We start from the raw sequence: 286,659 nt of genomic DNA on the forward strand, positions 1-286,659 counted from the left end.
ACCAGTCTATGCGAGGTAGCGTGACTTAGACTATGGTAAATAGCAAACACTTTTACATGTTTGTGCATTTTGCTGAGCTGTGTGATTACTGTATACATTATAGCTTAGAGCTTCGAGGTCCATTATAATTCTCTAAAGCCCTAATACTGTGGCTTAGAAATGGATTGGCAGACTCAGTGTTGGAAAGGTGCGACTCTAAATCTAAATATGCTGATGCATTTACAGTAGTGTCTGAAACATCATTTTTACTCATAGATATTGAGCGGAATCCAAAGATAGAAAACTTAGTGTAATACAGAAAATAACCTAATCTGAACACTATATGAAAAAACCACAAATAGGCAAAATATGTCACTTATTGTTTTTCACTAAATGCATAAAATTGTGACTTTTATTATTTATGCATTTACATACTTTTTTGAATGAAACAAGCTTAGTATCAGGACTCTTTATTTTGTGCCAGGGGTCCAAGGTAGTTCCTGTCAATGAGTAACATAACCAGATGTTTAAATTATATAACAGATAGGCCTATATGATACCCACACAAAGCAGACTGACAGACAGAAAAGTGAATGGATTAATCATTCATTCTACTTTTACTGAGTTCAGATGGTTCAAAGATTTGTCAAGTGCATATTTCCAACTGAAAAAGAACATAGGGACACACAGATCATGACTATCTGTACACACATAGGCTAACTATTAACCTAGCTCTGTTAGCATAGGTCAACTCACTATCAACAGATCACATAAAAACTAAAAATTTTGCCATTTCACAAGTTTAAAGGGATAGTTCACCCAAAAATGAAAATTTTGTCATCATTTAATCACCTTCAAGTTGTTCCAAACCTGTATGAGATTCTTTGTTCTGTTGAACACAAAATAAGATATTGTAAAGAATGTTGGATGTTTTTGGGTGAACTATCCAACTAACTATTTAATTTTGTAAAAGTTTTCAATTCAGTAGGAAGAATGAATGCCTTATCGAATCAGGACATTGATAAGTTAAGTATTATTCCGTATAGTAATGTTAACGTTACTCTGTTTATTAGTATTTAGCTTATAGGTCCTTTACATACAATCTGCAAGCAATCACATCATCATCGCATGGCACAAGCTGATTGGCCTCTGCTGATCCTGCAGTCAATGTGATTGCTTGCTCAAAATGTAAACAGTCTGGTTCATTGTTTGCTGTAAGCTAGTCCTGCAGTGCGCTATCAGAGTTCCTCTGAAACCCTCCACCTCCCCCAGCTCCACCTGCCTACATCTGCTATGGGATTTTCTATGGGACACTATTTATGCAGCAGCATATCTTACATGCTAACACTAGCATGCCTGTGCATCTATTAGCAGTAGCAAGTCCATACTTGCTCTGCAGCAGCAACGAAATCAGCAAATTCTTGTGCACCAAATCAGCATTTTAGAATTCCGAAGGATCATGTGACATTGGACTGGAGTGTATGACTGGAGTGATGGCTTCTTTTTTCTGTATGTATCTAACAAGACTTTATCAGACAGACAGACAAATATATTTGTCAAGTCAATACAATCAAAATCTGACAATCTCCATCTGGACTGCTATTGGACTGGTGTTGTGTTTTGATCAGATTTCATTTGATGAGCCCTGCAGGGAGGACGGGTGAGACTGACCATGACTGTTTGTCCAGACATACAATCTGCCAGCTGTCTCACCAACATACAGGTGCTGGCAGAGCTGTGGGGTCCCTTCAGTTAGCAAACAATCTTCCACCGACCCATCAGAAGAGGGGAGCGGGAGGGTGTGGTCAAGGTAAATGAACATTTTAAGAACTGGCAGTGACTGTTATGTATTGCATGTGTGTGTTTAATGGATGACTTGGCATGGATATCAGACATTGTTCACTCATCACAACATAGCTAGTTGATGCTGAGCAAGTGAATAACCTGCCAGTTCAGATAAAGATGCAACAATATAAAGACACTCAAACACTACAGACAGACCAACTAAAAGCCACACACACATACACAAAATTATTTGATAAGATTTCGATAATGATGCATGCTATTTAAAAACAGTATATTACATCACACACTCTCCAGTACGATAAAATCACTTTTGAAAATCACATAATTGTGAAACATATTTGCAGTCACAGATTAAGAAAGTCAAGCAAACCCTGAAACTTACAAGAAAACTTACATTGAAACTTACCAACAATAAACTTACATTGATCGGGTGATGTAGCATGTATCATACCTTCATCATTGTTGTAGCAGAAGTATTTTCAAAAAGGCTCCCTTCCGTATCACCTATATCAATTCTATAATGCATCCAGACTGGTTTAATTGCACATAGCTTCACTAACATCAGCTCAATGGACTTAGATCAACCTATAATTAATCATCTCACCTAACTTTATTGAGGTCAAAGGTTAATGAGCCATCAAGTCTATATTCGCTGGGTGTCCGTGACTTAAATGTCAAGCCTGAAACCTCTAGACTCTCCTGACTGGTTTGCTCCACAAGCAATTTGTAAGATGACTAGACTAATAATGACATCACTTTACTAAGAGTCAATACCATCTTACTTTTGAATCAATATATGATCTTTGTGGAATTCTTCCTTCATCTCTCCTCTGTCAGAAAACATTGCTTATTTAACTGCGGGAAAAAATCGACTTGTTTCTCTTGGGCATTTTAAATCGATAATATTTCTGCTTCTGACTCACATTGTTCATGGATCTTCTGCCAATAAAGCACTTCAAGGTCACATTGTGCGAGTATGCAAAATCAGATATTACATATCCAGGCCAAGATCTCTGAATAAAAAACAAATATAAGTAAAATATATATTTCCTTTGTTGTCAACAGATTAATCATCATAGTCCCAATAAGTTTCTGTCCCAACGAGCTTGAGAAATCAGACTCAATTAGGCTAGCCTACATGTAAATGGAACAAACTGCTGATGCAATCAGGGAAGCACATATCCAGATCTATAAATCTGTGCGTCACATCAGCAATTTCTCAGCTGAGAGGTCAGGACTAATCATGTATTAATAATGATCTTACAGCACAGTCATTGTGAAGCTGTTCATGATTCTGTCATTGTTTACTCGTTCCAAACTTGAATTACTTACTTTCTTCTGTGGAATGCAAAAGGGGTGTTTACTGTATGTGAATTTGGGCATTTTCTATAAATCAACACATTAATAATTACATGACACCATGTTTTACCTTTACATCGACCTCATAAGTTAGATTGAAAGTAGCTTATTTGTCATTTAAGTTCTCAAACCGGTCTTATAATTGTTATTAAGAAAATCATGAATCGTGAAAAGCAAGTAATGCAAAAGAGTAAAAAAAAAAAAAAAAACATATAGAATAATAGATATAAAATGTCTCAAATATTGCAATCTATTGCTAAATTCTGCATATGTGTCTATTTTAAAGCCAGGACTGAGATTTTTGATGCATAGTGAAAATTGATATGAGAGAAGGCAGCAGATTGTGAATTTGTCATTTCATTTCTGCCTTTAATGGTTATGCACATACAAACACACACAGAGGAATGTTTGGGAACAGCAAAATCAAACTTCAATCACTGATACAAATTTATACCACTCCGATGCTAGAAATGTCTTGTGTAATGTCACAGAACGGGTTTTACATTATCCCCAAAAATGCTTAATGTTCCTTGAATGGAATTTTCTTCTGGTAAATCAGCTGAGGAAACTGGGAAATTACTTTTTGACAAATCACACGTGAAACACCATTTTCTATTAATCTTTGAATAAATTCAATTGCAAACGAAGGTAGGCCTATATAATTCAGATCTCATTCTCCATACATACATGAATACAGCCTATGTGTGTGTGTGTGTGTGTGTGTGATTACTGATTAGCTTACTGTTTGCGTACATAGATATTAGATAATTATATAATCCATCTCATTCCTATCTCTATGTTGCGTTAAGTAACGACACGGGCACTGGCAGGGTTTTTGTCCACTATTAGTAGCCTACATCGCTGAAGTGGCTGTGACGCGATTACCTGGTCACGTAATAAAACGTCACTGTGTATTTATCAACGGCTTTGCTGTATTTGTCAGAACGGTTATCAACATTGTATTGTAATTTGTTTGTCGTGCTATTTCGTTGTCCAAACTTTCTAAACGTAACTTACCGTCAACAAATATTCGATCATCCTCCATTTCTGTTTTCTCCAGACTGAAGAAAACAAGATGACATTTCCGGTAAGTGAATGCTTGGTTTTTACATTTCAGTGTTAGATTTTTTTTAGAGAAAGAACGTTACCTTTCGAAAGGGAACTCGCGCTGCGTCGAATGACGCTCTGGGGATCGCCTCACGCCCGTTTACTCAGCACGAGAAGGCTGATTGTTTCAGAAGTGTGCTGAGTGCTGACCTGTGCCCATTGAGATATTTGACGCCCGCTGACACACATGAACTGTGCATTTTCTGTCAAAATGGGTGAAGAGCACGCACAGGCGGTTCTCGATGGAGGTAAATCTGTGCAAACTGTGAGTGTTTTTCTTTGATGCTCTGCTCTTGTCTGGCCCTCTTCTCGAGTGAGGAGGGCTCAGCATCTGGACCTCGTGGTTCAGGTCCCGCTCGTGGTGAGGCAGAGTGGCGACTTGCATCATGGGGTTCCCAGAAGGATCTCACTGATCGCCTTGAGAGGGGTGTAAACCTCTCAGACGATTCGGCGGCTGATGAGGGTGAGTTGCAGGTGGATGACGAAAACTATTTTCCTACTGTCCCTCTTTAGGACGAGCAGGAGATGGATGATGAGGGTAATAATCAGGTAGATCCTGAACCCTCTCAGCCACTCTGCCCTGTGTATGCTGAGCTGGTGGATGTTATGGGACGCACCACTGGCAGACTGCAGCTGCCGTGGCGGCACGTTAGGGTAGAGACCGCTTGCGGCAGGGTTGACGATCAGTTTCTCCCCAGCCATAGACCACCTGCTCAGGCGAGCCTTTCATTTCTTCCTGATCTTCACAAGGAGATCAGGAGGGCATGGAAGAACCCATACTCTGCCCGGATCCACCTGCCCGGCTAGTTTCGCTGATGTTGAGTGGATCGAAGAGGATGGGTACATGTTGATGCCGCCTATTGACAAGACATTTGCGAACCATACGTACAGATGGTAGGCCCTTGACTCTGGGGCCTCCATTGAGGCAGAGTGGCATATGTTGTACTCCCCTTGCTTAAAGGGTGTTGCTTTGTTGCTGAGTACACTGCCTTCGGCAATGTGATTAGGTACCAGGATGCTGTAGGCACTGTATAAACAGCTTATCTGCCAACGAAGGCTGCGCGGTTATGTGGTAGGCCTCACCAGGCCTCCCGGAAGGTGAGTTTCCACATTTGGTGGTTACCAGGTACCAGGCCTCACCAGGCCTCCCTGTAAGTGGTTTCCCAGCGATGCTGAGTTCGGGCAGCTAGTGGCCGCTTGCTATCAGTTCAGCTGGCCTTAGCAGGCAGCTTCTGAAGGCGAGCTTGCGTCCTGGTTCGACTAAAGTATTCATTCTCTGCTACTGGTTCCTTCCCGGAAACCTCTTTTTATCCTGCCTACAGCCTGGTTTGCCTGCGAGTCTGGTCAGATGGTCGTAGGCCTCTCGTGAGGCCTCCCAGTTAGATCAGCCCTTAGGCCTTCTCCGGGTAGATCCGTGGATCAAGCAGAGAAACTCCGCTCGCTGGCAAGGGTTGTAAGCGCTATGCTGAGTCATGCTCTCCGGGATACCCCATCTCTGAGATCTGGGCTGAGTGGTTAACTGTCAGCTTTGCAGTCCCTCGGGTTGGATGCCTTATCTAAAGGCAAGTGTCCAGAGGCTCTGTTGTCGGACAGACAGGAAGCTGGCCAGGCTGAAGTATCCAATGTAAGTGACACCAGGTCAGGCCTTCCTGGTGGCATTTTGGGTGAGTATGTTCCCCTGAATAGTGATTGGCTGGGACTCCTTTGTGTTACCTAGGCACATTCAGTAGAAGGGACCCCTTCTAATTTTAAGCTGTGGTTCCAGCCCTTGAGCAGGCCCAGGTAGGCCTTTTGGTAAACTGTTTATGGAGGTTTGAGGCTTATAGCTTCGGCTATGATCGTAGGGAATGCTGTCACTGACAGCCCAGTGACCTGAGGGTGAGTGGTTCTAGCGTTTCATTTGAATTTGCTGGTTCTGACAGTTGTCACTGCCACTTGGCATGCACTCCCGTTAGCATGGTGGCGTGGGTATATTGTTCCCCAAAGCGTCATTCAACGCAGTGTGAGTTCCCTTTCGAAAGGGAAAGTCTCAGGTTACAACTTTAACCTATCTTGCCTGAGAACAGGGAACGAGACACTGCGTCTTTTCGCCATGCCTCGGGGCCTGTCTGCCTAACGGTCCCTTCAGACGATAAGGTGATTATCATGTTTGCAAGGCGCCCTTTTGTACTTCTAGGTCGCACGCTAATGATTCATGGGCTGTCGTTGGTCAATCTGATTGCCGTGATTTGATTGTGAATTCAGACCCCTGTCACGCCTGAGGCGTTCCCCAAAGCGCCATTCGACACAGTGTCTCGTTCCCTGTTCTCAGGGAACATAGGTTACAGTCGTAACCTGAGACGTTTCCTATGGAAGCCCGTTTCCGCCACATTTTTTACTCAACTGTGGCAGAAACGGGCTTCCATACGTTTCAGTGCATTGACAATGAGACAGCTATAGAAATTCTTGCATTTTATAATGAAATGAGAGAGTTAATTACATTTTCTTAAGAATATTTGAGCGGTGAGTTGTGATATTGAAGATGACACAATAACTTTCCCTGTGTTTGATAATCCATTGCCAAGGTCATTTGAGTGGTTGCCAGTGTGTTGCAAGTGAAAAGAAGTGAAAAGTTTACAAAATCGCCAATGAGAGCTTGAATTACCTATAGAGTTTAAATCAGCATGAAATAAAAATTCACCTTTTTATCTAGGCCTATTTTCTAAATGATGACGATGTCTCAAATACAAAACACAAATTATTCATTGAACAGTCGCCAGGCACCCTACATTTTTTTTTCTCTCTTTCCGTTACACTCAGATGTACATCACAATATGTGAAATTGATCTGTCGCTACTTCCGACTTTAAGAATTGCAAGCAATTTCTAGATAATTATAATATCACCCTTCAACTAAGAAAAAATAAAAGGTCAGAATATAATATGAAAGCAGTGTATTCCATACTGAGCTTACTTGCTGGAAACAGTAGGGTTGGCATTTTCCCATATTAATCTTCACAGGAAGGGAAGTAATATAAAAATGTTGTTTTGAACTTCAGTGTGATGATTTCCTCTGGGTTTTGGTGGATGCTGAAAAAGAGAGTCATTACTGTCGCTCATAGATCTTTTTTTTAGAAGAGCCACTGTTGAACATATGAATGAGATCATTTCCCTTCTTCACACAAGGACATGGGTACTTCACATGGCTAATCAGGCCCACCGACAGGCCGGTTCATAAGGAGTCCAGTCAGTTACCCTCCTTACAGTGTATCAGGCTAGTACTTCAGAAAGTTAATTATATAGCAAAGTAAAGCATGCTTATTCATTATTCACCATGTGGGCTTAGCATTGTGAAAGGTCAAGAAAAGGAAAATGCTCTTTCTGTTAGTCCACTTATCTCTTTGGAGATCGACAATGTTTGTAGAGTCATATTTTTACATTTGAATAAACAGTACATCAGCACTTTGAAAATAGAGGTTTTAGCTGAATGAGAACATATGCTTCTAGGCAGTTATTGAGCACTGCATGTTTTATCCAATCGATGCATCTCAATCTGAGCTCAACAGGAGGTTTAAAATAGAGGAAAAGTGAATGAATCAATCACAGCTTAAAGACCAGGTGAGAATGGACCGAAATATAGATCTCTATGTAATCAGATCAGAAAATACCAACCAGTTTTAATAGTCTTATATGTTTTCCCATCATTCTCTTAGTGGTAGATGGTTATGACATGCCTCAGGCATGTTTGTGCCACAGTTGAGCATCTTAAAGGTGAAAGAATGCTCATTGTGGAGATGACAGGGTTAGATTATGAGTAATGACATTTATCTGAGGATGTCATTGGTGGAATGACAGTTCAGTGATGGGAGAATAGATTATCAAGCCCTCTCCATCTCGCTCAGCCTGTTATCTGTCGTTGCCGTGTCATGAGAACATGTACTTCCATAATCTCTCTTCGGGGATTCCTTACTATAATTTACCTCCCATTGCCACAGATCTGTGCAGGGACATGTTTTTTCTCCCCTCTCAATGGCTCATATGGCTGTTAACCTAGAAAAAAACCCTGAGGCAACATATCAGCAATGATGTGCTCCTGATGTGACCATTATGAGATATGGTCAGGAAGATGTCCAGCTCGAATCATATCAGATGGTCAGATGAGAGGTTACAAATTATGATAAAATGCCTCTTTTTTTTCTGCTGGTGGAAAATAAAATAATAAATAGATAATAAAGATAATGGCCTTGCAGTGCTATATTTCACAAAATGATGTCACAAACTCATCGGGGCTAGTTGTCACACAGAATTTTAACTGAAAGTTATAGGAAAAGGGTATTTTTCATCTGGCTGGGGAAATTCGTCACATTATATTGACACTTTAAATGATTTACATATTATTAATTAGAATAATTGTTGGGACAGAAATATAGTTTTATATTTTTTTAATGTTACATTTAAAAAAAAGTTGTTTTTTAATAATATTTTAGTTTCATAATTGTTTTACTGAGATTTTGCTTAAAATTCTTAAAATTGTTGATTTTCTTAAAAAAATCAATAACAAAGAGAACACAATAGAAGTGAATGGGAAACCCATTTTTGTAGGATTTAAAAGCAGAAACGTGAATCTTATGATTTGTAAAATTACTTGAATTAATCCTTCTGTTAAAACTTGTTTTATCAAAAAATAAACCCACACTGAGAAATATTCACTATAGTAAAAAGTGACAACTAGCATCCGTCTCCCCTATACAGTATGAGAATTGTCCATTTTCTGACTGAAGCAAAACATTTTAATATTTTAGGACTAAACGGTGATTTAGGTAAATGTCTGATCCTCTGGTGAAAAACAAAAGCAAGTAGTTTTGGTCCTTTTCAAAACGATGTCCCTGCAGGCAGCATGTTGTCTTTTTGTGCATTTGACCTGAGAGAAAGCGAGAAACGTCAGTCCTCATGCCTGACAAGTGAAGAAAGGTTAATGGTTGTGTATTTCGGGAATGTGATTCATTCTGTTTCACCTTATCTGAATAAGAGCCCCACGTGGGTTTGCATATCTTTGAATTCATTAGAGCCCATTAGCGACAGAGCTTGTTACAGACTGATCCATCGCAACATTCAGGACGCGGGAGCCTTTTGTTCCTCAAATGCCAAACACTTAACAAGTGAGCACCGCAGTCACTCTTCTTCGGGCAAGGGTCAGGTTTCAAGCGAAAATAAAATGAGACAGAGGTCAGACAAGATCAGAAAGTGAAGAGGGCACTTTCAGGTGTCTGACAGATTTACTAAATGACTGGAGAATATAATTTGGTAAATAGGTGAATTAATTGAACCCCCATACTGCTTGTCATTGCTAGAATATTCCATAGTTGTTGTTTTTATTAGATTGTTGGAGGATGATAATTCAGGCTAGCTCATGAAACAAAGCATGTTAGCCGCAGTGAAATGGACTCAATGTTTCCCTGTTTGAGAAGTTGTCAACTTTGAGTTTTTATGCATTGCCTGTCTTGGCAATCAGAGCTCTGCTACAGTCAGTAGTCTAAGCCACTCATGCTGACTAACAACATATGGTGCTTATTCTGTCAAAGTCGCATTTGCCTATTGTAAATATTTTAATTTTACATGAGATTTAAAGAAAAGCCACAGTCAAACTTTTGAATCCCTTCAACTAGGGATGTGCGATATATATCGTCTACGATGTGTGACGTGTCGTGGAAATTCTTAATACGAATACAACCTACTAAATCTGACTTCTTCACCACGGACCATTTAAACAACTTCCAGTTGTTAAAAATAATAACAACTTCAGTATCTCGAGGTAATTCCCTGAATACTTACTATACAATACAATACTTCCCTGAAGTAAGGTGACGGCGTCTGGTCAAGAAGCTACTATCACTACCTCAATCACACTTGAGCTGTTTCTTTTGTTGTCTTTTGAGCATAGAATCTTTAGTACTTCTATTACTACCTCAATCACACATAGATGTTCTGTTGTCTTTTGAGCGTATAATCTATTTCTCAGCTGAGCAGCATATACGAGACACGACTCCCAAGTTGCTCTTTGTAGAAATTAAGTTTTATTCACGGCCGGGAGATCACTGGCCACAACAACAAAGTGAGTCTCCTGAATAGAAAGATGCATGTACATTTAAATCATACAGTTTGTTTGTTAATGATCTCCGAATGCAAGGTAACAGGGAGGAGAGTAAAGATGGAAAGCTCCTAAAGCTTAGTTCCATACAAATTCACGGATAATTTGTTTTGTCATTAGTGAAAATCAATATTGACCTTGTATTTGAAAAAGGATCCTCATATAAGAATCAGTTCATTCGCATTTGGAGATCGACTATTTTTGACTGACAAAATGCCGGCGGACAGAAACGACAACAGCTACAGTGAGTTGTTCAAAATCTTTCTTTTTAGTAAACTCTGTGTATACAAACAATGTTCTCAATGCTCGAGTTCATGTGTAGAGCCCCTGGTGATACTTCGAGCAAAGTTTCATGTTTGTGTCGAGCCTTCTTAATGTTTTAAAAATAGCGATTTTGATGCTATCATAATCGTGCCCCTAGCACTCCCATTCAAAAGGCAATTTGACCCAAAACGAAAATACGGTCAAACTTAAAAGTGGCGTTTCCATTCTAATTATGCTTTTAAACGAAAATTTGCCTTGGGTAGATTAACAAAAAGACCCTAGGTTGTATCTTGGCAAGAGTTACGTTTTAAAATAACTGTCAAGGAATTTATACCTGTATGCTATTACGCTGTAGCCACATTGGACCAGCGGTTCAGCTGCGGCACCATCTTGGTCCATCGTGGGAATTCATTCGGGGCGCGACTCTCACAGTGCATTATGGGTATTCTCATCAGTTGTACACTCATTATTGCGGTGCATTGTGGGATTGAATGAGTGCACTCGAGAACATCCACTATGGTTTCAGACACCACTACAAATGGCTGTCCGTCCCCCAAATAGTGCCCTATTTAAGGGTATAGGGGGCGATTTCAGACAGCCAAATTCTTCGTTTCTGAATGAATCAGCCGTTTAAATTAATCGGTTTAAATTAATTACTCTCTCATTAACAGTGACTTGCTGCCATCTACTGGTGGTTTTAATTTCACATTTAAAGTAGGCTATCTTTTCATTTTTAAAATAATTTCAAATAACAATATTTAGCGTTTTATGTTTAAAACATCAAAACATTATTTATGCATTTGCAGCTGCAGGTTAAATGCATTCATGTCCCCTCTGAGTTGTGTAAAATGCATCTAAATGCCACTTCAGTTGCAACTTATGTGTTTCCTCTGCATTGCACAGATGAATTTTGTTGAAGCTGATTTCATTTGATTGGTAACAGCCCTATTGTGTCTTATTATTCTAATTAAATGTATTGATTAAATGTAAGAATTTGACTCAAAAGATGATGCATACATTAGTGAGGTTAAAATGGCTTTATAAAGGTAAAAATGGCCATAAAAGGTAAAAAAAAAACAAAACAAAAAAACGCACAGAATATGAAGAATATGAAAACTTTAGGAGTCAGCTGTCCACGGCAGTCCTAAACCTGCCATGGTACCAACACAATTAACACACTCAGCAAAAAAAAATTCTAATTACTGTTATCGAAAAAAATATATAATTTTGTGTCAATATTGCGCACACCCCTGGATATATACCCTTGACAACTCTTTTTTTTTTTTTACAAAAAAACTAAACAAAATGGTTTTGGTTCAGATACAGTACCTGTAGTTAGGTCCCAAATTAGATAAAATGTTAGTATTTTTGTCATTATTTTCTTAAATGTTTTTCATTATAAATTATATTATCAGCATACAATTTTGAGTGATACTTTCAAATGAAAAATCTGTATTTTGTCCATCTTTTGCTTTAATAATTTTTTCCATTACAAATTATATTATCAGCATAAAAATCTGTGCGAAAGGTTGAAAATGAAATGAAAATTAATGTTTCAGATTTGTTTGTTGTATCCATCGGTGCCTTTTTATGATTTCATTATAAATCAGCAGAAAAATTTGAAATTATTAGTTTTTTAAATATGTAATAGTATGTTTTCCCCATTTTTTTTAAAGACAGGAGCATTCAAACTTTGTATTTTGTGTGAAACCTGATAGTCATCTCCAGCAAAGACTGTCTTGTGCTTCAATAAAAGCAAAAACATCTGACTGTCTGTAAAAAATGAGGTCTCGCCACCTCTCTCTGGACTGCCCAAACGATAGATTAAGTTTACGAGGCTGTCAAATGTACCTGTGATGGTGTGCAGTTTCCCCTTAGTTATACAGTGAGTGGTGGTGAGTTGTGCAGTTGGGAGTGCATTGTTATTCTCATCTCGGTGGTGTTTACACCCTGGTGTGATAATTTCACGCATGATCACACACACACACACACACACATACATGCTCTGATGCTTGGCCATTCCTTTCCACAAGCAGCTGCGGTGTGTACTGCCACATCTGCTATAGGAACAAATAGATAATGTGAAACATGCTTTATTTTTCACATTATTACATGATTTTCATTATTATTTTTTCTCTCTGATATTAATAAACGTGTTTGGTAGATCTGCACCATGAAGAACGAGTTAAGTCCATTAAATAAACGGAGATCAGCTGGTCATATAAAGAAAATGTTGATTCACATGATATTCTTTCACCTTTTGTCCCATTACCTTCAAATCAATGGATTGTTTCATTGCTGATGGAAAATTCACAGATATTAAATTAACCCTTGATATAAAGGCTTAACCCAATGAAAGCAACTATACCAAAGCACATAAACCTGTCAATATTTGAACTTTATGACTCTTATAAATCTCCTGTACATTTTGCCAACTGCCTCCCCAGCCTTGTTTTTCATGAGTTGCTCATTTCAGAGGGGAAATGGCCTTTACTGTGGTATCATATTGCCCCATCATGCCAAGTCCTTTTTTATAGGTCATTGGTTTTGCAATAATATAAATATAGGTTGTAAATCATGTGAGATTATAACAGTTGTTTATCTGCTGCTATCTCTGAATGTATTACTTGCAGGCCCTAGAGCCAAATAAAAGCTGAAAACACAAAGAGGGAAGCAACGGAGGGTAAAAACCACTCTAATTATCTTCCTTTCAAGGCATCAGTTATGGCAACTAAGCTTTAGCTTTCACTTGCACCTCTTTGTGCTTGGTGAATAACAGCAAGACGGTTAGGCTATGTAAGAAAAAATGATGTGGACGTCGAAGATCTCAAAAATGAAGTTTATTACAGTATAGCAGTGGCAAGGTACACAAAGCACCTTGGGTTCACCGGCGTCAGAATGAACCCAGAACATCCAAATCTTAAACCTTTTATCCTGTTACAGTTTACAACACTTAATGTAAATTAAGTTGCCCTTGTTGTAACAGGTCTGTATGTTAATGAAGTTGAGACACCCCATTGTCTGAGAAGGTTCTCTGTGTCCCACACCCAGTCCCATTCTAGAATTGACTACCATTTGCTCAGGATGTGATCAACCCAAATGGTCAAGAAACAATATTACTTGACTGCCTTAATCTCTATGATAATTAAGCCATTTTGGGGATGAGCTCATTCTAAAATATATTTAGGAGTGGAATCTGGGTCGAGGCAGACTACAATTTCTTACAGTTAGTTATATTTCTTAATACAGCATGTGAAGTCAAGGAGAGACAGTGTAATGCTTCTTTTGAAAAGTTAGGAGTTGACATAAAAGTGAGATATGTTTTGGATTTTATGTTAATTATTGGTTTATAGCTATACACTGCCCCAAAAAAAGTCACTATTTGGATTTGCAAATGCTTGTCTATGATTGGATCATTATTGCAGTGATTATTATGTTTCTGGCATGTTATATGTTCGGCAACAGTTCTTTTAACCTAAATGATGGAGTGTGTAGCTTTTCATTTCTTAAAAAAAAAACATGTAAGAAGACACATCATGGCCATGTTCCAGGATGACAATGTCAAGATTCATCAGGCTCAAGCCTCAAATTGTGAAAGAATGGTTGTGAGGGAAATGCATTGAAAGTCTTTGGGATGTGCTGGATTGGTGTGCTTGACTCTTTCATTGTCAATACAATATACTGTATTGACCAAAAATGGTGAAGAAGTGCTGATGCACCTCTTGATGGAAATAACATTACAACATTTATTTCCATCAAGAGAATAAAAAAAAATAGCTGCCATAACTGACATAATAATCACTGCTATAATTATCTCATTATAGATTCATAAGCATTTCCCTGCTTATGCAATACTTAGGACCACACTGTAAAAAATTTGTAACACTCCCAAATCAAAAATTTCAATTGACTGATAACATCTAAATTTTTCAATTGGCCCAAGTGAAAATCTGTACATTTAATTTCAGAATTTACAGAATTTCACTTGGGCCAATTGAAAAATTGAGATGTTATCGGTCAATTGAAATTTTTGATTTGGGAGTGTTACAAATTTTTTACAGTGCATGTGATATTTCAGTTTTTCTTTTTTAATAAATGTGCAAAAATGTCAACAATTCTGTGTTTTTCTGTCAATATGGGGTGCTGTGTGTACAATAATGAGGAAAAGAAAAATGAACTTAAATGATTTTAGCAAATGGCTGCAATATAACAAAGAGTGAAAAATTTAAGGGGGTCTGAATACTTTCCGTACCCACTGTATATATTAGTTGATCCAGTGTAAATCAAATTCGTATGCATAAAATGTCTGCCAGTCAACATCTGCGTATGAATTATGTTAGTTTTGTCAGCATGCTTGTTCTACAGATCACCCCTGTAAACAGTCATTTCCAAAGGTCTGATGTGTGATCATGCTATGTGAATACAAATGTGCGCAGTATTACGGTGATAACGAGAGGCCGGCTCCTGGGGGCACTTCGGTCACTCCAAACCTGCCAGTACTTTTGCTTTTCATTTGGTCCCCATTTCATCTGTAGGCCAGAAAGCTTTGTTCCCTAAAGCACAAGTGTCAGCAGTCTGAACTTGGAGAAAATCTATTCCATTTCCTTTTAGCCCTGTCTTGACACAGAGCTCTTTATTTAGAAGGTGAATTTCTGGAAAGCACCAGTGTAATAGGCTAATAGGAATTGGTGTTGACATTAAATGCAGAAAACAGAAAGTCACATCTTATGAGAAAAATAGAAACAAGCGGCTCAAACTGATCCTCAGGGAGGACAACCAGTGATATATTTTATCCACATGTTCTTTCACCTATAGAGTCAGTTAGGTGGCAGCTGTGTTGGGGAGTTATAGGGTTATAGTGATGTAAATCAATACACAGAGTCAAACTTAATGACTAGTCTCCTTCATAGTGATGAATAGTGTGTCTACATGGAAATCGATGTGGACGAACAAGTGCACTCAAGATAAAATATATGCACACACACACATGCATGCATGCACACCCTAACCACCGTGGGCTTTATTTGTTGTCTTTTCCTGGTGATAATGATTCATTACACTGGACACTGTTTGTTTGGCTCGGAGCCTTTTTTTGTGTTTCTGACCAATCAACAGCCAATATAAATAGTCATGGGTCATATGTGATGTCCTACATAGCCATAAAACTGAGCAGTAGAGTTATACTTTGGTGCTTTAATGGCCTTTTAACAAAGGTGAAAATGAATTACACGTTGTTGTAAAAAAAAATTAAGTTATGTCATCAGAAAAAAATTATATTTATATTTAAAAAAAACATTTATATTCAACAAAATACATGTATCGCACTGTAAAATAATAGTATAATATTTTATAGAATAAAATAAAAATGTCATTATAGTGTATATATATCCCAGAGTTCTCATGGGTGTGTATGTTTTTTAGTTAAAATTTATTTAACTAACTAAAACTCTTGAACTTTAAGGCATCAAGTGGTTGTATATTTTACTGTATTATGATAGTTAACAGTAGTATTTAAAGTGTAACACCGTGCCCTAACCTAGACATGATGCCATAAGATTCCAGCAACAAGCAATTAGTCTGCCCACACTAGACAAGAAGAGCCAATGAGAAGAGCGTGTGGGCGGAGTCTCTCTGCAAAAGCACTGAACTCGCAACCAAATGGATAAATACATAATCAAATTCATAATATTCGACCATTTTAACATTAAATGCAGAAACTTTGCTAAAATAGAATCATCGCATATTGCCGTCGAGGCAGGTTAGGCCAAAAACTCTGATTAACATGGAAAAGAGACCTTTTATCATGTGTCGCAGCGTAGTGTCTGGTTAGGACACTGTGTTATGGTTGAATAATGACAGATTTTTAAACATTTTCCATTCAGAAGGTCCAGAGGTTAGCAGAAGTATTCATAATCTGTGTTTTTCTCAGTCACTATCATTCTGCCATAGAGACATAACTTAGCCTATTTTTCAGGGAGTCGTGACAATAGGAAGGCAAATAATCAAATCAGTGTTGTGTTTCCCTGAGGTTCCAATCAGACTCTGAGAGACTCTGGGGCGGGGAGGACAGATCCAGATGATGCTGATGATAATAACTGTATGATTTTTGACAAAAGGTTTCCCAGGAAAATGATGGTTTGATTTGATTTTCATGCTGCATTTCTGCCTGGTACAAAAAAAAAGCCCATAAGCAATCCTCCCCTCTGGTGAATTATAATTGGTAAGCAATAATTTTGAGGGTTTTGTCTTTTGGGTAATCAAAATCAAACAGCTACTTGGAATAATAAGTGCAAATCTGAGCTAAAAAAGCAATTTTGTTTGTAACAATCAACTCTATTGTCCTCATGCCCTCAAGTTGACTGAAGGGTGCATTTACTAATTTCCTCTAGAACAACAACAAAGAAATGGATGCCTGTCTGAAAGAGCATCAGATAATCACGAGCAGCATGGCAAAAGCTGCAGGGAAATGTTTTAAGCGACAACATCTACCAGCTGGAGAAGGTGTGCAAGCCATTCGCCAACCTTTTCTCCACAGGTCACCGCCATGTCAGACGCCACCGACGTGGTGTTCATGGCAACCGCAGCCTAGAAGAACAATAGGAGTGCCACAGAGCACAGTGGATTGCTTTCCAAAAATAGAAAAAACTGCCACTAGCCGATAATTGGGTGTTCAGTGTCATCCTTTTCAAACCTTAGATCTCTCATCTTTCATCAAGAGTATTGACACATAGCCAAATATACGCCATAAAGACAGAATGAGGGCTGGAGAGCCCTTTGGGTGTCATTACAGAAGATCAACCTGGACGAAGAGACAGGGAAATTAAATGAAGCAGTCCAAACTGATCCATCAGGTTTCAGAAGGTGAAACGTGTTTACTGTGTCCAGCACGTCAAATAATTGAGCTGCCACACTTCATCAAAAGCCTCTTTAATCACCAGCCTGTTATTGGTAGCTACTAATGATACATTGTATACGTCTCATTCACAGTCTCCTGGTACCGGGGTGGATATAGAAGAGGACTGTGAGATTATTACGATGTTTGTGTTTGAAAATGGCAGTTCATTGGTGCATCATCAGCCATCAGAATTCAGCTGTTTGTGAGTGAGCACATCATGGTTAATTGTTTATGCCATCCCACAGGGAGCATGCCTTAAATTCTTTCTTGATTAGGGACAGAGGTGAGGGAATAATTGGAATAATAATACAATCATGTGTGGAACAACACATCTCTCAAATCAGTTAAAGACGCTCGTAAAAAGAAATCACGTTATCGCCTGAGGCAGTGGCAACAGGTAGCCTATGATGCACAAACACATTCAGTTTAATGTTGAAACTGACTAATTACTGACAGATTTTAAAAGTCGACCTCCTTTAAATCACTTGCGATTGTTGTTGATCGTCTAATTTTCGTGGACCTAGGAATCTACGCGAACAGGCGAAAGAAATACATATTTCGCGACGGGTTCAAGCTGGTCGTGCAGATTTGCGGCCAAACAATCCATTGTGTTGTCAGTGTATGAAGCTGCCTCAGAACTCTTTTTTTATTCCAATCAGATTTGTGAAAGTCAACACTCGAATCCGTCGAACACGTTGCAAAATCAGTGAAGGGAAATCTTTCCTTGTGCGAAATTTACAATTGCGTGGATTCCTTCTGAAATAACTGTATTTTGCTTGTGAAAATTTGCTGAAAGACGGTCAATGTTCTTCTTAACACGGTAAAGTTTTGCATGCATTAGCAATGCATTAATACCGGGCTTACTGTACAATTTCCATATTAGAATTTCCACCACCAACAGGGTGCCGAATCTCATAATGGTGAGCTTTTTTCTCATATGCAAATGAATTGCATATAATATGAGAATCCAGGAATAGCCATTCATTTAAGTAATTACATAGCCTACATTTGTTGCCACCTGCTCTGGATTAGGCAGTCCACAATAAATCTGTATGAATAGACCGGTGTAGCCTACTAGCTCTGTCATAGTGAATTAAACTGTAATTTGTAATAGCCTACAGTTTGTTTACTTTAAAGTAAAATTGTTGCAAAGTAATGGAAAATTGGCACACAAATATGTGCCATATGAACATCTTTTATTAGGTGTGCTACTTGATTTTATGTGCTTTTGCAGTAAATTATTGTTAAAATTATGTTTTTGATTTTTATATAAATAAAACAGTGTCACCAAACAGTGAATTTCTGGCAAACACAGTTGCCAGTTTTTATTTAACAGAATATGTTTTACTGTGTATGATTTTCTTTCAAATATCAGGGAAAGCAGATTAAAATGAGGCATTATGGTTGAATCTGGAGCATTGATATAACCGTGTGATGTTCATTAATCTGTTCTATTTTAAATAAATAAATACAAACATCTTCCCCCTGATTTATCTTTTAAATCAGTGATCTGTCTATCTGTAAGCCTGTTCTTAATTTCCTCTGTATTATTTGCCTGCCTTGTGCATATCCTTATTGACAGCTCAGGCTTATCATGTCTGAAATATGTCCAGTGTACAGTGGAGGAAGCCTTCTAATGTAATTATTTCCTCTGCTAATCTGAGCATGCACAGGTGGGCTTTGGACCGCCATGGCATCAGTTGATCTCCATGCTGTCAAGTCACTTGCAATGTCACCTGCTTTAATAGGGGGTGTGCAGGGCACCCATAGCATGGGAGTCATTTGTCATATTTCAGTTTGGACTGTGAATTATGATCTTAACGCCATCATTATTTGCCTGATATACGAATTAGGAAACTGGCATTTGCATTAGGATATCATCTTGTTTGTAAGAGGATGATGATGAACTATTAGAGTATTTATGACAATAATAACATAAATACTATTATTAGTTAGAATGTCTAACCAAAAGGGTCAAATGAAAGAAAGCTTTTACAGTATGTGTCAAATATAAATAGCGGGCAATCCTGTGAGGTGAGATGCTATTGTCCTGTTTGTGCCAACATTTGTTAACATAAGGAAAATCATAAGCAGCTCCAGTTAGTATTCTTGTGGGATGAAGACCGGGACAGGATGCTCCCATGATCCTATGTGTCTTAATTAAACACTCAAATCACTTCTAATGTTATTTCATTTCTAAAACTGTATGAATGATAAGGTTATAGCTGTCACCTCAGGAGCAAGTCAGAAGTCAAGTTTAGTATGTAACCTTAAAACAATGGATCCACAAGGAGCATTTTGGTTAAAATATGCTGTGCTAATAAAGTCCTGGAATTTTTGTCACACTAACAACAAAGAAACAAATAAAACTGCATATTTCACTTACTTAATTATGTTTTTGGTGCTTTTTTATGATATTGATGCAGTCAAATATATATATATATATATATATATATATATATATATATATATATATATATATATACAGTGAGGAAAATAAGTATTTGAACACCCTGCTATTTTGCAAGTTCTCCCACTTAGAAATCATGGAGGGGTCTGAAATTGTCATCGTAGGTGCATGTCCACTGTGAGAGACATAATCTAAAAAATAAAAATCCAGAAATCACAATGAATGATTTTTTAACTATTTATTTGTATGATACAGCTGCAAATAAGTATTTGAACACCTGAGAAAATCAATGTTATTATTTGGTACAGTAGCCTTTGTTTGCAATTACAGAGGTCAAACGTTTCCTGTAGTTTTTCACCAGGTTTGCACACACTGCAGGAGGGATTTTGGCCCACTCCTCCACACAGACCTTCTCTAGATCTGTCAGGTTTCTGGGCTGTCGCTGAGAAACACGGAGTTTGAGCTCCCTCCATAGATTCTCTATTGGGTTTAGGTCTGGAGACTGGCTAGGCCACGCCAGAACCTTGATATGCTTCTTACAGAGCCACTCCTTGGTTATCCTGGCTGTGTGCTTCGGGTCATTGTCATGTTGGAAGACCCAGCCTCGACCCATCTTCAATGCTCTAACTGAGGGAAGGAGGCTGTTCCCCAAAATCTCGCAATACATGGCCCCGGTCATCCTCTCCTTAATACAGTGCAGTCGCCCTGTCCCATGTGCAGAAAAACACCCCCAAAGCATGATGCTACCACCCCCATGCTTCACAGTAGGGATGGTGTTCTTGGGATGGTACTCATCATCACTCTTCTTCCTCCAAACACGTTTAGTGGAATTATGATCAAAAAGTTCTATTTTGGTCTCATCTGACCACATGACTTTCTCCCATGACTCCTCTGGATCATCCAAATGGTCATTGGCAAACTTAAGACGGGCCTTGGCATGTGCTGGTTTAAGCAGGGGAACCTTCCGTGCCATGCATGATTTCAAACCATGACGTCTTAGTGTATTACCAACAGTAACCTTGGAAACGGTGGTCCTAGCTCTTTTCAGGTCATTGACCAGCTCCTCCTGTGTAGTTCTGGGCTGATTTCTCACCTTTCTTAGGATCATTGAGACCCCACGAGGTGAGATCTTGCATGGAGCCCCAGTCCGAGGGAGATTGACAGTCATGTTTAGCTTCTTCCATTTTCTAATGATTGCTCCAACAGTGGACCTTTTTTCACCAAGCTGCTTGGCAATTTCCCCGTAGCCCTTTCCAGCCTTGTGGAGGTGTACAATTTTGTCTCTAGTGTCTTTGGACAGCTCTTTGGTCTTGGCCATGTTAGTAGTTGGATTCTTACTGATTGTATGGGGTGGACAGGTGTCTTTATGCAGCTAACGACCTCAAACAGGTGCATCTAATTTAGGATAATAAATGGAGTGGAGGTGGACATTTTAAAGGCAGACTAACAGGTCTTTGAGGGTCAGAATTCTAGCTGATAGACAGGTGTTCAAATACTTATTTGCAGCTGAATCATACAAATAAATAGTTAAAAAATCATATATTGTGATTCCTGGATTTTTTTATTTAGATTATGTCTCTCACAGTGGACATGCACCTACGATGACAATTTCAGACCCCTCCATGATTTCTAAGTGGAAGAACTTGCAAAATAGCAGGGTGTTCAAATACTTATTTTCCTCACTGTGTATATATATATATATATATATATATATGTATACTGTATATTTTTGTATACTGTACTGTATACTGTATATTTTTATTTTTGAATTGCCCCTTTAAGGTAAAAATTGGCACGCCATGTTCTCTGGTTACACGCTGTGTTTTGCAATAATGACACTTCACAAACTGTGACTTCTCTAAAAGTATTTGTAATATATTCACTGTCTTTGCAAGTGTTTTATAATAAATATATGCTGATATGTCCATTGATGTCAGGCTCACTGTTATTTGCTATGACCCCTGGTGATGTGTCATTGAACTGGGAAAAAACTGCTGAAACGGCCTTTATTTAAATGAACTCTGCACAACATGATGTGACAAAAAGTGGGAAAACACTATTAAAGAAGCCAAGACGGCTCTGATTCTGGATACTCAAAACTCTAAAATGTTATTTCCAGTAACTATTTGATAACTCTACTGCAATCACTATAGACCACCACAGATGTTATATTTGATCTGGCTGGTAATAATCATGACCAAACATGTAGGCTACAATAAGGTGATATATTTTGTTGTCTATTTTTATTGTTGTCTCTGTGTACTGGAAGCTTCTTCTGGCACCAAAACAAATTCCTTGTGTGTGTGTGTGTGTGTGTGTGTGTGTGTGTGCAAACACACTTGGCAATAAAACTCTTTCTGATTCAGATTCTGATATATAGGAACTGTTCTGAGGGATTCTTGACTCTTTGTTATGAAACCAGATGTTCAGATAATATTTTATGAAAATGCATGATTTTCATGGCTCCACACAAACTATATTCAAAGACTCTTGGTTTGACCCAATTTAATAACAGCATAACATATTCTAAAATGATTAATGTGAGTATATTTTTAGTTCGTTGTAGTAAAATGACTAAGGGTTTCCTATAACAGTGGGAGCTAATGATCTTTCACAACCTTCATGATGGTCTTTATTAAATAATTCCTTCTAGTTAGGCTGATAGAATACTTCAACATGTGATTAAATACTTTATGGAGATGATATGGCAATTCTTCTTTTTCAGTTATGTATTATGAAGGAAACAGATTAGCATGACAGAACATTGATCCATTTACTGCGTTAACATTGATTAATGATATTGTCATTCATTTTAAAGGACATTTTGTTTCCTTTAGCATAAAATTCTGACAAAGTTCTGTTTACTGATGTAAGTTTTCAATTATGTGACAAGTAATGCTGGCAGAATCTCTCTTAAGACTCTCTAGATAATAACAATGAGTGTTTAAGACAAACACAAGTACAAAATAAATGTAGGAAACAGAAGCAGTGTAGAAGATTTGTGGCACATTACAGTAAATTCCTAAATCTAGCTGTCCATGATGAGGACTGTCCTGGTAAATGGCTCTTTGTTAATCCAATTCCTGACACCATGCCAATGACAAAAAATAATTCTTGTTGTCAGCCTGCCACCTCTCTCTAACTGTATTGGCACATTTCAATTCTGTTTAGTTTAGGAGAGAGAATGTGCTGTAAATCATTTCTCCAAGTGAAAACAGGGCCATGTTTGCCAGCTCCTCACCAAAAGAATATATTACTATCCATCCATTTAAATATAACTACTCATGGTCATCCAAAAGATTTAGTCCAGACTTTCAACATATGCGTATTGAATCAAAACGCATACACATAGTCCACATTTTATTTTGTACTGCTGTGTGCTTCCTATTCAAATGTGTCAATGATGCTTAATTATAATGAACTAAAATTAGTTAGCGTTCTTAAATCTGCAATCTTAAATGGAATCTATAAAACATACACATAAAACCATTAGAAGTATTCATATATGCTATGTAGTAACATTACTTACTCTGTTCCAAACCCAGAATATAATGAATTAAAATAAATTAACAAAATTAATAAATACCGCTTTTTTGACATTTGTCTGGTTGATGCTCATCATAGGCTGTCCTTTGAGCTCCCTCTAGTGGAAAAATAAGGGACATTTCATAAAAGTCAGGATGAAGTTGTCATATGTGTTTTTAATGTTACACAATGTAATGTTTTACTTTTTTTATATTTTTATATTTGTTGTCCATAAAACAATCACTGTTTTATGGGTTAAATTTGGTTTAAAACCCAATAAATGGCTGTTTATTGGCAGGTTCCATTGTGATATGTTGTCACAAGTTATGTTGAGTTCAATGAACTATATTATATTTTTGTGCTATGCAATAACTGGACATTTTTGTGGAGGCTTTTTTTTTTTTTTTTGCCAAGATGTACGGCATGTGGTTACATAGAAACTGAGAAATATTCACTGAATCACTGGAGTAAAAAGTGTGACAACTAGCCTTGTTCCCCCTTATAGGTATAGTTGGTGTAAAAGTTCATCTACCAGAAGTTTATGATTGTCAAGTTTATCAGTAATGATTTGTTTAAAAAGCGTATAACCCATTTAGTTTTATAATCATGCGCGGGCCATAAAAAAGAATAGTAACACACTACTCTTCTGATGCCTCAAATGTGAAAGTACAAAGAATACCCCAGTGATCGCTGATGAAATAGTCACACTTCAGCTTCTCCAGACCAATCAGGGTCATGCTTTCTGGCCGTAGCTGGGCACCCTCTGCGGCTGGTCTGAGGAAAATTCGATCAAATCGCAGGCGTATAGAATGAGGGATTTCATTGTTATCATTGATGGATGTGTCCCAGGTGTATCTGCTTTCCTCTGGTTTCCCTAGCATCTCCCACACATCAGAGATACTGTCCGGCAGCCCGTTGAGCTTACTCACCTGTCATAACAAACACAGACAAACAAATTCACACGTAAAATTTTGACAGAGTATAATGTGGGTTTTGATTTAGAGCAAACATATGTTTGTATCACACACAACCTCCCAATCCCTGAGGTTAGTATCTCCTCCAAATATAACTGAGTGGTCCTCTGGAGCCTCTTTCATCCATTTCCAGACTCTCCGCAGCTGATTCATGCGTTCTTGAGAACCTGTCTTGCAGCTCTCCAGATGAGATGTCATAATGCACAGCGGACGGCCTAAAAAGCTCACCTAAACAAACATGCAAACACAAAACGGGACGCTGAATGTTTTGAATGGTCTAAATTTACATTATGACTTTTATCATTATAAATATGGTCAACGGGCTTAAGAAAAAGTGCATATTCATAATCAGGCATATCGAAACAATAACTATCCAACGGCTAGCAAAAATTTGACCTACATTTGTAACTAGCAGGTTCCTGTCCATCTCTGTGGTTGGGTACTTCACAATGCTGCTCTGGACGAATTGTACTCTTTCCTTTCTGAGCAAAATGCCAGTGAAATAGCCCTCTTCACTGGCTGAAACACAAAATCATCTAATATTCATACCAGAAATAGTATTTATTTATCGAGCTTGTATGCAACCATTAACATACCTTGCAGAAACTGATAATCTGTCATAATGTTCTGTAAAATTTTCAAAGAAGGAGGGACCAGCTCTTGTAACAGTATAACATCTGCACGGTACCTGCATTAAAATCATAATTTAGTGATCAAATCACTAAAAAAGTCTTTTTGTAAGTGGTTTTGTAATACATTAGATCTTTTTTTAGTTAATTGAGACTGCTAAATGCTATATATGATGTGTGCAATGTTATTAATGTTTAAAAAAAATTTGATTAATATGCAAAGAAAACAATACAGTCAGTAACTCATTTGTAGATTCAAAAGATTGATCTGTTTCTTTGAGCATCTCTAATAGAATGTAACATCAGCTCAACAAATGGTTTGAGTTTATGGCAGGACCATCCGTTTAACCTACGACAGACAGGAGAGTGTTCATGGAAACTGATTGTTGGAAAACAATCATATTTTTCAAAATTCTGCTTAATGCCACACCAGTAGAGCAGAAATGACACACTTTACCTTTAAATGTGAATGATATTCATTAAGCAACCTCAGAAACACTACTGTGCAACTGTAAACTCTCTAAACCTGATCATTTAAAAATTGTATTCACTATTTAATCATCCTTATAAATCTGTGCAAGAGAAATCTATTCATATTAATGTTTGGTCTGAAGATGTATGCATACTGAAAATATAAAAAAATGACAATTGTGAGTAACACTTACTTTCCTAAGAGTGACAGCAGACCTTTGACCCGGTCAAAGACATTATCCAAATCCAGACCGTCTATATTCCAGGTTATGACTGTCAGATAGCTGTTTCTGGAGCTGAATTGGGCTTCCTGCTGATCAGCTGACTGATCTGTGAATGAATTCCCCCAGTATGCCTGTTTTAAGGGAAAACTAGACCGTTTTGTCTGGGTGGACTTGGATTCTGTTGATGGTGTGTGTTCACCCTGGATCGGAGGGGTTTGTGTAGACTGCGTTTGGACAGATTGGAGTTGGGGTGACTCCGTCTGAGTTGACTGGTCACAGGTAGACCGAGCTGATGTTTTCTGTGCACTTTGGGCTTTTTGTCGATGAGAGGAGAGTGCAGGAGAAGTTTCAGGTGAAATAGAAGGATTTCTTGTTTTGCGAGTATTCTTTTCTTGCTTTGATCCAGCAGACCTTTTTTCATGAAGCTCAGGCGGGTGTTGTGAGGGTGGCGACAGCTCTTCAACAGTGACCTGAGTACAATCACCACCTGTTTTCGTTTGGCATGCAGCACTGCGTCTCTTTTTATGCTTTTTATTCTTCCCAGTTTTCCCCTCAACTTTGGTGTCCACAAGACAAGGAGCACTGTCATTACAGCCCACACGGGGCTCTCCTGAGCAGGTATCACTATATCAGAATAAAATACAGAATGTCAAAAATTCAATTGTGTTGCGAGCTTATATATATTAATCCATTAAAAATAAAACAGCAGCATCTATCAAGACTAAAGCAGCTTGACATTTTGAAATTAGATAATCTAACTAAATATTAAACAGTCTTACCAAAGCAAACAGTTTTGTATACAATATAACAGACATTGATTAACTACAGAAAATACAAATGCTTTCAATGTTTCTTAATAATACTGAATTTTGTACTTACCTTGGAGAACAAGGTGGTGCATCCATTTTAACAGGGAGGATAGGTTTGTGTTTCTTGGAGCTTTCAGATTCTATTTCTGTTCAGGGTTTGGTATTGACAGTGAGTATGCAGTCACGTTAAACCCGACATGAACAAGTTTATTCAGCCTATGCCTATGAAAAGCATGGTTAGCTCATTAGTCACTACATGCAATGTGTCCAAAATGATAACAATATGAATATTAGGCAACATGTTAGACCTATAGCTAAGTTATCACTGGGTATGTGATTTATAATTTTGTAGGCTATAGCTTAAATCTAACATTGAACTGTTATGTGTACGTGCTACTCCTTTATATAACCTATATTAACCTGTATTAGGCTATATAACCTTTGGAGATAGGCTACCATACATTAAATAAACACGGAATACTGTCAAACAATGTCGTAATTTAGGATAAATAGTCCGAATTTTTAACTTAAACTTTAACAGCTGCGAGATTTATGTCCCAATTACGAGATAGCATAACATATATGTTATACTCACAGACAACGGCAGTATTTGTCTCCCAAGTCTCGAGTAAAGCATAACTCTCTTGCCTTTTTAGTGCAGCAGTAGTTAGTTTCGATTTCCCACACGACACGTCAGAGTGAGGTTGGTCTATGAAAAACTGAGCGGCAATATATATATACAAATTCAAATCTCAGATGTTTTTTTTTTTCGTACTTTATGGTATAAATAGTTAAATACTTAGAGTAAGATATTTACAATGAATTAAAAACGCAGGGAAGTGTTAAAATGAGACAAGTATTATTTCCGGAGACGAGCCTACCTCAGCCAGCTGCTAAACCCCGCCCCCTTTTTAGCTCTCTGTTCCAAGCTTTTACAGTCTATGATTCCAAGCGGTTCCAAATATGATCTACGTCCTTTTAAAAGTTTTTGGTTATGATGATATGTGCAATTGTTGGAGAATTGTTAAGGTGTTTTTCAAAGAAAATAGTGTATAATGGTGATGATTGTTGGTTGTTGTTGTTTTCTCTAACCACATGTTTTGGAGTGTGGTCAATAATACTAATATACTATAATTAATAATGATAATATAATTACTTATTTTTAAATAATTCAATAATATAATGGTTGTTGTTATTTCTGTGACCACGTTTTGATGTGTGGTCGACATAATATTTATATAGTATCATTATTAATGCTAATACAATAACGTATTTTATAAAATAATATCATAATAAATAAACAAACAAAAAAAAAACGTAAAAAACTTTCTACTTGGCATCAAGGGATGTGATGATGTGGTGTGGTGTGTTTCTGCAACATCACAGAGATCACGTCACGTGTCTCCCTCCGCCCTGCTGCTCGTCTCTGTGTGCTCTGCTGACACTCCCTCTCGCAGACATACACCTCAACATCTCTAGCAATATCATAATCAGACCTTCATCTCAGCATCACTGCATTACTAGCAGGTCTTCATCCCAGCATTACTCCAGTATCCAGCGCAGGTTCGCTATGGAGCAGCAGTACGGAAGCTGATTCTCGATGTCATGGAAACAGATGCTTGAAAAAGAGCGTCACATCCCACGGGTACAGATACAACTCACAATAGCAGCGCACATTTTTGCTGTTGACTTTCTATTTAGTCCCATTGTTTTTAGTGGTTTGCTTGCTTTATGTAACAATTTGTGTTAATTTTGGTAAATAATAAAATATAACATCGAGGATAATAGTGTCACATGACATTTCTCCAGAGGTATCTAAGCCCTCAGGGCCGGTTGCTGTGAGGGATAGAAGTCAAATAAAAAAGACCATGCAACAAATGGCAGCTAGCTTTAAATTACTATTAATGAATTAATGCTGCTGTAATGTTATTTTTGATCTGTCTGTTTGTGATAGCCTAGCGTGTTTTGTCTCCCCTTTATAGAAAGTTTGAAGAGGTAATGACGGTCAAGATCCATTGCTGTGAAAAGGCAGCAGTGTCATCATGAACGTCTCACCAGTTCTCTCACTTGTGCTGCTCTTCTGTATCAGAGGAAAGTATATTTCTGCATTACATGCATCACCACCAAGGCAAATCTGTACCATATGAATGTATATATCTTTAATGGAACAATTTATTGAAGCGTTAGAAAAAAAATTGTATCATATTTGATACTTCAGGCTTTTATGACTTATATAGTATGATAAAGGGAGAGTATGGAGCTCACAGTCAAGGAGAATGATTTTAAAAAAAAATAACATGAAAAAAAAAAGATTTATGATTTAAAAAATTATTTATGATTTAACCACGGAAACCTAAGTTGCTTTAGTCCAGTAAATGCAAATTCATTTAGTAAGCTGCCATTTAAACATGACTTGAGGACATGAAAGACACTGAGAGAAAATCTAGGTGATAAATGCACATCATCTTTTCCATAAACGTATATTTTAACTTCATTCTTGTTCTTTCAGATTTTTTTTGGAGATGCTGCAATACTCTGCAGGGGCTTGGTTGTGTACTACTGACTACTGAATCAAAAATGACAAACCCTAACATTTATTTCATCAGGCATTTGTTGTTTGTTTTGATGCAGTATCGGGACAGTGCTGGCAAGCTGCAACCTACACGGAGAGCGTAGTGTCTCCGGATCTGAGGAGCAGCAGTATTTTACGGGTTCCGGATGTATCGTCTATGGCCCAGTGTGCGGCGGCCTGCTGTGGTCTCCTGGGCTGTGACCTGGCCTGGTTTTTTGAGCACCGCTGCTATGTGCTCAGTTGTCAGCGAAAAGAAAATTGCCAGCCGAAGCAAAGACCTGGTACTGACTCTCTGCTGGCCTTTTTGCAACATGGGCCCCCGCAGACACTGGTTCTCCAATCCTTGGTCCGAGGAGAGTCTTTCCCAAACCGCTGGCAGCCTCTGCCCAGGCACAAGGGCTCTGAGGACCATATGAAGGACCTTGCCTTGTTGGAAGGCATTCAAGATTTGGACAACACTGATGCTGAGTATGCTGAGAGCTTTCGAAGTTTGGATGAAGAAAAAAGAGCTGAAGACAGGGATGGCACAACTGTTGAACAAGAAGAAAGCCCTGGGTTATATGCTTGGCCACTTGCTCAAGGAAAAGAAGAATTCAACCAATCAGAAACGGAGAGAGTTGGTGAAAGATTGATGACAGTGCAGGGCTCTCTTGATAGTAGCTCCTTTCCCCCAAGTCACTTCCCAGAAATGAGAAATGAAAGCAGATCATCTCTTATTGAAGCAGAATCCGATGTTACGCCCCAAACAAACACTGCACTTAACATAACGGTGAGTGTTGGTTACAGATTAATGTATATAATTGTTAGACACCCTAAAGACATTGGAAACAGACAGGTATATAAATATTATATAGACTACTGTTCAATAGTTTTGGGTCAGACTATTTACTTTTTTATTAAATACTTTTATTATACTTTTATTAACTTTTACACATTAGACACATTAAATACATTTAAAAGTGACAGTAATGACTTATACATTGTTACAAAAGAGTTCTAAAATAAATTATGTTGCTTTGAACTTTCTATTCATCAAAGGGGGGAGTTGTATCATGGTTTCCACAAAAATATTGGGCAGACAACTGTTCTCAACTGTGGACTATTTGTATGTATAATATATGCCTACAGTATATAGAGTAATATACAATAATTATATAATACTAATATATATATATATATAAATATTTCTTGAGCACCAAATGGAATGATTTCTGAAGGATCATGTGACACTAAAAATTGGAGTAATTTTCAGGAATAAACTATATTTTAAAATGTAATCAAATAGAAAAAAAATGATTTTAAATTGTAATAATATTTCAATATATATATATAATTTAAAATATAATTAAAGATGAAAATAATTTAAATTTAACATACATTTACATATACACTCACCTAAAGCATTATTAGGAACACCTGTTCAATTTCTCATTAATGCAATTATCTAATCAACCAATCACATGGCAGTTGCTTCAATGCATTTAGGGGTGTGGTCCTGGTCAAGACAATCTCCTGAACTCCAAACTGAATGTCAGAATGGGAAAGAAAGGTGATTTAAGCAATTTTGAGCGTGGCATGGTTGTTGGTGCCAGACGGGCCGGTCTGAGTATTTCACAATCTGCTCAGTTACTGGGATTTTCACGCACAACCATTTCTAGGGTTTACAAAGAATGGTGTGAAAAGGGAAAAACATCCAGTATGCGGCAGTCCTGTGGGCGAAAATGCCTTGTTGATGCTAGAGGTCAGAGGAGAATGGGCCGACTGATTCAAGCTGATAGAAGAGCAACTTTGACTGAAGTAACCACTCGTTACAACCGAGGTATGCACCAAAGCATTTGTGAAGCCACAACACGCACAACCTTGAGGCGGATGGGCTACAACAGCAGAAGACCCCACCGGGTACCACTCATCTCCACTACAAATAGGAAAAAGAGGCTACAATTTGCACAAGCTCACCAAAATTGGACAGTTGAAGACTGGAAAAATGTTGCCTGGTCTGATGAGTCTCGATTTCTGTTGAGACATTCAGATGGTAGAGTCAGAATTTGGCGTAAACAGAATGAGAACATGGATCCATCATGCCTTGTTACCACTGTGCAGGCTGGTGGTGGTGGTGTAATGGTGTGGGGGATGTTTTCTTGGCACACTTAAGGCCCCTTAGTGCCAATTGGGCATCGTTTAAATGCCACGGCCTACCTGAGCACTGACCATGTCCATCCCTTTATGACCACCATGTACCCATCCTCTGATGGCTACTTCCAGCAGGATAATGCACCATGTCACAAAGCTTGAATCATTTCAAATTGGTTTCTTGAACATAACAATGAGTTCACTGTACTAAAATGGCCCCCACAGTCACCAGATCTCAACCCAATAGAGCATCTTTGGGATGTGGTGGAACGGGAGCTTCGTGCCCTGGATGTGCATCCCACAAATCTCCATCAACTGCAAGATGCTATCCTATCAATATGGGCCAACATTTCTAAAGAATGCTTTCAGCACCTTGTTGAATCAATGCCACGTAGAATTAAGGCAGTTCTGAAGGCAAAAGGGGGTCAAACACAGTATTAGTATGGCGTTCTTAATAATCCTTTAGGTGAGTGTATATATCATAAAATTGACAAGGCTATTGGCAGCAATCAGCAATGAAAGGAACTGGCTTTTCTCTTATAGATGGTATTAGTTGCCAGTTCATCATCATGACTTGAAATGTCATGATTCTATTTTAATATTGTGGCGTCATTGGGAAACATGGTGTCTCAAATGTACTCTCACTCTGGCCAAGTGCTTAATCAGTCTTTCATGTCTCATCTGCTGTGTCAAATCTTGTGAAATTTGTAAATAACACTTCATCATTATCCGGTTAGAGTCATGTCATTCACATTTTATTGCCTTGTTCTGGTGTCCTGTACTAGTCCACAGACTCTGGTCGACATGGGTGACAACAGTAGAGTTTTGAAAACAATGTTACTTTTATCATTAAAGGTTGAAGAAGACCCACACAACATTTCGTCTGCAACTGTTTCACCTAATGTCCTGCAAGACATCACCACAGAGCCCTCGAGGTTCAGCGCAGTCAGCAGTTTCTTAAGTACTTCACCCAGCACTGAAGCCACATCGCAGATGATCACAGAAGAGCCAGGTACTACAGATGTGTTACTGCATTATTTCTAATTATTAGTGGTGCTTACTCATGCAAGCAAGCATCACTATTATTATTACTCAGATTAACGTTCGTTTCACACACTCTCTTTGTTCAGAAAGAGCCCTGTCTGTGTCCATTAAAGGCCCCGTGGAAGCAACACTGCCTCAAAATACAGTTGAACTTAATGCTACTGTTAATCCAGATGACACTTCAGGTACTGTATGGCCTTCTGCATTCCTGAATCGTAATTAAGCATTTACTATTATGCTGACAGTGGCTTTTTCCTCAGAGGCTCCTTACACATATGAGTGGACTTTGGTAACGTCTCCTGATGGACACCACGGGGTGATGGAGGGGCACCACAACAAGTCTGTTAAAATATCAGAAGTGAGACTCAACTCCTGGCCACTTTCCGTATGACTGCCAAGTGATCATTTAGAAGATTAGACTATGCTCTTTTTCTAAAAACATCTTTGTTTCCTTTATTCCAGCTTTCCATTGGTGTCTATGCTGTCCGAGTGAGTGTGAAAGCACAACAAGCGTATGGAGAAAGTGCTGTGAACTTCACAGTACATCCTGGTATAATTTCACCCTCGTTAGATCATAATTTGATATTATTTGCCAAGCATACTGTATCTGCATGTGCTTTATATGTGAACAGGCTTACTTTTCATTCTGCAGCAGTGGATATAAATAAGCCTCCTAAAGCCGTCACTCTGCCCAAGAGCCAAGATGTGCTTCTCCAAGAAGGTTCCATCTTCATTATTAATGGCAGTCGTATGTAGCTTGTTTTGTCCATTTCTCTCAGATTTTCTTTAGATCATTCATGAGTTTTTAACCAAATGTGCATCCTGATGCTTCCCAGAGAGTGTGGATGATGTTGGAGTTGTCAGTTACCTGTGGGAAAAGGTGGACGGCCCTTTTTGGAAACCTGAGGGGCCTGTTGACACACCTGTATTACAGCTACAGAATCTTTCACCAGGAGAATATACCTTCAAGTAAGTTTAACCTGTCATACTCGACTTGCTCCAAGCAGGATTCAAACTGAGGTCTCCGGCGTGGGTGTGCGCGCGCTAACAAGGACACTAAAGACCACTTTACACACCACAGGTTTACACACAGAGCTCTTCCTGGCCTACGTCTGCACGTTACATAAGGACTTAGCTAAGTTTGTACTGTAACAGTAGGCCTATGTATTGTATCATTTTCATTCTTCATCTACAATTTGATGTTGAAATCTTTGGTGGGCGATTCCTCTGGGGCTTTTTTAATTTGGCTTGACCTCATTAACTCAATCCTGACCTGGTTTTTGCTTGTCCTACATTAGGCTGACAGTGTCTGATTCTGATGGACTGACTGACTCCAGCACTGCCACTGTAAGGGTCAGCAGCCCAAAAGATGACCCTCCTCGTGCCAGACCAGGCAGTGACCAGGTCATCACCCTGCCTCTCAACCACCTCACCTTGTCGGGTAACCACAGCACCGATGACCATGCCATTACAAGTTACCTCTGGAGTCTCCATCCCAGAAGCCTGACCCAGAAAGTCACTATGCAGGTAATTAGATCTTTATTTTACCCAGTGGAAAAATGTGTTGCACTGAAGTGAAGAACACTTACTGGAGTTTGTCAGTGATGTCTCAGATGTTTATCCTAAAATTCATAAGAAGAAATAAAAGATAAAAATAAATGAGACAAATAGAAATTGGAAAACAGGGTAGAACTTCAGGTAACACTATTTTACAGTGTCCATAGTAATAACAGTAAATTATGCATGATTACATGCAACTAACCCTCAACCAAACCCTAATACTACCCTAACCCTATAGTAAGTACATGTAGTTGCTTAATATTACTCAGTACTTAAATATATAATTACACTGTAACAATGACACCTTAAAACAAAGTGTAACCGAACTTTATTTTACAGTCCGGTTTCCCATCTTCATACTATGTACTTATTACAGTAATTACAATAACTGGGTAATAACTAGGTACTAACCCTGAACCTACCCCTAAACCTAACCTTAACCCATGTAGTTACCTTATATCACCCAGTATTTTCTCAGTTAAGTACACTGTAAGTACATGTAATGTAAAATAAAGATCAATAAATGAGACAATTGCTGTGAGAGTAAAGAGCTGTAAAACTTAATGTCAACTATAATATGTTCAGAAGAGATTGTTGTCAAATACTGGATATGAATCATTACATTTTTCATTTTATATGATTCAATGGTTCATTTTATAAATGATAACATGATGCATGCAGTTTCTTCTGAAAATCAAAAAAAAAAAAAAAAAAAAAGGAAAATGAAGCCCAAGTCTCTACATTTAACCTCATTGCTACCTCTGAGAAACAATTGCTTATTAAACAATTGACATTCAGGTGGCAATTCTAGGTGGCACAGTGGCCCTGTAGGTAGCGCTGTCACCTCACAGTAAGAAGGTCCCAGTTCGAGTCCCAGCTGAATTAGGAGTCTTTTCTATGTGGAGTTTACATGTTCTCCTTGTGTCTGCAGAGGTTTCCTTTGGATGCTCACAATCCAAAACCATGCAGTATTGGTGATTTGGAGATGCTAAATTGTCTGTGTGTGTGTGTGTGTGTGTGAGAGTCCCAAGTTGTGTAATGGGGAGGGTTGGTGAAAGAACTGGCAACCTACCCCGGAAAAATCATTGTCAAGAAAATGAATGGACAGTATCTTATGAATGGCAAGAGATAACCATTGAATCACCAAGAGTTTGATATGACTGAAATGGTACTCATCCAGTTGATGTTTTCATATGCTATGTGTTTTCAGGATGTGAGATCACCTTTCCTGCAGCTCTCTGATCTCCAGGAGGGTCGGTACACGTTTCAACTGACAGTCACTGACTCCAGAGGTCAACAGGATTCAGACACCATCTCAGTCACTGTGCTACCTGGTAAAACAAACCCACCACACCAATCAGATTCAGTGTGTATAAAGAAAATCAATACATTCTCTATAATTGAAATTTTGCTGTGTGGTAGCAAACAAAGCACCAGTCGCTATAACAGGGCCAGACAGGCAACTCTTCCTCCCAGTCGACAGCATCACGTTGAATGGCAGCGACAGCACCGATGATCAGGCCATCAGCAGCTACCAATGGGACATGATCAGGTACCAGTATCATTCTTTTAACGTTGCTTCTTTACAATGAACTGGATGAACTGGTTCATGAACCAAATTATTTGTTTGTAAATACATTTAAATGTAACACTTTATTTTAAGGTGAAGTAGTTGCACGTTACTACATTAGTTATTACTATAGTATTACTATAGTAAATGATGTATAATTACAAGTAACCCTAAACCAAACCCTAACCCTGTTACTCTGTAGTAAGTACATGTAGTTAATATTACTCAGTACTTATTTGAGTATGTACAATGTAACTACGTCACCTTAAAATAAAGTGTAACCCATTTAAATTATATCATATATCATTATATATTATATTTTATACAAACATTTATTTATCTACACCTGCTTAATTACTGTTCAAAAGTTTGGGCTCTGTAACAGTTTTTATGTTTTTGAATCTCTCTTATGTGCACCAAGGCTGCATTTATTTAATTTAACGAATTCATTTAATAAAAATAATAAAAAAACAGTAATATTGTGAAATATTGTAATAATTTTAAATAACTGTTTTCTATTTTAATACATTTTAAAATATAATTTATTCCTGTAATGGCAAAGCTGAATTTACAGCATCATTACTCCAGTCTTAAGTGTCACATGATCCTTCAGAAATCATTCTAATATGCTGATTTGCTTCTCAAGAAACATTTCTTATTATTAGTTATGTTGAAACCAGTAAGTTTTTGTGGAAACCGTGACACATTTTTTCAGGATTCTTTGATGAATAGAAAGTTCAAAAGAACAGCATTTATTTGACATAGAAATGTTTTGCAATAATATAAATCATATTTACTGTCAGTTGAATGCATCATTGCCGAATAAAAGTATTGATTTCTTTAAAAAAAATTGTATTAACCCCAAACCTTTGAACCGTACTGTACATAGGCATTTTATTCAAATATATTTAAAAAAATAAATGTAAAGCACAAAATGTCACAGGACATCTGGGAAGCATTGAAATGTTAAAGAACCATTAAATCATATTTATTAAACCAGTTCATTGAAACAAACTATTCGAAAAAATGTATTCATGAAAATAAGCCAGACATTTCAACTCTTTAAGTAACTTGACAATTGTGGCATGTTGTCTTTAAGAATGCTTCAGTAGGATCTGCTCTTGCTTAACCCTGTCTCATATTTCAAAACACATTTCTACATTTTCAATCACCCTTAGTGTTGCATGAATAGTAAAGGATTTTGGTGAAAATTGTATTGATGTGCCATCACCACTCTCCTATGTAACGGTGAAGTGGCCCTCCAGGCTTGAAGATAAAAGATGCCAGTAAAGCAGTTGCCATAGCAACTGGCCTGAGATCTGGGAATTACAAGATCAAACTGACTGTGACAGATCAGCAGGGAGAAACAGACAGCGCAGTCCTGACCGTTAGCATTAAAGAAGGTGAGCAGAATTATGTAAATGTATAAATAAGTAACTCACAATATGCACTTCTATAATTTAAACACTGACATTTAAAATGCATGAATATCATTGCATTACAGAAAATAGAAAACCAATTGGAATTTATTTTAACGTATAGGAGCTCTTCGCATGGTGGTCAAAAATGAACGATTTATTATTTTTTTAATTTCCATGAAATTAATGCACTATATTTTAGTTCTATGTTTTTTATTTAACAGTTTGTATTTTTAGGGGATTTTATGGTACTAAATTACATTTATGTAGTAGTTGTAATCCATGTATGAAATATCTTACTTAAACTGTCATAAATCTTGAATGCTTTGGAGCACAGACTTAAGTTTGGTTTAAATGACGTCACTCTTGACAGATTATTGCTGAAGTGAAAAAAAGTTTAAAAAAGTTATAGAATTTGTACTTTATTATGAAAAATGCTCAAAAATACTATTTAATTTTTTTATATGAAATATATATTTTCCAAAACATGTTTTACTTGCTAGAAACTGCTAGAAAATTAAAGCCATACATCTAAACAAGATGTGTTCCAAATTGAAGGTTGATATCTCAAAAAATGAGTTTTCAGTAAGATTTTGTTTGGGCGCACTACCAAACGTTTTCACTAGATGAAATTCGTTGCCCATTCATTTCCAATCCTGTCATTTTTGACTGCGAGGAGTACAAGTGTGACTATTTTTTCAGGACTATTTAACCGTTTCGAATAATGTACTTTTTATTTTTTTTGTTCACATAGCAAGTGCCAAAACCTTTTCCAAGTTTCGTATCATTCCAATGAATTAAAAAAATTCTACAACAAAAATAAATAAAATCGAGAGCACGAGAGAGTTAAAGAAAGACATCACAAGAACATCTTTCAAGTGAAATATTTCACAAAATAGAAGGTTGTCTGACTTTAAATGACAAAACAATAGATATTCTGACAAAAAGCGTTCTAGGACGTTTCCAGCAATTCAGTGTGTTGTTAAACTCACAGCCAAAAGCCTTCCACTAGTCGCCCATGCCAGCGGCAGTCACACCCTCACTCTGCCCAACAACTCTCTGGTGCTCAGGGGCTCGGTGTCCAACAGCGGAACAGCAAACGTGTCCTTTCTTTGGGTCCGAGATGAACAGAGTCCTGCTGCCGGGGTGAGTGAGTTATTTGTACACCATTTGCTGTGGCTCAGTGTTTTACCTGATTCTCTACTCTTGTTTTCATATCTTTCGAGAGTAGGATGTTTTATATGGCTCAGATCACGAGGCCTTCCTTTACCTCGCCAATCTGGTAGAAGGAACGTACCTATTCCAACTCCGGGTCACTGATGCCCAGGGCCGCTCGAACATGGCTACGGCCACTGTGGAAGTGCGCCCTGGTAAGATATTTCTCATTCATTGTAGAAAACAGTTGCTATATCTTTAAAATGCATCATTTATTTGGCATGTCGTATAGGCTAAGAATACACTGCTGTTGAAAAGTCTGAGGTCGGTAAGATTTTTTAAATTATTTTCAAAAAAGAAGCTTCTTTTGCATGTATCTGATTAAAAAGACAGTAAAAACAGTTATATTCAATAGGAATGTTTTTTTTTTTTTTTACATTATAATAAGCTGATTTGGTGCTCAAGTAAGACTTCTTATCAATGTTGAACAGTTGCGCTGCTTAATATTTTTGTAGAAACTATGATACATTTTTTCAAGCTTGACCTTGACCTAGTCCAGTTTCACCTCTGTGGATCTAATGGGTGGAGGCATCGAGTTATGGGTAGGATTAGGGTGTTTGGACCTTCTAGCTCCACCCATTACACCAAAATGACATCAAGAGAGGGGAGAGGTTGGACTTCACGCTCTACCCATGGCTTTGCAGTGAGCAGCCTCTCTTTTTTTCAGGATTCTTTGATGAATATAAAGTTCAAAAGAACAGCATATTTGGTAACATTGTAAATGTCTTTATTGTGACTTTTGATCAATTTAATGCATTCTTGCTGAATAAAATAATTCATTTCTTTCAATTTTTTTTACAAATGAACCTACAAACTTTTGAATGGTAGTCAGGAATAATATTAGAATGATTTTATCCTTAAACAAACCTTATCAGAATATTTCTACCTTCATGTAAACATTTAAAGGGATGGTTTACCCAATGAAAACTCTGTCAATAATTATTCGTTCCATTGACAGCTACGCAACTACCAATTTGACGCTTCAAAAAGATCATAAAGAGATTGTAGAACTAATCCATGTGAATTGAGCGGTTTATACCAATTTTCTGAAGAGAACTGAACGCTTTATATGACAAACAGATTGAATTTAGGCTTTTATTCACATATAAACATTGATCAGCGGACATAAACAGAAGCTCAACCAAACCTGCCTGACACGCGAGAACAAACCTCTTGCGGAAGCTCAAACTGCTGCTTAACACACGAGAATGAACCTCATTGGTTCTCGCACATCAAGCGAACATGCTTCCACTTACCACAACTGATGTGTGAGTTAATGAATGTTAATGTGAATAAAAGCCTAAACTTTTGTTTGAAGCCATTGATATTTGCGTGCAGATCCACGTGAGCGAGAGGAGGTGGAGCTTGAGCTGCAGGTGTGTGTGGCTCAGGTCAGCCAGCTGCAGAAGGACACTGTAGTGAGACAGCTGGCCGCCCTACTGCACGTTCTGGACTCAGACATTGCACTGAAGGGCCTGCACGGCCAGACAGACATCAGGTACTACACACACATTAAAGGGATACTCCACTTTTTTTGGAAATAGGCTCATTTTACAACTCCCCCAGAGTTAAACAGTTGAGTTTTACCGTTTTCGAATCCATTCAGCCGAACTCTGGGTCTGGCGGTACCACTTTTAGCATAGCTTAGCATAGATCATTGAATGATGTCATTGAAAAAATGACCAAAGAGTTTCGATATTTTTCCTATTTAAAACTTGACTCTTCTGTAGTTACATCGTGTACTAAGGCCGACGGAAAATGAAAAGTTGCGATTTGCGATATGGCTAGGAACTATACTCTCATTCCTGCGTAATAATCAAGAAACTTTGCTGTCGTACCATGGGTCCATGAGTATAGTTCCTAGCCGTATCAGCCTAGAAAATCGCAACTTTACATTTTCTGTCGGTCTTAGTACACGATGTAACTACAGAAGAGTCAAGTTTTAAATAGGAAAAATATCGAAACTCTTTGGTCATTATTTTGAGAGAGATGCTAATGGTCTTGTCCGATTCAATGATCTATGCTAAGCTATGCTAAAAGTGGTACCGCCAGACCCAGAGTTCGGCTGAATGGATTCGAAAACGGTAAAACTCAACTGTTTAACTCTGGGGGAGTTGTAAAATGAGCCTATTTCCAAAAAAAGTGGAGTATCCCTTTAACCAAACTAATCTAAAGGAGAACTCCATTTTGACTTTTGTTGTTCTTAAATGAAGCATAATTATAATTACTAGAAACTAATCCTAGTTAAGTTAACGGTTTTTGTATGTTTAGCACAGTATTTAGGTTCTCAGTGCAGGGTCCTGATGGTACGATCCCAGGCCCAAAGCTCACTCATCTGCTGAGAAACCAGCTATTGCGAGAGAAAACCGACTTCTTGCTCTTTAAGGTCTTAAGAGTGGACACAGTCAGTGAGTGACTTGATTTGTTATCTTTAAAGACATTTTTCCATTTAATTTCCCTAACAACAAATGGTAAAAGTAATTTATGTAATAAATTAAAAAGCTTAATGCAGACTTTCTTGTTTTGAATATTTCAGTGTGTTTGCTGCTGTGTTCTGGACGTGGTCAGTGTGACCCCGTTACAAAGAGCTGTTCCTGTGACCCTCTTTGGATGGAAAACCCCATTCGCCGTTTCCTTGAAGATGGCGAGAGCAATTGCGGTTTGTGTGACCTCTCTATTCTATCTCCAAATAAGGCAAATATGTAAATGAGACATTTTAAATAAGATAGAAGCAAGTTCAGACCTAAGGTGTGGTCATCTGTGAAATTTTGCATTCAAAATCAATTTATTTCAATACGAATTTGCGCAAGCGGGAGTTTCCTGATGTAGATTTTGCATTGGGTTAGAGGTTGGGCCCGCAAATTGACAACAGAAAGCTGTTTGGTTGGAAAGTGATTTTTGTGTGAGCGGTGCTTCATGCAGTGCTATTGACAATGGACGTTTTATTCCCACAAAATGTCGGTAACGTGACCACACTTTCATTGGTGCTTTCTGCTGTGCTAAATTATATAGACATGAAAAAATCTAGAATGATTGACAGCAGTGGAAAGGCTGAGGGCTGATCTTCTGTCTCCTCCCTGCAGACTGGAGCGTGTTGTATGTCACAATCTCTTGTTTGGTGACAATCATTTTCCTCTTGTCAATCAGCTGGATTTGTGTCTGCTGCTGTAAAAGGTGATAAAGATTCTATTACTGCATACACAAATGGCCTATTCAAATGTGTGGTATGAGTTATGTCAGTCCTACAAGTCCAGTATTATAGGGATAGTTCAGCCAACAAAAAAACAAAAACATTTTGCCATTGTTTACTCACCCTCATGTTGTTTCAAACCCATACAACTTCTTTTGTGGAACAAAATTATGTTTTAACTGCTGTTTTCCATCAAAGAGCAGTGAATATAAAAAATTTTAACTTCAGGATCAACACAAAAGCATTATAAAAGTGGTCCATTCTGCCACTTTTAATCTGAAATTTTGTCAAAGCTATCGTCTTCAGATGACTTTGAATATAGTGTACAGGTTGCTCTGTATGGACTGCTTTTACATTTTTGGTGCATTTGTACTCATTGACTTTCATTATATTTAGTGGGCAGTTTTTGTTCCATGAGAAACAATGACATAATGGTGATTTTGTGTACTTGTGGTATGAATATCTTTACTCTATACTTTGTTTTGCGCTGTTTTAGAGGAAGACGCACCAAAGTGAGAAAGAAAACCAAGTATACAATACTGGACAACATGGATGAACAGGAGAGGATGGAACTTCAGCCGAAGTATAGTAAGTTTCAGACCTGATTTCTTGATTAACTTATTTCATGCTGCAATATTGCAGGGAGGAATGAAGACAGACATTATTGCACTCATTGGAGGCTTGTATTTTTAAGTGGTTTGCACCTTTTTAGAGGCAGACCATTTGGTTTGTAATTGTAGTTCATTCTGCATTCACTTCTCTTTGTTTGTCATTTTAGATATTAAACACAGGAGCACAGAGCACAACTCGAGTCTGATGATGTCAGAATCAGAGCTGGACAGCGAGCAGGACAACATTTTCAACTATGGGAGAGCCGATAAAGCTTGGAACAGAGCCAATGGAGTGGTCAGAAATGGAGACACTCTCAGCCTCTGTCCTGTGGAGGGTTGAGTCTCACATGGACAAATAGACATTTCTTCATGGTGGATATTTACGACGCAAGGGTATTGTTGAATATTCCACAAATTTAGATAGACTGGCTGAATGAATGAACTACTAAATGACTACTGAATGCAGATGGTCTTGCAATGAATAATCATGGTTTGCTAAATGATTCAGTACATTTAGTTTTCAAGTTACCAATAGCAATCTGAATATAAAAAGACGTGCATTCAACTCTACACAATCGCAGTTTTCCTCAGTACTGTATGTGCTTAATAATGCTTGTATGTTCAGTGACACAGTGCAAGCAATTTACTGGTTATTTTGGCTATTTATATGATGCTTCAATGATCCAATTTTAGGGAGAAGCTGCAAGTAACTGATCTATTACAAAAGCAAAATTAAAAAAGAAAGCAAATATCAATCTTCTTTATGCAAGAACATTTTAACTGTACTGAACTTTTTGAATGTTAATGTGCCTGATTAAAATGCACACTTTTTGTTATGATTTTTTGGTATTTGTAGTCTTGTCTCTGATACGGTACTGTATCTTTTTAACGTTCTGGTTTTACAAGCTTTTAAAATTTCTGCTTCAGCTGGAATTGCAATAGAAGCCGTTTGTACCAGGCATATTGTGACGAGGAGATGCATTTCTTAAATTTTCTTTTTTGTTTTAATGCAGCTGGAAATAAAGACGTGGCACTTTACAGAGGTTAAGACTGTTTTATAACTAAAACAAGAGTTAAATATTTATAGTGGCAGTGTCAGAAATGTCATGAAACAGTGACCATTTACTTAGTTTAGCTGAGCCATTTCATCACTAATAGCAGAAGTTGAAATGTCCAGAGATAAAGTTTCAGCTGTATTTATTAGTCTTCACATCTTCATGCACTTTTCTGGAAACATTTCAATCCTAAGTACGAAAATGAATAGCCTATACTTCTAAACATACACCGTTTACAATACAATTAGGTATATCAATTGAGAATTAATATTTATAACAATAAAAAAAAACACTAAAATTGAGGACAGTTTCATTTAAAAAAAATACATTGGCACAACATTTGGCCACAATGACAACTTTGTTAACTTGCTAGACAAATCTCTATAGTTCAATACCTCAAATCAGAACAGTTTAAGCACCCAAATATATCCCATCATTTAGATTTCTACATTTTGCAGAAGCTTTTATCCAAAGCGACTTACAATAGAGAAACATACAACCTTCACAGTCAATGTTTCATGTTTAGCAGTCTTACTCTATTTCTAGATTTACAAAAATAGAACACGTAGTAAGTTTAACATTTACACGATAAGTTTGTGCTTTTATTTCTCACTGGATCAACCCCCAATCGCTATATTTGTACATCCTTAACCATAAATTGGGTTTGCTTTTTTTTTTTTGTGCCTAAATGAATCAGCTACACTGCAAAAAGTTAAATAAAAAATTTAACTGGGTAAAAAATAATTCACAACAACTTTAGATATTAAAGAAATCTCATCTTACACAATTACACAAAAATAGGTTTGTCTTGTTTTAAAGATGTTTAGCTATTTTTACATAAAAATAAATATTTTTTTTGCAGTGTATGTTAAGTCTTATTCAGAGCAACTAGGTTACTTCAATCAGTTATGATGGACAGAATATTAAAGAGGGCAATTTGTACCACCTCTTTTTACAGCAAATATCTAAAATACCAGTCATCAAAATGTCTCTGCTCTTTCAGAACATCAATTCTTATCGTCAATATTCAGTTACATCTAACTAAAAGAGAGAATGGTTCACAGTGTTTTGTAGATTATGTTTTTATGATGGTCTCGCTTGAATAATGGCACACTACAATTGTATTTTTTGCTCTAACCGCTAGTAACCATTGTCTTCAAGGAGAGAGTCCCCCAAAACACATGTACTTTACTTCCAGATACTCATCAATGCCATATTTGGATCCTTCTCTGCCCAGTCCAGACTGTTTGACTCCACCAAAAGAGGCTTCTGCGGCAGAGAGCAGACCTTCGTTGACCCCGACCATGCCCACCTCCATCTGCTCGGCCACTCGCCAGATCTGACTGATGTCTCTGGAGTAAAAGTAACCTGTTGAAAGAAAACAGTTTTGAATGCTATGCCACTGAAAATGACAAGAGCTAGCTGTTCTTGTTTGCTTTATTTACAGCCCTATAATAAGGTGCACTCACTTGACCATCCAGATACATTAGGGTACAATAGAGCTAAAGGAAAATGTGATTTTTGTGGTTCCATAATATATGATAAAAAAATTATATATTCTTCAAAATTCTAATGTAGTCTATTGTACATGCCTTTCAACCAATAAGAAACACTCATAATCTTTTCAGCCATGTAAAACTGTCCAACAAAAAAAAAACATGATTAATTTGTACAGATGTACAAACCTGCTAAACCAACAGGAGAAGCATTGGCAATAGCAAGTGCCTCCTGTTCTGTGTTGAACCTGAAAAAATAAAAATAAAAATAAAAAATAAAAGTCAGCAGCTGGCAGAAGACTCAACCAGATATGTTAAATCATTCATCCTATTCACAAAACATGTTATGATTTTAATTTTAATACATCTAAATATTTTAATAAAAATAAATTACACTTTTCACTCAAATTATGTTGGTAATATAATTAAATCTGTAGATAGATAAATCTGTAATGAAAAAGAAAATGTTTTAAATGACTACATTTGAGGTTAACAAGTTACATAATACAACAACCTGTAAATACTCACTTAACAACAGGAATGAGGGGTCCAAAGGTCTCCTCCCGCATACAGAGCATGTCAGTGGTGACATTGGACAGCAGGGTGGGCTGCATGAAGGAGCCCTCCAGCCTCTTCCCACCTCGAACTATGACTGCTCCCTGTGCCACAGCATCTGCAACCTGACCCTCCACCTGAGAGAAACAACAGCCTTAAATCCTTTCATCTCAACCAAATTTCCTTCACATGATCTATCCGTGTGTGTCAGTGTTGCCAAGTCAGGCTACTTTTACACTGTTACCACGGGTTGTTGTTTAAGTCCGCTGGTTGAAGAGACAACCTAGCTTTTTACCCCCTGGATGGAACGCCAATTAGGCTAGTTTTTCCTGTGATTGGGCTAGTTTTGATTAGCAATTGGACTGGTTTTGTTATGCAGACCTGGCAACCCTTGGTGTGTGTGCTGATTGACAGTGACATGAGGCACCTTCTCTGCGGCGCGGGTGTTGATGAGCGGCCCCTGTGTGGTGGTGGGCTCTGAGCCGTGGCCAATCTTCAGCTCGCCATCCATAGCCTTCGCCAGCTTTTCCATGAAAGCATCGTGAATCCCACTCTGCACCAAAAAGCGGTTGGAGCACACACAGGTCTACAGCAGAGATGAGGACAAGATGCGTTACGAGTGAGGAGAACAGCTGGTTACAAAAATGTCATATACACCATGATATTTACATATCGGTACCACCATATCGGTATCGGCAGATATATGTTAATTTTAATGTTATCGTTATCGGCCAGATAAGAAAATTTGGCTGATATATTAAAGCCGATAAATTATGGATTATTTTCTTCAGCTGAGACACTTCAGATGCGCACTGTTCGACATGATGGTTTTTGAATTGCTTGAAATATGATTGGAATTACTTCATAAAGGGAAATACAGTTAATCGCAAGTCTGTCATAGAGGCTACATAAAATTATAACGAGAGCATTATAATTGTGTGCTTGGGACATGGCTCTTAATGGTGAGACTTTTGTTTTTGTAATCAGGCTCTCAAAAATTATGTAAACATTTGGATTTAGATTTATCGGGCAATATATTCGTTATCGGCTTTCAAATATAAAGAATTATCGGTTATCGGTATCAGTCAAAATTTTCATAGCGGTGCATCCCTAGTTTAAGTGAATCTCAAAAAGAAATGTATGGGTCATATTTCTCCCCAAAATAAACAGGAAAAAATAAGTAACAATATTTTGCATAAATTAATTAATACTATTAAGATTTTTTCATGAAAATGATTAAATTAAGCACATTTTCCTCACAATTCCCATTACTGTAATGCTTAATATAATTTAATATAAAATTCATGAATGTAATTATAATTTAAATAAATAGTTATTATTGAAATATTATATAAATATATTTATTTAAATTAAAAAGAATTCATTCATCATGCTAGCAGATTTCTAAAATTTACAACAAAAATAACTAAGCAATAACTTTGTGTGCATTATTGCGATTTAAAATGACTCATACCATGATATAAGATTGAAATAACATTCACCTGGCCTGAGTTCCTGAACTTGGAGGCCATCGCTCCAGCAACGGCTTTATCAACATCTGCGCTGTCAAATACAATAAAGGGGGCGTGTCCTCCTAACTCCATGGAGACCTTTTTGACCGTTCCTGCAGCATGTCTTAGTAGTATCTGCAAAAGCAATTACTAAATTATGGCGAACATTAAATGTTGACAGCACACATAAATGAGATGTTGGGTGGATGTTAACCTTGCCAGTGGCCGTAGAACCGGTAAATGAGATTTTGGCCACTAGAGGGTCCGTGCAGAGCAGCTCTCCCACAGCAGGGGTCTTTTCTCTTGAGCAGGGCACCACGTTAAACACCCCTGGAGGAATGCCAGCCTGAACCGACAACTAGATAGGAATACAATAGATTATAAATTCTTTCATATACATTACCTTTCAAAAGTTTGGGGGCGATAAGACTTTTTAATGTTCTTGAAAGAAGTCTCTTATGCTCGCCAAGGCTGCATTTATTTGATTAAAAATACAGTAAAACTAGAATTTTGTGAAATATTATTACAATTTAAAATGATTGTTTTCTATTTTAATTTATTTTGATTCATTGCTGTGATGGCAAAGATGAATTTTCTGAGTTAGCAAAGATTCAGTTTGTGATCTACTCACTGCGAAGTTCTTTTTCGTTCTTGCTTAGGGGTAAAAATAAATTTGAAATACCTTTGCAGTGGTATACTGTTAAACATCCCAACACCGCCCACGCTGAGCACAGTTTAGATGAATATGTAAATATGCGCTGTGTGCTTTCCTCTCAATAAAAAATTAAACATACAACAAAAATAACATTATTTATAAAAATAAAAATAAATAATTTCCACTATTCAGTCGTCACATCACGTTAATTTATACCACTTTATACAAGTCCCCCTGTGGTGAAAATCAAGCTTTTAAATGTTGTTTATATGTATATGGTGTTTTTAATATGCTTTAAGACAAACCCCGTGCAAATTCATAAGTCAACACCATTGCTGAGTAATTTCTCCTAAAAACTGCGGTGAACCAAAAACAGAATAAAAAACACGGTTTGAAATCGCTGGTGTTTCTGACGTCACAAACTACCTTGTAACCAATCATGTCGACGTGTGATCATCAACGAGTGGATCTCTGAGCTGGTGTGAGTGAGTGGAGACGGGGATAATTTGCATATTCATAGAACCACATATACTAAATTAGTCAAGGGTGTAGAGTTACATTCAAGCTATTTTAAGGCATGAAGATTTTTTTTCAAGGAAAAAACGTTTAAATATGTCATTTTGGTGATCAAAGATGAGTTTTAAGTGATAAAATGATTGACTACAGGGGGACTTTAAAGCCACAAATAGTTGTTTAGTCATGTTATCTACAGGCCTACTGTAATTGAGACATTTATTCAAGAAATTTATTACAAACCGAAAGACGTTTAGTATATAGAAATTTCATTTCAGAGCAGGATTTGAGCAAACATCGTTCAACCGGTGAGCGTGAGCAGTACGTGAGTGTAGCGTTCGCTTGGGTCGTAAGTGACTGAGCGGAGCGATTTGGCATTGAGCTGAATATGGCACGCCAATAAAAATCTTACTGACTCCAAACTTTTTTTACGTAGTGTATCTATAATGCAGACTAGTTTAATGGCTTTAACGGAAACCCGACAGACCTCAGCAAGGGCCAGAGCAGAGAGAGGTGTGTCCTCAGCCGGCTTCACCACTACAGTACAGCCCACCGCAAGCGCGGCGCCCACCTTCCTGGTTATCATGGCACTGGGGAAATTCCACTGTAGGGAGAGAAAGTTGAAAATCACAACTGGAAGTTTTAGTTTAGCTCATTGAACCTGATGGTGTTATGCTATCAGAACGAAGAAGGATGTCTCACAGGTGTGATGATGGAAGCCACTCCTACTGGCTGCTTGAGTAACAGGATCTTGCGGTCCTTGGCTGGAGGTGCAACAATATCTCCATATACACGTCTGGCCTCTTCAGAGAACCACTCCATAAAGGAGGCAGAATATGTAATCTCTCCAAGAGACTCCTTCATGGGCTTCCCCTGTACACACATATGTGTTATAACATCTCCTAAAATATGGATCCTTGTAAATGGACACGTTAAGATGTTGTAGACTGTATGTAATAGGTATACTTACAGTATACTCTATACAGTATACTTACACACTCTGCTGTGATCAACTTGGCAAGATCGTCCCTGTGCTGAATGATGAGATCGAACCATTTCCGCAACAAAATGCTTCTTTCCTGCAAAGAGAAATCAATATGAGGAGAACTGATTTTTATATCAAATTAAATAACTTTGTTTATTTAAAAAATATATACTAAAACAGTAATATTGTGAAATATTATTACAATTTCTAATTCTAATATGCTGATATGGTGCTCAAGAAACATTTCTTTTAATCGACGTTAAAAAAAGTTCCGCCTAATATTTTTGAAGGAACTGATATTTTTTTAGGATTCTTTGATGAATGGAAAGTTCAAAAGTACAGCATTTATTTGAAATACAACATTTCTGTAACAATGTAAATGCATTTTGTAACTTTTGTTCAATTTAATGCATCCTTGCTGAATAAATGTATTATTGCAACACTATGTAACTAGACTTAAATTATGCAACATAGGTTACATTTTTGTTTATTTTCAAGAGAAATATGACCAGTTTTTAAGGGAGAAAACAATTGTAAACTAAAGTGAATATTTTTCTAAATAATATGTGGAAGGTGGAACTAGGTACCTTTGAGTACCATGTAAATACCACAGTGTGATTACACACACACACACACACACACACACACACACACACACACACACACATATACACACACACATATACATATATATATATATATATATATATATATATATATATATATTAGGGCTGTCAAAAGATTAATCACGATTAATCCATCCAAAATAAAAGTTTGTGTTTACATAATATATATGTGTGTACTGTGTATAATAATTTTGTATATATCAATACACACACATGCTTGTATTTATATTTAAGAAAAATGTGTAATTTATATATAAAAAAAATATATTTATATATAATATAAATTAGATATAAATATATACAGTATATGTATGCAAATATTTCTTATACATGCGTGTGTGTGTATTTATATATACAAAATTATTATACACAGTACACACACATATATTATGTAAACACAAACTTTTATTTTGGATGGATTAATCGTGATTAATCTTTTGACAGCCCTAATATATATATATATATATGCACCGGTTCGTTCTTGTAAAGAATTAAGTCCAATGCGGAAGAGTTAAATGACAATCCAGCAAAATAATATTTCCCACACATATTAATTTCACCTTGGCTGTATGACTCTTCCACAGGTGAAACGCTTTGTATGCAGCATTGACAGCGTCTTGAGCTTCCTTAGTACCGCAGTTTGACACCTTCGCGATTTCTTCTCCAGTGGCTGGATCTAACACGGGGAATGTGGATGCAGCGGAGACCCAGCGCCCATCTATGAAGCCTTCAGTCCGCAGGAGCTGCGCTGACACGTCGAGGCTGTACGGCCGCTGCAGCATGATGGGTACTGTGGGCAGGCCAGAGAACACCTGCCGAAGAATACACCGACCTCTTGAGAGATATAAACTGCCCATGTTTAAACCTGACAGGCCTAATAACACAACAGCTCTGTATGTTTGTCTGCAGATTGAGGCGTGCAAGAAGTCTAATATCAAGATCAATCCAGTCTAAAGAGGGCGGTCGCTTTAAACCATAGACTGTAAAAAAAATAACACGTGATTATGCGCTTGTAACAGTATTTCCTTATTTAATTATGCTATAGACTCATACAATATGTATAACGTTAGCTGGAAAAAAATTGCTTCGTTAATTTCCGCTCTTACTCTTAAAACGCTAAAGTCGGAGTGTTAAAACTGAATTATAAGGCAATTTGGATCGTTTGGATTGTTGCATGTTGCATACACTCTGCTTTTCACTCACTGCAAAGCAGGAAATTCTATCGGGTTCAAGAGACGGTAGTGGTGGAAGGCGACATTAGCCACGTCCGATTCATGAAAGAGTCGGAACTTCTTAACGAATCAGTTGAACCGGTTAAAAAACGGTCCAAATGATTTGTACACGAGTCAGTCCGTTGAACCACACCAAATAACTTTTATTGACCACACAGTAGCCTATAATATGCCAGATTATTAGCCTTGAACCGAACTGTTCAAAGGAATCGATTCGCGGAAATGAATCTGCGTGGCACATAAACAACTCTGGTCTGTTACAATCAACATAAGCTCAACAGCGCCGTCTGTGGCAACTTTACATAAGCGACTGTGCAGTTTAAACGACAGAAAATCTCATAACGTAAATGTAAAAAACATATAGCATGTCCTATTCTTGTGGACACCTCAAAGGAAGAATAAAAATGGTCTTCAAACAAGATGAAACTGCATTTGCTTTCTCCTTTAATGATCATCCATCCACCACTTTATCTTCTACAGCAGTATTTCTCAACTCCATTCCTCAAGACCCACCTCCCAGAATGTTTCAGATGTGTCCCTGTTCAACACACCAAGAAGCTGATGAGTTGAATCGGGTGTTTTAAATAGTGAGACATCTAAAACACTGCTCTACAGGGCCACAGGGATGCTGGAGCCTTTTCTAATGTCTCGGGCCACAGGCAGGGGACACCCTGGACACATCACAGGACTAGTCAGAAATCAAATACGTTCAAATATCCCCACAGTAATTATGGATTTTCCTTCAGCTTTGTTCTTGTGTCCCTTTAAACAAAAGCATTTACTAGCATCAAGCTCTTGATGTATGTTTGTACATTGAATGTTGATGCTTTTGCTAGCACCCATTTACTGCTACACAAAATGAACTCGGCAAGTAATGCAAACAACAAGAGAACAAAACAACAGCAACTGGTGATGTATTATATATCTATTTATTTACATGAAACAAACTACATAATGACATTATGTATGACTTAGACTTTCATTTGAAAACTTAGAGAACAGCACTAGAAGTCCCTCGAGCGAAAAATGACGCTCCTTTATCATGGACCTTAAAATGAAATATTTTTCGTGGGTTGTACATGGTCTCTCCACTCTGTCGCCACCAAACCTGCATCTGGAAAACATAAGCAAACATCAAAATGTCAGCTCAAATCAGGGCCATTTGTTACAGAGTATTAGTGGAGTTTTAACAATAAACAGCACCTGTCCATGTATGTCCCTGCAGTACCCCGTGGGTAACCCCTCCACATGTAATGCCAAGTTACACTGATGAACTAGTCCCCTCTGGAGCAGGTTTGCTCCCTCTTCATCATCATCTACATCCTCCTCCTCACATCTCACCAGTATTACCATATTCCCCTGGATATCAAAAAAAAGAAGAAAGAAGTCTTTACACAATGAAGCATTGAATCAATAGTCTGACATTATTTCAGTCATTGACCCCAAAAACGCTGACTCACCTGTAACTCAGTGCACACAGTGGCTTGGCAGTAGAGGGTAAAGTCTAGTATTGCTCCAACAGTGACACCTAAACTCAGGAGCACACTGAGATCATCTATGAGTAACACTGAAGGACCCCATGATTCACCATCATCACGATCTCCATTCTGACTCACAGAAGTTTCCACAAATCTGAACAGACCTTTCAATCCAGCACCTGGGGACCTAGAAAAACAAAATGGCAAGACTAGTCTTTTTTTCTTTATATATCTGACTTAAACTTATAGGAAGAGGGAACGGAGAGGAATGTATTTAAACTAGATTTCCGGAGCACGCTATACATGCCTGAGATAACTCAAATGTTGTGTCCCCTGACTGCTTTCCTCCCGTAATATAGCTCCGATAGAGTCCTTCAGTCCTTCGAGAAACACTAGCTGGCCCTTCTCTCTTGCCTGGGCCAGACTCACTCCCTGCACAGAAACATTATGAACAAGTCATATCAATGTAATAATCAAAATGTCAAAATAGAGCAAATAGACTTACCAGCCTCTGACCGACAGCACTATAGTGGCTGAAGGACTGAACAAGACCCAGAAAACACACCTTACAGCCAGCTGGAAATATATAAGTTTAAAAATAAACTTATATAAACACAAGATTTCCTCACTGTGTACAGTAGGTCACTTACCACGTAAATAGAAAGACAGATAATGATGAATGAGGAATGATGCATCAGCTTGCCTGTCAGACACCAGGATGAAGTCACTCTACAAGTACAGAAGACACCGGTTCGAGTCAATGACATTTTGTGAGTTACATTAAGCGTGTAAAGAGCTGTAATTACTATAATCAGTTACCGGTTTGAAACTGTCTGGTGTGGAATTGAGAATATTGTTCAATTCTGGAAACATGACTGTGAGAGAGATGAACTACACAACAGTTGAGCAGGATATGCTGGTGTCTTTTCTCTACTTCTAATTTTCTTCAGTATCGTATAGTAAAGGAGAAGAAAACGTGAGAATAATAATAATGTACTTAAAGTGTGCAATTACATCAATTGCTTTTACATTATGTACATATAAATATGAAGAAATATCTCACGCTTGCCTGCCGTGCTAGTAACGTGGGTACGGAAATCGCAGTAGGACAATCATTCTGAAAAACGCGTTTCGGTTGAGTAGTTTGAAATCAGGACTAGCGAAAGCGAGGAATTTCACTACAAAAGAAAATGTGAATAAATACGTTTTTTTTAATAAGTGAAAGAATTTTTACTTAAATTAAAAAAAAAATGTAGAAGATATACCAAACCTCAGAAATATTTATTTTGACCAAAGATGATAAAATGCAGCTGCAAATGCACTAAAGACAGGCCCCAATAGTGTTTCATTACAAAAATAATATATATGTAAAAAATATACACACAAGAAATCTTAGGGAAAAACTGTTGATCTATGTTATATATCATGTGCTTGTGTCTGCTTTAAGTTAAAACTCTAAGCATTTGCTTCCATCAAACTGAAATACAAAGAGTAATTCTGCCCGTGAAACAAATTTCACAAGAAAATAAAAGTGTAAACAAACCTGAAACTAATTTCAACAGATATTATCTAATGTCGACGTTCACATAAGATTGTTATTTTTTACCTATAAAGCACTGCTGAAGACATCATAATACAATTGAAATTCTAAGTGCATAAAAAGCAATAAAAATAAAAGGGAAAAACATGGTCTTGTCCAAATGAATCACTCATTCAATAAATAGTGTAAAGTCCTTCAAAATCTTAATATTCATGGATTTAGACGGAAGAAAACAAATATTTTCATATGTACAGAATAAAAATAAGTTGTGCACAATAATGGTTATGCAAGCCCTTAAAATTCAATTCGTGGAAGGTTAATCATCAGCTGTGTACCTAAAAAATAAAAAATTAAATAAAAAACAGAAAAGATAATGCAAAACTTTTTTATGAGAAGGAAATCTATAAAGCATTTGAGGTCTAGTGCCATAACATTTCTTACGGCATTCATTCATTCACATTTTAAAACCTGACATACACAAATTAAACACAGCTGATGGTATAACTTCACGGAAAGACTGACAGTAAAAGCTGCCAACTGGAGAATTTTACAGGGAAAGACAAAATAGGCACATGGACCACATCATGGAATGCAAGCACAGACATGTTGCATACTTTTTAGAGCACAAAACTTTGAAAAGCAAATCGTGATTTAGTGTATAACAGAACAAAGGAAATTATGGAAGATAAAAAAAAAGTTAAACCATTGCTCATTATTGTACTCTGAATAGAGTAAGTTATCTCTATAAACAGCTAAAAGTGTTATAAAACATGAAAGAGTTTGCTCAAGTAAATACATAGCTACTTCGATTATCATGCCGACGGCAACGACATGCCTCACACTGCAGGAGCAGGTCAATGTTACACAAAGCCATAACATAATAGAGGACTTATCTCTCAATAATGTTTAGTATGGTTTATATGATATACTGTTAACCTTCACTCTCATGTCACTATTTCAGGAATGTTCTGGTCAAGTTAAGCTAAATCGACACAATTTGCAATGTATATGCAATTTCTTTTCTTTTTTTTTAAGAAACAAAAATCATGGTTATAATAAGGCACGACATGAGGCCAGGCAATAAACATTTAACTTTGATGTCATGACAACACGACGATGGTAAACCCAGTAATTTCTGCACAATATGCACTGACCTAAAAAAAAAATCTTCAAAAAGGACCAATTGGACTAAAATAATAGACTTCGCAACTCAATACATTTTACTGAATGAGTAATGCAAATGTTTTAACAAAAAAAAACAGCTATTTTTCTGGTTTATTATATAAATATATTATATTATAGTGTATTATAATATTATATTATAGTGTATTACTATAACCACGACTTGCATTTAAAAAATAAATAAAACTAGAAAAGGATGAGTCAAAATGGTGTGTATTGAACCCAGAACATTCCTTTAAGTACACTATTGTGCATACTAATAGTACAGTATGCACTGGAGTTGCATAATAGGGCTTGATTGAAAAGCATCTTGCACCGCTGTATGTTAAAAGAACACGCCTGATCTTCCTATTCTGCCAATCTGAGCAGCCTAGCATCATTATGGCCATCAAATATAATTCACGCTACGTCTTTGTAGAGGTCTGTAGAGAAACTGAATGCTAAGAGTATAAAAAGGATAAAACAAAAGGTTATGATTTACAATAAATAAATACAACATGCCACTCCAGGTACACAGACTAGAAGAGTGTATGTAATTCCTGAGTGTTTGAGTCTTTGGGTTCACTGCTACGGCGTGCCCTCAGAAGTGGCTGTGATATCTGCCGCCTCTACAAACGTCACTGTTTCTCCTGCTGTTGAATCAAGGGGCTCCTCCTTAATGATGATGGCCCCTTCTGGCAACATGACAACTTCCTCTTCAGCAACCACCTCCTCCTCTTCCTCCTCCTCCTCCTCCTCTTCCTCTTCCTGGAGCACCACTTCCTCTTGGGGCTCTGTGCTGGTGCCATTGGTCTGGCCATTTGCAATGGCTTCTAGTTTAAGCCTGTACTGCTCAGCTTCCTGTTCCTTTCTTAGTAACTGCTGTCGGTACTCCTGGGCTTTTCGGTTTGCCTCTTTTAGTTGCTGTTCCAGTAGTTCCCTACTGTCCTTCTCATCGGACTCCTGCAGAAAACATCAAACAATTAAAGTCCCCATCAGAGTTGGGAATAAAAAAAATCGGATAGTTTCCACATATCGATTCCTGTGTGAGCATTTTAATGATTTTAAACCATTCAAGCCAAAGATGATGCAAATTCAGAATGCGAATACTGAATTGAGTTCTCTTTTGCATCTTCTTGCGCTTGAACTGAGAAATACACACAAAATTATGTCAAAATATCCTCGGAAACACAGTGAGTTATGTCTTAAGTGAACAAACAGTTGAGAAAGAAAACACATGTAACAGTATATTAGATCTGTGCATTCGGTCTTAAAGTGACAGCAGCCTAATAAACCTACTGCCGTCTGTCACTCATTACTGTTAATCAATAAAAAAAAAAATAATAAAAAAAAAAAACCTTTGTTCAGGTGTATTTATTTGTGCTATTGCTAATTTGCTTATTTGTTCTTATTGTATTACTGACTGTTTACTTGTCTCTAATAATGTTTGAATTGTAGATCTGGCTGCTGATGTTTCTTCATGGTATTCAACCTCAACAGAATGTTTTGCAAATAGACAGAATAAAAATGTTCGATATATAAATGTTTGACCCCTATTGGAATCGAAACTGGGAATCAATCAGAATCGGAATCGCTCAAGTTCAAAAGATACCCAACCCTAGCCCCATGAAATCAAAAATCACATTTTTTTCTTTTTTAATGGAATATTGCAATATTTATTATAAATGACTTATCCATGATAATTCCATTCATGCCCTTGTAATCTTTAATCAAAATAACTTCCCCTCCTCTTCTCTTCTCTGATGACGTGTTTGCTGGTGCGAGGGCAGGACAACCTGTCACTCATATGACATCACAGCAACAGCAAACCACAATGATCCAATCAATTCTCAATGGACAAAATCAAGTCCCGCCCTACATTTTTTTTCTTGTTCGAGAAGCAGTTTCACTCAGATATACGTCACAATAGTGAAGAAAAGATTACCACAACTTCCGTTTCATGCCGACTTTAACCCTGATATAAGTTTTGCATTCCAAAAAGTAAGATTTAAATAAGAATCTTTACTGGTCGCACCTTATGTTTGACATCTGTGTGGTTGACGGTTGATTCGAATTTCCGCTTCCGTGTTGGAACTGGTTTGGTGTCCTCTGTTATGATTTCTTCTGAAATCTGGCCCGCTGGCACTGCAACCACTAATATATACAGGCATGTCAGAATATAAATACTGCATCAAAGTCCTAAAAGAACTATAAACTAATGCTGCAGCAATCTACTCACTTTGCTGCCCCTGCATTGTGACAAAGAATTTCTGTCCCAAGTTGCCAGACTGCAGGTTTCCCTGTTGGTCGGTTACTATGGTGATGACTCTCTGGCCATCTTCCCCAACAAGATGCTGGATGGCAGAATCCACTGAATCAGCGGCAATCACACTCTCTGAAGCTCCTGCAGAAATATATAGAAGCAGTTTGTTTGCAAGGGAGAAATACACAATAACATTCTCTAGGTGCATACAGTTCAAATATAGGTTCAAACTTTAAAAGGTTAATTTAATACTGTTGTTATCTATGTTCCCAAATGTCAATATTAATATGAACATTAAACAAGCACAAAATGCAAGAAAAATTGGCTTTAGTGAGTAAATAAAATGCCAGTTGGCTGGTAATTTTCTTATGAACTGCAACAAAATCAGTCATAGACCTCTGCTAAAGAAACATGTCACAACTAACGCATTTACCTCAAGGGAAAATTAATCATCATAAGTTTACAACGTTTTTAATAAAGCTTACCAAGGTTTCATTTATTTGATCGAAACAACAGTAGTACTGTGAACAGTGTTGAGGTGTAATTTTCCTGTAATTGAATTACTTCTGATGTAATTGCATTATACAGTATATAGACTATAGAACAATTCTATATGAAACAATATTGGATTTATCATCAAAATGTAATGTCTAATGTTAAAATGTATGTTTTTAATGTAACCTTCTCGCTTTAAATCCTTTGGTCAGTTCAAAAGCAATTTATGCAATTTTATATTATTTTTAAAAGCAGTTTCATGTCTATTCTTGTATTGTTCAACTGGTCGAGGTTGATATGGGATTTAGAAAGTATTTATTAATAAGTAATGCAATACTTTTTAGACACAGTGATTAGTACAGTAATCTAATTACACTGTTAAAGATGTAATTAGTAGCTAGTATGTAATTACTATTTTTATATTAACAAACCCAACATTGACTGATTTAAAAGAACACTTTTTGTATTTTAACATATTTAAAAATGTAATTTATTCCTTTGATGAATTCCTCATTATAATATGCTGATTTGGTGCATAAGAAACATTTCTTATTATTGTCAATGTTGAAAACAGTTGGGCTGCTTAATATTTTTTCTGGAAACAGTGATACTTTTTGTTTTAGGATTCTTTAATGAATAGAAAGTTCAAATACCTGTTTTAGCCTTAGAATTGGTGAGAACAATATCAGAGAGATTGACCACTCCAGAGGAGGATATGATGAACTGAGGAGAACTGGCGGTGGCGGGTGACGTGCTGCTTAGGATAGTCCTCTCTGGATTCATGTTCACTTGGTTCTGCATTCCCTCCTAGAATAACAAACAATATAAGTCAAGTTAAGATACTGCAGCTTGATTTCACCCAAGACCATTGTTAAATACGTACAGCAGCTGGTGACTTTTAGATCTAATAGCACAACACATCATTAAAAAGCAAATTTTCACCTGTAACAAGAGCATCAGCTCAGTGTTTCCTCGGTCCACTGCAATGTTAAAAGGCGTCTTGTCAAACTTGCTGAGGGCGTGAGTATCAGCGCTGTACTTGACCAACAGCTCCACGACTCCCCTGTGCCCATGTTCTGTAGCCCAGTGCAAGGCTGTCATTTTCAGCATGTCTTTGGCATTGATGTCTGCTCCACTCTGTCCCAGGTAAGAGCAAAATCAGATATAACAACAATAAAAATTCTGAATGTTAAAATTCAAACAATCCAATACTATTCTGAGATCATCTGTTCTTACCTTGACCAATAATTCAACGATGCTCGAGTGGCCCTCAGCCGCAGCCATGTGGAGGGGGGTCCGATCGACTTTAGTGCGGGCATCTCTACTCACGCCGGCACGGAGAAGCACCTCAGCGGTGGAGTAGTGCCCATATTGTGCTGCTAAATGAAGCGGCGAGGTTCCCAGCTAAAACATATTCCCATTGTCATTACTGTTATAGTGAAATGCAGATTATAAATAGCAGACAATAGGTCTGCATTTGTAGTATCCTTTGAGCAGCAAATACAACTCACCCAGTCTGTAGTAAAAGGCGCTCCATTGGCCATAAGTGACCTCACTTCATCATCCTGTCCTTTCCGCGCTGCCTCCAACAAACGCTTTCCCAAATCCACAAGCGACATCTAATGATGCAAATATTGATACTGAAAAGTTGCTTTATATCTGGACAACCACCTGTGGTTTACAGTCATGGGGTGTTTAACCAGATGTAGTGTTTCAAAAAATGTTTTCAAAAAGATGTTAATGAAACGGTTTTCCATATATATATACAAACTGTGTGCTGCTGAATAACACTGTGGTTATATTAATCGTAAGACTTTATTCCACAGGGATTTCCACAGTGCCTGGAAGCGGGTGTGTACATTAATGTAAGACATAATTCATCATCAATGACAGGACGGGAAATAGTCATCATTTTATAATATGGCAAGTTCCGGGGGAAGTTGATTTCATGCTGGACACTTTTGTTTACAATACCCGTGTGTGGCTCGATGGACATTTTCACACACTTTAAAAAGTCAGGTTAACCGTCAATTATATAGTGTTATTGTTTACAACACAAAAAGTTAGATTTCTATCAAAACAAGTCCAACAATGACTATTGGTTGTCTTCAACGTGATTTAATATACGGTCTATTTTCCGAGATATTAAACTAAGAAACTGTTTTTGTGCGCACGCTGATAATCTGACAAGTAAAGAACAAATTATTGAAAGTGCACATTTATCCTCTTCAACAAGTTGAGTAAGTTAAGTTTACGCTTAAAAGTTTTTAAGTTAGAAAATAGCTGTCCGTATTGACAGGAGATCGTCTGCAGTTACTATATCACCAAAACCATGTAAAATATGCAATTAAAATCTCTTTTAATGACAGTTCATCAAACTCCTGCAGGCAGTTTTTAGTAAACAGAATAAAGCAAAACTTCAGCTGCTCACCTCACCGAAATGTTTCCCGAAGACTATCCCTTTATTATAACACGTTAGACACGGTAAAAACCAGGCGTATGCTTCGGTTATTTAATGCGATTTAGTGTTCTATCATACTTTTCGATACTTTTTGAAAACAAAAATAACATAGATTGACTATTTATCATCAAAGATGGCGCACGAACGGTACCGGAAGTAGAAATATTTGATTGGTTCTTCTGTGGTAGTGTTTAAAAGTTGAGACGTCTGTAGCGCACCCTACTGCATAACTTGTAGATATTCGTTACACCAGTAGAAAAATGTATATAATCTATTATCTGTTTTTGGAAGTGAAGAGGTTTATGGAAATTAATTTCCTCCAACTTGTTATTTTACTATTTAAATCTCTCTTTAGGATTGGACTGCTGAGATTGCTATGTTTTTCAATTTAAAAGATTTAAAAGCACTAATTCGGGGCCATGTGCACGTTTGCATTGGAATTGTGTATTAATCATAATGCATTGTCACATTATGAAAATTAATATTTTTTTGCCAATGTAGTATTGATGCAATTTATATTTTTAATCAATATTTTAAATATATGTTTCATTAAAAATACATTATGCTATTGTTTACTCAATGTGACACACTGCATTATGTTTAATACAAAAGTGCACACTGATTTAGAATTGGAAAATTGGGGAATCTCAGCAGTTCTATCCTAAAGACTTTGAGAGATTTAAACGAATTTCACAAATTTCAAATTTCACAAGATAATCGACAAATCAGATGAAAAAAAAATCTATAGATTAAAGAAAGGCATGTTTATGTGTTTCTTAAATTGTATGTTTACATACATCAGATATATTGGAATATACAGGAATATACTTTTGTCCATAGTGGACATTATATTTGAATCAATTTCTCTGAAAACTTACATGTCAGTTTTAAGTCTGGGTGTCCTGTAAAGAGCACATTCAGGGCTTTTCAGAGATACCAAATGTTTGGAGGTTTCACCATTACAACAACTTCTTGGTCTTTAAATATGACTGACATCAAATTTAGCACTCGTATGGAAATATGATTACCATTTAAATCGGACTAATTTTCCATTTATTTGTCATAAATAAACATCTCAAGAAAATGTTACGTGGTTTCTAATCAAAATATGTCTTTCTGTTACAAAACAGGCCATTGATTTGATACATTTCCACTGTAGAGGACACCAGGACTTAAAGCATATTTAACAGCATGTGTACCCACATTTTGCACAAAGAGAAATGTATTTCAATTATATATTTCATAAAATAAAAAAAAATCCTGAAACCTTAAAATTGATTGGTGAATGAAAGAACATTCAGTAAGGAGTCCTGGTGTCCACTATACAGTGGTAGTCCATTACACTAAACTTACACAGCATAACATATGAATAAAAAATAAAAATAAAATAATATATATATATATAATTTTTTTTATTTTTTTTTATTTGTTTCTTATGCTCTAACAATGTAATGACATGAAGAAAAAAAATACTAAATTCAACAACTTTTGTCTTCTGGGTCTATATAGTAGCCCATTGGTGGCGCTGATGGTCTCCGTTTTGAAGTATTTCCTCATATTAATGGGGGAAACTTCAACCACACCTCAGTGATCTGGGAAACACAGAGTCATTTCCACCCTCGGCTCTCCACACAAGAGGCGCTTCACTGGGACTCTCTTTTACATGTAAGAAAGTAAGCATATTTCTTTATATTTTATATCGTATGAGGAAAAATAACTTTTCCCAAGACTCTGTTGAAGTTTTTTAATTCATTTGAGCCGCTACCATGGCCCGGTGTCGAGCTGGATCGTTGTGCCAAACTTTCAGTAACGTTAACAGTTCAATTTGAATAAGAACAGCGCTGGTGTACTCGAGTAAGAAAGACGAGAAAGATAGTCAAATTAACTTTGGTCGGATTACTCTCTGACAACTTAATCATCGAGGTGCTGCGAGTTAAAACTTGTCGGAAAAAAAAAAAAAAACTTTTCTAAACGTTTAGACACTGCGTTAGTGTTTTCCTTAACTTCCACCGGGCTGTTTGTTTTTTTCTGCTTGCGGCTGGTTTGTGACGCTTGTAAACCGTTGTTCCTCGTTTACTGAACTCATTCTAGGTGTGTTTAGTAGCTGTCTGTTTAACAGGTTTGTTGCTCATTGTTACACCGATTTTTCCGTGTATTTCGCTTAGTTGTAACGGTTTTGCACTTTAAAGTGTCAGTGCACAAGAAAGCGGTTGTGTGTCTTCTAGAAAGAAAAAAAAAATAGTGAACTGCCTTCCTAGACAGCATAAAGGGCCCTATGATTGCTGTCTATCTAGACAGCACAGCTCAACGTTTGAGACCGTTACAAAGTTTGGATTTATACTATTGTTTGTTTATTAACTAATTTATTATAAACTACCATGGTACTACTGCCATGTGTTTTTTTTTTTTTTTTTTTTTTTACATCCACCATACCATGCTATTTTTTTTTTAATGAATTGGAGTAACGTTACCATGACATATTCAGTACGCCTACCATGGTATAACCAAATGATACGTTTGGAAATGTCATGATATTACTGCATGATGGGCGGTAGGCTACTGCCATACTACTTTATTTTACGCAAATAGTAGGACCATTATTTGGAGTACTAACATTGCCCAGCCAAAAAAAAAAAAAAAATGCTTATGAGTCTTTTATTGGTCATTATTGCATTGTGATTACTGATTATTATGTTTCTAGAATGTTAAATCTGTTTGGCAACAGTTCTTCTAACCCTAATTGATGGAGAGAGTAGCTTTTCATTTCTTAAACAACCATGTAGGAAGAAAGACATATCATGGCCACATTCCAGGATGACAATGTCAAGATTCATCAGGCTCAAACTGTGAAAGAATGGTTGGGAAGGAGCATGAAGAATCATTTTCACACATGAATTGGCACCTGTGACTCCAGACCTTAAATTCATTGAAAGTCTTTGGGATGTGCTGGAGTAGACTCTACAGAGTGCTTGACTCTTGCATTGTCAATACAAGATCTTGATGCACCTCTTGATTGAAATAACATCACAATATTTATTTCCGTCAAGAGCATACATTTTTGGTCAAGATCTTGTATTTGTTTTACTGGTTTTGTACTGGTTTTATGTGCTTCATTTGTAATCTTTTTTTTGTGTGTGTGTGGTATGCTAAATTTATGGTGTGCTTGTATGATGGATCATGTCTACTTCATTAAAATCGTTTCTTTTTTTTCTTTCATTAAACAGATTTGTTTGCAACATCACTGCCTGGCGTAAACACCACAGTCCTACAGAATCAACTGGAAATTAGGGGCCCAGAATAACTGAGGGAATTAAGGGGTCTTATACTTAAAGCACAGACATCAACAAGGATTCTGTCGGTGATCAGGACAGAGGTTTTTGGACGTGCCACGGCTTATATCGCTGAGTTTTGAGGATTAGATTCTCTCTCTATCTCGTCTCTAAACGGCCTGCAGGGTGGCGAGAGAGAGGGGGGAATCCAACCGGTGCGCGCCGGAGATGAGTGCGTTCTGGCATAAGATCGGCTGCTGCGTGGTAGCCAAACCTCCTCCGGTAAGTGCCTCATTTGGAGAGATTTATAGTTTCTTCCCAGACTTTCATCATAAACCATTCTAATACAATAAAATCTAGTTTTCAAGAATCTGCATGAGTCACAGGTATAGATACCAGGCTCCTCTTGAGATCAACATCTGGACTAATTTCGTCAATTTGGCCTTCCCCGTGGCTCATGCAATTTTTGTGTTCGCTAATCACGCGAAGAATGACTCACGCTGGTCTAGGACAGAAAAGAAACCTTTCAGCTGATGTGAATGTGACCCAGATAGTCTCAGGAGTTTGTCAGGAGTGCAAATGTGTTTTGGAGAGTGAAGCCAGACGTGAAACCTAGATGGACAAAGAATGCTCTGTCATTGGACGGGTGGATGTGTAGAGGTAGCGTCATGGATCCGAACCACTTCGCACGTGAAGGAAGTCTGATAAATGTGCCCATACATGCATTTTTATTATTAGGATTAATGACCAAGAGTTTGTGGTCAGTAAGAGTTTTTAAAGAAATAATACTTTTATTTAGCAATTATGTATTAATTTGATCAAAAGTGACTTTAAAGACTTTTACAAATGTTTCTAGTTTAAATAAATGCTGTTCGACTTTTGAACTTTTTGTTCATTAAAAATGTAAAAGAAAAATGTATCACAGGTTTCCACAAAAATATTAAGCAACACAACTGGTTTCAAAATGTATTAAGAAATGTTTCTTGGGAAGCGAATCAGCATATTAGAATGATTTCTGAAGGATCATGTGACACTGAAGACTGGAGTAATGATGCTGAAAATTCAGCTTTGCCATAACATTCTTTTTATATATATATATATATATATTAAAGTACAAAACAGCTATTTTAAATTGTAGCAATATTTCACAACATTCCTTTTTTAACTCTGTTTTTCTGTTTGATTAAAGTAAATGCTGCCATGGTGAGCTTAAAAGACTTATTTTAAAATATTTTTAAAAAATCTTACCGACCCCAAAATCTTGAACGGTAGTGTATGATGCATCCAATTTATTTTTTGTTAAATTCGTCATGTGTTCTTGTTAAGTTCACCCAAAAATGAAACTTGTTGTCATTCTCTCACCCTAAGTTTAACACAATGTTGATGCTGCTATTTTTCATACAGTGACCACCATCTGTCAGATTCCAAAATGAACAAAAAGCACCTTAAAAGTATTGCATGACTCGCATACTATATTCCAAGTCTTCTAAAGCCATATAGTTTGATGTTACTTTTTATCTAAAAATGTTATTTTCCACTTTAGCTCTAAAATCTCATTCGTGCTTGTGCATATTCAAATGTGGTGGCTCAAAAGATGTGTTGTACCAGGTGTGACCTCAAACGTTATTGATCATGACCTCAAACGTTATTGCTGTGAGCAATGACTGTGTTATCAGTCTGTTTCTCACACAAAATTATCATATGGCTTTAAAAGACTTTGAAAATAGAGCATGAGTTATACAATATGGATCTCTTTTATGGCGCTTTTATGACAGTCCCTGGCTGTCTACTTTCATTTCATTGGAAAAAGAGAAAGTTTGGACATTCTGCTAAACTTCTCCTTTTGTGTTGCTTGAACAAAACAAAGTGAAGAGTTTGGGAAAAGTGAGTAAATGATGACAGTAATTACATTCCTGGAAGTAAAAGAATCATGTTTATTATTTCTAGAATAGCTATGCATTTGATAAATGATTTGGCTCCATTCGATCTTTGTTAGTCAGTTTGTTTTATCTGGATTGGGGTTCTGAGCCAATGATGAGTGACCCAGGTTTACCATGGTCTCCTGTAACAATGACAGGGGGTTCTGAAGGGAAGCTGGCTCCTCCGAGCTGGGAGTGCTCATTCTTTTCCTCCCTCCTTCCTCTTTTTATTTTTAGGTTTTTGTTTGTTCTATTGTTGGGTGGGGGGGTGGGGTTAGACATCAGTGGGCATCTGTAATACAGACCCATGCTACTTCCCAGTGCAAGAGCAATTTTCTTAAACTGATTTGGATAAAATGATTACTTTAAGTGTCTCCTTACATGAGATAAGGACATGTGCTATGGGTCATTGGCTATATACAGATTATGAAAGTAAACACCTTTGAAGGATGTCTGGAGTTACACAAGAGTTTTGCATTCATGGGGTTATAACGTTAGGCTGTTTTCACACTAGATGGTTCGTTCTTTCTTTCGTTCTTTCTTAATACTAATAATTGTATTCTTTCTTATTAAATAATAATTAACAGCAATATGCCTAGTCTAATTAGCACTTTGAGGTAATTTTTTTAATAAAAGGGATATAGTTTAAAAGTAACAATAATAATGCATTTGTTATTGTTATTTCTTAATTTATTATTGTAATTGTTGTTCATAAACTAAAAGGAAATATCTATAACCATGTTTTATTCATAAGTGCTTTCAAGTGCTCGTTGAATTTGTCATGACATGGATTTTTTTATTTTATTTTAATGTTTCTTGAGGTTCACTTATAATGTGCACAAAAGCAAACAAACAAATATGTGGAAAAAGGATTATTTTTAACCCTCATTCTGACGCCGTCTGAAATGATCTGTTTTCAAGGGGCGACTCCTTTAAGATTTGTCAGTAAACTGCCACTGTTATGATTGGCTAACATCATTGCATAGGAAACGGTCTCAACATCCACTCCATTTGCTAATGCACGTGTGTAAGTGAAGTCAATAGTGAAGCGTAAGTGTTTTGAAAACACCCATAAAAAAGCCTTATGAAATCATTTACTTGCAGATTGTGATGCAGCTGCTGTCAGATCCAATACATTTGGCTTCTTCATCTTTCAACTAGAGTAAATTTTGTCAGCTATTTTATTTTGAGTCTTAGTCCTGTGTCAAATGTACTTTTTAGTTTTTTAGAGGCCAATACAGCATTCTGTAATATTATGGGGGTTTTTTGACAAAGATATTTTAGTAAAGTGTTTTTTTTTTTTTTTTTTTTTTTTTTTTCACATTTTAGTCTGGTCTTCTTTCGTCAATGATATTGCATGTTGCACCTTATTGTCATCTCATCATCTTCTCGTCATGGGAAAAAAGCTTGTCGACAAACATTTTTCATCATAGTTTTCATTAACAAAATTAACTCCACTTTAAACAAAAGTTTATTTGCGAGCTCTCCGTTACACTCCCCAGTTTACAAAACAAAATGCTCTGAACAAACATATATTTATCTGATGTGATCTGGGACAGCATTAATATAAAGCATCCATTTGTTCCTGATGCTGGGATCCTTCTTAAGTCTGTACAGAGACGCAAACGAGCTGTTTAAACGGGACGTGTCAAAGTGAACGTTCTTCACTCTTTCATTTGTCCTGTTGTCGACAGACTCCAGTGTGTGAATATGTCTGAAACTGAACGTGCATCTGTGTACTATATCCATTGTAGACAGCGTCAGTGATTATAATGGGTTCTATTTGATTTTGATGCGACGCAAAGCTCACTTCAAATGTAGCCAAATGTCAGCCATTAAGCAACTCAGTGCCAGTGGGCGGAGCATATGATGCGATTATAACTATTCGTCGAAGTCTGGAGGCAGTCAATTGCAAATGTATTTGCCCTTGTAATGTCACAGATCCTGCAGTATCATTACGAGTCTTTACGATTTACGATTACGATCTCATATGTTGAAGGCCATTTTGATTTCTCATGTCATGACCATTTCTTTAATTATTATTTAGAAATGCATATTTATATTATATAATAATAATAATTATGATTTTAATCATCAACATACATTTAAAAATAAATATTTATAGCCCTATTTTTGTCTAAATTGTACTTCAAAGTATTTATTACATTTGTCATAGTGATAATTAGAATATTACTGTTATTTAGAAAGTACTATTTATGTAATGATAAAAATGTTAATGCATTATTATTATTATTATTATTATTATTAATATTATTAACATGCATTGCAAATGTATAAATATGTAATCAAAAGCGACTCACTTCTGTGAGTTAGGATGGTACCAATTGTGAATTGTACCAGAGTTTACATGAACCATACACAGACCACCTTTTCAAACAGACTCTGGTGCGGCTTACTTGTACACTTTTACATCAGTCAAATGAACTGAACACTGACATCAAATGATCTCTGGCCTGTTTTAAAACTATAGTGTGAGTTTTCAGATGAGTCTAGAAGATATATTTGATGCTTGACAATATAAATCCAGTGTCATGTGGTGTTAAACGCGTTTTCTTCACTGTGGGCAGACAAGTAATGGCATGTATGCCAACACCCCTACCATGGCACATGATCTCATCAAATAATTATTCCGGTTGTTGATACAAGGTTTTGTTTTTAGGTTTACTTATATAATCTCTCTGTAACTTTACCACATAGGCGAGATCTGGGAAACAAAGAAAAGAGAAACTGTTGAGTAAACGGTATAACATTTGGGGATTTTTAGGATCTTCAGGATGTATCCAGGAATAGATTCCATAGGGAAAATTTAGTGTAATATCATCCAGGCACTGGTGTGGTCACATGACGGGCTTCATTGAGATCACTCACTACACTTATATTTTGAACACCTGTGGCTTAAGTCGTCTGCCAATCATGCGCTTTGTATCTTTATGCTGGACTTTCTTTAATATAAGCCTTTATGTTCACAGAAGAAGAAACGGAGGAGAATTGACCGTAGCATGATCGGAGAGCCCACAAATTTTGTTCATCTGACACACATAGGCTCTGGTGAAATGGCAGATGGCATGCAGCCGGTAAGACATGTTTTATTGTGTTGGTACAGTGGGACTCACTCATTTTAATGTGTATGACATGGCTATAATAAATGTACAATGACAGAATGAATGCTTCTGCATGGATTCTTTACTAAACCTCTGGGTCATACCGGGATGTCACAGGCAAACAGGGTTGCTGGAGATTTTTGTACAAATACACCCGACACCCACTGTCAAACCTTTTGAAAATCCCTGTGGTTTTTCTTTTGCCCTCTTTCCCTTTCGTTTTTGCCCTCACACCTGCTGGACCTGCCAGTTGTCTGAGCATGTCATGTTTAACTCCTTGACACGGATGTTGGACGTTTCCCAATAAAGTGGTCCTCCTGTGCTGCCAAGACTTTCAGTTTTTATTTAATAATAAAAAATAAAAAAATAAACAAAAATGATGAACATTATTATTATTATTATTAGTGGTAGTTTTTATCAATTATTATCATTACTATTATTACTATTATTATTATTATGTAAAGACGTCATAAATATTAAGACGTCTAAAAAGCATGGGAGCAATTTATTTTATGTTTGTAAAAAAACATGACAAAAATATTTTTATTATAATGCAAAGACAATAAATGTTAATACTTTAAATGTAATGTGATTAGAAGCACTACTCTTTTTGTTACTTTTTTTTTTTTAGGTTGTCAATTATTATTATTTTATTTAACTTTTTTTAAATGTAAAGGCATCGTAAATTTAATGAGCTAGGGGGTAATATATTTGTATTTAGTTTAAGTTTGTAAATATAAATAAAATGATTATTCTGTCTAATAAATCCAATTCACAAAGCATGTGTGGTTGAAAAAAGTAGACATGGTGCACGTGTAAGATGTGAACCTGAAGTGGGACTCGTGTGAGATCTTAGCTTGTGTTCATCATTGGGCTGTTGTGTTGTCAAATAAGAAAGTGATGAGTTACCTAATCCTGCAGTTCACAGAGGGACTGAATGTGAATACCTGGGCAGAATCAAGCAGACTGCAACTTGCTCAGAGGAATGTTGGCGGGCGGCCCGTCAGAGCCAGAAAAGAGCTCTTTAAACGAGGAAATGTTCGTCAAGGTCTTTGCAGTGGTCATTGATTGATTTTTAAGTGCTGATCTTTAGCTTCATGTGTAGTTTACTCCACTCCTCTTAAGAAATGAGCAGTTTATTCAATGGCGGCTTTAATAGTTTTATCAAAGCAAAGACTGGACCTGTTAACAATACTGTGCTGATAGCTGAATCTTTCAGTGATAAGCGGTATTGGTTGATATCAGCCTTTCATAGTCCATGTGATGAACAGGTGATTGACTCGCTGGGTTTTCCCGTGTTTTGTTCTTTTGTGTTGTGCTGGGAACTTGTGTATAGAATGACCCAGTGAAATGGACTTCCTCCTCGTTCTGCTGTAAGATTCAGTGTTCCTGAGACACATGATGTAACAATGGGTGTGACGCTGTGAAGAGCTCTGTGTGTGAAACAGGCTTGTTGTTGCATGAAGGATGTAGGTTTTTCAGCTCCGCCTTTAGAAGTGAGAACTTTTAGTTTATGCAGCATTTATTATGCAACAGTATGCCATATAAACAAAAGCTTCATTTAAAAAGGCGGCACAGGGTCATTAGAATAATAATAATAATTATTAAATATAATTGTTTCAGAAATTAGTGTTTAATGTAGCTGTTTGTGAATGTAAAAAGTCTGCAAAGTTTTAAAGATCAAAGCGCACGACAAATAAAGTTATTGTCTCCTAAAAGAAAGAATAGCTTCTGAACTGCTGAAACAAGTCGTCAACTTTCTCTTACATACCTACGTAACAATGTAACAAATTTGCATAAAGCCAGCCAATGGTCTTCATTGGGTCCTCGCGAACAACATCTTCTTTGACAGACTCAATATGTAGTTGTTGCTGATAGAAGAGTTTGGTTTGTGAAGGATGAAGACTTGCACTGGAATTGGATACAGAGAAACCGAGCACTGAGGAAGCCTCTGGAGCTGAAATTCAGATATGGGCGCTTTGGGCGTTTCATTTATGACACACGCTGTAAGCAGTAGACCAATCACAACAGACTGGGCCGTCTGACCAATCAGAGCAGAGTAGACTCTTGGAAAGGCGGAGTTTAGAAAGACTGAATCTTCGAACGAAATGTTTTTAGACTTTTTGAGAAATGAGGTGATGTACACACAGGCTTATATTATGAAAAAACTTCTTTTTTTTGTGACATTGGATGCATATTGTTGTATCAGACTTAGGAACCTTTAAAACAGCATAATATGGCACTTTAATGTTGGGATCCTTTGTAAGGATTATTTTATTTGACAGAAGAAGGTTTTGCATTCTGAAAGTTACTGTATTTTCCTAGTACATCAGACTCTTTTACCTCAAAACATCAGTGTTAAAAATATTCTGTTGAACTGTCGTTTTTATGATACTGCTAGAAAACGCTTTTATTCAGAAACATGTTTACTTGGAATATTTCCGAATGTTTCACCAGAATGTATTTTAGATTTTCTATCTTATGTCAAGTTGAAATATTTTATGTTTAAATATTTAAAATTTTATGGATTATGATATTGACCTTGTGTTTGCCATGTATATCGGCTCAATGCTAACATGGCGTTAAAAAATAAACCTCAAAACATCATGAGGAATCAAATGGTCCTTTATGACTACTTTAAGACTTTCAATGAAAAATTACTTTACTACTAATAGAATAGTTGTGTTTGTTAAAGTGAACTTCTGTTTGTGGACTTTTCGTTAATAATTATGCATGTTTTCCATGCCGATAACCTAATTGTGTCACTTCCTCTTGCAGTCTGGCCCGATGCAGCAACAAATGAGATCCAAAGTGCCTCACGCTAATGGACGAAACAGCTTGTTATAGCCTTTTGACCTGTGAGTATGAACACAAACACCTTCCTCTTTCTCTCCATACTTAACTGTTCACTCAATTTTAACCATGGACTCTAATCTGGTCCCCAGGTTTTTTTTTTTGGTTTTACCCCAAGCTCCTTAAAGTGTCCTCAGCAGAACCTGTCCAGCTAGCTGCACTGAACCAATAAAGAGGAGATACAGAGCGGATTTTGATCACAAAACAACAGCCTCAGATTGCTGCAGCTACAAACATGGACGCCACCTCTGCAGGTTTTTTATGTTTTTGGATCCTCTGGAATGTTTCACAGGAGACATTTGTTATTAAATTTGGACCGGATTGAATGAGAGCGCCTGACAAAGAGTGTGAATGTGTGACGTGTGCATTTGAGACACTGGCTGTGCTTGCAGTGGCAGAGGAAAGGCTCTTATCGCTTTGACACAGGAGACTATTTGACTGCCTTTCCAAAGTTATAACTGGCATGTTTGTCATAGTCTGTCATTGATAAGAATGTGCGCAAATGTGTGTTTGCTTTTGTTTTGTAATGGGAATATATATGTGCACCTATACCTTTACAGTGTCTCCAGCTGCTTGTCATTAACAGATGCACAAATTGTTGCTGATTAGTGTATGATAAAAAAAAAGCCCTTCTGGTATGTGTATAGTAGATGGATATATAATGAAAATAAGGATTTGTTTCTGCAAGTCTGGTATTGCATTTAAAAAGGCCAATATGACTGGGTTGTTCCAACCTAACCTTTCTTTTTTGCTGTGGAATTTTTTGTGATTAATCTTCATGCACGACAACATGACATCATGACTGACATGACCTATATTTCCAAGTTTTCTGAAGTTATACATTTGCTTCATGAGATGAACGGACCAAATTGATGTCATTATTCGCTGATAATAGTCACTTCAAGTGAGCTGTTAAAGGATAGTTCACCCAAAAAACAATTTGTCATAATTTACTCACCCTCAAGGTGCACCAAACCTGTGAGTTTCTTTCTTTTGTTGAACACAAAATATATTTAAAAAAATATAGGTAACCAAACAGTTGATGATGGACCCCATTGACTTCTTTTTTTTTTGGAAGTCAATGGTGCCCATCAACTGTTTGGTTACCTATATTCTTCAAAATATCTTCTTTTGTCATACAGGTTTGGTGAGTAAATGATAGAATTAAAATGTTTGGGTAAACTATCCCTTTAACCTGATAATTACTGTTTTCAGAAGTATTGAGTCAATAAATTGGGATCACATGGCTTCAGATGACTTGGAATATAAAGCGACTATTACATTGGGTTTGTGCACCATATTTGTTTTTGGAGGGAAACACCATGAAAATTCTTAAATTCACCACTGTAAAAGAAAAAAAAGCAGCAGCATTTGAGTTTGGAACTTTTTTTTTTTTTAGTGTTAGTAAAAGGCTATTACCTGATTATCTGAGTTGAGACTTTGAATGGCAGATACGTTCAGGCTTCCTGCCAATAGAGAGCCACTGCCCTTTGTTATTTAAACATCACATGTAGTCTCACTTTCACACATCAAGCTCCACCTCGCACAAGCTTGAACACTCTGTTTCCAGTCCTCACACGGCACCATGAATAAATCACTGATTTACACACACTTTGAATACTTTACTCTCGACTTTGTTTTGAATACGGCTCAGTGTAGCACAACGCTGGGCTGAAATGTTAAACGAGACGTGTTTGCTTGTAATTGTGATGTTGTATTTTAAATGCATTGCTTTGCAAGATCCCAGACTGTAATTTACTTTTAGTGTTTGCTGCAATTTGTTTGGAAACGCCATAGTAAAAACTGTGCGTCGCGAAAGCTTTCAGAATGTGCATGCTGCTTTAGAAATCCGATGTTTTGCTGTGATTTTTAGTGTGGAGATGCCTGGGCGCTCTAGAAATGCATTTCATTCTTAGAAAGTGTAGAGAAACATGCAGAGTTTTGCATCTCAGCCAAAGACCTCAACAGCTCCCTTAACTTAATTATGCATGTTGCTTGCAGGCCTTTTTTTGCTTTTTGGTTTTGTTTGTATCGTGTGACCGTTTGAAAGCCGTGATGTTTGTGCAAAGCACTCATTATGCCTTTATTGTCCCTTGATACTTTTCCTTTTGTTGTTCCTTCCTCTTTTATTTTCTTTTTAGTTTAGTTTATTAGTCCAGCTGATTGATTGTGATTAAATGGGAGCAGAGATAGTGTTCTGTTTATATGGTATGGTGTCAATGCATCCTTTTGTTGTGCTTTGATATGTAACAATACAATTGTACAAAGAGCGTTCTGTTTTTTTTAGTTTTTTTTTTAGACACACATAATAATAATAATAATCCTACTGTCTAAAGGGTATTTTAAAAATGCTCTTTGGATAGCTTGAGAGAGGCGGATTAACATTTAAGGAACTGATTTTTATTTTTTACTACTGTAAATAATTGTATCTTTGCTTTCTGTCTGCTTGACTAATAGAAAATCCAATTTTACATTGTGTCACATTTGTTCATTTGCAGCTATACTCTGCTCAGATACTTTCTGTTCTATTAAACCGTACACTTTAAACATGTCCATGGCTGCAAAAAGGAACACATGCTCGCTTGCAGTTAAACGCTCATAACTAACGCAATAAAAATGGATTCTAAAAGGATTTTCTTAATACTACACCGGGTTGTTCCTTGACTTGGTGTTTTCAGCCTTAAATTTATGGGCGGAGAAATCAAAGCTGTGTTTTAACATCTACTGTAACTTTCATTAGTAAAGCAGCCTGTGTGAAAGATTGCGCAAAACGCCTACAAAAATCAAACAATGGACCTTTGGCACAAAGTACAGACCACATTGCATGTTAATTTCCTTTTCTAACAATGGCTTGAAAAACTGTAAAATAGGCTGTGTCGTGGACTGTTTTATTGATGAGATATTTCCCTTGGTAAACATGCCTCGTTCAATGCATTGTCCCATTTTCACCATTATATTGAATTGATAGTATACAAAATTGAAGTAGATACCACAGATTCTTGAGAGATGGGACAAAAAATATATCCTGAGAAGTTCATTCGATACATAAGGTTTCACAGCAGTCATTTAAAAACTGCTTATATTTCATAATCATGATCGCAGCTCTATCACACAAAATGGAAAAAAAAGTTGCGTAATTTTTTATTATTTGGCTATTAAAATATCTATGATTTGTATTGAATAATTTTTTATAATTCCATTTTTTGTGGCAACAATTTTTTATATGTGGTCTAAAAACGATTGAAACCTTTCAATAGTTCATTCATTCATTGAAATGATTTATTTGCTTTGAGTAATCCAAAACATTGGACTTTCTACTATTAACATTATTGACTGGTTTATAACATCTGGCACATAAAGCGTTACAACAGGAATCTTGTTATTTAACCTTCCAGCACTCTCTCTGTTCCTGTTTGTGATTTCAATGCATAAAGAAAAATGTTTCACCTCTCGGCTACCTCACTTCCTCTCACTGCCAGTCCCGGTTTCCTGAAAGGCGCAAAAACTTTTCCATAGCGACAAAAATTCAAACCACTATTTCCTCATTACAATTAATAGTGAATCACAACAGTAAATCACAACAGGTATTTAATATAACCCTTTATTTCCTTAAATATCGTAGAAAAGACATGCATGTAGTATATGTGTGCAGTTTGAAAGCTCAGGTTGTTCAAGTGTGGCCTTGTATAAATATTTGCACATAGGAGTCTATTAAATGAAAGCACATTCAATGGGCCACTTTACAGGCAGCAGCAGCAGCAGCAGCTGAATATCAGAGAACATTTCCTTATTTCAGAAGAAAACCAAGACCGATTATATATGTAACGCGTATAAACTGAACAACGGGATTCTTACAGCAATATTATACACTTAGTTTGATTTTGCATTAAAAGTTTGCTAGATTTGCACTGATAACATTTTACAGAATAAAAACAAGTTCAATAAAACAGTCAATACCACTTTACAGAAAAGACGAAAACAGACAGTAGTTTGAAGTACATATACCAATAATGGTTCATACCGGTTTCAAATAACATACAATGAGATTTTGTAACCATTTAGTGCAAATATTAAAATAGAGCCATTAAACAACCTTATTTAATCTAATATTTACCCTTATTTGGGTGTTCACCACAAGTCAGAAAGGGAAATGTTTTTATTACAATATATTTCTAAGGTTGTGTATATTTAACTTTTCACGCTTACATATAAAAGCTTTTCTGAAAGGTGTATTGTGTCATTTTGTATAGTCTGGGAAAACACCGCATGTTTGTTAAACGCGATGACGTAAAGCAGGCTTTCGTGTTGTTGGCGGATCTCTCCCGACCCACCTTGAGGCTTGACACAGCTGTGTCCCTCTGAAGGACAACACGGCCTTTGTGCGTTTCATCGAAGAGTCGTCTGGTAGGAAGCAGTGTTTCTGTCATTAGGGCTTTTGCCCCTAAAGCTTGACCTTTAACCTCAGCCAGCTCCCGAGTCCCCAGTGTTGAAGTATGTACAGTATGTTCACCCCTCCTGTCTTTCCATCAGACACTTTCACCTGCTCATCTGCTCATCATACCTACAGAACAAAACAAATCACTTACACCAATATCATTTCATTCAGTTAAAACAAAACTATTTATAATAAAGAATTACTTTTTTTTTTTATGGATTTATCTAAATTATTTAGAGAGAAAAAGTAACAGCTCAGGAAAATGTATCCAACTTGTATAATTCTTTTTGTATCTAATTTTTCATTTATTTGAAACAATACTTCATTTAATTTACTGATCAAATGTATTTATAAAATGAACATTTTAATGATCATTTAAATGTAAATTATTTAGAGAGAAATTACCATTTATGATGGGGAAAGAATCATTTTGTTGTTGTTCATTTATTGAAAACAATAAATAATTAAATTCATAATTAAACATTATTATGTTATGTTATGCCAAAAATGGCTGTATAAAATATAAATAATTGTTTGTTTATTTTATGAATACATTTAAATGTAATAATTACTTTTATTCATAAAATGTATTCGTTAAAAGTGATCACATTTATCAATAAATAATTATGAATGAGTCAAACTTAATTAACTGGTAATTTTTCTCTAAATAATTCACTTTAAAATTATTCATATAAATATGTGAGTGAAGTGAACAGATATGATGGACAAAAGGAGGAATAGGGTTTAGTTGGACTGAAGTATTTTGTATTTTTGTCTTTTTTTAACCACAAATTTATTTATAAAATATTTTAATATGTAGGTAACACTTTATAAGGTGGTCTCAATAATTTATGAGCAATATATTTTTAAAGCATTTACTGATCCTTGTTAATGTGTTAGTAAAAATATAGTTGCTCATTGTTTGGTAATGTTAGTTCACACTCAAATTGCATTATTAAAATCAAATGTTGTATTTGTTAACATTAGTTAATGCCAATAACTAATTTTAAATACTACTTTTGATTTTAATAATGTATTAGTTAATGTTGATGTTAATGTTAGTTGTTAATAATAATAATAATAATAATAAGATTAATATATATATTCAGCTGTCAAATAATGGCAGTGCACTAATGTGGTGTGATGTGGACACTCACTCTCTGATGCAGTCTGGGATTTGCAACTGGTCCACAGGAACAAACTCTGCCAGTTCCTGCAAGCTGTGGATGAAGCGCATCTTCCTGCTAAACTTCTCACTGCAAGCGAGAGAGAAACGGTTCAGGCTGAGGGCTTTCGCTATTAATACGAAACGTCTAATAATGATTACGACATCTTGTCCTGTTAGCTGAGCGAATGATCATCCGTGCTCACCTGATGAACGGTTTGATGACGGTGATTACCGCTCTCACGTACCAGGCCGGGTGAACCACGAAAAGCCCTTTCAAGTCTTTCCTTAACCTGCAGAGGAAAAGAAAGGAAAGAAAAGTAAGACCTCACTCAGAAAAGCAAAGGAAAATACTTTGTATCACCACATAAAACTATTTTGTTTCCAACATCTGCTTTGGTTCTCCCACTAGAGGAGCTGGTAAAATTCCCTGGATTCATGCGGAACATGAGGACACAAAGGAGCAAGCGCTGAGCGTCACCCGGACCCGTGTGAAACCATGAGAGGCAGGCCGTTGAATCATGGGACACAGGCGGAAACTTGGAGACGACAATTTGTTATTCCACTGGTCTACTAGCCCCCCAAAAAAAATAAAAAATCACCCACAAATAGAACCAGTTCCACTTTTGTTTCTTACATATGTTATTTAAAGTGCATTGCGCAACTTTTCATGTTAAAAATACCCGTTTTCTAACCCATACATGCTTAAACAATTGCCTGATGGGCTGACTGAGCCCTTCTCTGATCACTGCGATTGCCTCTATAATCCTGTACAGTAAAATAAATAAGAGGGATTCGGGTCGGAATCTGAGACTGGGCGTGACGTCATGCGCGTTCACGGCACGCTCATATGTCTGGCAGGTTTGTGATTGTGTATGCGCCGACGCCGCCATTCTCCGTAGAAAATGGATTCTAAGAGACCGGCTTGTAGTTCATTTCAAACACCAACGCAAACTCCACGTCAGATAAAAAAAAAAAGAGAACTTTTGTCTAGTGCAACCAAAAGGTCCAAATTGGAGTCAGACAGGCGTCGGGCATAGGGAAGGCTTTCAACAAATGGAGAGATCTCCGGTCTGCTCTAGGGCTCAAACGGGATCCTCAGTTGGCTTTTTTCTTGATAAAAAGGTAAGATATATCCCATTCTCTAATGTCTGATACGGCCAATAATGACAATAAATGACGATCCATAAAATGTGTAATGCTTTAGCGTAAGCTAGATAAATGTACAATCGGAATAGGTTTTACTAACTTACCATTGTCAGTGATCAGGTTCAGAATGATTGTGATATAAAATGCTGATATATAAGTTAGATACTTAGACACAAATTTTGAGCAAATTACTGCTTAATTACGATGTATTGCTATTGGAATATGCTACTTAGCTGATCAATAAAACAGGCTAAACCCCCGCAAATCTTCGGCGGATTAGCCTGTTTGGCTTTTATGGTAACGTCATAGTGCCACTTGATTGTTTATTACCTTGAGACATTTGGGTGTACTTTGTTGACCGACTGTGTATGGTATGGTATCATGATTACAATTTTGAGCTTTTACAAAGTTATAACTTATATTGTTCATGAACGTGTTTCCATAATAATAGTCATAAGTGGATACAGTAAACACATAACACAGTTCAACATGGAGATAGATGGGAATAAAAAACGAAGTTTTCTACTACCCCCATTTTTTCCCTCACACATAAGTGTGTTATTTACTCAATTGCCTTTCCTTTCACATATTTTAAATTACTTGCAGATTTAAAACTTTATTACCTCTGAAGACATTATGATTGTAAACAAAAGATTTGTGCGGCTGATGCTCCTTGGGTTATGACCAGCTCGTGCTCGTGCAAGCGTGCGTGTGCGTGTGGTCCGTGAGCGTGCACACCTCTGGTTGCAGTTTCGCTTGCCGCCAGAGGGGGCGTAGTTCTGCGAAAAACTCAGACTCTCGCGCAATGCACCTTTAAGTGTTAGGACTTGTAAGACATTATTCTGAATACTACAAAATACTTTATTCTAGTGCTGTCAAATGGATTAATCGCGATTAAACGCATCTAACATAAAAGTCTTTGTTTGTGTGTGTGTGTATATATATATATATTATTATATTTGTATATACAGTTGTGGTCAGAATGAATGGCACCCCTGATAAATATGATCAAAAATGGCTGCAAAAAAATAAATCTGAATTGTTTATCCTTTTGATCTTTCATTCAAAAACTGTGCAAAAATCTAACCCATCATTGAAGTTAAATAATTGAAGGGGTGGGAGGGGATCACATTATGAAATAAATGTTTTTCTCCAAAACACGTTGGCCACAATTATTGGCACCCCTAGAATTTTTTTACGAGTAAAATATCTCTGAAGTATATTCCCATTAATATTTACCATTTTTTAGCAATTATATATATTTATAAAGTAAAGTGTTGAACAAGAATTTCACACTTTTTTAAATATTTGGTTGTTCCCCCTTCAAACCAAAGTGCTTTTTGTGCTTCAATGGAAGCAAGAATATCTGACCTTGTAGAGCTGACATGGTCAATCAGATTCACTTACTGATAAATATTTTGCATTCTTATCAGTATTTTAGCTTTAAATGCCAGAATTTGAATGTGGTCTCAGAATTTGCACTAAAACTAGAATCAGAAAAGCTAAAATTACAGAACTGTATCACAGCAGGGGTTTCCCTTTAGTTTCCGTGGTATTTACATGGACTTCTTTCAGTTATTTTTCCCCCCTCGATTCTGTGAAGTGAAGTCATGATTGCTGGTGTTTGTTTGTGTTGTTTTCTGTTGCTGTCTGTACAGCAACGAATGAGTGATCTCAGAGGAAACTTCATGCAATGACGCAATGGAGCCAGTAGGAATGACAAATCGGACTTTCAAGAGCATCCCACACTCCTTAGTTCCTCATTTCCCAAACTGATCTCACATGATAAGCCATAACGACCCTGAATTTCCAGAGCATACAATTTCCTCAAATCAAACATGTATAAGAATGACCTTCACCTGGGAGAGTGAAATACGGCTTTGAAATGGCTATGCCAGAATATAGAGCATTTAAACATGAATTTACAATGGTATTTCTTCGACTGGCCAATAATCACAAAACAACCCCTTTTAGGATCTTGACCCGATCCTGATCACCCTTGTTGAGTTTATTTTGGGATAATGACTGGCTGACTGTACGTTATCCTTTATATAACCACACAGTGATTTAAAAAAAACACAAAACATTTCCATTTGTGTGACGTCCATTGAGAACAGCTACACTTGCCATGGAGAGCCGACACAAGAGTTATAAACCTTAAGGAACTAATCCTAAATGAAGTATGCCATCTAAAAATGTCTAAATATAGCAGCAAAAAAAAAAAACATGACAGCTGAGAACAGGTCAAAGGTTATCTTAGGAATGTCTGGAAGAACTCTGATAACATGGCCCTGTATGTACGAGTCCACAGCATTCCTATCATATTTCATACAAGGGGCATTAAGAAAGAGAGAGCAGAGGTGGGATCTCATGTTGAACAGGAACTAAAGGAAGATGACCACAGTCAGAGCTAAGACACAGACGCCCTCTTCTGGAACTGATGGAAATTTACACTGTAGTTCAGTAGGAGTTTGGTGGCTTTCAAAATATACAGGAAAATACAGGAATGTTGTGAAGTATTATTACAATTTAAAATAACCGTTTTCTATTTGAATATATTTTAAAATGGAATTTATTCTTGTGATGCGAAGCTGAATTTTCAGCATCATTAATCCAGTCTTCAGTGTCACATGATCGTTCAGAAATCTTTCTAATGTGTTGAGTTATCAACAATTGTGTTGCTTAATATTTTTGTGCTTGTATAAAACATGTGTAATGTGACCAAAGATTTCTGTGATATTAAGGTGTATAATCAAATACACAAGCTTAAAAATTACAGTCTTTCTCTTCTGGGAAAACGAACCAAAAATATTGATTATCATCTCCTGTTCAGGGGAGTATACATATTTTTGTCCAATAAAATGATCTTTAGAATGAGGATGTCCCTTCCCATAATACCAATAGCAATATCAAGATGATTTGTTTTGTTTTTCCGGGCTGTCTCAACCTAAATTCTACTGACTCTCTGTTCTGCCACAACTTCCTGTTTCAAAAGAAAACGTTCTTTCTTGATCAGAAAAACAAGTTTTCATTTCGTAATCGTAATCAAAATTATAATGTAATAATGTTCTCCAGCAGACTTTTTTGTTAGCCACATGAGAGGAGAAAAATAGCATAAACCAATAATATCACGGAATCCTGATGCATAAAATCAAGTCCCTCCATTCATAACTTCATACTAAAAGATTTTTTTGGGAAAACTCCAAAAACGACGGAAATTGCATGTCTTACGATGTCGTTTCCTGTTGTCTTTAAGCATAAAATTGTTCAACTTGATGATAAATCACAGTAACTACACAGCGACTAGCTCACCTTCTGTCGATGGACATGTAACACTGTCGGAGCCACTTCATGCCAGGCATCTTATTGCGAGGGGCCATTCCACACAGATACACCAATATGTAATTCTCAGACACCATCAAGTCCAACGTGCCAATAATGTACCTAAAGCCAAAAAATCATTAAATGTGCATTTTCCCAGAATAAACATTCAAGTTCCAAAAAAGTATCATTGCTTGTAGAGAAAATTCATACCAAATCATCATCAAGTTTTACCTGAACAGATTTTCCATCACATACTCATAATGTTCTATTGTATTTTCTGGTAAGTAGCAAGCAGTAAAGATGATGATGGCTGTCGATCCGTCCCCATAATACCCTATAAAAGAAGGTCAATTTAGTTTGTAATTAACCATGTTCATCCCATCTTGTCCCACAAAAACTCACCTCCATGGGAGAGGACTTGGAGATACGGCTCCAGAACGCTCATGTTGACTTGGTATTCTTGGCCGCCAATATGGAATCGTCTCCATCGCCGCCCATTGCTGTCCACCTGATCCAAGTCCAAGTGTCCCATCTCTGCGTGCTCCAGTAAACTGGCTTTTCTGATCGCTGCTTTACCCATCCTAGGAAGATCATCTGCAATGACCACAGTACTAATGGTAAACCAGTGCTCTCTGAAGACTGGCCTGTCCCATACTTCAGCATGTGATCACAAAGGAAACAATAAACAACACAACCCTAATGAGAGTCAAAATAATGAATACCTTCCCACTCCAAGTCGTGCATGCTGTCTGGGAAGTTGCAAGACTCGCTGTCTGAGGGGGTCTCTAAGGCCTCTAGGTTAATGTCCATCTCTAGGTCATCCTCAGCAGATGGTGAAAGGGCGGAAGCGTCAAACTCATCTGATTTCATGCTCCGGTCCATAGAGGTTTTGTCCAGCGTTAAACTAAGCGCCGGGGCAACTAGTCGCTTCTTCCTCACAGTATTACCTGTCAGGGCCAGGCTGGTCGGTGGGACTAGTGGAAAGAAAGGAAAAGAGCGGTCAGCCCTGGCAATGGCAAATACTATACATACACATTACTGTTCAAAAGCTTGAGGTCAGTCAGTAAAACTGGTCAAAAGTTTGGGGTCAGTAAGTAAAACCGTAAAAAAGTTGTGAACAGTAGCGTGTATACATACAAGTCCTAAATAATTTAAGAGACATATTTTGGCCAGTAACTAAATGGAAAAATGAAGTTACCAGGCCTGTTTCCCTCAGCTCCAGGGCTTTCCTGTTCATCATCAGGACTCTGTGTGTCCTCAGGAAGGGGCCTACAAAGATCACATTATTTAATCCCATTTGCACTCGAGATGAACATTGATAAGGTGCATGTATCTGTTAGTGCAGATTACCTGGGAAACTCCTCATCCTGCCATTCCTCGCGGAGCTCCATGTCGGGGATGAAGGCCGATGTCTTGCCGGTTTCCAAATGTCTGCATGCATGAATTGAAAATGTAAAGTAAGGCACAGGGGCTTCTTGATCCATACGCTACAATTTGATTAATTATTAACCATTAAATTCTAAGCATAGCAACTTACTCCTCAATTTTGTCAAGATAAAATTCCAGGTTTGTTTGTTTTAATTACAAAACAGGTCAGCATATATAAAGTATTTAATATGCAGCCACTTGGAAATGTATCAAATTGAATTCCTGCAGTGAATGACAGAACCTGATTTAATCGTTGACGATATATAAATGCGTATATTTGCATCTCATGCAATAATTTTAGCTGCAAAACAAAATATTCAACACCAAATCGGCCTCTCCCAATTCCCTAATCGCTTTATGTTCAAATATAGCATTCGTTTTTTAAACGTTTGGTGAAATAAACCTTTCTAAAGTTATAAAAATAATTATGTTTCTAAAGTTTTCTAAAATAATTTGTTTAAAATATGGGTCTTTAAAAACCCATTTTTAAATCCCAATATCTAGATTTCACTGATTCTTTGCTACTCAATGAAATGCAAAACCTGACTTTTAACAGTATACAGCATATTAAAAATAATAATGATAAAAACCCTCCAAAGTCTAGCTGTTCATAAAGTTTTGAAATCTGGACTCATTTTGTCCTGTCTTTGAATAACACTGACATCTGATTGTTGTCAATGATCAATTGATAGTTCACCCAAAATTGTCTGAAATAGTATTTTCATTATTTACTTACTCCCTAAAGTTGTTCCAAACCTGTATGGATTTCTTTCTTCTACTGAACACAAAATAAGATATTTTGACGAATATGGGTTAGAGTTGATGGGCCCCATTGACTTACATAGTAGGCTACTTTATGGAAGTCAATGGGGCCCATCAACTGTTTAGTTACAGACATTCTTCAAAATAACTACTTTTGTGTTCAGCAGAAGAAAGAAATTCAAACAAGAACAGGAACACCTTAAATGTGAGTAAATGATGACAGAATTTAAATTTTTGGATGAACTATCCCTTTAAGAGCAGAAGTGACGAATTTTTTTGGGAAACAATTTTGAACAGACAGACAGACAGACCGATAGATGTAAAACTGTAAATGAACATTAAACCGTGTTGGATCAAAACAGCACGTAATAACAGGGCAGTGTAGCCTACACTTGAAACCTCGTTAACGCCCATCACATCGCTCTTTATGGACATATGTAAATAATGACAATGTAAACATGCTAAACTCACCTTTTCAACAACCACGTAGATGCGTATCAAAAACAAATCCCTTCTTCATTTGACAAAAAAACTAAAAAAGTATTGCCTAAAAACATCAAGTGCTATATGTAAGGAATGTATTAGGCTGTATGATACTGATGTAAAACTTCGCTATTTACCTTTCCTTTACAACGACAAGGGCGATTCTCTACCCAACTAAAGCAAGCACCCTCATGCCAAACTCAGAATTCAGCCAATCAGAGCGCGTCACACCTGATGACGCAGCCTCCGCACCTGAGAGAGCTGTTAAACGCCCCGCCCACAAATCTACAGCTGTACACCAAGACATCATTCCGCTTCATACCTGTGGCTGTTGAGATTTATGCTGCCTTCGCGTTCTATCGGAATTATTGTAAATATCATTAAAAAAAATTGACGAACAAAATGTCATAATTAAAAACATTATAAATGGCTGCATTTAATACATGTGTGACTGTGATGTGCAAAATTTGGCTATTTTGTCAACACTGAAAAATGTGACGCTGATGATGGTTTGAGACCATCATGTATCAAGTCATTATTTACTGAAGTGAATGCTAGATTTCTCAATATTTTAAATAAATATTTGACCTACATTTTTGTGTCTGACAGTGTTATTTAGAGGTTATCCGTGAAAATATATGGAGCAATTTTGTAAGACAATGGAAGTAGCAGGAGATGCGCCATATGAATACCTCTAAACTGATCAGATTCATCCCAAATATATAGGCTAGGCCTACTATATATTCATATTTAAATATTTTTATTTACTATCCGAAATACTAGGCCTATACTGAAAATAGCAGTACCATTGTGTCAACCTTGTCAGATTTGAACTGAAATGTTCCTGATTTTACCTCAAGCATTTCTTTACGTCACACATGTGGCAATTACACGTGGCATTAATGACCAGAAAATCTAGTTTTGTTTTCAGCTGATTCCAGGCAGTCAATGAACCGGTGTGCTCCTGTTGTCAGCAACATAAGAGCTTCTGCTGTAACTGAACCGGTTTCTGCCACTAGCCAGTACCACCAAATTCATTCAGATCTTGATGATATTGTCTTTGCTTCAAACCTGTAATCTTTATACATACACTATTGTCCAGCGAGATTATACATTATTTCAAACATTACCTGCTCTAACATAATAGGCTGTGCCTCACTGTGTTGTGTGTAATCTCAAGTCCAGTGTTGACAGGCATTATCAGATGGCATAATACATTTTAAGAAATATGTGGGGCATTTTTAGGACAATGACTATGTATGACAACTGTGGCAGACAACATGTTACATCCAATGAAGCATGACAGTGTATAGGCTACTGTTTCAGCAATCGTTGTAACTCTTACAAGATTTAGTAAAGTAATCGCCTGTTGTGTAAGATGCTTTAGCAACTCATTCTGGAACATACTGTATTAAGGATACAGGCATTATTAGATTTAGTCATATCACATAAACACTGAGGGCTTTTATGACACTAAGTTTCATGCATTCTCGTCTTGTCCGGACATGAACTTGGAATTCAGTATGGAAATTAACAAGTCAAAAGACCTATTCTGTGAATGACAGAAGCATTATTATTGCATAAAAGCTTTCATATCATCTCCATTTTGCACTCTAAAAATGACAATGTTTTTTTGAAGTGGTGCTGGTGAAAATCATTTCTGATTTCTGAATCATTTTTAACTCATAAACCCTTGTTTTACGGTTAGTGTAAATGTCAGAAAATCTGATGATCCGTCAGGTGACAGGATATGAGAGGTGATGTCTTTCTGTGTGGTTGTTAGGTCTCAAATATTAGTCAAGAAGTTTGGCAAAAGTGACTGAAATCAGTTCAACTGCAACTTCCTTTTTCTAAAATCCTCTTTTCTAAATAAACAGATACAGAAGTTGTACAAGGATTTCTCTCGTGTCTTACTACGGTCCACTTCACAGCGCAACAGAACAACCAACAACTTGTAAATTCATCTCTGGTTTATCCAGTATGTGCTTATGACCTCTTCTGATGCTTGTTTTGATCTTATAAATGTGTTTGACCATGTAACTCAAACCATGAGGCCAAGTTATCATTATATTGTGTACGAATCCATTACTTTATTAATGTTACTTCAGTATTTAGGGACAGATTTGACAACAGGCAGGCAATCTAAATTTTGACTTACCCATTTTGCAGGTATCCTTCCTTCTGGTCTGAGTAAGTCCCCATGTCTAAAGTCTTTAAAAGAAAGTGTCTAGATTAGAAATGCATTCAGTGAACTCAGTTGATGAGCATGACATGAGGTGGTTTATGAGCTTCGCCACAATGGCAGCCAGTTTCAGTGACTGTATCTTGTGTCTTGTGTTAGGGAACTCACCCTGACTGTCAGTACAGGTTTTTCAACATTTCTGACTTCTGCTGTCTCCCATTGGTTCAGCTGCTTTGAGCACTTCTGCTCCCCCACAGGGAAGGCTGGGAAGGTGGAGGAAGAAGCCACAAAAAGGCATAACTTCATGGTCCTAATACCCTTGAAGTTACAAGCCTCTCCAAAGGAAAACTGTCTACATATCATTTGATTATTATATTATTAGGAACATACACTACTTTTCAAAGTTTGGGGTAAGTAAGATCTTTGTTTTTGAAGAAAAATAAGACTTTTATTCAGTAAGGGTGGATTAAATCAACCAAAAGTGAAAGTAAAGACAATTACATTGTTACAAAAACATTCTGTTTAAAATAAATTCTGTTCTTTAGAGCTTTCTAATCATCAAAGAATCCTGAAAAAAAGCATCACGGTTTCCACAAAGACATTACACAACATAACTGTTTTTAACATTTATAATCTGAAGGATCATGTGACTGAAGATTGGAGTAATGGCTGCTGAAAATTCAGCTTTGCCATCACAGGAATAAATTACATTTTAAAATAACATTTAAAGTAGAAAATTACATTGTAATCAACATTCTGTTTTTACTCTATTTTTGATCAAATAAATGCAGCCTTGGTGACAATACATTTTTTTTATTGTAATGTAACTACCTTTTTTTATAGATAAACCTCACAAACCAAATATGGAACAATATGAAAATGTTTTATTGATATTGAGTCCAGGAATACTTTGCCTTGGCAATAAAATACTTCACAGAGGATGCGCTCTTGAATATCCTTGCTATACAACCATAGCACAGACATTAATACATTGACATTGAATCAACATTGAATACAACATTATTATGATATTGGCATTATTCAGTGTGCTTAATTCTCCTGAGGCAGCATGCAGCAATCTTCTGCTGTCACCATGTCAAATCTCACCAAACTAACAGTCAGGGTTAATTCACACAGGATACACAACACCTCAAAATACCAACAAACCATCTAATATGTTTCAAGTCCAATATTAACTGATTATTTTGTGTGTGTGAAATCATGACTAAACTAGTAATTTTACTCCTATGAACAAAAAAACGTCTTTATATAACTGTCCAATAAAACGTGTCATCATATAAGATTCATCCAACTAGGCCCTTGTAATACCTTAGATTGAGTTTTTGTATTTACTAATATAATGAATATCATTATAATGATAGTCCATTATGAAACGATCTTTAGATTCTGATTATGAATGCCAGATGGTGACTGATCTCTAATAACTGTTAATAAGCTGAAGGCCATATGTGACCCTGGACCACAAAACCAGTCACATGGGTAATATTTTTAAGCTGAATAAATAAGCTTCCATTGATGTATGGTTTGTTAGGATAGGACAATATTTGGCCGAGATACAACTATTTGAAAACCTGGAATCTGAGGGAGCAAAAAAAATGGAAAAATCACCTGTAAAGTTGTCCATTTATGTTCGCGATTGTGCTGCATCCACTCAAAAATAAATGTTTTATATATCTACGGTAGGGAATTTTCTAAATATCTTCATGAAACATGATCTTTACTTAATATCCTAATGATTTTTGGCATAAAATTCGATAATTTTGACCCATACAGTGTATTGTTGGCTCTTGCCACAAATATACCTGTGCGACATGTGACTGGTTTTGTGATCCAGGGTCACATAACAAATCAAAAGGACAGGTCATGATAACAACCCTTTTTTTAACCCTACTTTTAAAACCTAAATAATCAAATAAATTATATAATATAGCATACTAGAAATCAACAAAAAACTTAACTTATACATTTTAAAACTCAAGTGATCAAATGCTTAACATGCCTCACACACAAATACAACTGAGGTCTTTGGTAGTTAATGGTAAAATTTAATAGAGTAAAATGCAGGTGCCCTGATTGAACACCTATAACATGCAAAAGGCCACAGAGGGGTTACACTCACTTTTCATTTACCAACAATACGATATTAATGGGGAATCATGACAAGATGTACTAATCCGATGCATCTTCATTTACACCCGCTGTTGCGTGAGATCAAATGAAAGTGTTGCCATCAATTTAAGATCTATAATTTTGACTCATCCTAACATGAACTGCTTGTATATGCTTATATACGCACACTGGAAGCCTAGCAGACAAGCAGGCAGCACTGTGAAAATATTTATTTATTATACATGTATATTATATATTTTTATGTATGTGTATATGCAACTAACTTTCAAAGTTTAACACAAATTACAGCTAAAAAGTAAAACAATGCATATCGGTATCCAGATGAGATTAAACCTTCTCTTGCCTGCTAGGCTAACACTGTACGAGTACTGTAAATGCCTTTTCCACTCACTTTTACAAATCAAGGAACAAGTCCAAATAATTTTAATGCGGGTTTCAATGCCATGCAACAGATGTGGTCTGCAGACAAGCTAAAAATAACTTCTATAAAACTACAATGAATGTTAGTGGCAACAAAAGCTATGATAAATACCACCTTATAATTACTTGTATAATAACGGAAATTAATTCGGAATTAGTTAATTCTATCAATTGTCAGTCGCTAGCTTGCACTGGGTGCATATTGTCAATATTAGATCTGGATAAGTTCACGTTTACCTGGAAATAGATTGGACCACACACCAAAAAAAGAAAAAGGTGTGAGGGAGTCGAAGCCACAATTTACTCAATCAAAGAGTAATTTAGAAACAAATATGAATACTACTGAGACCAATAAATAAATGAGCTAAACCTGAAATTTTTATGACACCCAAACTTTAAACATCGTATATATGATGCATTTATGTAATGCTCCATTTGAATCATCCTGTACCAGTCCTTAGAAAGTCAACAGAATGGTCTCTTCAGACCGTATCGTACCTTTGTGAGTTAACCAGATCAAAAAAGTGCCATTACATTCTCCTGCCCTGATGCACCACTGCTGTATGTCCACCGCATCCTCTTGAAGACGCAGAGGGACTTCACTTCTCCAGCTCTTATCCAAGACTCTCTTGGACAACAGGTCTTCATCATTGTCCCTCAGGAGACGAGTCCTCCATGCTGGCCATCTTGCTAACTTTCTCCACCAAAACCTCGGGGCTGATTTTTGGTAGGCCATTGTCCAGTGGACAACCCTCAACCAGACTGTTCATTGGCGTTGGAGGAAACTGGGTATCGTCCTCAATCCCAGCATCCTCAGGACATTGCTGTGAGTCACTCTGGTCCTGATAAGAATAATAGTCCAGATCTAGGTCTTCGATGTTCCCACTTTGAGCCACTTTCCTTTCCCTCTCCTTCAGGAAGTCTGTGATTATGGGCATTACCTTCTTACGGGACGCCAGTGTGTTACCCTGTATATAGGCCTTCACGTCCGGATATGGACTGCCCATTGGCTTAAGGTCCAGACTGGGGGTTTTGGCTTTTTCTAGTGCTTTACTCATCTATGAAAAACAATATATATAGATATCAATTAGAACAGATTCTCAACTTATTTTTATACACTACATTTCAAAAGTTTGGTGTCGGTAAGATTTTGTAATTTTTTTGAATGAAGGCTGCAATTTAGAAAAACTGTTTTCTATTTAAAAATTTTTTTAAATGTAATTTATTCCTGTGATGGTGAAGTTTTTCAGCATCATTACTCCAGTCTTCAGTGTCACATGATCCTTCAGAAATCATTCTAATATACTGATTTGGTGCTCAAGAAACTTTTCTCCTTATTATCAATGTTGAAGACAGTTGTGCTGCTTAAATTTTTTTTTTTTTTCAGGATTCTTTAATAAATATAAAGACTTTGATGAATTTATTAAAGACATCTGTAGGCTCATTTCTCTAATAAGTGTAAAGTGTACTGAGTACCTCTTCTCTGTAGACAGTGCTGGAACTGTAGACGGCTAGCTGTCGAAAGGGCTCCTTGTTGTCTTTGAAAGAGATTGTCATTGCGACCAGCAGGTTGTAGCTGTGTTTGTGGCAGAACTCACAGAGGTCCTGCTGTAGGCCATGCCTCTGAAGAAAATCCTAAAGACAGAACAGCTCTTTTAACATATGAGCATTACATTCACAAACTGATCGGGAGATACACATTTTCAACGCCCAATATTGTTCTTCTGCCATTAACTGTTTTGACTCCTTTGAATTCCAACATATCTCTTTTTTTTTTTCTGCTGTTAGTAAAATTTGATTATGACTGTATGGTATTTTAAAGAAATAATTCATGACTGAAAACTATAATTTTTTAAATATGCATGTCAAACATAATTTCTTCTTATAACACATCTCTGATTCTTGTCAATCAATTGGACAAATGTTTCTACATATCTTTAATGGCCACTCACATTATTCCTGACAGTTAAAATAATAAAATAATAAACATTAAATAGATGAAATTATTATTTTGAAGTAATAAAGTGAGATTCTGTAGGTAATGTTTATTTACAAGTGTCATAAGTTACATGCTGGGGTCGATTTTGAATATATAACTTTCTTTATGCCATGTAAAAAAAAAAAAAAAAAAAAAAAAAAAAAAAATTCTACAATGGTCCCCAGTCTCCTGTACTATGAACAAAGTTTTGATACACATCTGATTCAGCAACATTCTGTCTTATTATTGTATGTGTACTAACAAGAGGACAGGAAAGTCTGTCACGGGGGTTAACGTCTGGTGTAATCAGTGGGTGTGTGAGTCGGGCCGCCCAGCCCTGCGGTGAGTCTGGGTGTGTCTGAATTGGACTCGTTGTGCTTCAGTATTAATGAGGAATTCATGTCATGAGTCATGAGGATGGGCACATGAGCACATGTGCCCACAACAAGAGCTTCTTACTTTTCTGAATCTACATTCCCTCTTTGAGGAACCAAGTACTGAGGCTAAATGCATAGCACAAACACAAGATTCACTTCATTCAAGAGGAAACATGTAATTTGCATGAGATCTTCTAAATTTAAAGTCCTGCCAGAGTGTTTCAGAAAGGCTGCAATTATGCAATGAGATTCCATACATAACTTAAAGGTTATAGAGATTATAGAGATGCACCAATACAGTCACCAATATTTAATTATTGATCAAAATATAAGCTATTGCAATTAGCCACAAGCATGAAACAGCAGATCTTTTGTTTTTGGCCATGAATCAAATGTCACTGTTTACTTGCACTATAAGTATTATTAAATATCAAGATGAAATCCAAAGATATTTTTAAGAACACAAGAATACATCCTGCAGGTGCAGCGGACAATTATTATTATTTTTTTTTTTTAGGGTTTGACAAGGCAGGACAAAATCCTGAAATGTATCAAACACATCCTCAAGAGAAAAACAAACAGATGGAGTAAAACAGATACACAGAAAACTTCATGTCTTATTGTTTTACTCCTGGGCACAACAAATTCCCTGTGCTGCTAATGTAGATAAGTAGGTGTTGGAGCCACAGACAAGAAACAATGCAGTGGTGATGAACTGTCCTTGAGTAGTTTAGTAAAAGTACGTATAGTGGCCTCGTCGCGCCTCTCACTCAGTGATGGGAGAGTGGAAGTTGGAACACCTATTATCCGACAGCAACGTTTTTGGACCCTCTCTAACTCAGAGACCTTTAGGTAGTCCACCCCATACTGGGCTAGCGTACTCAAGAACTGGCCGTATAAAAGTCAAATATACTTTCATTAGAACATCACAAGGGAGACCTGTGTTTTTAGCAACACGGAGATACTGGATTCTAGGATGCACCTTCGAAATCATGTACTTAATGTGGGCGTCCCACAACAAATCAGAAGAAATTTGAACTCCAACAACTGCGAAGTATTGAATCTCATTTAATAGAGAATAAAATAGACTAAGCTTCCTGTGAGTAATTTGAAATGTTCCATCATAACTTCTTTGTAGGGGTGTAATTAAATCCTTTAAAACATCATTCAAATACAAAACAGCAATTTGATGACATAATTTCAAGAAATATGCAAAGAAAGTTGCAAATATCAGAATCTGAATATATCTACATAAATATCTGTATAAATATCAGTTTTTGTTAAAAGCTGTATCAACCAAAAACGTCCAAATCACCATTGAAGTGAAAGATGTCATAACAGTACTGACCTCTAGTGTCATGTAAATGACACTGACAGCCAAGTTCAGATCCCCAGTAGATGCAGCTTTCATGTCTTTCAACAGCATCTGCTCCGTGGAGAGGCCTGAAGTACAGAGCAGTATTGCGAAATTTCTTCTGATGAACACATGCTTTAAAGTTTTAATGAGTCTACAAGCAGCTTGATTCATTAACCTACACAATAAAAGATTCTCTCACCTGACACGTCAAACTTGGCATTCTGTAGCGACTGAAACAGAGCGCCCCTCGGAGGCAGCTTTGGAAAACGCTTCTCCAAAAAGATGGCGTACTGGCTGTCCTTAGGGGTGACTTTACCTGCCTCAGGTGCCATGTTAACACAGTCTAGGATAATGCTACCTGTCAACACAAGGCAGATTTACATTCTGCAAGTTACCAAGATTTTATCTTTCTGCTGACATCTCACATCTCTATCAGATTGCATGTACAAGTCAATCTGTTCCAGCTAAATGCCACTGAAGACCATGCTGAGCCCATCTGATGTCTAACAGTGTCTAGCAGATTGAACAGCAGTCATGCTGACATTCCAAGCTGTGTTTATCGTGTCGCCATGACACTCACCGTATAAAAGCTGAGCCACTTGTTGGTCGAGTACATCAGGTGCTTTTTGGGCAATGATTTCTGTCACTAAGGTGGCACAGGAGCCCACGGTCTCCATGGTGACGGGGCAGGAGGGAGATGAGGGCCTCTGTAGGAGATGATGGTCAATCACTTCTACAACTGCATCTTCCAGCTCACTGTCAGCACTACAGAATAAAACAGATTTATTATAAAAGAACAGACAGACCTAAATCATTTCAGAACTTGGTTGGCATTTGAGGTAGATATAAATAACCATTATTGTAACAATATTCTGATATTTCTTTTTGTTGCCATTTATTTACATACAATTAGCCATATATTTGCGGTTATTATTATTATAGTACATGGATATACATCTGTCCATATATACGATTTTTCAATGTTTTTGAAAGATGTCTCTTAAGCTTACCAAGGCTGCATTTGTTAGATAACTAATACAGTAAAATAATTATATTGTGTATATATATTAAGATAAAAATTCACTATGTAGTTCGAGTTCATGAATTAGTTCAAATTAAATTTGACTCCTTTATCATTCCTTTTTTGATGTGATTGTGAAGATGGAAGATGAAACATGGTGTAACGCATGTATTGAACTGAACAGAACAGAACACTGACCTGGGCAGAACATTATGGTCAACCAGGGTCAGCGTTAGCTGTTTGTTCTTGTGAAGGCCGTGGAGGTCCACCTCGTCCCTGAAAAGCAGGTAGTCCTGCGACAGACCGGTTTCTCTCAGCAGAAAGATGCTGTCAGATCGCAAGGGAAACTCAGCCCGTGGGATGTTGAGTACAGGCACCGGTAACCTCTTACAATCAAGACTCTACAACAGGTCAACGATAATGATGAACAAAACAATAATCCTCAACCTCCAGTACAGAATTATCACGTCTATTATCTCCACCACAACTTAAAGCTTTCCAAGAACAACACAGCAGATATGGTTGGTTTAGTAGGTTGGACATTGCATACCTTTGAAAGAAAGTAGGCGAAGGTCAGGGCTGATACCATGGAGTCCATATCACAAGCCTCATTTCCCATTACAACATGCAGCCCTGGGCTGTTCTTACTACAACCCTGAGAATGAAGGAGAACAATGTCACAAGCTATTGGACTAATATAGGACAATAATTCATTACGTACAACTGCAAGCCTAGTTCTTCATAACAAGGCTTTGGTGGCCTCTATTAAACTGCAGGCTGAAATAAAAAACTAAAATGTCTGTGGTTTTTGTGACATTCCCTACTGTATGCACACATATTTACATGACAAGCTGAAAATGTATCCAATAGGCCTTCATCTAACAAACAATGTTTGACTTGATATAATCAACCAGTCACTCTATATCACTGACAGCCAGTGTGAGGAGTGGTGCAATGTGTCAAAGATAAAACACATTCTGAGGCTTCTCAACAAACATAGTCCAGCAGTGTATTCCTTAACAGATAACAACAAAACAGATTTTCTTTTATGTTTAATATTTGTTTTTAAAGTTGTTCTTATAGTACACCCAAAAATGACAATTCTATCATAATATACTCAACTTCTTGTGTTCGAAACCTGTATGACTTTCTTTTATCCATGGAACTTAAAAGGGGATGTTAACTGCTTTTTTACATGCAATAAAACCATTTAGTGATGAGGGGTTATCAAGAAAAGACAAAGAAGCTCCATATAAGTAGTGCGTACAACCTACGTTCCAGATAGTCAAATGGTATATTTGTGTGAGGAACAGACCTGAAATGTCTTTCTTCCAAGTCAAATCTCATTTGCACATCCACATTTTTAAACTTGTCATGTGAAGACATTTTAATGTCAAATGGCTTTAAATTTTGCATGTCTTGTAACCGATTACATAACAAGTATGATTAAAGGCCACGTTCACATCACAGTTCAGTTATTTTCAGAAATCACAACCGCATTCTTGGAAAACCTGCGCTGTGTGAACGCAACCGGACTGGACAGCAAGTTGTCTGCCACATCATCCAGTGCGAGAAGGCCGCTCTGCACAGCACAACCGCGTGTCTATGTTGAATTTAAATTTCATTTAAATAAAAGTTGAAATTGAAATAAAACTAAATATAAAAACTTAAACTTATTGTATTTCAGCTAGTTCCAGCTATTTCTTATTTTCATTTAGTTTAACTTTATGTGCTAAAACTAAAATAAAAATGAATACATAGACATAAATAAAAATGTATTACAAAATTACTAAAACTTTAGCTAAAATACAAATTTCAAAATAAAAATTAATTCAAAATAATAATAAAAACTCAATAACACTGGCTTCAGATAAAAGTTTGGGGTCTGTTAGATTTAATGTTTTTGAAAAAAGTTTCTTATGCTCACTAATGCTGCATTTATTTATTTATTTATTATATTATACATTTATATGAAAATACAGAAAGAAACCCTGTAAAATTGTGAAATATTACTACAATTCAAAATAACGGTTTTGCATTTTAATATATTTCAAAATATAATTTATTTCTGTGATGCAAAGCTGAATTTTCAGCATCATTAGTCCAGTCTTCAATGTCCCATGATCCTTCAGATAAAATATGCTGATTTCATTCTCAAGAAAAAATTCTTATTATAATCAATGTTGAAAACAGTTGTGCTGCTTAATATTTTTAGGGAAACCAAACTTTGTAATACCTCTTTTTCAAGATTTTTTGAGGAATAGAAAGTAAAAAAAAAAAAGAAAGCATTTTTTGCATCATTGCTAAACAAAAGGATTACTTTCTAAAATAAAAAATACTGACCCCACAATTTTGGACAATAGTGTAGTTATGGACTAGATTTATGTTACTTAAAATATGCTTTCTTTTTTTGGCGCTTGAGAACCCACAACTCTATATCAAAGCCAATTTGCTGGACCACTTGTGAGACGAAGAGCACTTTTAATAGAATAACACTGAATGCATCACCCTGGATTCAACAAAGCCTTTTATATCTCCCCGTGATGACTCCTCGTCCAGCGTTAATTAGCATTTGGCCTTCTCCATTACTCCAGCCGAATACAGAAGGCATCTGTGACGTCAGCATTAGGCTAAATGATGTACTCTGATCTATGCAACCAGCTGGGGGTTTGTTTTAAATACTGAATGATGGACTGTCAACACAGACTGACTGAGCTCACAGCTGGCACAGACCAGGGGTGAGGCTTGTTTAGGGTGAGCTTTTGGCAAGCTCCCTCTCTTCTCATGTGATAATCATCACCAAAAACCATGTTAGATGGGGAAGTGCAGGGAAAAAAAGGCTTATTCATGCCCATATGTGCACGGCCGGTGGGACAGCACAGGAAGTTAGTCACCGCAATGTGAAATGGACCACGGGATGGTGAGTAAACAGTACAGAACCTGTGGGTCTTGGGTCAGTGTGGAAAGAACTCTAGTGTGCACTCTCTATTTACAACCTCATGCTTCAATGCAGACAAAAAGCACTTTAACCACAAGTGCAACCGTATCATTTTTTCAATCATTGACTAAATTAGTTAAAGAACCCATTTCTGCTTGCTTCCTTGAGCTGAGAGTCTCAAAGTAAACACACAGGACTTCATAATATCTGCCCAGCAGTTGGTGAGCGCAGGTGTCAGGGTGTTTGGGTTTAAAACAACAGTGTTTAAGGTATAGAGACGCACTGCTGTTGGACAGATGCTGGCAGGAAGGATCATATGCAAAGGACAGTCACAGCAGGTGTTATTGTCTCTGCAAATAGGGCTACCTTCAGTTTTGAAACTGAGCACATTAAGCTGTAAAACTAGAAAAGTGGGAATTGTTCTTATTGACTAAACACACAGGCAGAAAATAGTAAACATATTCTAGATGGATTTGCACCAAACAGCTGAACAAACTGACCTTTTAAAACTGCTAAGCATGGCAAAGCTGTGTGTGTGTATATATATACGTGTGTGTGTGTGTGTGTGTGTGTGTGTGTGTGTGTGTGTGTGTGTGTGTGTGTGTCATTGCCTGGTACATGAAATGGTGATATAAAAACACGACAGTTAACTCTTTTTGTATAAAAAATATTATAATAAAACGTGTAATTAATATTGTGTAACAAATGTAAACAAACAAACTTGTATGCTTTCTCTCAATGCATGTGATGTGGTCGTTTCTGTCATTGGCGCATGCGGCCAGGGTCTGTGCACGCGCGCCATACCATATGACTTGTGTCACTATCAAGTGTATATCAAACAAAGCAAGCATGCATTATTTTTCACACCAAGCTATCATATACGGAAAACACACGTTTATGAATCTCTCAACATACAGAAAGTGAAAGAACTGACCACTGACCATATTTTAAGTGGGTAAAATGGTAGTAGCCAAGCCAACATACCACGAGCAACCCTCTCTCTTTAAGCGTACAGTACCATAATCTTACCTTAATCACATCACGACAACTCCGTAAATATGCCTCCATTGTTATACGGAGCCCGAAGGTTTTTATGTAACGAAAAATCCTAAAGGAGTGCAAAATGCCCTTCAGTGCCTCTGAAATGTGAAGTGTATCGGCGGTTGACTGTGTCTGTGAGTAGTTTGAGCAAGGGACTTACGCCTCCTCCAGTTACGTCCTGACGTCACATTATGTGCTGAAAAATGTAGTTCTGCGGATTTACGAAAGATGAGTGAGTTTGTAGTTTTTAGTCCATGTGTGTTAGTGTACTACTTAAAAGTTGACAAAATTGTTTTAATCATTTGTGAAAATGTTTTGAAAACCCAAAATATTTATCATTGAGGATTCATCCTGCACTAAAGATGCAGTTTTTGTCCAATCAAATGCTTACTAGAATGAAAAGTCACTCGCTCTACTGACTAGCAAGTAGGACATTATGGCTCACGGATGTGATGCAACTAAAAAGCAAAATACATAATAAAAAAATAAAAAGGCAATGAACCCTTTTATGTCCCACTCCATCTGTCTGCTTCATTAGGAATTTAGTTTATAACGGGAAAATAATTGTGTTTGTTAAAAAAACTAACAGGCCTTTAAAACAATTTTCATGATGCTTATAATGGAAAAATTAAACAAAAAAGTGTTCCATTTTATTTTCGTTCTATGAGTATCTGAAAACAGCTTTCTGATTTTATACAACTGTACAATATCTGTAAAAAAGTAGCATTTGGATCTTTAAAAATACAACTTCAGTAAAATACAGTACATTAAAATATTGATTTATCCATTCTATTCTCCAAAAACACATTTAAAAACCTATAGTGAAACACAATTATAGTTTTTCTTCTACATGTATGTCTAATATTACTTTCTATAAAAAATGTATCGCATAAAAGTTCATCGGGGTATAAAGAAGGATCCTACTGAATATTAACACATTGTTAGAGTGGCACCTTTTGCAGTAAACATCTATGCACTTGGGGATATGACTTGGCACCAAGCTGCTTTGATTTAATGTTGATGCTTTGTTCCTCTTGATCTAATTTCTGCAATGAATCACATTTTGTCCAATAGCATGCCAGTTTAAATCTTCTCAACATAGTTGCCAGGAAACATGCCTTCCTTTCCTCGAAGACGGCCAACCCACCAACCTGAGGGGTCTGGAAAGACAGCACATCTTGGGTTAGTGCAGAGTTCAATTACCCAATATACCCTGTATAAAGTTCACTTTTAAATGGTATAAAAATAGATTACCTTCACGTATGAGTTCTATGATTTCATCTGATTGAAAGCTGAGCTCATCAGTGTCTTGAGCATCATAAGCGTAAAGTGCTCTGCATTGTAGGGTGCGGGGTTTGGGTTTGGGTTTGGGTTTGGGTAGCCCTGACCCTGGGAGAGGCTTGTACTCTTTCGAACGTCTGCGTTGCATCCTGAGAGAAAAGAGCGATTATTTTCTTTGAAAAACTGAAATAACCAGAAACACTAATAATTGGAATAAAAAAAAGAAAAGAAAAACCTGGTAAAACCTGAAACTAAACTAAAATACATTTCTCTGAGTCCAAAACTAACTAAAAAATAAAAATAAAAAATATAATATATATATATTTTTAAAAATGATAGAATTTAAAAAAAAAATATTTTTAGTTTAAGGTATCTCTGACAAAACTAAACTAAAATTGAAAAAATATATATATAATTAACCTGTGACAGAATTTATTTCCCCCAAAAGTGTTTGAATTGCTATTATTAACTTAATTGTGTCATGTACATAATTGCCCGTCATGTACTGATCTGTGAAAACTAGTTCCAGCTGAATGGGTTTTCCGATTGTTAAGTCTTCAGTTAGTATGGCTTGGAGGATAAAATACTGATGATTGCTTTTATTGGAGCTTCCTGCCGTCATATGAGCCATCATCTCACCCTGCCACGCCTTGATCAGGAACTTTCATGAAGCCCATATCGGTGAAGATCTGACTCTCGAGCTGACTGCGGCGAGATCCCTGGAGTCGGGGAAGGGTGGGCTGATCCATACTGGACTGCTGACGGAGCAGAGAGTTCCTAACGGCGGGCTGCCCTTGAGTTCCTCTTCCTCGACCAACAGACTTGGGAGCCTCTGAAATTACAAGCCATTAAAACATTTTAAAGCCATTTCTAAAACAGTTTAGTAGCAATTTTTGTGAAATATGTCAAACTGTGGTCTTACCACGTGAATTCTGGCCTACATTGCGACTCTGGCTCCCCATGTGCCTGCTCTTTCGGTTGTCACGCCGAGTGGGTCCTGTAGAATTGGTAAATATGTTATCAGTTTCCACAAAACCATTAAAAGAAAACAGTTACTTTAAATTGTAATAATATTTCACAATATCACTGTTTTACTAGCATAAGAGACTTTTTCCACAAACATCACAAAATCAAACCAACCCAAATATATATATATATATATATATATATATATATATATATATATATATATATATATATATATATATATATATATATATATATATATATATTTTTTTTTACAATATTTCTTTACAATCTCAAAATGGTCTGCAAAATGGTTGTCAATGGTGTAAGACCACTAGATAGTGATTATATGACCCATAAAGACATTACAAAACATTTTGCAAACATGACTAAACGGACAGCACACAATCTATATGAGGTTAAAGGGATAGTTCACCCAAAAATTAAAATTCTGTCATCATTTATGGAAGTCAATGGGGCCCATCAACTGTTTCATTACCAACATTCTTCAAAATATCTTCTTTTGTGTTCAGCAGAAGAAAGAAATCCATTCGAGTTTGGAACAACTTGAGGGTGAGTAAATGACGACAGAATTTTCATTTTTGAGTGGTACTGTAAGTCACTGAACTAGTTTTCTAAAATACGGAATTTCAACACAGACTCACTTGCGTTTTTAGGCAGACCGGGGCCAATACTGACATTCAATGCCTTGCTGCTCGGCTTCAGAACTGCATCGTCCCCCTGACCCATCTGAAACTGGATCTGTCGAGAGCCAGCTGATGCAAACGGACCCCATCCCCCTTTCTTCACCTTAAATTCAAGTCTGAGTGAGAAATATGTTGAATGTTAGAATTACAAGACCAACATATGAACATATGATACTTTTTCTGAGTATGATGTAATACAGCACATGGTACATTTCACAGTTAGGGAAACATTGCTCACAGGTTGTTGAACTTGAGTGGCAACTTTTTCCGCGTTTTTTCCTCGTAACGCTTGTACAGCAGACTGAGGAATTCCGTTTTAAAGACAGACTGCAGCACACTGTCATATTGATCCTCGTGCAGTATGAAGAGGTCATCCTGTAGTGTGCTGAGGAAAGAGATCAACCCATCATAATCATCATGCAATTAAAAAAAATTTAAATAAACTTGCTTAAATGCTTAAGTACTTTAGTGTTTGAAAACATTCCGATTTTTCATTCTGCTGTAACTGTATGATTTATTAGGCATATTGAAGCTGTAATGTAGGGAGAAGACTCAAGTCCAAAAGGTTATCAAGCATAATGCATGATAAAGTACCTAAGAGAGACAGACTGGATCTTCTCCACCTCAATCTTCCTCTTCAAGACCTCCCGGATCTGGCCTTTCTCAGGACCCTGTTTAACCTTCTCGCGTCCAATCAGATAGAGGAACTTAGGGGTGAGAATGAGGTCACGCTTGACAGTCTGTGGGTGTTGAAACAGCATGTGAGTATGTGATCACATGAAACATGTCAGATGAACTACAATGTGCAGAACAAAACATCTGTTGCTGAGCAGCTTCAGTAAACTAGCACAAAATACTTCTTGACAGTTACTGAGGAAGTGATCCATGAGTTTCAGGATGTTAAATGGGACTTTGAGTCATACCTTAAATCTGCGGTCGAATTTGACCACCACGTCAGCAAAGTCAATCCTCTCCCTGCGACCCACGAACTGTCGAATCTCCGGGTGGTTGTCCGTGCCGATGTAGTCTCCCATGAAATTACGGTTCAGACTGTTCTTTCGTCTCTCCTTCTTGTTCAACAGGAGGTCAGAGGCTGGAATCAGTAAAGAAGCAATGTGATTTAACATCAGTTTCATCTGATTGTATTCCCAAGGCCTATTGATTGTTACAGAGGAACAATGAGATCCGGACACAAACTTTATATATCAAAAAATGTCTAAATTATTATTATGCAGGTATTAAAGTGAAGAATCTGAGTTTGCGCTCACCTTCCTCTCGCATGCGGACATACTTGCGCACAGCGATGTGTTTGCGCCAGGCTTGTTGGATTACCCGAGCATATCCGTTGTATTTTCTTTCCCTCATTTCCTCCAGCAGGAACAACTGTAGATCGACATGTCAAGCTTATTTTTCATAGTCATCATTGTGATTGCAGAATATCAACAAAATGCAAAGACAACCACGAAATTACCAAAATAACTTTAAGTGTGTGTGTGTGTGTGTGTGTGTGAACATACAGAGTCTATTCTATATAAATAATGTTTTGGAAAAATAGCCACACAAGAAGCCATTTGAACAACAGCTGAAGAATATTGACCTAATATGACTGAATTACATTTAATCTTTTGCACAACGCCAGAGGAATGCATTTAAGGAGCCAAACTGAGAAGTAATTCAATTTGTCCATGACGAAAATTAACCGACCGACCTCTGTAAAAAATTTGTAACAATGGCAACACAGGAAGATAACATGGCCTCAAATGTTCATTTAATGAAACATTTCAGAAAACATCACATCAAATCATATGTTCACATTAATACCTTCAAGTTACAAACTAAATGGGTGGTCACACTACACTTTTCGTACCACTGACTTGCATTCATACGCATGCAAATGTGGGAGACAGGAAACGCACACTCAAGCGAAGGGGTTTTGCATTTCGCTGTGTTCCAAATTTCAAGTTTGTTGAACTGTAACCCTGTAAATTGGTATCACGTGAAGACGTGTGACCAATAGCAGATTGATATGCAACACAGTGACATTTTTATTAAAAGAATGAACATTTTAATTTGCAGGATTGCAGTAAAGTGGAGCACATTTATGATGTATCATTTGTTAAATTTCGCTTAAAAAAAAAATGCGCCGCCGAGTGTGATGTCATTTTGCAACCATTGCAGTGTCCGTAGAAATTTCGCGTGCTCAAATTCTAGTGTGACTGTGGTATAATACTTACAGATTCTGGGGCCTTGATGAAGATTTTTGTCTTGCCCAGCTGGTACTGGTCAGAGTCCATGTTGACAGATTTTAAAAGGTGTAGGACACCCTGTTTCTCATCTCCACGCCACTGGGGCCATGATTCTTTGGTCAAGATTGCATATCTGAACATAATAGAACAGTTAATTATAATACATTACATTTTATAAGTGCAACTTATCAAAATCCCCATATACAGCATTCGGCATCTTAACAGGAATTATTAAGTGGGGATTTTACCTATGCAGGAATTTCTTGAAGACACGTCGGAAGGCGTAGCCGGCCCTGCGCACACGGATGTTCTCTCGCAGTCCAAGATATTCCACCTGGTGTTTGACGCGGCTTTCCTCCCAGTCGCGAGCCTTTTTTGTCTCGTTGGGCTTGATGCATCGAATATAGTGAGGGGTGCATTTCATTAACGTCTGGACAAGATTATTTGCTTGTTTCTGTAACGGGAGAAGAGAGAAAATCAGACAGAAAATGAACCATAGCATTATAAAAATGTATGAGTATAATATTATGTTCATATATAGCACAAAACTAAGTATACAAAGGCCCCAAAACACTCGCCAGATGCAAACTGCATGTATAGTTGGCCAGTAACTTTATTAGGAACTGAAACATAATACATGGTTTAAATCAAATCGTAGGAATTTCCTTATTTCGTAAATCAGTTATTTCACCTTAATCTTTGAACCTGCAGTGGTGGGACGGCCCCTTTTCTCAGCCTCAAGGTTCTCTGGGAACAGATCTTTGATGAAGGCGCTATGGAGATGACCAAAAAAGGGATTAACCATTTCAAACATCTTTTTTACAAGCACATGGAAGACATAACCAGAGCTGACTCTAGTGAAGTAATACACCACAGAATATCTCTCACAAAATGAACTCATCACCCTCCATAAAAATGCTACACCATATTGATTTTATGATTTATTAATGTGACTTCTTATTTCATTAAAGAATTACAGCTGAACTGCAGATATTCTGCATCGGTGCATGAGTGCATTAGGGGCTTTTAAAAAGCTTCAGCTGACATGGGCTAAAAAAAGCCAAATAACCACTTACAACTCACTGCTCTGCATGAGCTCGATGATGTCATTGAACAGCACATCCCTGTTCCTCTCACAGAAGCCGCTCACATCATAAGACACCTGGAAATAAGGGCTCTTATTACTATCACCAAGAAGAGAATCAATATCAGTGTGACTCTACTTGCTGGAAGCAATCTCTAAAACACATCTATATTCAGTTATATTTCAATCCATCCATTCTCCAAACTGCTTGTCCTCTGTTATTATGTGCTGGGCCAAAGAATAATTTGATAAATTATTGCTGTTTTATGGAAACCATCGAGACCATCAAGACAAACAAATTTGAAATAAGAGATTCAATCAGTACGTTTAATTAGTAAAAAGTCAAAGCTACGAGATAGGTCTGACTGCAGAACCGCAGAACCATACGTCATAGCAGTGTGAGGACGACAGCGCCAGCCTAACAGTCTGATGCCGGAACCGCATACCATACATAACCACCTTACATATACCATACCTAAACCTACCCATCTCCACCCCCTGGCCCCTAAACCCACCCCTAAACCTACCCATCTCCACCCCCTGACCCCTAAACCCACCCCTAAACCTACCAATCTCCACCCCCTGACCCCTAAACCCACCCCTAAACCTACCCATCTCCACCCCCTGGCCCCTAAACCCACCCCTAAACCTACCCATCTCCACCCCCTGACCCCTAAACCCACCCCTAAACCTACCCATCTCCACCCCCTTGACCCCTAAACCCACCCCTAAACCTACCCATCTCCACCCCCTGATCCCTAAACCCACCCCTAAACCTACCCATCTCCACCCCTTAGATGCTTTTACCCCGCCCACTTCCGGCATCAGACTGTTAGGCTGGCGCTGTCACTGCTATGACGTATGGTTCTGCGGCTCTGCAGTTGGTTAATATTGAAAGCTACAGTATGAGATGCACACACTGCATACACAGGGGGCAGTGTTGTAGCCATACTAGAGTTCAACATGAGTCCACTTCCCTATCCGAAAAGGTCTGTCTGACCCGAGAGTCCCTCTGGTCTGGTATTAGCAGTCTTGAGTAATTTTAAATCAATTCTTTACCTAATGGACATGAGAATACCCAAGTTATTTTAAAATATGCCTACTTTCTATGTGCAAATTACTAAACCCTCCATTCGAGAGAGTAATTGAGGGGATTTGTTTATCAAAATTAACTTTAATATAAATTTCCTTGTCATTTGAAGTACAACAAAGTTTGTGAGCATTTTATCTACTTGGAATTGATCGCCCAAGTGGAAAAATAATGTACTGTTGGCAGATATTGATTACAGAAAACCATCTAAATGCAGTTGATGCCACACTAATCAACTAAATCAAATGAACTATAATTAAACCATAACTGTATAGTTTTGTATTTTTCCTCAAACTAAAAAATTCGTGAAAAGAAAACTTTCTCCCACATTTTTGACATACACAAAGAATTATGAGGCAACTTGGCTTATCAACATAGCTAAAGTAAAGTACAGCACAGGAGAATGAATTTCATCTACAAATAAGGTAGAAAGAGACCCATCAGGTCTAGGCTGATCTCATTTTATTGGGTCTGTCTCGAGTCGGGTTTGTCTTTTTAAAAAATTAATTTTTGCCTGTCGGGTTAAGGTAAGAAGGGATTGGAGTCAATTCTGGTCGGGTACATACCTTAGGGCCCGAAAAGGCCACTAAACCACACTACTTCCAACCATCAAAAAGATACATTTCATACAGCCTGATTATGTTCACCATTTATTCCTGAGATTGAAACTTTATTTCGCTAAAGATGTTTGCAAAAATAGACATTTACCAATTTATAGAGCTCTATTTGAACATTTGAAAAGTGTCTCTTACCTTGCCTGCATAGTGGTGCACTATGAAACCCTTGTTCCAGCTGTTGAAATGCTCATGGGTGCCAATTTGTGACTGCAGTTTTTGCAGCAGAGTCTGGTCTGCACCTTCTCCTTTTGCATGCATGGTGGCACACACATCATCCAAGATGCTCATGATGCCAATAGGATTCTGGGTTATTAAGGTGCCCATTAGATGCCATTAGTCGAATGGGTGTTGTTATGCATTACAACCATTTTGATGCAGAAAACCCTGAAAGTGTAAACTCACCACTTTGGACTCAATTAAATCACATACGACTTTGTTGTTAAAGTACTCAATGGGGGTCCATTTGATTCCCTCCTGCACATACTCTTCCTGCAAAAGAGATAGCGGAAAACATCAGCAAACACTTCCATAGAGGCCTTTTAATATTGGCTTATTAAAAATCATTATTCTCACCTGCTCCGCTTTTAGTGTGAGCTCAATAAAAATCTGCTGCAGTTTTTCATTCACAAAGTTAATGCAGAATTGTTCAAATCCATTTTTCTGGAGAGGAAAAGGCATGAGGTTATTTTAAATGAATTTGAGTAAGAAATTAAAAAGAAAAAAGAAATGCATTTAGAAAATACAACTAAATTCACCTGAAAAATTTCAAAGCCATAGATGTCCAGAACTCCAATGTTTAAATCCTCACGGTCTTTCTGCATTGCCTTGTTTATGACCTGCAAATGAAAGCAACTAATTCAAATTAATTTGCTTTTGCTTTTTGAGACATATACACTACCGAAAAGTTTGGGGTCAGTATAATATAAAAAGTCTTTAACACTTTGATCAAACATACAGTAAAACAGTAATACTGACAAATATTACAATAAAAAAACTCTATTTTAATATATTTTAAAATGTAATTAAATTATTAATTTCTTTCAACAAAAAAATCGTACTACTTTTGAACAGTAGTATATACCATACATAAAAACACAAAACAATTTGGTAATTTGAATCGAGCAGATTGACTTACATCAACCAAGTAGTCAAAGAGCCTAGAATACAGTGCTTTAGACAGGGCGTCTCGAGTGAATGAGGCCTGCTCTGTGTTTAAGGTGACCGAAATAGTCTCCGTCTTGCCACCCCACTTGCTGTCCATGATGCGACTGGTCAGTTTGCTCTTTAGACCATCCTGATTGATTCCCAAAAGGTACGACGGGAATGCCAGGACTGCAGCAGAGTGAAAGTGAATTAATTAAATTAGGCGAGATATTTATCTATGTACAATCATTTCTTGTTTTGTACTAAATGGAATCAGATACACAGACCAGCGAAATGAATAAATGCAAGCATAAACTCACAGTCTTCACTCTCCACCATAGCATAGTTTCCCTCCTCTCTAAAAGTGATGTTTCCAAGATGGAGGATTGCCGCCACAATCTGCAGCACAGTATCCTGTGCATCCACAGACAGGCCGACCACAGACATGGCAGCCTAAAAATGTAATATTTATCATTTATCATTATGAGATTATTTATACTGAATGTCAGGAACACAACCAGATGGTTTGTATTAGGATACAATGCTTTACACCCACCATTGTGTCTTCAAACTCCTTCTTGTCATTGACTTCCTCCACGGTGTAGGTGCTGGACTGGTTTAAGTAGAAGTAGTAATCAGGGGTTGTGACGCCTAAATTCTCTCTCTGCTCCTTGGTGGCTCCTTGCAAGAGCTGACATGAGGACATTGGAAATAAACCAGTGGTGTCAACAACATACAAGACTTATAATGCAATTTAAAAACTAATCTTCAATACGCCCTGATTAAGTAGCATAAGCTACTAGTATGACACAATACAATCCACAATAATGGCCTTGAAATCATACTGTCCAAACATGACACACAACAATTTGCCAACTTGCATTACACATCATTACCTGCAATGACCTTTTCTTGGACATGTTTCAATGAGTTCACAGCTTTACCTGGTAGTATATATGGAAATTCCTTTCCCCATGGTTTTGAGACACTACTCTAGATTTTTCCAGGAGGAAGTTGGAGATCTTCCCACCATCAGGTTCTCCTCCTCGGCTGAACTGTATTTCAAAGTATTTTCCCTGAGGTATGAAATAAACACATCATGCAGTGAACTCGAAGCTTGTGCACTGACATTATTACATATTACGAGCGATGACATACAATACCACTGCAGAAAAGGGAATGAACAGTAAAGCCTACTGAACTACAACGTCACGGTCTACACACACACAAACTGCACTCCTGCAAACAAGCTATGACATGTTGAGAACCAGCATGCTCCAAATGACATTCTTAAAACTAGACAGCACACCGATTCAAGAGACTGAACAGCAGAGAGGCTAATATGCTGCTCCTAAATAGATTTAAAAAAAAAAAATATATATATATATATATATATATATATATATTGTGTTTTATTAAAATAATCAATATTTTATATATATATATATATATATATATATATATATATATAAAACAAATATATATAAATAGAGAGAGAGAGAGAGAGAGAGAGAGAGAGAGAGAGAGAGAGAGAGAGAGAGAGAGAGAGAGAGACACAGACTAATCATTGCAGCAAGACTTACAAAGCGACTGGAGTTGTTGTTGCGGACGGTTTTGGCATTCCCAAATGCCTCCAGGAGCGGGTTAGACTGGAGAATGATGTCTTTAACATGCTAAACGAGAAAAGAGGAAACCACATGACGTCACAGACAGTTAAAGTATGCAATGTATGATATTTTTTAAAATGATGAAAAGTAGTTTAAATTATAATTTTATAGGTTCTGATTCGTTCCACATACTTAATCAGATCTGGTATCGATCTGTTCAGAGTCACAGAGGAACAAAGAGATCACTGTTTCTGATCTCAGATAATAGTCTGGGTGATTTCAAGGGTGCAAATTTCACATAGAATGAGCACAAAAGGTGGGCAGTATTAACAAAAGAAACAACCACACCCATGAGTTCACATGGATTTTGGGTTGAGTTCAATCTGGCTCTTTTTAAGCAAATGGCCATCTAGCGCAGAGATTCACAAACATTTTTGTCAGCCACACCTGTTTGACCTAAAATACTTACTTAAAGTACCTCCCTGAGGTTTTAAGTTAATTTAGCAACATATTTACATGTTCATGGTTCTCTGATGTCAGTAAACGGTGACATGACATGCAAGTCAACAAATACAGCTTTTTTTAGTAAGCATTTTATTTATTTATTTTAAACCATTTTATTTTAATAACTATTATAATAATAATTTAATTTAATATACATTTGATCATATTTAATTAATTATCAGCTTTTCATCAAACCCCCTGAGGTTCCTCCCAGTTTGGGAAACCCTGTTCTAGCAGATGATAAACTCACCTGAACTTTAGGTCCACCTCCTGAGACTTTCGAGATGTAGCTCATAATGTACTTGGCTGCCACTGTCTTTCCTGCTCCACTCTCTCCGCTGTATCACAGACACATTTAGATCACGTATAATGCAAACATTTGATGCCACACAAATACTTTAAATGCGCCTCATGATGAGGGCGTCAGATCCTTGATCCCTGACCTGATAATGACACACTGGTTCTCTGAGTCAATCATCATGTTGCGGTACACATTGTCGGCGAGAGCGTAGATGTGGGGGGGATTCTCATACTGTGCCTGAGAAAGACAGAATACATGTGCAGTTTAATACGGCTGTCTTGGAAAATTAAAAGTCACATTTGCATGAAATTGAGGTAGTGACATTATTCCGTAACTATTAACACCTTCTGATTTGCATATGTGCTTTCTATGATTTAGCCATCCAGGAGAAGATGTTAACAAATACAGATCCGTAGGCAGTCTCTGGAAGCACAATGGGCAAGACTGGACATGCAATGGCATTGCTCTGCTCCGTCTGGCCATGTTTAAATGTCTTATCCTGCAGGAATGATTATTCATCTGAACCCATTGATTCCATTTCGTATTCATGTATTTAGGTGTGCTGTACTTACGGCTCCCTGATACAGTTCAATCTCACGGTCGGTGAAATATGGCAGCTGTTTAAAGGGGTTCACTGATATCAGCACAGGACCAATGTATGTCTGAGGAGTTGTGGTTATGGCAAAAACAAAAGCTGGTAGGTTGAAAAAAAAAAGATGATCACCCGTCGATCACCGATCACTAGAAGCAGTATTGACATAAGACTAAATTCAAGAACAATAACTAACCAGATATTTACTAGGGCTATTAAAGTTAACCAAAGCAAAAACTAAAAACATAAAAAAAAACAATAAAAAAACATTTTTGTTGCTTGAAATAAAAATAAATGTTAACTGAAATCATTTTTTTATTGCTAAGACATCTCTCATTTTCATTTAGTTTAACTTAATGAACTAAAACTTATAAAAATGACAAACACACAACCAAATTACTAAAAATGTAAATGTCAAAATATTAATAAAAACTATAATAGTAATTCAAATATTAATAAAAACTATAAGAGTATCGATAATAGTATATATGACACTAAAATAACACTGATATTACAATTTTCTGAGGAAAATATAAGGTGAAAATTCTGAGGTGCTTGCCAATGCAAAACTCGCCAGGGTGTTGCTATGCAGTTGCTAGGGTGTTCTGCATGGTTGCTAAGTGTTCACTTTTTGGTGTAAGACAATTGAGCCCACCCCAAATCTCTGTAACATTCAGATATGATATACCTGATTCCCTAAATAAAGTATTATACTAATAAGGCTGCATTTATTTGATCAAAAATACAGTAAAATATTGTAAAGTATATTTATATATTTTTACATTTAAATTATTCTTTGATTGCAAAGCTGAATTTTCAGCAGCCATTACTCCAGTCTTCAAAAATCATTCTAATATGCTGATTTGGTGTAACATTTCTAATTATTATCAAAGTTGAAAAAAGGTGATGATTAATATTTTTGTGGAAACAAATTATTATTTGATGAATATAAAGTTCAAAATAACAGAATTTATTTATAACAGAAATCTTTTGTAACATTATTATCTGGACATTATCTTTATTGTTACTTTATCAATGTGATGCATCATTGCTGAATAAAAACATTTATTTATTTCACCAAAAAAAAAACTTTAGAAACTCTAAACTTTAGAAAGGTAGTGTATATGCAAGTATGCCGGACCAAATAACCAAATAATTATTGTACATTATAGACATAAGGATACAAAAATGTAGTCATCCATGTATCTTTTCTTGAGGTTATCTGTGATGGCTTCTTCACTGATCTTGGAGAGGAGGACCATGTCGTCCACACCACTGACCTTCACATTCTGGGTCTGCCAGTGATATTTCTCTTTGCTCCCCTGTGCAAGAGAGAAAGAGGACAGTTAATTTATTCAAACATATCTATGGTCACCTGGGATCAAATGCTGACACACTGTTGGGTAAATAAAGCTTTAGATGCATCTTACAACTTTAAACATTTGCCGGCACTGCATTAGACAGACGGGCTGGTGTTCAGCAGAATTAATAAGTTGACAAGTTAATTAAAGAGTTAATAAATGTAAGAATATACTGATTAACTGAGAGCCAGTGGTAACCATGCACATAGGAGGAAATGACATTTATAAAATACTTTCTGTTAAGAGTGCTGTCATGAGACGTTAAATGTTAAAGCCTCTGACACTTTGACAAGACACTGGACTATGACAAAAACAAAACTACTACTGAGCCTTTGAGCTCCTGTATAGATTCGATTCACACGCATTATTATGGGATAGTTCACCCAAAAATTAACTATTCTATAAAATTCTATGGAAGTCAATGGCTACCGTCAACTGTTTGGTTACCAACATTCTTTAAAACATCTTATTTTATGTTCGACGGAACAAAGAAACTCATACAGGTTTGGAACAACTTGAGGGTGAGTAAATGATAACAGAATTTTCATTTTTGGGTAAACTATCCCTTTAAATCAGGCATATGGTCCAGGTCTACAACAAAACAAAGAAACTTGACATAAGTCATATTCCTACTAATCCCCAAGCAATAAATTTTAGGCAAAAGCTTAGTCAGGTGACTAAGTGTGACAATTAAAATATGTGATAAATATAACAAGAGTATCTCCTCCTTTCAGGGGCTGCACCACTTTTGTACAGTCAAAAACAGTAAATCTGAGAATACTTGAGCTCTCCACCAACATCCGAATAGAAAAATAAAATTCCACAGATGTTTTATTTTCAGGCTTGAATTGATTTTGAACTCAAATTACTCTTAAGTTAAGTTATTTATGATCCCCTGACGAGCAAAACATTTTCCACCAAATATCCTAAATGTTTTTCAAAAGTTGTTCCTGGACCATTTCTTAAGGCCGTACTCGTGAGTTGGGATACTCTGACAGAACAAAAAATGGCGTAAATGTCTTCAAAACAAATTAATCTTCATAAATAATAATTTGTTTAGTCCACAATTGAAATGCAACTTCTATGTTGTGAAGTAGTTGCCATGCCTTATCGAACAATCACAACTTTGTGAACAAGATTTAGAGCCAGCGGCAGCTTTTCTATTATTAACTCACTATTTAGAGCCAGCTGTAGCTCTTAATTGACTAACTCTAAATAACAATTTTAATAAGTAATTTCAAGTTTTTTAAGAGCACTTACCATGATGAATTAAAGGTAGCCTACTTCCTGTATCACACCCTTGATAAACTTCCAGTCCTGTGTTGGACTCCTCGAGGAACTCTTGCAAGCTTCAGGTGAAACTCCAGGATTTAACTAGTCGTCCATTTGATATTTCATCTATAACCTCCGATACAATTTCTTAATTATATACAAAAGCGTCAACTACTCTGGATATAGTGTATCATGTATCAGAAACGTTGTAAAACGATTAAATAATAGGTTCCACGGGTGTTGTCCATGCAGCAGCAAGTGTAGGCAGGTATCGGAGAGTTTTTCCTTCTCTCGGTTGCGGAAGGAATTGCAGATACTCATACATAACGGCGCCACCCCACGATCCTGAACGAATTTACCTGCGCCACAGGTAATCACAGCACACTCCAAGCACAGGAAAATGAGCCTCTGGGCCAGGGATGTAGCTAGTGAGGTGAAACGATTTTACTGTCTCACAACACTTTCAAAATGTTATTTATAAAAAGGGGTCAAAATGTCTAACTACGACCCTCCTGAGTATCCTTTAACCTGCTGAAACCCATCAGACATGGTTTTAATTTATTTATCGTTTTTCAATTAACCATAGTTTCCACCAAAATCACTCCAATTTTGGTTATTGAAACACTATATCTGTTAGTATTTGATCATTTATAAAACATTTTTTGTAAAGGATCCACCTAGACATACACTACACTTGAATTTAAAATAGTGTCATGCACCAATAAATAAATAATTAAAAAGAAATAATATCAATTACTGGGTCTCAAAAGACTTTTTGAAAATATACAATTTGTGGAACGGGAACATTTAATTTATTATACAAAGGAACATTCACAAGGAAGGTTATTCACATGATCTTAATAGCTGGTCCGTTTTACAAGTTTCAAAGGAAAGTTTGACGTTGAAACAATAGAAGTATAAAATAGTAAAGAGAAAAGAGAAGCTGTTGAAAACATATACATTGTCTAAATTGCCCTTCGCTCAGGCAAACAAATGAAAGGAAACTGTGGCTTCTGCTGAAAGGATGAATTAAAACTATTAAGAGAAGAACTGATGTCACAGGGAAAGAAGACGAGGCTCAACACACGCCCCAAATTCTATGAAATTAAAGAACAATAATAATAATAATAATAAAAATGTTTTAAAAAAACCTAGAAATTTTACGCAGGGAATTTTATACCTGTACATGTGTAGGAAATAAAAACTAAGAATTAATGTGTTGATTTCTCTCAATTTTTTTATAGCCCTTTCCATTTCTCCTGTGCAACAGATCTGAACTTCTCTCCGTTAAAAACGAACAAAAACAAAACTCCAGTGGCTCACAGTCACACATTTAAACGTGGCTGCCCACCTCAGAATGAGGTCAGCGGTAAGAATGCACATTAGAAATTCAGGTTAGCTGTACAAACTAGCTTGCATTGTATCTTGTGCCAAACAAAATGAAATGAAATCCACAGAGAACATGTTGAGAGAGTGTTATTTCATACATGTCGTGTAAGTATATGAAATATTTGTAAAAGGGCAATAAATAGTGTTCATATCTCTCAGTCCACCATATTTCAGTCCAGACTTTTGGAAACTCAAAATAGTTTCTTTATACATTAATTTTGACCTAGAAAACCAACCAGGATATTTGAATTAAGTCCTAATTATTTTATATTAGCTTTTGTATCAATCAAAGATTAACACTCTCATATGATTGGCAAAGCCACTGGTCTGTGTCTTTGGTGTTTTGACGTTTAACAAATCCATACTGAATTAAAAAGCTTCATTAACCCTATTATGGGCAAAGCGCTCTTCAGGATCAAGTGAGAGGCCTTTAAGCAAATGTTTCATGGCTTAACGGCTCTTTGTGCGGCACTGAGCTGAAGATCTCATAAACGGTTAATGTAACACTGACTTCACAAAGCTGAACAATGCAGCGATGTTTACCACCTGATTCCCTCAATTCACAATGCAATTTACAGGCGTAGATACAACATTCTCCTGTTTCCCATCCCATTGTATGTGTGTATGTTGAAATTTTGAACGTTATTCATTCAAAGTATACAGCAAAAGTGGTAATGCAACAAAAAAAGGTGATGATGATGATGATGATGATATTGGGTGTTGAAGTCAGTACACAGGTGAGAGTAAAACCAGAAGTCACTGCAGCTTAGTGTTTACATGAGGCACTGGAAAGCTGGATAAAATTCAACTCTGGGCATCCAGAGTACTGCAAGATGACAGGACAAAAAGGAAGGGTTTAAACAAAAGGAAAGGCGGTCGGAAAAAAAGACGACAAGGTTACTTCACAGCTCAAGACCTCTTCAGTCAGGATAAAAAAAACTAACAAAAAAGTCCATCTTTAAAGATAATCAGTCTGAAGGGTGCAGAAACACAGGGGTGGTTATGGGAAGCGGGCATTGGGAGTGGTTTTTAAAGTGGTGCAGCCTTTTTTTTTTCCCAGTTTTAGCTCTCTAGTCTGTATGCAGTCCGCTCGCCGCTCACATGATGCCATTGGTGAGATACTGGAAGCCGTCGTAGAGCTTGGTAGTGATGGAACGCATGGAGGCGTCCACCATCTGCTCCACCAACACCTGCAGCTGCTCCTCCGTCAGGTTCATGTGGAAACGCTCCTTCAGGTTACGGATGGTGCTGGAGCCGTGGAAGCAGGGAAGCTGAGAGCCTGCAGAACATACAAACAGTTCTGTAACAAAAGCTGAACGATTAAATGTCCTCGGATGATTAAAGAAAGGGAAAAAAAATGCTCCGTTCCCTGAAGCTTCAGACTAACAGTACCTTGCTGCATGATTTCTACAATCTGGATGACCTTCTCCATGTGCTTGCGTGCAGCGATGAGGCCTTGGAGCATAAGCATCTTGTAATAGTTGAACATGTCTCCATCCAGACCTCCCATTACCTAAAACAAGAGATGCACAGATATAAAAAATGTTGGCGAATGAGCGCAAGGCTATGCCCTTCTTGTTTTACACTTCATGCACTTGTATTGATTGATAAATAATGATAACAAGAGTGGAGAATGTCTTTTTTTTTTTACTTAAGACTGTGTACTATTATGATTTGCTCTAAACAAGCCTAACAGACAGCGACTGAGAGAGAGAGAACAAAGAAGCGCGTGTGATTACCATCAACTGAATGAAGCCGGTTTCAGTTGCAACACAGGTAAGTTTAAGATTAACTTGAGCAAACTCTGGTTTTTCGGGCTCAAGAAGTTGGATTGGTTTTTGACGAGTTCCATTGCAATGGTAATTTATGCTAGATGGCTGATCATTATTCTGGGTTAGAGATCACAGATAAAAACTGGACCAATCGGCTGTGAGTAAAGTGACATGTATATGTTAAGAGCAGTTTAGAGTGAAAGAATTTGAGACAAAAGTGCCCATCTTTTGCTGCTAATTTATATTATATGAATTGTAACTGTATAATTCATTTAATTATATTATAACTAAACTATTAATTTACAATTAATATTAGCATTAGCTTTTAAATATAAATGTATATATAAATGCTTTAAACCGATTAAGCTTACGTGCATTCTTTGTAACTAATTTATAAGGCCTATTTGTTTGATTCAATTGCATTGATATAGTCAGATATTTTCTCTCAGCTGCCTTCTCAAACTTTCACTACAGCAGCAGTGTTTATTCCTGCTTTGTAAATTCATTTAATTTTGTGATATTTTTTTCATAATGATCTCTTAATTTTTTTTATTGTCCTACACCATCTACAAATGATATACATTTATAAAAATACATTTAGACCACTTAACTATGCAGGATAATCATATTCTGATTGCTATCAGGATATGAGAAGACTTTCAACCAGCATAACAAAAAAAAATTGCACCTTTAAACCTGAGTTGACAGAGAACGTTTATACCGAGCGTTGTGAGCCCGGTGAGCCTGATCTAAACCAGGTTGGATTTATATGGATTTGTCACCTCTTAATCTACTCTGAAACTCAAGAGTTTGTTCAACTAGCTTCATGCAACAGATCCATGGTCTCTATGGCCACGTACACACTGTAAAGTTTCAAGAGTGGCAACAGCATTTAAATGCGGAAGTGAGTCCCCTAAATTATCGTTCCGTGTGTACGGAACACGACTCAGTCCTGAAACTGTGATGATTGACACCGTGGTAACTATAGCAACGTTCTGGTGGTATCCACTATTTGACCAAAGAAATATTACAGTGACAAAATACTCCTTATGTTCAGCAATTTAGTCGATGGAGGAGTTTTATGTTTGTAAGGCTGCTTCACAGAGCGCGCTATTGCAGTGTTGCCATGTCCACGTATTTTATGCGTTTTGGGGTTGTTGCTTATACAGCGATTGAGTTTATGAAATTATTAAGTGAGCAGGTATTTCATACTTATTTTCAGCATAAAGCATGTCCATTTATTTAGTTTTTTTATGGGCTTGTTTGCTATTTTTTTTTTTTACATTAAAATACGTATTTTAACGTGTCATCTCTCATCGTACGTCATTAATAACTAGTTGTTCAGTTCGGTTCTGTACACACTGTATCGAAGTTTTGTAAATGCGGTTTTCACTACCTGTGTTTTTCGGGGGGTTAATTTGAATGTAGAATGCGGTTGTCTCTCCTGTACATTACTAGATTAAGCACTAAAATATGAGTTGACAACCGAATTTAGCTGAAGTTTGTATGTGGCCGAGGAAGTAAAGCATCAGCTTCAAGTTAAACATAATTTCAACACCTTGTTTCATTAATGAATAAATCAGCGTTTTTGAATGTATTAGTTTAATGAACGGTTTAATGGCTCACTCAAAGACAGTCCCTTGCTGCCACCTAGTGGCGTAACAATGTAACCTGCACTGACTGACAGCCTGTCTAGAACATGGAGAAACAAGCAGAGCTGCTGATACTGGTGAAATATCCGCAGTCTTAGAAAGCCTCTCGTCCAGTCAGATTCAAGAATCGGAACTAACTGTTATGCATATAACAATAGCCCAATGAACTTATTGTCAGGTTTATGTTCTGTTATGTGGACCCTATTTTTGACCTTGTGTTCCGTTTCCTTTCCTTTTTTGTTCTGTTTCCTTTAGTTCCTGTTTCGTCTTTTTGCCTGCTGACCACATTGTTACACTTATGTATATAGCAACAAAAAAAATGCAATATTGAGCCATTCAAAATCACTGCAAGGGAAATTTCTTCACTGCGACAGCCCTAAGAGAGCACAATCAAGTGAAAGGCACGTCTGTGATGGAGGGCTGTGCAAACGAAGCAACAATAATTTGTGCAAGCAAGTAAATTATGGTTTAGTAATTTTTTCATTATAGATGCATTTTGAAAACGAGTGAATTGTTACACTTCTAGTAGACAGCCAATATGGTACTGATTTGATTTATGCAAACTTAGCCATATAACCATAAAACCTAGAGCACAGTCATTATCCTTCTCCAAAATTAGGACAAGAGTACTCCACCAATGATAACTATATCTTATATAAACATAGCTACTTACATCAACAAATTCACTGGTTAGTTTGAAGGCAGACGTCTCGAAGCCTAGGTTTCGTGGAGAGCTGGAAAGGATGAAGCCAAAGTCGATGTGAATGATGTGGCCTTCCGAGTCCAGCAGGATATTTCCATTGTGCCTGAAAAACATGAGTGGTTACAACTTATCTATGTTATTTAGTTTCCAACATGATTCAGCAATGATTTTACCATTCACATTGTCTCTCACCTGTCCTTGACCTGCAGCAGATAGCAGATGAGACAGTAGCCAGCGCAGCTCTGAACAAAGTTACGCTGAGCAGTAAGGAATTCCTCTGTAGTGTAGTTGCCGTGCTCTTGCCGGAAGTAGTCGAGCAATAAAAGCTGACTCTGTTTCTTCACCTGGTGAATGGACACAGCGTTGACCACTGGCTCAATCATGCCACTGTCTGAAGAGATGACCAGGATCTTGTAGGGCTTGATCCACAAGGGAACCCGTTCTTGCTCCCAGATAATCTGGAAGACCACAAATATGGTGAGAAGATTCAGTATAGTAACACTGCCTCAGCAAACCTCAATTGAATAAACACTTTTGTAAATTGTGGAAAATTATCACTTTTATTCAGCAAGGAGGCATTAAATTGATCTACAGTGTCAGTTAAGACATTTACAATGTTACAAATGATTTCTACTCCAAATAAATGCTGTTCTTTTGAACTTTATATTCATCAAAAAATCATTAATTCTTTTTATCAGTTCCCACAAAAATATTAAGCAGCACAAAATTTTCTAAAATTGATCAAATGTTTCTTGAGCACAAAATGTGCATATTAGAATGATTTCTGAAGGGTCATGTGACATGATGTCTGAATGATGTTTGCTGAAAATTCAGCTTTGCCGTCACAGGAATATATATATATATATATTTTTTTTTATTTATACAATTTATACTATTCATAATGGTTTATAAAACAGTTATATTAAATTGTAATAGTATTTCACAATATTCCTATTTTTACAGTATTTTTGATCAAATAAAAACTGCTTTGAATCTTCTTTCAAAAACAAACAAACAAAAAAACTGTAGTTTACATATATTTATACTGCTACTTTTTGAAAATGGCTTTGGCTGCAAACCAATTTTATTTAAATTAAAATGAACACTAAAAACTAAAATAAATCGTTTTAAATGCTACATGAATTTAGGCATCATAACATTAGTGGTAAGTGAATTTAGGCATCATAAAATTCTAATGAAAATGTATTTTAAATGTAAAAATAGGGGAAATGAGCAAGCACAATTACATAAACAATATTGGCCAATAACCAATATGATACAGATATATTGTGCATCCCTATATCTAACCCCATTTTGAAAGAAAAAATATGATGATAGTAACCTGCAGTTGTTTCAGAACTTGATAGGCGAGAAGCTCTTGTCTCAGGTCATCGCCACATTTCACAATAACAGAAAGTAGACGCCAGTTGGGCAAGTGGCCATAGGGGGAGCCCTCCCTGATCCGTCTATTCAACAGCACAGGAAAAACAAATTCAGACTCAACAAATGAAGAAAACAATCTACCCTGATGGAGAATGTTGTACACATACCTCACTTTCTCCTCCCACGGTTCCTTTAAGGCTACAGCTGAGGGATCCTCTGGGTCCTTCCTAAATGTGGTGGGGGTGTGGGCGAGTTGCTCAGATAGGCGTCGTCTGAAATAACCAAAACATCTCATTTGAATTTGTCTTTCTTAATGCGAATTCACACTGCATCAACCAACCAACGTCGACAGACGCAGACAATCACCAGATTACAGCATGTCACTTTTCAGACATTCCACAACCCGATAACAAGCTCTGACAGACGCCAACAGGGGTAACACAATATTCCGCCAAAACCCGACGAAGTGTCTATTGCCGTGAATTGGCCTTTACTGTATTCGACCACACATACACCAGCTCCAAGTGTACCTGATATCTCCAGCTGCAATAAAAATAGGTTCCTTGCTCTCCTGGCTGGTGATGCTATCTACAGAGAACTGGGAGATGTTGTCACAGCTGTTGGTGTGGATCTCTGGAAGCTTAAGAAAAAAAAAGAACAGGTCAGCTCTCTGAGGATAAAGACAACCACAAATTTGTAAAGGATGTTTTGATAGTCACACTTTCCGAGTACCTCCACTTGCAACTCTCCAATGTCATCTACAGACCATGCCTCATCATCGTTATCGTAATTGGGAACCGTGGAGAAGCTGCTGGCACGCTGGTCGGGTGTGATGCCACAATCCGGAAGATTCTCTACGGATCGAGTGCTTCGGATCCGTGTTTCCGGGATCCTCACGGGCACACTCGACGTCTCAAAGTTCTCACATTCCAGAACTTCTACATAGATTAAGTAAGGTGCCTGAAGAAGCACAAAAGGGCAGTTAGCACTGCAATTAGGAAAGAAATTGTCTTTCAAAACCCAATAGAACAAAACAAAGTCTGGATTCATATCCACATTGATCTGAGCACAACCTCACCTTATCCTTTGAGTTGAGCACGACGGCCTGCGTGTGGGGCACACGCACCACGTGGTGGTCAAAGGCAGCCGTGGGCAACCAGACCCGGGCAGGCAGCTTGTGGTTAAGAAGGGACAGCTCTGAGATGAGCCTCTGGGTCTTCTGTTCTTTAGTTGGCAGAGTGGCCAGTCTCTTCCCGATCCCCATCAGAGACTTAATAAACTCCCTTTGAGGGGTCAGACGCACCGGCTGAGAGCAGAAGATTGAGAGAAGAAAAGAAAAAAAGATGTGGGGAGAAGAGAGAAACATTACTGTACCACACAAAATGAAATGTATGCAAACATATTTGGGCATTTGCAAAGGAATTATTCTACCAAAAAGGGTTGCACAATATACTAGGTACAAAAAATTAAATGGTTTAAAAACGTACCACTGATTTACAATGGTATGATACCAATTTATCACAATTTTTGTTTATGTACTGATTTCCAGCACAGTTTGTCTATTCAGACAGGAAACAAAAAACAAAGTTAAATGCGATGTGTCCTTTTATCCCATTTCAAAATACTTCTATCCCAGCTAAATGCCATATTATATAGATATTTCAATTATTATTGGTTTTCAATTATTAATGTTCACATTATGCAAATATGTAAATATATCACAGTCTGATTTAGTATCAACACTTTAGTATAAGAGCTGGTATCGTACCAAAGCCTACAATTTGGTCTTGAACCGACAGTACAACCAAATAAAACCAATCACTGAATTTCTACGGATGTATGAGTTATTGCATTTTATTATTCAGCACAGGAGTGTGTGGAGCAGTGCTCAAAACTGCTAAATATCTGCATGCATGATCGGTACAGCATTCTAAACTCAAAAGTGAAGCATGGGTGTAAAAATAAATCAGAAATGTTAAGAGAGAGTAGAGTGTTTTAGCAACAGCTGACCACAGGGTGGAGCAAGTGAGTCATGAATGAATAGCATCACCTGAAATGAGGAAAAATTATTAACACAAATACATAACATCAAAGGACAGGAAAATGTGGAGAAAGACTCATCAAACTCCTCCACATGTGCAACCTATGGTTTATAGATGTCAAAATAATACATGGATATCTGTAATCCATGTAGAAGGGGTTACAGAAACAAAATGACAAGGTCCTACAATTATTTTTCATACAACTAAGAATACCATTTAATCCTTTGCAAATAAGCAAAAGAAAACCCGAAACACCAATGGAAAGAATTCAATCCACCAAATTAAAACACTTTACAGAGAATTCTCCTTTGCCCAGGTTTACAAAATCTCTGTAAGAAACCACAGGTCTTGCAGCAGATCACAGAACCCAAAACAAATTGGATTGTCCCATCTTTATTGACTTTATTAGTCAAAAAAAGTATACACTTATACATTGATTGATTTAACAAGAGAATGTCACATCCAACTAATTAATTACAGCTAAAACGGAAAAGAACAACGACACAAAGAACAAGTGTTTGCAAGCATGCCATCAGTTCACCGATGAAGATGTATTGCTCATATTAATATGCAACATGCAATATGCATTTCCCCAAATAGGTACAAATTGGTGTCTCATTACTTTTTATTTGAGAAATAAAGGCCAAAATCTTACATCCACTTATGTTACATACAATATCAAACATAACTAGTAACTAGCTTTCATTATTAAATTGTAGTGATTACTGCAATTAACCTATCATTTAACACTGTTCCCAAATGTTATTGTAATAAAAGAAAAAAGTATTTAAAAAAAAAGAAAGAAAAATCTGGTTTTAAACTATTCAGACACCAAATGTCGCAAATTTAGATAATAGGGTTGCAAAAAAAAAAAAAGCCTTGCACTACAATAAAATAATTTAAATAAAAAGAAAATGACACATCGTATATATTTAGTTTTGTCTCCAGAGGTTTACACAATTTTTTGATTTTAAAGAACCTCATTGAAAAAAGGGGAAAAATATCCCTATTTTCATGTTGAAGTGCCAATATTATGCCCAGTTTGTGATGTTTGATGGCATGATTGCAAATCTTTAAGGCACACATTTGAAGGAATCTGTGGAGTCAACCCAGCCTGCAAACAGACACAGCCATCATCCCACTACGCACAGAGGAGCGTTATTAGACGGTGAGAGACTTACTGTACCAGCCTCTAGCTCGAGACTGTCGGAGCTGGAGCTCAGATCCTGGGAAAAGGAAGAGGGAGGGAGGGGGGAGTTATAGTGCAAGAGCAGGGGAGGGTGGAGCAGGGTCAGAACAAGACAAAAACACATCTCAAGGTTACACTCATCCCATCTGTTTGAGCAGCAGGGCCTGGCCATGACTCCGCAGGGCTATAAAATATACTGTGTCATATTTATCTCTGGCTGATGATGTGACTCTTGAAAGCCGCTCTGATTAAACCCATGTAAAGCACCACGATTGGTGGCGAGGACAAGCTGAAGGATTACAGCAGGCACTCACACACATACACGCTCCTCCGACAAGGCCAGGGCTTACAGCTGGATTAGTTTTATCATCTAAATATTAACATAAAACTTGCATGATTTAGAAGACCAACCATAAAGCATTATCATCATGGTGTACTGCCAAGCGAACACTCCCCATGATCTTTGATCATACCGATTACTATTCTCCAAAAAAAGCTGTTGATCACAGCCAATCAGGAGATACGTAACGTTTAACGTACTGTAATGAGAATCAGCCGTTTTTATGGTGGGTGTGGTAAGGCCACAGGAATAACTGTCACTAGTCATGGCTGGTTAGGACATGAACATGAAAGAGAGCGTGAAATCACGTTAATGTATCACACCATGCCTGGTTAAAATGCAGAGCTAAGCATGAAACTTTTACTAATATACTACTAACATTGAAACTACTATTATCCTATTGTTAATTATCCAAATTAAAATAGTACTACTAGATTATTACTATACGCTGACAAAAATGAGTGGTAGACTTGATACACAGATAAACACGTTGTGCTTACGGCACTTTTCATTATTGCATTAACCTCCAGACTGCATAAATTAATCATGCTTTTACTCACATGACACAGGCTCACTAACACACAAGAGCGAAGAAGCCTCAAACTAAAAATGTATTACTTCCTCCTAGATACTAAAGCAGTAAACCACAAAAGTCTGTGAGTTACAGTGGTTTGGCCAATGTTAAGGTGTGTTGATAAGAACAATGTCAAATAGGATTCAAACGTTCAATTCATAATAGCATTTATTAATATAATATAACCAAATATAATATTTTAATATAATACACTACCCTTCAAATGTTTGGGATCAGTACGATTTTGTATTTAATCAGATCAAATCAATATTACAATTTAAAATAACTGTTCTTTATTTTAAAATATATTCCTGTAATGGCAAAGCCTGAAAGTCTTCAGTGTCACATGATCCTTCAGAAATCATTCTAATATGCTGATTTGGTTTATCATCATATGATGTTGAAAACAGCTGCTTAACATGTGGATAACTTGTGGAAACTAATTTAATTTTCAGGATTCTTTGAAGAATAGAAAGTTAGAAAGTAAAAAAAACAAAAACATTTATTTTAAAATATTCTACCCCCCCCCCAAAAAAAATTCCCCCACGCCGTATGACCATTGGACACCTAAGCTGCTTGCCGCCCACCTGAAACTCACCGGATCTGCACTCGTAATTACAAACCTGCGTTGGACACCAATAAACATACTATGCACTTAACTTGCATTGACCGAACTCTGTTCCCCAGGGTCGTGTAACAGCTGCTCGAACAACTGTCTGTCTCAGTTCTTAGGGAGTGCCAAACAGCGGACTTGCTTCAACTCTCATGGAGTATCAAGCAGCTGTCATGTTTAGTTGTACCACATCCAACAAACAAAGTCAATTTACATTTCAGTCTTGTTTACAAGATGTGGTCAAGCATCCTGTGTAGGCAACTCTTGCAAAGGCAAGCACCACTTAGATAATGTAAAGTCTTGGGGAAAAAACAAGAATCAAGGTTACAGAGTGAAACTTACGATGGAATTAAATGGTGCCATTTTTTGAGAAGTAAAAAGCAGCAATGTAAAGGTTATAACTAATTTTATATAATTATAACCTATAATTTTAGCACTTGATTTATTGTACAGTATTTACTTGTGAATTATTTGATCTGTAAAGTTGTTCTTGTTATTTTTACGGTCATTTTAATGTTTTAGGCATTACATTGTCATGGCAACAAAGTTATAAAAATGGAAATAACTTGTGGCTATGTTATTGAAACACTGAGCATTTTAAATCTTTACAATTTGGCCCTATTCACTTCTATTGTCCTCACTGTAACTCAGGTTTCTGGTCTGTGTACTGGATGAATTGACATTGTGAAAGAGTTGTCTGGTCAAACAGGGGTCCAAATTCCACACGATGACACACAGTGGACTTTCTCTAATGGAAAACCTCTCTCCTGAAAAGCTTTCAAAAAAGAGGGAGATGATAAGACTTGTTTTATCTTTCTAGAATAAATCTTCACTGTTTGGAGAAATCCAGCAACTGAAATATTTACATGATTAGGTTGAAAAACTGCAGCTTAAATGTGCAAATAAATCACAGTGGATCTGTTTAACTTATGATTAACTTGAGACCCGAACAGCACACGTTGCTATCTGTGTTTAAACTAAACTCATTTAATCCTTGCCAATTTAAACATTCAAGTCCTGCACTTGAACAGACAAATTCACACAAAAATTATGTCAACACGCCCATGATGGCGAGTCGATTATGTCTTAAAGGGATAGTTCACCCAAAAATGAAAATTATCCCATGATTTACTCACCCTCAAGCCATCTAGGTGCATCTTTTTTCAGGCGAACACAATCAGAGTTATATTAAAAAATATCATTGCTCTTCCAAGCTTTATAAAGGTCCTGAATTTGAAGTCCAAAAAAGTGCATCCATCCATCCATCATAAAAGTAATCTATACGACTCAAGGGGGTTAATAAAGGCCTTCTGAAGCAAAGCGATGGGTTTTTGTAAGAAAAATATCCATATATAAAACTTTATAAACTAAAATAACTAGCGCAGGTCGACTTACACCAAAAGAGTAACCCCTGATATGATGTATGATGTAAGAGTAGCGTAAGCTGTGACGCCTCTCGCGGTTCAGACAAATAGGGCTGGGCAACAAACTCAAGCTCCTCTCAAGAGAACCCTCTTCTCTTTAAAAAAATCACGTTTTAGACTTCTAATTCGTGACCGTGTTTTGTTTTGCTCTATCATCTGAGCTTTTGCGTTCATCAATACGTCATACGTCAGGTCAGGGGTTACTCCTTCGCCCGTAAATCGATGCGTATGGACGTCTGTCGGAAGCTAGTTATTTTAGTTTATAAAGTTATAAATATGGATATTTTTCTTACACAAACGCATCGTTTCGCTTCAGAAGGCCTTTATTAAGGCCTATATATCCGTTTTGGACGGACCGAGCTCAAGGCGGATGAGCGCAGCCAGCGGGAGGGCAAGTGTGTTTCTGCAGCGGGGTCCAGTTAGCGAAAGATGAACAAAAACCACAGAGTGCCGAGCAACCGAACTCTGAACGCTGTGGAGGTGAATTTTGATGTATTCGTACATCCCGCACAAACACAATAGTTAACCATTTTTGCTAGCTAGGTCTCCAATATAACTGCTAGCCTACTTGCTGTAGACTAACGGTAACCAGAGCCCGTCTATTAGACATTCTCTGCGGTAACTCTAGGCTTGGAGTCCCTCTTATGACGTCACACCCAGCCTAGTGGAAGGGAGGGGAAGTGCTTAAAACCACTGTAAAACGTACTAACTTTTTATATTATATTCAGCATTTTGGTATAAAAAAACATACAAAACAATGGTGGGCGGTTCTTATCTTTATGTTTAATAAGCACATTGCATTATCTTCGTGAAAAATGTAGCCTAACCTGCAATTTACACTTTAAGTTAACGTAAACTGACAAGACAGCACATGTGTATTGTATTTTGGATCAGTTTATTATGTCTTAAAGTGACAGCAGCCTAATATTCCCAATTGTCTGTGTTTTTAATGTTAATCAAACAACAAAAGACAAGGAAATCCCTCACTGCTCTTGACAATAGCTTTTGTAACTTTAATAATGATTAATCTTAATCAATGTTATTTTACATTTGATTTCTTTATTCAATTTCTGTACCTGAAATCTACCGTTAGATACCTATATAACCTGAAAAGGAATTTGTATCTTTGCTCGATTTTATATTTATTTTGTTCTGTTGCTTGTTTGATTGATTATTTTTTCCTATTTTCTGTATTTTTATTTGACAGTAGTTAGTTCCCCTGAACATCGCACATACCAAACCGTACTGTAACCGTGGCAAAAAACCAACCATGAGTAATTTAAACTGTTACACCCCTACAATACAGCATTTCTGCATTTTTTATTTTCATTTCTCAAAGAAAGGCCATCAAGCCTTTGAGCAGCACAATACTGATTAACGTTTATTCGGCTTAATGCAATTCACATGAGACACCTCTACATTTCACATGGTGGAGATAAAAGCAAAGAGTGGCATCCCTAAGTTAACACCTTCTGCTCTCAAAATAAGTTCGCTGAAGTGTGTAAACAGTGTGGAGGAGTTGTGGAGCAACGCATTTCATAATCGCTGATCTTTACTCCATTTACCAGTGGAGCGGCTCACAGCCACGTGAATGGCAACATCGCCGTTGCCATAGCAGCAAATGCTGCACCAAGATCACATTCGAGGAAGAAGGAAAGGAAGAAACTGTTGCTGCAGGAAGATAAAAGAGGAAGGCGAGTGATCATGTGCACATCACTGAACGTCAGAACAGAGGGCGTGCTGTACGACAAAGGTTGAAATCTGAAGGGAGCTCTAAAGTTACACTTCAGAAAAGAACTTGATCCAAGGTAGGTTCTTACATAACGTTCTGCCATACAGTTTCACTGACACAATAGGTCGGGAAATACAAATGGCAATGGGCACGACTATACTAACAAACAGTTTCCATCTAAGAAGGTGAAAAGCTGCTACTTAGGCTTTGACACATATTGGCAAGACCAATTAAACAGTCATTTTGACATTAATAGCATTAGGTAATAATTTTGTCAAATGGGTTAATATGGTTGGCAAGGACAAGCTAAGGGTTTTCAGGACACACAGGTGCAAAATCACACTGATACACAGCAGTGAATTAAATTCCTAGTCTACATATGAAAATGTATTTCAAATACAAACCATAAACCCTTTTCAGAAAATAATTAAAGAGTGTAATATGGTGCATTGCTCTCCACTCCCTTTGACAACACCGATTAGCCTACTAATAAGGGGGAAAAAGATAAATGCACAATCTGAAGTTCAAAGTCATCACAAGTCTTCCTGTTTGACAGAGAAAACCATACACTACTAATACTAGTGATCGATACACTACCATTTGGGGTTCCTATTTATAATCTTATGAAGATTTCTATTTCAAATAAATAGTTTTCTTTTGAACTTTCTATTTATCAAAGTATCCTGAAAAAAGCATCACGCGTTTACCACAAAATGTTCTATTTGAAAAAAATAACAGTTTTCAACATTGATAATAAGAAATGTTTCTTGAGCAGCATATTAGAATGATTTCTGAAGAATCATGTGAAACTGAAGACTGGAGAAATAATGTCTGCTGAAAATTCAACTTTGCATCACAGGGATAAATTCCATTTTAAAATAGCCTATATAAAAATAGAAGTTATTGTAAATTGCAATAATATTTCATAATACTACTGGTTTACTTTTTTGATCAAACAAATGCAACCTTGGTAAGCATAAGAGACTTTTCTCAAATTCACTTTGAAAATTGCATTTTAGTCTATATTTGTGTAACAGTACTTCACCTGTCTAGCAGGTCCAAAATCTACTTGCAGCTCTCAATGAAGATTTTTTTCACATGTTTTGAGTAAATGCTGTGTTTCAGCTATTTTTTTGTGTATGTCTCATCTGCTATTATTAAAATTTACTTTCAGCCGCCTGCAATCTTCCATGATACAACAATAATCCGACGCATGTGGTACAAACTGATCTGATCTGTCTGCCACACTGACCTCGGATCTAATCCTAGAGCTGTGATTCGCAACGTGGCAATTATTAACAGCGTGAGAAGTGATTTGTTAGTGGCATGACATTTAGCCCTGAGGACTATTATCATGCCTGTGCAAACGAACACAAAGAGAGAGGGGACGTCGTCTTAACGGAAGAGCTGAAGAGATCATCATTCCTCTGGAAATCAGGCAGTAGTGGTAGTTAATTATTTTCTGATAGCAAAAACAAAAATCTATTCATCTCCCTGTTGGCTTCAGCCTTTACTGGGATTAGCACTGAAAAATGTATATTCGTAACTGTCATGTGACAGACCAACTCAAGCGCAGTAGGACGACACAGCTCTGTTCCAAAACCTAGTGAGCTACGTAGACAACATTTTAAAGTCTTGATGAAACGCAAGTAGGGACAGATCTTTTCTTCAATATTGTGACGTACATCCGAGTAAAAAGGATAATCGGAAAAAAAAGTAGGGTGGAGATTTGTTTCAATCCATGGGTTGTTGATTGGATAAAAGCAGCTCTGAATGTGAGCTTGCAGTTGATTGAAAGAAATGGGCAGGGATTGAGCAGACTAAATTTGGTATAAGTATGTTGTTTCACCAGAAGATCAAGTTATGACATTTTGATAAAAAAAAAAATGAAACATTGCATGGATGAATTGTTCACAATAAGATCAATAACATGCATTTAGAAATAGAGAATTTTCATTTCATGCCAACTTTAAGGCATCACAGGCGTACTCCTGACACCAAGTCTGTTCTGAAAAGGCTGCCTTATAACTTGTTTTGGCCAAATTGTAAGTCACCATCACAACAGAAAAAGTTCATACAAAAAGTCAGATGATATCAAGAGGAACATTGACAATTTATCTTATGTTAAAAAAAACTAATTGAAAAAAATCTGTATTATGCTTATTAGATGCTAACATAAAAGTTTATGAAAATCCATTGTAAACTGACTCTCCTATGCTTTTACATAAAGAGTGTTGTTTGTCAAAGTTTGATCTGACAAGTTTGAGTTGTTTGTCGAAGATTGTGTAATTTTTTAGGTTCAATTTAAGTTAGGATGCTGCCTAGGAAGACAGCATTGTGTTTAAAATAGTAGCTCATCCATCTGTCATTAAAGTAACTGCATGAAATTTGATTTATTTTACAGAGCTTGTCTGAGTGTCAGCTTTACATCGACACGCCTTTATCAGCGCAGTCATAGAAACCACACAAATCTGGGCTGTTTGCCTTTCTCGTTTGCATGAAACAGCTGAGAAACACCATCTGTGGGAGGTTGAAACAACAGCCAGAGGCTGATCAACTAAAATCAGCTTACGTGTAAACTAACTAGGCAAGCAAGCATGTGACATCACAGGTGTCTCACCTCATCCTGGCTGGTCTCTACTTTGGGGTTGCTGGCGGTCCTCTTCAGGTTGCTGCTGAGGCTGATGCTGACCGTGGCGTCAGATTTGGAGCGTTGGTGGGTGCGTTTGGAGGGCGAGAGGCTGTGTTCGCTCATGCCCTGGCCGTGGTGGAGGGTTGGGGGGCAGGAGGGGGGAGGCTGCGGCACCTCCCTGCGGATGCGCTGGCTGGAGGGCTTGAGCTCGTCTGACAGGATGAGTTTGCGCAGTTTGGTGCCACGGGAGTAGCGCTGCGTGGAGATGTGCATGTCAGAGGAGTAGGCCCCCAGCAGCCAGGCACACTGCAGGGAGAAATTTATGCTCTGCCGGCAGCGGTGCACCACATAGGGCTTGATGGCATCGCCCACATCCTCGTCCATGTGGATGTACATATTGAGCAACTGGGGCAAGTAGAAGTCTACTTCTTCATTCCGGAAGCTGAAGAGCCGATTGCCGATGTAGGCTTGCACGCCGGGCTCCTTGGAATTGTAAAGATAGGAGATGGCCATGGAGATGTCGAACAGCTTGGACTCGAAGAGCCGCAGGAGCCAGGACTGCTTGGAGGAGTTGTTCTTCTGACGACGACGCACGCTCTTCACGGGCTCCACTTCCTCCGTGGTGATCTTAGGAGGTTTTCCTCCATTGGTGGACTCGGGATGCGCTGTACCGTTCACCAAAACTGGCTCTGACGTGGCTGGAGATACTTCTCCATCAGGCTTCAGGAACTTCACTTTTTGAAGGACTTCCTGGCAGGCTTTTTTCGCCACCTCGGTATCAATGACCAGGCTGAGTTCACCCACTCCCTCTGATATGACATCTAGAGTGGGGCTGGAGGTGGGTAGGCCTTCGCTGGTGCTCGGGCTGGAGCTGGTGAGGGCACGAGGGCCAGAAGAGGGAGACGAGGGCAGGGACAGTGAGGAGGTACTGGATGTGGAGGAGGTGGATGGGCTCTTCTGTAGCTCCTCAAGCCGGGCGGGAGAGAGCTCCAGCTCTGTGTCACCCATGGCCACTGCAAAACACAAAAAGACACACAATCAGCAAGCTTGACAAAGCAGAAAACATGACGACGTTCAATGCATTTAAACCGCTGTAATGTGACGTTTATGAGTGAAATAGGAAATTTTGTATAATAATGTGGGGCAGGACATCAAGATTTGATTGGATCATGTGAAACATTATATTATGATAAATTGATTACTATTTTCCCAGACTGGATTTGTCCCTTAGTTATGTCAGCAGAAAAGTTATTACAGTGGCAGAAAAAAAATATTACCCACACTACAAAAAGGAGTTTTTTTTATTTTTTTTATTACCTCTTCAATTCAGCAAAGAGGCATTAAATTGAAGAAAAGGGACACATGTAACATAACATAACAGACTTGTATTTCAAATAAATGCTGTTATTTTAAAAAAAAACTCACGTTTCCACAAAAATATGAGTATTTTCAGCGTTGATAATAATAAGAAATGTTTCTTGAGCACCAAATCAGCATATTAGAATGATTTCTGAAGGATCATGTGACAATGAAGACTGGAGTAATGATGCTAGAAATTCAGCTTTGCCATCACAGGAATGACCTACATTTTAAAATATATTGAAATAGAACACTTAAAAAAAAAAAATTTTTATTATTATTTTATATATATATATATATATATATATTACTGTTTTACTGTATTTTTGATCAAATAAATGCAGCCTAGGTGAGCATAAGAGGCTTCTTTCACAACCCCAAACTTTTTTATGGTGTACATTTTGATGAAAGAAAACTGAAGTTTTGGCTAATTTATGACCACAAATCCTGTAAACAGCCATTCAAATATAAAATTCACAATAACTCAGAGGAACAGGCTTTACTAACAGCCACTTCCTCAGGGTCATGGCGTCCCACTGATCCACAGCTACGGAGGACAGCGCCATAATCCGCCTCCAGCAGATTACCTCACCATTACCAGCAGGCCAATATCAGATAAAGTGAAGCATCAGTCTCAGATTCCACAAAGCTGCTACATTATAAAACCCATTGTGCTTTAAAACATGTCATATCATTCTGTCAGAAAGACGCAATTCACCAGAAAAGGTCATGAACTTAATGAAGATGTACCCCTGGTTCCACTTTCATGTTGTTAGTGGTTATGATGGAAAGTCCTCAAGCTAACAATGGAAATTCAGATGAGTTCGATTGATTAGTTTAGCTTGATGAAAGAGAAATCAGCATGAGAAAAAGTGGTTGTTCTTAAATCACCGAAATGTAAGAACAGAAACTATAACAGAAGAAATGAAAACTGATTCTGAAAGTGATGAGATTAAAGCACATGTCAACTGGTGTTGACTGAGTCATCTTTGATGGAGATGCCAGCTCTCCTCTCACATTTCACATGCTGAATCCAACTCGGATAGTTTACTCTGAACTGACAGTTTGTGTGTTGTTCTAGCTTGCCAGCTCTTTCTCCAAATTAAATTCTGCACAACTGAAAACAGTTAAAAACTGGTAACAGTTGAAACACTGATTCACACAATCAAACCACAAGCACAGGACAGGACAGGACTTTATTTCTCGGTATCAAACCGTTTCACTGAACCTCTCAGATTGCAATGGAAAAAAGTAAATTCAATCAGCCTTTGCCCTGAAATGTGAGAGCAGGACAGTGTGAAACAGTGATCTACAGTCAGGAACACATAACATGTAGATCACGAATGATCAGTCTCAAGAGTCTCCTTCTGCCACCACCCACAACACTTTCCACAATCCAAAGCCATTATCGAACTATTTGATGAAACACTTGAGTAACTAGATAACAAGATTGTAACAACATAAATAAACCATGAAATCTAGCATTCTTCAGATCAAGCACACTGAAACAAAATCAACAAACTTAGAGCCAAGCCAATAGCAATAGGCAATAGGCAATAGGTAGCTATAATTTGGGACCGAACTGATGCATCAGTTGTCCCAAACAGGACATACAGATCTAGATAAACTAAAATGATAGTGGTGAACTGGTTAGCAGCTAATCAACTTGCCATAAAAAACATTATCAATGTAATTTCCTTTCGTAGTCAATTGGGAGTACAAGCACATCAAGCTAAATATGTGCAGTTGTGGGTGCCAAACCTCGTAATAACGCCCATATTTACACTTTGATATGTTTTATAATCATAATATTGCCTGTTTTTTCTTACTTCAGACGCTAAAAAGTAAGCAGTCTATCATTCAGTTGACTTTTGCACTCAAGTTAGCATCTGAGCATGTTTAGCTGAGACCTTTAAAAGACACGTAAACTACTTTTCTCTCTTGTAGGGCTCAAGCTCATTTTTTAAATGAAAAACAGTGTAACGTTAACAGTAAGTGTGCTGGACTTGAGAATAACTTAACAATTCCATTATTACATAGTTCAACTGTTATTAAGGCCTGAATGGATCAGCCTCATAAAAACACAAACGGATGCTACACTTAGCCAAGCAGCTAACGCAACGTCTCTACTTTATAACGTTCTTCTACTTTTGAACCGACCCAAGCGATCATGCTTTCATGTGACTTACCTCAAAATAATCCGGGTGAATGTATAAATAATCGGTTTATCTGTGTTTTAACTGCCCCATTTGGGAGGTGCGGTTCTCCTGTTGCTGAATAGCCGGTGTTGTTCGCTAAGAAAGTGAGTGGGGAGATGACACACGCAGAGGCTGCCCACATCAACTGCCTGATTCCAGCATACACACTTACATCCTGTGGCTCAAAACACAAGGAAGCATTCCGGGCCGTTTATGCAATGCCCACAAATGTTATCTAGGTAGAAAGCTCTCTAGGCTATGAGACACAGACACGTGTGTGTGAGATACATATTTTACATGCTTGCTCTTTTTTATAGGATGTTAATGCATTAAAAACATTATGTTGAAACGTTTTGATCAACATTTATGAACAAGAAGAAAGAACATTAACAACAATAATACTAATAAGGATAATAAATTAATTGAAAAGTAATATATTATATATATTTATATAAACACACAAGTAATTATTAAAAAAAAAAAAAAAAATTAAATACACAATAGCACAATCATTACTACTGCAGATTTCATCTGGTTGTGTCAGTGGATGACATTATATTTTATACTTGTTATATTTATTGCTAACCATCTTACCTATTCCTTCTATTTATTGTTGTATTGTACTTATTCATGTTACAGTACTTTCTTTGTTAAAAAAAAGTCTGGTTGTTTACAAAATAATATGCGTCCTTATCTGCAGACTTGAAGAGATAACTTTTCATACTTTTATTGTATGAATGGCAATAAACCTAAAACTTAACTAGGCCAAGTACTAAAATAACTCATTGAAAATTGTTTGCGCTGTTGTATTTATTCTCTTTCTCTGCACATTGATGAAAAATAAGATGTACAAATCTTCACATATGTTATTACAGTTGTTATATGTCCATATAGAGTTTCTAAACACAGAAAACAAAAATACAACATTGTTAGAACATATTTGAAACCGGATACTTCAAAATATGTGCCCTTACAGTAATGGTGAGTGTGTCCTCTGTCTGTGCACCTGCATCACGTGTTTAAAATCTGCTTTGCAATTCTAATGATTTGGAAACCCCTTACAACAACAAATCACAAAACCTTTGAGTTCATTGGGATCCATAATGTGTATTTAAAACAATAGTAGAAAGAGTACAAAGACAATCAAAATAAGTTTTTGAAGTTGAGATGTCATTTACAACATAATTCACTCTTGGAATCGCTAATAGACACATAATATGATTAAGGATTTGGTCCATATATTGACTAAACATGATTGTAAAATGATGATTTATCTCCATTCAATTGTGAGAATATGGGAATAGTAATTCTGCTCCTAGGAACATGATGGCTTGGCCCTAATTTCATAACCAGATATCAGAAGTGCAGTCTCCACCAGGATATCTGAGCTCATGAGCAAGAGCAGGACCTTCTGGCTCCGCTCCGAAATCCACAAGGAAATTCTCGTTGAGCTTCAGGCCGCCTTTATCTGTGTCCACGTCAATCTGCATCATGACTGACCCCTCCCTAAAGTGAAATAAGAGCATAATAAACAAATCAGAGGTTATTTCTGAAACAATTTAAACAGCCTTTACAAGCCTATAATGCTTGACCTGTACAAATGGAAGCTTGTTTCTGCCACAGAATAAAAAAAAGAAGAAATTGTTTATTTTCTTTTTATCTCACAATTCTTACTTTTTATCTCAGAATTGTGACTTTATTTCTCAGAAATGTTAGATAAAAACTTGCAATTACCTATAATTTTTTTTGCTTTCATACCTATATTTATATTTTAGCTCTCAGAATTGCGACTTTATTTTAGTCTTTAAAAAAGTCAGAATTGCAAGTTTATATCTCTCAGAATTAATTGAGAAAAAAAAGAATCAAAAATCAAATCAATCACAGAATAAAAAAATTGAAAAGGTAATTGCAACTTTTAAATCACAATTCTGAGAAATAAAGTCAGAATTTATACCTCGCAATTCAGATTTTTTTTTCCCCTCAGAACTGTGAGATATACAGAACTTCAATTGAGTTATAAAGTCACAATTGTAAGATGTAAACCCACAATTGCGAGTTATAAAGGTAGAATTACACGTTTATATCTTGTGAGATAAAAAGTAGCAATTACCTTTGTAAAAAAAAAATTATTCCGTGGCGAAAACAAGCTTTTATACCTATAATATTATTACTTACACAAAATACTCAAATAACATTTCTAAAAAAAATTTTTTTGTCTCACTTGACAAGGTCAGGGTAGAACTGCTTGTCCCAGCCACTGTATAAAGAAGTGGTGACATACAGTCGTTTTCCATCCAAGCTCAGCTGAAGCATCTGAGGACCTCCCTGTACCCGCTTTCCCTGATGAGGAAAAGAACATTTTAACCTCAAGCAAATTATGTGCTCTAATTGCTCTGTTTAGCTCTGTATGACCTAATGATTTGGAGGACATTAAGCTGGGTCATCTGTCAATTAGTTAGTTGCCAACAGCTTTAGGCTGTTTTCCTCTGCTTAAATGTCTAACTCAAATGTATACACAGAGCTCACATGAAGCATACTTGGAAATGAAAAGGTACCTTCAGTATCCGTGGGGTTGGCTGGCTGTCCAGTTCTTTGTCCTCCAATACTTTCACTGGTCCATCTTTCAAAATACTGCCGCCAAGGAAGACCTCAAAACAGCATTTCATGAATTAAAAATGCAAGTTTTGCTGTTTTGACACTTTATTCGTCATTCACATGATTCTATAAATGAAGACAAATCTTGATCTGCTAATCGAAGTTGTCTTACCTGACCAACCATACGTGGATTCCTCCTGTCGGTGACATCATACTGTCGAATGTCTCCATGCAACCAGTTACTGAAGTAGAGGAAGCGATCATCCAATGAAATCAAGATATCAGTAATGAGACCTATGGCAAAAAAACAAAAAAACTCCATGAGTAACATTGTCTTTTTTTAACTGTTTGACATTATAGCAGGTTGTCAAACTGGGATCCATGGAAAATCCAAAAGGGGGAAAATATTGAGAGAAAGAAAAAAGTTTTACTAAATGTATTTCCCCTCCTTGAACTGCCACCTTACCGTGGTGGAGGGGTTTGAGTACCCGAATGAACCTAGGAGCTATGTTGTCTGGGGCTATATGCCCCTGGTAGGGTCTCCCAAGGCAAACAGGTCCTAGGCGACAGGTCAGACTAAGAGCGGTTCAAAAACCCTTATGATGTCAAAAAAAACAAGGACCGTGATGTCGCCCGGTATGGCGCAGCCGGGGCCCCACCCTGGAGCCAGGCCCGGGGTTGGGGCTTGTATGCGAGCGCCTGGTGGTCGGGCCTCCCCCCATGGGGTCCGGCCGGGCTCAGCCCGAAGGAGTGACGTGGGGCCACCCTCCCGTGGACCCACCACCTGCAGGAGGGACCGTAAGGGGCCGGTGCTAAGTGGATCGGGCGGCAGTCGAAGGCGGGGGCCTAGACAACCCGATCCCTGGACGCGGAATCTAGCTCTAGGGACATGGAATGTCACCTCTCTGGTAGAGTTCTCAACGGGTCGGGTCGGCCCGACAAACCCGACGGGACCCACGGGTTCGGGCCGGGTTCGGGTCGAAAATATAATCAAATGACTCGGGTCGGGTCGGACCTCGGGCTTAATCTTTTCCGCTCAGTAAAAAAAAAAAAAACATTTATTAATCATCGCTGCTGTTCACCGTAAAGAAAGTCTGGCTGCTGCGTGTAACGTGCATCATGGAGAGGGGCGGGGGCAGACCTGACGCCGCTGCGTGCGCGCCTTTATTATAGCCTGGAGAAGAAGATGGAGTTGGTGAGAAGTAAACTTGCCGCAGGTGAATTTACCGTCGCTACTACAGCCTATTTATATATTTAAAGTTTATTGTTTCAGTTGTTTGTATTGTTAAAAGGCGTGAACATTAAAGGTTGATTTGAATTCCCATCTACTGGTCATGATAATACGTGTATGAGAGAAAAAAAAATCTGACGCGGCGTCGGGCCGCGGGCCGGGGCCGGGTTCGGGCAGATAATTCATGTTTATATGTCGGGTTACATCGGGTCCGGGCTTTAAAAGCCACGGGCCGGGTCGGGTCGGGTTGTAATTTTCAGGCCCGTTGAGAACTCTACTCTCTGGCGGGGAAGGAGCCTGAGGTTGTGCGTGAGGTTCAGAGATTCCGACTAGAGATAGTTGGGATCACCTCTACGCACGGCTTGGGCTCTGGAACCACACTCCTCGAGAGAGGATGGACTCTTCACCACTCTGGAGTTGCCCATGGTGAGAGGCGGCAGGCTGGTGTGGGTTTCCTTATAGCCCCCCAGCTCAGCCGCCATGTGTTGGAGTTCACCCCGGTGAACGAGAGGGTCGCTTCCCTACGCCTTCGGGTCGGGGATAGGTCTCTCACTATCGTTTGTGCTTACGGGCCGAACGGCAGTGCAGAGTACCCGGCCTTCTTGGAGTCTCTGGGAGGGGTGCTGGAAAGTGCTCCGACTGGGGACTCTGTCGTTCTACTGGGGGACTTCAACGCCCACGTGGGCAGCGACAGTGACACCTGGAGGGGCGTGATAAAGGCGGGGGCCTAGACAACCCGATCCCTGGACGCGGAATCTAGCTCTAGGGACATGGAATGTCACCTCTCTGGTAGAGTTCTCAACGGGTCGGGTCGGCCCGACAAACCCGACGGGACCCGCGGGTTCGGGTCGAAAATATAATCAAATGACTCGGGTCGGGTCGGACCTCGGGCTTAATCTTTTCCGCTCAGTAAAAAAAAAAAAAACATTTATTAATCATCGCTGCTGTTCACCGTAAAGAAAGTCTGGCTGCTGCGTGTAACGTGCATCATGGAGAGGGGCGGGGGCAGACCTGACGCCGCTGCGTGCGCGCCTTTATTATAGCCTGGAGAAGAAGATGGAGTTGGTGAGAAGTAAACTTGCCGCAGGTGAATTTACCGTCGCTACTACAGCCTATTTATATATTTAAAGTTTATTGTTTCAGTTGTTTGTATTGTTAAAAGGCGTGAACATTAAAGGTTGATTTGAATTCCCATCTACTGGTCATGATAATACGTGTATGAGAGAAAAAAAAATCTGACGCGGCGTCGGGCCGCGGGCCGGGGCCGGGTTCGGGCAGATAATTCATGTTTATATGTCGGGTTACATCGGGTCCGGGCTTTAAAAGCCACGGGCCGGGTTGGGTCGGGTTGTAATTTTCAGGCCCGTTGAGAACTCTACTCTCTGGCGGGGAAGGAGCCTGAGGTTGTGCGTGAGGTTCAGAGATTCCGACTAGAGATAGTTGGGATCACCTCTACGCACGGCTTGGGCTCTGGAACCACACTCCTCGAGAGAGGATGGACTCTTCACCACTCTGGAGTTGCCCATGGTGAGAGGCGGCAGGCTGGTGTGGGTTTCCTTATAGCCCCCCAGCTCAGCCGCCATGTGTTGGAGTTCACCCCGGTGAACGAGAGGGTCGCTTCCCTACGCCTTCGGGTCGGGGATAGGTCTCTCACTATCGTTTGTGCTTACGGGCCGAACGGCAGTGCAGAGTACCCGGCCTTCTTGGAGTCTCTGGGAGGGGTGCTGGAAAGTGCTCCGACTGGGGACTCTGTCGTTCTACTGGGGGACTTCAACGCCCACGTGGGCAGCGACAGTGACACCTGGAGGGGCGTGATTGGGAGGAACGGCCCCCCTGATCTGAACCCGAGTGGTGTTCTGTTATTGGACTTCTGTGCTAGTTACAGCTTGTCCATAACGAACACCATGTTCAAGCATAAGGGTGTCCATCAGTGCACATGGCACCAGGACACCCTAGGCCGGAGGTCGATGATCGACTTTGTGGTCGTTTCATCCGACCTCCGGCCGTATGTCTTGGACACTCGGGTGAAGAGAGGGGCGGAGCTGTCAACTGATCACCACCTGGTGGTGAGTTGGATCCAATGGCGGGGGAGGAAGCTGGACAGACTCGGCAGACCCAAACGTACTGTGAGGGTCTGTTGGGAACGTTTGGCCGAATCTCCTGTCAGAGAGATCTTCAACTCCCACCTCCGGCAGAGCTTCGACCAGATCACGAGGGAGTCTGCAGATTTTGAGTCCGAGTGGACCATGTTCTCCACCTCCATTGTCAACGCGGCCACTCGGAGCTGTGGCCGTAAGGTCTCCGGTGCCTGTCGAGGCGGCAATCCCCGAACCCGGTGGTGGACACCGGAAGTAAGGGATGCCGTCAAGCTGAAGAAGGAGTCCTATCGGGCCTGGCTGGCTTGTGGGACTCCTGAGGCAGCTGATGGGTACCGACGGGCCAAGCGGACTGCAGCCCGGGTGGTTGTGGAGGCAAAAACTCGGGCCTGGGAGGAGTTCGGTGAGGCCATGGAGAAGGACTATCGGTCGGCCTCGAAGAGATTCTGGCAAACCGTCCGGCGCCTCAGGAGGGGGAAGCAGTGCCCTACCAACGCTGTTTACAGTGGAGGTGGGCAGCTGTTGACCTCGACTGGGGATCTCACCGGACGGTGGAAGGAATACTTCGAGGATCTCCTCAATCCCGCCGTCACGTCTTCCATTGAGGAAGCAGAGGCTGAGGGCTCGGAGGCGGACTCGTCCATCACCCAAGCTGAAGTCACCGAGGTAGTCAAGAAACTCCTCGGTGGCAAGGCACCGGGGGTGGATGAGATCCGCCCTGAGTACCTCAAGTCTCTGGATGTTGTGGGGCTGTCTTGGCTGACACGCCTCTGCAACATCGCGTGGCAGTCGGGGACAGTACCTTTGGACTGGCAGACCGGGGTGGTGGTCCCTCTTTTCAAGAAGGGGGATCGGAGGGTGTGCTCCAACTATAGGGGGATCACACTTCTCAGCCTCCCTGGGAAAGTCTATGCCAGGGTACTGGAGAGGAGAATAGGAACAGTGTGGTTTTCGTCCCGGTCGTGGAACACTGGACCAGCTCTATACCCTCTACAGGGTGCTGGAGGGTTCATGGGAGTTTGCCCAACCAATCTACATGTGCTTTGTGGATTTGGAGAAGGCATTCGACTGTGTCCCTCGCGGCGGCCTGTGGAGGGTGCTCCGGGAGTATGGGGTCCGGGGCCCTTTGCTAAGGGCTATCCGGTCCCTGTACGACCGGAGCAGGAGCTTGGTTCGTATTGCCAGCAGTAAGTCAGACTTGTTCCCGGTGCGTGTTGGACTCCGGCAGGGCTGCCCTTTGTCGCCGGTTCTGTTCATAATTTTTATGGACAGAATTTCTAGGCGCAGCCAGGGGCCGGAGGGGGTCAGGTTTGGGGACCACACGATTTCATCTCTGCTCTTTGCGGATGATGTTGTCGTGTTGGCCTCATCAGACCAGGACCTCCAGCATGCACTGGGACGGTTTGCAGCCGAGTGTGAAGCGGCTGGGATGAGAATCAGCACCTCCAAATCCGAGGCCATGGTTCTCAGTCGGAAAAGGGTGGTTTGCCCGCTTCAGGTTGGTGGAGAGCTCCTGCCTCAAGTGGAGGAGTTCAAGTATCTTGGGGTCTTGTTCACGAGTGAGGGAAGGATGGAACGGGAGATTGACAGGCGGACCGGTGCAGCTTCTGCAGTAATGCGGTCCCTGTACCGGTCTGTCGTGGTGAAGAAGGAGCTGAGCCGCAAGGCGAAGCTCTCGATTTACCAGTCAATCTACGTTCCTACTCTCACCTATGGTCATGAGCTGTGGGTCATGACCGAAAGGACAAGATCCCGGATACAAGCGGCCGAAATGAGCTTTCTCCGCAGGGTGGCTGGGCGATCCCTTAGAGATAGGGTGAGAAGCTCGGTCACTCGGGAGGAGCTCAGAGTAGAGCCGCTGCTCCTCCACATCGAGAGGGGTCAGTTGAGGTGGCTCGGGCATCTTTTTCCGGATGCCTCCTGGACGCCTTCCCGGGAAGGTGTTCCGGGAATGTCCCACCGGGAGGAGACCCCGGGGAAGACCTAGGACACGCTGGAGAGACTATGTCTCCCGGCTGGCCTGGGAACGCCTCGGTGTCCCCCCGGAAGAGCTGGAGGAAGTGTCTAGGGAGAGGGAAGTCTGGGCATCCCTGCTTAGACTGCTGCCCCCGCGACCCGGCCCCGGATAAGCGGTAGAAGATGGATGGATGGATGGATTTCCATATATTAAATGTTTATTACGACATGTTTTAAACATTTACTAAATTTAATTTTATTACAATTTCATTCTTTTAAAACCGAGTCCAAAATTGAGAAATAAATCCCATACAATTTAAAAAACAAAACAAAAAACATTTTTTTATTATATATATATATATATAAAATATAAAAAAATATATAGAAAACAATATACATAATCTCCAGACAATATTTGAATATTTTTACTTTTTGCCATTATAGCAGATTGTAAAACTGTGGTCCAAGGAAAATTTTGTAATGTTAGATATCAGGGCTGTTAGATATTAATGTTTAGTACAATATTTTTTAAACGTTTATTACATTTAACATTACAGTTTAATTCTTTTAAAAACTAGTTAAAATAAGAAATTAATAACTATAATAATGAGTATTTTATTGACAGCCCAAGTTTTTAACAGTCAGATATAAAGGTTGATAAATGTTACATCACATTAAAAATACGAAGAAAAAAACAAAACAATATTTACCAGAATATTTTAATAATTTCTTTAGACTTTAGTACAATGACAAATAAAAGCCAATTATTTAATTTATGTATAATATCACACTTAATATTTTTTTCAGAGTATAAATGGGTCTTTATACACAAAAATATATAGACACCTTTGTTTAAGACAGGGGGTCCTTTTCAAGGGGATCCTCATATTTGGGAGTTATTGATCTACTAGAGTACATTTCTGTTTCTTTTTTTTTTTCTTTTTTTTTTCTCTGTTCAGTCATGTTTTTTTGAAAATCACATTGTGCATAAGAATTTGTTCCTTCCCTGAGTATTTCCATTAATTAAAAAAATGAAACAAAAAAACTATACTATAGTACATTTCTAAAAGCACTTACCTGGCATTTCAGGAAGAGCCCAACCTTCCACTTTTTTACTAGGAACTTTGATGACTTTCTCTGCAGCCCAGTCCCCTTTCTGTAAAACAAAATTTGAAGCTAAAAATATTAATTGCCTAAAAACTGAAAAAAGAAGGCCTTTAACATTCATATTTTAGCCTTAATAAAAAGCCTAGATACGATTTTAACTGTGAATGTTTTTTTTATGTACTTGCCGGAGTCTTGTAGAAGCGGTAGACGGTGCTCTGAAGCGCACAGCCCACAAATCCTTCAGCAGCAGCAGGGTCATGCAGGAACCGGATCTCTAGAGGAATAGCACCCTCTTCCCCCAGATCCAGAGTCTGAATCCGCTTGTGTGTGGTCCAGTCCCACACATGGAGGCGCTGCCCATAGTGACCTGCAAACAGATCCGATCATCACTCCCAGTCGGCTGCAATGCATCAAGCATACTGTTGAACGTACACGTACCAGCTTTGACATCTGCAGGGTTGAAGCCATTTCCCAAAGCTTTGGGTGCTCCCCACTCAGTGCTGATCATGACATTGTGGCGAGGCTGGTACCAGAAGTCGTAACCAAACGGTGCTGCTTCACCTGGCTGCTCCCAGTTTCCAATGACTTCAAAAGTCTCGCCATCCAGCAACACAAAACCACCTCACAATGAACACAAACAAAAAGTAAGCCTAGTTTGTATTGTAAATACAGTGAGGTAAACACAGCACCTTACCCTTGCCATTGCCAGAGGGATCGCCCATGGTACTGATCATGATTTGGCCACTGCCTAAGCAGTGAGAAGTGTGGGGGTTGGCGAGGCCGCATTTCCAGAACAGATTTGTGGGCTCGACTATCTGCAGAAGGACAGAGATGGAAAGAATTCGAGAGTTTGGCAAGAGCAAAACATTCTCAGAGTCAACAGTCATGTATTAAATGTAGATGTTAAAGAAAATGACTTCTGACCCCAATCAATAAAGGCAATAGGACATGACGTCATGCTTCTGGGCTTCTAAAATCAAATCAAACTGTTAAAATGCACTCAAGTTTACTGTTGTACTGCAAAACTTTCTTCTTAACTTAAAGGAATAGTTCACCCAAAAATGAAAATTATCCCATAATTTACTCACCCTCAAACCTTCCTAGGTGCATGAGACTTTCTTCTTTTAGCCGAACACAAACAAAGTTATATTAAATAATATCCTGGCTCTTCCCAGCTTTGTAATGGTATTGAATAATGCCCAAGTTTTTGAAGCCCCAAAAAGAACATCCATCCATCATAAAAGTAATCCATATGACTCCAGTCGGTTAATAAGTGCATTCTGAAGCGAAGAGTTTTTTAAATCTATATTTTATAAACAATAAATCACTGGCTTCCGGCAACGGCCGCACACGTGTTCACGAGTCTATTCTCACTTAAGCTTACGCTACGTCAGGTCAGAGGTCACCCTTCCGCCGGAAATCGACTCTTTCGTGAATGCATGTGAAGCCAGTGATTATAGATTATAAAGTTATAAATATGGATATTTTCTTACAAAAACCCATCGCTTCGCATCAGAATGCATTTATTAACCGACTGAAGTTGTATGGGTTACTGTTATGATGGATGGATGCGCTTTTAGGAGCTTCAAAAACTCGGGCACAATTCAATGCCATTACAAAGCTGGGAAGAGCCAGGATATTATTTAATATAACTCTGAAGAAAGTCATACACCTAAGATGGCTTGACGGCGAGTCAATTAAAGTATCATTTTCATTTTGGGCTGAACTATTCCTTTAATAGAGCTTTTAAATCAAGATGATATGAATTCATTTTTTGTTTGATGTTCACCCAAGTGGTTCATCATTTAGATTGTGACGTCCATTGGTCAAACTTTTTTTCATGATACAAACTAGCTGGTCTGAGTTTACCAAACTTGAAGTATTAAGTACTTTAGCAAGCAGTAAATGATCAAAATCTCAAGTGTATGCATTGAAGTAAGAACAGCCCTTCTGGAGCTTTTACTACCTCAAATTACTAACCCATAAGTTTACTACGTTAACACCATCAAAATATGTGTATTCTTATATAGACAGACTCTTGTGAACCTTGTGAAGCCGTGGAGCCAGAGGATCCGTCCCAACATCAACGACGTAGATACGGGAGGAGATCAGGGAAGGTAGAATGAGACGATTGCGTCTTTTGGAGGAATCATCATAACAACTGCTGCAAGCGTTCCAACCAGAATGATGTAATTCATCCTTCAGATTGGGCATGGGCAACCTATGAATCACCTAGACCATCACAAAATGGAGAAAAGTTTCCTAAAGTAACATTTATACCAGGAAATAATTAAAGCAAATGTGTTGCTGCCACACTCTGATCTAAAACAGTTTTAGTTTTGAATCATATTTGCTTTTACCTTGCAAAAATTGGGAGATTTTGGATTGATATCAACAGTTGCAAGATAATCGGGTTTCTGGATGTCTGTGTTGCGATAAATGCATGGCAGGTAGACAATCTCTTCTCGCGGACCTGTTGGAAGAATTTATTTTTAAGTTTAAACATTTATTGATCTTTGTTTCCTATAATTTATTAATTAATTTCCTAAAGGGTGTACTATTTGTGTCTAAAACATTTGATGAATTGCACTTAACATCTGCTAATAAGAGTGTTGCAAGCTTAAATAAACAAATAAAAAAGATTATATTTATTCCATTTTGAAAATGAATGTGATTATGGTGTTTTTTATAAGTTTAGGAGACATTTAGAAGTTTATTCTAAAATGCAAAGAATTGAAAATAAAAAAGCTCTGTAAACATTTGCATTTTTTCCAAGACTATATGTGTGACCAATCGGGTAAATCAAAAGTTCTATACACACTTGCAGTCTTCATGCCTACTTGAACACTTGGGCCAAATACAGGAAATACGTCATGTAAGTAGACAAGTGGACAATGAACAAGTGCAAACACCACCAGGGGGTTTCTGGACGGGGCAAATGTGAGGTAAAACAGAAGGCAAACCAAACAATGCCAATCTACAAGTAAGGGGGACCTCTGGTGGTATGGAGGAGGAGCTGCCAGATCAGATGATGACAGTAAATCTCTAGTAGTGCAAAGGTCACGCTACCTTTTAGTGACTTGTAACTATGAAGTACTAACTCATGTTAATATACTCTAACAACCTATTCATTCACACAATATGATGCCTTGTGCTTTTAAAGCAACTCACCTTTCATAGCATCCAGAGGGGTTTTATATCCCGGGCCACATCCTGAACAAGTTGAAGCTGTAAGCAGACATCAAATGTCAGATCTCAAACATCACAATATGAGTTACACTAAAACTATAAAAAAAATGAAAGCAGGAAAGACTCAACTCAATGCAATCTGGGAAGTATACACCCAACTTTGCTTGTTATAGCATTTCATCCGTAATAAAAATCTGAGAGATTGAATAAAAGCATTAAGTTTTAAAAAAATTATTATTTCAAAGTGAAAAATATTTGCCTGCATGGCATGGTGCACCACCATACGAGTATGAGTCCATTACAGTGTACATTCTTAAAAGGCATGAATGATGCCTAGCCAAGTGAGCTATCGGAATACATTTTACTGTTCTGTAGACGTTTTAAAAAATGCACGTACAAATACAAACCAACTAAAACAACAGATGGCCAATGTCACGAACTAGGAGACAACGTGTCTTGCCAAGAATTGTTCAACATCCTTCCCTTGATAGCCAGACAAATGTTTATGGGTTAGAAAGGTCAGCCTCCTTACTGAACAACTATCTCTGACTGAAAAGTGTTGTGGAAATAAAGCAAAATTTTAACTTTTTTTTAAAGGTCTAATGGAGTCTAATGAGGCACCAATAAGAAATATGTTGTATACGTTTTTTATTATTTGTATTAACATAATTAGGCCTACTTCTGTATTGCACTACTGCACGAGATCAATTAATAAAGTAAAACTATAAGAATTCAGTTTGCTGTAAAAACTGAACAACGTTAATGCGCAGCACCATCCGCAATGTTAAAAACAACAACAACAACAACATCAACAACTACAACTTCGATTTTGTTTACATGGGGCTTTAAAGTCTTCAACATGCCTTGGTAAAAATGTTAAAACGCAGCTTCAATATTGCACGAAATCGACCTTAATGACTTTAAGAGGTAACGTTATACGTAGGCCTAAACTGGAGCTATTGCGTTCTATACATAATCAACAATTCTGCAATGGGCAAACGTGCATTAGAAGTCAGTTAACTTACCCATGCTGCTGCTTGCACAGGCGGAAACTCACTGACTCGATAAAGCGCGTCGGACGGGCAGAAAGACTGTTGGATTAACTCTTTCAGCGATAACACCACTGGGACTGAGAGATGACCTAAAAAAAACACACCAAATCAAATGTCGTTTGCACCCCTGTCCCTGGAAATCAGCACGCAAACAGAAAATTCACCCCCTTTCTTGTGTATTGAATTACTATTACTATTGAATAACTTTGTCACACACACAGTAGTACAGCAACTCTGCAGCTGCAGGGCGTATTTAGGCCACGCCCACACCCGGGGGGAAAAGAATCCAACCGTCTCCATTGACTTTGCATTGCGAGAGGCTGCCTCCTTGTCATTTCTTGCTTCTAACAAATGACAGAAAAATGCCTAAAAGCTGCTGTGTGACAAGGTGTACAGCAAACAAGCTAAAAAACCCAGAAATACGTTTTTATTAGCTCTCGACCCCAAAAAACGAGTGTTTAGGTCTAGGACATAAAAGTGGATACAGGCAGGTGAGACAGAGCGTCACGTGTCTCATTACTCTGAGAACTAACGTACGCCGCCCGCTGGAGGAGACCGTAATCGGCAACACAGGATAGTTTATCTTACAGAAATATAATATATAAAACTGACATTCGGATATATTGACTCACCAGTGACCAAATGTTTAACTTACTGCACACGTAGTGTATTTTTAGTGCATACTGAGTGTCAGGATCCCACAATTTACCCATTCGTTCCAGCCTGTATCCACTTTTATGTCCTCAAACGCTCGTTTTTGGGGGTCGACAGCTTATGAAAACTTATTTCTGGGTTTCTTAGCTTGTTTGCTGTACACCTTGTCACATAGCAGCTTTTAGGCATTATTCTGTCTTTTGTTAGAAGCAAGAAATGACAAGGAGGCAGCCTCTCGCAATGCAAAGTCAATGGAGACCGTTGGACTGTTCCCCCCCCCCCCCCCCCCCCCCCCCCCCCCTGTGGGCGTGGTCTTCAGATTATGACGCGTTGCGCTCGGTCTCTTCCACGGCCGAAACCAAATCACAAAACTATTAATGATTGTTAGAGATGCGTTTTTGTGTGTGTGTGTGTAGTGAATGTTAAATCTACGGCTTACATCTACATTCCAAATCGGTTTCTGAAATTGAATTAAGGTAGCAAGGGTGCATAAATGTAATTCAAATGTCAAAGCATTTAAACTACTTGCACATTTAATTATATTGAATTATTTAACTTTAATTTAATGGGCCACAGTGGATGAACATTACAGACAGCAAATTACATTTCCCAGAATTGTTAAATTTACCTTAAATGTAGAATTCAATGTTTATTTTCAATTTGCCTGAAAACAATTTGGTAGAAAATGTGTGGTGCTGTATCCCACAAGATGTGGAAAAATAACCAGGGAAGCATGGTGAAAACATAAAATAAATAAAAAAGCAAAAAGGGGAAAAAGAGTGGTCTTTCTGCACAGACTGAGTTTATTTAAAGTTTATTCATGAGGAATTGTCAAAGAATGCCAAGTCACACACGTAACACTTTTTTCTCTTAAATTATCCATTTTAGGCTATATAACTCCCACTTACCTTCGTAATCAGACTATGTTTACATGGAGTCTCACCATTCAGTACATCACATGTATATTACATACAAAATTGTTGCAGCGAACAGATGAAATCAAAGCACCTTTACAAACATGGAAGGGCACCAATAAAGTGCTACAGAACATCTTTGAATTGAATGTCAATGGATGTCACCTGGAGTGTACTTACACCATCCTGTGGGTGCTACGGTAAATTCAGATGCTGAAAGTAATACTGAATATACATTCACTGATACTACTCCATTCACTGCTGCTGCAATACCAATGCTAAGACTCTTCAGCATGTATCATGGTTTATGCGGTCTGTAAGTAGATAAATAACTAAAAAGGAAGAACTTAAGAGTCTGTTTAGTCCAACTAACATAGCAATCTGGACTTTAGTACAGCCACATATGGTAATCGTGTTGCATCTCGAACAGACACTGTAAAGCTATGGAATAAAAGTTGTATTGTTCAGTAATGGCCTATCCAAATGCAAGAGCTAAATAATAATAAATTATCGCTAAATTAAAGAATATTAATTAGTACTTTTTGTATTTGCTTGATGTTACATTTTTAAGTGTAAACTTTTTTTTTTTAAATCGCCTGCCACTGCTGGCCTCAATGTGGCTTGATGAATTGAAATTTCTCTCCTTACAGTTTCAAAATGACAAACATAAGCAGATGTAAAAACACTGATTTACTTACAGAGGATGTAGAATCTAAACACGTAATATGTCCATAGACACAAAAAAAAGCCTAACACTGTGGAAGATATTAGATTGTTTTATACAAGTGAATAAACAAAAAGAACCAACAGTAGAAAACTTAAGTCAATCATGCAATGTTTCATCTGTAAATCTATACATTATTTAGGGTAAAAAAGAAAAAGATTTTCAAATGTTTTTAAATTTTCACTCCACCACATAAGTTGTAAATTAAATATCCACAGTCACATTCAGCCCAAAATAAGTATGTCTGACTCAAATCCTTCTATTTACCTTGACATTGTCTCTTAGTAGATCAAATATCACCTGTTTGCAGAGTCTGTATGGCAAGCACTGGGATCCAGAGCGGATTCTGAGAAATGATCTAGTTCAGAGTTGTGTGAAGGGGTCTCAGATTCAGGGGATGAATGTGAAAAATCTGTGGACTCACTTGCAATTTCCAAACATTCATCAGTTTTTTCCTTCTGTTGTTCTGTCTTTTTTATCTCAATTGGTGTTGCGTCTTCATCCTTAATTTGATCGACTTCATTTTCTGTATCGTCTTGGTCCAGTGTCAGATCAATTTTCTCAGTTACCTGGTTCACTTGGCCTACAGTATGTGTGTCCATTGGCTCTTCTTCTGACTCAAGATCTACTACTTCTGACTCCAGATCTACTATTTCAGGTTCAAGCATGGCCTCCGACAGCATATTTAACAGCTCTAACGGAGTACCAGGCAAATTTGTATGTGCTTCCTGATCAGGAAGCAGACGGGCCAAGCAGAACGAGTGCTGAATAAATTCAGGCCTACCAGAGAAGCAAGACATGGCCTCTTCCAACCAAGATACGAGAAGCTGCACAAGGTCTTCAGACTTAACCCCAGATGCACCATCACTAGGTTGTTGTGCCCAACGAGCAATAAATAACCTTTGCAGCACAGGGCGTACGCACATCTCTAAAGGTTGATGTCGGCCCGTACACCCAGCCGGAACGGTGGCGAGGAATGCTTTGGTGCTACTGATTGTGGATATGACGTTCTCAGATGTTTGGCTATGATGGCTATCCATAACCAGCAGGGCTTCGTTCGCATTCTGCGAGTCCAGATGCTTCTTCCACACTTTGGTGGCCCAAACATCCAGCTCTTCCGATGCACTGAAACCTTCCTCTTTGGCCATTAGTAGGATTGAGTCTGGTGGGCTTCTGCTCAGCATGCTTGCAGCATGACTTGTGAAGAGAGCTGCAGGTAGCATTGTACCGTTTGCAAGCATTGCAATGTAAATCTTTACAAAAGGCTTACCAGAACCAGTAAACTGAAAAGCAGTCTCTCTGCTTATCCTGGTATTCTCCTTCAGCATGTTGAAGTCTACAAAAATAGAAAGCTGGTCCATAGCACCAATGACACATGGTGGGACGTTGTTTGTCTTTATTTGACTGTGGACCAACTCTGTGAAGTGGCGACAGTTTTCCTCCATGGCATTAGGGAGTTCCCGATGTACTGTGAAAGAGGTATCCAAGCCCAATTTGTGCTGCATCATGAAGCTCACGGCCCACTCGTAAGAAATACGGAAAGAACTGCTCTCATTGGTTTGGGTTTGAAGCTCTGAAGCTTTTTCGAACAGTTTCGCCTCACTGATAGGACGCTGCTGTTCCCGTTGGGTCAGAACCCACTCCACTAGATGATCAACGGCCTCTCCACAGCTCCTGCTGCAGCATTCATTTAATTGATTCTCTTTGGCCTGAAGCCAGGACTTAATGAGCTGAGGTTTGGTGTCCATTTCTTTAGCTGCTTTCTGGATCCCGGAGCACAGCGCAAGGAGTAGTATTCGACGCTGATGAATAGACAGAGTCTCCTCTCTGTTTTTCACAGGTTGTGAAAGCGTATTGGTTACCGTTCCCTCTACTTTATGTTTTGCCACTGTTTGATGTGGCATGTCCTCATCGCTTTCAGTCGTCTCAGAGACTGAGTCAGTGTCTTCCTCTTCTAGAGGGGCCATTTCCTGGTCCACGTCTTCATCCAGACTAGCATTGGCAACACGTGAAAAAGTTTTGACGTCCACTGAAGCTCTGTGCAGGCCTTTTTCCAACATTTCACTTCGATATTTAAGTCCAGGCTCCGTGCCTTCCCTGGAAGGGAAATAGTGTGTCACTTTCCAGGGTCTGTATAACATTAAAAATGTTGAAACTTAAAGTTTGTGAATTAAAAATAAAGAAGCCTTTGCACATTACATTTCCATTTCAAATTTCAAGGGTTTTAGAATTTATCTATTGCAGGTTGCAATTTTGAATCCAACAATTATTTCAGTTTGTCAGAAAACAACTTTGGTTTCCAGTATACGTACCTCTTAGAATCAATAAATCCAACTTTAGCGTTACCTGTACAGAAAAAAAAGAAAAAAAACATGAATTATAATAATCTAAGACAATAAATGTAAACAATGAGTTTAGGCTATCTTCCATGTTAAAAATATGTAATACAATGCATTATCACTTTAATGCATGCCAATTAAAAAGCTGTTTGAAAACTGTATTCTTTAATTATGTGCAACATCTGAATAGAAAACAAACATTCAGAAATAGACTGATATTTAGTGTCAGAATTTGAGCTTTATAACCTTGGTAATTAGGTGAGAAACCATGGAAGTCCCAGAAGCAGCAAGAACGTTTGCACAGATTCACAAGGCATGCTGTGCAGCCATATACACTCTCATGACGCTCGTTTTTCAGGTTGCAAACTTTACATCTCCTTGTCCTACGAGTAATTTTGGCTAATCGATGTCTGACCCCTTCTTGAGTCTCCAGATTTTCTTTTTTAACAATCTGTTGCTCAGGCATGCTATCGTGGACTTGGTTCTGGCGAGCATATCTTTCGGCACACTTGGCCAGCTGGTACCCCAGACGTTTACGGTAGATGGCCTGGGAAAAGTGACCCCCCGGAAACCACCCTGGTGGGTTGTCTTTGCGGGTCTCTCGTAGGACAATGAAAGAGTTGATGATGCTCAAGTTGACAAGAAACCAGAAGAGACGCCGCCAATTGGTGTCAAGAACCAGCCCGCCGAGTTGGTTGCACGTCAGCAGCTGGTTACAGATGTCCACACCACGCATGTTGTCCTGGAGCAACTTAAAGGCCTGGGGTCTTTCAATGGCGCAAAGCTCACCAATCTTAGTGGGAGATCTCCTCCACACCACGTCTGGCTGGCCTGCAACAGCATTAGTGGAGAGACATACCAGCTGCTTGTTATCTTTCCATCTGGTGGCAAGGAGTGGGGTGAGTTCATTCTGTTGGAAATCACCTGGATTGTTCAGTGGAGGTTCATCCCAAAACTCCTTGGGCAAAATTGGACTTTGGGGCAGGACGGAGCTAGAGCAGTATATACCAATGTCATACAGCTCCCGCATGAGTGGCACAGACACAAGTGAGCTGGACAAGAAAATGTGGTGATGTTTACCCTCAAAGCCCTCTATGAGTTGAGGTACAACTAATTTTCCCAAGTCTTTGTTTTTCTCCTGTTGTGTTAAAACCAGCAGTTTATGACAGTAGCCTGACTTTGAGTCACACAGTAGCCATATCCTCGGCTGGGAATTTCTACTCTTCTCCTGAGCGATTCCTTTGTCATGGCTTGGTAGAAAAGCTTGATCGACTGTCAGACACTTATTTGGCCTGTAGGCCTCCCGCATACTTGTCTGCAGGATGCTCAGCATTGGCTGAAAAAAGGACAACTTGTCAGCACTCTGGTTGTCGTTCTCCACAAGCATGCTGCTCATTCGGATGTGAGTTCTGATCTGCTTGAAGCGTTTGACTGACATGGTCCTGTAAAAGAGCTCACATATTCTGGAGCCATAGCGGCCATGGTGATGGTCCCAGGACCAGTACAACTCTGGCTCAACCTGGCCTTGAAGCCCCATGAGGATAGAGAGACCAAAGAAGCCTTTGACTTCGTCAATGGACACGGAGTTCCAGGAAGGATCCCCCTGCCCCAAAGAGCAGCAATAAGTAGCATAAGAATTGGTCTCAAAAACGATCTGCTCAAAAAGGATGTCGGGAAAAAGAAGCTGGAAGTAGTCGAGGACATCACTATTTCGGGCCATTATATGCTGTGGGCCACAACTGTCCATGAATTCTGGCACAGTTCCTTCCTCTTTGGGCACAATCCACTGCTTCATGGACAACCAGTCAGGCTGTGTCCCAACATCACTAGCTTCATCCCCTTGTGGACCCTCCACCTCCTCCTCAACCTGGCAGAACTCAATATCTGTCTCCAAACACTCTGTAGGGGAGGGGAGGGATTATAGGAACACAGAGTTAGTCTTCTCCTTGGAGTCTCTACCATCACCAATAATCCATTTTATAACACCATGCTCAATGTATATGTGGTTCTGATAGGTCAGTTAGCTTTTGAAAAAAGAAAACAATAAGCAGCTCAGAAGCAGCAGATAATTTCCCGATGGATAGTCCTTGTCGTTATTCATTTGTCATGTTTCTAAATTAACCCATTTTAGGGTTTTTTTGTACTCCTCCTGATATTCTCCAGTTCAGGTGGTGTGCAGGTTTTGTGTAAATACTCATTTACTCATCCAGAGTGCTCTTGCAAAGGCTTGCCAGTAAGTCCTGCAAAGTCACACCAAGTACAAAAGGCCCACGTTTGTCCATTTTGACAATGGACAGCTTGAGTTCATACCCTACACGTGTGATTGCTGTGCATCACATACTGCGGGCTATTACTCAAGACTTTGCAAAAGTTTTTAAGCATATCTGTAATGTTTGAGTTTAGCTAAGTATGCATGGAAAAATTATCCTTCTTTATTGTAGGTGTCTATTAACTGGACAAATAACATTCAGCCTGTGAAAGTATATACAGTACTATGCAGGGTGTGTCAATCAAGCCGCAAGTTTAACAGTTTGCATATGTACAATGTTAAGATTCTCTGATGTAAGAAAACAGCTGTCAGAGAGTTTGATCCAATTACAAAGTTCTGAACGAACTGATGTAATTACCACACGCTGTTTAATTAAGCCTGTAGATATGGATAAGACAAAAAGATGTTGCATGTGTAAATAGCAGATGTCGTACATTTTACTGAAAAAGCTATTCCGGCAGTTCTACAGCAATTTAACGGGTCTTACATTGTGAATAAAACTTGTATTATATTGATATTACAAAGTCATTTTACAGATCCAGGAAAACAATACTTTTTTATTCCCCCAAAAAGTTTACACATGCATTTGGCACTTGACAAGCATTCATTTTGGACCCTGTTGTTTAGTAGATGTAATTTACAGTTATAAGTTGTACTAACAAGATTCAAGTAGCAATGTATGTCATGATACAATTAATTTAGTTCCAAGGTATTTTTACTTTTGTGTCTACACTGTATTAGTACTATAATCATGCAATTAATGACACCTACAATAGAGTTGGATGCCTTCTAACTACAGAAGTAAGAAAGCAGAGAAAGAAAAACAAGCATGCAGTAAGACACACCATTTTCTAAAGACTCAGGAAAAACATGTATTAATGTTCTATTGAGTTGGAGTACACCCACCTTTATGAGTGAAGATGCAGTGGGAGTGATTAAAGAACTTAATGAGATGTTTGGCCATCATATTCCCCAGAGCAGTGGAGTATTCACAACCCGCACAGCTCAGCTTCACACCGCTACAAAAGAGCAACAAATTACCTGTACTGTTTCAGATTTAGTCAAATAGAACTTAAAATCTAAAGATTAATATATTACCTTGGCGGCCCCTTTTTAGAAGCTTTTGGGACTCTTCCAGGAACGTGATTGCTGAAATAAAAAAAATAATTGCAATCAGTATATTGACATGACTGCCTGGCATACCAAACTAAACTTCAAACTCTAAATTCAAGTGGCACCGTTTTTTAATTTACAAAGGTGCAAGAGGATGTAAAGAAAGATATATGACTTGATTTACTTGATCATGTGGTTTGCATAAGCACGAGAACAGCATGTGCTGTAGAAGCAGAGTGAGCAGTGAACATAAGTAGGGTAGTGATTCGCAAAGTCTGGAATGTCAAAAGTGCACTCCACACACTTATGTCTGCCCAGTAGTGCCCTGGAGAGAGGAAGACCAAAAGTACATAATTCAAAATTCTGATATCCAGTCGAAATGGTTCGATGAATCCGTTAAAATTAAACATAAGCTTACCTCTGCTCTTGGAACTTGGACAAGAAGTCAAACGTCTTGCTGACCTTTTTCTTCACAGGTCCATGTCGTTGTGATTGCTGGTCACCACTACAATTTGATGTTTGTGAAGTGCTAACACTATTCTTCTGAGAGTTAGTGGATGCTTTTGATGCCTGACCTGGTGTCTTCTTCATCCCAACATATGCCCTAATGGTCACCTAGAAATAAACAGATGACATATAAAGCAATATATATTTTTGCAATAGTTGAACTTGCTCTCAAACAAACAAACAAACAAACAAACAAACAAACAAACAGACAGACAAACAAACAAACATTTTACTTTTGTCCCAGGCTGGAGTCCTTCCAATTCACAAGGCTTTCGGAAAGTCCTGTGATGATTGATTTTATGCTCAACTTTGTCTTTTGTGAACAAGAACTGGAGACGGCATTTGTTACAGTGGTAAACTGTTGATTTCTGGAGAGAACAAACAAAACAGTCACATAATGGTTCAAAATGTCTGTTGAGTCAAGCAATAATGGACATAGGAGCACATGCGCATCTTTCTTTGCAAACTATTCAAACAATGCATCCTTATAGGATGCCCCTTCACTATTTAATTAACCATTAACCATCAAGACTATGCAAAAGCAGCAAATAGTCTGCAAAGGAGAATGTGTTGAAAATATTTATACATGCAATTATTATTTCTTTTTATTATATTATAATTTATTCTCATAACTTATGCTCACCTGATGACGAATATAGTGCTGCTGGTAACTTGTGGAATGCTTGAAAACTTTGAGGCAGTACTGGCACAGAAGGTGGCGGGTATCCTCATGCCAGGTACGAAAGTGGTTAAATACATCCGAGTAGAGGGAGGAGCGGTATTCACACACCTGAAAGTGTCAAGGCATTATAGATGCTGAGACACTCCTCATATTATAAAGACGGGTAATAAGGTTCATGCAGGTCAATTTCACTTAATTTACCTGGCACACATAAGGCATCTCTCCAGGTTTGTGGGTGTTCTTCATGTGCTGCAGGAACACTGGCTCACTCTCAAAGGACCACTCACATATCTTACACTTGGCTGAACAGAAAGCATAACAATCACTAAATCAGCTAATAAACTGAATTTACTTCAGTTTACAGTCTGTAGCAAACCAGCAAAAAAAGTCAGGCAAACAGGCACCATCTGAATACAATACGTGTTAAAGTTAAATGTGTTAACATTAAAAATACATTTGTTGCCCCAGTCACCTCTTCAGTCTTCATGTTTGAATTTAGTCAAATATACTAGTGCACATGGCAAAAGTGTGTCTGTTGAAAACACTGTATCTGCATAGGCTCTAACCAGCATAACCAGTCTTGCAAGCTCGTTTTTTTTTTTTTTTTTAAAGAAGAAAAAAAAGAAATCTGACTCCAACAGGTTGCCAGCTAAGTGTGGGATGATGAACAAACTCTAAAAGCTTTATCTGTGTCTGTATGACCTGTTTCACTGTAAAGAAAAGCTGCTATTGTTTCTTGTGCATAAGAATATTATGGAACAAGAAAATAACAGTTTAAAAAAAAACACACACACATTGCTTCCCAGAAATAATGGTTGGCAACAAGGTGGTGGGAGACACAAATGTGAAATCCAATTTTGTGAGTACATTTGTATAAATTTCATTGATGAAAATACAACATCACAGCCCATCTAACTGGAATAACATACAGACTAAATGTTGTGAACATCATTAGATAATTCTGGAAAACAAACAAATACAATTATATCTAAACATTAATGTACACTACCGGGTCAGTGAGATTTTTTTGAAAGAAAATAATACTTATATTCAGCAAGCATATTATTCTTCAAAGAATCCTGAAAATATTCCGCGTTACAACAATACTGTGATTGTAATAATAATAAATGTTTCTTGACCATCAAATCAGCATATTAGAATGATTTCAGAAGGACACTGAAGCCTGGAGTAATGATGCTGAAAATTCAACTTTGCCATCACAGAAATAAAATACATTTTGAACATATATTACAATATGAAACAGATCTTTTAAATTGTAATAATATTTCACAATATTACTGTTTTTTATTGTATGTTTTGATCTAATAAATGCAGCCTTGTTAGCATAAGTTTCCTTTTAAATGTATATATTTTTTAAATCATATAGAGCCCTAACTTTATTATACTGGAAAAGTTCTTACTAGATGACTCAATGGAAGTGTGGACGCTCTCAAGGTGGCATTGAAGACGAAATGGTGTGGGAAAGCGGCGGAAACAGTGCTGGCAGGACGTGTGCGTGTCCATCTCCCCATTTTGCTGCTCCAACTCAACATGGTACCTCATATGGTTCATAAGCCTGCAATGAGAATAAGCACTTACTAAATGCAGCATTCTAGTATATGAAAGAAAACACCTTCTGTCCAAGTTTAGAAGAAGCACTGGGAAAGATCCTAAAAATTAAACATATCATCTGCAAGTAGACAGATATATCCATAATTCTTGACTGTCCATCAACATACCTAACATTATTTTTCAGTCTCTTGTTACAGGAAAGGCATTTGAACGATAACGGTTCCTTTGAGTTGTCCATTGGCACATAGACTCGATTCCCCTCAAATGTGCCGTAGTAGAAATCATCCACCAGCATGACAAGTCTGGGCGGAGTATCTCCAGTCTTTGGCGGTGGGCTATCCAGCTTGACACTAGGCACAACAGAGAGGCTCTTAGGTGTTGTGGCTGGTGTGTTCACAGCAGTTGCTGTACTGCTTGTTTCGGGCGTCTGGACAAGAGCTGGGCAGCAGAACTAAAGGGGGAATAATAATTAATTGACAACTTTTTAGGTGACCAGACACATATATAGTATCTGCAAAAAGTATATACTTACACACATATGACTCCGTAGAGCCTCGATCATTTTGAACTGAGCTCCACAACGAGGACACAAATGAGTGATCGTTGATGGTGTTGTATGGGTAACAGGGATTGCTACAAAGAAAGAAAAGTGTTTGGAATTTATCAGCATGGCTTTACTCTAGTATGAAACTGATGCATTAACAAAGAAGAGAACAGCAAACTTACTTTGGACAACATTATGTGTCATGACAGGAACAGCAGAGGAAACAATAGGGCCGTTATTGGTTTTTTGATTGCTCATGACAACAAATGTCTGTGCTTGAGCCCCACCGGGAAGGTTAACAGATTTCACAAGGCTCATTATGTTTTGCATGTCCAAGGGTCCATTTCCTGGCTTTATTGTCACTGTAAATAGGAATAAACCCAATTTTAAAACAGATCTTTGCAGTCCTGGATGCTGATTGGTCAATACAGTGTAATAAAATAAATATTACCATCTGTAATAAATACTCATTTACTTATGTATTGATATTGATATTACATCAATTATTTTTTCATACCTTCACTGTTTCTTAAAAAAGCTAAAATCTTTGTCTAAAAAACATAAATAGTTTAGTTCTCAACAGGAGCATCTTACAGATTTTAGTAGTGGTTCGTGCTGTGGAGGGCTGAGTAATGGTTGTGGAGGACATGGTGGCCAGAGAATTGACTGCAGGTGGGGCGACCGCTGTTGTGGTACGAATAGTGAGAGTAGCAGGGATTTGCATCGTGCTGAAAGTGCTAGGCGTTTGGGTCCTGTTTGCGACCGGCGCTCCGGCCCTCATCTGAGCTGGCTGGGTAATTATTTGGGTTCCTCCAACAGCTGGTTTAAATATTTGTGTCCCAGGTGCTGAAAAGACATAAAAATGAAACATTGATAAATCAATGAGCAAATCAAACCCTGTAAAACTAAAACTGAAGTTTAAGGCGCACTTTGACATACCTTGGACTAAAGTAATGGGTCGAACAGTCTGGCCTTGTTGGACATTCAGCACCAAACTCATTGGGGCCTGGCCGGGCTGGCCAGGATGGATATTCTGCACAGGAAGACCCTGTATCATACACAATATGAAACATTTTGATCAACAAATTTTGAGATAACCAGAAATGAGCTGGGATCTATGAGGTGGGATGGCAGCACCTGTGTGGTAAAGTAAAACGGCTGGCTGTTGGTGGCATTGGCAATAGAAGATGTGCCAGGCAGAAGAACCTGCGACAGAGCCACAGTGCCCAGCCCTCCTCCTCCTGATGTTAAAAAGACCTGCTGCCCTTGCATTGCTTTAGGAATGTCCGCCGGCACAGCAGCAGGAACCATGCGTTGAGTCACTGAAAGAATAAATGACTGAGTAAAGAAGTAGTGCAGCTAAAATGCTGTCATCAAGATAGTGGCGATGGCCCTGGTGTACCATTATTATAGTTTACACAACTTTTGTGCTCACAGATCATACAAAACACTTTTATAATAATTAATTTTTTATCAATTTTTAAATGGAAAAAGAGCAGCCAAGATAGTATTTATAATTAGTTTGTGTTTAACAGAACGGAGCGTGTCATACGGCTTTGGAACAACATGAGGATGAGTGAATAATGACACAATATTCCTTTAATAGGCAAAATAACTGATAATACGGACCAGGATACTCACATGTATTTGTGATCAGCGGAACCGCGTTTGCCGTATTTACTACGGGTGGCAGGTTCTGGATCACCACAGTCTTAGGCTCAGCTGGAATATCAACCACCGTCATGGCAGGAGTGGAAGACACTAAACAACAGTGAAGAAGGACAGGTTTTAGATAGCATAATGATATTAAAATAATTATTAAAATACAAATCTTTCTTAATTACACAAAGAATCTCTGGAATATGTGTGATCTAAACATACATTTAACTATAAATAATACAAAAAGAATATATAAAATTACACACCAGTGGGAGTACTACTTTCAGCATTTCCCTCTGAATCATCCATTGAATTTTGCTGTTGCCATGGTTCCAGCTCCTCCTCCTCACACTCCATAAACAAATCCGCGTCCATGTTTCTGAAACATAAAGTGTTTATTGAGCTAAACAGTTAACGTGCTTTTTCAATCTACATGAAAAAACCCCAGTAATGTTATTGCTGCCCATGGTATTTAGTGTATAAATAAATCATAAGTCGGGAAAATTTAGGGATTCATTTTAGATTTTGACAGGTGAATGACGTCTGAAGTGAAGACCCTCACAATATTCACCGGGCTCTGACAGCATTCAGGTCCGACCAGTATCAACGTCAAGGGTGGCGTTCACAAAACCGCCTCATTCTGTAAATTACATAAATAAATAACAGAGTGAGTAAACCACATTTTGTGCTCACATATATTATATATAACAAATCTGTAATAAAATGGGTTAGATATTCAGTGTGCTGCCATTTCACTTCAGGAAAGCCTTCAATAAATTGTCTAAGTACGCGCAATGTGATTTCATCCAACTGAAAGAGGCGAAGAGAAAAGTAGTTCCTGTGCGCTTTCATCCAATGCGTGAGACTAGATGGTTTGACAGACCTAAATTAAAGCATGAGCCTTAGATGTGTATAATAACAATAAATGTGGATTAAAATCTAAAGTAGGTTGGAACGAGTGACAGCGCGATGTTTATTACAATTACTCGGTCACAAATTATGCAGCAACCACCTCGCGCGCTAAGTGCGCACTCCGCATACTGTCCCCTGCGCACATAATGAACGACGATCATCTAATGTGTGGATTAAAGCGCGAATATAACGAATATTGTCGAATTTATAAAAAATACTTACCGGATTATAGTCTATATGGAAATATGTTCAATGTGATATATTGAAAGCACACAAAGCCAGCCGGTACGTCACAGACGAGACGAATAAATGCGCTAAATGGGCAGAGGTTCTGCTCTTTCTGCGGCAGCGATTGGTTGATGCGTGCAAAACGCCACTTCCTGTTTTAGATTCGGACCTCTGATTGGCTGTAATCTCTGAAATAAGGAGGAGTGGTTACTGGAACAAGAAAATGGCTTCCTTCCTTGCAACGACAACATTTTACACTATCTAACCAACTGCTGGCTTAATAGTGGCAAGCAGATAGTGTTTGGATTTTATTCAACACGTTGCTGGTGTTTTGCAGATAAACTATCAAGACCATCATAGACTGGTGTTTTCTGAACTGAATTCATGATTTTAAATTATTGATCACTTAAAACATCTCCCATATAAAAATATTTGCTATAAATATTAATTTACACTCCCCTTACAAGTAAAGCACTGATAAATAGGTTAGGAACCAAAAAGCAAAAACCAGTACTTTTTAGAACCGGTTCCAACCGGTTCTAAAACTGGAAATATATTGATGAGATTCGGTTTCATTAACGGTTCTCAAACGTGCGTCCTTCCGCCAATGTGGATGGAACTTCCCATTGCAGTATTTACTGTACAATTTATTGCAAAGTCGCTACTAAATAATTCAGCACGAAAAAAACGAGTGGTGATGTCCGATTCAAGAACAAACGACTCTTAAGAGTCGATTCTTTTAAGTTCATCAAACAGTGCGACCAGTGTAGTCGGATGAAATGACTCTTCTGAACCGATTCTTTTTAGTGAATCAAAAACAACTCAGAAGAAGCGGTAATCTGACTGAACCAATAACTTTATTGTTTTATGTTGTACTTTATTTGAACATAAATAAATTATTTCAAAATATCCACCGCAAAATGTCCCAGGTCAGTACTCTCAGCGCTGAATATTATTAAAACCACTATCTGACTAGGCTATTCATCAGAAACTGATGCTGAGATAAACGTTTCATAACGTTTCGAATCTGCTGCTAAATGATGAGACGTGCTTAATCAGCCAAGTGACGAAACGGACAGCAGGTAGGCCACTAAGCTGTAAGACCTATATATAGCATTTTGCACAGGACACAATGTAACATTCCAGGGTTATTCTTCATTTTGTACACCTGCTACATGAGATATGATGGACCGAGTCACATCATCTGATCGAGTGAACTATGGCATCGTCCTCGGGCTGACGTCGATCAGTAAGTTACGTGCCTTATTTGACATCTTTAGAACCTTTAAGAATTAAAATAATCTCTCTCTCTCTCTCTCTCTCTCTCTCTCTCTCTCTCTCTCTCTCTCTCTCTCTCTGTGATAAGACATTTTGAAAGAAAGTAATACTTTTATTCAGCACGGGTAAATAAGGTTCAAGAGTAAAGCCAATTATAATGGTATAAGATGTTTCTATTTCAAATAAATGCTGTTCTTTTGAACTTTTATTTATCAAAGAAAGAATCCTGAAAAAAATGTATAGAGGTTTGCTCGTAAATTTTAAGCAACACAACTGTTTAATTTTATAATAAGAAATGTTGCATGCCAAATCAAATTACATGTTAAAATAATATAGAAAAACAATATTTTAAATTGTAATAATATTTCAGAATACAGTTTTTACTGTATACTTGATTAAATAAATGCAGCCTTGATGAGCATAAGAGACTTTCATTAAACACTGTGTATGTAATGCCATCTCCCATACAGGCTTTATGCTTCTGCGAAAATGGATAGCTGGTGGTGTCTGCAAAAGCTTTGCTCGTTTGGATGGAAAGACAGTTGTGATCACTGGTGCCAACACTGGGATTGGCAAGGAAACTGCAAAAGATATGGCTCGTAGAGGTATGACACATTACCTACGTCCTCATCTATTGTTCTCTTACTTCCAGTGTATAAGTATGTATATATGCTAATGTGTGCATATAGGAGCTCGGGTAATTATGGCCTGCCGGGACTTGACACGTGCTGAGAAAGCTGCGGAATATATTCGGCGCTCCACAGGAAATGGCAATGTAGTCATCAGACACTTAAATCTAGCCTCTCTCTATTCTGTCCGAGAATTTTCCAAAGAGTTCATATCCACAGAAGAACGACTGGATATACTCATCAACAATGCAGGTGAGTAAGATTTCACAAGAATGAAGCAAGCAATACAGAGACAGATTTGAAAGAGGACCTATTATGCCCCTTTTTACATGCCCCTGTTTTCATGCATGTATCTTAAAATGCAAATGAGCTGCTGCTCCCCACCCTGCTTTCTAGAAGAGGGCGAAGCCTTTACAGCTCTTGCTTGTAATACTGTAATAATCATCTCTATTGCGGTTACGCTCACGTGACATTGCAGTTCTTCATCATCATGAAAGTTTATTATCTGCGTGCTTTTTAAAGCCATATCAGTCTAAATTTCTGATATGGTTATCTGAGCGCACGCGTACATATCGCTGGATGTCAGACGGCACGTATTAAACTAAGTTATTTTTTCTCATGTTATTGCGCTTAAACTGTCAAATACATTCAAGGTTGTGTCAAACAAAGTTCACATAAACACAGTCGGTTATGTCTGTGAACGTAAACAGCAAGTTAAGAAATCGCATGTGTATATTAGATTAGAATTAAAGTCAAAGCAGAGTAATATACAGTACCTACTGCTATATATGCTGTTAATATGAATCAAACAACAAAAGAAAAACAGAAAATCACTCACTGCTCTTGACTGAATAACTTTAGTAGCTTTAATAAGAAAACATTTCTGACTTGAATGCTGCTGTTAAATGCTCTGGCTAGGAGATAAACATGGCGGACTGTGTACAGGTCACTCAGGGCGGGGTCTATGCTAATGAGGCAGAGTCCGTCAGCAATCGTGGGCATATGTGACGTCACAAATGCTAGACTCTGGAAACGGCATATTCTGAGACACTGCTTATGATTTATGGGGATTAAAAAAAAAGTGTAGGTGGATTTTTACCATTATTGGGTAGTTGTGTACACTCACTGCTGACACACATTTATGTTCAAACACCATGTAAAAGTGAATTTTGCATAATAGGTCCCCTTTAAAGTTTTTTTTTTTTTTTGACAGGTGTGATGATGTGTCCAAAGTTGATCACAGAGGATGGCTTTGAAACACAGCTGGCTGTCAATCACTTGGGACATTTTCTTCTGACCAATCTACTATTAGGAGTGCTAAAGAGATCCTCCCCCAGCCGCGTAGTGAATGTGTCCAGTGTTGTACATGTTGGTGGTAATTTTCAAAAATTCACTCATTTTCAAAAGTTAAGGAAAAAAACAGTAATATTGTGAAATATTTATATATCACTTATGTTTCTGTTTTCTATTTTTATATATTTCAAATTTTAATTTATTCCTGTGATGGCAAAGCTGAATTTTTAGCATCATTATTCTAGTCTTCTCTGTCACACGATCCTTCAGAAATCATTCTAATATGCTGATTTGCTGCTCAAGGAACATTTCTTATTATTATCAATGTTGAAAAAAGTTGTGCAGATTAGTATTTTTGTGGAAAACTTTTTTAATCATGATTCTTTGATTAATAGAAAGTTAAATTTAATGCATTCTTGCTGAAAAAAAGTATTTATTTCTTTACAAATTAAAATCTTTTGAACAGTAGTGTAGATGTTGAAGTAAAATTCGATAAAACAATAGAACTTTTTTAGTCCGATAAATATCCTTATTTGTCACTGTTTTCATATAGGTAAGATTGAATTTGATGACCTTTTCTTTGACAAAAGGCCTTACAGTCCTCTGGCCAGCTATAAACAGAGTAAGCTGGCCAATGTGCTTTTCTCCAAAGAACTTGCACGAAGAACGAAAGGTAAGATACTACTACAGTTTTTGGTATAGCAAACAAGTTTGAAACCTAACAAACAAACTAACAAAAGCTGTTTGTTTATTTTAAGCAAAAAGTAGACAATATTCTATGTTTTATTGTTACGTCATTGTTGATTTTGTTTCAATGGCCGTGTTTAATCAAGTTTGCAACCAGTTGCTTTATATATAAATGGATGCTTCCATAGGTACAGGAGTTTCCTCATTCTGCCTGCATCCAGGAGTGATTCGAACAGAGCTGAATTGTCATGTTCTGTTATGGTACCCGATGCTGAAGACTATACTGTCGTTGCCCAGTATGCTGCTGATGAAAACTCCCTGGCAGGGTGCACAGACCTCTATCTACTGCGCTGTCACTGAAGGCTTAGAGAGGAAGTCTGGCTGCTACTTCAGGTAAACGCAATACTCTGTCAATTGCTAAAGCATTGACCATTTTGTTCAAACACAATTTGCAAGCGAAAAAGTTTCACTCTGATATACATCACAATAGGGAAGAAAAGACAATCGCAACTTCCGTTTCATGCCGACTTTTAAAGACTTGGCAAGACTACTAGATTAACTGTGCATCTGTGTTTTGTGCAGTGATTGTGCTGAAAAAGACCCTGCTCCAGAAGGAAAAGATGATGCAGTGGCAAGAAGGTTGTGGGAGGAAAGTGTTCTACTGGTCGGACTGAACAACCAGCACTGACACTCTTCCTGATTGCAAGTGCTCCCCCTAGTGGTGATACCTGTGGCCCGAAACTTACTAGAGCAGAACCACAGATAGGACGTCAATGGCAGAGCTAGTGCCAAGGCAAATTACATGATTTGCATTGAGAGATGCATATTTGTTAGCATGGTTTTTTTTTTTTTTGGAACAGGATTTCCAAGAAATAAAGCACAGGTGTGTGGCTGTGTTTTATTTGAAATTGATCACATTCTTAAAGTGGACCGCTTTAGAGAAAGAACAAGAAGCAAATTGTTTGTTAACCATCCAACAATGAGTTGTGCTTTTTTTATTAAATCTTTGTTCTCAGGATTCATTCTTGATGACATGATGGTGCCCAGCACATTCTAACACATTTTATCAGAACAAAGTCCCGTACGATTCTTTAAAAAGAAACGAGAGGTACATTGTGTCCGGTATGTACATACCTATAGATTATGTTTGTTATAATTTATATATAATTTAACCACTAGATGGCGTTAAATATGTGTTTTTGGAAACATGGGATGCTATGCATTTCCCTCTACTTGAATTATGATAAAACAAGCCTGCATCCTTCCACAATGTAACACTGCAGGTCATTTGAAAACTAAAGGGAAAAAATGGATCACATGATCACCCTGTGATGTGGTTGTAGGTTACAGTTGCAATTATGTAACAAGGACATGCACTCAAATCAATATAAAACAGCACAACTCCCATTTTTTCTCTTTATTGAATTTTGCATTCCGATATATATTAAAATATAAAAACAGTTCTTTTAAATTACAATAATATATCACAATATTATGTTTACGTTATTATGTTTTAATGGTATTTTTGATCAAATAAATGACCTCAAACCCAAAAATTTTAAATAACAATGTATGTGTAAAAAAGCTGCTGCATAATAAAGCCAAACAATGTGGAAATAATTGTCTGACTCAGACTGAAAAAAACATCGCTGATGAGTTCACTGCCAGCAAATAACAAATCTTCCTCTTTAATTGAGCCTCTGTCCCTGAGAAAGTTTCCTGTGTGAAATTTGCTTCCAAACAGCTGAGTCATTTTCCTGTATTCAATTCTTTGTATGCTTATTACTGAAAACAAGTGATAATAATAACGTGTGCTGTGTGGCTGACAGTGGCACACAGAACCACTTTTGCACCTCGACAGGACAGAGATGTTTCATGTAAACATAATTAGTCCCAAAAAAAAAGATGAATCAAGGCATGACAATGCACGACACCCTCAGTCATTTCTGAGTGCCTTGCAACAGAGAATAAAGATGAAATCCAATTAAAAACCTATTGCCGGGCCATTCAAACCATCCAACTCCCAGCGCAATTTAGCTTGTAGCATTAGCACATCATTTATGGTCGACACAGAGCGTAGTTCACTAAACTCATTCCATCATATCCAGCACCATAATGCTTGTCAAGAGCTGAACCCAATCAATGAGCGTTCTGCATGTGTGGCCCCTGTGGGCAATGCCTGGCGCCTGCTCGTCTCCACAGGCTTCATATACAAGAGGAAGAGCATTAAACAGAGATGTGCTGATTCTCTTTTACATTATTATAAGAAAAGAAAAAGCAGCATTAAACTAAAACCTATTGCTCATATGAACAAAATAACTCATGTGTCACAAATCTGCATCATCTTTCAGACTTGAATAACCATAATGTGCTGATATCATCAGATGCGGATGTATTACAGCGTGTCATTCCCGCATGTCGCACTGAGTATAATTTACATGTAACCAATATAAATTTTGTATTCAAATGTGATGTGGTCTGAGCTTATATTAGGGGAATTCTTTCAACGGCTCTTGTATCTGTTGCCATATTGTCAGGAAGTGTATATTTTGCCATGGAATAAAAATATAAAAAAGGTAATTGTGAGTTTTCAATCACGAAATTCTGACTTTTTTCTCACAATTGCAAGTTTATATCTCAAAATTCTTTATACTCGCAATTCTTTATACCTGCCCTTGTGAAAAATAAATATACCAAAATGCATGTGAAATACATTTAATTTATGCCAACTACTACAAATACATTTAAATATCTATGAATACCCTACAGTTGTACTTTTTGGTGTAATAGGTACTGTCTTTAGTTATCCATAAGTAGTGCTGAGGTGCAACTAAAGATATAAATAAGTAGATTTGATTGTGCTAAAGTGGAACTATTGCAAGTATACTTTAGGCACACTTTAATTATCTTGCATTTAAAGACTGCTATTATACAGTGATCATACTATCCTTACTAATAAAGATATAAAAACACATTTTAGGCTTAATATAATTTTTTTTTTTTTTTTAAGTAAGTCAAAATTCGGATGCACTTCAAGTCAAAATGGCTGTGTTCTTATAAAAGTACGTCATCGTGACAATCTCTATTTGTTTTGCCCCAGGGGTTAATGTTGTGCTCAACCCCCTATCCATTGTGCCTTGATGAGGCTTTTGGGAGGATTTGTGGGAAATGGGAGGGCCGTAGTAAAACCTCATTGGAGACCAGCTGAGCTTTGAAACGATCATAAAAGCTACATCTTCCTGAGTCAGTGTGCTTGGCTCCAAGAGCTTAGGGGTCACGGCAACTGCTGACCCGATCGCTTGACTCGACTGTTAGGGGCCCCATTAAAGTCAGCCCTTCACTAGCTCTGAGGGAATTTGATTCAGCTTAACCGCCGTGGTTTTCTGGCCAACTTAGTGCTGGAATGCAGCAGACCCAATAATAATGGTACATGAAGAGGTCTTTCATTTGAAAGAATGGACTAGTGTACAGGACTCCATTCCGGGCAAGCCAGTTTGATTTGCAGTCCCTTAGGGGTTATTGTCTCCCAGTACACACACACACGCACACATGCTACCTCTACAGCTATTTGAGTCATGGGGTGCCAGCACAAAGGGAACTACTAACAGAAATAGCCTAGGGACAAGAGGGAGGCATGAAGAATATCACTCTTTTACTCACAGATTAACTGTTTTTATCTCGAGAGATAATCAGTTCAGCGAGAACTGCCATGCATAACAGTCCATTGAAACTCGAGAGCTCATCTCCCTGATCTTGGATTCGACCGCAGTAAACATGCTGCAACTGTGAGAGAAGGTGGAGATGCGGAGGGGCAGTGGGCCAGGGGCGAGAACAGGTGAGGGAGAGTGAAATCTGAGGCCACCAGTTATCATCAACAGCTGATGGGATACCGCAGTCGTTCCCAGTCTGCTTGCTCAGCACGACACCCCCTACAAACACACATGTAGGGATTTTAAGTCTTGTGGGGTTACTGATGTGTGTGTGTGCGTGTGCGCGCGTGTTTGTACTTGTTTTGCTATAGTTGTCAGGGCCAAAATCTCTGAAAATGTCCTCACATAAACTATACCTCTTAACATTGACTATTGTGGCATTTCATAAACTTTCAAAATGAATGCAATGTACGTTGCTTTGGATAAAATGCCAAATGCATAAAACAAAGGTTACTAAATAAATATTTGTAGTAGGAGGTTCTAAATATGCAAACAAGGTTGATTGTGTGTCTGCATAATACAGTGGATATAAAAAGTCTACGCCCCTGTTAAAACAAGGTTCAGTGGCATTGGTTGTAATTTTTTTACATATAACATGCAAATTTGATGATTTGTTTATACGTCAAAACCAAACAGCTGTTTCAACCGGACTTCAGACCTTTGGTTACACTTTATTTCGACTGTCCACTTTAGACATTCTACTAACTATAAAACTGCATGTCAAATAACTACCATTAGAGTATTTGTAGACTGTTATGGTTAGGGTTTGATTTTAGGGTTCAGGTTAGTAGAATAAGTTGACATGTAGTTGCAAAGTTGCTTATAGTCAGTAGAATGTCTGTTGGAGGACCATCGAATTAAATTGAGAGCAGATATTAAGCAGACAGTCTACTAATACTCTAATAATAGTTAGTTGACATGTATTTTCAAAGTTACTTCTAGTTAGTAGAATGTCTAAAGTGGACCATCGAAATATCCACTCTATCGACTGAACTTAAAAAAAAAACAATATGGTCAAATATTTGAAATACTACTATGGTATGCTACACTCACCTAAAGGATTATTAGGAACACCTGTTCAATTTCTCATTAATGCAATTATCTAATCAACCAATCACATGGCAGTTGCTTCAATGCATTTAGGGGTGTGGTCCTGGTCAAGACAATCTCCAAACTGAATGTCAGAATGGGAAAGAAAGGTGATTTAAGCAATTTTGAGCGTGGCATGATTGTTGGTGCCAGACGGGCTGGTCTGAGTATTTCACAATCTGCTCATGTTACTGGGATTTTCACGCACAACCATTTCTAGGGTTTACAAAGATTGGTGTGAAAAGGGAAAAACATCCAGTATGCGGCAGTCCTGTGGGCAAAAATGCCTTGTTGATGCTAGAGGTCAGAGGAGAATGGGCCGACTGATTCAAGCTGATAGAAGAGCAACTTTGACTGAAATAACCACTCGTTACAACCGAGGTATGCAACAAAGCATTTGTGAAGCCACAACACGCACTACCTTGAGGCGGATGGGCTACAACAGCAGAAGACCCCACCGGGTACCACTCATCTCCACTACAAATAGGAAAAAGAGGCTACAATTTGCACGAGCTCACCAAAATTGGACAGTTGAAGACTGGAAAAATGTTGCCTGGTCTGATGAGTCTCGATTTCTGTTGAGACATTCAGATGGTAGAGTCAGAATTTGGCGTAAACAGAATGAGAACATGGATCCATCATGCCTTGTTACCACTGTGCAGGCTGGTGGTGGTGGTGTAATGGTGTGGGGGATGTTTTCTTGGCACACTTTAGGCCCCTTAGTGCCAATTGGGCATCGTTTAAATGCCACGGCCTACCTGAGCATTGTTTCTGACCATGTCCATCCCTTTATGACCACCATGTACCCATCCTCTGATGGCTACTTCCAGCAGGATAATGCACCATGTCACAAAGCTCGAATCATTTCAAATTGGTTTCTTGAACATGACAATGAGTTCACTGTACTAAAATGGCCCCCACAGTCACCAGATCTCAACCCAATAGAGCATCTTTGGGATGTGGTGGAACGGGAGCTTCGTGCCCTGGATGTGCATCCCACAAATCTCCATCAACTGCAAGATGCTATCCTATCAATATGGGCCAACATTTCTAAAGAATGCTTTCAGCACCTTGTTGAATCAATGCCACGTAGAATTAAGGCAGTTCTGAAGGCGAAAGGGGGTCAAACACAGTATTAGTATGGTGTTCCTAATAATCCTTTAGGTGAGTGTATATATAAGCTGTCTGAAAACTTCCAGATGAGAGGGATCTTCCTCAAACGTCCTTCTTCTGTGCTGTTCCTTGTGAGGATAGGTTACACAGAACAAGAGCGTAATCATACCAAGCACCACAGCAGCTTCTCACATGCCCTGAATCTGCAGTGGTCTGATGGGAGTTTAAGCTGCTCGGCACATCAGGGCTGCTGTGTAATTAATGCTGATCTAACGGAAGCTTGCAGCTGCTTGGGTACAGTAATCGCTGCAGACTGCTTTCTGTTATACAGATACATGGACATGCTCACAAATATCGTGTGAGTGATATGGAAACAGCTGGCTGCTTTTATAAATGCAGGTCAGTAAGCTTTGACACATATACACACAAGGTTTCATGATATCTGGGTGTTGCGCTGTTGAACTTTTGAACTCCTTGATGAAACTAACTGATGTCCCACAACCAGCTGTCTCAGACACATGGCAAGTGTAAGGCACTGAACTCACAAGACACAGAATACTATATGTTTTTGAAAGAAATATTCACTTTTACTATTCAGCTGTTTTCTGAGTTTGAGGTGCACGACTTTTTAATGCTTTGAAAAATGCTTATGCTCACCAATGCTACATTTATTTAATCAAATTACAAAAAACAGTATGTTAATGTGTTAATAATTTAAAATGTAATTTATATGATGTCTCTGAGGTCAAAGCTAAATTTTACTCCAGTCTTCAGCGTCACATGATCCTTCTGAAATTATTATAATATGCTGATTTGCTGCTCAAAAAAACATTTCTTATTATTATCAATGTTGAAAACAGTTGTGGAAACGGTGAAACAAATTTTCTATAATAATTATATTTGCACTGTGACATTTTCATGATAATTCTCAATCTGTAACATAAAATATTTTTTATTTAAAAACATCATACAGCGAATTCTATTATAGTATACTTTTAGAAGATTATACTTAACAAAGGTCCTTTACAATTAAAATAATTTAATATTATTATAATATTATTACATTATTCACATTATGTTAACGATTTATTTTGCATTTCATATTTTTTTGTTTTTGAGATTACTGTATGCTGACTATTGTTGTTTTGGATGAGTGATCTTCATTTATAACGGCCTGGTATAACAGTGCTTTATTTTTCCCGGCATTATGATCAATACTGATGCATTTTTAATCCTATCCATTTAGACCTAATCAACCCCACAGACATCTTTCAAATGGAACAGGAAGAAAACCTCCTGACTGTAAATTTACATTCCTTTATTGTGATAATTAGGAGACCAATCCTTACAATAATATTGTAACCACTAACTACTATAGTAACTACCAATTTAACAATTCAAATCAGTGCTGTGGCTTTTTAAGTAGTGCTGATTGCTCAATTAGAGCTGTATTAGAGCTGCACCACTGTTTAATCATAGTTTAGACTAGCCCTAATTATGAAACTTAAGTGCAAGTTTTCCCACTGTTTAAATGAATGATACCTTAAACCATGTGGATTGTTCAGGGGAGGAATGCCATTACTTAGCCTAAATAAGTTATCAGATTTATGAATTTCACCTTGTGGTCAGTAAAACAGGTAAAAAAATCTTGTAGACTGAGCTTAGGGACCAGAACTATTGACCGACTAGAGCATTGCTAGCAGCCATATAGCAACATGCTAACAGACTCAAAACACATGAACACCCAGCTAACATGTTCTTAAAAACATTATTCATAAATAATGTTTTCGGTCTAAAGTTTTGAGAACATAAATTAAAGACCAGATGACTTTGAACAAATGTTCTATTAACATTACTTGAATAATGTTTGTTCATAACTCTGAGAGAACCTTTCCAGAATGTTAGCCAAACAATGTTCCCTGTCATTTGACACGGGCAAACACAAATATACTTCAGATCATCTAAGATGCCATTCAGTTTTCTTTCACCTTTTCATTGAAAAACTGAGGAAGAAAGATATAATTGCTGGATCTGAGGCTCTCATTAATTTATTAACATTTTAACATATTTTTAAAAATAAGGATAAGTACCTGTGCATACAAATTTTCAAATTAATGATCAATCAACATAGACATTTTTCTTTTACATTTTTCCTTTGTATCACACAAGTGACTAAAAACTACAGAGACTAAAAATAGTACATTTATAATTACAAACTGAATCAAAATAATGCTTTCTCATCCATATTTTTCCAGAATCACATCTGAAATGTTACATTTTATGTCATCAGATGTTCGCTGAAAGTCACTGTGACATTGAGGCATGATCACAGGCCTTGTAATGAGTGAGAGAGAAGGCTGTATTGATCTCGAGAGCTTCGATTGCGTTATCTAACCTAATGTAGCCGGCAGACATTTTCAAGTGACCACACTGTGCTCTAAATGGAAAAACACAAAACAGTGTCTGTCTGTGATGGAGAAAGATCATATGGCACACAACAGCGCTGTGCTGCAGTGGAGCAGGTCAATATCTAAAACCCAGTGACCTGGTTTGAACTGACTGGACATGGTGGTGTCTAATATTATTGCATAACAGAGTCAAGTTATGTTTTGTGTTTGGATATACAAAACATTGCATGTTGAGTAAATGAAAATGATTTTTATTACCTTTAGCCAATTGTAAAACAGATGCCTGGCTAAATCCAGCGTTCCATGGTGGCACGTGAAGGGGTCTGTGAAGATAATCAATATATTCTTACATTTTCACGACATTAAAGGGATAGTTCACCCAAAGATGAAAATTCTGTCTTCATTTACTCGCCCTCAAGTAGTTCCAAACCTGTATGAGTTTCTTTCTTCTGTTGAATAAAGAAGATATTCTGAAGAATGTTGGTAACCACTAACCAGACAGTTGATGGAAGTCATTGACTTCCATAGTATTGTTTCCTAGGTCAATGGCTATTGCCAACTGTTTGATTACCAACATTCTTCAAAATATCTTCTTTTGTGTTCAACAGAAGAAAGAAACTGGGAACTTGAAGGTGAGTAAATGATGACAAAATTTAATTTGTTGGGTGAACTATATGTAAATAAATAAATGATCTGAAATTGATCATAGAGTGTCTTGCTTTCTGATATTTGACTTGTTCAGAGTCTGTGTGTGTGTGTGTGTGTGTGTGTGTGTGTGTGTGTGTGGGGGGGGGGGGGGGGGGGGGGGGTCCATGGATCTTTGGATATTTTATTTCTGGTATATGATAGATTGGTCTAATGACAAGACGGGATCTCTAAAGGATGAGTGAGAGGACACCGCTCCCTTTTTAAAGCTTATAAATAATGTGCAATCCAATAAAAGATGCTTAAATAATGAATGAGGGCACTCAGATCACACATAAACCTCAGACCAACCTGTGATGCTAAAATACAGTCCTAAAATGACACTCAAGGATGCACTGTGGATTTTGATTTTCACATCCTCATTAAAGCCTAAAGAAAATATAATAGAAAATGCAGAGAGCATAAAATAAATAAACCGGATGTTGATGTCATAAAATGTTGATAGAGACTTTACAAAAAATAATGTTGTTATGCAGAAAATCTGATGCCGATGTCATAAAGTTTTGATAAACCTTTTACGAGAAAGCAGTCCTTTCTAATTTTGAAATGTGCTTGTATGCAGGAAAGGCGATATTATTTCTAGAATACCACATGATCTGTCAAAGGTTCAATAATTCCTTGATAGTACGCACTGTTCAGTGATGCAAAGCATGCAGAAATCTGGATGGTTAAGAGAGAGAAGCAACACACCTGTGTGCATTTCCGCTATTTCCTGAAACCACAATGAGACTTGGAAAATGAAACTGCAGCTATTCTTCTGTTGTTCTGAATGGCGCAGACATATTTTAAAGAAAGATAGCAGGCAGGAGAGAGTGTCACTAAAGGTCCCTGACGTTGATGTGCTTTATAATTGATAGGTCTCCAGAGTTGAATTTCACAGCTAGCATTACAAGACCTGGTTGTATCTCCTTCAGCTATTGTCAGAGCAGAAGCAATCCATCTTTTGTCCAAAACATTCTCTCTAAAAGATACTAAAAGCTTCTCTTGCACCAAAATTTAATATCTAGAACATTTATCATTAGAAAATTGAATTAACAACAGATTGGGCTTGTTTTTGAACATTCTGATATATCTGGACTGTCCGTCGTAATGTGACACTTTACATTGCTAATGACACTTTGTCCTCAGAAGTGCTCTTTGCAGGTTTTCGTTTTACCTGGAATTAGGTATTAGAGTATCGTTTCTTTTCCTGAGACTAACAGATTGTGCAAAAAGTTTTAGTTACTTAAAAACAAAATTAAATAATAGCATTTGTGGTAACACTTTAGAACAGGGATGGGCAATCAGAGTTTAGTTCCAAATCTAATCAAACACTCCTGAAATAATGTATGCATATTTTATATTCAATAAAGACAAGCATCTGAAACTAACTTCACTCTTTTTTAATGAAAATGAGCCCTACACGCACATCTCAGATGTGGTTCACCCCAGGTATGTTCCTATTTTTTAAGTCCCCACTACAACAAAATATACAACAATTGTTCCTACTGTCACATGAACAAGCTTATTATTTTCCTCATGATTACTAGAAAGCTACAGGCAGGTTAGTTTTGATCAGGGTTGGAGTTAAACTCTGCAGGACAGTGGCCTTCCAAGAACCAAAGTTGCCCATCCTTGCTTTAGAATAATGGTCCGTCATTAATAGGTTAATAACTATGCAGGAAGAGATGAGTAGTTCTACATTAACACTTCAACTTCTACTATTAAATAATATGGAACTAATATGATCCAAATCACTAGTAGTTACTGCAGAGTGGCTAGTGATGCATTTAATGACCATGTTCATAAAAAAAAAAAAAATTTGTGATTAGTAATTCTTTAACACCTCAGCTACGGTATTAACTAATAGTGAAGCATGATTAACCAATAAGTAAGTAATCGCACATTAAGGACTGAGATAGTTCCTAATTAGGTAATCAATATTTACTGAATGAGATTACCCCCATTAAGAACTATTTGCTATGACAAATTTTGAAGAATTATCAATTAATTAATCACAACATTAATGTGTTTACAATGAACAATGAACATGATCATACAATGCATCACTAGTTAGTCAAGTAGCCACTTTGCAGAAACTAGTGATCTGGACCATATTAGTTACATATTAGTAAATAGTAGTTAAAGTGTTAGAACTACTTATTAGTCATGCATTACTTCCTGCATAGTTACCTGTTAATGACGGACAATTATTCTAAAGTGTTACTGCATTTGTTATTTTATACAGCTTGCAGGCCCAAAAGAAAATCAGCACAAAAAATAAAAAATAGATTGCAGATTACAAATTACAACTAGGTTAACATTTTTTAAATAAATTATTATTTTTAATTGTTTAAAATCCCACAATGAATAAAATGCTGTATAATTTTATTTAGAATTTTCTTACACATTTTATGAACAAGGTAAAAAAGAGTACCAGTGCGGTTTCAGGGCACACAGAGCAGTAAATATGGTTGCATTATTGGCTTGATTTATGAAGTCAACAGTGTTGTGGGTAACGCAATACAAGTAATGCAAGTTATGTAATCAGATTACTTTTTTCAAGTAACTAGTAAAGTAACACATTACTTTTAAACTTACAACAACATATCTGAGTTACTTTTTCAAAAAAGTAACGCAACTTACTGTTTTGCCTTTTATTGACTGACACCTCTCCAGCCCCCATGTTGAGAGAAATCAGGAGTAAGTGCAGAGGCATTGTGTGTGCTGGGTAAAACAATATTCCTCAAAAGGAATAAAAATAGAAAAACAGTGAATGCAAACTCAGAAGATTGTGCAAATATGTTAAATAACACATATACTGTATACTTGATTTAATCTTGTCTTAGCTGCTGAACTTCAAAGATCCAACTGAACCATAAATAAGCTGATTTAGGCCTATATAAACATCATATGTGACCCTGGACCACAAAACCAGTCACATGGGTAATTTTTTTTAAATTGAGATGTATGCATCATCTGAAAGCTTAATAAATAAGCTTTCCTTTGATGTATGGTTTGCTATGATAGAACAATATTTGGCCGAGATACAACTATTTGAACATCTGGAATCTGAAGCTGCAAGAAAATCAAAACATTGAGAAAATCGCCTTTAAAGTTGTCCATTTATGTACGCGATTGTGCTGCATTCACTCACAAAAATAAATGTTTTATATATTTTCGGTAGGAAATTTACAAAATATCTTCATGGAACATGATCTTTACTTAATATCCTATTGATTTTTGACATAAAAGAAAAATCGATCATTTTGACCCATTCAATGTATTGTTGGCTATTGCCACAAATATACCCATGCGACATGTGACTAGTTTTGTGATCCAGGGTCACATATTTGTTTATTTTTTTTATTTTTTTAAGATTTTTTTTTTTTGTTAAAAAGTAACTAAGTAACACAATTAGTTACTTTTTTTAAGGAGTAACGTATTGTAATGCATTACTTTTAAAAGTAACTTTGCCCAACACTGGAAGCCAAACACAGAAAGAATGCTCTGTGCCTCTGAAAGAGAGCATCAGCTTTTATAGCACAGTAGACTGTTATGCCCTCCCAAATCCACCTGTTTTCATTTATAATCCCAATGAAGCTGGGACATTTGCTCAAGAGTCCATTCTCCATGAGATTAGCATTGCATGACCCGCTGATGTAATGAATGGAGTGAAACAACATGCTGTTGTGGTACATTCTGGAACTAAATGTAGAAGCAGCTGCTCTTTTGTATGCAACATCAGTCATATTGTTCCTTCTCTGTGCAATTTGGAATCAATTCAATCCATCAATTCAAGTGCCTGGCGGAAAAGAGAATAAGAAACGGACTTAACCCTGACCCTGGTTATGTTTTCGATAATAAAGTGCTCCTGTTTTGTGGAGCATTTTAAAGTGGTGAAATCAGATCCTCTGTGCCTGATATTTCCTGAAAATGTTAGTGGGACGACACGTCTGAGAACGGATACAGTTCCACAACTCACTCTACACTAACATTTTACTACTTGGTCACTCAAAGGTTGACGAGTAGATTCATCAGTGTGAAGGGGATGAGGTTTCACTGAATGTTTTATTGACTAGTGTAAGGTAACAATACAAACGACAGAGAGCCAACAGTGAACTGATGGGTATAGCTTTATGTTTGCTGTGGTGGCATCACATCTTCTCAAACGAATATGCAAATCAAGGACTATAATTAAAGTAAATGAATAAAACACAAAGTCATTATTTAAAAACAAACGAAGAATTAATGTAGCATCACAGTTATTATTGCACTTTTGAGATGTTTGTTCAAAGTCTAAAAATGAATCGTCAGGCCATAACTGTTGCGGAGTGGTGTGTTTTTACTTTTCAAAGCAAAGAATGCATGTTGTCCTGTCCAGACTGAAACAACAAGATAATTAGGTTGGAACAGCTTTTATTATTGCGGCTTCTTTTCTGTCGAATCAGCCCCCGTGGTATGAGGATGTGGGATGGTGTGTCTTGATTGTCTGATTGTGTCAGCCCAGTTGAAACGCCACTTCAAAATGTAAGGCTTTTATTTCACATTCCACATTCACTCTGGGCCGCAGTAAACCTTCTAAAACCACCCCAAAAACTCATGCCTTCAAACTTAAGTATATGTTTCTGTCCAGTGCAAATGGCCAATGAGACGTGGTTAGAGTTACCAAACATTTAGCTTCATTTGGATGAATATAACGTATGAGAACAACATAATCACAGGAGAGGAGCCCATTGTCTCCTCATAAGCAACACAGCTATGCAATTATAATTCAAGCACCTGTGATTAAAGAATTAAAGGGATAGTTCACCTAAAAATGAAGATTCTGTTAGAATTTACTCACCCCCACACCTAAAAAAATACTGGGTTAAAAACAACCCAATTTGGGTCATTTTGGCAACCCAGCGCTGGGTTGTTTTGGGTTAAAAGTTTAGCCCAGAATGCTGGGCTGTTTTTTATGTTTAAAAAAATTAACCCAAAATGGGTTGGAAATTAAAACCAGATATCTTGGTCATTTTAAAATCACTTTTACACACACAGAATGACTATGTTAAAAACTAGAACGTGGGCAAACAAATTAACAACAACGTGCACATAAAAATAAATGCAAATTAAGAATGAAAGAATGGCAAATTGACAGCTACACAGTTTATACAGTTAAATGTTTTTTTCATCAGTTCCATTGTTGAATATATAATTTGAATATAACTTTTAAGACCAAATTTGACAGATTTTGTTTTAACTCTGTCTCATATCATTCCCAGTGTCTTTAATGGTATTTTGTGCTATTTAATTGGTCTCTCGTTGCTGAGGTCAAACTGAAACATTATCTCTACTTCAAGCAGCATAGCAACATCTGGTCATTATACAGTTGGTCGCTTAGATCAATTTCTTATCAGCATCTGTCATGTGATTCCACTAAGACTACATTACTACACACTCATCCGTTTCTTCTCAAATCTGGAGACAGGTTGGATTCTTCTTCTACTCTCTATAGATTTTTTGTTGCTTTCTACACCAATGAAGACCATAACCTTTAAATATTAGCTGTTTAAAAGTCACTCCACCAATTATAAATGATGTCTGTATTGTGGCCTATACTTTGGTGGATAAACCAAGGCCAGCTGCGCCCCCATAATCTACTGTACAAACGACTGTTCATCTCCACCCAAGGATATCCAGCGGAGCAATAGTGCCCATATTGTGTCTCTTCCCAACATGACATCTGATGGTCAGTACACTGCTGTCCAATAAAGATCGATATAAAAACCAGCCAATTACACAAACTTAACCTTGAAATCAATATAGATTTTAGCACTCGATGGCAAATGAGAATGCTATTCTGAAACACAAGCCTCTATAAACTATAAATGTGTTCAATCACAATATAGAGGGACAAAGTCTGAGTGTGTGTCAGAACAGAACACTTGAACTGATCAAGTATGATAAAATAAAGTGAGATTAATTTTAGGACAGAGATGATTAGCACTAGTTCTTCACATGGACATTTTAGCCTGATGAGAAAAGTGACCTCAAGTCTGGCTGTTTATGTTTCCTCTTATTTTCGGCAGCAGTTGAAAGCCTTACGAGAAGCAACTGTATAAGCTGATTTCCGCTGCGGTTGTGCAAGAGCTCTTTTTAAACTGGGACAGCGGCGCTGCTTAATTCTACTTCAGTGCTGGATTAGCGCGTGTCATTACAATGATGCCACTGTAAGATTACCTGGGTTTATGAAGACCAGCATTAACTAAAAAATGGGCATTTATACTGTACATGCAAGGATTAGAAAACTATTTCACATAAAATGGCGAAATGCAGAAAGAAATGTTATTGTGTTAAAAGCATTAGGCCTACACACTCAGAAAGAAAGAAAGAAAGAAAGAAAGAAAGATTGCACCATTTTGTTGTTTTCAGCCCATTCCTAGATGGATTTGCTGAAAGCCTCTTGTTTTGGCCAAGCAGAAGGATTGTGTGGTGAATACCGATCTTAAGGAATGAACTCTTACAGCAATGCTCACAAAAAGGACATTCATTTACTAAATGGCAAATGACAGCACTGAGAATTCAGCACAGACTTATCTTTACACTTACAAGTCTCACCAGCCAATAAATAAGAAGAGATGAACACGGCATGTTATACAAGCCGCCTTAGCTTCCTGTTTTGATACAGCTTTTAAATGCTCTCATTTCTCACTTAATTTGTGGATTTTTTATTAGGGGACTTACATAAATGTGTCAGACTCTGTTTAACAGATAAACAGCCGTTCACCCTGTGTCATACGCCTGACAAACAGACGCTCTGACTGACCCATTTTGACCCCTTAAATGCCCTAAACTGTAATCCGTGATATGATAACCATGTTCTCAGCTTGACTTCAATTTTGGATCATAATATCTCAGTCATAAAAGGCTGTTTGTGTATGCATTTGTGATTATATATAGAACGTTAATCCAGTTATTACCTTTTCAGGTAGCCTAATCTCTCCTGGCTTATTGACAAAAACATATAGCAGTGAATTCCTTACTGAAGTAATGAAGAAAATAATATATAAGGATAGGGGCATTTCAGACCCAAGCTTATCAAAGCAGTATTCATTACTATATACTATTTTTAAACTCTTAAGAAGGACTATGATGGTTTTAAGACGACAGGTGGACATGTTTATATTGCTGCTGAGTTACATCACTTTATGGGAGCCTTATCCCAACACCTCACCGGCTGCTTGCCGTTGGAACTGCAAAATGTTCCTTTTAATCTGTGAAAGAATTAATCATTTACTGTATATTTTATATCAAAGGGGATTCAAGAAATTAAAAATATAAATATATAAAATCATTACATTTTTTTTTTACAAATACATATTAAAATTGGATAACACTTTATTTTAAGGTGACATGGTTACACATGTACTACATGTAGCCTACTTACTAAGGTAATAACATAAATAATGCATAATTACAAGCAACTAACCCCAAACCAAACCTTAACCCTTTCTCTTTAAATACATGTAGTTAATTAATATTACTCATTTGAGTCACCTTAAAATAAAGTGTATCCTAAAATTGTAAAAACTGAAATAGAATATATCTTACCTGACCCTTAAAAATGACTTGTCAATTGAAACCTAATGCAGTAAAGTTGCTTCAGTCATATCAAATAATATTTATGACTTGTAAAAGCTTAAAAATATATAAATTTGACCAAATTTTTTGTGTTACCCACATTTTATCAATGTCTATTTATAGATGACTAAAGACTGCTTAAAAAAAACTGAAATCAGCTCTGAGGAAAAAACACATTTATGACTTATAAAACCATTCATTTAGATATTACCACAGCATGTAGAAACACTCTGAAAACACTGAATGTGAAGAAAATCCTTCAAAATATAAATTGCTGCTGTGTACCAATCATAATTGCTCAGATTGATTTTCTTTCCTCTTAATTGACACGGTGACACCCAAGATATGGTTAGATTTTTCTCTAATCCATTTTTTTTGTGTCATGTCAATTAGTTCAACAAATCCATGACACAAATATTGCTCCATAATAAAAAAATGTTACATTTTTGACTCTGTATTTAGTACTTAGTAGGCCTATTATTTCTTAACACGTCATTATTGATATTTTTATAATAATAATATATAATGCTATAATATTTTAGCTGGCCTACAATATAGGCAAATACTGTGTTACACAATGTAAAATTATAGCAAAATATTGCACATTCCTTTCAGTACAGTAAGTCCCCATCTCTCTTTCCAGTGACATCACTGTGGTGTCCATAGGTGGAGCTGTCGAGGACAAAGAGAGGGACCACACAGCCTCAAGTTCTCCAGCTCACTCACACAACTCCACGAAAGACACACATGACGGCAGGAGATCAACCCATACGAAACGATCATGATGTCGATGCCACCATCACAGACTTATATGCTGCTCTAGAAAGCACATTTCTCAGATCTGTCTTCGTGACCACTGAGAAAAAGCCATTGGATGATAATCTGCGCGGATCTGGAGGACACTGAATGGGAGTAAATAGACAAGAGGCGTAAGAAACAAACGGGGGAGCGACTCATTCAGCAGCGCCGACGTGCTTTTCTTTGAGTGTAACGTTTCGAGTCCACACCAGGATTTTGTTTCGTTGTACACAGCACATTGTGCACGGAAGGATCTGGATTTAGCGGAGGGAGAGTCGGAAAGCTCCGTTTTATTGAGTCATGAAGAAGAACAGTTCAACAAAGCGGGTAAGACATCGAGTCCACTCTATTGTCAGTGAGGAGCGCCGAGCCTTTGTGCACTAGTGTGGAACACTGCAGCACGAACACTTCAGTTTACTAAAACACAACGTTTAAAAACATTTTCCAACGTAGCACATGCATTATAATTGTTTTATTCTGGTTGTAAATTTTAAAGTCGACATGAAATTCTTCTGCACGCCCTTTTTGGAAGTTGTTGACCAGGCTTATAATAGTGAAAGGAGTAAGTTTTTTTATTTAATTCTTCGGAATATATATATATATATATATATATATATATATATATATATATATATATATATTATTAACAAATCATCCATTCTAAAAACCCGAAAGAAAATTCCCAAGGAAAGCATGGCTTGAAAATGCTCATTCTCTTCTGGGTTTTAGATCTACAAACTGAACACTTAACATGCACTATTAATGAGTCGATTAAATTACTGTCCAAAACGACTAAAAGCATAATAAATGGCGCCTCCAATATTTCCAGACTAGAATAGCAGGCAAAGAATGGGCATGTTTCATCTGAAGTAGCTACAGTGATCATACTATCCTTACTAATAATGAGATTAAAACACATTTTAGGCTTAATATTAAGAAATGTGCATTGTGCGATAAAGAAGTACTCCAAATAAAGTTTAATTATAATATTTATATCAGTAAATATGTTAATGGATTTGTACTAAGTATGAAATAAATGTATTTTAAATACATTTAGGTAATATGCTGATAGCATACAGCTGAGGAGCATTTAAACATATTTTTTTTAGAATAAAGGCACAACCAAATTATGGATGTTATGTTTGTTTGTGCACTCTCTGAGTTTAACACAACAGACAAAAGCTTTTTCTTTCCATTATTTTGCATGTACACAGCCTTATAATCTTATCATACTCAGTTCAAGATCCCAACTCGGGCAAAATATCGAGGAAACACTGGTGTGTGTATGTGCTTGTGCTATGTGAGAAAAGCGAGTAAGCGCCAGGAATGTGATATGATCTACATGACAATGTCTTTTAGAAAGTATCCCCCTTGCTAGAGATTACGGCGGTCTCAAAAACTTGTGAACTGCCTTCCTAGAAGGCATAATGTGCATCATAGATTTATGAAGGCCCAAAAATGCTTTGAAACAGACAATTAGACCATAACTCACTGGTAACCTAAAGTCTCACTGGCATGCTTCTGTTTTCTCTCTGTAAACGCAGGGCCCTCAGGAAGCCAATCAGCAGCCCGTGCAGCCTGACAAAACTGGCTGGATTCGCAAGTTCTGTGGCAAAGGAATTTTCAGGGAAATTTGGAAAAACAGATTTGTTTTACTGAAAGGAGACCAACTCTACATTTCTGAAAAAGAGGTACGTTTTGGACAAAACCTTTTCCCTGTTCATGCTTTTCTCCACATCATCATCATTTGACTGATGAGATGCTACTTGTGTAACATTCTTACAATGATATTCAGTACTGCTTTCAGTATAGTGTGTGTGAGAAAGTGTGTAAAATGTGTTCCAGTTGCTTGGAGGCATGGACGAGTTACATGACATGCCCTCATCCTCGAAAACCATGACCAAAACTACACAACGTAAAAGAAAATATGATCCAGACTACAATATAAGGGTATACTTCCAATGCAGATAAACATGGTTTGTACTGACCACAATGTATTAAAATTCAGGAGACAAGAAAAAACCCATCACTCAATGGCACACTCATGGTACACCATGGTAATAATACTAATAAGAATAAATGTTATTGTTTTCCGATTAATGATGAAAGTAGGCAGATTACATAACTTTGAGTTAATGTGTATAATGGGTCTGTGATCATTCTTTTTTTTTTAAACTAGAGAGTCAGGCTATTCAAATGCATGCATTTAATGTTAACAAATTATTTACAAATATCTAGTGTGACTCAAGTCAAACCGCATGAGGTCTTTAGCATAACATATGCAGAGGTAAAAAATCATATTGATTGCCCTGATTATAATGATGAATGTTCTGGTGATGGTATGTTGTGACATACAGGAAGTTAACTGCCTCTAGTTCTATTATTGAAATCACATGAGTTCCTCCTGTTGTTCCTCACATGAGCTGCACAGAAATAAACAGATAGTTCAAGCCAAAAATAAAAAGTTCTGTCATTTGCTCATGTCTTTCGAAACCCGTGTGGGCTTTCTTTCTTCATTGGAAATGAGAAGTTTAGCAGAATGAAAGTAGATAGGAACCAGGGGCTGTCAAGCACCATAAAAGATTATAAAATTAAAATCATTATATTTCACTGTATGAAAAGCAGCAGTTTGAACTTTCTACACCATAAACAAACTCCTTTTGTGTTCCACGGAAGGAAAAAGTCACACAGATTTGGAAAGACATGAGGGGGAGTAAATGATAGAACTGTGATTTTTGGGTGAACTATACTTTAATATCCTGCTCTATTCAGGTCAGGCTACATCCAATTGCAGACATTGTTCAGGAATTAGAGCTGTGATTGTGATGAAAGGCCAAGCATGACAATATAAACATGTTAACATTCAATTAGCAGACTGTCATTTCCAAGTTCCATGCGACACAGACTGTCAGCATGTGCATGTCAGCATGTTAGAGGTTTAACAAGTTCAGTAAGCATGAAGGAACAGGAAAATAAAGGCCCTTTATTCTGGAGCGAGGCTGATTTACTGCAGTGTGGGAGGACGAAGGGAAGGAAAGCAGGATTGAGGTTGAGTCATGGTCATGCAGAAGACTGTTTGCTGTGCTCAGCATCAGATCAAACAATGCCGAGGCAGCATATGGGCTGTGGCTCACAGCTCAGAGGGAGGATTGACCCTTTTAGTGCTTAACAGACTGAGGTTTCATCATGCTGTCGTCTAGATGTTTCTCTCCAGCTGTCTAGACAGACAACAGATTTTAATGATCTGATGTTGTTGTTTTTGGTATCATGTTTCCTAAAAGATAAATGCCAAAATGATTCCCATATTTAGATGGTAATCTGAATATTGAGCTTGAGCTCCCCCAAAAATGAAAATGCTGTCTTCATTTACTCACCTTCATTTCATTCCAAAAGCATATGACTTTTTCTTCTGCAGAACACAATAGGAGAATATTTGAAGAAGTTGTAATAGTTTCAATAATAATAGTTCTGTCATGGCAACCCTCGGAGTGTTTTGCATGGTAATGGAAATGACATTGTTGATATGTTTGGTCTTGGTGGAATAGATCTGCTACGTTGCTGCTGTTGGTCATTGCTGCTGCTGCAGCGCAAGTACAGGACTTGCTACTGCCAGTACATGCATGACACTGCTGTGAGCAAGTAAGACATTTTGCAACTGTGCAATATAACATACATGAATTACCCGTAGCAGATTCATACAGGTGGAGCTGGGGAAGGTGGAGGGTTTTTGGAAGCACACTGCAAACTGCTACAGCATATGCCAAGTATTTAAAAGTTGATCAGCGAGCTCATTGTCTACTGATACAGCAGGAACCAATCAGCTGTGCCCTCTAGTGAATGATGTGATTGCTAGCAGGTTGAGTGAAGGATATATCAGCATGCAGTTTCATGATTGAACTTTGTATTTTGTCAGTGAATAGGAATTAAGACTTCAAAAGTACCAAAAAAATATCAGAAAAGGATTAATTGTAAATTAATTTTCAAAAATGTATCATGGAAACTAGTTTTTGTCAAAATACCACAGTTAGCTACAACAAAGTTGTGGTAACTTCATAATACTACTTTCCTCAGCAAAAAATAAATTAAACTGACAGAAAGATTCTGAAAGTGCCCCTATTAATATAGTATAGTTTTACAGTAGTAACAGTAACTTGGTTACCATCTTACATTTAGGGTACGTTTACACAACAACAATATGCTTAAAACGGACTTTTTTTTTTTTTTTTTTTTTTTTGCATACAGACAACACCTTGTCAAAACAACCCCCATTCACACGGATCCGCGAAAACGACTAAAAATGCTGTATTCTGCTGCCAGGCCATTAGATGCAATGAAACACTATAGACTGAATATGGAAAACGCATGTGCAAAACATCTTCGTTTTCACAGATTTGCGTTTTTGTTGTTTACATGGAGACTGATACACTTTGAAACCCGTTTTCAAACATTTCAGGCACCCAAAACCCTGTTGTCGTGTAAATGAACGGCCAAATGCATAAATTTTTTAAAATGCTGACGTGTAAACAGTTTTGGGGATTTTGAAAATGTCAGTGATACATGCCTATGCAAAACTAGCTGCCATGCTACTAGGGAGCTGTATTGTTTTTTACCGCATTGATGTGTGGTTGCTTGGAGGTTACTTAAAGTCGCAATGAAACAAAAGTAGTGGCAGATCTTTTCTTCCATATTGTGACACGTCCGAGTGAACAAACAATCAGAAAAAATGTACGGCGGAACTTGGTTCTTTCGAACGACTTTCTTTAAGTTAAAATTACTTAAACATTCAAGTTAATTGTACTTAAAAATTCTTTAAAAAAGGCAGCAACTTTTTTTTTTTTGTACCAGGTATAAATTTAAGTCAAATTGCTTTGAAAAGTATAAGCACACCTCTCCTCAATAAACTGCACAATTTGAGGTATCTGCAGAGTTAGAGGTTTTGTTGAAATCCCTAAACCTAGGTATGAGAAATTGTAATAGCAAGCACCACTGGCCATTCATTGTATGGGATTCTGCTTAAATCAAATTGACATATTTCAGTCAGATGATAGTAGACTGAAAGGGTGGCAGTAAGCTGAGAATGTGTCCTGCAAAACTCTCCCAGAACAGATGTCATGCGAGTGTTGTTTGGGGTCACATTCCTGGGCGTCGATGTGGCAGATGTAGGGAGAGTGCACAGATACTAGGAGAGATTTGTCCCACTCACCCTGGACTGTCTTCACATTCACACACTTATCCTGGTACATTTCTCTCTCATGATTGCTTAAGACAGCCAATCAACACAAACTCTGATTTTGCAGTTTCAACAAAGCACAATTTCATGTCTGTTTCTTCCGATTACCCTAAATGGCATCAACCAGAGCTTCAACACAAAAAAAAGAAAAAGATAAGAGTTTCCTGTGTCTTCTGTTTGCCCACTCAACCCCAAATAAGGAAGTTGTGATCTTTGACATATATTGCTCTTCTGCTTTTTGGAGTCACAAGTATAGATGATAGACGTGGGTATAGTGGTCACAACCTGTTCTGGACTTGACACTTCCTCTTTTACGAAGTTTCCTTAAAGCTACAATATGTAAAAAAAATTTGCCGCTAGGCTTTCTTCAGACTGTGTAGGCGTAGGTTGATGACGCATAAGCGGAATTATGAAACTTGTCGTCATGCTGATGGATCTAATAAAGTTTATGGATGAGTGAATACATTGATGTTTTTAACATGACTGTGGTATGAAGCAGGTCGCGATTGCTAATGAGAGACAGATACCAGCGCCACACGCGAGTCCCGCGGATATAAAGGAATATGGACATTTCATTCTATCGAACTACCCGCAAGTGCAGAATTACTACTCACACAGGTCAGTTTATTAGACGAATGAATCTTGTGAGGTAACGCAGCGCTGTTTCACTTGGTCTACACTATCTCACTAAACGAATGTTGAAAGTTATAATGTTATTCTATGTTTTAGTTTGTTTGCTGTATGAGACTAGCAGTAAGCTAGATCAACATTAGAATAACATACTGATCATATTCTAACATTTCATCATGTTGAGCTATATAACATTGATTAGTTTTATCTACATTTGCTCCCCTGTCTAATAAAGTACATGCAAGAGCGGCATCTCTGTCAAGTCGAAGTTTGTCGCGGATGTGGAGCTCTCGGCATCTCGAAAACGCCACGCCGATATTGATCCTCGTTTTAGTTCTCCTTTTGTCCCAAAGTCTGCTTGCCATGGTCTGTAATGTTTGAACGAAACAACAACAGCGTGCCGCTAGACGTAACGCAGTTGTCCACGTCTGTCGCCATGGTTACTATGGCAGTACGAGCGGAAACCAGGGCTATCGTGGATATTACATCATTGATAGGTGACAATGACCAGGGATGAACCATTATTTAAAATCGGAATTTCTCTGAAATTAAAAATCTTTGGGAACTTTTGGGATATTGTAAGTACACAACTGCAGGAAATATATCACACTGTGCAAGTGATTTGTGGATATTTTATTACAAAAATCGTACATATTGTACCTGTAAAAGACGCCACTGAAACGGCATTGAAATCATAGCCCTTCCATTTAGATGATTCATAATCAGTATCCACCCTAAAAAGAAACAGATCATGTTATATTGCATTTACAGTTTGATTCAAGCACTTCACTTAATCAAATGCTTGAATTAGTTCATGCATCCCATTTATCTAAATTCAGTTTACTTGTCATATTTGTACATATGTATTGCTTTTCCTAATAAAGAGATGGGCTGCACTATTCTAGCGCTGTGAATTGATGTAAATAGAAAACGTCATGAAATGATGAGATCATGCAGTGCAATAGTAAAAGTAACATGTCTGCAGATACATACATCATACGTATGTAAATAATCAAGGAAAGATGTGTGAAGTTTTCCTTTTACAATTGCGGTCAGTCATCGCTCTCTAAGGTAATGGGGTGCAGTCGTTCAGCTACATTAACACAAGTGGAGTCGCAAATGAAATCGAAGGATGAATCATTTCACACGTCAGGGCCTGGCACGGCTCTGACTCACTTACTGAAAAATGTGAGATCGCTGGAGGTTGTCATGCCCTGTATAGTCATCAAAGCATTTCTTCTCTGTCTGGTTTCTTTAGGTGGTTTCTTTAAGGGATCTTGGTCACATTGTGTCAGATGATTATCACTGCAATTGCAAGTTGTTCCAAAGATTTTGAATGGGTGTCAGGGAGAAATTCCTGTTGCAGGCTGGTTTTACCCTGGAACAACAGTGTGCTAAATAGCATCAGGACGTTCAAAATCAGAAGCTTGTTGGACTGAAATGATAAACTCTACAACAGTGGTTCTCAACTGATGGGTCATGACCAAGCGGCAACCTCCGTCTCTCTCTTGAAACCAACATGGAAGTGAATTAAACGGCAATTCATCAACTGGCCGCTTGAGGCTGGCTGCAAAAGGGAGTCAAATCTGCATCTCCCCCATGTTGAAATGCCCAACTTTACAGCAGAAAAAAAAACATGTTTACAGCCTGGAGCAAAAAGTGACTTTGGTCTATACAGCTAATTTTGCCCTTCATGACAACCGTGAATTTAAAATTCCGTTTAAATTATATTAAGCCTTAAATTTCTTCATAATTAAGGGTGTGTCCACTTTTGAGTGACAGGTGGATTCCCGCTGCTGTGGTCATTAGTCATCATTAGCCGTTTGTCTGCTGTCTGTTATCCGTCACGTTACCTCAGCTCATTGTCTGACTGTAAAAAATAAATAAATTCGGGCGTGACACGCTGCCAAGATGGCGATGGTCGGCTACGCCCACTTTAGGCTTCAAAAACGGTCTTCAGAAACCTACGGGTGACGTCACGGACACTGCGTCCATACTTTTTTTACAGTCTATGGTCATGACCCCAAAATCTGTTGTGATCAGAATAAAAACTAAATATTTAGGAAAAAATATACACGATTGTTCAAACTTTTTCCTCATAGTGGAATTAAACTTTACGTTTCCAGTCTTTGGTGTTTCTAGTCAAATTTGCGTATTTTCCGAGCTGATAATGCAACGGTAAACCTATGAAAATGGTTTTTAAAACCACATGGCTCCATAGTGTCATGATTTTACTTTTGACTTTTGTCAGTGCCTCACCCGTCAAAGTTTAATGACTGTGTAGATGACATGAAGCTGCCCAAAATGAACTACACTGAAAACAGATGGGCGCTCATATCCTACATACAGCTCCTGTTCAGGAGGTTTTGTCCTCAAAATGATAAGAGTGCACATATATTTTTATGGGGAGTTTTTTAACTTAAGTTCTGCTAGCCATGCTCGTTTTCTCTTGCCAGTCTTTGGCATAAAATGCAAGGCATACGGCACCGTATACGGACATTCTTTTCAGATTTGCAGGTGCTCAAAACAAGGACTTCCCAGGAATTCCTTCAGGTTATTGCTGTTTTTTTTGTGGCAGCCAAACAACAGCACAGCCTAACCCTGCACACATAAAAAAAATTAGTATGTTCAAAAAGTTTCTGTTTAATTAATTAATTTGCTCTTTTTACCCCTTTTTAACAATGGGTTCCTATGGAGACCAGAACAGGACAGATAGAGAAGACAGAAAAGACAGAACAGGTCTTTTGTTGTTCATGTCAAAGGCCTTGCAATTTCGTTTGGTGTAATGGTGATATGAATAAACGTTAATGTTTTGTTTACTTTTGTATGTGTTACACCGTTAAAAATAAAGGCTTCAAAAGGGGTGTTTTGCATAGAAATCCATTTTTGGTTCCCCAATGAACCATGTTTTTCTTAGTGTGAAGAACATTTGAATAATCTAAAGAACCCTTTTCCACTACAAAGAACCTTTTGTGCATTTGTTCCATGGATGTTAAAGGTTCTTCATGGAACCATCTATGCCAATAACCTTTATTTTTAAGAGCGTAAACAATTTTGGCAATTTTGTGCTGGGCCTTTGAGATCTCTCCAGCAGCTTTTATATCATATAAAGCAGGATTGGCTGTATCATTCACAGTTCCACTTAAACACTTTGCAATGAATTTTTCATGTGTGGGCCGATGGGACACAAGGCGATTGCTTGCCTGACGAAGACCCTTTGGGTCGAAACGTTGCTCTTTTTAATAAATCTTTGGGAGCAGAAGGAGCAGTGTGCCGATTTTTGTTTATTTTGAGTCCGATGGGACACATTGCCAGGGAGTATTCATTTCAAATTCCTCTTCAGGGTATTTGGCTTCTCTTATACACCCTCTCAGCTGCAATGTTTTGTGACCCTAATGGATGTTTATGAAAGGTAAGACCGGTTAATAAAGAAAGTAAATGGCTAAATTCAATTCAGACAGTCCTTTGAATGACATGATATATGAGATGATGACTGTTTGTCTCTGAATTGTCCACCTGCCCTCAAATCGAAACGAAAGGACACCTGAAATGCTCCATAATACAGTTTATTTGTTGAATAACATGACTATGAATGCACTTTGGAAACGATGCTGGTGAGCAAATGTTTCACATAACAAATAAACAGCAAACTTTAAAAGATTTTTTCCAGGTTCGATACAAGTTAAGTTCTAACTTTCTGCCATGTTGTCGATAAACAATTTTTTGACTCATCCCTCAATCAAAAAAAGAAAACAAAAGTGATGGTAAATGCTTTTATATTGTTAAAACATTTTATTTATTCTATTCCAACTTTCTGAAATCCTGAAAAAATGTATTACAGTTTACACAAAAATACTAAGCAAGACAGTTGTTGTCAACACTGATAATAACAAGAAATATTTCTTGAGCACCAAATCAGCATATTAAGAGTGATTTCTTGAGGATCATGTGAGTTATGAGTGCTGACCCCAAACTTGATTGGTAGTGCTAGTGTATGTATATTTTTTATTTTAAAATGGACAATAATGAAATTCTATGGTCAAAGGAGAATTTTATTTTAGTTTAAAAAATGTATTATATGATATGTAAAGTTGTTAATCATCCCTTTTTTTCTTGATGTAATCAATTTCCTTCCTACATTCGGTTTCATGAAATTTCTGGTTTCTCTCTGAAACATTTGTATACCTATCATGCATCAATGTAAACACGAATGCGTCAAAATGATTTTCTGTGGTATTCAACAGCACGCCACAGATTTTGTTTGTATAGCTTATTTTTTTTTGAGCCCGGAACATTTCTCTAACATCACACACAACAAAAATATTGTTTACAGCTACAGCTTTAGTTACACAACAGAAAGTAGCTTGATTACAGAGAACATTTCAGACAGCCTGGCAAGACTACTACTTTTTCCTCCCTTCGTTCTCTAACTGTTTTTTGGTTGTTTAGGATGCCATTTTTGGCTATTCACACTCTGTGTCTCCTCTGCAAAGGGATGCATCTTTTTCAAAAGCGTAATGCACACAGTATTAAATATGACGCTCTTTATTTACAGTTAAAATGCAAAAATTGGCTTGCTGCTGGTGCATCTGCCAGTTCCTTTTTAAAGTGGCGGTTTCAAATGCTATGAAGTCCAAATAGGGCATAAAGACATGGTGTTAGATTCATATACAATCACTCAATTAGACTCAGGAGAGATACGCCTACTCAGTTTAAAGGAGCAAAGAGCAAAACAACAAAAGTAGTATTCTAGTTCACATTCATTCAATGAATTTGACCGGTGAAGTTTTTTGTTTCAGTAGGATCTCGGATTACAGTCTTTTACTGAGCCAGATGTGTTGTCAGATATATCAGGGTCATTTTACACGCAATCTTTGTGAAATAAATGTCCTTTAATGTGGTATCACACTTAAAAAAAAATACAAATACATATTTTGCACCTTTCTTCTATACCTCCTTTTAATTCACTATAAAGTGCATCAGAAGTCACTACAGCAAACTGCAGAATGATCTTGAATCTAGTTGTATTTAAAAGTTTTCAATGTCCGGTATTGAGTGCAAATGTACTGTGCCCCGACTGTCCTCTCCTGGAAAAAAGGATTGGATCAGATTGCTAGTTAATTGCCGCCTTTGTACTGCTGGAACAGTAGATGTACTATTTGTACAGCCATTCCCTGTCGTGACACCCCATAGTGCACTGGGTGTGATGCCAATACTCTTAAGTACTGCACTGTAGAGCGGCTCTGTAGTACAGCACACTACCAGATGTGGCCTTGCGTGGACAGAGCTTTATTTGTCTTTAGAAGAGCACTAATGGAAATTGATTGTGACTTAATGAGATCGTTTGGCAGGTGATACCAAATCAGACCATGGTGTTCACTGTGAATCTGGGTTAAAAGGTTCTTCCACGCCTAATGATGTTTTCGAGCTACGTTTTGACGTCTGTCCCAGTTAAAAGTCAGATTGGTCATCCAGATGTCCTTAACTTTTGTGGCTGCACCAACTAGACCGAAACACTGAGCTCAATCATTGTATACTTTTAAAATGCTGTGCCATTTTGTAAAGTGACTTAAGCTGTAAATACTGTAGGGATTGACAATATAATCAGTACATTTTGAGTAATGATGCACCAAAATGACAATTCTTGTTTGAAACAAGACATCTGGACATCCTGTGCCGAAACCCAAATAAAATGGTCATTTTAAATTTGCCTTTGTAAGCAAATAATATGTTTGAATGATTTATGGAAAGCACACCACTGCACATACAGAGACAGTATGTCACATCAACTGTAAGCGCAACCTTTGTCAATTTATCATCCATTCATAATTATGAAATGTACTGAAACTTTATATATATATATATATAATTAACAATAATGTTACATTTTAAAACTACTAAAATAGCTATTATAATGATGGTTCTTCTGAAAAATAATAATAATAATAATAATAAATCACCCTTTTAATTTATTTCTGAACAAATACTTAAATATTGAGATATTTGTATCGAATATATATTTAAAGCACAATATTGACACCAAATCTGTACTTTATCCCACAGGTCAAAGATGAGAAGAAAATCCAGGAGGTGGTGGATCTCACCGACTACGAGAGGTCTGAGGAACTTCGCAAGGCCAAAAGCAGGAGCAAAAAGAACCACAGCAAGTTCACGCTTCTGCGTTCACGGCAGCCAGGCAACACGGTCAGTCACTACAGGAAGTAGGGTTTGTCAGTAGAGGATAATAGCTAATGGGTTTAGCCCAGTCAGGGCTGGTTTATTAGTCAGTTTGCTGTCATGAAAAGCAATCATATGTTGCACAACTCAGATATGTGTCTCTACATTCACACATATGAGCAAAAGGAGAATAACAGAGACTAAAATATGTGCTCTTAACTGGTTATTCAGCCATACAGACAGTATTCAAACTGCTTCTGTAATCTATTATATGAATAGGACAATTCAAGAGTCACTCCTGTTTCTAAATGCGGTTAGAACACTGACTTTTGTTAATGCAGCCATTCAGACTCGAGTCTAAGACATGTCGATGTTAGTCTAAGAAAATATTGGACAATAAATCATACTCCAGCATGTTAGTCTCCAAGCACAAACTTGGACCGACCTCTGTAGTCATCCAATCCTGTGTAATTGGCTTTCAGTAAGAACGGCTCAGCTTATTGCTTTCACTAGCAAACCACAGGCCACCACAAATATCCTTTATCCTTTAGACCAACACAAATAGTACATCTTACCAATTGAGTTAAAGCTCCAAGTTTCTTAAAGGTAAAGTGTGTCTGTCCATCCATCCATCCATCCATCCATCTATCTATCTACACATCTATCTATCTATATAGCTATCTATCTCCATCCACCTAACCATCCATCCATCCACCTCTTTATATTTTAATTTAACCTCTTCTGAAATACATTTTATCAGTAAAAGGAAGTTTCCTTTTAGAAGTCTGCTTTAGTTATTGATTGTTGATTTTTTTCTGCCAGTCTAGACTCTGCAGCACATTTGCAGGATTTCTGACAGCTAGGAGAAACAGACTGTAAGGGGTTACGTCTGACCAATCCTTTAAAATCCAGCACCGAGACAAGGGGTTAATCCCTAGGAAAAAACATGGAGGGTCTTAGGAAAATCCAGCAGCACCCAACCTCCAAAACACACCCCTTCACACACAGAAACACACCACTACATGGTTAATAAGTCCTTCTGCCCCACATACGACAGCTGTTCCATATGCAGCTCAACAGGGGAGACACCCTATTACATGACCTCATGATAATCATCATCTTTCTGCTTTTTTCTCTCGCCTGCCTCTTTTTTTGCACCCTTAAAAACTTGCTTCCACAAGTAAGATTCAGCACCTAATTTTAATTAGTACCAAATAATTCAAAAGCCTTACAGGAACAGTATTATTTGTGCACTTTTGTAGTATAATGCACATTGCAGCATTATATTATATATAGCTAGTCATAGTTACAATTATTTAAAATGACATTTTTGCACCCTCCCTGACACCAAGCTGAATTAACCAAGCTGTTTTTGCTGCTGTAAGCATTCACCTAGCAACCATCCAAAACACCCATGAAACCACTTAACAACAGACTACAATATTCTGAACACCTTAAAAATCACATAACAATGCCTGAGCAACCAACCATCTGCAGAGCGACAGCAAGTTTTGCACTGGAAAAGTACAACCAATGTAAACAAATCTTGATTATTTTATGTGTTTTTGCAACTCAAATAATTGATGTTTTTAAAAGAAGTCTCTGTAACACTTTAATTTGATGGTCCCCTTTAGACATTCTGTTGACTAAGTAACGTTTATTCACTCTCATTAAAGTATTACAGTAGTAGTGTATTAGTAGACTGTCTTCTTAATATCTGCAACACTTAATGTTCTGCTCCACCAACATACACTGACTATAAGTAACTTTGCAGGTCAACTTGTTCTACTAACCTGAACCCCTTAATCTACTCACCTTAACCCTAACAGTCTATTAATACTGAACTAAAACTCTAATGAGAGTTAGTTGACATGTAGGTGCAGTGTTACTTCTTATAGTCAACAGAATGTCTAAAGGGGATCATCAAAATAAAGTGTGACAGAAGTCTCTTATGCTCACTAAGGCTGCACTAATTGAATTTTTTTTTTTTTTATCAGTGATGATTTCAAATGCTATGACTTTTTTTATTGTCAAAGTGTTGTGTCAACAACAGTACAAATACGTAGCATTGGGTGCATAGCAGAGTCTTATCTACACAGCTGCAGCATCAACAGAAGGGCCGCCTGTCTGTCACGGCTCCAGCAGACTGTGTTGGGAAGACTTGCAGTGTTGTTGCCTAATATGGTGGTTTCTGCCTCACACTGTTGCTGCATCAGCTGTCTATAGACAGAGCCATATGGCTGTACCTGCTCATTTATGCTTGGCTCACTACATGTTTGTGTCCACCTAGCAGAAGACTGAAGAAATTTTCACCATGTTTGTAGGCATAAAAATGAAAAGCCAGCAGGGTTCAGGGCAACACTGGTCATACATCAAACTGTACATTTACTCTATAAACTGTACTGGCCTTTATGTTTGTATTTGGATAAATGATCTTCTCAAAAAAGACATGTTTTAAAGTATTTTTCATCCTCAAAATGCAGGTTCCAAATCTGGTGTTTTTGGCCGTCAGTCCAGAAGAGAAGGAGTCATGGATCAATGCTTTAAATGCAGCGATCACCAGGGCCAAGAATCGCATATTGGATGAGGTAAGCTAAACATTCTTATGTCTTTGCATATAACAGTGCTGCTTGTTTAAAAAAACCCGCCAGCATAAAAAAAAAAAAAAAGTTCCTAGCCATCAGCAGTATTTTTGATCATTTTCACAAAACTTTCATGGCCCCCACAATATTTTGTTGAATAAATTTCTTAGCATGCAATTTAATCAAAATACTTTTATTCTAGCTTCATGTATTCTTTAATAATGCATGTTTTATAAAAAAAAAAAAAAAGCGGAGAAAAATCTAATTTTTTCAAAGACTACAGCATTCATAACCAATGCTTTTATCGTTTGTTTCTGCTTCTTTTTCGAATGTGTTTTGAAAGAAAATCCCATCAATGGCAGGAAAAGAGTTAAGCATTTTCAACCAGAGCGATAGTTAGTAATGCACTGACCATATGACAGCATACTTCCATTAGTTATGTTTCTTGATTTAGGATTAAGGATGTGAACTAGCCCCTAAACACAAGTAATAAATTCGTCCAACATTGTTTGTGCTACAGATATGAATGACACCTCCAATCGTATGGTTTGTTGAAGAAAAGTGTGCTAGACTTAGGCTGCATCCGAAACTATACCCTTAAATAGGGCGCTATTTGAGGGAACAGCCATTTCTAGTGGTGTCCGAAACCATAGTGGACGTTACTGAGTGCACTCATTCAATCCCACAATACACCGCAATAACGAGTGTACAACTGATGTATGCTCAATGGCTAGATAATATCCATAATGCAGTGTAAGAGTCGCGCGTCAAATGAATTTCCACGTCTGATTAGAAGATGGTGCCGCAATTGAATCATCCATCCATTTTCCAAACCACTGGTCCAGTGTGGTTATCATCCAATATGGTTAGCATATACAGGTATTAATTCCTTTTTAATTGTTTATTAGATTGTTTAACTATGGTTTATGTTTGCTAGTTTGCATAGAGTTCAAGATAAATCTTTTCATTACTAATGGAGCTGCCAGTTTGCTACGTTTTAAATGATTATTAAGCAGCATGCTTCCGCCACACTCAGTGCATTCACTCACTCGTTTTCATTCACTCCTTCAGTGGACTAAATTAGGGGAGAAATGTAGGGAATAGTGAATGCGGGTATAGGGGACGATTTCGAACACAGCATTAGTTTTTCAAGAAGTTGATTGACAATAGGGATGGGAATATCATAAAGTATGCATTCACCTAGCAACCACTCAAAACACCCTATAGCAACCACATAACAATGTGCTAATAACATTATGAACACCTTTATAAATGCATAGCAATGCTCAGGCAACTACCGACAACACCCCAGAATGGTGGTTGCAAGAGCTGTGTCTGAAACCGCTCACTCGTTCACTCATTCACTAATCCCTACATAGTGAATGGCAGTTGAGTGCACTACATCAGCAAAGAGTGAACGAAAATGAGTGAGCGAATTCGGACGCTGACATAATTATCACGCGCCAGAGAGCTCGGACAATTTCGTCATAAACATTACCTACCCATCTTTAATATTTCCTTTTTTGGCTGTATGAATTGTATGTAACAATTGTATGTATGTATTTTTCACGTTTATTGCGTTATTTGATAAAAAAAAGAAGATAAAAACACTTGCTTGTCATATTTATTTACTTTTTACATTTACAGTATATGTGAAAATAAAAGAGAACAAAACACTACACAATACATTTGTTTATTCAAATATAGATATAACGGTATATATATATAAATAAATAACCAGGCGTCTGGTCTTATAAATGATTGTTTTCTATCTCGCGTGCGCCGTTGCCATGGTGACGTTGTTTATTTTTCATTCGCGCTCTATCGCCTTATCGTGTTGGATTGTGGGAAATAGTGTCTCAGCAAGTGTACATCGGATGTACACTCGAATTCAGAGAGGATTGTGGGTAAAAGTAGTGAACGAATGTAGGGAATGATGTCGTTCACTCAGAACTCGGACACCACTACAAAATGGCCGACACCCTAAATAGTGCACTATATAGTGGATAGGGAGCGATTTCAGACACAGCTAAGGACTTTTTTTTTACTTGGGTCAGTGAGCATTCACCTAGCAACCACCCAAAACACCCTAGCAACCCAAATAATGCCAGGCAACCATCCACAACACCCTAGCAGTGATTTATATAGGCAAGCACCGCTCTATATTTTCTTCAAAAAATTAAAAACACTGAATACAGATTGTCATTTGCAGGTCCTTGGAGAAGCCACTTTAATAAAAACTTTTAAATCGCAAAGTTTCCTGCCCTCTCATTCCCTGATCTTTCCACAGTTTGTTTGCGAAAAGGGATTTGCTCAATTTAAAAGCGGGTCTATAATCACGCTCGACACACAGTGGGAGAAAATGAATCACTCCACCAAAAATAGACGGCAGTCACGACTTTCAGCGTTAAAGCAGCCATATCAGAGCTTATCTGCACCTTCAGCTTCCGCTAATGAACGAGATTTAATCTGGCCTAACCATGCATGCTGTCTGCTTTTTCCAGATCAACACTTGACATGTCATGGGGACCAGGTCATTGCTTAGGACCATAAACATACACACAGGCAGATAAGGATGCCTGACTGTGATACAGTCAATGTTCTAGAGAATCATTTAAATAAATCAGAGAGAGCAGAGCGTGTGCTTTCCCTTTCACATGCGATTGTGGTGTGATTCATACCCTACATCTAGTTGAGTTAAACAGGCAAGGTCTCCCATACCACTCAACAGGAGAGGAAACAGACTCAGTCAGCACACGATAACAGCCGGTTATGTTGAGAGTGCTTCTGTTGAACCTTACTCATAACTAGACTGTTCTTATAGCCATTCAGTGCCAGTTTAAAATGACAGAATGGTACTGTATCACATTGTTCTTTTTACGGTTGTCAGTTACGATACCAACATAAATCAATTAAAAGGATAGTTTACCCAAAAATGAAAATTCTGTCATTACTCACCCACATCATTCCAAACCAGTTTCATCTTCGTTCATTTCGTACTCATCATCTTTATTAATTTCATCTTCGAAACAAAAATGAAGATCTTTTTGATGAAATCTAAGTTCATAAAGAGATCGTAAAACTAATCCATATGAATCTAGCGGTTTGTCCAAATTTTCTGAAGAGACTCGTTCACTTTATATAATGAACAGATTCAATTTAGGATCTGCGAACATGAATAGAAGCTCAAACGAAACCGCTTGACGCACGAGCACAAATTTGGTTTTTGCAGAAGCTCAAACGATCGAAAATTGGACTAAACGCTCAATTGATACGGATTAGCTTTACGATCTCTTCATGAATTTATGAAGCATCAATGTGGTAGTTGCGTATCTGTCAACGGAGTGACAGAAAAGTCTCAGATTTCATGAAAAATATCTTCATTTGTGTTCCGAAGATGATCAAATTCTTACGGGTTTGGAACAACATGAGGGTGAGTTAAGACAGAATTTTCATTTTTGAGTGAACTATCCCTTTAAAACAACAGAAGAAAAAACAGAACAAACAACAATAAAAATGTCTTTTGCACTTTCTATTTTTTACCAAGGCTGGGTATCTATTCAGTCAGTTCGATTCCAATTGACAAGCTTTCGACTTTATTTGATTTTTATGTGTTTCGATAATAATTAATTTGTGATGATTTCACTTATAATGTCAACAGGCATATGTCGATTATTTGTGGTCGTGGAACTGAAAGAAGCAGGTTCCACAGCTGGATGCGTCACTCACAGTTGTTTTCTCAACATCAGACATATTCTTTTTCTGATCTGGATGGTTTGGTTTTTCTAATTTCAGTAAATCAATGCACTGCTTATCCGTTGCCAAGCACTGCTGCAAGCTGCAAGTGTGGGAAATGTGTAGGCAGGTTTAGTGCCTACTAGACAATGAGAATATGCTTTAACTAGCCACAAACATCACCATGCACAAATATATACTAGATTTGATATATTCCTAAACTTAACTTTGCGAAACTCACCACCACAAGTAGGGTAGGGTGCATGAAGCAGTCACCATGCTGTTGCTAGATGAAGAAACAAGATGCTAGATGCTAAGAAACAAAGGTAATCTTCTAAACAAATATCTTGTTTCGTTGTGTGCTACCCTTCCATAAAGCCTGACCAAACACAGTGAGATTAGACATACACTCCATTGGCCAACAAACACAAGCCATCTCAGAACACAAAGTCTTGGTTTAAGCTTTCTCGTAAACAACAGACTTGTGTTGACACGTTTGATGCATGTTGTTATTTTTCAGTGTAGCAAATTCTCAGATTATTCCCTCTAGCTTGGACAAGCATTTTGCCCAGAACTCAAACATTCATCCACTTTTCCCAAGTGGTCATGTATCATTATTTGTACATCACAAACAAATAATAAACAGACATAATTCTGCTCCTCCTGCAGGCTGACGTGAAATATGTAGCTGCTGATAGTTTCCATGTGACTGATTTATTCAGTTGGGCTTTATTCCAGTGTTTTTTGTCTGACCCCTTTAGGTGACGGTGGAAGAGGACAGCTTGTTGGCCCATCCGACGCGTGACAGAGCTAAGATACCTCACACACGCCGTCTGCCCACCCGCGGGCACCTCATGGCTGTGGTAAGCAGTCTATTCGCTTTGAATGTCACCTCATTAAAACATGAACAGCCTGCTGGGAAAAGGCTATAATGATCCATAATAGTATGTACCTTTTATTTTTTTTCAGTGATGAAATACTTTCTACTTTATGCTATCAGTTTCTAAGACAATTTAGGGCCCAACTGTACAGATTTTTTTTCTGCTTTCCAGGTCAGGCCAGTGGTTCAGATTTCTACTTGCCCTGCCAACATTTTCACTGGCCCCAAAACAATTTTTTTTTTTTTTTTTAGAAAATCAGATTTTTTTTTTTTTTTAGAAAATCAGATTTTTTTTTTTTATTATTCAAAATGCTTAGATTTTACATTTATTATAATAATATATATGATAAAATATAGCTTTTTTTTCATCAAATGTTAAACTTTCTTTACAAAGAAAATTGGCAATAATAGTTGAGAATTATACATAAATTATAATTACTTTTGCTGCAAAACAATGCATATATAGTAAAAGATTAATAATCGTTTTGTAATTTTAAACCCATTTTTACTGATGTAACCAAGACTATTACAATACATAGTGGAATTTTTTATATATACATCATCTGTGTCAGTCAGATTAATAATTTTACATCTTCTTCTTGTTGAGCCCTGCTATTTAAAAAAGGCCAACTCTGAGAACATAAGCAGCGTGAAGTACTTCTTCATCTTAAAATTTAATTTCAAATGCCATCACAATGAATGAAGCGGTCACATTTCTGCATTTAACCAACAGAAAGACTTTTGTCTAAAATCTCCCCACCCTTTTCAGGCTTCTACCACAAACTCGGATGGCATGCTGACACTTGACCTCATCCAGGAAGAAGACGTCCTTGCAGAGCAGGGTCAGGACTCTCATGAGGATACCCTCGATAAAGCCGCTTCTCAGCATACCCTAGATTCCCAGCGCTCCAACCCAGACACCTTGAAGCTCTCAACATGTAACGAGACCCCCGGAAAGTCCCAGAGTCTGCCGCGGAAAAGCGAGAGCGCCTTTGACTGGTCGGAAAACCATCGGACGCCGCAACTCCGTAAAAAACCGCCTACATCCGAGAAGAACCGCTGTGCTTCCATGGACGAGATCCTCACGCACTGCGAGACGCGGGCCCTTCCACACTGCTCGACTTCAGCGCCAGTGCAGCCCATCAGCCAGCTCCAGGACCTCATCACCCAGAAGCTGGAGAGAACTCAAGAACTGCTGACAGAGGTGCGGGCACAGGGCAAGGGGAAGGGATCGCCGGCTGGAAAGAGCTCCAGCCCAGAGGTTCAACGGATAGAGGCGGAGCGGCTTCTGGAGGAAGCAGCGTCCACTTGGGGTCAGGCTCGTGACGTACTGGAAGAAGTGAAAGAACTCAGAGCTTTATACAAGCAGCTTGACTCCGCGCCACTCAGTCCTTCACAGAACGGCAAACTAAACAGCCCTCAACAAGCAAACCACCGGAAAAGCATGATGTGAGGACACAGAAAGTCCTTTAACGGTTTAATGGCGTCGTTTTTCAATGGACTCTTCCTGTTGACTGCTTTAGTATCGCTGGAATCAAATAACATGAGCTATACGTGTATGTATGAATCGTTAAAGAGCTTCCACTCCCTAATATCAGCGTCAGAACAAAAGTACGAGGGGCCGGTGGTTTTACCAAACACAAGCTGTTGCGCTATACCCTGCAGTATCATTTTTCACAGTGATGTCAACAGGGATAGTAAAACCACGGAGTCACCAAGCGGTCTCGAGACAGGGTGAAGAAGCACCAGATGGCGGTGATGTTGTTGTCATCACTAGCCCATCACAATGTGAATGTTACACTGGAGGAGCTTTGTTTCAAAATGGTCACAGACCACCAGGTCTATTTTACTCCCTGGGTCATTTTTGTACGTAATAATAATAATAATAATAATAATTCCCAGCATACTTGCTCTGCTGTTAACACAAACCATTGCTCATAATAAGATGCAATCAGGGTGCAGCCAAAGGCGATTGGCGGAAAGCTCACGGATAGTGGAACATGTGCTCTGTCCGGCGGTGCTCTGTATCCCATCAGATGGGCTCCAATTGTGATCAAAGCCATGAACATGAACACAGATGACGTCTGGTGCCAGAGTTGCTGCGGAAAGTGGAGGAAGAAACAGCTGCCATTAAAGACGAGACTCCATGCAGTAAAGGAAACGATTAATAATAATTACACATTTGCACTATGGAGAATGCTGTAAAACGAGAGTGACACTGGCAAGCTATCTTTTCAAACCTAAGAGGCAGAACAGACAATCTACTGTAGGCAGGGAAATATGAGTCGTGTAGCTCCAAGTCTTTACACCTAAGTGGTATTTCCGAAAATGTTGGTATCTTTCGAAATCAAAAGCTGCCTTAGCGTATTTTCATAAGGGCACATGCAAACTGCATTTCAAAGACTCTGAACGCTTGTATATTCTAATTTTCGAAAAGTTCGCCAACAAGTTGCCTGCACCTCAAGAGAAGCTTTTAAAGCATGATTTTATTTTGCTTTGCTTTGATTTTTGTCTTTGGGGAACTATGCAAGGTTGCATGGGTGAATCTCACGAAACCGGTCAAGAACATGAACGCGTCACATTTCTCTCCAAAATTTCTTTGAAAGAAACAAGAAATTATATTATGCTTAAAGGAAAATTTCTTTATTTTTATGCCAATTAATCATCCCCCCCCAATATGTGCGCATATCCCCACCCAATTCTCATTACCGTAATGCAACAAATTGTCAAGTAAGTACGATTGAGCTTCCTTTTGCCATATTTGAGTGCTCTATGCATGTTGACTGATCAATGTTTATATGTGAATAAAAGCCTAAACTAAATCTGTTCATCATATAAAGCGATCGAGTCTCTTTAGAAGACTTGGATTAAACCGCTCAAATCATATGGATTTCTTTTACAATTTCTTTATGAACAATTTGAACCATCAAGAGTTTTGGCCGAATAGACTTTCAATGGAGGGACAGAAAACTTTCAGATTTCATTAAAAATATCTTAATTTGTGTTCCGAAGACAACATGATGGCGTGTAATTAATGACACAATTATAATTTTTGGGTGAACTATCCCTTCAAACATCATAATGGATCCATTTATGCTGATAAAAATGTTTTTTGAATTTTATTGTTATTCAATTAAACAAAATTGAAAACATTTTGTTGGAAAATGTTCATAATTGGCATGAAGACAAAAAGTCATTAAAAAATAATGGTCTTGTATTCATTTTATTTATGCAAAATATAATTTTGGCTTAAAATGTGACTTGGGTTTGTTTCATGAGATTCCCCTACATATAAGCTTGAAATAATCCACTGGTATCAGGATTCACTGGCAGTGTGCAGTACGGTATTGCGTTAAACGACCAAAGGGTATGTCTTGCCAGTATAAAACACCTTGTTTTACAGTTAGTAGCTAAATAAATGTGTTTGCACAATTCTATGGGTACAGGTCAACCTGTTCTGTTACGAAGACTTGATTATAAACAGTGTTATATTTTTTTGTACATTTTATTGTAAAGTGCTTTTTTGTAGAGAAAGACTTCGAGGAGAACTTTTGCTTTTAAAACGCTCGATTTAAAAAAAACACTTCCCTGGAAACGCAACTCAAAAAACCGGACATTCCTCGCTTCTGGAATCTTGTCTGAAAAAAAACTAAAAAAACAACAACTGTAAATCTCCATTTCCAAAGGTAATAAAGCACAAAGCCTATGGCAGTCCTTAGCTTTTAAAAAAAAGTACAGGTGAATGACTCAAAGGTTTTATTCACCACCCCTCACATTTTAAGTTCTATTCTTATCATATTATCGCCACACAGATGCCAAAGGTTTTCTGTACCTCATACATTCGCATCTCAAACAGAGCTATGTTGAGTGATCTTTTCAGGTTTAATCAGATGAACTGGTTTTGTTTGGTCAGCTGGCTGCGTTATGATTTGATTTTTCTGACAGTGCCAGCGGAAGGTGAATCTAATTAACAGAGCATCTGTCAGGTATCTGTCAGGTCATCTGATCAGCAGGGCTCATATTAGATTACATCAAAACCAATCCTGACATCTTTCCTATATCCCATAGATCCTATTGCAAAGGATAACAGAAACCCAGCCAAATTGCTCCTGTACTTTGATAGTCACACATTCAATTTCTCATTTATGACACGTTTACTTTATGTTGACATCATAAACCATGTGACTGCCTAGAGCTGATGTTTCCTTCATGCTTTTTTGAACTATATATGTATGCCATAACATTGTTCATCTGCTGTCTCTATTTTTCTGAACTTCTGCAGACCTTTGATAAAATGTGAATGTGAATGAAGAGGAAAACCTCTCATTTGGTTCTTGACTGTGTTATTGTGGTAAGACTAGTAATTTTGCATAGGGATGTTGAATTTGTGTAAGCTAGTGCGTCAGTGCTAGACTGCCACTGGAAAAAGGACTTATGCAATCAGAAAGGAACGGACAATCGATTTTACCTACTTCGAATGACAGACTCGGGCTATTTTAAGGTTTGAAATGCACATTTATACAGAAGAAAATCTGAATGTTTTTGGAATTTTCAATTCCATCATCCTCACAAACACACAATATCTCAGATGGACAATTCATTACAAGCTGCTGGTAAACAACTTAGATACTCAATTGTCTTTTCTGCTCTAGCTAATCACATTTATATGGAAAACTGTAAATCTCTGTGTACATTATTTCACATTTCTGTAGCTAATTGTAAATGGGGGTCAGCTTGCAGTGTGAAGAGAGAGCAGAACCCTGTGGGTGTTTGTAAGCTCAGGACCGGCGAATCTCTGATGTACTTGAGACACAACCACTTGTGCAATTAAAGTGATCCTCATGTAACGTCCCTGAATTCTGAGTGTTCATATCGTAAGAAAATTTTGATTTAGTTTTCATTTTAATTTAGTTTTTCCAGGTTGCGTCCAATGCTGGACGGCTGAGAAGAGTCTGTTGTCATTATACAGTACGAGAGCGGCCTCTAGAGACGAAATAAAAACTATCACTGACGCCTCGCGGAGTTTGTTTTGACACATGAGACTAGTGACACGAGCAAGCAAATTGTATCCTCGCTCACGTAGCCGACAGAAACATAAAACACATGCACTATACATAGGTGTCTAATTTCAATGCTGTGGCCTTTGTGTAGATATTTAAAGATGGCCATCTTTAAGCATGACTTTTTGGATTTATATGAAATGGTAACACTTTACAATAAGAGTCCATTTGTAACATTAACTGAGGTTGAAAAAAGTATCGTTTGTTAATTTCAACATTTACTAATACATTTTTACATTTTAAAGCTGTATTTCTTAATATTAATTAATGCACTATGAACTAACATCAATGATCAAGGTATAATTCATATATCATTTTTTATATTTTTAAAAGGACAGTACATTTTCATGGTTCAGTGCCGTTTTGCAATTTTTGTAATAAAGTTCAGCACTATTTTACGTGTTATGTTTGGTTTCATTCAGTATCCAGTTTAAAAACTATTTGTTGATTAATCAGTTATCAGACCAACCTTGTTATCAGTAAAAATCCACTATTGGTCGACCTCTAGTCTCATTTGCCATCATTAAATTTGCAAGAATTGTTCATCAGAAATGGGCACAGTTTTCATCTCAAAAGGCATATCAGTTTATCACATTATATGCAATAAATTCACTCCAAATGCATATTTTTAATTCATAAATACATTCTCAACTATTCTTGTATTCAAGCCAACCTAGAAATAACCTAAACATTTTAAATTAATGATATATTAATAATTGAATATTCATTTATTATTTATTAAATTAATAATGAAATACTATTGTCAAATGAACCATCAATATTTCATTTCAACCACGGTTTGCACATTTACACTGAAATAAATCAATTGGTGCAAATACACTGTACTGAGGGAGCTGTAAGAACACAACAAAACTCAGCAGGTGCAGCGTGTGCCAAACCGCATGTGGCCTGAAACGTAAGCAGTCTGACTGACAGGAGACAGGAGAAGCCACTGATTGGCTATAGGAGCCAAGTAGGGTGTGTTGCCATGGCGGTATATAGAAACGTTCTACCTGGTTAGGACTGTGTCAAGAGGTGTCAATGCATTCCTCACACCCCGAACAGAAATGAGAAGGTGTTACCAGGATCTTCCTAATCAGCCTGTCTGAAGCTGAAGGATGAGCCCCAGGAGTGCTTCATCTCAGACCGGGGTTATTAACTAAAACCATACATGGTTAACTGAAAAAGCTTAGTTAACTAGTTATTTTATTTCAAATATAGTTGTCAAAACAAGATTTTTCTATTCCATTTAGTTTAATTTGATGAATAGTAAAAAAAACTAAAACGGAAATTAAATTATAGACAAACAAATAAAAAGAACAAAACAACATTTCTAATTTTTTTTTTTAATTAAAGCGAAAATGGACAATACAAAAACCTAATTTAAACCTATAATATATCTAATATAATATTAAAATAACACTGTCTCAGACAAATATCTCATGTTGTGCTGATGCAACTTATGATGCGTTATAGGTTTATGAAAGCAGTTTACACATCTAAAATTCAGCTTAAACTAGTAGTCTTTTATTTTTTTAAGCTGGTTTCTAGCTGGCCTAAACTGGTCCTGGTTATTAGTTGCTCCAATAGCCTGTTGACCATCAAACATGTTCCAAAAATCAGCTCGGATCTGCTAATGACCTTCTCAGACCAGCTAGAAAACAGCTAACATGTTCAAAAACACAGCTAATCAAGCAATGCAAAAAAGCACTTTGAATCTGGCAAGAGGGGTTTCCATGGTGACTTCCATGGGAAGGGATACATTGGTGGTACCAAGCAATAATTAATCTCAAGGGTCCAGTAGGGCTGAACCCCACAGCTGTTGAGCTTGTCCATATGTTCCCATACACTACAGGGGGCTGTTGGAGGAGGACATCAACAAGCAGAAAGAGGAGATAACGTCAAAGTAATTTTTAATGCTTTTTTGTCCACATTAGAGGTCGTTTATTATTATATTATTCTATGAAAAATTATTTGTGACCCTACCTCTCCCTGCATCCCAATGTGCATACTAAATAGTATGTGAGATTAGAATAATTTTGTCCTAAAGGATAGTATGTTGAAAAGATAGTATGCCAAAAGTCCACTATTCCGGTGGATTTTCCAAGTGTGGATCCGTGCACACTCTAACGGCTAATACTGCTCACAACCCACTGCGCTTTGGAGGAGGTTTATGGTCAGAACTACAAACACAAATAAAAAATGTTTAAAAAAAACTACAAACATGGCGGATGTGTGCAACCGACGGTTAAGTAGAGACTAGAGAGGTTAGATAAAGGGGTTTGGGTAACTAATAATCAACATTTAACCTGATAAAATATTTATTTAATATTATCCGTGTTATAATTCATCCTCAACAACGTGAACTTTTAAATCCATCATTAGGCAAAAATATGAGGAAAGATCTCCACATGAAAGACCCACAACTGGCAGATCAACGTGCTACTTCTTTTCTCTCCAATACGGTAGGAAAACAAATTAAATAAAAAAAAAATGTGGTGGAGGATGATTGACAGGCCAGTTTACGGCGACAGGATGCACGTGACTATGCGACAGAGCATCGGTTAAAGACGCAATTTTATGACGTGATAGTATGTCCCAAAGCTTGTCTACTCTTTTACTGCACACTCAAAAGTACGTACTTTTACTTCATAAAAAAAAAAAAAAAGAGCACATACTTTGTTTTAGGGCATAGTATAAGTAGGCAAATTGGGATGCAGCATCTAACCCTAATTAGGTCAAGCTCCACCCATTAAGATGATGTCCAGAGAGGGGGTTACACTAACGCAAGTTACTTTGTTATCTCATTTATTGACCTCTACTGTAAAAGCGTGAATTTGCATTTCCCTCAGTTTTAGGATTATTCATTTCACTTTTGATGTCAAAGGGCCTTTAGAACTTTTTTTTCTTTAATATATAGTAATAATAATATTTAGTAATCACATCCTTGGTGAGAAAAAGTGATGTAAAACATTACTTTTCATAAAAAGTAATACAATTAGTTACTTTTTAAGGGAGTAACACATATTGTAACAAATTGCTTTTAAAAGTAACTTTCCCCAACACTGGTGGTGACACTAGGACATCATAAGCTTCCGTCTTTTTGTATATCTATGTAAAATGGAGGATAAGATGTTATGAGGATACTTCCACATCATTAAATACATGTTTATCTTTAATAGTACAGACCCATCATATGCTTTTGAGAGATGTTATAAATACATTGACTGCTTAACAGCCAGCCCTAAAACATCCCTTATTATATATATATATATATATATATATATATATATATATATATATATATATATATATATATATATATATATATATGATATAAAACAGGAAGATTGATAGTCTGTAAATGGGAAGAGCCAGCATTCGAACTTTGACAGCCAAATCTGACAGTTTATTGGCCCTGCAATGAGTTTAAAGTTATGCCTTGTTGACAACAACTGGTTTACTATGTCAAAGTATTGTATTCATGCAAAAGCATTATTATTCATACAGATTAAGTACTTCAAAGCCGTGCTACTTCTGAAAACAGAACAATTGCCACTTGGACAGTGATGGGTGCAAGCTACAGAGAAAAAATTATATTAGCTAAAGTCAAAAACAAGTAGGCCTACAACCGCTAGCAGCTAGTTACTGCAACACACAACTTCATAATTGTAAGAATATGGAATATTAAAAATAACTAACGTTAGATGTAATTTGACCAAATTCGTGTTTTAAACATCGCCAAGAAAAATTAAAACCCGAAAAATACACAACATTACCGATGCTGTGTGTGCACTGAATGATTAACTTACCTGCTTCAATAGCAATGTACTGTGAGTTTTTTTTTATTCTCTTCTGGCTGGGAAATGTTTTACCTGCAGTACTTCAGACTGGACGTGCTTGCCGCTGTTGTAGCTTCTTTTTGGGCAATTTGTCTGAACCTGATTTGCGAAATGAATCAGTCCGTTTTGATTACCCGTGAACCCAATTCGTTTAAAGGAATCGACTCGTAAGAATGAATCATTCTCGAATCGATTCAGATTATTTTGACAACCGGTGACTGATTCATTGAAAGCAATCGACTCGTAAGAGTGATTCATTGGCGAATCTGGCGTAGCTAGTTCTGCTACTGAACAGTCTAGTAACATCCTGCCCAATAATGCACCTGGGTTTTGATATTTAACAACGCATTTCTCAAATATAGCTAACACTTTAGTAGTTTTGCCCCGCACTTTCAAGTTTTATGACTAGCAGAAACCTACAACTATTAATTGAATCATATAATAATAATAATAATATTTAACAAAGCAAAGACATTAAATATTTTTTCTTATATATCCTATTTTCTTATATTGTTGTCTGATTAAAACATTTGGGGGAGCTTGAGAAAACTACAGAGGGTGTTTTAGCTGTTTCTGCATGAAATTGTAGTATTTAGCGCCATCTTGTGGAAAGATTCTTCCTTGACAAGCCAACAAAGACATGTTTTTAGACATGGTTTTAGACACTTCAGAATTTGAATTCACCTGATTATTTTTGATTAGCACATTTGAACATTGTTTTTATAACTTGCATAACAGAATCCTGTCCTTGGGGCTAAAGAACAAAGTGTACTCACCATATGAAACCTGTTCAGTTCAGTCAGAATAATAGTTTTGGTTGTTTGCCATATTTAAATGTAGGCCTAATCGATCACCACCTGAAGTCGTGGTTGGCAAGGGAAAGTGGTGACTTCCAGATACTTGTCAGAACTTATTCCGTAATAATTCCTCGGATTCATCATGATGTTGGCTAACAGGTTCACCGTGTAACTGCTCACAGCTATGAAACTTGAAAAACAAATAGGCTAGATTGCATCCAGATTAGCCTATTTGAAAATACAAACATTTGAACACATACAGTTGTATTTGGGAAAGTGACGAGGATAAAACGGGAATAAGCAAAAAATCTTCTTACATTAAAAATCGAACAAAATCCTTTTAAAAATAGAATATAAAAGAAAATGAGTAAAAAATGGCCTTAGAAGTGTTTATCTTTTGTGAGATTGTGAAAACAATCCTTGCAAAGTAATACATAAGCCACCTGAGTTAGCCATCTTGCCTTCCCAGAATCATTTGTTTTCATTCCAATGGGTGAATCTAATGTTTGTGTTAAAACAGTAACGTTCAGTCCATAAAAGTCTGAAAGCTCATTTAAATCAAGCGAAACATGTCAAAATGAAGCTGCCGATAAATGTCTAGAGCATGTCTGGATTTGTCAGTATGCAAAACTCACAGTTTCATATTCTTTTAGTGGTTGCTTGCTACAAAAGCTCTTAAGACTATAACAATAAAGAACATAAAAACTAAAGCTAAAGCAATGGACATAATTTTAACCTTAACTCATCTATAAAGAATTTTAAATAGTGCCTATGCTCTTCATACTTGAAGGGAAAATAGCAAAGAGAATAAATTAACACTTTTGGCCTGAAATGTTATGCAACTGAAAGCGAATGACCCTTGTAGCAATCCTGTGCTGTTACTCAGGAGTTTTCCTGTAACTGTTTAAGCCCTTCCCAGTCTTGTCTCCCACTCTATTTCACTTCAGCACACGCTCATATATATAGATAGTAAGAGACAAAGCACTCAGTTCACCTGTCTCCTCCAGCATGTTCACACGGCTACTCTTTCTGACTGGGGCTTTGCTGCTGGCCCTGAACTGGGGTAAGTAAAAAACGGACCCCCCCTTAACCTGTCACAGACATTCATGCGTATTATAAGATGCTATTGTGTCTATACATTTCTTCTGCACAGTAAAATGTGTCTTTCCCTTTGTAGCTCTTCAACTTTATTTGTTTTTATTTGGTTTAAACCAATTTGGGTTTATTTAACAGAAAAGTAAGCCACCGAAGAAATGTCAGAATGCTTTTTTGCTGTTTTACTGTTTCTCTTGGCAATTTGAGGAACAAAATGTGACAGGGTGATCTGAAAACCTGTGGTTAGCCAAGAACACATTATTTATATCAGTCGTGACGACTGAGAAATGTTCTGTTTTCACATTGCAGGAACTAAAACTTACACTAGTCTATCCTTCGAAAGTTTGATCAAAAGTGACAGTAAAGACTTTTGCATTATAAAAAATGTATAAAATAAATGCTGTTGCTAAAGGAATGGTTCACTTCAAAATGAAAATTTCAAGTTGTTTCAAACCTGTATGAATTTCTTTCTTCTGCTGAATACAAAAGAAGATCTTTTGAAGAATGTCAGTAACCAAACAGTTGATGGGCCCCATTGACTTCCATAGTAGGAAAAAAAATACCACGGAAGTCAATGGGGTCAATGGGGTCCATGGGGTCGGGGTCGGTTACCGACATTCTTCAAAATATCATCACATTTCCCACAAAAAAATTAAGCTGCACAACTGTTTTACAATGATTACAAAAAGAAGAAATGTTTCTTGAGCACCAAATGATTTCTGAAGGATCATGTGACACTGAAGACTGGAGTAATGATGCTGAAAATTCAGCTTTTCCATCACAGGAATAAATCACATTTAAAATATATTAAGATAGAAATCAGTCATTTTAAATGTTAATAATATTTCACAATATTACAGTTTTTACTGTATTTTTGATCAAATAAATGCAGCCTTGGTGAGCAGAAGAGGCTTTTTAAAAAACCTTACTGAAATCTTACTTACCCAAAACTTTTGAACATTGCTGCATAAACAATAAATTAAATATTTTTATTTATAAGAGCAATTATATGCTACAGTTGCCACTGATGTGATAAAAAAAAATGTACCGTAGATTTAGTTTGCGTTGATGCCCATCAGAGGGCATCACAAAAAAGCCAGCATTGGGCCTTATCTGTGGTGGGGGGGCATGACTGGCATGGTTCACATAGATGGCATTTGCTGGGAATTTCCACCGCAATATTGCGGACATTATCTTCATCCCAAAGAATTTGAGAAGGCTTAAACCCTGTTTAACATCCAGAATAGCACTGAAGCCAATATGCCAACAGCACTCAAGAGAGCCTAAGCATAAACACACACACACACACACGCACGCACGCACGCACACACACACACACACACACACACACACACACACACACACACACACATTCTTGTACATCTATCTTTATGAGGACATTCACTGACAATGCAATCTCTAGCCGCTTACCCTAACCTTACCCATCACAACTAAGTGCCTAACCCGAACCCTGACCCTAAACCTACCCTTAACCTAATTATAACCTTATCCCTAAAACCAAGTCTTGACCCTCAAACGGGCCTTTAAAGGGGTCTCAGAAAGTGAGGACCGGCCAAAATGTCTTCACTTTACTCTCTTTGTCCTCACTCCAATGGTCTAAAACTCAAACTGGTCCTCACAAAGATAGTTGTACAAGTACACACACACACACACACACACACACACACACACACACACACACACACACACAAACTATATCATTGTTTATCCATTATTCTAAACCTGAATGACTTTCTGAAAGAAGTTTTGTAAATAAAATAAAATATAAAATAAAAATAATTAAATAAATGTGAATGGTGAATTTGGAGCGACATGAGGGTGAGTAAATGATGACAGAATTCTTTCTAACTATTCCTTTAAATGATGTTATAAAGGCAGACAGTTCAACCATGATTTAACCAAGAAAACATGAAGAAACATATCCACACTGGGTTCATCTTACACTCAACAAACTATAGCCCAAGGTAGTGTGTCTCATTAACAAAAGAAAGTGAGGGAGGGAGGAAAGGACAGGGTTTAAGGGGGAGGGGGGGGGGGGGGGGGGATTAAATCGTTGTTTAATCTTCTTTAAGGTTAGAGCACATCTATATCGTGTTTCTGCCTGTTGTAAAATGTAGGCAAAAATGAGCCTGCCAAATCGATAGATAGTTTGCCAAGGCCAGTCTCATTTGTTTTTGACAGATGTTATGAAGAGGTCTATTCTGTAAAGGCCAGTTCCATTAATGTCGCAATAACAAAACCCATTCAAGTTTGGTGGCATTTGTCCTTCCAGGAATAATGCGGTCTTTTTAAAAATGAAATTACAGAAAGACTGTTCGATAGCAAAGAATGGCTATAACTTGAAATTAGGGCTGTCGTTTTAATGCATTTATTTGTTATGGAAAAGTAACGTTTTATAATAATTTAACGCACCTGCCCCAGGCAGTTCAGCTTCTGAAAAAAATCATGACTGTTTATGTGTAATATATATTTTAAGTCGAATCAAATCAAATATTTATTTCTAAAGCTACTTTTTGTAATGTATATTTGATGCTTTTCTCATTTAACACAATAATGACTTTAACATAATATAATTTCTCAGCCAAATTGGATATTCAGCACATCATGCAATTAAAACTTTTAATCGCTTGACAGCCCTACTTAAAATGCATAAAGAAATGGTTGAGAGTGATGGAATCCGACAAAAATGGACTTGCAATGGCATGCTTAAGAGATAAATAAAATGGAAAATCATCATTAAATGAAAGAAGGAATGTTGAAATTAGAAGGACACAAGTGTTCATTAGCACAGAAAAGTCCATACAAATAGAAAGGTTCATTTGATCTTCATCTAAGGCCAAACCAGGACTAAAACAGGTTTGGATCATCTGTCTTCTGGCTGTTTTGTTATCTGACTCTCATTCTCTCAGTGAACACATCATACTTAGGAATGAATAATTGCACCACTGGAACACAAGCCCAGACAAATCATACATTTCCCATTCTTGGCTGCCGAAGTTAAAGATGATATGAAGTTAAAGATGATATTATCAACACAATGAATAATAGTTACTCAACACTCAACTAGTTTTAATTAAGAAAGTTACAATGGCAATAACATCATTCAAATTCAAAGATGTTTTTATTATTTTAATTCCATGGTTCTCTGAATACCGAATACTATGAAAATCTTCACTTAAAGCTGAATTAAGTTAATTAAATAATATAATATATAAATATAATATTTCTAAGAATATATAATTTTTTATAATGACTCTAAACGTTATAATTTATCTTTGCCCAATTCAGGGTTATTATAGTTAACTAAAACTAAAACCATAAAACACTTTAAACTGAAATAAAATAACCTTAAAGCTATTTTATGTCAGCTAGTTGCCAATGCAACATTTATCATTTTCAATTAGTTTAACTTGATGTACTAAAAACACAAAAACTAATAAAAGGAACAAAAAACACACATCAAATTTACTAAAACTTTAATTAAAATGTATGAAAAGTTATGAAAACAAAAACAATTCAAAATATTTTATTAATCAAAAAATAATAAAAACTATAACAGTATCTCAATGATAACTGCCCCCATTCAAACAATCTACTGAGACAAGGTTTATTTTGCTCTAATGGCCAGTTAACTGTACATTATCCCTTACATGCTTATTGTTGTATGATTCATTCAAAAGAATCAGAAAGGCATTAGAACGAATTAAAGCTCTTCTGATAGACATCCCAGTGAAAGATTAATCATTTAGTCAAATCCTCTCAGGTACTGCTTTTAGCAGTGAAGACGATGAATACGTGACCCCAACACCAGACTACGACTATAACTCTACCTTCGACTACTATATGTACAGTAAGTTACCATTATATTCCTGACTACTGGTTAGTGCATTCAGTCAACAGTAGTCCTGAAGTCTTCTGAGGTCATTTTCAATACGATCTGAGAGTGAGAGTCCATGGTGTGATTTGAGATATAAGTATGGGATGAAAAACAACGTAGCCATGGAAGACGGCAAATATTGTGAAATAGGCTATCTGACTACTCAATGCCACAATTTTGACCAATCAGAATCGAGCATTCCAGAGGTATGTGGAATAAAACATTATGGATAATGTTGTTAACCAATATTTAGACGCTGTTTTAGCGAACTCACATTTGGTCTGGCTCGATTCTGGCATGTAACACTTTGTTTTCATGGTCCAGTTGTACAACTCATACAATTCCCAATGGATAAAATTGTATTTTTTCCTAGAAAATGTAATGTCTTTCCTACTTAAAGGAGAACTCCGGTCAATTTTAACATTGACATTTTAACATTTTTTTGTACATTTGGAGTGCTGTCAGTACAGAGAACAACGACAAAAATCGGTGTTGCCTACACCGTGTTATCCTCGTTTGAAAATTTGCACCCTGTTGACTTCAATGGGGCAAGTTTTAAACCTGCTTTTAGCCTCTTTACATCCTTGATGTGTCATTACAAGTGCACAGGTCATGTGAGTGATTCCTTCGGAGTGAACGCGGGTGAATCTGACTACAGTAGATGTGAAAGAAATATATAAAAATGATGTTTATTCAGCCAGCGTACATACCTGTATTTACATCCTGTTTTCGGTCGTAGTCCACAGTAATCGATGGTCGAGTTCACGCACATAGGTTTAGTACCTATGATCACGCGTGAACTCGACAATCGACTACTGTGGACTTGCCCCATTGAAGTCAACAGGGTGCAAATTTTCAAACGAGGATAACACGGTGTAGGAAACACCGATTTTTGTCGTTGTTCTCTGTACTGACAGCACTCCAAATGTACAAAAAAATGAGCTCAATGTTAAAATTGACCGGAGTTCTCCTTTAAAAGAATGTAAAGTTATCAAAGGTTGCAAAAAAATCGCAAAATATGTGTATTGCTGTAAATGTAACTGTTTTTTATGGCTTGTTTCCATTTCAGATATCACCGAAACTATTAATTATGATATATTTGAAATTCTACCCGATACTCGAAATCAAGGGAATACGGTAAAGTGGCATACACTCTCTTTTTTTTATAAACATGTATTTATTGAATTTTAACAGTTTACAAGAATACATGTTGATACATTTAACAAAGCATATAACAGTCAAACTATAAAAGAATCCACTCCCCCCACCCCAAACGAATGGCATACACTCTCTATTAATGTTCTCCAGGCATCACATTTCTAAAAGCCTAATTAACCACCACCTTCTTTTTTGGTACTTGTGACAATTGAAATGAATAGAACTAATTTGGCTATTGCTGTCACTGCATAAAGTCAAGGAATTAATAATTAAACAGACACATAAAAGGAAGGATGACAGGAAAGATGATGTAGAAACTTTAGAATATCTCTTGAACACGCAACTGCTTGATGGCTTTGTTTTACCAAGAATGCTGCAGGCCAAATAGGAAATCAAAGAGCAAACTGTCTTGACTGGGAGAAAATATTCTTACTGACTCCTTAATGAACTCTTGCTGTTTTTTTAGGATTCAGTGTCAGTGTATAGACACTATGGAATATTAGTAGGATTGATGGTGCTGCAGATCTGCTAGCAAACATGAAAATGACAGTTGACAAAGGACCAAAAAAAAAAAAAAGTGAGTTGAAAAAGCCAATCACAAGGTCACTGTAAAACTATTTACATGACTATTATTCATCTCTCCTTTATGGCGTTTTACAGAACATTCACAGCCTGGAGTAAGAAATGCATTGTTCATGCACAAAGTCTATATTTAGTCAAAGCTGGGATTTAGGAAATCTCTATTGATTGCACCGTTCTTCACTGTTAGTATATCATAATAGTATAGAGAGGCACAGCAGTGTGATAATTAATGATCGTGCTACATGTCAGCGTCACAATAACATGTTTTGTTTTATATTTCAAAGATATTATGCAGCTGATGTTATCTAAGAGGAAGGTCCGGAACATCCTTTCACTGTCTACACAATGTGGCATCAGTACTGACTTTTTCACTGAATTAAAGTCTGGAGCTTTAAAAAAAAAAAAAAAAAAAAAAATCCATATACTAAACATATCTGTGTGGTTGAAACTTTTATATCTAACTTGAAATGATCACATTGCATTGCATACTGTTTTGTTTTACATGATTTATTGGGTCTGTTCATTATCTGAGGAGCTTTTCTAACAAATGTAACCATTATTCTCACACTTTTGCAAAAAATGTTGAAATAAATCATTTGTCATATATGCTGGTTTGATTTACATGTCTGCAACTTTCAACTCTAAGTGTGAACTCTATTTATATACAAATTCTTCATGAGGTACTAAAATAATAATTTAAGAACACAAATATGCTAAAATCACTGAGAACTGGATAAGAGACAGATGTTGTTATTATTTACATTTAATCATTTAGCAGACGATTTTATTCAAAGCGACTTACAAATGAGAACAATAGAAGTAATCAAACCAACAATAGGGCAATAATATGCAAGTGCTGTGACAGCCAGCTAGTCTAGCTCAGTACACGTCAAGGTTATTTTCGTAAATGAAAACTGAAACTAAGACTAAAACTATTGGTCAAAAAACATTTTTGTAAACTGAAATAAAATAGAAATTTCAACATAAATGAAAAACTAAAACTAAACGAAACTAACAACAGTTACAGAAAAACGTAGCAAAATTAGCAATGCATGCTAATTAAAGCAGAGTGTCTGACTACAGTCTCACACTGTAAAAAAAGAAAAGTTGACTTAACTTAAAATGATAAGGCAACTTGCTGCATAGATTTTTTGAGTTGACTCAACTAATAGAGTTTACTCAACTAGAGATGTTATAGTTGAGTCAACTCAATATCTGTTGTAAAAACTCGTTGGCTATTCTCAGACACCAGAGGCTAGCAGATCAACGACATCAAAGCAGATTGGATATTCTTTAAAACGTCTTCTTCATTCGGGTTCGAACAGCGTGAGGGAGCGCAATAATGACGGCATTTTAGCAGATTTATTTTGGCCGTAGAGCAGTTGTTTACATCGCGAGACCTGATATCACGCGAGACTTCCTGACGCAGCGGCCGGCGGCCCGCCACCCCAAAGTTGCAAGTGCGTATTTTCCGCTCACGGGCACCAGGGGGGTGCGAAACGACCACCATTCAACCCGAAATAAGTAATATAACCATTCCAATGACTCCGAAGCTGTTCAGTTAAGGTAAAAAAAGTTACTTAGTTCACCTTTAAATACAGTACTCTTCTTGCTGGATCTGCTGCTTTTGACGCAGTTAACCACCAGATCCTCCTGTCAACCCTTATGACAATGGGCGTCTCAGGAACTGCACTACAACGGTTCAAGTCTTGCCTCTCAGGTAGGTCCTTCAGGGTGTCTTGGAGGGGCGAGGTGTTCAAGTCACAACATCTAGCTACTGGGGTGCCTCAGGGCTCAGTGCTTGGACCACTTCTCTTCTCCACCTTTCTGACTGGATGAAAAACCACCATTCAACTCAAGCTTTCAAAGAATGAAACCGATTGTGGTCTCGCGCCAACCCAACACTTCATCACAGTTCCTCCACTCAGCTATAGGTCCGTCAACCATAACTCCTTCCACGAGAGCCAGGAACCTTGAGGTTGTGATTGATGATCAGTTAAACTTCACAGACCTTTCTAGACTTGCCCGGTCCTGCAGATTTGCCTTATACAACATTAGTAAGATCTGGCCCTTCCTCTCAGAGCATGCTACACAACTCCTTGTCAAAGCTCTTGTTCTATCCAGTCTGGACTATTGTAATGCCCTCTTGGCAGGCCTTCCAGCATGTACGGTCAAACCTCTGCAACTGATCCAGAATGCAGCGAGCGAGGTTTTCAAGTCGAAGAGAGCGCAGCGTCACACCAATCTTCATCAATTTGCACTGGTTGCCAATAGCTGCTCACATCAAATTCAAAGCAGTGATGTTATACCAAGGTTATTATAGTGTTGCATTTTTACATTTTTATTTTAATATCATTTTCAAATTTCCTATAAATTTCAGTTTAGTTTTAGTTAGTTTCATTAATAGTTTTGTTAGTTTTAGTTTAGTTTCTATTTTGTAAACACATTTCTACTTAGTTTTTATAAATTTAGTTTCAGTTTTAGTAATTAGTTTGGCAGAGTTAATAGAACACTTCCAGTTAAGGACATTTAATTTCAGCAAAATGTAATGTATGCAGTTTACAGTTAACTCTTGTGAAAACCTCTTAATAATAAAAATAAACAAATTTTTTTGAGGATGAACAAACCAAACAAATGCAACTAAAAAGTAAAAATTATTCATTCACACGAAAAAATATGCGTATGATTATTCTTTAAGGTTATTTCTATGATTAATACTTTCAAACATTATTCTTGTATTGATCCATTTATGCTTTTTGTCTCTTACATCTTTTAAAATCACATACTCATATTCAAATGTTCTATTCAGACCAGACATACTTATACTCTGACAAATGTACCTCTATTTCTGGGCTAGACATGCCATTTGTTTGTTTTTTTCGTTTTCTGCTCCGTGTGGGATCTTGTCTAATAGGCTATGTGTGGTAGGCTATCTTGTTTAGTTTCACATGAGATGGTTATCTTACTTGGAATTAATGTACAGCTGTATTTGCTTAAAGTTTAGACATGATGGAATTACTTATTTGGCCATTTCCGCTTCTTAGGGCTGGTTCACACAGAGAGCGGTTTTGCTTTGAAAAAAACTATTTTAACTTGAGTGTGCCGCGTTTTAAGAACGTCGTGTCATGCGCGAAACGATGCAAAAGACGCGAGACTCGAACACAACGGTCATACAGTAGGCTATCTACATTGAAAAATAAAGTAGCGCAGTGGAATGGAAAAAAGAGATTTTCTCTTACTGATATTTCATACCCGTTGAGTTTACATTTTTAAATGAATTTGACTAATAAAAAAGATTGCTTGTGTGTTGGTGCTTTATTCCAGTCTTTAATATAGTTGAATGAATTAATGGTCGCGAGGTGCCTTTAACGATGTTAAATATGCTATTTAATTAATGTTAAGCAGTAATGCATACAGTGTAGAGAATGACAGTCAACTACTTTGATTCATAGGCTATTAGTTAAGCATTTTGGGCATAAACATGTAAACAGTAAAAAGACTGACATTGAAAAATGACACAAAATGATTAAAATATTTAATCCAAAAAAAAAATAAAAAAATCGTGGTTCGTAGTGGTGTTATTCATCTCAGCGTCGCGGCGGTCACTAGTTTAGACGAACACTGACACCCTGTGGTGAAATAATGGCGTATTTTTCATGTCTCCTGTCAATAAAAATGTCCACATTTTTAAATCTTATTGTGGGCACTCATTTTAAAGTGGCGTTTGTTCAACTCATTAACCACAGTAGGCCTACATTGAAAGTAAACAAGTAAACAACCGGAAATAAGTGAGATGTACTATTTCCAAACGGAAGTGCGTCACGAAGCTCAGTGCAAGTGGTCCACTGAAAGGTACATGAAAAAAGGTACATAAAAAAAAAAAAAAAAAAAAAAAATTCAGCTTACCCCATATAATGTAACACAATGGGGCATGTTGCAGCCTACCAAATGATCAAAGTGTATTTAATGAACTGTTTTTCTTTCTTCTGGACAAAAATGGTAGAAATGTAAATAGATTTTTATTGTTAAAAAATACCTTATGTTTGTGCCTATAAATATATATATATAAAGAGTAGAAATAAAATATTAATTGGAGTAGGCTACATTGTCACAAATACTAAAATTATAGTATAGATGTAACAAATATATATTGTACAAGAAAGAAAGAAAGAAAGAAAGAAAGAAAGAAAGAAAGAAAGAAAGAAAGAAAGAAAGAAAGAAAGAAAGAAAGAAGATCGCTCTCGGATGCCCCCTGAGGCGCGTGAAATCTCTCCATTCACAACGCACGCGAGCTCACGAGAGATGCGTGATTGATCTCATCATATATTCAGTAGGCTACATTCTCTCGAGACCACATGAGACCTCACGAGTAGCGATGATACTTACAGAACGCCCACCTATACCTCAATTTTGTCTTGGAGCACGCAGACGTGAGATGTTCGCGGGATAAGGATGAAATCACCGTCAGCATCGGTGTTAAAGAGCTGGTTTTGTTCTCTGGATGCAGTTGATGTTTGAGGCGGTCGCGTGGACCTCACACTGACTGCTATGAGGAACTGGGATGCTTCTTTCCCGTAAGAGCTGTTATTATCAGTTTTGATCTGTGATTTAAGATGCCGAGGTTCCAGTTTTTAAACAGCACTAGTATGCCAAATCACAATTATGAATGGAGCTACGAATACTACGACGACGAAGAGCCCGTGTCTTTTGAAGGACTCAAAGCACATCGATGTAAGTCCGTTTCTCTGCAGCATTAAGTCCATTATAGCTTGATGTGTTTGATCCTGTTTTTGTCATCTTTTTGTTAACTATGAAACAAGGATCAAATGTATTCTTTGATATAAAAATGCCTTTTTAAATGCGTATTGACTAAAATAAAAGTTTACCCAGCATACAAGACATGAAAATAAAGCAAATCTTATATAATCAACCATATATATACCTTTTTATATATAAAATTATATGCAGTATATATATGAGTAGCATTGTCATCTCTAAGTGCACCATTTAGTATCCTTGTTTGTTAAAAAAAGATGAAAACAGGAATATATCTGTGTATATATATATATATATAATTACATAATTTTATGTTTATTATTATATTGTTATAATTTATTATTAAATTATTTGTAGTAACATTTTTATTAATGTCAATTTAAAAAAAGAATTGAGGGTAATGTAAGTAGGCTAGATACATTTGAATGAAACATTTTAGCATTTCAGTTGCATTTTCACATCACTCAGCTTTGTTTCTTCCTCCAGATTCCATTGTGATCGGCTTCTGGGTGGGTCTTGCAGTTTTTGTCATTTTTATGTTTTTTGTTCTGACTCTTCTGACCAAAACAGGAGCCCCACACCCTGAGTAAGTATTTTTAGACCGTAAACTGAAATACTAGCTTTGTGACTCAGCTGTGGCAAGGACAGAACAAAACAAAAGCAAAGGCAGTGTAAATTCCCAATGGAATCATCTCTCTCACATCTGCACCACAAGCACGATGTCCTAGACCGAGTCAGCGTTTCAGCACAGTTTTTCAGTTTCCCACTGCCTGCGCTCCGGCCACCTAGCTGCCTCATTATCCTTTGCTTCAGAGAGCTGCGTGTGTGTGAATGTGTGTGTTTGTGGCAGCCTCACTCTCATTAGCTCTCTGCTAGGTCAGTGTCTCCGATGTTGCACTCCTTTAGACCAACAAACAATCTTTTCAGAAAACTTGAATTAAACCAAAAACGGTCTGCAACCTCAGCCAATTAGCATTAAGTCTTTATCCTATACTCAAACATTCATCCATTTTATTTCAAGCCGTTTTAATCCAATCTATTCTTCTAGTGGTGCATTCTAATGTTTATTAATGTGAACAAATGCACTCATATTATGCATGCACATACACAAACAATAATTATCTATGTCAGTGTTCTGGTAGCTACCCAGAATTCACTTAAAAGCAAATTAATGTCCACTAAAGCCCTCTTTTTACACTCAAATATATTGGCCAAATAATTTTAAGGGTGTTTATTGCATGTAATTACACTCAGTTATAATAGTAAAGCACTATTAGTCCCCATCCTCTGGTCTAATGGAGCAGTGAGGAAGCTCAGGGGCCAGGCTGAGAGTCCATTTAGAGTTTTAATTAAACTGCTCTATAGATGTGAGTCATCCATTGACACAGCCCGGCAGAAACCTCTTACACTCCAGATCGCTGAAAAGAAGAAAATGCGCATACACACACACACACGGAGGATAGAATATAAGATGAAGGTACTACGACTCTTCAGAAGCACCGGTGCTCAATTCACCTCTATATTAGAAGAGGGAAATAAAGCTCTTTAAACTTTGCGGATGAAGCTTCGAGTTCAATATTCCTCTCTGAATCCCACAGGGCTGCGGAACCGTACGAGAAAAGGATGCGTCTCACCAGCTGCGCAGAGGGTCTGGGACGCCAACGTGAGGCGGACACCCGAACGGGTCTCTCCCGCCCATTGCTGGAGGAGTCCCGGTCTCTGTTTCACTGTTATATTAATGAAGAAGAGCGAGATGGCGGAAGGGCCACGAGTGACGCTGGACGTACGGGCAGCGGCCACTCCAGAGGGCAGGTGGAAGCGGTCGGCCTCGTCGTCCAAAGCATGGGAATGGAGACCAGGGCGGAACGAGAGGCAGCGCTCCTGGCACATTTCAACATTCCCAACTTTGTGAACTCAGAACTGAGCTCCGCTCTTGGAGACGAAGATTTACTACTGGGCGATCCACCGATCATAATGGAGGAGGCCCGTCCGCGCTGTACCCATCACATAATTGACTAAACCACCAGTTTAAAGATGGTCAGATGCCTTTATTTATTCATCAAGGCTCCATCACTGTCCTCAACTCAGTCTATTATCTCTAAAATTGGAGAGTGATGTGTTTCGCTTCAAAAGTGGAGCTATTTTCTGACATCTGGGGTCTACAGTGAGAAACGGCAGCAGCGTGAAAGATGAAAAAGGTTGGATGGCACGAATGGGATTTTGAGAATATGCTCTTGACAGCGGCGACAGCATGTTAAAAGAATGTTGGGAAGCCTGTGGTTAGAAAGTGATATTTAAAGAAAATACGTAGGAAGACATTCCAGCAGATTGCAATGCCTAATTGGTTCATACTTCATTCCTATTATCAGCATTATTCAAAAAATCTCTTGATGTGCAGTAGGAAGACGTCGATGCAACATTGTACTTGTGTAGCCTAATGACAAAATTGCAGCGATTTGGTATCACACTGCCTGGTTCTCTGGGCTTGTCGTGTGAGAAAATGCCTGAGTAGAAAATAGTTTTAGCTGAATCAGTGGCTTTCTGCAAAATATCTGCAGTATACTTGCATCTGTAATTGTTTGAATACAGCTGCCTGAGCAATTCAATACTTAAGTTCTGTATCTCTTGTTTTATTGAACACCTATATGCCAATAAAATTCAGTGCGTAGTTTCCTGTGGTGATATTGGCTGATGCAAACAAATCCCCTAACCTTAAGGCCGCACATGAATGAAACATCAAATAATTCAGCCATATATAGAGGCCAGAATATCATAAAAACTTAAGTTGCTACCTAGCAACCACTCAAAAAACCATAGCAACCATACAGAATGTCCTGGCAACCACTGAAAACACTGTTGTAGTTTACAGTGTAGAATTATGGGATAACATACAATGTTTTAACCTTTAAAAAAATATGATTATTATTATTACAGTATCTATCATTAGCTAAGATAAAAACGAGCACTGATGAAAACTTTGCCTGAGGAAAAATGATAAAAATGACTCACACAATCTACTTAGCAACATTTACACATTCAAACTTGCAGACAAATAATTCATCATTTAGACCAGTGGTTCCCAATTCCAGTCCTCGTGACCCACTGCTCTGCACATTTTGTAGGTCTCTCTTATCTGACACACTCAGTTCAGTTCATGGAGTCTCTCCTAATGAGCTGATGATCTGATTCAGGTGTGTTAAATAAGGGAGACATACAAAATGTGCAGAGCAGTGGGTCACGAGGACTGGAATTGGGAACCACTGATTTAGACAACCAAGGACAGCTTTGAACAGAGATCAAATGTGACACTTAGCTGAACCTTAGCAGGTTATCAGTACTTATTTTGACTCAATGATTGGCAAACGCCAATGATTTTGCTTTCATTAAGTAAATTTCCCATTCAAATGTCTTAATACTTCATGACCTCTCTCCACAAATGTATCCTATGTAATTAAATTATATTTTGTCAGGACCCTTGGTGTTTATAAACAGTTCTGCATGCTGATCAGCTCTTAATAATCATCACAATGCAGCAGCTCCATCTCCAGTCACTTTATGCAATTTATGTTCTTTTAGTAGTTCATTAGCATTCAGACTGTGTCCTCTGAGGCCAGCTCTAAGGCGAGTAATAAATCATGACGTCTACAGTATTTTATATTGTCTAAACATACTTTTGAGATGAGCCTTTTTATAACTCTTATGTGGGTGGTGTATCAACAAACATTTTATTGCTGTTTGTTCAGGGGTTTTGGATTCTGCACAATGTTGTAAAAACAACAGAGCAGCAAAACAGGACAAATATTTGTGCACATAATCATTAACTTTAATACAAAATAACATTTGGATTTGTGCTACAATTACTAACACCAAATAGCTTGTATTTGATGTTACATACCCAGCATGTTCCTTGACAATAATTAAATAATCTTTACAAAAAAAAAAAAAGAAGACGTTTTGAGTGGTGCAAAGGCAGCTTAGGATCGGAGAGGCAGGTATGTGTGGGTAGTGGTGGAGGTGTGTTCGGGGATGGGGATGACTACACCCTGTCTCTGGAGTTCTCGGAGCACATCCAGTATGGAGTCCAGCTCCAGTCTGAAGGCATCCAGCTCTTTAGCCCTGCCGTGAGCGAGTCTCCTCCAGCGCTCCACCTCATCCTGCTGCTCCTGTTCCACCACCCGCCGTGTGTCTGCAATCACCTGCAACAGACCTAACATCAGTGTCCTTATTCACAATATAGGGGCTAACGGTTAGAGCAGGGTTTCTCAAACTCGGTCCTGGAGGGCCACTGTCCTGCACATTTTAGCTACAACCGTGATCAAACACACCTGAGCAAGCTAATCAATGTCTTCAGGATCACTAAAAACTCACAGCTAGGTGTGTTTGATCAGGGTTGGAGCTAAACTGTGCAGGACAGTGGCCCTCCAGGACCGAGTTTGAGAAACCCTGGGTTAGAGAGTCAGACCGGTTACCCTGAAAGTTGCGGGTTCGATTCTTTGAGCAAGGCACCTAAGCCCCACAGAAAAATGGCTGCCTACTCTGTGTGTGTGTCCATGGTTTGTAATGTGTGTTCACTACTCACTACTCCTAATGTGTGTGCTCTAACTAGTTCTATTAAACTAAGTTTAGTGCAGAGGTTGTCCTACAGCAGACTGTTGCAGAGATCCATTATGAACAAATACAGTATATACTGTACAGCAACAGAAAACAATACGTGCGCTAATCGTTTATTCTTCGCATGTGTCAAACTGTGCAATTAAGTATACGTGTTAGCACACCACCTTTCACCTTTTTTTTTATGTCTTTTTTTAAGTCTCACCAAGGCTGCACTTATTTGGTCAAAACTACAGTAAAATCTGTTCTAATATCTATATTATAATCTATTTGTTTACTCGTGATGGCAAAGCTGAATCATTCTAATATGCTGATTTAAATCTGCAAAGTTGTGCTGCTTTTTGTGGAAACCATGTTACATTTTGTTCATGTTTCTTTGATGAATATAAAGTTCAAAATAACAGCATTTATTTGAAACAGAAATCATTTGTAACATTTAACTTTAACGTTACATTTGATCAATTTATTGTGTCATTGGTGAATAAAAGTATTTATTTCTTTAAAGCTCAAAACATTTGAATGGTAGATGATGTATTGTGTGTGGGTGTGTTACCTGCTGAAGCTGTTTCTCACGCTGATGGTAGCGGAGCTCCATGGACTGAATCTTCTGCTCCAGGCTAGTGAAGTGTCTTAGTTGAGGACTGTGGGCTTCTTTGGCCTGTTTCAGCTCTTCCAGAAGCTTAGACAGCTTTTTACATACACATAACAGGAAATATGGAGAGAAAATTCTAAATCCAGTTTAAAGAAGAATGGAAATTAAATGACTGAGTAACTACCTGATTCTGCAGGGTTTCCTCTCTGATTTTAGACACAGCCAGAGCATCTTTGGTTCCCTTGAGCTCCTTTACTTGCCCCTGTAAATGCTGCACTATGATCTGAATAGAAAAGATACATGAATTCAGAATTCAAAATACATAAAGTTCTATCCAAAGCGACTCATTTTCTTTACCCATGACCTCAGTGTTTCTAGTGCCAAGGAAACATTTAGTGTTCAAAACATAAATAGTCAAATTCATTAATTCAAGAACCAACCTCCTGTGTGTTCACTTGATTGCGGAGTTCAGCCACTTTGGAGGAGGAATGATCAAGGGCATGGCACGCTAGAAGGCGTTCAATCTCTCTTTGATGCTCAGCCTTGACCGAGGCAAGTTGCTCAGAATTCTGCTCCTGAATCCTGAAAAAGTGATATTTTAATATTGTTACACGATACTCGATAACACTGAATCATCATGTTAACTCTTTCCCCGCCATTGACAGAATTGTCCAGCAAATCCATGTTTTCACTGTCATACGGTAGGGGGCGCAATTACGCATTTTCTGAAAGAGTACAGAATCTCCAGATCAAAACACAGGCAGAGAAGAAGCAGAAACAAGCGAAAGATTTCTTATTTGAGCATCCTCGTTTCCTTCCCTCGTATCCTAAGGGGGTGGAGCTAAGACGCGAGGGAAGGAAACGAGGATACTAAAATAAGAAATCTTTCGCTTGTTTCTGCTTCTTCTCTGCCAGTGTTTTGATCTGGAGATTCTGTACTCTTTCAGAAAATGCGTAATTGCGCCCCCTACAAGTTTGGTTTTAGTTAGTTTTCTGATGCTATAAAAACGGGGTGTAACGTCATGATTGACAGCTGTGTTTGTGATTGAGTCTGCGGTAGCGGGAGTGTTGGCAGGACCTTGATGCCGTGGCTCCACCTCAAGATCATTACTGCGCATACTCGGGCTCCGAAAGAAGTAATCGGCAATGACCGTTACTGGGATATTTTGCCTTAATTTTTCTACAGTGGAAGGAAGTGGAGTTGTCCGCTGTCCATCTTTTTTTACAGGCTATGTTATGCACATGTAAAATAATGCATCATATAAATCAAAACTGGCTAACGTTACCGAATGAAAGGTCGAATGAAGGTATAGGACTGTGAAACTTTGAGGGTGTTGATTGATTCGATCTACTCCATGTTTGATCATCATTCGGAATCCGATCCGGACGTAGTCTTTGACAAAAACGCGATTTTCTCAGCTTTTTGTTCAAAATGTTTTTTTTTTTTTTTTTTTTATGAAACTTGCCCACATTCAAATAATTGAGTTTAGCTAGAATAACAAGGTTTAAAATATAATTTCTCATTTCTTTCTTTTGATTGTGTGTTTGACCAAGTACACCTGGCTGCAGCCTGCAAAACAGGACGGGGTTGCACGTGTCGCTCTGCCCCATACCTACTCTTGATTGGCTCGATCGTCTTTCATAGACATACATGATAGGAAATGTGTTCGTAGTCGGTGTAGGATGAAGTACATGTTGTTCAAATCCATATGACCTGGAAAAGCTGTGCAGTTTCACAAAGCCTTCATTACAATGCACAGAAATGTCCCTGAAATTGTTTTGCTGGTCTTTAGACTAACGCACGAACAACCCCACAACATTTACACAAAAATGTATTCGTTGATTCTTCACAGCAGGAGGGTCAGGTCTTCAGGTACAGGAATGAAATGATTCATGAAATGTGATTACTTAATTTACCTATAGTATGAGAAAGAAAATGAAAAAGATGTATCAGTATTAGAATCAGTTTTAATTTAATTAACATGGTAAGACACTTATTTTACAGAATGTGTTATTGGTTTTTATAAGCCATGTTGGGTGCAGCTGTATGTAAACTAAAAGACACTGTAATAGGCTAATGTGTCTGCCTTGTTAATACAATTTTTATGAAACTTTCTTTTTCTTCACAACACTGCAAAGCATAATATAAGACATTTTCCACCACTTCATTTCAGGAAAACATGCTGTTCCTTTATTTTAAAGTGAAGAAATCAATATCTTCTCCTGCGGGATGTAGGCTAATGTTGTATTGTCTGTGCATTATAGTGAAGACAACTCCGAACACATTTCCTATAATGTATGCCTGTGAAAGACAACCAAGCCAATCAGAATAAGTATGGGGTAGAGCAACACGTGTAGCCCCGCCCCTTTCTGCAGGCTGCAGCCAGGTCCTTCTTTAGTTTAACAGGCTCAAATCCTGTGTAAAAAATTATGGGACTGTTTCAAGGTTTCACTTCATGTAGTATGACTGCTGTTTTTGACTGCTGGATGCTTCAAATGGTTTATAAAAACATGAACCACTCCAAAATACTTTACCTGAGGAGCTGATTCTGTGCATGTGTGACTGCAGCCTGCAAAGAAACCTTCTCCTGGTCTCTATGTATCTCTAGTTGTTCCAATCTCATCCTCAAACTATCATTCTCCAGTTGCACCTCTGAGATGTGTGATCCCGAGAACGCTCCAGGATGGTAGTCTTTCTCATCTTGGGTAGGGGGGAAAGTCTCGGCTGCATTTTTTTTGGGCTCTTTGGCTGAACCCAAATGTCGCTTGGGCTCATCACGATCGAAGCCAGGACCCGTCAGCATGGTTTTCCTCTCCCTCTGCAGACGCTCTACAGTGCGACTCAGCTCCTGAATGGTGCGGCTCTTGGAGCTCAGCTCCTGGGTTAGTCTCTCGATGCGGGTTGCTTGTGCCGCCTCTGCATTGAGTTGGTGGCGTGAGGGGCTGCGGGCAGGCTTGTCTGTTTGCGTCAAAGCTTGGGCCTGGTGGAGCTGTTCTTGCAGAGAGGCCACCTCTGCCTGGAGGGTGCTCTCTTGCTTCTGATGGGCCATCTTCACTTCCTCCAGCTCTGCCTTTAACCTCTGAATTTGTGATTCAGACAATTCTGATGAGATGGCCTGATTGTTTTGGTTCTTCTCAGCTAAACGCTGCTCCAGATCTGTGATCTGCTGTTCATATTGGAGCTGAAAAAGAAGAGAAGAATACACATAAAAGTGCAAACATTTTTGAGCTGGCATAAAATAGCATTTAAATATATCAGTCCTTTAAGTCCAATTGCATCAGGGCTGGGTTATATCGCAAAAAAAAAAAAAAAAAAAAAGTAAATTATATTTAATGAATAAATTACATTTATTATTTTTATATTTATTTGTTATATTTTATAAATTATATTATTATTATTATAATAATATAGAGTCTTAATGACAGTCTTAAGCAAACTTAATGGACTAATAAAATATGCATTAAAACAATTGCGATTTTCACATTTCACAATATTGCTTATTTTACATTACTGTTTGAAAGTTTAGTGTCAAAGTTTTTGCAAGAAATTTATAATTTTATTCAGCAAGGATGCATTGAAGTTATGAAAAGCGACAGTAAAGACTTTTACGTTGTTACAAAATATTTATATTTCAAATAAACGTTTTTTTATTTTATTATATTCATCAAGGAATCCTGAAAAAATGGAATCCTGAAAAAATGTATCACAGTTTCCACAAAAAATATTAAGCAGCACAACTGTTTTCAGCATTGCTGATAATATGAAATGTTTCTTGAGCAGCAAATCAGCATATAAGAGTGATTTCTGACACTCAAGACAGGAGTACTGTATTTTTTATCAAATAAATGCAGTCTTGGTGAGAATAAGAGGATCCTTTCAAAATATATATATATATAAAAAAATCTTACTGACCCTGAACTTTTGACCGGTTATGTATATAAATATATATATATATTGAATTTTCAATATACTGTATCACCAAGCCTTACTTTGCTTCGGTATCTATTTCTATTTCCAAACTTCTAGTCATGACACAGCAGGGTTTAGAAATGAGAGAATATAATGCCACTCTAAAAGCATATTAAAGGCCCTGTGCACTTAAGACTTAAAAATAGAAACCTAATTTTCTTGGCAAACTTGATCAATCCAGCTGTGGGCTCTGGTAAATAACATACTTGGAAAAAAGAATCCCATATTAATTTAAGGACACACAGCACACAGCACACAAGTCAGTGAGTTCAGGGCCACCTAGTTTCAATGGTTCAAACTTGTTTCGCACATGGTCTCAATTTTAGATTCTATAGATTTAACGTTTAATGCTTTGACACAAAATTCCGTGTGACCTTCAGTACTGAATCTAAATCTGATATGAGTACCTTGATTCTGTGATACTGTTGTTCCATTGCTCTGAGACTGCGTTTGGCTGCTTCATCGCGGCCCTCTAGCTCCGCCTCCAGTCGATGTACACGTCTCTCCAAAAGAGCCGCTGTCTGGGAGGACTGAGGGGCAGTTGGGGGATGGATGTCCAATCCGTCAACTTCTGCACCGGCAGACGCAGCAGCCAAGATCAGGGCTGGCAGGGAGTTTGGATGCCTCCGTTTCAAGAGCTCTTCCATCTGTTTGAGCTGAGAGAGGAAATGGCAACATGAGTGAAAGATGGAACAGAATCTAAGAAGTTCTATTACTGATGCAGCCATTAATAAATATTACAAGACACTCAGGAGGCGGAAATCGAAATTCATTCATGACTTTTTTTTGCTTTATTTTTTTTGCTTTATTTTTAGATAGATACAGAAACAGTGACATGAAACTACTAAGGGGTTTGTGAAATGTTGCAAGCCAAACTCAAACCTACATAAGCAACATGGCTCAAACTGAATAGAAAAAGTGCGCTAACCACTGAGCCAATTCAATACAAAGTTGTTAATTTAGTTGCAGATGCACATCAGTCAAAGAAAAGAGTTTAACATAAAGAGGAGGTCTTAAGGAGAAGGTGGTTGGAAAACCGACTACCCGGATGGTCTGCTATTCACGGACACGGTTGAATAATTCCAGCTCTTAGGAAATAGAGTGCAAAGAAGAACGTGCCCTGAATGAAATGTACCTGCAGAACAAGGCAACAAGAATATCTGGAGAGGGAGAAAGCTGTTTCTGACCTGTCGTTCCAGGTCCTGGATTCTTTTAGCTTCACCCGCCCTTTCCTTTGTCTTTCTCTGTTGCTCATTGGCCCTCTTGCTGACCTCCATCTTTAGCTTTTCCACCTGCTCAGTGAGCCTTTGAGTCTCAGCCGTGGCGGCTCGGAGTCTGGATGCATCTTTGTCCAGTAGCTCCTGGTTCTCAGCATACCACTGCAGTCTTTTCTTCATCTCTGCGACCTCCTCCCGATGCTTTTCCTGGAGCATCTTTAGCTCGAAACCTTTATCACCTGCCAGAAGCTTACTTCTGTCAATATGACAATTGCATCACCAAAAATAGTCTGCTGCCATAACACTTTCATATCTGAGGCTCTTACCTGAAGTACAGACTGCCTGAACTCTGGCAAGGTCTCGTTCTTTCCTCATCATTTCCAGATCTACATGCAGGGCTTGTTTCTCCTGTTTTAACCTGTGGATCTCATCTTGCAGTCGTTCCTCCTTTTTCTAAACAGAAAGACTTTGCATCAGAAGTGCACGTCAAATGCAGTCTAGGTAGGCAGCTGGTTTTGGAACAGATCTGTTGATATTATGTATTTCTCTTACCTGTGCAGCTTGTACCTGACTTGTCAACTCTGCAATACTAAAGTTTTGGTCAGCAATGCTTCTCCCTCCGACGGTTCTTTGAAAGCTGTTCATGTTCAAACGGTCCCTGGGGAATGAAAATTCTTTGCTTTTATATCAGCTGCTGCAAAGAACAGCATGAATAGTAAAAACCTGCTGTGATATGTATTATAACACTACTAGCACACTTTTAGAGCACTGACCTGGTAAGGGCAAGCTCAGTGAGAAGTCTCTGGTTTTCCATGAACAAAGCCTCCTCGTTTTGTTTGCTTTGAGCTTGGAGTGCTTTCATTTGCAGATATAGCTTTTCATTCTCCTGTTAAAACCATCGGAAAGAAGTTTCACATATTCTGAACCTATTTGTAGCATATGAATACTAATGACCAAAATGCAAATATATTCAGCGGCTGTATTACACTGAATATAGTTCCAGATAAGAATTAATTGGATTTGGTTTCTGGAAAGGCCACAAGTTCTTCTGTAATTACAGGAAATGTGAGAAGTAATTACCAACGTTTTTCTAAATTCTGAGTAGTATTAGTGTCATTTTAAATAACTGTGCTTAATTATGCACCCCATTATGCTGAAATGGTGTATAATGATCTAAAAAATTAGAGGCTACAGAGTCTTGTGTTGTATCATTCATTGACATTTGTAAGATCTCACCATAAAAAGAGATCTAGGACGAGGGATAATAAATTATAAATAAATTATAATAAATGCACGTTCATGCGAGCCATGTTTCAGGATGGCTTATTCTAATATATGCCTAAAATTAGCAAAGTTGGAGAGACAGAGAGACTCACCTGATGGTAACCCTGAATCAGAGTCTCCTGTTCCTTCATCTCTTTCTCTATGAGCTTGAGTTTCTCTTCAGTCACAGGGTCTGAAGCTTCGCCAAAACTCCACTTTCGTCTGTTACTTGCCTCCTCGGCTTGGTGTAGCTATGGAATAATAAATGTAACAGCTTAGAACCTAAGCTTGAGAAATGAAAGGGAATTGTTTGCTCAGACTTTAGGCCAAGGCTGTTCAGTTTATTAAAGCAAAAAAAATATTGACGCTACTAACTTAAATGCATTTTCAGGAGTATGTAAATAGAATGTTTAATAATAGTGTAGCTTTTACATTTAAAGCTTTTCTTTTTGTGCCTTTGCTACATTGTTGTTATTTTATGTAACAATTGCATAAACCTTTCAACAGAGTGGGCAGAGATGTACGGTCTTCCTCTCAGTCAATCTCAAACAGCTTTGGTAAGTCCAAATCAATAAGCCGGTTCATTGAGACAGGTTCACATGAATGGTTACAAAACAAAACAAATTTACTTGAATCATAATGTATTTGTGTAGCAAATAAAATCTTTAGTTGCAGGTTAATATGGCTGTTTATCACAATGATTTCACTATGGCAGATAATTGTGATTATTGATTTAATTGTATTTTTTCTTCATGTCAGTTAGAATGTAAGGTTCCCCTTATTCCAAATGTGGAAAAACAATTTCAAGTTGGTAACCTGGCAAAAACATTTAGTGCTGAACACAGAGCTTGTTGTGCTCTCAGACCGTATTTGAAAAATCCAAGAGTCAATTATGGGGCATTCACATAACACACTACTGCGCTGGATAGGGCACTTAACAAACAGTAGAGTTATGCACTAGCACAGCCAGGTTGTGTGAAAATGTATCTGATCATAGGAAATGTATGAAATAAGAAAATGTATCTACTAAAAATGTAAGATGCTTTCCATAAAAGCATTTGCCAAATACATAAATATAAATGGAAAGCCATAAAAATGGTGTTTGTACATGCGCAGTACAAAGTTCGTTTATTTTGAATTATAATTATGTAATTGGAAATTAAGTGCATAATGATCATGACTAGATCAAATAATTAAGATTAGGTGGTTATTCAACAATTTTGAAAGGTCTAATGGTGTGCAGGGTTCCCACACCTTGGTTGACTTCAAATTCAAGGACCTTTCAAGGACTTTCCAGGTCCAATACCCTCAAATTCAAGGACTTAATGTGGGGACACATTTGTTGTGTCCAACAACAAACGATGAGGTACCATCGTAGTTTCATGCGCACGTGAACTTCATGGCAACTTACAACACTAAGTACCTCATGTGGGAAACACTTAACATAACTCAGGGTTTTTCCTGGCTCAAAATGAGGCGGATGTGGTAAAATCCTAATAATGTATTTTAATAATAAGATAATAAAAATTGTATTTTTTGTAGATCATCATATAGCATACCTGCAAACTTGTCGCTTTTTGTCGCCGTTTTTTTGGTCAGTTGGGTCATTTACGTGAATCGCGTAGAACCGAAGAGTTTTTGTTTTTTGGGGGGGGGGTGTATTTTGAAATTTCAAAATACATTTGAAATTTCGTTATTTCAAATGTAGGCGCGTTGCGCGTGGTGAGCGCGCTCATCCGCCGGCGCGACCACAACATTGCCCAACATCAAATGGCAAACGTAATGCAAGCGGAACGAAACTGCTCGTTAATGTGTGGTTGACGGACCGTTTATCAGTTTGGACCAAAGCAGCGCGAGCCGATCTTGATAAAGCGACACTTACTACACAGCGCTAATAAGAGATCCAGTAAAGAAAGCATTTGAATTCGCCACAGAAGTAATAACATCGCTGCGACTCCTGCGAGATCTAGTGAGAAACATTCACATTTCTCCGTTATTAACGGATCAAACAGCGCTGACGTGGAAACCAGGAAGAAACATTGTGGCATGAATGAACTATCCAGTGTAGATCAGCAACATTCACCATGGATTTACTGTAGTAACACTAACTGCAACCATGGAAGTTGGCAGGAATAGTAAATGCCTTCAAGTAACATTACGTCGGTTTTATTTTGACATTATGAATACAATTGCTGCCCTCAAATGTTAATCATTCTGAACTAAAATAAACCTTTGTTTATAACTACTACAATATTTTTTCCAAGGAGCTGTTTTGTTTTATATGCTCCTAAAAAGAGTCAATTATTGCTCCAGAATTGCTCAAAGTAAAAAAAATATCATACTTTATGATGTTAGTTTTAATAAAAAAAAGAATAAAAAAAATTAAATCAAGGAAATTTCTCTGGCATTTCTTTCTTTTTGCTGTATCAAAAATGTACCAAACCGAACCGTGACACAAGTGTATCGTATCGAACCGAACCGTGAATTTTGTGAACCGTTACACCCCTACTGTTTACACAACAGCTGATGCGAGAGTAAGTGTAACATAAAGCAATTTGGCAACTGTGTTAATCTCTTGTTGCATGGGATGCGCCGCATACCTGGACCGCATATGCACCGCATAATCTAAACCCCCCCCCACCTTTTTTAGTCTCAGGAGTTTGCAGGTCTGATATAGCCTATTTGTTAGGCTATAACAAATGTTTCCCACATTGTTTTTGTGGGTATAGCTTGGTACCTCTAGGGGGGTCCGGGGGCATGCCCCCCCGTAAGAAAATTTTGTACATTTTAAAGATAAATTCATTAATCTGGTGCACTTTGAGTCACCCGAATCCACTGTTAAAAATACAGTTTGATTTAGATATCTGCATCTGATCATCACATTACAATTATTCAAATTCTCAGTGTTAAGCATGATAGTATGGTAACATATCACACTGAAGTAGGCTGATTTAAAATGAACATTTATTTAAAATAAAAGTTCTTCTTTTGGCAAAATTACATAATTCCTTAATAGCCTAAACAGAGGCTTTACTCCCTTCAAACTTAAATTGTTTAATTTCATTGTTGTTTCAATCTTTCATTACATTACTGTTTGAATACACTCATTTTTTGTACCTTTTATAAAGGGCATTTTTCCCCCTAATTTTATTAAATGTATGCTCCATCTTTCATTTCAAATTCTTAAATTTGATCAATATATTCAATTAAAATAATAAATTATAACTGTATTAAATTAGATTATTTTAAATATTTTTGAATATACAAATAAGGAATGTTGAAAAGAATGATACTTTATGAAACTAAACCGCCAGTAGGAGGCGGCAGGCGACCGTCTTAATGAGCGAGTCATTGAGTCATTCATTCAAACGATTCGTTCAAACGGCTGATTTATTCAGAATGAGGCAGTTTAAGAATGGGTAATTGAATCTTTGACTCAACCGATTCTTTCAAAACGCTGAATCATTCAGTAATGCAACAAGTGTTGCATGCGCTAATGGTTCTGCGGTGATCTTTGTTTGGAACTATTTTCGCTGCTGAAACAGAACAAAAACAGTCATTGCGTCTAAAATGTAAGTGACTTAATTTTAACTATTTGTTTATTGAACTATTATGAAATCAGTCTCTGTTTCAATCTTGATGGCATTCAGGCAAACAGCTCTCTGGTCGTGTGTAGCCTAGGCTATATATTGTTTCTTAACTATAATATGTTATAAATAACTGCGCGAGCCTCAACAGCGCAACATTGTTACCGTCAGTCAGTAGTAGGCTACATTAGGTAGGCCTATATTATTATCAACTATAGGCTATCAATCACCACTTACTTTACATGAAATAAAACAGAATCATCCTCACGGTTTCGGTGATTCCCTAGTTATTTTTTATTGTCGAGAGACGGAGGCGGCCGCCTCATAATTCTCTATGCAGGAAAAACCCTGGTAACGTAACGCGTAAATGCGCTTAACTAGTGTAAATCAAGCAAGCTAGTATGCAAAGGCCATGAAGTGTTGGCGAAATAACACATTAGGGGACTGGAGTGAATATGGAATTATTTCCAGAAAACTTCTTGCACAAAATAAATTCAAGCACTTTCAAGCACCTGTCTCTATGTATGTTTATTTTCAAAAACTTTCCAGGGCCTTGAAAACATTTTTTCAGATTCACAAACTTTCAAGGATTTCAAGGAACCCGTGGGAACCCTGGGTGTGGTTTAATGGCTCAGGGTACCCTGTAAGGAGTGAGCTGCGAGTCATCTCCATTGCACCTTTAACTCCAGGTTAATTGTCCCTGGTATACATTTATGTTTCCATTGTGTATAAATCATGAAAACAAATTCAGCCTTGGTCATTTTCTATGGTAATTTGTTCAAATGTAATTAATTCTTCTTCCTGTAATCTGCTGTCAATTATCAATATTTATACTTCACCAGAAGGGTCAGAGTGGATAAAAAGCTGCGTGCCCCCATGTGCCCTGTTTTATGTTCATTTACTGTTGAAAAGTAAAGTTTTAAAAATGAGACTCATTATTTGCCAGAACAACAAAAAGCACTTCCAAACTGAATCACAGCATGGTAATGCATGATCATTTTTTTTTTTTTTCTATAAATCTTTGAGGGTATTGAAACAAATAACTAGAATAAACCTTACATAATGTACTTGTGCTAAAAGCACAAATTCATCATCACTAAGAGAGTTTTGAACAGCTACCTAAACAGCATACAAGTGAAATCTATACTGTTGGCAGAGCAGCCACTGAAATATACTGCCATAGACGTTATGATTGCATTACCAAAACATTCACCTGCAAGTACAGACTGCCCTTTTTACCAAACGCACTTATACAGCATGTTACAAAACATACAATTTAAAACTTAATTCATTCTTGAGGAGAGCTGCCAGACAGCAGAAGGTTTTCTATTGATCTTTAACAAGAAGCTCCAATGTGCTTTAAATGGCCATGAAAATAGATGAACTTGAGTACATTTTAAATGGATTGTTCACCCAGAAATGAAAATCCTGTCATGAATTACTCTTATGTTGTTCCAAACCCATTAGACTTTCGTTCATCTTCGAAACACAAATTAAGATATTTTTAGTGAAATCTTAGAGTAAAGTCTATTCACCCAAAGCTCTGACAATTCAAAAGGTTTTTAAAGAGTAAATATATAAATCCATCATATGAATTCACATATAAACAATGATTAGCTAACATACATAGAGCACTCAAATATGGTTAACGCAAGCTCAAACATGCTTGCTTAAAACAATGAGCTTTGCTCTTGTGCACAAAGCGAGCATGCTTGAGCTTCTGTTTACCAAATTTGAGTGCTCTATGTACATTCGCTTAGCAATGTTTATATGTGAATAAAAACATAAATGAAATCTGTTCATCACATAAAGCGATCCGTGTTTCTTGGATTAAACCGCTCAATTCATATGGATTTATTTTACGATCTCTTTATGAACGTTTTGAAGCTTTACAGCCTTTCAATGGAGGGACAGAATTCTCTCAGATTTTACTACAAATATCTTCATTTGTGTTCCGAAGATGAACGCAAGTCTTATAGGTTTGAAACAACACGAGGGTGAGTAATTGATGACAGAATTATTTTTGGGTGGACTATCCCTTTAAGTCCTCAGTCATAATTATGAAGAGGTAGAACAGACAGAACACACAAAATTACCCACTGGTAATGTAGAGCCATGGTAAAACTATCCACCAAACAACAAAATTTCCTTATATTCTAAAATATTCTAAAAACATAATCTAAGCTTTACAACTACACAAGAGCTTACCTTGCTCTGTAACATATAGTTCTCCTGTCGGAGTGCTGCCAGCTCTTGCTTGTGCTCCTCTTGTAACTGGGTTTCCCTCAGATGGAGCTCTCTCTCTTTTTGGGCGAGCTGAAGACGGAAACGCTCCAGTGATGAGCGCTCCTGCTGAAAGGGTGTACCATCATCCATATTCTCTTGCATCACCTCACGCTGACAGACACACAGAACAGGTGGTTAATGAGCTGGAGGATTTGATCCAATGCTCTGATTCAGTCCCAGTTAACTCACTCCTGTCACTGCTTCTGGTGTGATCCTGCTGGCTTCAACCTGATGCTGTAGAAATGTGGCAAAGGACTGCACGGATGTCACCAGTTCACTGCTTAGCCTTAAACTCGTGTCTAAACCTGTAAGGGATGCAACATTTTTTTTAAAAGACAGATGACCATTTATTATCAAGCAAGCAAATATGGCTGTGAATTTACAAAGAATAGTCAGATTTAAAAAAAAAAGAAAAGATTTTGCATATTTTTAGGACCACTATTATTAGACCTTTTTTTTGCATTGTGACATTATTTGCATAACAATTAAGACTATTTAGGAGAATTATGTTCCCCCTAATTTCTCATTACATCGCAAAACTCCAATAACTCAATAACCATCTTCTTCATTTTGGTAAATATTGATATTTGTGATTAATTGTAATCAAATTGGCTAATATATCGACATTTAATGCAATTAAAATTGCCTACTTCTATATATATATTTATTGCATTAATGTAATGATCATACGTTTTTTACATTACAGTAGACCGTATTTAACTCATGTCAACTGTCATGAAAATGTTACAATTTCATGAAAATAATGAAAATGTATCAATAACTGATAAAAAAATGAATGAAAATCAGCTACATTTTCTTCAAGCAAAATATAATTTTGTTTATTTTTTCACACAGTTTTGGTGAAGTTAACCCAGGTACAGGTACCTTTGAATGTTTGTGTTTGACTGAGGTTGGGAGTTTTTTGGGGGGTCTGGTTCTGAGCTTTTCTCTGTGTTAATGGAGACGGAGGTTTAGCAGCTTGGCCGGTTCTGCTGGTTGCAGGTCCTCTGGGTAACAGCCTGCTCTCAGGTTTTTTGGCCCTTGTTGATGGAACAGGAGTTTTTCTAGAGGACGCAGATGCAAATGCATTGGTTCTGGCAGGAACCTGAGAGAGAGAAGTTAATATTCCATCATTATCTTCATAAATGTGACTATCATCACCATGTGAATGAAGGCGGCACGTAGTTACCCACAAAAATTATTATACCTCATTTACTTCACAGGGTACGTGTCTCTATCTTTGAAATATTATTTCTCTAAACCCCAGAAATTACAGGATCTAATTTACGGAGGAAATTCATGAGGCAAATGACTCATAATAGCAGAGTCTCTGACCTGCCGTTTCTTGGGTTTAACAGGAGGAGGTTCCACAGAGGAGCTGTCCTGTTCCTGCATCAGCCGTTTGATCTCCTCAGCGATGCTCTTCTGAGTGTACTGAAGGGAGGCTGGATGTTCCTCTCCTTTAAAACTAGCCTTATTACCCCCTCCACAGCCCTCATTAGTGGAACTGAAAGGGCTGTCATCTGAAGATATCCTTAATGGACTATGATTTTTGCTGCCTCGAGGCACAGCCTCACTGTAAGACAAATACTTCTACTAAAGCTGCTGTACTGAGAATATATGACTCACGGTGTGTGAAGGCAAATAGTGAACTCACCTTATAGGCTGGAGAGAGAAGCCACGCGTGAAAACAGAGTCTGGTCCAATTGGCCGCATTAGTTCCTCAGCAGTGGGTAAATCTACGGTACATAAATGAGACCCTGGTGACAAAAATGTCACTAGGGTCGGAGTCACACTAGCCGATTTACAGTCTTAATTTTTTTTGTGGAATTATAGAGATTTGGTGTGATCAGATACAAACTTCCTCAGCAATGCAAAGCCAATTATCACAGATTTTGATTGTCATCCATGGCGAATTTGAAACCAAGTTTTGTTTGTGATTCACTTAAACTTAAATAACTAACAAAATGAGCATGAGCAACAGAAGTTTGGAGAATGGAGGGAAACCAAACAAACTGCAATGTAGTGAAATATTATTACAACTTAAAATAACTGTTTTTACATTTTAAAATGTAATTTATTCCTGTGATCAAAGCTGAATTTTATCGGCCATTACTCCAGTCTTCAGAGTCACATGATCCTTCAGAAATCATTCTAATATTTGGTGATTTAGTGTTCAAGAAATATTCTGTATTATTACCGGTATCAATGTTGAAAATGCTTAATATTTTTGTGGAAACTGTGATACCTTTTGTCAGGATTTTTTGATGAATAGAAAGTTAAAAAGAGCATTTATTTTAAATAGCTTTTCTGTAATATTGTAAATGTCTTTATTGTCACTTTTGATCAATTAAATGCATCCTTGCAGAATAAAAGCATTAAAAAAACTGTAGTAAATAGTTTATGAAGTAAGTAACATTAATAAAGGTCGTTGTACTTACAGGAAAGGAGCTCATTTAATGCACAGAGCTCTGATATTTGCTTTTAAAGTAAAGAGTCTGTCTTAATTTATTGCGATTTATAAAAGTCATATAAATCTTAAAATAGAGGGAAACAAGATTAAGAATTAAATATTATCTGATAAATATCCAATATTCAACTGATTTGCCAAAACGAGGCACTGCAATATATGTGACAAGGAATGAGAAAGAAATGTCAGAGACAGCTGTTTAAGTCCATCACCCCCTTCCATTCTTATTCAGTCAGGGTGACAGACCTCCAAGAAGACAGCAAGATTTCAGGAAAAACAGTTGGTGTGACACCCTCAAGCAAAATCGAGCTGTTTAGAGTCAGCTAGCAGGACTTCACCAAAACCAATGGCTCAAACAAAGCGGCTGGTAAAAACCTCACGTATTTGGTTTAAAGCATAACTGGAAGCATTTGAAGGGGAAAGCTGCAAATCAAAAGGTTTAAAGCGCAGGCATGCACACAGTGACTGGCAAAAATGAGCTAGGTGCTGAGTCTGACCTGACTCCACCGTGGAGACAGGTTGGAGTGAAGAGAGAGAGAGGGGAGTCCTGCCGGCCTCGGCTCGTCCGTCCTCACACTCCCCTGCTGAGCTGTTGATCTGCCTGTACGCCTCCTGCAGCGCCTCTATCTCACTCCCTCCACTCTGACCGTATGATTGGACTGCAAAGATATGGAGGAGAGAATGTGTCAAATCACCCGTTGGAAGTTTACTTAAACAATACAAGCTTTAAGAAAATAAACTGGTTCTCAAACCTGCAGGTTCCAGTGCTGTCCTCACTGCTTGTTTGGTGTCTGGAAATTTTTCTTTTCCAGTTGCCAAACTGGGAACTGCAGGAGGCAATGCTCCATCCGTAGAATTTAGAGAGTCATGTAGTGACACTGGGACATAAGAAGAGCATTTCACCCCCTGATCTGAACATTTACAACATCTACACTGTAAATTGAGATGCTGTTTACCTTTGGCCAGCATCCCATGTCTTTCAGGTTTCTGAAACAAAGAGGATCAAGGAATGGTTAAAATTAGAGATTTTGCCATAAAATCCAATTATATTTATTTCGACACATATTGCGACTGAGGCGTAGGATGAGCAAAAAACAAACAAAAAACAGCAAAGACAACATTTAGAGAAATTTTACTTAGGGACTTGCAATGCAAATTAGCATGTGCTATAATCTTCGATTTCTTAGTTTTTCAGCCAATAATCTCTCCCTAATACTGTACATAATAATAATACTATTATTAATAGTCATCATAATAATAAATACTTCTACAAATAACACAGAAGACCAACGGCCAAGGAATTTTCATGAAATAATATATTAAATGTAGTTTTTTTTTTTTTTTACCAAACCCTATATCGTATACCACAAGAACACCTGGAATATATGACACGAGTCGCAAGGGATCATTTTGTGATACTTTTGCAAATTTTTGATTAAAATCTTGATGCTGGTCGCTTTTTACTGCCATTAAATGGACAAGTGCAAGTGCGACCTTCATTTGTTTCCATGCATCTCTACATAACTCACTACTCAATTCCCCAGTTTATAACAGTGATCATATTATAAGCTTAAAGTCCATTAAACATTTATATTCACCTTCTCTTGAAGCCCCTCGTCACTTTTCTCACTTGCCTCTTCCTCAAAATCTTCACTATATGCAGGAGATGCTGAGAGAGAAGCAATATACAAGTGTTTTATTGCTTCAGGTAGAAATAACAACAAAACACTTATTCTTATTCTCTCTGCTCTGCTCTTACCAGCAGCGTCTTTATTTTTCCTCTGTTCTTCTTCATTTGTTAAATCCATTTCTTCTCTCCTGAAAGGAACACAGTGAAACTAAATTTAAAGCAGGACAATAGGCAAATGCTCTTTCATAAACTTCATTCTTGGAATTCATTATGCTTTTGAGTCACATAAAGCTTTTTTCAGACACCTCTGTGGGCTGGTGGGGGTGGATGGCTCCTGTTCTTGATTCAGTCTGGAATAGTCAATGGAGGATGAGGACTCTTTCTTCAGATTAGATAAAAACCTGGAATTGTCATCCTCATCCAACAGGTCCAGCTGAAGAGCACCTGCAGTTGGTACTGTTCCAGAGACCATCACATAATTAGTAAAGAAGCACAAACAGATGATGCTGGTCAAACAAACAGAGCAGTGGTGGATGTTATGGATTCAGAGGTAGGCTGGATTGAAGGAAAATCGGTTAGACTGACCTTCAGGCTCAAGACTGTCTCTGCTAAAGATTACTAGGTCTCTATTCCTTTCATCCCCCAAGAATAGATCATTCGACTGCTCTTCATCCACCTCCTTAATGGATGGAGTCTTTCTCACTGACTTCAGGAAGGACTTTCCGGTTGACGACATCCCTATATGCCAAGCAAATATGTTGTAAGTATTAAATAAGTCATTTTCCTACACCAGACCTTTTTTAAAAAGTACAATATACATGTACATTAAAATGTATTGCCTGTTTTTTACACTTAATATAAATAGATATAACACAAATAAAGCAAACTATCTAGAACAGATTTTTCATTTCACTAGCCACTGGATAGAAGCAATTCAGCAAATATGCATGTCGGAGACCTTCAAAATAGCACATAAAAAAAAAAAACGTCTACACAGTTCACCAGATTTCCTTAAAATTTGTAAAATACTTATTTTCACTAAAGGCCCATTTACATCAAGGATAATAACTATAATGATTACTATAACTTAATCAAGTTTTAATAATCATTAAAAATTCTTTGAGAATTGGGAAGTCCACACCACAACTATAACGTTAACGACACTGAGGAATTATATCGTTGGAATCACTCTCAGAACTATATTTTCCAGCTAACAAAGGATTAAAAACCATAGGCAGCCAATACAAATCCACCCGACTTCAAAGAGGCTAAGCATGTAATAAGCCACAACAGCAGTGCGTGCTTGTAGTAAACAAAACGTTTTCATCCACTGGTGTAATATAGTTAGCGTTCTTGGAGTGAAAAGGCCTTAAATCCACTGTTTGATGTATTGGCCCTCTGTGTTGCACATTATCATTCTGAGCTGCACATAGTCAATTAACTAGACATTAGAGAAATTACTAACTGGCACAGCACGTTCTTCAAACATGCACTATTCCAGGAAATTTGTTTACAGCAAAAACTGGTGCTAAAAACACTGCAACTGCAATTACATACAGCCAAAACAACAGATCTGGTCTGTTGTGTTTAATTATGCATATAATTATATATTACGGTAAAATTAGAAGGGAAAAAAGCAAAAAGATTTACTCCCAACTAAAATCCCACCGAGTGTGTTCATTCTCAAAAACTAGATAGATATAAGGTCAATAACGGGGAGTAAATATAGCCTACACAAAACATCATGTTAAAAATCAAAATAACACAATCTACTAATTCTTCACGTGTTGAAACTTTACCATCTTCTCTCTCGACTGAATCACTAGCATTGCTTTCCACAGAAAACTCATTAGAATCAGTGTGAATGGGACTCTTCTGTCCTGATGCACTGGAGGAATTATCAGGTGCTGGACTTGGAACACAGCAAGAGTCTTCCTCTGAGACCCTCTGTTCCTCTAAACAGTAACTATGTTCAGGTGATGGCATCTTCTCTACTGCAGCATATTCAGGACTCTTCTGATGGCTTGCGTAGTGGGATGCCCTCTGATTGGACAGCTGGCTCACCCTATCAAGAGCTATGCTACGAGGTTTAGGGGTGGGCTTAATAGGGACTACAGTGTATAAGGACGACAGACAAAGAAGAAACACGAAAAAGTTAAACAGGTTGACACACTAAAGAGGCTAAAAATTCATACAGTGCTCAGCTTTAGGAAAGATGATCCTTGAAGTTTAGACTACTAAACTAGATTCTTTTTTCAATTAAAGGTTGTATCAGTGATTTCAGGCCCCCCCCCCAAAAAAGATCACATTGATCTAATCTTTCCTAATGATCCGCTAGCTGCCCGCCCCATAAGCATGCCGTCAAAAAACCGCATCTCTGTAGGCAGGGTAGGCTCTGAGATCTGCACACAAAAACAATTGGTTTCACCAACCACTCAAAACCAAAACAAATAGTGTTCCAACCAATCACTGACAGGGGGTGGGTGTTGTGAGGTTTTGTACTTGTGCACGGCTGCACGCGAAGTCGGAGCTGAAGAAGCAGCTGGCTCAAAACCTCACAACACCTTCCCCCTGTCGGTGATTGGTTGGAACACTATTTGTTTTGGTTTTGAGTGGTTGGTGAAACCAATTGTTTCAGAGCCTAGGCTGCCTACAGAGATTCGTTTTTTTGACGGCATGCTTACGGGGCGGGCAGCTAGCGGATCGTTAGGAAAGATTAGACGAATGTGATACTTTTTTTTGGGGGGCTGAAATCACTGATACAACCTTTAAGGAAACGAAAACAAAAACAAAACAAGATGGATCTAGAAACTGTCTAAGTCTAACACACATTAAAAAATATAAGGGAATAACCAAGTAATACTGTGGAATGAAGTGTGTAGTTTTGCAATGTTACAGTACTTTCAGGAAACCTGTTTGACATTTTTTTTTTGGCAATTCTCTGTTGCAGAAATTACACACTTCATTGAATACTGAGTGTGATGTACCCAGAGGGGGGCTTTCTCTCTGTCTGGATCCCACCTGAGGGTCCACAGCTTGGGACTTTTGAATTTTAGCAAAACGATGTTTAGTGTTTTCGTCTGCAAAATTTATGGACAAAGAGAAAAGCAGAATAAAGAGAGAGAGAGAGAGAGAGAGAGAGAGAGAGAGAGAGAGAGAGAGAGAGAGAGAGAGAGAGAGAGAGAGAGAGAGAGAGAGAGAGAGAGAGAGAGAGAGAGAGAGAGAGAGAGAACCAAAAAGATGATTATGTCAAATACAAAGAAAAACAGAAACACTACAGCTTGATGGATAAAATGTGAAATTGGACAAATTACATAATAAGGACAAATTACATAATAAGTGGTGCCTACGGTACCGACTTTTTCATCCATTGAAATGCTGAACAGTAATAACAGTAAACGACACATCTCTGTGAACAGCACTTCAGATGTTCAAGGTACAGCTGCGTACAAAAAACATCCTTGGAACTATTACTATTTATCAGACACAATGCTTATACACACAATTTTCTGTTATCAGTAGTAAACAACACACTTAATAGAAAACTAGACATATAGAATTTACAATTTACAATATTTATTTATAAAGCACATTTAAAAACAACCAAGGCTGACCAAAGTGCTGTACAGAACAGAAAAAAAATAAAAAATAAAAAAATAAGTAGACTTTAAGAGCAGATCATACTGAGAAAATGGCAACTCCTTAACCGCAGAAGAGAAAGTAATTAGGCTGTCTAGATAAACAACATCAGGTGAAGACTAAATCAGGTTTAATCATATCAAATCAAACGTGCATCAGTTCATATCCAGAATGATGTCATGAACAAAAAACACCAGCTTTGTTTGTGTTATAATGTGCAAGCCAACAACATAAGACAACAACAACTCTAATCCGCTATTCTGGGGCCCGTTCTTCGTACGTTGCTTATTACATCCGAGATCAAATGACACATCCAAGATGATATCATCGTGCGAATCATGATCTGGCTAACTCGGTTCTTCGAACACACTTGCCGGATATGATTAGTATCGCTGGATTGAGATATCTGAGATAATTGCGCGTTCATGCGCTGGTTAAAAGGGGATATGTATCGATAGTAGAAACATTTATCAGCAACGCTGCTATTGGCTGCTCAGCGTGGCCAAAGAGCGCGCTCAGTTTTTCTCCTCAGCAGAGCAAGAACTAATAGTCGAAGTTTATTCGGAATTTTAATGTTTAATCAAAACGCCAGGGAACACCTCAAAGTCTGCAAAAGCCAGGAGAGAGGGCTGGCAAAAAGTAGCAGACAATTTAAATCCGTTAGAAGTGTTAGATGTTTTCATCACTAATTAGCCTATATTTTTGTATTTTAATAATTGCATAATTACTTTGTGCATTGTAATGTCAGTCACCATACTAGAACATGGGAACAAATAAAAGTGAAGTACAAAAATATTCTACATAATGGTAATTTTTAGTTATATTATAGTCTCTTTTATAAAAGGCACTGTTAAATAAATGGTTGTCTGATTATAAAAGCAACCAAGAAAAAGGCTTAGAAAAAAATAGAAAAGATCTTATGGTGCCTTCACGTGCTATGGAAAAGATGATGTTTTCCACTTGTGAACTGGTATTTACCAGTGTGTTGTGTTCAAGTGCTTTTGTTGTCGTAATGTAGGGAAAAGATGGACTCTCAGATCCAGGCTCCTATTGACTGCTAGCTAGCATCTGCTCTGGGTAGGTAATACCAAGCCATAACGGTATTTTTAAAACTGACACTGAGTGTTAACGCATTATATTACAATTGTTAATGACACAACATTGTCTAGGCTACAAAAACTATCCGCTAACAGTAGCAAAAAACGTTTAGTTGTGTACAATGCTTATCATTCACGACTCTTGCGATGCTCTCCGCCATTTTGAAAAGGTCAAAGGTTATCTCATCTCGGCAACTCGTGCATCAAAATATTCTACGAGTTGCCCAGTGGAAAATACCACTTGAGGGGGTGTTCATGTGCATTTTCCACGTCGGCTTTTGGTATTTACCATAATTACCATAGCACGTGAAGGCACCATTAGTAGCTTACACTGTAAAATAATTTTTGCTGCATTAAATTAAGGCTGTATAGTCATTTCAACTGTTAAATCTTGAGTAATGATGAATTGCTTTGACTTGTGAAAGTGAAAACTGATAAACTTATGTTAATGTAAAAATATTTTGCCATGAGTTATTGATCACATTTTTCCCCCAGTGTAGTTCATTGTAATGACATTGTGTTTTCCTCTTTTGTGCACTTTTACATAATACACCAACACTTTTATCTGTTCCCAAGAAAGTAGTGGCTGAAATATGTGCAGCAAGTGGACATTTTCTAACTTTCCAAAGGAAAGAAAGTATAAGACTTTGTAATGTCCATTTGTTTCCATTGCACTGGACAGTGAATAAACCCTCTCAGATAACTGTCATATGGAGGAACTAGCCTGCAAGTGCATAAATAACTTTACTTAATTTATACTTGTATGCTTTATGGCTGCAATATAAGTTGCAGGATTCCACATCTACAGAAAGGTCTAGAGTCTGCACAGACAGAGGAGACATAGGCCTACAGGTGGGCAGTGTATAGCCAACTTTTCATTTTTATTTGTTGCATGAGGCATGTGTCTAATATCACTTGACCACTGGCTTTTCTTTACAAAGAACAATTGAAATAAAACTCAAGGAACTAAGCATATTTGTCTTTTATTAAAAATTTGATGAAAAGTGTTTTTTTTGGGCAATGTTGTGTAATATGGCACATGCAACAATGTCACAGGCCCTGTCAGGTGTGCAACCCCTCAGACTTTTCAGACACTGAAATCTTCCCTTTAGTTAGCCAAAGTTCATTTCATTGTGTGCCCTTGTCCTGGAGCTGCATTGTAACTAGTTTGGGTCAGGGAATGGGGTCATAAAACACCTGTCTGCAGGTTGGAACATGTCATAATCACCTATGAAAAAATGCAGTTCTTGAAAAAAGGATCTTTTCTTACCACTTTCAAATAATGTGCATAAATGTGAATCTCTGAAAATTCTTAAGTCATGCACAGATCCTGGCCATTTTGCTTTCACATTTGTGATATGGAAGATTTTAGTCAACTGCCTTTTTTTTATTTGATATATTACTAATCTGGAATATTAAGAATCACAATAGTAACTGGGCTGCACATTTACATTGTGAATCCCCTTTCTGTTCACATAATCCCCTTCATTGAGGCCTTGATGGCAGTCTATGGTAGCCTATAGTCTATGGTACCAATCACGTTAGTGAAGCCTGAGTGACATAGCTGTAATCGACATGGTCATGATTGTATGATCTTCATAAAAAATTATGATGGCCTAAAAAAAAAAAAAAAACCCTGCTTTAGCCTACAACATTGGGGCTTAAGTGGCTTGGAAATGCCACAAAAAAAACCTAAAACTGTTTTTTAAACATATAGCGACAAAAAATGACAATCTCACGAATCACGAGAAAAAATATATAGCCTATCTCAGAAAGAAAGTGCACTATCGCGCTGCGCTGGACTTCCCGTATCAGCTCCGCTTATGAGGCCGGGATCTAGCCTAATCCTGTTAACATGAAATAAGCCTGCTCCCGAGCAGGTTTAAGTTTGCGCACATGTTGCTATGACAGCAAGTCCAGGATGAGCGTTGAAGAACCAAACAATCCAAGATCATGCCAAATCGCCAACAATCAAATCCAGCTAACTGAGTTAGCGCCGTACGAAGAACGGACCCCTGTTCAATTTATTCCATTCAGAAAAATAAAAACAATTTGCTGATCAATTTGCTAAAAAAACAAATCACTCAAGTTACAGATGTGGATAATTCAAGCAATTTAGAAACAAAGCAAGTGCAATTCATAGTTGCAATTTAGGGGATTCCTCATAACACATCTGATATAAATCTTAAACTGACTTTGCATAATTTATTTTGTCTACTGCTTTGTGCTTGCTGCCCTCAAGTGGACAAACACCTAAACTACAATATTGTTGTTTAAAAAACCCAAAGACAGTTAGACTATGTTCAAACTGCAAGCAAACCAGGTTTTTTCTCAAAACAGATCTTTTCAGGCAGACTGTCTGCACTATTAATAGCAAGTGACCAAATAAGATTTGTGTGTTCAGACATACCAAACCTATATGCATTGGCTGATTTGGTAATGATGTAAGCGTACCCACGCATGTAATGAGGCTATCAAAACGGATGCAGGTGCATCATCATCATCTCAATTTTCAAATAACTCTTCTTTATCTCTAGGTCATGTCCGTTCAAGCTGGCAGTTATTAAGCCTCCCATAAAGAAATCACAATTAGATCCAAATGAATTAGCAAATTAAAGACCCATTTCAAATCTTCCATTTATATCTAAAATACCAGAAAAAGCCATGTCCGCTCAATTGTGCTCTTTTTTGCAAAATAATGATTTGTAAGAAAAATTTCAGTCTGGATTCAGGCCCCATCATGTCACAGAAACTGCTTGTTAAAATTACAAATGACTTACTTCTAGCTTCTGACCAAGGCTGTATCTCAATACTAGTTTTAGTTGATCTTACTGCTGTGTTCGTCACTATACATCATAAAATACTCTTAGATCGACTACAAAATTACACTGGTATTCAGGGACAGGCATTAAGGTGGTTTAGATCGTACCCTATCAGACCGCTGACATTTTGTCTATTTAAATGGGGAAAAATCTAAGATAATGTCAGTAAATAATGGAGTGCTGCAATGATCTGTGTTAAGCCATCTGCTATTTTCAATATATATGCTGCCACTTGGTAATATTATAAGAAAACATGGAATTAGTTTCCACTGTTATGCCGATGATACTCAGAGTCAGTTATATATTTCATCACGACCAGATGAAATCTCTATAAATTATCTCTAAAATTAAGTTGACAGAGTTTGTTAAAGATATAAAATATTGGATGACCTGTCATTTTCTGAGGTAAGACTGAGGTATTACTTATTGGACTAAAAAACTGCACACAGAATCTCTTAGAATACAATTTGCATCTAGAAGGATGTAGTTACTTCATCCTCTACTGTTAAAGACCTGGGTGTTATATTAGACAGCAACTTGACTTTCAAAAATCACATTTCATATGTTACAAAAAGAGCCTTCTTCCACCTCAGAAACAATGCTAAGCTACAGAGCATGCTATCTGTTTCTGATGCAGAAAAGTTAGTTCATGCATTCATGACCTCATGATTGGTACCTATAGTATCTAAGTCCACTAAACGAGGGACAGCGTTTTCACATTTGGCCCCTAAACTCTGAAATAGCCTTCCTGACAATGTTTGGGGCTCAGACTCGCTCTCCCAGTTGAAATCTAGATTAAAGACGCATCTCTTTAGCCAAGCATTCATATAATGCATCTCATAACCTTATACTCCAGTTATATCAGAACAAATGCACATGAATATCCGTGCTTAAAGTTATCAACAGCAGCTACGCTAATTATTTTCTGCTTGCTTCTCTGTTTTATCTCGGGATGCCCATCCTGAGGTAGCTAGAGATTATGTTAGCTCCAGTTTGGATCCAGCCTATTATGAAGACTTCAGATGCCACAACACCTGTGAAGAGACAGCACCAACTCCTGCCAGGACTTCAGATGATCATTTTTGGCTGGCAGTCTGAACATGGCCTAAGATATATGCACCGACACCACCTTTTCTCAAAAGTATTTACAATACACTTAGTCCAAAAAGAACAGTACGCATCCCTGGAAATCCGGGATAAAGTGTCTTTCTGTGGATCTCAAAAACTTCCAGGATGTGAACCATAAAACCTGTGGCTTTCAAACCCAGAACGAAGATTATGCTAAAGCTTTAACCCAGGCTGGAGATTTCAGCCAAGCTCTCTTTTTAATTCAGGTAACACCAGTACTCACCTGTTCCCTCTTCGCTGTCGTCATCGTCCTGCCACCACGGCACAGACACAGAAGCCTTCTTCACTGGCCTGACAGGTGCTTTTCCCAAGCTGTCAAGGACACTAGAGTGCTTGGTGCTGGAGCCCAAATCAACAGAGTCATCAGAGACAGACTGAAAAAAAAGCATAAGTACACTTACACAACAACGTAAAGTTTACATGCAACACTGGACTGCATATTATAAAATAAACATGTTTAAAATAATTGTAGATGGAGTACAGCATGTCATATAGCAAGTAGCATATCAAAACACACACAAACGTAATTAAACAAACAATTGTAAGTAAGTAAACAAAAGATTATCAAAAGTAACGTTACCTCTTTCATGAATTGCTCGAACTGTTGGTCCAGCTCCTCTTTAGTCAGTCTATGAGCCATGATGATTCACTGACAAACTGTGTGACAAACATATTAAAATTCACATCAGAATTAGGCCTATTCGTTTTATATAAATGTGTTATTATAATAATAACTCCTTTAAAACATATAACGTTAAACAAAGTTCAACCTGTTAAACATTAAAAACCTGAAGAGAAAGATTCTGGGAGAGAGAATGCATTATAAACAAACAGCTCGCTAGCTCGTTAGGCATGGCAACCGAGAGAAACGGACAACTGAAGAAAACACAGAACGCAAAAGACTCACCAATACAGAATGAGATGGAATATGAATACAGTAAATCCTTTAATGTTCACATTGTTTTTGAAATTATACAGTTTATCATAAAGTTTCCCGCTACAATAACCGGGGGATTACTGACAGCTTATTGGCCATATGACGTCACATCGGTCCGGTGATTTGATTGGGCGGTTCAGTTCCGTCTAGTTGGGTTGCCATGTTGGAGAAATGCGTACTTTACTGCCTTGCTTTACCTTGAGATTCTTATACTATTATTTTGTGTGTGATACATGTATTCCCTGTGATATTTGTTCAAACAACAAAAAATTGTTCGAGAAATGCACTTTTACTTATTCAAGCCTGATATTGTGTATACAGCACTGACTGTGAGTGACCTCGAGGGGCAGTATTGCTCCACAGATAGTCACTCTTGCCTTTTGCATAGGCTACACATATTCTGTAGGTTACAACATTTGCAGATAACAAATAATAACAGTCTCTCCAACACCATACTGTTGCAACTGCTGCTACTGCCACCATCTGAATCTGAAATGCAACAGAATTAAGCATGTGCAGTATGAATATCTGAACCTTAAGTGAGTGAGATCATAAAATTATTTTTATTCTTTGATTTTTTTAAAGCTCCATCCATTCGACATCATTTGCCTTGTCATTTCGGTTGCATTAGCCCCCTGATGGGTGCCTGAATGGGACAATCAGCAAATCACTACCGGGAATACAGAAACAAGAACATCTATAGTGTGGTTCACGCTCATCTTTGTCTCCGATTTCTCTAAATGAATGCTTAATGCATTCTAATCGTGACCCTGTGTCATCAGAACTCTATCTGACTCTGTCTGAATGAGATAAGTGAATGAGTGATTAGGATGTAAATGCTTCCCTTGTCCCTCATTTCTCATGTAAATGCGCCCCTATCGTCCACCAAACCCATACCTTAATGAAGGCAGTGTCCTCTCCCGTCGACTTGACATTGGGATGCTGGTGTACTCACTGATAGGATCCGGACAGGATCACCCTGTCCACCCCACCCTCACTGTAATTCATATTCATGTAAAGCCCTGTTAATATTTTGGTGGGGTGTGCATCTTGAAAGGGAGGGGCTCCATTACAGATAATTGGACTGACCTTCAGTTGTATTTCAGCATCATACAGTACACTGACATTGACCGTCCTTTAGCAAACTTATATATTTAAAAGCCACATGGAATGCATTTCATCAGGCTCAGCTTTTTTGGAGATTGCAATGGCTCTGAGTTTAATTTGTCAGGTAACTTTGAATAAATCCAACGGATTGATAACCAGTTTTTCAGATGCTATAGCGATATGTTCTGTCCTTGGCTTCCAAGGTACATGAACTTTGTCGTACTGATATATTTCAATGTTTTTATGGAGATTATTTCAACCAAAAATTTTTTTGTCCAAGAGAAAGATTTTGTCCAAGTGGATTCAAAGTAAAGTCAACCAAATCACTGTCTATTTTGTTGTTCAGTTAGTGTGAATATAATAGTATTAATTAATATATTTTAATTTATACATATTTTGAATGTAATATATAATTAATTTATATTTTAAAATATATATTTTTTTGTTGAAAAACAATAATTCATAATAAATTTCTAGTCCACTCTCCAGTCTTGAATTTAAAGAAAAGAGGGATATAAATGTAGATTCCTCTTTAAATGTGGCTCAGATAGATTGAGAAGTGGTGAAGAAAAATGAGCCTGCACATGTGAGAAGAGATGAGGCCCATTAGACACTAAGGCTGGTAGTCTCTCCAGACATAATCTCCTTCACTCGTGCTCTTCTCCTGGCCGATCAATTACTACTGCCTCCTGAAACACTTTGGCGGGGGACACTCAAGCCTGGCAGCCCGCTTCATCATCAGCTTTCTGGGCTTGTTGCCTCAGGCCCATTTCTGCCACATAGAGGAGGAGATGAAGCTGTTTATGATGGTATAAGTGAGGATTTTTGGCTATTGAGATGTGTGTGTCCGCTCTTGACATGACACTGAGGCCACACACACTGTGACGCGCGCACACACACACACACACACACACACACACACACACACACACACACACACACACACACACACACACACACACACACACACACACACACACACACACACACACACACACACACACACACACACACACACACACACACACACACACACACACAGGGCTTCTTCACTGTAATTCCTTTCTGAACAGACTCATTATCTATAATTGTGATTCATGATCTACGTTTTACTAAGTTTCAGGCCCTTTTGTTCAGTTTTGTAGACCTGTCATAACATCTGCTGATGAAAACCAAGTGTTTTGGGAGATATATACATCGGTATATATTATAGAATGAATGGAAGATTATGAGGGCTGGACTGGGAGAATCTTTTAATATCCAGAGATATCTGGATTCATGTTTTTTAAAACACTTACTATTGGATTTATATAAAATATTAAATGTAAAATACAAAATTTAAGCATTAATATTTAATACCAGCCTAATGCATAGTCAAATGGTCAAAATTTAATAGGCAGTTCTCTAGAGCAAAGGTGTTCAAACTGCATGAGAACCCCCAGGGAAGAATAGAAATAGAGAAAAACAGCATACAAATCTGAACAAAATATTTTATAATAAATAAATACAATTTAAATTAAATATAAATTAGTAAATACAAGAGCAAATAAATAAATAAATGATTAATATTAATACAATTAATAAAACAGTACAGCACTATGAGTAGAAAAACAATGCAATAAACTTAATATAAACAATTTTTTTTTTTTTTTTACATATTTGATTAATTTATACAAGAAACTATTTCTTTTTGGTTTGGGGGACAGTTTGGGGGTTCCTTCGCATGAGGATGATAATATTTGGGCGTTTGTGGCACAATTTGTTTTTAAAAACCCTGCTCTAGAAAATGAAAAAATTTAACACTGCATTTAAGTCGCAATATTAGCATGTGTACTTGCTAGGAATCGAACCCATGACCTTGGTGTTGCTAGTGCGATGCTCTGCAAGATCATTCTTCTGTTTAATGAATACTGTGAATTTGGACGTAGCCTACTATTGTTTTCGCATTCTGTTTTCACCTACTATATTCTAGAGAAGTATGCATATCGGATGCAGGTTTACTGTAGTTTAGTCTGCCAGTGAGGGAAAATTGCACATCCACCATCTTCCAGAAGGGGGCAGGATTGCTCTGTGTATGCGTTATTAGCTGTAACATCCCTGACCACTAGAAACAGTCACACTTGGCTTCTGTTCATCTTCCTGCCCATCTCAATCTGTGGGATTTAGGTGTAATCCCCTGAGCATACAAACCTGCCCTCCAAACTCCTCCGTAACCGATCAAAGCCCATTGATCACCAAGTGCATCTGTCTTAAGACCACTACAAAGGTGTCAAAATATAACCCACAATGAGAAAACAAAACTGCACTGTTTAATATAGCTCATTATCTTCACAGAATCACTTCACCTCTCAGAGGCCCTTCACTTAAAACCCTGTCTCCAGTGAGCTATCCTGCCCTCAACGTTCACGGGCATTGGATTTTCATCTCAGTTGACTGGCTCTTTGCAGTTCACCTTCTCATGATCCCTCGGTTAAGAGTGAGATGGGCAGCGAGACGCAGAGCTGGAGGGTGGCCCTGACTCTGGGGGACGGGAGGGAGGGACTCTGCACAGTAACTCTGGAGAGGCACAGACTCACTGCTCTTCAGTGGAGAGGAGGAGAGGCACATTAATCATCCCAAGACATCTGTTCTTTCTGCTGCTTTAGAATTCTGTCAAAGCACTCCTGACTTCCCCCCTATTGCAGAACAGAAAAATGGTAAAAAGAAAAAGGAAAAAGCCAAAGATTCTCATCATGGTCAGACTGAGTGAAACATTAGATTTAAGTCTATGATCTTCACATTTCATTAAATTCCAATTCATTTTACTTGAGTCATTGACAGGCAGCTATAGTGAGCATTTAAAGTTGGCATGAAATGCAAGTATGCGATAGTCTTTTCTTTCCTATAGAGAGGTGCAGGGATTACATCAGATTCAGACAAGACTAATTCACCTCTGGTTTCCTTGAGATTTTCCTATGCGGTTTTTCAATTTATGAGTAAAATAAAGTCTGTGGGAAACATAACTTCACGATACTTTAACGCTTTGTTCTACAATGTAAATTACACACACCCATACCGAAAAAGCACATTTTGAAGCAGTTATGCACAGTTATGTTCAATTCACATTCAATTCACATTTCAATTCACATTCAATTCACATTCAATTCACATTTCAATTCACATTTCAAATCACATTTGATTCACATTCGATTCAATTCACATTCAATTCACATTCGGTTAAATTCAATTCACATTCAATTCAATTCACATTTCAATTCACATTCAATTCAAATTCGATTCACATTCGATTCAATTCAATTCACATTCGATTCAATTCACATTCGATTCACATTTCAATTCACATTCAACTCACATTCAATTAAATTAAATTCACATTCGATTCACATTCGATTCACATTCAATTCAATTAAATTTACATTCGATTCACATTCGACTCAATTCGACTCAATTCAATTCACATTCAATTCAATTAAATTCACATTCGAATCAATTCAATTCACAATCAATTCACATTCGATTCACATTCAATTCACATTCGATTCAATTCAATTCACATTCAATTCACATTCGATTCACATTCGATTCACATTCGATTCAATTCACATTCAATTCAATTCAATTCAATTCAATTCACATTCAATTCACATTCGATTAACATTCGATCCAATTCAATTCACATTCAATTCAATTCAATTCAATTCACATTTGATTCACATTCGATTCAATTCAATTCACATTCAATTCACATTCGATTCACGTTCGATTAAATTAAATTCACATTCAATTCACATTTCATTTAAATTCAATTCACATTTCAATTCACATTTCAATTCACATTTCAATTCACATTTGATTCAATTCAATTCACATTCGATTCAATTCAATTCACATTCGATTCACATTTCACTTCAATTTAAACTTTAATTCATATTCAATTCACATTCAATTCAGATTCAATTCACATTTCAATTCAAATTTCAATTCACATTCAATTCACATTCAATTCACATTTCATTTCAATTCACATTTGATTCAATTCACTTCACATTTCAATTCACATTAAATTCACATTTCAATTCACATTTGATTCAATTCAATTCACATTCGATTCACATTTCACTTCAATTTAAACTTCAATTCATATTCAATTCACATTCAATTCAGATTCAATTCACATTTCAATTCAAATTTCAATTCACATTCAGTTCACATTCAATTCAGATTCAATTCACATTTCAATTCAAATTTCAATTCACATTCAGTTCACATTCAGTTCACATTCGATTCACATTTCATTTCAATTCACATTTGATTCAATTAAATTCACATTTCAATTCACATTTCAATTCACATTCGATTCAATTCAGTTCACATTCAATTCACATTTCAATTCACATTCAATTCACATTTGATTCAATTCACATTTCAATTCACATTCAATTCACATTTCATTTTAATTCACATTCAATTAAATTCACATTCAGTTCAATTCACATTCATTTTAATTCACATTCACATTCAATTCAATTCAATTCACTTCACTTCACTTCACTTCACTTCACGTCACTTCACATTCAATTCAATTCAATTCACATTTTAATTCACATTCAATTCACATTCAATTAAAATCACATTTCATTTTAATTCACATTCAATTCAATTAAATTCACATTCAATTCACATTCATTTGAATTCACATTCGATTCACATTCGATTCAATTCAATTCACATTCAATTCTCATTTCAATTCACATTCAATTCACATTTCAATTCACATTCAGCTGCCACTCACAAAAAGATAAAATATTTGTATCTTTGTTGGCAACTGCCGCTAAGAGCCATGTTTGTGAAAGCGGCAGGATTTGGGGTGCACGAGCACCGCTTGTGCATCGCCTCTGTGCCACCAGCGAAACCGCCGCGTTTTGCTGCTTTCCACATATCTCCTATTGAAAATGAACTGGACACTCGCGACTGCCGTGTTCCGTGTGAAAGGGCCTTAAGAAGCACCAGTCTATGAGAAGCACGCAGGCAATTCGAAATTCGAGGAATTCAGAAATTACGGCGGACAATGACAGCGTTTTCTGTGTAGGCTACTGCTACAGTAAATTGAACATTAATCACGACGGAATAATAGCCGAACGATATGTTCAATTGTTTGCTGGACATTTAATTGACTAGTGTAGCCTACTTCAGACATAAACCAGCACCGCTTAGACGCAGAATTGCGTCTTCTCCTAAATTTAAATATATTTATACAAATAACGGCATTGATACAGTATAATGTCTAATCTTAACACGATGGAATACTAAGGCGATTATGTCTGTAAAGAGTTTGCCAAAGAAATGGGCTGTGTGTGTTTTTTGACAGTTGTTTAAATTAGATCTCTTGTCTTGACTAATGAAAAAGAAGACTATTGTAGGTTTGTTGTCCAGTGGCCATGTATTTTAAATTGCAGAAGCACATTAGACAGTAATGAGATATAATTTACACTAATGGCATTTCAGAAAATAGATTCTGATTTCTGACTATTCAGTAGGCCTATAGCTATATGTCTAAAAGCACTCCTGGTTTTTGGTGGCAGTGCTGCTTTGTTCATGTTCTTACATCATTCGTTTCATCCAGATATCCAAATCTTTGATTTGCAAAAAATTTGTCCACTCTTACTTCTGTCCATGATTTTAACTGTCCACTCACATTTTAAAGCTTATCCAGCTCTTTAGTGAATGTGTTGCAATTCTTGAATCATGCAAGGCTTAGACAGTTTACATCCATCACATTACGTCACAATAAACACAAATGTTTTTGTCCATTAGTAAGCATTGCAGTAATCTGTCACTGTTACTGTAGGCAGATGTTTACATTGTGCAAAATTATATTGTCAGAGTCTTCCCTTTTTTTTTTTTGATTTGTAGAACTGAAATTGTCTTGCATTTGCATTAATAAATAGAAGTAATGAATACAACCCATTAGCCCTTCTTCAGTGATTTTAATAATTTGAATTAAATCAGAATTAAAGTTGAAATGTATATTTTTTCCACCACTACATCATCAACTAAAATTGCAGAAATAATAAATGTTTTAAGAAATGTTAATGTTTCCTGATGGTTGGTCATACAGATAGTCCTGCCCCAAATTCAAACCATATATAATACACATACTGGTATTATATAAATATAATGTAAAGGAGTAGCTAATAAAGATTCGTATTAATTTTTTTAAGCTGTTCATGTAAATACTTTTATGTTTAAGATGCTGTAAATTTGTTTGTGTAACCCAGTTGCCAAATATAGTGTATAAGATAAGGTTTAACAAAAGAAAAAAAACTTTCGTTACTCACTTTCTCTCTTTCTAAGCCAATCGAAATGCTGTAGGCTATTGTCTTTGTCCCGCCATGCTGCATATTGTTCATTGGTTGAATCGGCTCCGTGCCGATCCATATACAAAACAGATCGCACTAAGTAGACAGAGAGAGAGAGAGAGAGAGAGAGAGAGAGAGAGAGCGAGCACACATCTTACTGCTGATCCAGGAAAAGTTATATAGGCTATATATATGGTCTACTTGGAAGATCGTGTGAAATTGCATCGATTGTTTATCCTTTATTAATATTCTATTATTGATCGGGTTCCTGTGTATCTTGGTCGGGTCTTTTCATCAGGAATTCTGTTCGTTAATCTGTAAGGAGTGTGAAACCGTCGATGGCGAGCCACCCAACTGGATCTTCTGGAGTCTCCGCAAACTTGATCTTTAAATTCTGAAACATTACGTGGTAGGACTGTTACCAACAAGGAATCTAGCAGACATTGGAAAATAGTTTTGATGCTTGCTTAACTACCTTTGTAAGACTGGCGAACTGGTCGTATACAATACACATACAATGATAAACGCACACACCAATATCCGTTTCAGAAAGGGGGTTTATTACATTTTATTTTAACGCCGGCTACATTCTTTTGTGACTCTGTACAATATTATTTTCCTACTAAAGTTACATTGAAACTGTTACAGTGCGAACCTAGAGTTGTGTATTTACCTGTAAATGGGTTACATTTGTATTGTATTTTTCAGTGTATATTTAAACATACAAAAATGTACATTTAGCCTAAGTGCTAAGAACACCAATGAACACAATTAGATCAGGCTACATATTAAGCTTGGAAAGTAGACAACTTATTAACAAAGAATTGCACAGGATGCACAGTTCACCTTAAAGCCTATATTTATGATATAATATGACCAAAATTAGGCACATGTTAATCATTTAAACAGTAAACCCACCCAGGTTCAAAGTCCACGTTCAACTTCATGGAGGAAGTTACTAAATTGTTTCATAGCATGTGATGGAGAGAAAAAAATGTAGAAGTGGTATAGAAGTATAGAAAAAAAAAAGAAGAAGAAGTGAAAGTTGTTTAAATAAATCTCTAGTAAACTGAAAGTGCAAAAGGTATCTGCTGTGGGGAAATAGTGGAAGCTAGTGGGGTAGTATACAGTGATTTTGTAATAAACGTCTCAGCTAAAAATGTTTTGAGAGATTATTGGGAAAACCTTCTGCGTTGAGTTCTGATGCCATCGTAAGTCATCGATGAGAGAGGTTCCTAATTGAAAAGTTCTAAGAGGATTATAGTGCTCTGATATGTAGATCTCTTCGATTTTTTTCTTGTTCATGTTGAGTTTCACAATGACTCTGTCCATGTTGCTCAGTTTATTATGTGGATCATAGTACTTCCTTACTTCATAGGGAAGATCCTCAGAGTGTGGGTAGTGAAGGTTTCCTATGGTGAAGTAGGAATATGTATGTTTTTCCTTCAGTGGAGGGAGCAGAGACTCGCTGTTTTGAAACACATGGAACCCAAACTCTTCAGCCTCAGGATTGCAGAGAGCCACCATGTTATTGTCAATGCAATTTTTCACATACCACTTAACTAGAGCAAGTCCGTGTCGGGGTGGTGGAGTTCCAAATCCAGTCTCCTTTAGCTCCTCTTCAGTGTTTAATGTTTCAATGGTGATGACCAAGATGGCAAACAAAAGGCTGAGATGTTTTATCATTTCTGTATGAAGTTTGCAGGGAGAATGATATATTAATTTAACATCGAAACAGCTGGAAAAAATGACTAAAGCCTTAGAGTCAACATTAAATCACAATTCACCTTATTTACTTTCTTAATGCACATTCCCAGCTAACAGGGAACATTCTCAGAACTTTGGCTAACATTCTGGCAAGGTTCCCTCAAAGTTATATTCTATATACTGATACTAGGATACTGATCTGAGTAAGAGTATTGTCAACAATCCTTTCCCCCCTTTCTATTCTATTACATGTTTTTATCATGTTGGCATGAATAGAATGTCTTGTACCTGCTTTTCCTGTTGGTATTGTTATACATCTAGACATAAACTTGTTTAAATTAACAGGAACAGACACTTTTAAATTCCAGAGTGTTTCTTGCATCTCATTTACAGTTTTTGGAACCTGTGCAGAGCTTTTTTAAACAAAGAATAACAGCAAAAATCGTACACTCTGTTAAGATGTCATGTTAATTTACCTGAATGATGCAGCAGAACGTGGGTTTGGAATTTCTTGAGGAGGCTGTGTATATTTTGTAAGGCTAACTGCGGTCTTATAGAATGTGGGCCCTTGGTTTGAGAGTTACGTTTTTCAGGCTCATTTTCTCGCCCTATCTAAGAGGAAGTGGTTAAATATGTGAAGTCTACATGACAGATGTGTTCTGCCCTGTTGCCCGGTCTCAGTTCCGGATTATGAATTATCAAAATGCATTCATCTTAATCCTAACAGCTCTGATTCAATTCAAAACATGACAGCTGTGAAATTAAAATACATAATGTGGTGACTGAAAAGAGAAAAAACACATTTCTTCTTCCCTAGAGAAAAGCAAATGGCATGCGATAACCTACAGGATCTGTGCTTTGAGATTTTTTTCAAAGAATATCTGCAGGTGGAAAGTCCAGTTTCTGTTCATGTCTAAACTCCCTTTCAGGCAATTCAGTTCACTCGTGGCTGTTTTGGAAACCCCCTCCCTGGCAGCTATTTTCTGTGTAGGTAATAGGCATGTAAGTGCAACTCTTGAAATCTGTTTAAAAGAGTGAGATGTCCATAACTTTGTCAAGATAATATTTTAATAACATTTTTCAAATTAGCTATAAAATCGGACAACAATGGTATCATACATTTGAGCTCAAAACCACATTTTTTTTCAAGAAGGTCCAGCTAATGTGCTTTTTATATTTTTGAGTAAGCAAACTATTCAAAAGTTGAGTGTCTTTTATATTGCAGAATGTTATTTTCAACAATATTTTGCCGTATATATTACATGTTTATGACATAAATAGCATATTATTCCACTCTTTCCCTTCACTTTCACCATATTTTACCAGAAATTAATTGGTTTAGTACATGCCTTGATGTGGGCAGTGACAGTTACTTTCCTGCACACATTTCATGTAAAACAGAAATGTGGCTTTTCTCTTCACTGTTTGCTCATTGCAACTCTCAGTGTCATATCAAAGCTTCCCAACTTCATTACAAATTGATTATACTTTTAAATTATCCCAGCATGGCAAACAAGCCCAGCTTTTAGAGGAAGGTATGAATAAAAAAGAGACAGCAAAGAGAGAGTGAGAGAGCAGGCATTAGCATTTCATTTCGACAGATTTAACACCAAATAATGTTCCATTTTGCAGCATTTATTTATTTATTTTGCCATCTTCCTGCTTACATTGATGCGCGCATAAAAACTTGCTTGGCTAATCTCCCTGGCAACGTGGCCGTTCTTGCTCTTGGGTAGTTGCTTTAATTCCTCTGGTGTATGTATACACGACTTTAGGGTCACACCGTATTAGTTCCCCCTGCCTCTGGGTGCTATAAGCCATCCAGAGCTGCACTGAGTATAAAGATCAGTTTCTTCCATTTCATGCCGGGTGTGACCTGAAGTTAACCAGCTGAGCCCTACTGAAACGACTTGCTGGAATACAAACTCTGGGGCGAATTCTCCTAAAAAAAAGAACCGTTCCCACTTCCCACTAACAGAGTTGTTTATTTGTGTGCATTGTTTAAGTAGCCAAATTATTAATGAAATATTTGAAAAAAAGTAATGATAAAAAACATTGCATGCTGTGCTTGTTGTGGATGATGCAGCAGACTACTGTGATCTAGTGTACTTTATTGAATTAGCTCTTCAAAATGCATTTAATATAACTTATTCAGAGCAGCGCCATGACAGGTATGAAAGCGAGGCTGTGAGGGATAGACTAACAGTGTTTTCAATGGCATCACCTGTCAAACGCTGTATAAAGCTCCTATGCCGTGTTTACACCTGGTATTAAGATGTGTTTTGGTCAATTGGATCACAAGTGGACGACGCTAAATACAGGTGTAAATGGGGTCTAAAATGTTTTGGACTTGTCCGCTTTCGTCCACTTCCAGAGGTAGTTGAAGACGCATTGACTAAGTTTCTAATTATTTTTTTGCTCATGTAGTCGAATGCGTTCAAACAGCCACAAAAGACTGCTTTCTCTCCGCCTATACTGACCTAATGCGTAAACATTATGGGAAGCGTGCTAGCCATATGGTATTTAAACTTTGTTGGCTGGAGACCCAAGTTCGATTTGAAAACGAAAAACGTACTAAGCACAATGTCCTCTCACCATTCCTGATTTGTAACACAACACCCATTCAATCTGCGAGTGAAGCGGCACTTTTGATTAAGAGGGCTGATCTGTGGACTGCTACTGGGACCAAGTTGGGGTTTGATCAACCCCGGCTGGGTCGCCTGGGTGAGGGTGTATGATGTTGCGAGACCCGAATCACCCAATGATCCCAGGATACATCACTGAGGATGCATCCCAGTGCATCCATGAGATGTTTCTGCATAGTGCACTACTTTTATTCATTTTAATAATTAATCAAGAACTGCAACAATTTTACTTATGTTATTTTTAGGCTCAAAGGTGTGGGTGTTATTGCTTCTCTATTATTTGAAACAGCTGGTTAGCCCTCAGTTAGCAGGGAATATAAAAGTTAGTTTAGATCACCATGGAGTTGAAGAGTTTGATGCAACCCTAATGAAGTGATATTAGGAAGACGTATGTTGTGCACTCAGCCATCTAATGTATTTCCAACCAGCTACGACTTCATCTGACGAACCCACTGAAGACTGAGTAGAAGCCACTTCTTGTTGCACTTTTGTGAACGTATATATATTTATATCTCTGATGAATTGACAGCCGAGTCCCACTGAGGCACAATAGGAACACAAGCTGGTGGATTTTTTAGTGTCTGTCTGCATTGACTGCGGGGGCTAGAGAGGCAGTAAAAACTCTCTCATAAGCGTGTTTGACACTTCTATCGCAGTGCTGCCAAGCGCTCCAGGGTCTGCTTTATATTTTATCCCCTCACTGCAGTGTCAGCCTGCACGAGAAGGCACTTTTTAAATTGCTCTGCACACTCGATTTACACTGTGTTTCTCCCCAATGAAACGGGTCTCCATCAAACCCACAGCAGAAACCATATGTGTAATCACTCTTACATGTAGTCACATTTAAGGAATCTGGAGTGCATCATCATATTGCATGTCTGATGTGTGCTTGCTTTTGCAGAGGGAGAGTGGTTTTAGGTGGTTCTGCTTATAATATTTATGCTACATGTCTTGTATGTATATGTAAGTGTAGGGGAGAAACTTGTTGAGTTTCAGCTTGGGTTCAGGTCAAGAAGGTCTATATTTTGTGAAGATAGATATGTTAGCAATCCCATTTATTTAGCCATTACTCTTGTCTTCAGTATCACATTATACTTCTGAAATCATTCTGATATTCTGATTTGAGTATTTTCAGGGTTTGGTCAGGTTCTATCTAATGCTGCCTTTGCTTCTGACAAACAATAGACCTGAAGGAATTTGTTTCCATACAGTGACTGTGAAGAGCGGATGTGTGATTTTCTAATCTGTCTGTCTAGGATGTTTACATGGACAGGGTTGCCAACTCTCACGCATCTGGCGTGACACTGACGCTTTCAGCATCAATCTCACGCTCTCACGCACACGCAAGAAATGTCACGCCAAAATCCATTTTTCTCCCCTCTCAATCCGTTAATTTTCTGTTGATGACTAGACCAGTGGCGTTTTCTTGCGGAGGCCAAGGGAAGCCAGGCTTCCTCACTTTTTCAGAATATAATCGTCATTTAATAAACACTTTTGTTTTCACAGTTTACGTAATCCTTCTGTCATCTCCTCATCGTCTCTCTTCATTCATTACTGAGTGTTTTATGATGTGTAAAACAGCGCCCCTATAAAAGTGACATGGTGAATGAGCGTTGAAAACATGGTACTGCACCCTGTGTCTGTGAGGAGGCCAGGCTGAGTTGGCATCCCTTGATAGAAAAAAAAAAAGAATGATTAACCAATCAGGTGACGCTATTGTCACGACACTGCTCCCCTGTGATTGGTCAGGACAGTGTCAAGGGAAGCCATGAACTTGTTGGCATCAGGCCAATCACATCACGTTATCATCGTCAATGAATGAATGAATGAAATAGCAGAAGATTTGTGGTTTTGTGCCCATCTTTTTAATTCCTTTATTTATTGACCATACACTCAAAACAAAACAGACACATTTAAATGTAAGCCTTACAAACAACCTTTTCACACGTAAGTTTTTCAAGGCGACCGTTATTGATCGTAGTATCACTTTATGGTTCCCATGGAGACGCTTTCATTGCTTGTCACTGTCACACCGCAGGCACAATAGCGCTGAATGATCAGCTTTTATTTCCTTTTTTAATTCAAAATTTCACAAATTGATTAGCTATAGCTGGATATATCTGATATTCCGATTGTCAAATATGTGCAAGAGGATGTGTTTTGTTGTTCAAACACCTTTATAACAATCGCGTTAGTTGAGCTGTATGCGCAACATATTTTAGGTATCTACGTGCTCAAAGTGTTGGATTGTAACAAGCGTAAGTCCCGGTAAGATGATGCTGGGCGCTCTAATAGTTCATCCAAATAGCAACATATAAATGGTAACGTATGATTTTCTGCCCCCACCCCTTAAAACACACAGCTTAGAGGTTGTGTCTTAATTGGCTTCCTCAGAAATTTTCCCCACGCCACGCCACTGGACTAGACCACAGCGTATGAGGAGTTTAAGGCCCACAGCTGTAACATCTGCCTACAACGTTCTCACTGCAGTATTCTCTGATCGTTGATTCGCTGAAAACCTTGCACCTGATACGTCAGTTGCGTGTGAAAAGTTCAGAGAGAGTTCAGAGCATTGGTTCGGAGTCGGAGCCCACTGATGCGCGTTTGAAAGTTTGGATGACAATCAAGGTAAGCAGATAATAAAATGGTGTGCCTTTCACTACAGACGTAGCCTTGCCTAATCAGTCTGTGTGCCGAGAGTACAGACTTCAACTATAGTTGCGAACGTTGTCTGACGTGCGTTATGTGGGCTAGCTAATTGCTCAATAAAAATAGGCTCATGGTACAAATTACGTTTTGGCAAATCGGGCAAGTGGCATTTTAAAATTCCCCAAATGATCAAAGGTTGCCCAGATTGTGTTGAGCCTGCCACACTCAAATGTGGATGCTGAGCGAACCTTTTCAGTTATTGGCCTAAACAAGACTGATACCAGGAACAGACTGTCACTTGATGGCACCCTGTGAGTGATGGGAAGTTCGGATCATTTTACTGACTCGCTTGTTCGATCTCGTTCATTAAAATTAACGAATCTTTTTTGAGTCATTTCGTTAATTTAAGGGACTTTAAATGTTATACTTTTAACAGCCAAATTCCCCGAACACATCCACCTATGCAGTCTTTATCATATTCTGAATTAAGAAATCATTATAATGCAGTCAAAAATAATTTACAGGGAACATAAATAATTACTTTACCTTCCGAGTCTTTCGTTCATGTGTCACGTGACAGACGCAATGAACGTTCATGAACGGATTGAACCCTGCTTCAGATACGAGCCTCCTGCAGAGGTAGTGAAGCAGGCCAACACTGCCACTGTGGCATAGGCTACAACAGGCCTAATGTGTGAAACTTGTGTTGTGGTTTTCTGGGGAGGTGGAGTTACTATTATGTGTCCTTTTCGTTTTGAGATTTTTTATTGGTTTGATGTTGTTGTTTTACATGTTTTTTATTTAATCACCTCTATCTTTATTTTTTTTATAGTGCAATCAATAAATTAATTGTACATTTTGAAAAAACTTTTCCATTCTATTAGTTTTTTTTCTTCTTTTTTTTCATAAATCAGGGTTTATACTAAGTAAACAAGGACTGACATTTTTAAAATTAGGGTTAGGGTTACACGCCCGCACTGATGTTTTACAGAGTCTCACTCCAGCCAAAGTCTCAAAGTTGGCAACCCTGCATCGGTCATGTAGAATCAATCATAGTGTAATGTTGATTCAGTAGCATTACTATTGATTTTTTGTTCAACAGTTTCAACATTAATTGAGGGTGCAAAAGTGATGTTGATAAAATATCACTTTGTAATGTTGAATCAATACTATTACCGTTGATTTTTGGTTGAAATCTCAACATTGCTTCACCATTAACTGAGGGTGCAAGAGTGATGCAAAAACAACATCACTTTGTAATGTTGAAGCAATATTAACACCACTGATTTGTGGTTGAAATCTGAAAATTATTTCAATATTAACCGAGGGTGCAAAAGTGACGTTGAAACAACAACGGAGTGACGCTAAAGCAACATCACTTTGTAACGTCATTTCAATATAATCAGCGTTGACGCATCAACACTGACTCAACATTGTTTCAATGGTTACATGCTATCTGGGATATGTTCCAATTGACAATATTTTGCTAACAAATAGAAAGTGCATTATTACTGCCACTACGTGCCAATTGAGACAGGAAATATCTTCTACCTGGCAAATTAGGGCTGAGTGGTGTGGCTAATATCTTATATTATGGTATGAGTAGTTTAATCTTAAAGAAATGGTATACACAGCCATACCACACGTATTCCTAATTTTGCATAAAACAATCTATTTATGTGAAGTGTTGTCACTTGTGAATATCAAGTGGCTCATAATTTCTTTTACAAACTCCCACCTATTAAGCAGCAAGACAACAACTTTAGTGAAGTATACTCAATCTGATCTGTTTAATTGTCCTTCTATTCTCTTCTTTGAATAATGATCGAAAGCATCTTTGTCATACGAAAAATATGTTTTGCAATCATTTAATTCAAATGAGGGTTCAATTCGGCATGTTATTTCTATTCGTCAAACCGTGCTTTGCAACAGGCCACAGTGCTACCACACAAAAAACCTAGCATTTGAAGAACAATCTCGTTGTCTGTGTAATCAAAGGTATACTATAATCTGTGCCATTTGGCAAATAACAATTAAAGTGAATCAAGCTGGTGAACACCAGTTAGCAAAATGAAGTCACAGCAAAATAAATAAATAAATAAATAAATAAAGTAAATGGATGACACATGCCAATTATATTCCTTTATATGGTGGGAGTGTATCTGTCCGTGTTTGTGCGTCCCTGTGCCAGCAGACCATTAATTGATAGGCTTTTAGTGTGTGTGTTAGTGAGAGAGGGATGTGGCGGAGTGGCAGGTTGCCAAGCATGTCGATGTGGGCAGATAAAAAACAATGGGAGAAAAATAGGGAGCGAGACCTCCCTGAGGCCAAGAGGGAGTAAGCTATAAAGAGCTAAATGAATACTAATGGAAAGATGATTGGCACAGAAGATAGGACACAAATGGAAGGGCACGAGGACAGGGCAGGGATGACGAGTGATCCCATAAAAAAATGCTACAGCCTTGCCTTTGTAGAGGTCAGTGTAAAAACACTACACATTTTGACTCTGATTTGGCCGTGGGAGCTTGAATAACAAGTTGTTTTAGTATAAGAATAAGAAACCCTGCGGGACTTGGTTTTTAGCTCACCCACCTGGAAAGATGCTGAGCCGACCTGAGAACAATGTAATGAGGGTTTGAGTCTAGGATGTGTCTCCACAACTTTTTTAAATTAAATGCTTGGGTCAGGGCTTGATATCAAGAATTTGTATTTCGGCGAGTGATGACGTCATTGTTGATATCAAGAATGAATATTTTTACTAGTGGAAATATAATTCCTGATTTCAAAAATTGCCATTGTTACTAGTAAAAATCCAATTCCTGATATCAAGAATTAGCATTTTAACTAGTGAAAATAGAATTGTTGATATCAAGAATTCATATCCTCGGAATGAATAAAAGTCAAAACGGCTGCCATAGATTAGGCAGTATTGGATATTGTTATATGTGAGATGGCGTATTGCTAAACTTAGAATTTCATGGCAGTTACATTCAATCATTTTCCCACTAACCCAGGGTTTCTCAAACTCGGTCCTGGAGGGCCACTGTCCTGCACAGTTTAGCTTCAACCCTGATCAAACACACCTGAGCAAGCTAATCAATGTCTTCAGGATCACTAGAAACTCACAGCTAGGTGTGTTTGATCAGGGTTGGAGCTAAACTATGCAGGACAGTGGCCCTCCAGGACCGAGTTTGAGAAACCCTGCACTAACCCATTCCAATTCATTTCCACTCAAGGGTCATCTAAACCATGGGGCCATTTTTGCCAGCAGCCATATCACCCTGTAGCCCAGGACTGGTTGCCCACTGAAGCTAAGCAGGGTTGAGCCAGGTCAGTACCTGGATGGGAGACCTCCTGGGAAAACTAGATTGCTGCTGGAAGAGGTGTTAGTGAGGCCAGCAGGGGGTGCTCACCCTGTGGCCTGTGTGAGTCCTAACACCCTAGTATAGTGATGGGGACACAATACTGTCAAAGAGCACCGTCCTTCGGATGAGACATTAAACCTAGGTCCTGACTCTCTGTGGCCATTACAAATCCCAGGATGTTCCTCAGAAAAAAGAGTAGGGGTGTAACCCCGGCATCCTGGCCAAATTTGTCCATTGGCCCCTGTCCATCATGGCTTCCTAATCATCCCCATACATACTGATTGGCTTCATCACTCCATCAATAAGCTGGTATGTGGAGGGCGTTCTGGCGCAGGTGGATGCTGCATATTTGTGGTTGAGGAGATTCATAAATGAACATTAAATAAATGTAACAAATTATTATTTTTATTATTATTAATGACTGTTTGAATGCTGGGGCTTTTCTGAGCACTTTGTTTTAATGGCTTGAGTACAGCTGCATGGTATTTTAATATTTCTTAAAGAGGAAATTTATTACAGTGGATAAAGGGGTCAACCATAAGAACTCGAGTGCCCGCTCAAGTGCCATTTTTCCATTCATTTTTTCCTCAATCTTTTTTTAAGAATATTCATGAGCTCTTAAGTATACTTATTATGAATTGACACTAAGACTCAAAATTTGTTATGGAACTGTCCAGTTGTCTGATGAAAATGAAATCTGCTGCATTAATTAATGCCGTAGTCACCCGTCAACATGAATAAAACTGGTGAGACTTGAGGTCCGTAATAACAAATGGTTTACACTGGTGATTTTACAGCCTGGACCTTTTTATGCAAACTTGAGAAGATCAGTGAAATATTGTGGCTGGGGGTCCATTTTACAACTTCCAAATGTTTCATTCTAGTGAAAATGGCTTAATCAAAGCAAACTGAACCACAAAGATGTGATGCATTAACTGATTATTTAATTGTGGACTGTTTTGAATGGTCTAGAAGACTGTTCAAATGCTTTACCAATCATTCTAACATTGTTAAAGGAGAACTCCAGTCAATTTTAACATTGAGCTCATTTTTTTGTAAATTTGGAGTGCTGTCAGTACAGAGAACAACGACAAAAATCGGTGTTGCCTACACCGTGTTATCCTCTTTTTAAAATTTGCACCCTGTTGACTTAAATGGGGCAAGTTTTAAACCTGCTTTTAGCCTCTTAACATACTTGATGTGTCATTACAAGTGCACCAGCCATGTGAGTGATTCCTTCAGAGTGAATACGGTGAATCTGACTGCAGTAGATGTGAAAGATATGAATAAAAGTGATGTTAATTCAGCCAGCGCACATACCTGTATTTACTTCCTGTTTTCGGTCGAAGTCCACAGTAGTCGATTGTCGAACTCATCCGATCCAATATTCACGCGTGTGAACTCGATTTATATTATATTTATATTGTGACTTTAAGGGCAAGATTTACCAACAGCTTGCGCCAGTGCAAACCCTCTTTTGGCGTTAAAAACTACTGTCAGGAATGACTAAAGACACATAGTGAGAAATTAGAAATAATTTGTTCACTTTCAGATGCAAAATTTAACGCAGGAGAGTATTCAAATGAATCATGCCACGTGATTTACTAAAGGCTGGCCCCCACTAAAAGAGTTATTTTTTTTATTTATTTTTTATTTTCAAAATGTGAGAGACCACAAACATGATGATAGAAAAATCATAGATTTAACAGTTTTTGTTCCTATAGTTTGTGGAATGCTGTGATGTGACCAAGACAGAACACCACACACAAACAGATTCCATTAACAAACAACCAGAGTCCTGACTGTGAAAATGAGAAATCTCGCAACAATCTCTCATGGTCAAACGTAACTTTAGAGTAAACAAACATGGCGGACGACGGGCAAGAAGAAATGGCGCTAACAGTGTTTGGACTGCTTTTTACAGAAAATTGCGAAAAAAAGAAAGAAAAAGGTTTGAATGAAGTTGTGTTATGCTTCTTGTCTTCCGTCAGCTCATTTTCTGATTGGGTATCGTTTCCACAATCTACAGAGTGTGCGCGAGTTTGTTCTCGTGGTTCCCCTCACACAACAGGATTTATGATTGTAAATATTCAATATGTTGAATATTTACGATTTGAGATCGGTTCACTCTTAATCACAGGAAAATCTGATAAAATAATCTGTAGAACCATCAAGATAATCTGGACTTTACCTATTGTCGGATTGGGCCCAAAATTGACCCGATTATCTTGTAGTGTGTGGGTGCCTTAATGTAGTCAATTTACCAGTATTTGTGCCATGATTTAATGCCCCAAAAATGTCTTAACCCATTTTGCGCTTGAAATGGCTGTGATAGTTGCTGCTAGGAGGAGGCATTGCTGAGAATAGTGAGGAGAGAATTTTCTCCACTCTTGTTAATTTACTTGGAATGCCAGAGGAAGACGTTATCCGAACATATCGATTACCAAGCCACGTTATTTTTTAATTTGCTGCGACCCTATGCTAATTTTCGTTGCTCTCGGAAGATTGCCTTGGTCATTATGGAAATGAGCTGGCTGCGTCTGTGTTCTTTAATTTGCACATTGTCAGCAGATCAGCTGCAGAACTTTCCACTCCCATTTGCGCTTTTATGGGATTGCGGTCTCAAGCTATTTTGCACTGTTTAGTAAATCTGGCCAGAAGACATTTAAAATCCAGGACTGTCATTTTAATTATATAGCGTATTGTTGGGCATATTTAGTTAATAAATTTCAGTGTTTGATTTTAAGGGCATTTTTGCTTACTTTTGTATGATGTTGGTGTTGGGTCGCATGTTGATGTCCAATGTAAATCTGGGTCCTGAAGCAAAACTAAGTGAGAACCACTGCACTAAAATATGAGAGACTAAAAAAATTGATTTACACCGCCCCAAGTTTGACTTAAATAAAATGGCATTTCCAGAGTTTCCAGCTAAATAGACAAGAGTCTATTTTAGACTCTCATGTCGGTAGTGAATATCAAAGGCAGATGAAAAGGAGATGAGTTCAGTCCCTCTCGCCCAATGAAATCTAGCACAGCTTAATGATCTAAGAATCCCATCAAAACTAAACGGCCACATCTATCGCCTGCTCTTTCAACACATTCCACGCACTTTTTAACATTAGATTAAGCGATAGCTTTCTGAACAAAGTCTGAATTTACTGTCCAAAATGAGAAACACATTGATTTGTTCCTGTCGCTGAGCCTGGGCTTTGAGATGAATTTATTTTTGTAGAGAAGAAAATAAATGATGGTGGGGGAAAATATGAAAGTGCATGAACAAGCGACAAGATAATAAATTGTGTCTATCAACAGGGCTGAGACCACAGATGAGGGCTTCTATCTTCTGATTCAAGGTTAAATGAAGATAAGGAAAGGAAATGTGTGAATTGTGAGGGGAGGGGGTATTTTGCCGCTAGGAAAACCTATCTGGAGTATTGAACATTTGAACTTCATCTTTATCTTTTGCTTCTGGACCATTAATTACGGTTTGGACTCTGACGTCCCCTGACCTCTGGGCACAAGTGACCTTAAGTTTTAAAATGACATTTTCAGAGAGAACCAAACATGGTTATGATTGGATTAATAAAACAAAAGGAAAGTCCACTGAGGTGAGTTGCAGCTGAACCAAGTGCAATTTACTGAAACCAAAATATGATCCAAATACAAAAGAACCAAAGACTAGTTGTTACACAAACAAAGCTAAACAAGATACAATAGAAACATAAGGGCTATAGTTATCTATCTATCTATCTATCTATCTATAAGGACTAATGACTTAATACACACCTGAACACAATGAACCAATAAACCAATAGGACGTGACACAAGAGACTAGGGAAGCACATGACATGATCACATGATGGGAAATGAGTCACATGATAAAACCTGGAACCTCGACATTAGGCTTGTTCAACTTCATACAGCGATGCGCAGATCGATCGGCGGCTGACTTGAAGCAGTACATGCCGGTTAGAAGTTAGGCTTGTTCGACTTCATGCAGCTCTGCGCAGACCGATCGGCGGCTGACTTGAAGCAGTGCATGCCGGTTAGAAATTTTGTCCGTCTTGATGCAGCGCCGACGCCACGTGACTGTGACGTGTGCCATCAAAGTACCGCGAGAGCGATTTGAGAGTAGCCGGAGAACTCAGCCAGCGCAGCTTCTCAAGAGCGGCTGCACGAGGGGTGATGACGACACAGCTGTTCTATGATTGGCCGGATTCACCGCATGACAACGATCACATGTGTTTCGTGTTTATTCCTATGGTTTATTCGAACACCTTTAGTTCCTAAGCTCTCAAATCAGTTTTTTATAACAGTAAACACTCTTTTCATGTCGTTGCGATGTTATATTGTGTCATGTTTATCAAATTAAAACTGATTAAAAAACGTAGACTCCACTTCATTGATAGTAGCTTATGTTGAACTTTATTCTTGTTCAGACAGTTGCTGTATGAAGCAGTAGCCTACATAAAGTGTTGAATGAAAATGTATCTGAAACATCTCTGTATTATTTGGCAAATATTGCATTTATTTCACTTAAGCTGTGGTAAAGTATGCAAACACCACGTGAGCGGTCTCTACGGGAACCAGAAAGTGTCCGACTTCACGTCTCCGTTTGCAGCTCCTCCCCGCCTGCACGCGGCTACTCTCGCCGATCGGTTACATCCAGCCGCAGCCGATGTCGAACACACCTGATAGGCTTGTTCGACTTCATGCAGCTCTGCGCAGACCGATCGGCGGCTGACTTAAAGCAGTGCATGCCGGTTAGAAATTTTGTCCGACTTGATACAGCGCCGACGCCACGTGACTGTGACGTATGCCATCAAAGTACCACGAGAGCAATTCGAGAGTAGCCGGAGAACTCAGCCAGCGCAGCTTCTCAAGAGCGGCTGCACTGGGCTGCACGTGGGCTGATGACGACACAGCTGTTCCACGATTGGCCGGATTCACCGCATGACAACGATCACGTGTGTTTCGTGTTTATTCGAACACCTTTAGTTCCTCTAAAGTTCTCAAATCAGTTTATTATAACAGTGAAAACTCTTTTCGTGTCGTTGTCATGTTATATTGTGTCATGTTTATCAAATTAAAACTGCGTAAAAAACGTAGACTCCACTTCATTGATAGTAGCTTATGTTGAACTGTATTCTTGTTTCAAACAGACGCTGTGTGAAGCAGTACATAAAAGTATTGAATGGAAATGTCTCTGAAACATCTGTGTATTATTTGGCAAATATTGCATTTATTTCACTGCAGCTGTGGTAAAGTATGCAAACACCACGTGAGCAGTCCCAGAAACCAGAAAGTGTCCGACTTCACGTCTCCGTTTGCAGCTCCTCCCCGGCTGCACGCGGCTACTCTCGCCGATCGGTTGCATCCAGCCGCAGCCGATGTCGAACACACCTATTGTGTCCGACTTGAGGCAGTGCCGACGCCACGTGACTGTGACGTATGCCATCAAAGTACCGCGAGAGTGATTCGAAAGTAGCCAGAGGACTCAGCCAGCGCAGTTTCTCACGAGCAGGCTGCACAAGCTTTGATGACGACATAGCTGTTCCACGATTGGCCAGATTCACCGCATGACAACTATCACGTGTGTTTTGTTTTTATTCTCATGCCTTCAGTTCCACTAATACTCACAAATCAGTTTTTTGTAACAGTAAAATCTCTTTTCATGTAGTCGTGATGTTATATTGTGTCATGTTTATCAAAATAAAACTGATAAAAAAAAATTTAGACTCCACTACATTATATTTAATATAATGTATTTAAATAGTATAGGCCAATGTTGAACATTCTTGTAGCCTACAAACAGACGCTGTATTAAGCAGTACATAAAGTATTAAATAGAAACGTATCTGAAACGTCTGTGTATGAGACAAATATTGAATTTATTTCACTTCAGCTGTGGCAGAGCCCGTCTACGGAGAGCCTGTCCACTCCCTATTAAGCCCTATTGTACCGAATTTTGGTTGTAGTACCACCAGAGTTCCACTGGGGGCGCTCGCCATGAGTGCAAAATGAATGGGAGTCAATGGGGCTAGACGGCTAAATTTGTCTCTTTCACCCGATTGCCGTTGAGAAATCTCAGATGTGATTGTAGATTTTGCAAGTTCAACATGGGTTTTAGGTCGAAAGTTGAATGAACGAGTACTTATGTCGTTTTGATTTCTTACAGGTTGAGTTGTTGTTGCCCATAACACGCTAGCATTCTGCTAATGACGTCAGCATTCTGACGTCATTGACATTTTGAAAGACTTTTTTAAAGCAAATAAGTGACTCTAAAAAATCTAACACCCAGCAATGTGTAATTTCTTTGCATCTCCTTTCGAATACAACATTCAAATTACTAGACCAAAAATTATATCCTGAGAAAAGTGGATTTTGAGGGGTATACCGCCATTGACCTCCATTCATTCTGCACTCGTCCTGTGAGCGCCCTCATATGGAATCAGAGTGGAACTGCAACCAGTTCAGAAGCCGGAAGTGTAGTGAGAGTGAAACTTCTCGCCATATTAGACATTCTCTGGCTGTGGTAAAGTATGCAAATGGAGTGCGAGTGTCGACTACGGGAAGCAGAAAGTATCTCACTTCACGTCTCCGTTTGCAGCTTCTCCCCGCCTGCACACGGCAAATTACGGCAAAATAAAAGACTTAACGTAAAACATAAACGTGAACCACTGTGGAGGAGCAAGTTTTGCTGAACCCGGGAATGCGCTGCTCACGTGGTCAATCACATGATTGTCTGCTCTGCTTTAAATAAAATGTCATATGCTTTGAATAATAAAAATAACTTGATAATTTATAATAAGAATAAATATTTAATTTAATAACAACATCCTTGTCATGGTCGTTGGCTGTTATGAAGCACATGACGAGGGAGATTAAACTGGAGAATAACACGGAGGGAACACAACCACTATCACACTGACGTAAAACAATGCATGACAAGTAACTAACAGAAAGTGATAGGGCTTAAGTAAGTTAATAAGATTAACGAAACAGTTGAACTGAGGACTCAAATCAATCTGTAACCATAGAAACAAACAGGCAGGGAACAGAGGAGAACTGAACTAATAAACAACCTAGAAGATTAATGTAGCAAATTAGCTCTAAGGAAATATGAATAATCAATCATAACTTGTTATAATTGATCATGAATATTTGGATCAGTTAATAGAATTAACTTAATGTTGTAAATTAATGTGTTAATTGTTTATTAATTCTAAGAAATGTACATTTCCGGGGTATGGGAAATGTCTTTCTTACTTTACAGTACTACTAAGAGCAAGTAGTCAAAACCTGCATGATTATGGACTCCAGTATATGTATGAGCTTGAAACATGGACAACTTTACGTGTGACATGAACAAGATTTTACTAACTAGATTAAACTACTCTAACATACACATACATACATGCATACAGTTTGGGTCATACCAAGGGAAAGAGAGCTGAAGCAGAATACAGGAAAGCAAGAAGTTATAGCATTGTTTGAAATTCAGCAGATCAACAGCCTTGAGCAAACCATCATTTTAGTTCTAAGGCTGTGTGTCCACCAAAGCTTTTTTTCACGCGGCTGGCGTATTTTTTCAATTGTTTTCAATGGCAGCGCTGCGTTTTTAAAACGGCATGAGCATAAGGAGACGCTTTGCATTTCACGCTGAAGCACTGAGCGCTCTGCGTTTTTTACAGGTCGCAGAGAGTTGACGAATGTTCAACTTTGGGTAAAATGCAGCGTTCATCACTGTCACTTTTTACCCAACTGTCCAATCACAGTGGAGGAGGGGCGGGACTAATACCACACCGACCAACCGCCACATTCTGCTTGTACAACGTCAACAGATGACAACAAGAAGCATAATAACGGAACAAAATAATTTAAAACAAGAGCCGGAGAAAATATGTTACATTGTATCGACATTTTTATATAGAATCAACACAGAAACAAAATATGTGTGAAATGAGATACTAGTAACACTTTCGCGGATATTCCGTATCATAACAAGCAAAGTGTCTCAAAAGAAAAAAATGCTACACTGCCAAAACGCTCTCAAGCGCCCATAGCTAGGCGTTTTCAGCAGAGCGCCTAGCGTTTTCAGCTATCTAAAAACACTTTGGTGGACACATGGCCTAACACTCCCTTCTTAAAAAGGGGTAAGGATACTTAATGTATCAAATAATGAGACTAAGTTTGATACTTGCTTGTCTTGCCCATTTGAATTAAACTGTCCTGATGCAATTTGTTGAAGCTCCAGTTGATCTTTGCTGATGTTGTCTTGATGAGAGAAAGAACCAGAGGGAGTCAGGGGACCTTTGGTGAATGGAAAGACAAGGCCGCAGCCTGGCATAAGCTTGGGGGTCCTTAGAAGACTTCTAGTTCAGCATCATCTTCACATCAGGATTTCAGAAAGGAACTAAGAGCCTAAAGCCCCTTTCACATAGCGTGTTGATCCCGGGAAATTGGCGTAAAATTTCTTCCTTCTGTGCCTTCTGTGTGAACGCAAACACGTCCCGGGATTGATGCCGGGATCGATCCTGGGATGGGGACCTAGTAACATTGCCGGGATCAGTCCCGGAACGCGCTCTGTGTGAACAAAAGCAGGCGTGGTCTTGTGATTTTTAAAGCGTGAAGATGTCACACTCTCTGGAGGGTGGTGAGCCAATAAGAAGTTGTTCCCTTTGGAGGGAATTTCTTTACGACCTTTTGTTCAAGCAGGCCTTTGAACATGTAATTTGATTGGGTGTTTAACAAAAGAATATTCAAGATTCTTATAATACTAACGCGTCACAAAGTTAGCAAAATGTAATGTAAATGAACAAATGGGGGACGAAGATTGGAGTTATAGAGACTAAACATGCTACATATATGATTTTGGTTAACCATAGTGTGCAAGTCTGAAACATTAATCCAAAAGAGTTTAAAAGAGAATGAATACATAGGCCAAACCACATAAAAGGAAAATCATGAGATGGGAAAAATAGATACATGTTTATAGATACATTTCTCAAGTGGTTATATATAGAATATATAGAATTAAAAGGGTTTATTTCTCCTTCTCAGCAAGAATGAAGTAAGAGTCACAACTCTGCAAATTCCTTTTAGGGTCGTAAAAAGTCTTACCAGTCTTAATGTGTCCTGTAACAGGACACCAGGTTCTGCCAGTGTGTTAGCTTCATTTGGGATGTTAGTTTTGGGGGAAGTTTCATAGACCTTGGGAGAGTGAGTTTGATGGATTATTCATTAAATATAATGAATAATTTGTGTGTGTCTGATTGGTCCAGATGCTACATTAACAATAAAACAATGAACAGAACAGTAAAACAGGTTGAAAACAACCTCAAAACGTGCAGTCCTATTTATTATTTGATTATTTAAACCTCCTGTTTAAAAATATTAAAATAGATGCACTATAGTTGGAATGGTTTTGTCTTGCATTTTAACTCTCAAAATGATGGATGTCATTTAAAAAAAAGTGGAAATTAGCAGAAATAAGTTAATGGAGTCTCTTATTTACATGAGGTGAACATAAAGCTGCTTGGTTTGTATTTTTAATGTATATATTACATATTTAGGGCCCGAGCACCGAATTGTGAGAGGACCCTATTGTTTCTGCTCCGTTTATTATTATTCTTCCGCTTCTTCTCCAAAGTGAATCGCTTTTTAGAGGGCCTTAACATGCTTGAAAACTCATGAAACTTGAAAATGTATGTGTGATATGGGTTTCAGAATTGTGTGGGGCAAAATGGCTCAATTATTGCCCCTACATTTTCCCCCGGCTCTACGTTTCACGTACAGGTATGAAATTTGGTACATACATGTAATGACCCAATACCTACAAAAAAGTATCTTGGAGCATAGCCCTAAACACAACAGGAAATCAGCTATTTTGAACTTCCTCTCAGATTTTGTGCAGTTTTCGCCATTTCCTGATGTTGTACTTTAACAAACTCCTCCTACAGTTTTGACCTGATCCTCTTCAAATTTGGTGAGTGTAATCTTAAGGCCTTTGCGATGTTAAATTACGAAGATCTTAGTTTTCGTCGAAGGGTGTGCCCTCGGCGGCCTGACAAATGTGTGGGGCAAAATGGCTCAATAGCGCCCCCAACATTATTGCCCCGGCTCTACGTTTCACGTATAGGTATGAAATTCGGTACATACATGTAATGACCCAATACCTACAAAAAAGTCTCTTGGAGTCCTCGGCGGCCTGACAAATGTAGATGTGCACACCCAATTTCAGCCTTTGGGTGTTATATGCATCATCAGATAAGTTCTATACTAAAATATATTTTCAGCCATATAATGTCCAATCTGCCCCTAACTTCACTTGTTTTATAAGAGTCCTGTCCTGAACACATGACCATGCTCATATTCGGTTATAATAATAGCGCCACCTGCTGGTAGCAGGAAGTGTGGCAAATTCAAATTACCTTAACATAGTCCTCCTATATTTACATACTGCCCACCATGCTCTGTTTTCCTAAAGGTGCCGGGTGGCGGTGGCACGGGTGCAAGGGCCCTTTTCATTGCTGCTTGCAGCTTTAATTTTAAATTGTATTGCATCTCCTTTTTGTTCTTAACAGCTCCCACTTGCTGTGGTGAAGTGGGAAATATTGTTCTTGTAAATACTTTCCAGCATTTCAGTAATAAAAGTCTACATCTTTAAACTGCATGCAAATTACAGAGAAGTGCAACAGTTATCATACGGTGCTCGGCAATGGTCAAAAAGGATTTAAACAGTAAATGGTAACATTTTATTTTGATAAATTAGCAGGTGAAAATGTATAACTACAGTGTGAATTAAAACTCTTACTAATATTATAATAATACAATTCCAACAGAGCAGAAATAATAAAATTCTTCATAGAGAGAACCGTAATTGAAGCATCTTATGTAATACAGAACAAAACCCTGTTGCTAGACCTCATCCTTCGGTATATAAGGACACTAATGTTTTTGTATTTGTGCTTGAAGAATGAAAAGCAAAAATGAAAATGAAATGCCTGATGAATGAAAAGTGCTTCTCATCACTCTAAAAGTCTCCAGTGTATTGTAGAAGTTTGCACAAAATCAATTTGGCCAATGTTCTGAGCTGGTTTTGGGTGAGTAGCAGGAGAGAAGAGTTTGAGCAGTGGGTGATGGAATGACTTGTGTGGGCTAAATTTCAGATCAAGTCTGTTTATCAAGGCAACATAATGTACCATAAATTCCACTTTCCCTTTCTGGCTCTTGGATAACATTTTATTCAATTAAGTTGTGCTTCTTTCTTTTGATTAAAAGCTACTCAGCACAGTTTGACTTGTGGAGAACGGCTCTCCTTCTCTTAATGTCTATAAAGTTTGATTTGTCTCACATCCTCCTGTTAGGAGCAATGTACCCCGTGGCTTGCCAAATTGCCTGCCTGTAGACTTCATTATGGTTAGTTTAACCTCACATGACAGGATATCTCTCAGAGGTAATATAGCGAAATTAAAATCAACTTTAGTAGATGTCAACAAACTGTGAATGCAAGCTATCTCCAAGAAAGTACATTTAACAGCACTCTGTGGAGGTGTCTGATAATGTTGAAGAAATATGGTGAAGTGGTGCTGAATCTAGTCTTACCTTCTCAGACGTTTGATTTCCAGCAAAAAGGGCTCCAGATTACGACAAAAAACAAATCGCGAAACGATTATTGTGATGTGTATTTTTGATTTGTGAGACTTACAACAGTTTATTGACTTGCTGAGTTTTATTCTGTAATAGGGCTTATTGAAATTGGTTGTTTCAGTAGCTTATGATGTCACTTCTCAGATTTTTTTTTTTTTTTTTGGGGGGGAGAATAGTACTTTATAGCCTGAAAAATTGCTCAGATAATACAGATGAATACAGATTAAACGGATATTTATGCTTGACAACACTGGACTGTTGATGCTGGAAAGAGGAAAAGATGATTTTGAGTGGATTTTGATTCATGCAAGGCAAAAGGCAAAGCAACATTTTTCATGATAATTTGAAAACTATTTGCAAGTTGGTTCCCTTCTGTGCAAGGGAAGCGAGAGCACACAAAGTCAAAGACATGAAGGAAAGTAGCGATTTTCCTTCCGCAAAGCCGCAGTACAACAATTAGTGGAAAGAATTAACGGGTGCAAGCTATATGAGAAACATTCACATTTATCATGAGGCACACCTGGTAAAACGAAACATGTTATTAAAGCTTCAATGGAATGAATGAGTAGCGGAAAAAAGTGTGCAAGAAGAATAGACTCAATGAAAGGGTGCAGATATAAGAGGCTCTGGATGTATTCCAACTCAAGAACCACAATGATACATTCAAATAGTTGCTCATTTTTAAGAAGTTAAATGGGAATGTTCTTTGCTGTGAAGTTAACAAGGCCAGGTGTTTGCAGGCTGACTTCGGGGGCAGAGGAAAAAATACCATTGGAAAATGCAATAAATGGAGCTGGAGTTTGGTGGGTATTTATGCTTGAACATTTTTAACCATCTGAGGTACCCTCAATCAGAAATGTATCCTCAGCTGATAAAGAGACAGAACTGGCATCGTGTAAGCCTGGCGCAGGTGTGCCTGTCAAACTCTCATGCTAGCCTGCCATCTAGAGAGCACAGACTTCCAGAGCAGACAGTCTCCACAGCTTCATCCGAGGGACCCAGCAAACCCACAGAACAGCAGGCAAATAATCGAGTTCTGATTAAAGTACACAATAAATGGAGTTATTGTCTCCCAAAAGAACCGATTCTGAAATGAGTTGACAGTAATTCCAGTCTTAAGGTCCATTCACACCAAGGACGATAACTATAAAAAAATCATTCTAAATATAAAAGAACAGCACCAGACAATAGTCCACACCACATCTATAACGATAACGGCATAGAAAAACTATATCATTGGAATCATTTATAGAATTTTTTTTTTTTCAGCTGATGAATTATTATGACAGCCAATCAGAATCCTTTCTGCTTGAAAGCCACACTATGTAATTTTTCGCCACTAGAGGTCGTTTATTCAAAGGCGTAGCTTGATGACGCCTTGATTTCGCGGAATCATGGGAGTTGTTGTCTTCACCTCTACAGCCGGTGGAGAATACGATGGGACAGAAATCATATTCATGGATGACTGGAAATGTATTAAAGATTTATTAATGTTACAAAAGCCGTTGGAGTGGAACGAGGCCGCTGGAGCGATTGCTAATGAGAGACAAGCACGACACAAAGCTCGAGAGCAGAGGAGCTTTTATTATGCAATAGACCGCTTCCGCTTCTTCCGGTCATGAGTATGTGGGGTAACGCAGCACTGTTTTGTCATATTAGATACATTTGAGTGTGTTGAAAGTTGTCATAATGCTACTCTGTGCATTCCCTAGGCGGCTACTATATGAGTCACTTGTAGCACACTGCATTGAGCTAGATCGATATTAGGCATGGTAAAACATGGTACTCGCGGTAAATCAAGAAAACGAGATTTAAAGGATTAGTTCACTTCAGAATTAAATTTGCTGATAATTTACTCACCCACACGTCATCCAAGATATTCATGTCTTTCTTTCTTCAGGTGAAAATAATTTTTTTTTTTTGTGGATTTTTCTGTGAACTCTGTGCGTTTATCAACGGTTTGAAGGTCCAAATTGCAGTTTTAATGCAGCTTCAAAGGGCTCTACACTATCCCAGCCTAGGAATAAAGGTCTTATCTAGCAAAAACTTTCTGTGTTGTGTTTTGGTGTATTTTATGGTTCTTTCGTCAAAGGAGAAATACGCCTTTTGCGTCCATGGCAAACAAACTAAATATTACAAAATGGTTAAATGATAAAATAAATTCATTCATTTTAAGCTTTAAAAGTGTAGTCTTGTTTAACATCAAGTAATCCTCCGAAACTAGTTTGCAGCAGAAGTCATGAACAGAGCGAAATGTTATTATTTCTTATTAAGTAAATGCGACTGAAAACATGTCAATTGACAACTGAACACAATAGATTCAAAACATTAATGCCACGATTTTAATATTCATAAATAGTAATATGTACAAATTTGTACGTGGGTAACAGTGAAGGAGCTGCAGGCTTCACAAGTCTTCTTGTCTTGTATCAGCTGCTGTGGATCCAATATTGTTCTGTGTTATGAAGTAATCTTAAACTGTTCATAATTTTTGTTTTTGATGAGCGGTGTCTAAACGGTTTCACAGTGTAACTTTGTTAAATGGTGAGACTGATTTAGATGGGCAATAAAACCTCTCCCTTACCATATGTAATATACAAGTAAACATGAAAACTGGAGCCGAGAGCTAGAATAGAATCTCCAAGGATTTATTGATCCATCCATGACAGACAATCAAGACAGATATTGTTCAGTATGTATTTAGTGATATACCGAAACACCATTAAGCAGGTTTAAGTTGTGATGAGCCAACAGCAACTGTCAGCATTAGTTTTTCTGAAATTGCCTTTTCAGACTTATCACTTGATGCAATCGATGAGCTGAATAAGAGGAGATTAATTGGCTTTTCTATGCACTAAGAAACTTAAGTAACCTCACTTATTCACAGTCATCACAGCAGGGCTGTTGGTAGTGATGGCCATTATAAATGTGTTTGTGCTGAAAGTGGACCACCGGGATGCACCACTTATCAGTCACAATTAGGAGAGAATGGAGATCTAAGCCGATTTAGTGGGAGGTTTTTTGTTTTCCATTTTAAACTTTCTTTGTTCTTAAATTGGTCCATTTACGTAAACTTAAAAAAAATAAAAAAAACATGAATTTACATAAATGTAAATAAAATAATAATCATAATCATATAATTTTTACTACCTGCTTGTAGGTTAAAATTAGATTTTTAATCCTCTTTTTTTTTATGTGGTCTTAGACTTTTGGACCCCTCGGTAAGTATATGGGTGTACAATGTGAGACTGTGCTGTGAAACTCTTTTATAAAGAGCAGCTTCATTCAATTATTTTTCACAAGCTATAAGGTCCACATTTCAACGATGGCAAATTTCTTCTCATGGCGGATTCCCCTCCACGAACGGCGAATCATTTGAATAAAACTTCCATCTGAGCTCTCCATGAAGGCCATCATCAGTTTGAATGCAAGCAGGATGCAGTGATGTCACAGTAATGATAGATTAGCTCTGTTTCTATGGTGCTTTGGAGAGGGAAGGAAGCTGTTTTTGTCACAGGTCCTGGCTGTTCTGTTGGTTTATCGTCTTGCGGTCATACCAATCTGCTTATTAATAAGAAAAGAAGCGCACTTAACAAGTGCAATCAGTGCGCATGGGCGGAGCTGAATGGTTGTAAGTAGTGGGTCAAGTCTCTTTTAAAGACCTCTGAATCATCCGATAATTATTTAATCTCCTTCCTCATACATCTCTGACATCTCAAAACCTCTAAGAAACATTACCTAAAATTACTGCAAAATTCATCAACA

At 37.8% G+C, this 286,659-nt stretch overlaps 17 protein-coding genes and 1 long non-coding RNA gene across 46 annotated transcripts; 6 read left to right on the forward strand and 12 right to left on the reverse strand.

Moving 5' to 3' along the window:
* Positions 1-23,293: 23,293 nt before the first annotated feature.
* On the reverse strand, positions 23,294-27,481 carry tdp2a (tyrosyl-DNA phosphodiesterase 2a). 9 transcript variants are annotated; one of them, XM_084385639.1, is made up of 9 exons: positions 27,460-27,478; positions 27,174-27,297; positions 26,649-26,800; positions 25,740-26,393; positions 25,042-25,133; positions 24,846-24,964; positions 24,503-24,673; positions 24,151-24,400; positions 23,294-23,589 (listed from the first exon to the last, which is right to left on the reverse strand). In XM_084385639.1, the coding sequence occupies exons 3-9, from the start codon at positions 26,672-26,674 to the stop codon at positions 23,522-23,524; spliced, it is 1,380 nt and encodes a 459-aa protein (XP_084241765.1). In that variant the 5' UTR covers positions 26,675-26,800; positions 27,174-27,297; positions 27,460-27,478; the 3' UTR covers positions 23,294-23,521. The 9 variants fall into 9 exon arrangements, with proteins under 9 accessions (XP_084241765.1, XP_084241772.1, XP_084241771.1 ...); XM_084385646.1 differs by lacking the exon at positions 27,460-27,478 and having other exon boundaries at positions 25,740-26,133; positions 26,313-26,393; positions 26,649-26,724; positions 27,174-27,448; XM_084385645.1 differs by lacking the exon at positions 27,460-27,478 and having other exon boundaries at positions 25,740-26,133; positions 26,313-26,393; positions 27,174-27,448.
* A 481-nt stretch (positions 27,482-27,962) lies between these two features.
* Positions 27,963-42,925, forward strand: kiaa0319 (KIAA0319). Its single transcript, XM_084385254.1, has 21 exons — positions 27,963-28,223; positions 28,561-28,673; positions 29,210-29,919; positions 32,136-32,292; positions 32,411-32,509; positions 32,585-32,682; positions 32,787-32,874; positions 32,977-33,072; positions 33,161-33,293; positions 33,623-33,851; positions 35,095-35,218; positions 35,307-35,436; positions 36,709-36,857; positions 37,867-38,018; positions 38,104-38,242; positions 39,426-39,585; positions 40,359-40,495; positions 40,624-40,746; positions 41,171-41,261; positions 41,774-41,865; positions 42,056-42,925. Exons 3-21 carry the CDS (start codon positions 29,308-29,310, stop codon positions 42,226-42,228), a joined length of 2,982 nt encoding a protein of 993 aa, XP_084241380.1. The 5' UTR covers positions 27,963-28,223; positions 28,561-28,673; positions 29,210-29,307; the 3' UTR covers positions 42,229-42,925.
* Positions 42,926-43,068: 143 nt separating this feature from the next.
* aldh5a1 (aldehyde dehydrogenase 5 family, member A1 (succinate-semialdehyde dehydrogenase)) lies at positions 43,069-50,569 on the reverse strand. Of its 2 annotated transcripts, XM_084385256.1 has the most exons (11): positions 50,488-50,569; positions 49,845-50,096; positions 48,669-48,752; positions 48,376-48,546; positions 48,161-48,277; positions 46,720-46,863; positions 46,497-46,640; positions 45,422-45,580; positions 44,968-45,131; positions 44,629-44,687; positions 43,069-44,311 (listed from the first exon to the last, which is right to left on the reverse strand). In XM_084385256.1, the coding sequence occupies exons 2-11, from the start codon at positions 50,064-50,066 to the stop codon at positions 44,100-44,102; spliced, it is 1,476 nt and encodes a 491-aa protein (XP_084241382.1). In that variant the 5' UTR covers positions 50,067-50,096; positions 50,488-50,569; the 3' UTR covers positions 43,069-44,099. The 2 variants fall into 2 exon arrangements, with proteins under 2 accessions (XP_084241382.1, XP_084241381.1); XM_084385255.1 differs by lacking the exon at positions 50,488-50,569 and having other exon boundaries at positions 49,845-50,273.
* Positions 50,570-51,432: 863 nt separating this feature from the next.
* On the reverse strand, positions 51,433-53,124 carry elp6 (elongator acetyltransferase complex subunit 6). 3 transcript variants are annotated; one of them, XM_084385261.1, is made up of 8 exons: positions 53,058-53,124; positions 52,814-52,869; positions 52,645-52,723; positions 52,500-52,570; positions 52,302-52,426; positions 51,977-52,181; positions 51,720-51,875; positions 51,433-51,630 (listed from the first exon to the last, which is right to left on the reverse strand). In XM_084385261.1, exons 2-8 carry the CDS (start codon positions 52,865-52,867, stop codon positions 51,508-51,510), a joined length of 813 nt encoding a protein of 270 aa, XP_084241387.1. In that variant the 5' UTR covers positions 52,868-52,869; positions 53,058-53,124; the 3' UTR covers positions 51,433-51,507. The 3 variants fall into 3 exon arrangements, with proteins under 3 accessions (XP_084241387.1, XP_084241388.1, XP_084241386.1); XM_084385262.1 differs by lacking the exon at positions 52,500-52,570; XM_084385260.1 differs by having other exon boundaries at positions 52,814-53,124.
* Positions 53,125-53,260: 136 nt separating this feature from the next.
* Positions 53,261-60,062, reverse strand: gabpb2b (GA binding protein transcription factor subunit beta 2b). Its single transcript, XM_084385259.1, has 8 exons — positions 59,885-60,062; positions 58,965-59,072; positions 58,690-58,857; positions 58,396-58,590; positions 58,107-58,260; positions 56,935-57,099; positions 56,731-56,849; positions 53,261-55,658 (listed from the first exon to the last, which is right to left on the reverse strand). Exons 2-8 carry the CDS (start codon positions 59,070-59,072, stop codon positions 55,284-55,286), a joined length of 1,284 nt encoding a protein of 427 aa, XP_084241385.1. The 5' UTR covers positions 59,885-60,062; the 3' UTR covers positions 53,261-55,283.
* Positions 59,396-74,253, forward strand: cdc42se1 (CDC42 small effector 1). 3 transcript variants are annotated; one of them, XM_084385263.1, is made up of 6 exons: positions 59,396-59,467; positions 61,424-61,587; positions 63,139-63,465; positions 68,093-68,197; positions 71,003-71,082; positions 71,170-74,253. In XM_084385263.1, exons 3-5 carry the CDS (start codon positions 63,412-63,414, stop codon positions 71,069-71,071), a joined length of 228 nt encoding a protein of 75 aa, XP_084241389.1. In that variant the 5' UTR covers positions 59,396-59,467; positions 61,424-61,587; positions 63,139-63,411; the 3' UTR covers positions 71,072-71,082; positions 71,170-74,253. The 3 variants fall into 3 exon arrangements, with proteins under 3 accessions (XP_084241389.1, XP_084241390.1, XP_084241391.1); XM_084385264.1 differs by lacking the exon at positions 59,396-59,467 and having other exon boundaries at positions 61,425-61,579; XM_084385265.1 differs by lacking the exon at positions 59,396-59,467 and having other exon boundaries at positions 61,436-61,587; positions 71,003-71,084; positions 71,171-74,253.
* A 407-nt stretch (positions 74,254-74,660) lies between these two features.
* On the reverse strand, positions 74,661-86,369 carry bnipl (BCL2 interacting protein like). The gene is made up of 11 exons (XM_084385258.1): positions 86,174-86,369; positions 85,982-86,034; positions 82,501-82,581; positions 82,349-82,419; positions 81,873-82,124; positions 81,553-81,744; positions 81,382-81,484; positions 81,139-81,270; positions 76,884-76,970; positions 76,670-76,768; positions 74,661-75,638 (listed from the first exon to the last, which is right to left on the reverse strand). The coding sequence occupies exons 1-11, from the start codon at positions 86,366-86,368 to the stop codon at positions 75,614-75,616; spliced, it is 1,290 nt and encodes a 429-aa protein (XP_084241384.1). The 5' UTR covers position 86,369; the 3' UTR covers positions 74,661-75,613.
* Positions 76,857-81,130, forward strand: LOC311275926. The gene is made up of 3 exons (XR_014625010.1): positions 76,857-76,997; positions 77,090-77,328; positions 78,645-81,130. It is a non-coding gene; the product is annotated as an uncharacterized lncRNA (long non-coding RNA).
* Positions 86,370-86,867: 498 nt separating the features above from the next.
* On the reverse strand, positions 86,868-97,454 carry prune (prune exopolyphosphatase). Of its 2 annotated transcripts, XR_014625009.1 has the most exons (9): positions 97,277-97,454; positions 93,860-93,964; positions 93,508-93,710; positions 92,869-93,053; positions 92,488-92,646; positions 92,280-92,374; positions 90,053-90,211; positions 88,814-89,634; positions 86,868-87,480 (listed from the first exon to the last, which is right to left on the reverse strand). XR_014625009.1 is itself a non-coding variant. In XM_084385257.1 (8 exons), exons 1-8 carry the CDS (start codon positions 97,313-97,315, stop codon positions 89,224-89,226), a joined length of 1,356 nt encoding a protein of 451 aa, XP_084241383.1. In that variant the 5' UTR covers positions 97,316-97,454; the 3' UTR covers positions 86,868-89,223. The 2 variants fall into 2 exon arrangements, 1 of the variants encoding a protein (XP_084241383.1); XM_084385257.1 differs by having other exon boundaries at positions 86,868-89,634.
* Positions 97,455-97,563: 109 nt separating this feature from the next.
* Positions 97,564-112,453, reverse strand: myo1eb (myosin IEb). Of its 2 annotated transcripts, XM_084435344.1 has the most exons (28): positions 112,048-112,356; positions 110,611-110,748; positions 109,407-109,496; positions 109,179-109,333; positions 108,977-109,071; positions 108,784-108,871; positions 108,006-108,095; positions 107,367-107,498; positions 106,979-107,113; positions 106,743-106,875; positions 106,415-106,611; positions 106,035-106,115; positions 105,853-105,939; positions 105,682-105,768; positions 105,415-105,582; positions 103,565-103,650; positions 103,180-103,261; positions 102,737-102,942; positions 102,477-102,621; positions 101,511-101,625; positions 101,166-101,335; positions 100,837-100,982; positions 100,481-100,627; positions 100,201-100,358; positions 99,492-99,566; positions 99,209-99,401; positions 98,543-98,718; positions 97,564-98,448 (listed from the first exon to the last, which is right to left on the reverse strand). In XM_084435344.1, exons 5-28 carry the CDS (start codon positions 109,012-109,014, stop codon positions 98,372-98,374), a joined length of 3,012 nt encoding a protein of 1,003 aa, XP_084291470.1. In that variant the 5' UTR covers positions 109,015-109,071; positions 109,179-109,333; positions 109,407-109,496; positions 110,611-110,748; positions 112,048-112,356; the 3' UTR covers positions 97,564-98,371. The 2 variants fall into 2 exon arrangements, with proteins under 2 accessions (XP_084291470.1, XP_084291469.1); XM_084435343.1 differs by lacking the exon at positions 109,179-109,333 and having other exon boundaries at positions 112,048-112,453.
* Positions 112,454-112,845: 392 nt separating this feature from the next.
* pi4kb (phosphatidylinositol 4-kinase, catalytic, beta) lies at positions 112,846-133,245 on the reverse strand. 3 transcript variants are annotated; one of them, XM_084435345.1, is made up of 13 exons: positions 133,053-133,245; positions 129,493-130,517; positions 122,182-122,226; positions 120,446-120,517; positions 120,037-120,264; positions 119,691-119,918; positions 119,489-119,598; positions 119,126-119,230; positions 118,918-119,041; positions 117,768-118,033; positions 117,546-117,678; positions 114,841-114,961; positions 112,846-114,727 (listed from the first exon to the last, which is right to left on the reverse strand). In XM_084435345.1, exons 2-13 carry the CDS (start codon positions 130,510-130,512, stop codon positions 114,546-114,548), a joined length of 2,634 nt encoding a protein of 877 aa, XP_084291471.1. In that variant the 5' UTR covers positions 130,513-130,517; positions 133,053-133,245; the 3' UTR covers positions 112,846-114,545. The 3 variants fall into 3 exon arrangements, with proteins under 3 accessions (XP_084291471.1, XP_084291472.1, XP_084291473.1); XM_084435346.1 differs by lacking the exon at positions 120,446-120,517; XM_084435347.1 differs by lacking the exons at positions 120,446-120,517; positions 122,182-122,226 and having other exon boundaries at positions 133,053-133,204.
* Positions 133,246-133,846: 601 nt separating this feature from the next.
* selenbp1 (selenium binding protein 1) lies at positions 133,847-147,220 on the reverse strand. 4 transcript variants are annotated; one of them, XM_084435351.1, is made up of 13 exons: positions 146,505-147,220; positions 146,261-146,376; positions 145,218-145,274; positions 144,407-144,519; positions 144,093-144,278; positions 142,741-142,861; positions 142,485-142,667; positions 142,232-142,413; positions 142,017-142,095; positions 135,829-135,950; positions 135,617-135,709; positions 135,283-135,401; positions 133,847-134,567 (listed from the first exon to the last, which is right to left on the reverse strand). In XM_084435351.1, exons 2-13 carry the CDS (start codon positions 146,262-146,264, stop codon positions 134,405-134,407), a joined length of 1,422 nt encoding a protein of 473 aa, XP_084291477.1. In that variant the 5' UTR covers positions 146,265-146,376; positions 146,505-147,220; the 3' UTR covers positions 133,847-134,404. The 4 variants fall into 4 exon arrangements, with proteins under 4 accessions (XP_084291477.1, XP_084291476.1, XP_084291474.1 ...); XM_084435350.1 differs by lacking the exon at positions 146,505-147,220 and having other exon boundaries at positions 146,261-146,502; XM_084435348.1 differs by lacking the exons at positions 146,261-146,376; positions 146,505-147,220 and adding an exon at positions 145,365-145,431.
* A 1,393-nt stretch (positions 147,221-148,613) lies between these two features.
* Positions 148,614-160,526, reverse strand: pogzb (pogo transposable element derived with ZNF domain b). Of its 6 annotated transcripts, none has more exons than XM_084384624.1 (21): positions 160,399-160,526; positions 159,836-159,904; positions 159,531-159,643; positions 159,247-159,366; positions 158,743-158,927; positions 158,545-158,653; positions 158,200-158,451; positions 157,788-157,967; positions 157,594-157,694; positions 157,229-157,512; positions 156,911-157,065; positions 155,691-155,791; positions 155,451-155,597; positions 155,041-155,175; positions 154,719-154,915; positions 154,485-154,625; positions 154,286-154,336; positions 154,094-154,206; positions 151,165-152,817; positions 150,892-150,925; positions 148,614-150,676 (listed from the first exon to the last, which is right to left on the reverse strand). In XM_084384624.1, the coding sequence occupies exons 3-21, from the start codon at positions 159,637-159,639 to the stop codon at positions 148,876-148,878; spliced, it is 5,868 nt and encodes a 1,955-aa protein (XP_084240750.1). In that variant the 5' UTR covers positions 159,640-159,643; positions 159,836-159,904; positions 160,399-160,526; the 3' UTR covers positions 148,614-148,875. The 6 variants fall into 6 exon arrangements, with proteins under 6 accessions (XP_084240750.1, XP_084240748.1, XP_084240749.1 ...); XM_084384622.1 differs by having other exon boundaries at positions 148,614-150,709; XM_084384623.1 differs by having other exon boundaries at positions 159,827-159,904.
* A 668-nt stretch (positions 160,527-161,194) lies between these two features.
* On the forward strand, positions 161,195-165,697 carry LOC311275598 (retinol dehydrogenase 13). Of its 3 annotated transcripts, none has more exons than XM_084384728.1 (8): positions 161,195-161,486; positions 161,585-161,653; positions 162,153-162,287; positions 162,372-162,563; positions 163,525-163,686; positions 164,158-164,277; positions 164,480-164,684; positions 164,874-165,697. In XM_084384728.1, the coding sequence occupies exons 2-8, from the start codon at positions 161,587-161,589 to the stop codon at positions 164,977-164,979; spliced, it is 987 nt and encodes a 328-aa protein (XP_084240854.1). In that variant the 5' UTR covers positions 161,195-161,486; positions 161,585-161,586; the 3' UTR covers positions 164,980-165,697. The 3 variants fall into 3 exon arrangements, with proteins under 3 accessions (XP_084240854.1, XP_084240853.1, XP_084240852.1); XM_084384727.1 differs by having other exon boundaries at positions 161,383-161,486; positions 161,551-161,653; XM_084384726.1 differs by having other exon boundaries at positions 161,457-161,653.
* A 15,892-nt stretch (positions 165,698-181,589) lies between these two features.
* Positions 181,590-204,594, forward strand: plekho1b (pleckstrin homology domain containing, family O member 1b). 2 transcript variants are annotated; one of them, XM_084385647.1, is made up of 7 exons: positions 181,593-182,046; positions 183,264-183,410; positions 183,565-183,669; positions 193,643-193,783; positions 196,240-196,344; positions 200,835-200,936; positions 201,723-202,819. In XM_084385647.1, exons 1-7 carry the CDS (start codon positions 182,020-182,022, stop codon positions 202,404-202,406), a joined length of 1,311 nt encoding a protein of 436 aa, XP_084241773.1. In that variant the 5' UTR covers positions 181,593-182,019; the 3' UTR covers positions 202,407-202,819. The 2 variants fall into 2 exon arrangements, with proteins under 2 accessions (XP_084241774.1, XP_084241773.1); XM_084385648.1 differs by lacking the exon at positions 183,565-183,669 and having other exon boundaries at positions 181,590-182,046; positions 201,723-204,594.
* A 15,697-nt stretch (positions 204,595-220,291) lies between these two features.
* mrap2a (melanocortin 2 receptor accessory protein 2a) lies at positions 220,292-225,202 on the forward strand. Its single transcript, XM_084386167.1, has 3 exons — positions 220,292-222,116; positions 222,648-222,747; positions 223,760-225,202. Exons 1-3 carry the CDS (start codon positions 221,999-222,001, stop codon positions 224,178-224,180), a joined length of 639 nt encoding a protein of 212 aa, XP_084242293.1. The 5' UTR covers positions 220,292-221,998; the 3' UTR covers positions 224,181-225,202.
* Positions 225,203-225,864: 662 nt separating this feature from the next.
* Positions 225,865-253,530, reverse strand: cep162 (centrosomal protein 162). The gene is made up of 26 exons (XM_084435354.1): positions 253,381-253,530; positions 253,054-253,130; positions 252,697-252,847; positions 244,373-244,525; positions 244,093-244,243; positions 243,917-243,975; positions 243,756-243,826; positions 243,114-243,144; positions 242,910-243,035; positions 242,655-242,816; positions 241,345-241,426; positions 241,023-241,263; positions 240,573-240,792; positions 239,877-239,992; positions 239,610-239,798; positions 233,928-234,065; positions 233,325-233,437; positions 233,104-233,209; positions 232,878-233,004; positions 232,522-232,790; positions 231,742-231,990; positions 229,900-230,546; positions 227,805-227,946; positions 227,549-227,647; positions 227,326-227,460; positions 225,865-226,357 (listed from the first exon to the last, which is right to left on the reverse strand). Exons 2-26 carry the CDS (start codon positions 253,111-253,113, stop codon positions 226,136-226,138), a joined length of 4,059 nt encoding a protein of 1,352 aa, XP_084291480.1. The 5' UTR covers positions 253,114-253,130; positions 253,381-253,530; the 3' UTR covers positions 225,865-226,135.
* Positions 253,531-260,959: 7,429 nt separating this feature from the next.
* On the reverse strand, positions 260,960-263,183 carry LOC311276255 (uncharacterized protein). Its single transcript, XM_084385825.1, has 2 exons — positions 263,060-263,183; positions 260,960-262,564 (listed from the first exon to the last, which is right to left on the reverse strand). The coding sequence occupies exon 2, from the start codon at positions 262,560-262,562 to the stop codon at positions 262,026-262,028; it is 537 nt and encodes a 178-aa protein (XP_084241951.1). The 5' UTR covers positions 262,563-262,564; positions 263,060-263,183; the 3' UTR covers positions 260,960-262,025.
* Positions 263,184-286,659: the final 23,476 nt, after the last annotated feature.

Source organism: Rutilus rutilus (genome assembly GCF_951802725.1).
Source record: "Rutilus rutilus genome assembly, chromosome: 17".
NCBI lineage: Eukaryota > Metazoa > Chordata > Actinopteri > Cypriniformes > Leuciscidae > Rutilus > Rutilus rutilus.

What these genes read in the sequence shown, in the direction of transcription:
- selenbp1 (XM_084435348.1), bottom strand. Translation starts at nt 145,416, where the DNA reads ATGAAATGCTATAACAAGCAAAGTTGGGTGTATACTTCCCAGATTGCA. An exon ending in TACTTCCCAGATTGCATTGA is followed by an intron (nt 145,275 to 145,364) that starts GTTGAGTCTTTC and finishes GTCTGCTTACAG; the next exon opens with CTTCAACTTGTTCAGGATGT. An exon ending in CAACCCCACGGATACTGAAG is followed by an intron (nt 135,402 to 135,616) that starts GTACCTTTTCAT and finishes TTTCCTCATCAG; the next exon opens with GGAAAGCGGGTACAGGGAGG.
- gabpb2b (XM_084385259.1), bottom strand. Translation starts at nt 59,072, where the DNA reads ATGTCGCTTGTGGATTTGGGAAAGCGTTTGTTGGAGGCAGCGCGGAAA. An exon ending in CAATTCTAAGGCTAAAACAG is followed by an intron (nt 57,100 to 58,106) that starts GTATTTGAACTT and finishes ATATTTCTGCAG; the next exon opens with GAGCTTCAGAGAGTGTGATT. An exon ending in CACAATGCAGGGGCAGCAAA is followed by an intron (nt 56,850 to 56,934) that starts GTGAGTAGATTG and finishes TGTATATATTAG; the next exon opens with TGGTTGCAGTGCCAGCGGGC.
- prune (XM_084385257.1), bottom strand. Translation starts at nt 97,315, where the DNA reads ATGGAGGCATATTTACGGAGTTGTCGTGATGTGATTAAG. An exon ending in GTTGTCGTGATGTGATTAAG is followed by an intron (nt 93,965 to 97,276) that starts GTAAGATTATGG and finishes CTTCATTCTCAG; the next exon opens with GGTTGTAGTAAGAACAGCCC. An exon ending in TCATTTACATGACACTAGAG is followed by an intron (nt 90,212 to 92,279) that starts GTCAGTACTGTT and finishes TTCTGTCTTTAG; the next exon opens with GATTTTCTTCAGAGGCATGG.
- aldh5a1 (XM_084385255.1), bottom strand. Translation starts at nt 50,141, where the DNA reads ATGGGCAGTTTATATCTCTCAAGAGGTCGGTGTATTCTTCGGCAGGTG. An exon ending in GGAAGAGTCATACAGCCAAG is followed by an intron (nt 48,753 to 49,844) that starts GTGAAATTAATA and finishes TTCTCTTTGCAG; the next exon opens with GAAAGAAGCATTTTGTTGCG. An exon ending in AGTTGATCACAGCAGAGTGT is followed by an intron (nt 48,547 to 48,668) that starts GTAAGTATACTG and finishes ATGTGTGTACAG; the next exon opens with GGGAAGCCCATGAAGGAGTC.
- plekho1b (XM_084385647.1), top strand. Translation starts at nt 182,020, where the DNA reads ATGAAGAAGAACAGTTCAACAAAGCGG. An exon ending in TCTACATTTCTGAAAAAGAG is followed by an intron (nt 183,411 to 183,564) that starts GTACGTTTTGGA and finishes AATGTGTTCCAG; the next exon opens with TTGCTTGGAGGCATGGACGA. An exon ending in CACGGCAGCCAGGCAACACG is followed by an intron (nt 193,784 to 196,239) that starts GTCAGTCACTAC and finishes CTCAAAATGCAG; the next exon opens with GTTCCAAATCTGGTGTTTTT.
- bnipl (XM_084385258.1), bottom strand. Translation starts at nt 86,368, where the DNA reads ATGATATGTAGACAGTTTTCCTTTGGAGAGGCTTGTAACTTCAAGGGT. An exon ending in GAAGGATACCTGCAAAATGG is followed by an intron (nt 82,582 to 85,981) that starts GTAAGTCAAAAT and finishes TCATGCATGCAG; the next exon opens with ACATTTGGAAACCGGCAAGA. An exon ending in CAGGATGAGGAGTTTCCCAG is followed by an intron (nt 82,420 to 82,500) that starts GTAATCTGCACT and finishes TGATCTTTGTAG; the next exon opens with GCCCCTTCCTGAGGACACAC.
- elp6 (XM_084385261.1), bottom strand. Translation starts at nt 52,867, where the DNA reads ATGTTTCCAGAATTGAACAATATTCTCAATTCCACACCAGACAGTTTC. An exon ending in GTGCTGTCGGTCAGAGGCTG is followed by an intron (nt 52,427 to 52,499) that starts GTAAGTCTATTT and finishes GTTTCTGTGCAG; the next exon opens with GGAGTGAGTCTGGCCCAGGC. An exon ending in CTGTGTGCACTGAGTTACAG is followed by an intron (nt 51,876 to 51,976) that starts GTGAGTCAGCGT and finishes TTTGATATCCAG; the next exon opens with GGGAATATGGTAATACTGGT.
- cep162 (XM_084435354.1), bottom strand. Translation starts at nt 253,113, where the DNA reads ATGGCTCATAGACTGACTAAAGAGGAGCTGGACCAACAGTTCGAGCAA. An exon ending in ACATGGGATGCTGGCCAAAG is followed by an intron (nt 243,036 to 243,113) that starts GTAAACAGCATC and finishes CTTATGTCCCAG; the next exon opens with TGTCACTACATGACTCTCTA. An exon ending in ACTGAGCTTGCCCTTACCAG is followed by an intron (nt 233,210 to 233,324) that starts GTCAGTGCTCTA and finishes TTCATTCCCCAG; the next exon opens with GGACCGTTTGAACATGAACA.
- pi4kb (XM_084435345.1), bottom strand. Translation starts at nt 130,512, where the DNA reads ATGGGTGACACAGAGCTGGAGCTCTCTCCCGCCCGGCTTGAGGAGCTA. An exon ending in TAGAGACCAGCCAGGATGAG is followed by an intron (nt 122,227 to 129,492) that starts GTGAGACACCTG and finishes TCCTTTTCCCAG; the next exon opens with GATCTGAGCTCCAGCTCCGA. An exon ending in TCGAGCTAGAGGCTGGTACA is followed by an intron (nt 120,518 to 122,181) that starts GTAAGTCTCTCA and finishes CTGTCTGAATAG; the next exon opens with ACAAACTGTGCTGGAAATCA.
- pogzb (XM_084384622.1), bottom strand. Translation starts at nt 159,639, where the DNA reads ATGGACGCGGATTTGTTTATGGAGTGTGAGGAGGAGGAGCTGGAACCA. An exon ending in CTCTACGGAGTCATATGTGT is followed by an intron (nt 157,513 to 157,593) that starts GTAAGTATATAC and finishes TTCCCCCTTTAG; the next exon opens with TTCTGCTGCCCAGCTCTTGT. An exon ending in CTGCATCTTCACTCATAAAG is followed by an intron (nt 152,818 to 154,093) that starts GTGGGTGTACTC and finishes CCTCCCCTACAG; the next exon opens with AGTGTTTGGAGACAGATATT.
- LOC311275598 (XM_084384728.1), top strand. Translation starts at nt 161,587, where the DNA reads ATGATGGACCGAGTCACATCATCTGATCGAGTGAACTATGGCATCGTC. An exon ending in CCTCGGGCTGACGTCGATCA is followed by an intron (nt 161,654 to 162,152) that starts GTAAGTTACGTG and finishes TCTCCCATACAG; the next exon opens with GCTTTATGCTTCTGCGAAAA. An exon ending in TATACTCATCAACAATGCAG is followed by an intron (nt 162,564 to 163,524) that starts GTGAGTAAGATT and finishes TTTTTTTGACAG; the next exon opens with GTGTGATGATGTGTCCAAAG.
- cdc42se1 (XM_084385263.1), top strand. Translation starts at nt 63,412, where the DNA reads ATGAGTGCGTTCTGGCATAAGATCGGCTGCTGCGTGGTAGCCAAACCT. An exon ending in TGGTAGCCAAACCTCCTCCG is followed by an intron (nt 63,466 to 68,092) that starts GTAAGTGCCTCA and finishes TTATGTTCACAG; the next exon opens with AAGAAGAAACGGAGGAGAAT. An exon ending in TGGCAGATGGCATGCAGCCG is followed by an intron (nt 68,198 to 71,002) that starts GTAAGACATGTT and finishes TTCCTCTTGCAG; the next exon opens with TCTGGCCCGATGCAGCAACA.
- mrap2a (XM_084386167.1), top strand. Translation starts at nt 221,999, where the DNA reads ATGCCGAGGTTCCAGTTTTTAAACAGCACTAGTATGCCAAATCACAAT. An exon ending in AGGACTCAAAGCACATCGAT is followed by an intron (nt 222,117 to 222,647) that starts GTAAGTCCGTTT and finishes TTCTTCCTCCAG; the next exon opens with ATTCCATTGTGATCGGCTTC. An exon ending in ACAGGAGCCCCACACCCTGA is followed by an intron (nt 222,748 to 223,759) that starts GTAAGTATTTTT and finishes TGAATCCCACAG; the next exon opens with GGCTGCGGAACCGTACGAGA.
- kiaa0319 (XM_084385254.1), top strand. Translation starts at nt 29,308, where the DNA reads ATGGCCCAGTGTGCGGCGGCCTGCTGTGGTCTCCTGGGCTGTGACCTG. An exon ending in AACAGAGTCCTGCTGCCGGG is followed by an intron (nt 38,019 to 38,103) that starts GTGAGTGAGTTA and finishes TTTCGAGAGTAG; the next exon opens with GATGTTTTATATGGCTCAGA. An exon ending in AGATGGCGAGAGCAATTGCG is followed by an intron (nt 40,747 to 41,170) that starts GTTTGTGTGACC and finishes TCCTCCCTGCAG; the next exon opens with ACTGGAGCGTGTTGTATGTC.
- LOC311276255 (XM_084385825.1), bottom strand. Translation starts at nt 262,562, where the DNA reads ATGATAAAACATCTCAGCCTTTTGTTTGCCATCTTGGTCATCACCATT.
- tdp2a (XM_084385639.1), bottom strand. Translation starts at nt 26,674, where the DNA reads ATGGATGCACCACCTTGTTCTCCAAG. An exon ending in GCACCACCTTGTTCTCCAAG is followed by an intron (nt 26,394 to 26,648) that starts GTAAGTACAAAA and finishes ATTCTGATATAG; the next exon opens with TGATACCTGCTCAGGAGAGC. An exon ending in GGAACCTGCTAGTTACAAAT is followed by an intron (nt 24,674 to 24,845) that starts GTAGGTCAAATT and finishes ATGTTTGTTTAG; the next exon opens with GTGAGCTTTTTAGGCCGTCC.
- myo1eb (XM_084435343.1), bottom strand. An exon ending in ACAACAACTCCAGTCGCTTT is followed by an intron (nt 107,499 to 108,005) that starts GTAAGTCTTGCT and finishes TTCATACCTCAG; the next exon opens with GGAAAATACTTTGAAATACA. An exon ending in TGCACCACTATGCAGGCAAG is followed by an intron (nt 103,651 to 105,414) that starts GTAAGAGACACT and finishes CCTTATTTCCAG; the next exon opens with GTGTCTTATGATGTGAGCGG.